Source organism: Ursus americanus, chromosome 14, assembly GCF_024610735.1.
Source record: "Ursus americanus isolate L20-20 chromosome 14, mUrsAme1.1.p, whole genome shotgun sequence".
Lineage (NCBI taxonomy): Eukaryota > Metazoa > Chordata > Mammalia > Carnivora > Ursidae > Ursus > Ursus americanus.
Genome location: NC_142140.1, coordinates 22,416,835 through 22,705,192, shown reverse-complemented (window position 1 = coordinate 22,705,192; position 288,358 = coordinate 22,416,835). Strand labels below are relative to the sequence as shown.

The 288,358-nt window shown below is 40.9% G+C and overlaps 1 protein-coding gene across 1 annotated transcript; it reads right to left on the bottom strand.

Moving 5' to 3' along the window:
- Window positions 1-103,592: 103,592 nt before the first annotated feature.
- On the bottom strand, window positions 103,593-254,672 carry TAFA4 (TAFA chemokine like family member 4). The gene is made up of 7 exons (XM_087866693.1): window positions 254,454-254,672; window positions 247,639-247,708; window positions 247,396-247,465; window positions 215,670-215,785; window positions 123,124-123,279; window positions 113,418-113,501; window positions 103,593-105,064 (listed from the first exon to the last, which is right to left on the bottom strand). Exons 1-7 carry the CDS (start codon window positions 254,670-254,672, stop codon window positions 104,862-104,864), a joined length of 918 nt encoding a protein of 305 aa, XP_087722819.1. The 3' UTR covers window positions 103,593-104,861.
- Between the last annotated feature and the right edge of the window lie 33,686 nt (window positions 254,673-288,358).

Here is a 288,358-nt window from a genome sequence, read left to right as displayed (position 1 = left end):
CCATCAGCTGATGAAAGGATAAAGAAGATGTGGTATGTATCCACAATGGGATATTATTCAGTCGTCAAAAAGAATGAAATTTTGCCATTGGCAACAAAATGGATAGAACTAGAAGGTATTATACTAAGAGAAATAAGTCAGTCAGAGAAAGACAAATGCCATATGATTTCACCGATATGTGGAATTAAAAAAACAAAACAGATGAACATATGGAAGGGGGAAGAATAACGAGAGAGGCAAACAAATCATAAGAGACTCTTAAAAATAGAGAACAAACTGAGGGATCGTGATAGAGGGAGGTGGGCAGGGAATGGGCTAGATGGGTGATAGGTATTAAGAAGGGCACTTGATATGAAGTAATGAATCACTGAATTCTACTCCTGAAACCACCATCGGACTGTATGTTAACCAACTAGAATTTAAATAAAAATCTGAAAGAAAAAAAAAAGAAATAGTGGGGTATTGCGATGAGGACTTGGGAAAAGAAACACCCAGGTTCATATCATGACTGCTGCTTCTAACTGATTTTAGACAAATCACCTAACTTTGTTACAACTGTTTCCTCTTTGGTAAAGAAGAAAGAAGAAGAAGGAAAAGAAAAGGGGGAGGGGGAGGCAGGAGAAGGAGATTATACTACTTAGTCAAGTTGTAATAACCTCCTGGTGCTTAACAAAAAATCAGAATGATATTATCAACTTAACAAGGTTATGATGAGAATTCTAGTAGAAAATGTAGCTAATATGCCTTGCCCATACATTGCCAATATTCAAGATACTCACTTACCTGGATGCCACAACAGTTCTGTCTGTGCCCTAGGATTTGATGAGATTGGACTTTTCCCTTTGCATAGCACGGCCCTATTCATTTTATACACCATCATTTGAATTATTTAAAAAGCAGGTTAGAGTGTATTTGAGTTCTCTTTAGCCTACCAATTTGTTTTACCAGATTTAAACATTCTTTAATCCCAGTATTCAAGAAAGCCTACTCAAGAGATGTGTGCATGTGTGTATAGCAGGATAAGATAAAGTTGAAATCGGTATCTCAGTTCCCTCCTCGCTTCTCCTACCCTGACTCCAAGATAGAACACGCTCAAGGTAAACAAGGTCTGGGGCTCCTTCCCCTAAGAATTGGTGTGACTTACGGAAAATGCTGTGTTAATGACATTTTCTGAACCATTGACTCAGGCCCCCATCTTTTCCACCCAGGGAGGGGCAGAGTGGTAGCATTGGTCCTTAGAGCCCCACCTTAATGGCTGGTGATAATGGCAAAGATGCAGCCACAATCTGTTCCAGAGCTCACAACGTTTAGGATGCCTCTCCTTACTTCTTTCCATCAGAAAAAGAAGACAGCTTTTCACAAGTCCCGCCCTCCCAAGGCAATTCATCATAATCAGGAGGGTTTATCTCTTGCTGGATTTCTTCCTCCTAAGGCTCAGACAGCAGACAAGGAAAATACTAATGCATCAACTATTTTAGTTTAATTAGGGAGACACATTTAATAAATGACAACACTCATCCGGCTGTTTCCTGTTGACCGGTACAAAGCTGTAGACTGATTTGTAATATTGAACTGAAGCACCCTTCCTGCCACTACATGGCACATTAGCACCAAGTTGGCTTATTATTCCAGCTGTCAAGGTTAGATAATCACAAACAAATTGAAGAATTATCTCCTACACGCCTTCTACCTATCTGAAGACTAGCATTCCTTTTGAATGAGTTCTGCAGAGACAGTTGTGGTCCTAAGCTGGGGCAACAGCATTCATTGCCAAGGTGTATTTCTTTGTTCTTGGAATCATCCACTGTGGAGCACACTCCCACTCTATCGCTCATTTAACAAATTATATTGCGTGACTACTCTGTGCCAAGCACTATTTTAGGATATAGCAATAAACAAAAATATATATATAAATCTCTTCATTTGGGAGAACTTATAGCCTAGCTAGAGAGGGAAATAAATATATCAGTATCCATTGTTATGAAAAAATTTTTTAAAAAAATTAAATGAATAAAGCAGTAAGTAGAAGCAGGAAGTGTCGAGGAGTAAGGGTGGGAGTTGCAATTATATATGTGGTGGGCATAGAAGGCCAGCTGGAGAGGGAAACATTTGAATAATGACTTCCAGGAAGTGAAGAGGTGAGCCATGCAGATATCCAGGGAAGAACAAGTTGGTAAATTCGAAGGTCCTGAAACAGGAGCATGCTTATTGAGTTCCAGAAATGGGGAGGACTGTCTTGCTGAGGAAGAATGAGAGAGTTGTAGAGAACGAGAAGGCAGATGAAGTTAAACTAGGCCTTCAGGGTCAGACCATGTAGCGCTTTGAAAGTCATCAAGGGAACTTTGAAGTTCTCTCTGGGTGAGATAGAAGCCACTGAAAGGTTTTGAGAAAGAGGAGTGACGTGAAGGGACTTATATTTCAAGTTCACTGTGGCTCCTGCATGTTCATTTAAAATACTTAGCATATACTTAGTATCAGGCTTGAGGCCAGGTACTGGGGACACAAAACTGAGCAAAATTTCATCCCTTCTTTCAATACACAGACTCTGCAGCAGCTATTTATAGAGGTTGTTATGAAAATGAGTAAATGTCTTATTTAATTCAGTCCATGGGTAAGGACCATGGGTTGTAAGTGAGGCTGTAATTTTATTCCACTGCTGAGTGCCTCCACCATTCCTATATATTGCCTTGTGTTTGCTGGGTGGCAAACACATTTTTCACAGCCTCATCCATTACTTTCTCTAATCTGACTAATAACTCCTTTCTTAAAGCTGAACAAGGACTGGTATATATTCAGCTAAAAGTGTGCTATAGCAAGATACATTTAATCAGATTTCAAAAAGCTAGTTTCCCTCCGTAAGAAAAAATGCAAATTACCCAAAGGAGCCTTATCACTATTTGCAACTGTGGGTTGCATTACTGAGAAGTAAGCAAGTAAGAAGTGCTAAAATAATTTCCTCTCCCCACCCACCATATTGGCATATTGTATGCGAGTTCCAAGGCAGAATGAATATTTCCAGTCCAACATGGGGGTAAATCATCTGGTACAAGATCCCTATACCAGCTTCTCTAATAACTTGTCTCAAAGTCACTCCTCAATGTTGCTTACTATTGCTGTGTCTCTGACATAGTTTACAAATTCTCGTTCACCAGGAGAGTAATAAATGTGTATGTTCTTCACTCCCCCGTATTAGTCAGCTTTTGCTGCGTAACAAGCTACCACAATGTCTCAGTGGCACACTGTAATCAGTGATTATCTCTCGTTCAAATTTTGGCAGATCAACTGGTGTGCTCTGCTTCAAGCCGTGGGTTGGGTTTAATTCTGTCAAGGCCCAGACTGAAGAACTAAGGCATGTTCTCACTCTAAAAGTCAGAAGTTCCCAGAGTGTATTCAGTTGAATGGTGGCCTCCAAAATGACACGTCCATGTCCTAACCCCATGAACATATGAATGTGACCTTACTTGAAAAAGGGGTCTTTGCTGATATAATTAAGGTACTCAAGATAAGATCATGATTCATAATCCTGATGGGCCCTAAATCTAAAGACCAAATACCTTATAAGAGACAGAAGAGGAGAAGACACAGACACAGAAGGGATAGCCATGTAAAGATAAGAGAGAGTGGAGTTTATTTTTGTGTATGGTATAAGGAAGTGGTCCAGTTTCATTCTTCCTATACCATACACACACCAAAAAAACCCTCAAAATGGATGAAAGACCTAAATGCGAGACAGGAATCCATCAAAATCCTAGAGAAGAACACAGGCAGAAACCTCTTTGACCTCGGCCACAGCAACTTCTTGCTAGATGCGTCTCCAGAGGCAAAAGAAACAAAAGGAAAAATGGACTATTGGGACCTCATCAAAATAAAAAGCTTTTGCACAGCAAAGGAAACAGTCAACAAAACTAAAAGGCAACCTAAGGAATGGGAGGAGATATTTGCAAATGTCTTATTAGGTAAAGGGCTAGTATCCAAAAATTATAAAGATCTTATCAAACTCAACACCCAAAGAACAAATAATCCAGTCAAGATTTGGGCAGAAGACATGAACAGACAGTTCTCCAAAAAAGACATGCAAATGGCCAACAGACACATGAGAAAGTGCTCCACATCACTCAGCATCAGAGAAATACAAATCAAAACCACAGTAAGATACCACCTCAGATGGTCAGAATGGCCAAAATTAACAACTCAGGAAACAACAGATGTTGGAGAGGATGCAGAGAAAGGGGAGCCCTCTTACACTGCTGGTGGGAATGCAAACTGGTGCAGCCACTCTGGACAGTATGGAGGATCCTCAAAAAGTTAAAAACAGAGCTACCTTATGACCCAGCAATTGCACTATTATGTATTTACCACAAAGATACAAATGTAGTGATCCAAAGGGGTACCTGCACCCCAATGTTTATAGCAACAATGTCCACAATAGCCAAACCATGGAAAGAGCCCGACGTCCGTTGACCAATGAATGGATAAAGAAGATGTGGTATATATACACAATGGAATATTACTCAGCCATCAAAAGGAATGAAACCTTGCTATTTACAATCATGTGGATGGAACTAGAGGGTATTATGCTAAGTGAAATAAGTCAGTCCGTGAAAGACAAATACCATATGATTTTACTCATACATGGGATTTAAGAAACAAAACAGATGGACATAGGGGAAGGAAAGGAAAAACAAAATAAGATGAAAATTGAGAGGGAGGCAAACTGTAAAAGACTGTTAACTATAGGAAACAAACTGAGGGTTGCTGGAGGGGAGGTGGGCGGGGGGATGGGGGTAACAGGGTGATGGGCATTAAGGAGGGCACTTGATGTAATGAGCACTGGGTGTTATATGCAACTGATGAATCACTAAATCTTACCCCAGAAACTAATAATACATTATATGTTAACTAAATTGAATTTAAATTAAAATTTTTTAAAGAGAGTGGAGTGATACGGGCACAAGTTAAGCAGTGCCTGGGGCCACAAGGAGCTGGAAGAGGCAAGGAAGGATTTTCCCTTGGCATCTTGAGAGGGACTGTGGCCCCACTGACAGCTTGACTGCAGACTTCTTTTTTTTTTTTTTATTAATAATGATTTTTTATTATATTATGTTAGTCACCATACAGTACATCCCCGGTTTTCGATGTAAGGCTCGATGATTCATTAGTTTGACTGCAGACTTCTGGCCTCCAGAGCAGTGAAAGAAAAAAATTATTGTAAGCCACTCAGTTTGTGTTAATTTGTTACAGCAACCCCAGAAAATGAATACACAGAGCAATAAGTAGAAACATACAGAATCTTACATGATGGGCTTGGAATTCACACACCATCACAGCTCCTCACTTTCCATTAGCCAAAGCAAGTTACCATACCAAACCCAAAATTAATGGGACAAGGAAGTATACTGCTCCCATGGAGTTCAGGGAGGAGTGAAAGCAAGTGATTTTTTTTTTTTTTTGGCTAAATAATAACTTAATTTACCATACCTTGTCTTGTTTCTTTGGTAGTATTTGCATGAACTAGATCTTCCTTCTAAATCCAGGATTCTGGGAGACAACTGATAACTTACCTTTGGACTCCTAGACAGATGAAAAGGTGTTCCAGGTAGGAAGATTGGTAGGAGAAGAAAGGGATAAGGAAAGGGGGGGTAAACAGAAGGGAGAATGAAACATGAGAGACTATGGACTCCGAGAAACAAACTGAGGGCTTCAGAGGGGAGGGGGTGGGGGAAGGGGTTAGGCTGGTGATGGGTAATAAGGAGGGCACGTATTGCATGGTGCACTGGGTGTTATACGCAAGTAATGAATCATGGAACTTTACATCAAAAACTAGGGATGTACTGTATGGTGACTAACATAATATAATAAAAAAATATTAGAAAGAAAAGAAAAGAAAAGAAAAGAAAAGAAAAGAAAGAAAGAAAGAAAGAAAGAAAGAAAGAAAGAAGAGAGAGAAGAAGGAAGGAAGGAAGGAAGGAAGGAAGGAAGGAAGGAAGGAAGGAAGGAGGGAGGGAGGGAGGAAGGAAGGAAGGAAGGAAGGAAGGAAGGAAGGAAGAAAAAGAAAGAAAGAAAGAAAGAAAGAAAGAAAGAAAGAAAGAAAGAAAGAAAGAAAGAGAGAAAGAAGGAAGGAAGGAAGGAAGGAAGGAAGGAAGGAAGGAAGGAAGGAAGGAAGGAAGGAAGGAGGGAGGGAGGAAGGAAGGAAGGAAGGAAGGAAGGAAGGAAGAAAAAGAAAGAAAGAAAGAAAGAAAGAAAGAAAGAAAGAAAGAAAGAAAGAAAGAAAGAAAGAAAGAAAGAAAGGAGTGTTCCAGGATAAAGAGAACTATGAATGAATCATAGGAAATGTAGTGGATATGAGCTAGGTCCCCAAGGAGGAGCTGGCTAAGATCTCTCAGCCTCCACTAGCCCCCTATCATTGCACAGATTTCCAGCACTATAGATACAAAAGACCCTCTATGCAAATGCATTCTTTCATTGTTACCTATAGAGTTTGCCCTAAACCATTATGCTCTCTGATTCGGAGCTGGAATATGTTGAAAGCCCTTCTTGTTAACTTCTTTCATTTCAACACATCTTGTTTTAGAGTCGGCCTTGGACCACATGTATCAAAATTCCTTGGTGTGCTTATTACAAATGCACATCCTTGGGTCTCATGGCTTAGCCAGTGAATCAGAATCTAGGGCATTTTAATGCATGTTGCAGAGAATTTTAATTCACGATAAAATGTAAGCACCACTGCCTCTACCTTGGGGGAAATTGGGGCAACGTCCTAGTCTCTACGGTAGGAAATGTCTTCAAACTATAGTATTTTCTCTCTAAAGTTCATGAACATTTCATCTTCTGTACTGCAATATATTTGACCCAATGAACACAACTATTTTCTTCTAGTCTTTTAAATAAACTGACAGTCACATGGTATGAAGAGCAGGCAGCTTGGAGCATCCCTTACCATGCCGTCCCGTACAGTCCCTCTATGGCTTCGCCTTGATGCTGAACCCCTCTGATGGCGTGAGGGGAAGGGTGGTGAAATGGGTTCATCATGCTCTATTTTCTAGAGAAATCTAGGTGTGTGCATGTCAAATTGTTTGGTATTTACAACCGCCGTGAAGACATTTTTAGGCTCCCAGGTGAAGAAGACTTGATCTGAATCCTAAGCAGAGTAGATAGATGACTCATTTCTATACAGTAACAGTGGCAACAACTAACCTTTCTCTGAATATTGGCCTCAACTGGCTAGGCACTGGGCTACTTACCTGCCTTATTTCATCTCACTCTTGAACTTCCCTGAGGATTAAGGAGTGTTATTATCCCTCTTTAAAAGCTGAGAAAAGTGGGGGCGCCTGGGTGGCTCAGTCGTTGGGCATCTGCCTTCTGCTCAGGGCATGATCCCAGAGTTCTGGGATCGAGCCCCACATCAGGCTCTTCCGCTGGGAGCCTGCTTCTTCCTCTCCCACTCCCCCTTCTTGTGTTCCCTCTCTTGCTGGCTGTCTCTCTGTCAGATGAATAAATAAAATCTTAAAAAAAAAAAACTGAGAAAAGTAGATTTTGGAGAGGTTTTGTAGCTTCCCCCAGTTAAGAATTTTAGGCCTCGTTCTCCCAGGCTGCATGCTTATTTTGCTTGGACTTCCCAGAATTCCCTTTGCTGAGGACCAAGGTAAAATTACCTGGCCTTTTGTCAAACCATGAAGACCACCTGATTTATCCCCCCGACAGAAGGAGACTTTGGAGAAATAGGGATACTCTTTGGCTTGGCCCTTGGGCATCCCATTGCTTTGTCTCACCAGCACATTACTTACCTCTTCATTTTCTTTTTTTTTTTTTTAAGATTTTATTTATTTATTTGAAAAAGAGAGATAAAGCACGAGATGGGTGAGGGGGAGAGGGAGAGGGAGAGGGAGAAGCAGTCTCCCCATTGAGCAGGGAGCCCAGTGTGGGGCTTGATCCCAGTACCCTGCAATCATGACCTGAACTAAAGGCAGACACTTAACCAACTGAGCCACCAGGTGCCCCGACCTGTTCATTTTCCTTACATTATTTACTTGTTTGTTGTTTTGACACAAACTTGAGCATCCAGTGGGGGAGAAACCAGTATGTAATATGTTGGTGGTGATAAAACAATGAGGAAAATTAGGCAGAATGAGGAAAAAGAGTGGTGGGGTTGGGGTGCTTTAAATAAAGTTGTTAGGGAAGGTTTTTTCGGTAAAGAGATAGACTTGAACACAAACCTGAAGAAGTAAGGAGGGAGCCATGAGGATAAGAACAAGATTTCCAGCCAGAGGAATGGAAAGAGGAAAGTCAGGGTGGAGATCTCAAGTGGAGTGTTTCAAGAGGGCAAGAGAGAGCAGATGGGATCTGAGAAGATGGGGAAGGTGGTGGGTAGGTCACATAGGGTTCTATATAGACCATGGCAGGGATTCTAGATTTCATCCTATATTGGGAAGCCATTGGAGGGTAGAAGAAGGTCAGAGACACAGTAGTGCTAACCTTTGACAAGAATCGCTGAGACTGCAGCATTGAGAATCAACTACAAGTGAAAACAAGGAAACCAGTAAGAAGGAGGGTTTAAAGTTTTTGTGGGCCTTCAGCATCTCACCCCTTCCCAGAAAAATGTTTTCAAATGTTTGTAAAATACATAGGATTACAAAAGAAATCGTTCTGCAAAATAAAGTTAGCAAAACATTAAAGGAAAACTGTGATTGAGGAATATGTATGTCTCTTTATGAAGACATTAAATAACTGAATCTCGTGGTGAATCTACCATTATTTCAAAGATATGATAACACAAAGCTTATTTCAAGATATTTTCAACATCTGTAACATGAAAATTCCTATGATTTTTATTCGTGACAAGTCACAGATTCTACTGGTAGCATAGTAGATTTTCTACATATAGACATAATTGAAGGAAATGCTCGATTTCGCTTAGAGGTTACTGAAAAGGATGTATTTTTTTTCCCATCGTAGTTCAAGGACACCCCCCCCCACACACGCTCTGTGCATGGACCCAAGTTAAGATTACAGTGCTATTCATTATCCCAGATAGGAGATGATGATGGCTTAGATTATAGTACGCTTGATGCGATTAGGGGGAGGGAGGGAGGGTGGGAACACTGAGGGGAAACCCAATTCATTCGAATGTATAGTGACTACTTTTTTTAACCAAAAAACCAGGCCATGGCCTTTCTTGCAAATCCTTTTCATTCCTGTTATTCATTGAGCACCTGCAGCTTTAAGGTCATGAACTGGGCATTTTACTCTAATGGGATAGGAAAGTTTTTACACACACACATATACACACAGGGTGGTCTAGTGAGCTAATCTGTGCGCTGGAGTAACGTCTGATTCTTCTCCCATCATCTCCACAGTGCCTACGACACTTGTGAAACTGATTTGAAATAAGACTTAGATCTTTTAAAAATGTGTTTGCTCTTCCTATAGAGTAGGAGTAGTGGAGTGCACTCTCAGGGGATACCAGTGCCTAGACAACTAGCAAAGGTTAAACACGTTTCGGCAAAGCCAGGTTCAGCAGCAAAGAGGGCTGTGTTGATTGGCCGTGTCTGTTATGCCCATATCACGCCCATGAGCGCCATGTTTCCCCCATCCTAATGACGGGCAGTTCAAGATGTTAGGAAATGCTGCCTTGTGAGACTTTAGCAGGTAGTTCGAATTGTGACAGGGGACAGTGATCCCCATCAATGTGGAAAGGTTAGTGTGAGTTTGCCCAGGATTTTATTTGTATTTTCAACCTACCTTAAATCTTATATAAAAGCATATTGTATCGTTCCCCTTGATAATAAACCATCTTGGTTTTATTTTGAGAAAAGTGTGTGCTTACCCCAATTCCCTTACCTCAAAACTTGGTGTGCCTGGGGATTTAAATATGACTGAGGAGAAGGCAATTTTCTTTGCTATCTGCTGAACCAATGGTGATTTTTGTTCTAAAGTATCATTCTCTCCACCAAGTTTCCACTTTCGACGATTTAAAATGGGCAAGTGATCCACAGTCAGGGAGAAAAAAAGACCAAGATCTATTGGAAAGTCTGGCCGAGCCCTAACAATAGCACTGCTACCAGACGTCAGTACTGTAGTTTATAAATAATTCATCAATCAAATGGCTTTGAATAGTTCTATCAAACTCCAGTAGAAGAGGTGGCAAATTATTCTTCAACACAATCATTTGTTTTCATCCATGAAAAATAGCATGCATTACTACCATGGAAAACACGAATTGAAACTCTAGCCAGGAAATCTGTTAGAAGAGTTTTGAAGATCAAAATCTGTGCCATCCTTTATGAAGTTACTACCCCTGCATGGAGTCACTGTCCTTGTTAATTGGATTAATTTGTAGGTTTGGCAGCTAGCTCAGAAGTGGTTCTGAAATTCTTCATCAGGCTCAAAGAAATATTTTCGCAAAAGCCTAGCAAAAACATAGTTGAATCAGAGTGCATAGAAAGTCAACTATTAACTCTATGAGCAGTTCTATTGTCACAGTTGGTTTCGTGTGTGAATCTGTTTTCTCATCTGGCCGCTAAAGTAATAAAAATATAATTATAGATAGATAGGTAGATAGATACTGGACAGAGAAGTAATAAAACTTAGGGGGAGAAAATGTTCTATATATCCTTTAAAAACTATCCTAAGATGCAGCTTGCAAAATATCGCAAAAATTCATTTTAGTGAATCTATTGGTCTCAATTTCTTTTTTTTTTAAAGATTTTATTTATTTATTTGACAGAGAGAGAGACAGCCAGCGAGAGAGGGAACACAAGCAGGGGGAGTGGGAGAGGAAGAAGCAGGCTCCCAGCAGAGGAGCCTGATGTGGGGCTCGATCCCAGACCCTGGGATCACTCCAGGAGCCGAAGGCAGACGCTTAACATCTGAGCCAACCAGGCGCCCCTGGTCTCAATTTCTAAACAAGCATGTTAAGTGCAGTTAGAACAAAGTCCTAGAAAGTCAGATGAGCAGAACTGGTTTCCTCCCAGCCATACCCAAAACTCCACACAGGCACCCCATCAGTGAGAGCACTTTATATTGGCAGCACTGAAGGGTCCCAATTTAGCATGATGGGCGTGAATTAAAAAGAAGCCAAAAAGTAACTGGAACTAAAGAGTCAGTACTTTCTCTCCTAGGTGCTTGCCCTTACATACCTCTATTACAATTTCAAGTCAGTTTTCTTTGAGCCAAAACCAGTGTGAGCAATGAGTCCCCTATTTCCTAGAATCGTAATCATGTTGGAGGCAGCACCATATTGCACCTGGACCATAGGATTTGAATGAAAGAGATCCAAGCTGTAATCTGGGTTAGCTGTTGTGTCATTTCAAATGAGTCACTCCACCATCCTGAAAATGAGGTGACTGGAATAGAGCGTTTCCTGGATGCATTGGGCTCCAAGCACAGGGAGCTAGGCAGAGGTTAAGAGCCTAAGTTCTGGCAGTTAGGCCAAATCTCCCTCCCACTTAAATACCTTTGTCTATGATGTTTCTTAACTTCTCTAAGTCTCACTTTTCTTATTTGGAGAATGGGCTTAATAATGTTCACTTCCAAAGGAGATAGTTGAGATGAAGCACCCTGAAACCAACATTCAATAAATAAGAGCTGGTTTCTTTCGGTTGTTTTGTAACAATGACTGGGGTTTAAATTTTTTTATGCCAACCGATGTTGTGGGAGAGAAATAAAGTAGGAGGCGGTGCAGGGGTGACCCCCCAGTTATGCCATGTGGTGGCCCATGGGGTGCTCCGCACGACCTCAGGCCGTCTAGGGAGATCGCACGATACAATTAAACCATATTCCCAAGCCCTATTCGTGATGTTACTCTTCAGGTTTTCACTAATAGCAGGCAGAGTGCGGTTGGGGAAAGAGCAGGAATGAAACATAGCTAACAACAGTATCTCTTTTGATAACGAGCGTTAAAAAGCAGAGACTAGAGTAAAAGGTTTTTTATTTGTTGAAGTTTTTAAAAATAAAACTTATTAACGGGGAACATGTCTACTCTCCATGTCATTTCTTAATTCTATATTCATCTGTGACTGAGGTGTTGGCAAATCGTGAGGCGGCAGAATGAGGGGGCAGAAATAGCCATAAATTCCTTTGGAAAACACATGTGTTATGCGTGGGCTTCGGGGACCTGTCCCCACAGGCACTCTCATTATTATCTCTTGACTTTAGAAGACAACCAGAATGTCCAGGATGAGGAAACCAACCCCAGAAGAGAAGGGGACAGGCCACGTTTGCTAAAATCAGATTATAAAATATGAAATTGGTTTCTTGGGCCTATGTGTTGTGGAATTCTGAAGTCTGTGCCTTGAATTAAGGGCCTGTCACTTACTCCATGAGGTACCTGGGTTTTCAAGAGAAGCTCTATGTAGAAAATTAAATAGAGGTGAAACAGGATTGCAGGATTTTTTTCAAGATGTGTTGCTTTGAAGAAAAGTGGTTTTGTTGTTTGGGCCTGTGAGGAATTTACTTCAGTATATAGATTAAGGTTTACTTCAACCGCTGTGACAGATCTGTCTGGTTTTTATGTAATCTTAAATAACATATGTGCCTGAATATAAGGCAAGGTCTTTTCCTCAAAATTCATTGTACAGAAAATAGGGAATCACCTTACACACAAGTCTTTACAAAGTTTCTCAATTATTTTCTACAACCAACTAGAATTTAGAAAAAGCCTCGCCTTAAAGTCCTTCAGTCCAATCTAGTTTAAGATACTTACAGAGACTCCTGTATTGAATTAATTTCTTACGTTTAGCTTCGGCTTGTCTTTATACACAGATTGAGTATTTCTGGAAGTATGACCCTCACAATTGCAAAGCTTCATTGTCATACATGTGCCTTTTAAAAATCTCTTTAAAATGAAATAGAGTAGGAACGCCTGGGTGGCTCAGTCAGTTAAGCATCTGCTTTTGGCTCAAGTCATGATCCTGGAGTCCTGGGATCCAGCCCTGAGCCCTGCTTCTCCTGGCTCTCCCTCTGCCCTTTCCCACCCTCTCGTGCTCACGCTCTCTCACACGCTGTCTTCCTCTCTCAAATAAATAACTAAAATCTTTTAAAAATAAATAAAATAAAATAGGTAGTGGTATTGGGGAGATCACCATCGTAATCATTGTAGAATGAGTAGGGAAAACAGTGTCCTGAAGTTATGCAAAGAATACTTGTAGCTTGGGACAAAATCTCAACAATTAGCAAAATGCCTGCATTCACAATGGGCTGCTTGTTTAAAACTCAGAGATGATCTGCTCCAGAAGATGGTTAGGTAACCCACTGCAGTCCTAGTGATGAAGACTCCCAGTCAGAGAGATACGCACGTCCAACGGTGAGAGCTTTCATGCTCTGCTGAGCTCCACGGAGCTGCCCCATCCCTGAGACCACCCTTCTGATGGCAGCCCACACTCAGTGATTGGTGAACTGGGAGTATAAAGGCCTGGCCCAAGCAGGAACAACCCTAAAGGGTCATATGTATTCCAGAACTCTCCATGGGGTAAGCCAAGTCTTTGCTGGGTCTGCCTCACAACAAAACTTTTTTCTTTTCTCAATCTTGCTTCTCACCCCCTTTCCACCTTCCCAGCCACAGAGATTGATCCCAACTGAATACCTGCTCACCAAACTTCATCTCAACATTTCCTTCCAGAGATCCCAACCTGTACATTGGAGGGCAAAAAGGGATGAAAATTAAGAGTTCTGTTTTAAACAGGGTGTGTGCAATTTATCTACTAGACAGCTAAAGGGAGATGTCAAGGAAGCCATGCTATATATAAGCCTAGAGCTCAGGGGAAATGTCAGGGATGGAGAAGCCACTTGGGAGGCAACCACTCAGGGATGGTATTTAAAGCCATGGGACAAAATGAGAACTCTTGCTGAGTGGGTATAGATGGAGAGGAGATCCAAGGACTGAGTCTGAACATTTAGAGGTCAGAAAGAAGAGAATCCAACAAAGAAGATTGAAAAGAAGCAGGCAGTGAAACAGAAGAAACCCCAAGTGAGTTGGGTACTCTGGAAACCCAACAAAGAAAGAGTAAAGAAGAGGTGATTAGCCATGTCAATTGTGCTGAGAGGTTGAGTAAGATGAGGACAGAGAGGTAATTGTTTGATTTGGCAACACAGAGTCATTGCCAATTTAACAAGAATGATTCAGTGGAGTGGTCCAGATAAAAAGCCTGAGTGGAATGTTTCCAAGACATACTGGGCATAAAGAGGGGGACAAGAGGAGTACGAAGAATTTTTTAATTTTGCTATGAAGGGGAGGGCAAGAAATGGGGTTTATCTGAAGGGAGAAATAGGGCTTTGGGAAAGCACTTTAAGGAGGGAAATAACTTTGGTATGACTGTAAACTGATTTGCTCCTAGAGAGAGTGAAAAAATAATGACACAAGAGAGAAAGAGGAAGATTACAGGAGAAAGTCCCAGAGTGGGGGAGAAGGAATGGCATCCAGCGAATGTAGGCAGGACCTGCAGGGACAGAGGATGCTATGTATCAGGAGCAAAAGAAAAGAAATGGGGACACACGCAGGTGGGTAGTAGATTTGGTGACGGAAACATGAGAAAATGATTTTCTGGTTGCTCTTGTATTCCCAGCGAAATAAGAAGGAAGATTGTTACTGAGAGTGGGGAAAACATACCTTGATGCCAGTAGCGTGATCTACACCTTTGTAGTCATCCCCCTACTTCACTCCTCGCTCAGTGTGTGCACTTTGAAATGCTTGCGGTTGACCACTTCTTACTTTCCTTCTGTTTTCCAATAGCCACATCCCCCCGGTTCTGTGTCAGGGTCTGCCTGATTCCTTTTTTGTTGCTCATTTTTTTAAATGAGCTCACCCTCTTGGCAACGTGGCATGACCCACAACCGTGCCATTTTTTCACACCTGAGTCAGTTTCCCTTCGGCTGATGGCCAATTCATTGATTTGGCCCCTTCTTCCATTGGCTGGTGTGGGTTTTTTCTTTTGCTTTTGTCAGTCGGTATTTGTCACTAACCAAGATGTGCCTCCCTGTCCAAATCCCAAATACTGTGGAAGAATAAAAAGAAGTTGATTCTAAATGGAAATATTTAGATATAAAAATAATTTGTGCAGCTCTTGGAAAACATCTGCACCACTGGAGGCCATGGATATTCACTTCAGTTAGCTTCTCAGAGATTCTAAAGTGCCTGAATCCTGAGATCACCTCACCACTAGAACAGGACCGCCATCATTGCACATTGAGTATTCATCCTGAGAATCCTCTGCACCAAAAAAGGAACATGCTGTCATCGTGGGAGACCTTAGAGTCTTGAAGTCCCACTCCCACTTAGAGACCCAGTGCTCCTTGCATGCCAGGAAGAGCCCAGGCTCGAGATTCAGACCGCCAGGCTTTGAATCCTGGCTCCACCCCTCCTCATCAGTTACGTAGGTCATCCTAGCATTCTGCGCCTCTGTTCCATCAACTCTAAAATGGGGAGAGCCACAGTTCCCAACTTCACAGAGTTGTTGTGTCAATCAAATATATGAATATGCCTATCATTTTTGATACCTCTTCCGGGCAATGTTTAGTCAATAGGCATTGCTGATTTTATGGCAAAGACCTGAGAAATGTTCTAGAGTAAATCTTTTGCTTTGTTTAACTTTCTTCTTGTTAAACTTATTTGGCCATAAAAAGCATTTTTCAACCTAATGAACATATTAAAATGTTTTCCCACCACATTCACCGCTGGCATCTATACTCGTTTGCAAAAGTTATGCTAAAAAGTAGCACAAACTGGGTATCAAAAAACTCCGAAACATATGCTCCTAAAGTTCTGGAAGCTAGAAGTCCAAAATCTAGGTGTCAGCAGGGCTAGCTCTCTCTGAGGGCACTGAAGAAAGAGAGTTCCCCTTGCCTCTTCCGATCCTCTGGTACTTGCCAGCGATCCTTCATGTCCTTTGACCTATGGACACAGAATTCGTCTCTGCCTCATTCTTCACGTAGCCTTCTTCCCTGTGGCTCATCTGGTCTTTAGCTCACTCTCTTTTTATAAGGACATCAAGTCCTTGGATTTCGAGCTCACCCTCATCCAGTATGACCTCATCTTAGCTTGGCTATATCTGCTGCAAAGACTATTTCCAAATAAGGTCCTATTCACAGGCACCTGGTATTAGGACTCGAACATATCTTTCCAAGAAACACAATTCAACCCACCACAGTGTATACAAGACAGACATGTCCAACCATATTTTACTGGCCCAAATCACCTTGTACCCACAAACAGTGATGTAGCTCAGTATTGTTTAATGTCTGCTCAGTGATTGACCCCTTTCGTGAACTATCTGACTAGGTCCGGGATGCAATAAATATAGAAAGAGAGAGTAAGCGTTCGATACTTCCAGAGCAATTTTACCATGCCGTGACAGTCAAGCACGTACTCACTAAACTTAGCTTGTTTGAAAGGAAACAGGCCATGTGAACGCTAACTCATGTGGTGAGTCACACGTGGCATGGGCTGAATACGGGTCATACCATGGACGGGAAGGTTTGCTCTCTACAAATCCTTTGAGATTCACTGATGTGGCTCACAGGCCGTGAATGATCACAAATGGAAAAAAAGTTTTCCACTTTTTCATAGTTATATATGTAGACCCCATTCACCATTCCAATCCTTGGGTCCTAAACAAAAGATTGTTATTATTTCTGCCGACTTACTGTTCTAGTTAATTCAAAAATCTCCCTTTTCCTTTCGAAGAACACAATCTAAAATGAACGTTCTGTAAAACCTTCCAGGGGACAGAGTTTGGTCATTGTTTGCAGATAACTGCAATTCTATTGACATGGGCTGCTTTGTTTCAAGACATAAACCGTATCAATTAGGCGCATTTTAAATGCGTTTGGTGACATAAAAGAAGTTGTTCTTCCAAAAGTGAAATATGGAGTTCATTATGTTTCTTTGTTATTTCTGCCTACTGAACACATTTGCTAGTGATGATACTTAGTGTTTCCAAGCACTTCCAACTTCACCTTCCAAATATTTGAGCATTACAGCAAAGATAATAACTCTGCACACACACACAAAAAAATCACTTTGGAAAACTGCTTTTAACATAGCAAAAAACTTACTGTTTAAGTAATATTGAGTTATTAATCTGAAGGAAAAAAAGAGTAACATCAAATTCTAACACTAGCTTGCTTTTTTAGGGATGGTTGTATATTGGACTCAAGTTTGAATTACAATTTTTGTTTGCTTTGTTTTCTTTTTTTTCCAGCTTTTTAATGAGAAAGTGTTTTCACTTAACATTGGCTACAAATAAATATATAGACCCAACTGTACAAAAACTCATAAAAGATATTACCACGCTGCTCCACACCGCTTGTCCCCTAACTCTCACTCCAGAGGCCATCTCTCTTAGGAGTTTGTTAGGTTTCCTCTCAAAGAGTCCCTGGACACCTATGTGTATGTGAGTACAGATACTATGTATACCCATAAAATCAAAACAATGGCAGTGTACTGTGCGTACCTTTCATTCTCTACCAGCCAAGAGTTTATCTTGGATATAGTTTCATACCATACAGTGGCACTCTTCTACGATGACCCCAGTGATCCCCTCCTACGGTATAATCCCCTCCCATGTTAAATAGGGCTGACGTGTGCAAATAGGATACTGCAGAAAGAATGAAGTATGATTTCCAAAACTAGGTCATGAAAAGCATTGTGGTTTCCTCCTTGTTCTTTCTTGGATCACCCACACGAGAGGAAGCCTACCGCCATATTGGGAGGGCACTCAAGTAGCCCTATAGAAAGGCAAAGAACTGAGGTAACTTTCCAAAACAATGTGAGTGAGTCATTTTGGAAGTGGATCTTCCCATCCAAGCAAGGCTTTCGTTCAACATCTTATCTACAACCTCATGAGAGACTGAGTCAGAACCATCCAGCTAACCTGCTCCAAAATTCCTGACCAATAGATACGGTGAGATAATAAACACTTGTTTCTTTACGCCACTCAGTTTGGGGGTCATTTTAGATAATATATACTGTCAGACGTCATTTTTGTTAGTTATTGAGAAAGCTAATAAAGAGACAACAATCCTAAAGTACAATGACCTAAATAAGCATAAGACTCTTTTCTTCCCATAAAAGAGTTTGGCGATGTGAGGCCCAGGCTGGTAGAGAAATTCTGCTCCTCGTAGTCTTTCAGGGACCCAGGTTCCTCCTATCTCATTGTTCTGTTATCCCCTTGGGTACTGTCCTCGTCTATAAGATCAAAGCCATGTTGCTCTCCTATCTATATTCCAGCTTGCAGAACAGAGAATTCAAACAAAAGCAATTTCCCATAAAGAAACAAAATGAGAGCTCTATCTATCTCATCTGGGGACCACTTAATCCCATGGCCGCCCCTAACTGCAAGGCAATCTGGGAAATTATTGCTCTACCGGACCAGCCCTAGAGCCAGTAAAAAGCACAAAACAGATGTTAGGAGGACCATCATTCTTCTCCAGCTTTGCAGTATTCCTTTGTTCAGATGTATTTACTTGTATTTAGTTAATCACTAGATGATGGCCACCAGACGTAGGGCCACTCAGCTGGCGCAGCAGGTTACCTTGGGAATGAACAATCAGTGGAAGGGTAGTCGACCTCACGCTCCAGCTGTGGGAACTCTACACAGAGGTCTCAGGTAGTGCACAGCGTGAGCGCTTGTGGTCCTGGGTGTGACAGAAGCATGACTTCTACTTGGGCATAAAAATGAGATTCTAAACCAGGAATGTGGAGTGAAAAAGTCCAAGCAACAAGTGCTACAGTTTCTTTAATGAATGTCCTTTTCACCCCAAATTTGTGAAGTATGTAAACTCCAGAATCTATCTACGATCATGGTTTTCAAAGTGTGACCTTTGGAAAACACCATCAGCACCACCTGTGAACATTCTCAGCCTGTGGTCTAGCCACCTGTGTTTTAACAAATGCCCCAGGGGGCTTTGTTGCTTACTAATCTTTGAGAATCACCCATCTAAGACTGAAAGCAGCATAGGCCACTTACTAGCCATGTGACTTTAGGCAAGTAACCTAACCTCTTTGCCGTAATTTCTCCATCTGGCAAATGGTGATGGTAATAGTATTTACATTGTTATGATGAGCACTGAAAGAGCTAAAACATATAAAGTGCTTTTTAAAAATGTCTCGCATCTAGTGAGCACTCAGAAATATACTAAATATTATTGTTGTTATTGTTACTTTTCCTTTACTGACTTGTAATTTTACCAGTTTGTGGTCCAAAATGACGTCTTGACTTTTAATATCTGAATGAAATGACTCAGTCCTAAGACTTCCTATTGAGAGAATATTGTTGTTGTTTTATTTTTTCCCCTCCCTGGGCTGCTCCCTTCTACAATCATTCCGAGATCCCAAGAATATTTTCGAAGATCTGGTGGTCGTTAACCCCGACAGCAGCCAAAGAGATGGACTGAACACTTTATGTACAGAAATGGATGAAAAATAAGCTTTTAAGTCCGGCCAAAATGGCCAAATATTTTGAGCCCTCATTTTTATCAAGCAATATGTAGGGTGCTGCGGGATCAGGGACGATGTCAAGAATTCCCAGTACTGGTCTAGGTCAGCCCTTCAGATACATAGAGACTGGGTGAAGTAAAGGACAGGAGACTGACCCTCTGTAAGAAGCCATTTGTATAAGGCTTTCCTTACCTAAGCTCTCTCTACCCGGACTCCCTCCCAAGGAGCTGACCTCAGGCATAATGAACAAAGACACACTACAATCCTTTCCTTTACCAAAACATTGTTGAAAGTGGAGCATTTTTCCTCATCGTTTAGATGGTGGATTAGAGGTCTGTGAACACTCCCGAGCTACATGATAGGGTTGCTTTTGCCTATGTAATGGCCTAGGATGGAGAAATGGGTTCTCTTGAGACCCCAGTCATCATCAGAGCCAATGGTTACAACTTAAAGACTTGGAGATTTTTCTACAGGCTTAAAAATTGGTCACACTGCCAGTTTTCAGGGTCTCTCTCTTTTTTTATTGCAATATAATATTGTGTTAGTTTTAGGTGTACAACAGAATGAGTTGATACATTCTGATATATTGATATATATGAATATATATGATATGTATATATATGAAATGATCACCACAAGTAAGTGTAATTAACATCCACCACCACACAGTTTTATTTTATTTTTTTTTATTTCTTGGGATAAAAACTTTCAAGATCTACTCTCTCAGTAACTTTCAAATGTACAATACAGTATTATTAACTAGAGTCACCATGTTGTGCATTACAATCCCCAGACTTATTTATCTTATAACTAGAAGTTGGTATCTTTTGAACATAAGATCTCTTTCTTTCTTAGTGCTACGAAGCCATCTGAGCAGGAAGAGATAACATTTATCTTGAACTCGTGGTACCTACTTAATAAGAGAAAATGGAGCAGAACCCCACACGAGTGCAGCTAAGGATTCCGAGAGGAGTCGGGCTGTCTCCTGAAGGAATTCGTATTCTGAAATAACCTGTATGGCAAGGGCTCCCTCTGATCTCAGCACCGGCTTCATCAAAGGATCTCCTCCTATTATAAAATTGTGGAGATATGTTGCTTATCTCTCCACTATCTATCCCCACTCCACCCCACAAAAATCCAGGTCCCTGATTTTTCTTTGGGGGATCATCCCTCAGCCCTTTTCAGCCATGTGTTTCAGTTGAGGTCTACCTCCCACTTTTATTCCAGAGTGTCTGCTTGGCCTAAGTCAACCCCCATCCTCAAGGGATTGGCTCAAGGATGAACACCTGAACAGATCAGAGTCAATAAGATTCATGGAACATTTGGGAGAAAGAGATGGTGTTTCCAGGAATGAGGCACTCTTGCCTTCTCACCCCTATAAAGTGAGGTATGGGGAAATAGTCTTGCACTCTTGTAGAAATACTGCCGCCTTTACAGTGAAGAATTGCTAAAGGCAAATGCAGAGTCTAAGATGAAGGGAATTCTGCGGGTGGCAGAAGAGAGGAGAGCCAGCTGTTTGGGTGTTAGTAATATTATATGTGCCTGTGAATGAAGCTTCCCAAATGAAATATACTACAGTTTCAAGATCAGTGGTTTTTTCCAGCGTGTGGTCCCTAGACCAGCAGAGCCAGGATTAGCTTGAAACTTAGAAATACAAACTGCTGGGCCGCCCGGCTCAGTCGTTTGAGTGTCCTACTCTTGATTTCTGCTCAGGTCATGATCTCACGGTCATGGGGCCCTGGGAAAGGCTCCCCCGGGCTCAGCGGGGAGTCTGTTTGAGTTTCTCTCCCTCTCCCTCTGCCTCTCTTTCATGCACTCTCTCTCTCTCAAATAAATAAATCTTTAGGGAAAAAAAGAAAAAGGAAGGAAGGAAGGAAGGAAGGAAGGAAGGAAGGAAGGAAGGAAGGAAGGAATCCAAATTGCTGTGTCCCCAGTGCAAACTTCCTGAATCAGAACTCTGTGCATGGAACCCGACAATCTACTTTTTCGTAAGTTCTCTGGGTGGTTCCATGCACAGTAAAGTTTGAGAAGCAAACTCTCCATTAGCAGAAAGCTGATGGAAAATCATCCAGTTTACCTCAAGTACAATTATGCTAGAGTTTTCAGTACCACAAATGAATCTATACCCTTCTTAGGAAAGCCTCTATAGATCTGGCTTTTACATTCCTTACCCCAACTTTAATCTGTTTGTTCTAATAGTGGAAAATCAGATGAGCTGCCTTAATTAGAATCCTTCCTTACTTTTTTGAAACATATTGAAGTTATATGGTATTTGTCCTCTAGGTTATCTTTACGAAGGACAAAGTGACTCACCAAGGATGTTTTATATACAAACTCCTCATCGTAAGGATGAGAAAACAATGTGCTGTCCCTTATACGTCCCAGCTAACTACAATTCTTCTGATCTGGTTCTTTCCACCCTCTTTAGTACCTGTGTGGCTGAGTAACTAGACCAGTAGGTGATGGAGTTGGCCCAACCTGAGTTTGAATTCTGACTCTGCCACATGGGAGCATTCAAGCTTTTGTGTCTCAGTTTCCCCATCTGTGAAATGGTAAAAAGAGTTCTACTTTTTTTAGATGGCTGATATGAGGATACAATGAGAATTAGAAGGGGAAGGGCCAAAGGCTTGGTAAATGTTCAATAAATGGTGTCCACTAAGAATAATGTCATCAAATCCATCATTGCCATGGCTCTGTAAAATGCCGTGTCTACACACCCCGCAGATTGCCCTCAGCCAAGGAGTGTTCTCTCCGAGAAGCAGCATCTCTCTTGTGCACTGAATAACCCAACCCACTGATTTCCCAGAACCCTCTGAGTTCTCTCGGCCAATCACCCTAACTAACCCGGCTTCAGTTGGCATTATAATGTAGTCTCCCCCTTCAGCTTCATATCAGAAGCAGTGTTCCTAAACCACGTCCCCTTGAAGACCTTCTTCCTTCTTAAGGAAGTAAGGCAGCTGCTGATTAGAAGTTGTTTCAACTGCCATCAAAACAATGAAAAGGTTTAGTCATTCTTACTGAAGAACTAGTTGGCTTGAATTAGCACGTCTCACTTATTGTCACGGATGCCAAATTCATGGCCGTTCCACACTGAGGGAGCCAGCTTATTAATGATGTTGACTTCCTACCTTCTCTGGGCCAGCCGGATGGTGTCCTGCCCTGGAAAGGGAGGGACCACGCCAAGCCCAGTAATTTTTTTATAATCTCATTTATCTTGCCTAGCTCTAGATAATTTAACTGGCCTTTCAGGATGGCCATGACTTTAATGACCTACGAGGGGCATTTTGGTGACAGATTTTAGAGGGAGTAGAATCTTACAACCAAACAAATAAAATGGAGCTCTGTTTAATAATTGTCTGGGTTCAAATCCCAGCTTTACCACTTAATGACTATGTGACTTTCAGCAAGATTTTTAACCATTTGGTACCTCAATTTATCTGTCTTTGAAATGGGCATAATGGAAATTGCACATAGGATAATGATTAAGTAACTTATGGTTTAGAAAATCCTTCCATGAATAAAAATAAATATAATAAATAATATTTGCCTTTTACTAAGAACTTACTATGTGCCAGACTTTATGCTAAGTACTTTACATTTAACATCTAAATTTATCCCAACCATAAATCAATGAAGTATAGTAGTGTGATGGTAATAATAAATCATAAATAATAATAATAGTAATGGCAGCAATAATAATAATAATGTATGCATTAGGCACTATATTACCATGTCTAAAAAGGTTTGGTGAGGTTCTATCATAGTCTCTATTCTATAGATGGGTAAACTGAGACACAAAAAGTTAAGTATCTTACCCAAAGCCATACAATTAGTAAGTAGCAGAGTTGGAATTGAAATTACATCTTCCCTGACTCCAGATCCCAAGCTCCCAACTGCTCACCAATTCAAAACCACAAAAATATTGCATCATAAAATGAAGATGTCAATGTTCAAATTTTCTAGAAGCATGGGATGGATGGATCAAAAATGTCAATACCACTTTTTTCTTCAGGCAGAATTATACCAAATGGGAGATGGATGAATGGAATGGAGAGTTGTAAAAGCTCCCAGTTGGCTGTGTGGCCAGCCCTGTGTGCTCCATGAAAATGAAGGATTGTTTCCAAAGTGACTAATGACTCTGTTAGCAACTGGTTTTAAAAAGCGTAAAGTCAGCACCTTCTAGAAGATAGTTGTGTAATAAAAAAAAAATGTGCAGACTTTTATAGCATCCAATTATGCAACAAGTGAGTTACATTTAAAGATATTGAAAAAATGTGAACCGAGGAGTGGGAGCAATTGTAACTGGTCTGCATATTAAGCTCTTTCCAAGCCCTTGGGGGAAGTTAAGGAGCCATAAAGGATGAGTGTGCAACCTGACTTAAACATGGTAAGGCTGTACGTAAGCATGGGGTCCAGGGACCAAAGGCAGAAAGGGAAAGTGAGAATGGTAGCCATCGCTCTTCCACCACCCACTATGCTCCTGTGTAAAGTCCTTTCACCATTTTTTGTGGTCCTTCCTATAGTGTTTTAGTTGGAACACTTATTAGCCCCATTTTGAAAAAGGAAGAAACCGAAACCGAGACATAGTAAGTGACTTGTCCAAGGTCCTACTGCCTGGTAAGGGACCAAACTGGGGTTCATACTGACGTCTGTGTACCTGACAGCTGCTGTGCTTTCTACCATGTCATGCTGCCTTTCTAGAAAGAGACCCCAAGAGAAACTCTAGGATTTGAAAGCTTAGTTATGGGAGGAAATGACTTGATTTTCTTTGCACAGTGTCACATTTATTTAGAGATTTTTTTTTTTAGAGGTGGGGACAGATTGAAGCCTTGCCAATATAAAAATACCTTTGATACCCCAGCCTAATGACAAAGACTAAGGTAAATTCCTTGTAGGTCCTAAGTTCAAGAGCAACGTTTGTGTAGTTATCTTTATATCTTAGCATTCTATGCCAAGCCAGTGTAGAGTGCATGTTGCATAAATGTTTACTCAGTTGGCTTGAATTTTGTTCTTCTAGTTCCCAAACCCTTCAAGTGGAGCCAAAAACGTTTTAAGTTCCTTGGACCCTGGGAGGATATCGCATTTCTCCAGTCTCATTTTTGTCCTCTGAAGCACAACGGTAAGCACGTAGGTACTCAAATTGATGCAGTTAATACAAACCCCCCAGGGAATTCTGTTATGGTGAGTTTTGAGTTCAGAATCGGCATTTTGGGAGGCCCGGAAGGACTGAGTTGAACATTGACACCCACCAGGATCAAAATAGTAGTTGTGTTCTTGGAAATTTTGATTAAGCAAGACTGAGAGAATAAAGACTACTAGGGATTCAAAGTTTAAAAAGAAGACTATTTACTGCAAATCTCTATACAGAGAAGAAGAAATGATGGAAGACCAAAAGAGTCGTTCAACTCTCCCATCTTCTTGAAATTATAATCATTGTTGTATTCAACCTGACATGGAATTAGCTTCATAGCTTGAACAAGTGGCCAGAAACTTCTTTAAAAGAATTGTTTTTTGGGGGGTACCTGGTTAAGCGACTCTTGATCTCAGCTCAGGTCTTGATCTCAGGGTCATGAGTTCAAGCCTCACATTGTCTTCCATAAAAGAAGAGGAGAAGAAGAAGAAGAATTGTCTTTTTGTGTGTGTAGTTAGGGATGTTGTTGTTTTGATTTGTCTAGAACTGCTTTTTATTTTTTCTGTAGTCTCAGGATTCTGGTAATGTATGGGAGTTTGGGGCAGAGATGTCTCAGAAAGCAGGGGTAGTCTACAGATTCTTATAACAGAGGAAGGAGGCCATGATAGGCAAAATAATGGTTTCCCCAAAGATATCCATGTCTTAATCCCCAAAACCTGTGAATATGCTACCTTTATATAGCAAAGGGGACTTTGCAGATGTGGTTAAGTGAAGGGTCTTGAGATGGGAACATTTTCTGGATTAGCTGCTGAGCTCAATGTGATTACAAGGATCCTTCCAAGATGGAGGCAGGGTGTTATATGGAGTCAGAGAAGGAGATGTGGTGATGGAGCAGAGGTCAGAGGGATGAGATGGATCACCCTGAAGATTGAAGAGAGCCACAAACCAAAGAATGAGGGCATCCTCTAGAAGATGAGACAGGCAAGGAATTAATTCTCCCCTAGAGCCTCCAGAAGGGACTTAGTGAGACTGCTGGCCTCCCAAAGTGTAACATAATATATTTGTATTGCTCAAGCCATCTCGCTTGTGGTCATTTGTTACATTAGCCATTGGACACTAATACGAGGACTAAGTTCCTTATCAGCAGCATCTGCTAAAAAGAAAGTTGTTTCCTCTTTGAGATTAAGAAAATATTCTATCCAACGAGAAATCCGAGTATCATCTTTGGCTACGTATGATTTACCTTGATGTTTCTCAGCCTTCAACACTATTAACGTTTTGGCTGGAGAGTTCCTTGTTGTGGGGGATGTCCTGAGTATTGTAGGGTGCCTAGCAGCATTCCTGCCTATGAGCTGCCAGTAGTACCTCTCCTCCTCAATTGTGACAATCAAAAATATCTCCATACATTACGGAATGTCTGCTGGGGGGCGGGGGGGTGGCAAAATGGCCCCCAGGCTGAGAACCACTGTTGTAGGTTAATCGTATGCTCTTTGACTATAAAATTTCTGATGACAGTGAGCAAACCATCTTTCTCCCATGATCCTAGCTCATAAATTAGCCAAACCCTGAGACACACAAAACATGCTTTAGTCAGAGTCCTTTTGCTGCTCAATTACAAGGCAAAAAATCCTTGCCTCTGGACTAGATGGAATAATCTCATGGCTTGTACCAAGAGATCAGACAGGATTTATTTGTGGATAAAATTCAGCTGATAACCCAAGGCAAGTTATTAATCTACTCAGCCCAGCCAGCTAACACCTTAAGGCTGTTACTCTCAGTAGATGCCAAACACAGTGTTTTATCAAAATGAGCGGGGTGGCACTGTGCCCCTCCTTTTGATTTGGGGAAGTTAATTGGGAATCCAACTCATAACTATTACGGGTTCAAAAATCCCAAGATGTATTGGGATGAAATATGGCAAAGCCTGAGTGAAAGAGTAAAAGTGATTCCTCTGGCTCTAAGATATGGGCATTATTGAACACAGAAGCAAAAGTGACCTCTACAAAGCCAGTTCTCCCGTCTCTGAGTTCACATACCTGCCAAAGGATGTCTGCTATCAGACGAGTGAGAGAGAGAGAGAAAGAGACTCCAGCTCATTTTCCGAAAGAAATACCTGTTGTGGCATAGATAGGTTTAGGAGAGAGATACAGCAGGCAGGCAGAACTGGGGAAAGGATTAACAGAATAAATGACTATGAGTTAAGTTCAGCTAGGATGGAAGTTAGGACGATGTTATAGACTGAATATTTGTGTCCCAAAATTCCTATGTTGAAGCCCTGACCCCCAGTGTGATGGTTTTTAGAGATGAGGCCTTTGGGAGATAATTAAGTACAGATGGGGTCATGAGAGCAAGGCCCCATGATGGGATTAATGTCCTTATAAGAACAGAGCAGAGGGCTCTCTCTCTCTCTCTCTCTCTTTCTCTATCTCCAAATGCAAGAACACAGCAATGAGGTGACTGTCTGCAAGCCAAGAAGAAAGCCCTCACCAAGAACCCAGTCACACTGATCTTGAACGTCCTAGACTCCAGAACTATGAGCAGTAAATGTCTATTGTGTTAGCCACCCAGTCTATGGTATTTAATCACAGTAGTGTGAGCACTAAGATAGACAAGCAACCCAACCGGAGAAATTTTATCAAGAGCTACAAAAAACAACACATTTGAGGCTCTGGGAGCGACCCCCTTCATCACCACCAAACATGAGAACTCTGGCTTATCAATTAATTTTTTGAATTATGTAAACATAAAAAGAATGTGCTCGATTGAAGACAGGAGCTAGATTCTCACTAGCTGTATGGTTGTGGACAGGCTTCTTTGTTCCTTTATTTTCTTGGTTTCCATACTAAAGCGGGGCTCTACCCGCCTTGAAAGAGCATCCTAGGAAGAGAATGAAATCCCATATGTGAAAGTGCTCGGTATGTGACAGGTACCCAGTAAAGGTAAGTGGGCTCCCCTCCCATCTAGGCTCATCCTGGTCAATTTAAAACAGCTCAAACCTAACTCAGCCAAGTTTAGGTAGCTCGTGAAAGTGAATGAAGGTACGTGAACATTCATGTCGGGTCTGGATAATTACCAATCTCTGTATATTCAGGGGTGAAGGGCAGTCCTTGTAGGGCTTCCCTTACGGTAGATATCTGCAATCGCTGGTTTTGTAAACCTGTCTTCCATCCCCCATTCTTCTGGTAATTGTACCTTGGTTCTCTTTGGGAAGTCCCTTTTTCTCACTCTTTATCTATGGGTTTTAGTGGGAGCTGATAACACCCTGTACTGTACACACACACACACACACACACACCCTGACTCCAGAAAAGAACACTTCCTTGGTCTGGTCAGGGAGTTTCATTACCTACACAAGACCAGAGTGAATCAATCTCCGGATATTGTTAGAACAATGAGAGGGGGAGGGGGAACTATTAAGGGGGAAGATCTCTTTCTGCCTGAATTTTTGGGTTTCTCCTGGCTTTAAGTGTAGTATAAGCATGGAGCTGTCAGGGGCCACCATGCTGAGAAGGCCTGTATGAAACTAAAAAGCTAATACAGAAGAAAGCAGAACTGAAAGATGGAGAGAGACGGACCACAATAGGTGCCCTGGATACAGCTGTTCCTGAAGCTCTTGGTTCTCTTGACTTCCCAGGGATTTGGACCAATTAATGTTTATGCCAGAACAAATTCAGTGTCCCTACAGTGAAACTCCTGATGAATGTGCTTTCCCACAAGTATTTCAGGATTTCACCTTGGGGCAAAATTACCCCTGTTCATGAGTCAGCTTTCTCAGCCAAATAGAGAGTCTAGCTGCAGTTGGGATGTTGTTGGAACCAGCCCAGGACTGATTGGTTGGGAATGCATAGTGATAGCCAACCTGCCAGCACCACTTCCATATGCTTAGCAGGCTGACCCCAGCCACAGTCGGAACATTTGTTGCTGGTTGTAAGGATGTTTCACTGGCTGTCTACACAGACCCAGACCTCCAAAGACTATGAAAGCTAAGCCATTCCTCTCTAACAGACAAGGTGAATTCTCCTTGTGATGCTCACTGAGTAAGGGATGCAGGGCTAAAGTAATTTGGTCCAGCAACAGATGTTCCAACTGTTACTTGTTACCCGAAGTCCCCCAAACATGAACCATTAGCAGCTACTTTTCTCGCTTCTACCCCAACCGTGTTCTCGTCCAGAAAGCCCAACTGGCACTTCTCCTAAAATAGCATCTAAGAGGTTTTTCTGATCAGGGAAGTGAAAGAGACAGATAACAATAGGTAAGTAAAGAAAGCAAGGAGACCTGAAACACACAAACTGTAAGGTTCGAGGATGTGCTGTCATGATGTGGGATAAATATGGCAACACAGTATCTCGAAAGGAGACTCATTAATGAGAGGTTTCATTTCATTTGCAAATTTTTCCTGATGTGAAATATATAACTTTTTCTTGCTATTGAACTGCCAAATAAACTTTGAAAAACATATCCAAAGGAATAACGAATCACTTGGATACTGACTGACCCACCCGTGACATTAAGAAGAGGGTGGGTATTTTGGAGCTGCAAGATTTGGAACTGCAAGATTTGGGTACATGAGTGACATACCCAGCCAGCCTTTTTGAATCTGCAATCCATGTCCACCTTTTCGTGAGCAGATATCCTTCTCCGAAAATCTTCCTGTGCTGTTTTGGCAATGTTCCTTTTTCTTCAGTACAACTTTTGTTAATGTCTGTACATTTCAAGTCAAAAATGTGTACGGAGCTGGTGACTATCATTTGAAAAGGTGAAGACTGCAAGAAGGAAAGAATTTAAAGCTGGATAAGACTAAGATACCTCAGTAATTCTCTGCTTCCATAACTCCAGAAACATTATGACTCTGTCACTTTTATACCAGCAGAAATGCAAAGAGTTTGAAATGCTACTTTTGAAATGAAATTGTATTGTGGTTTTGATAATTAAATACACTCTTTTCTCTTAACACTTGTCTTGAAATCAATAACCTGATGGAATCGCCCTGGGTCTGGAAACCAGATGGCAGGTTCTAAGGGCATTGGATCTCTTTCTAGATCTTTCTGCTTTATCTAGGGCTTCCTCCAAAGGCTTCAAAGCTAACTCTGTGCCTTCCTCCAAGCTAAATGGAAATTGAGGCCTCCATCAGCCCATGCCTCTTGAAATGTACATGTTCCAAGTTCAAGAAAAAAAGACCTGCACAGACAGATGAGATTACTTCTGTGTCTCATTTCCAAATCCCAAGAGGCTATGAAGGCCACAACTGGGCCAGGTGTCCACCTCTGGTCCAGTGACCTCATCCAGAGAGGCGACACCGTGAAATGCAAACATTGTCATGAATAACCACAGGGTTATTTTGGAAGTAAGTGAGAATCACAGATGGTAGCTTTTAAAAAACTGTGTCTGTCATTCCAAATTCAAACCCAAGCCCCACCCCTCCACCCCTCTTCCTTGCTCTGCTAGGCTTCCTTGCCATCGTTAGCTAATTACAGCTATGGAGCCTGCCTTCCAAATCCTAGCCTGGAGAAAGCTTCTTTCCCTTTAAGAGGAGCTCAGCCAACAGTTGCTTTCTCCAGTGCAAATTTCCTACAATCAGGCCCTGCAACTTAAAAGGAATCTTTAAACCCCATTAAATAACACAGTTCCGTAGCAGGAATGTCTCCTGGGAAGGGATGTCTTCTATTCAAATGCCATGTTATGACAAGCATGACAGACTTGATGGGGATCTATTCTGACTCATGACATTGCTTAAATTAGGTTAGGTAGACTATGTGTAGGCATTCTAAGAAAAGCTCCTCAGGGCCCCAGCCCTATTATTTTTGTTAATAGCTCTGAATTATGACTGTCTTTTCCTAGGGACGATAAACCCTGTTTCCACACTAGGTACGTCGTGGGATGTGTGTAATACATGAAGACTTAGCAGCAAAGCCACTTGGCCTGCACACATTAAATACTAATTTATTGTTGTATTTCTTCTCCTCTCTCTCCTCTTCCACGAGACCAGAGTTGGCTTACCTTTCCACTTGAACTTGAATTCCTCACAAATGCTACAAACCCTTCTCCAGTTTCTCATTTAAACTTCATCCCACAGAAGAGTCCCATGATGCCTTCTAATCCCTACTGTATCCCTCAAACTTGATTCACAGTCCACATTTGGGGGGCCGGGGAGTCGTGGCAGAGGCTCACCTTGCATATGATTATTATTGATAATTATCAAAGATGTGCAAAATTGGCTCTTCGATCTGATTTATGGCAGCTTATCATTTTTTAAGCTGTAAAGTTAATCTACCTTTTTATTTTATATTCGAGGAAATTTGAGGCAGGACTGAACTGGTTGCAAGTCGTTAGAACTTGCTTTCTCTCTGTTTCTTGGTTCTGCTTTCCTCTCAGGCAGCCTTGCAAGGACACCTGGCAGCTAGCTGCAGTATCCCAGGCTCCCAGCTTCAAGCAGCAGAAGGCAAGATCTAATTTTCCTAGGAATCCAACAAAAATCCTAGACTCTGTATTGGCTGATCAAGAGAACAAATGCTCTGATTAGCTAAGCCTAGTTCATGGGTCGGCCCTGGGAACGAGAGGGTGAGATTATCGCTACTTGAACTACAGAGAGTGATGTAACAGTTGAGATGGCTCTCCCAAGGAAAATCAAGATGCTGCCATAAGAAGAAAGGGGAGCGTACGCTAGGCCGCATAAACACAGTTTTTTTGCAATGTATGTTTGTCATCTCGGGCTGCCATACAGAATACCACCGACTGGGTGGCTTAAACAACAGACACTTATTTTTATTGTCTCCCAGTTCTGCAGGCTGGAAGTCCGAGATCAAAGTGCAGGTATGGTTGGTTTCTGATGAGGCCTCTCCTCCTGGTTTGCAGAGGGCCACTTTCTCCCTACGTCTTCATGTGGCCTTTCGTCTGGGCTCACCCTTTTGGTGTCTCCTCCTCTTCTTATAAAGGCACCGGTCCTACAGGGTTAGAACGCCACCCTTACAACCTCATTTAACCTGAATTACCTCCTTACAGTCCTATCTGCAGATATCACCACATTAAGGGTTAGGGCATTCACATATGATATTTGAGGGGAACACAATTCCGTCCATAACGTGATCCGAATAGAATGAATAGGTGAGATCATCAAGATCATACAATTAAAAGCAGGGCTGAGACTGGAAGGCATACATTACTCCTAAAGCAATGTTCCCTTTGCCTGTTTGCCTTTTGGTCTCTCTCTGTAAATCTCTGCCGGGCTTCTGATTTGGAGCCAGGGATCGGAAATTGTGCAAGCGAACGGACCAGGGTATAAAACTAGCTTAGTCCAAGATTAACCTCACCACCATTATCTTTTTGGCTCGGATAATTATTGATTGTTGGGGAGCCTTCCTGTACATTGCAGGCTGTCTAGCAGAATCCCTAGCCTCTACTCACTAGATGCAAGTAGTACTCCTTACCCCCGCCTCCCCCGTCCCAGGATGGACACAGAAAAATGTCTCTAGACCTTGTCCAATGGGGAGCACAGTCATCCCTGGCTCAGAATCAATGGCCTAGTCAAATCATTGAGTGAACCCTCCCCAAAGAGCCATGCAGAATTCTGTAGCTCTAGCTCCTGAACCTTCTTTGACTCATCACTATCAGAAATCATTGTGTATAAGAATCAGTTCCATTCTTGGGACCTGCCCCCAGAGACTATAATTAAGTACTCATGTATGGAGCCAAAAACCTTGCATTTTTTTTAAAGATTTTATTTATTTATTTAAAGACAGAGAGAGAGAGACAGCCAGCGAGAGAGGGAACACAAGCAGGGGAGTGGGAGAGGAAGAAGCAGGCTCCCAGCGGAGCAGGGAGCCCGATGTGGGGCTCGATATAAGGACTCTGGGATCACGCCCTGAGCCGAAGGCAGATGCTTAATGACTGAGCCACCCAGGTGCCCCCCAAAACTTGCATTTTTTTATAAGTACTTTGATACCAGTTCCTTGGAGGACTAGTGGTCATCTTGGACTAGATGACCACTAGTCCCTTCATTTGAGGTCTATTTACTGAGCCTGTGCTGTACCAAGAATGGTTCTAAAAGGTGGAATACAGATACCACTTCCCTCAAGGAGCTTTCATTTCAGGGAGGGGACAGGCAACAAATGCAAAGCGTAAGTAAATGATAGTATCATAAAATGTGGTAAGTGATGTGGGGAAAATCCAACCTAATTGTAGGGTTAGCAGAGGGAAAGTCTCAGGAGTGGAGATAAAATGTATATTAGTAAACAGAGTAGACAGGGTGACCTAAACGAGAAAGTAATATTTGAGCAGGCGCCTGGAGAATTTAAGGAAGTATGCCAGCATGCAACTGAGAGAAGAGCATATCAGCGGGAGAACAGCCAGCACAAAGGCCCTGAGGTGGGTATGTGCCTGACTTATTCAGGTAGTACTCAGGAGATGACATGGCTGAGGCAGAGTGGAAGGGATGAGGGTTGAGAGTAAATGGAGAGAGAGAGGGATATCACAATAGGACCTTGCATAAAATTATAAGGACTTCATATAATGGGAAGCCATGAACATGTTTTGAGAAGTGTGATATGATTTGACTTTCATTGATTTTTTTTAAAGGTTTTATTTATTTATTTGACACAGAGAGGGGTGGGGGAGAGCAAGCACAAGCAAGGGGAGGGGCAGGGCGGAGAGAGAGAAGCAGGCTCCCCGCTGAGCAAGGAGCCTGATGTGGAGCTCCATCCCAGGACCCCAGGATCACAACCCGAGCTGAAGGCAGCTGTTTAACTGACTGAGCCACACAGGTGCCCCCATTGATGGGTTTAAGGTACTGCAGGGGAGGCAAAGATTGGTAAAAGGAGGCTAGTTAGGAGGTTCTTAGAAGCAGTTGCAAGGAATTCATTGGTGACATTAGAAAGTGGCTTCAGCGCAGTGGTCCGGATACAAGCCTGGGGAAAAAAATGGTTAAATACGTTCAGGGTCAAAGTGAAGACCATGCGCCTCAGCAATTCCCAGAGGAGGTTCCCTAAAGGGAAAATGAGGCTCCGGTAGGAAGAAGGAGTGGAGACTGTTGTAAGGTTGGAGAGGCGTGAGTCGTTTCACGCAGCTGGAAACAATCTAGCAGAGAGAAGAATTGATGACGTGGGAGGGTGAGGGGCGGGTTGCGGGAGTGGGGTTTTTGAGCAGGAGCGAGAAGGGAGGTGAGCAGAAGGGAGGTACCGCCTTTGGAGAGGAGCACGGGGAGTTTACCCGCAGGAACAAGAAGGGAGACAGAGCATGTGGAAAGGTGAGTTGATGTGGGCGTGGGAGTTTGTGGAAGCTCTCTTGTTATTGCTTTCATGTTCTCAGAGAAGGAAACAGCAAGGTGGTCAGCTAAGAACGTTGAGCAGAAGGAGCTAGCATTTTGAGAAGGGACTTGCTGGGAGGTAACTGGGGGAGGGAACCGATGTACTAGCCAGGAAGCATGGCAAGCCGCGAGATGGTGGGTCAGCGTGTAAGAAGATAATCAAGTCACTCTCTTCGGCGTTGTGTTGAGGGCGGAGGAGATAGGACAACATCTCCAGCCCCGGGTGTTGTTTTGAGGAATGTGTTCAGGATAAACCAAGGAATTCATTGCGTCTTGGCAGCCTAAGAAAATGCTGGCGTGGCAAAGCCCGGCGGGCAGCCGGAATGGGAGGTGGGAGACACCTGAGAATTATGTCTCGCTGAGCTTTTTGGTGTAAATTTGATACCGTCCTTGGGCTAGTTCTTACTCCTCTGGTAAATCTGGTTTCCTTCTCGCCTTCACAGTACCAAGTTTTTTTGGGGGGGAGTGAAGGGGGTAAGGGGTGGTGGAAACTGTGAGAAGGTGTTTAAAAGCCCCTGAACCTTTTTGGAGAACAGCTGCTGTGAATCACCCAGTGGCGTTCCAGCGTAATTCCAGCAGGGTTGGAGAAAGGTGTCTTTTAAAGTGAGGGTGCTTGTAATCGAGTGGTCAATACACGCTGAATAATAGATAGGGGACTATCCTTTCAGCAAGTAAAATTAGATAGAAATGCATTTTTCCCAAGTTAAAATTTTCAGAAGAGAACTGAGCCAGCGCTCCTAACCGGCCTTGCGTAAACAAAGGCCCAACAGGATCAATTAAGCTCATTTGTTGACTCATCCTATTAAAATGCCTCCCGGCCTCGAGGAAAAAATGAGCCCAAAATGCATTGTACTCACAGAGAAAATTGACGGATGAAAATAGATCAGCAAACCAAATTGGGTCTGGAAGGCAAGACTAGAGATTGGAAGGCTTAATTTGAAAATCATATAAAACTTAGGCTAAAGGGAGCTGACTGTATCTTTCTATGTGTTCCCCTACGTGCTTCTAAAAAGAAAAAAAAAGGTGCTTTTCATACCTCACACCTTATAATGTCTGTGTTCAAATAAGCATTGTTTCCTTCCTTGTAGTTGTCTTTGAAGCTTCATATTTATTCTAATGATGTTCACATGAGCTGCTGTTATAACCTATGGGCACCCTTTAGCTCCTCCCATATTAGTACATCTCCTTCTGGGGGGATTTGCCTTTCGTGAGAAGCTACCAATTGTTCAGAATCAAAGCTAATAAATAACGTGGCTGATCAGATGGGAGATTGGGATTTTTAGAGAGAAGAGGTCTGATTTCCTAATATTAAATTAAATTTACAGACAATTTGCATGCAAAGTTGAGGTGAGACAGAAGATTGTCACTAGAATATAATTGTAGCCTCCTACATCTAGATTTCCCCTCATTAGAAGCAGTTTTATATCTTTTTTCTGCCTATTATTTAAAATTTATACAAAGATCCAGTTTAATCTGCCAAGAGGTACCACTGATTTATATTTTTGTGTATATATATTTTAATTTTCCTTGTTCATACAGAGTTTGAAATGAGGAATTGTCTTTTGCAAATGGGATTATGATAATTTATCTTGTGACTTACATAAAATGTGTATCATTCTGTGTCATATGTAGAATTAGGTGTCATTTTTAATGGCTTTGCAGCATTGTACTATAGGAAGATCTCATCATTTATGTAGCCAGCCCCCTCCTGGTGGGTGTGTAAGTGGTATCCAATTTTTTTATATTATAAACAACACTACTAGGAACATTGTGGCCATTGACGATTCCGTTAGTTACGAACAGGCCTGAACGGGGTCTTCCTACTCTCAAATCCTCAGGCTTTCTTTTTGAAGGAATGTGTTTTTAAAGGATGTCTAAGTTAGGGGGTTTCCATAGTCCTCATTTTTTGGACCTCAAAGTTCAAATAAAAATGGTTATTTTATGGCCAGCCTTGGTGTGGACATGGGCAAAGCGGGGGCGGGAGGAGGGGATGGCTCTGATCTCAACATTGTCCTATTGGCCAGGAGAGGACAAATTTACTTAACACCTGTTGGCTTGAGTCACAGTTCTAGCCATCTGTCCCTCATGGGGGGGACACATCTGAACATTCAGTTCCATGCGTGGTACCATGCTGCTCTGAGTTTAGGTAATACAGTGATGGAATTGGTCTGAGAAGAACTAGAGGAGACTGCTTATCCAGACCTAATGCATTCTCGGCAGCATTCAGTAAGCAAAATGGCCCCGTTCCAGGAAAGCGGAGCCATCTGGCCACGCTGTGTAGCCGCACGTCATTGAATTGGAGGCAAGGACTCCTAGCTTGACTGGTCTCCCTGGAACCCTTATTTACTGCCTTGAGTGAGCACATTAGATCAACTCTAAGCCTCAATTTGGGAACATGGAGTTAAAGACCTACATCGTAGGATGGTTTGCGGTTTATGGCGTACAGGAAGTTGTCCGCACAGTTGCTCTCCAGCAGTGGTGGGGGCGTGGTGGAGACACGAGTAGTTACGGTTGCTGTCCTAGCTATTCCGAGCGCAGACCTCCAGTGGGAATCGTGCCGGCCGTGATCGTGTGGTTGCAGATCTTCGTAGTGCTGCTGGTGGCTCTTGCATTAGAGAGACGTGTTGTCTTGTGGTCTGTTTGTTGTCACTGTTGTCGTTACAGCAGTAGCTGCTGTCGTGGTGACATCAGAGCAGAATTCAGGCTGAATTTTTCTATTTCTTCCATTTTGTCTCACTAATGCTCCCAATTCATGATTTTGAACCCCAAGTGAAACGCAGAATTCTGTCTGAGATCCGTACCCACGTGTGCCTCTATAAGGCTGTTAATCCTCACTTCTTCCTTTGATGGAAGAGAGCACCAAGTCTCACCTACTTGTACTTCAAATTGTAATTGTCAGGTGCCCGAGGGAAACTAAAAGTTTGGTTAAAGCTATGCAAGTGGCCATATGTGAAAAGAACCAAGTGAAAATGATGTTTAGGATGCTAATCTTTTATATTTCATTTGTCTACTTGCTTTCTTGACAAAGCGAGTTCCTTTTACAAAGTGTGTGTGGCTTTAAATTGTTAAAGGGCAGGGGGAATAGAAAAAAATGTGTCCATATATAGGCCATCAATTATAATTCTCATGAATATAACAAGTGGATCACACCCAAGGTTACATCTTCAAGTCTTGTATATGGATTTATTCATTGACTCCCCACTGACTTAATAGGAACCACACTGATAAATTACAACACATAACATTTTTTTTTAAATTAAGGGCCAGACATCTGCTAGGGATGCTCAAAATCAAATTATTTTTTCTTTCTTATGACCATACTCAGATAACCATTCTGAAGGAGAAAGTAATGATCTCATCTTATAAGAAGGCTCGCAGAACTATCGTACAACCCTTTCATTTGCCACTTCTCCAACTCATCTACAGTGACTCAACATTCCAAACGGTTTTAAGCAATAGCACCAACGTTCAACCCTTATTGTGTTTAATGCTTCTACTGTTACCTTAGTCTAGGACCATAGTTTTAAGCTGGGCATGGTTTGGTCCTCATGAGATCAATGGCTGGCGACATTTGGGGCTGTCACAACTAGATGGAGTGCTACTGGCATCTAGTGGGGAAGGGTCACGGATGTTCCTAAGAGACACTGTGCTCAGGACAGCGCCCACAACAAAGAATTATTTGGCCCCAAATGTCAACACTGAGGTTGAGAAACCCAGGATTAGTATTCCGTACCATCTAACAGTTCACTCCTTTCATCATTCGTCAGGTGTTTATTGAGTAGTTCCTATGTGTCATGCTCTGTTAACTAGCTGCTGAAGAGATCCAAAAAAAGTGACCTACTGTCTTCCCAACGAGACATTCGGAGTTTATACGCTGTTTTTCAAAAGGTAGCTTGGGTGTTGTCTGTGTTACCAATACCTGGACTTACTTCCAAAATGCAGGGTTCTGGGGACGACTCTATAGGTTCTGATCTCTTAGAATGAGATACAAGAAATTGCACTCATTTCTCTTCCCATCTTAAAATTTAAAAACTTTAGCTATTAAGAATGTAACACATGTATTACGTGCCATACATTTTTATACTGATACAATGACATGTAAACGATATGGCATATTTGAAAATTCAAAAATAAACTAAATACACAAGATAAATCTAATTCACTTTCATTCCACCGAGCTTCCTGGGTGTTAAATTATTTAACACCCACAATAACCCTTTTGAGTAAATCTTGCTCGTATTAATACCAATTTCAGATAAGCAGCACTGAGATCCCTTATCTAAGGAACTGACATCCAGAAAAGCTGAGAAATTTGAGCCTAGTCACACGGCTGAGATGAGGCAGAGCCAGGACTCAAACCCCACTGGGACTATAACAGTGACCCTTTGCAGCATTAATCTGTCCCACCAAAGTCCCCTGATTCCTCCCCTTCTCTCCTTAATCCACCTGTCCAGCCGCGTCCCATCCACAGACCCCTCCCCAGCCCTGTGCCTGCTACCCAAGATGAACCACGCTGAGTCAGGATCTTTATCTGAATAACAGATTTCTAATCCATTTGTTGTAAGTGGAGACAAAATAATACTTCTAAATGTTTGTAAGAGGAAAAATTGTACTTAGTATAATTCTTGACTATCTTCTTAAGAGGGTGTAACCCAAGGAGAGGTTCAGAGGCACTTCTGAATGTGAGAAGACACAGATCTAGCTGAGAAAGTGCCCAGAACCGTATAGGATTCTCATACGCACGAAGTTGGAAACTCACTTTTCCTGGACAAGAGAGGAACGTGCAGCCAAGTAAATTGTGGTATAACCAACGAAATGTTAAAATAGGTAGATAAATAAAATGTCTATATATTCTATTTAGCTTTCAAAGCTCAATTCCTTACACTCTATGAAACATTTTTGGCTGCCCCAGAATGTAATGATCTTCTAAAATATTCATAAAATATCACTGTTCTCTAATTATTTCTAAGTATAAGGTGTTCCCTTTGGCTTCAGATAAAATCCTTCTGAGGATCATGGTTTTCTATATCCTAGACTGGCTACATTAGTCTACACTACTCTACTGACTACACTAGTCAACCAGTAATTGTGGCCAGTTGACTATCGAATGGAGTAAGTTTTCTGCCTTTGTCAAGGTAGAGGGTGGAAGAAATGAAGATAAAATTTAAAAATTTATTTTCTAAACACCAAAATAAATGATAGGTTGGAGTCTGTCTCAAACCTGACCCAATCCCCTCAAGGCAATGAGCCCAATTCTAGTATTTAAGAAGTCCTTTTTTAAGATTTTATTTTTAAGTCATCTCTACACCCAAGTGGGGCTTGAACTCACCACCCTGAGATCAAGAGTCACACGCTCCACCGACTGAGCCGGCCAGGCGCCCAAGAAGTCCTTTTATTAGGGTGGATTTTTCTTCTTTTGAGGGTTTGCCAACACAAAAATAGCAGAACCAATCACCAGTTTCTTCAGTGGAAGATTTATTACCATCTGTCAGTCTTGTCTTCACCTGTCATAGTGAAGATCCCAGCTGCACAGAGCTCTTTCTCTGTTACTGTCCTCTGCGATTCAAGAGTGAAGCTTCTTGAGCTGCCCCTGAGAAGCAGGGGACAGGTGCCTCCTAGGGGACACATTCCTGCCCGTGCCTGCCCCAGTAACTCCAGTCTGTTTCAGAGCATAAGTCAAATTTGGAGAATAAGCTTTGGTGTTCAAAATGGCTCCTGAGCCCGCAGAGCTACCTTCCCCCAACCTGCTCCAACGGGTTGGTCTGGGAACTGGCAACACACCCTCTTCATCTCTCCCCTTTATGTGACCTTAACTGCAAGGAGAGCGTTGGAGATTGGCAGCAGCTGAGACTGACTGCAGCCCTTGCAAGCTTTGTCCACATGATAATCAATAAAGATACTAAGGAGGTGCCCTGAGTTTGAAGTCGGGGAACAGAAATCATGGGAAACACATCCGTGTCCTGAAACCCCATTCTGTAATCACTTGGGCTTTATCACATATCGTACTGGTTACACAGGCACTTATTAGATACAAGTCAGGGTGAACACTCACTCCATCCTGGGCCTTCAGGACGGCAGTGCCAAAGCTCATGTTTGGATATGTGTGTGTGTGTGTGTGTTGTTTGAGCAGTCTGCAAAGCCTGTGGCACATAGGGGACAGTGTGGACATCGAAATGATCTTCTGCCATCCTACAGAAAAATATTTGCCAAGAAAATACCTTGTGTTAAGTGAGACTCACGCAGGTCCTCGTGGCCCCTACCTGTCTGGTTAGAGCTTTGACACAGGAGAAAAAGAAAATAAAAAAAAAAAACACATTGAGTTGTTGGGAGTTGCCACGGTGATCTGCACAGATCAATTTCACCTTAATCAATTTCGTTTCTCACACAAACACTTCAAAAGACAGGCAGTGATTCTGTTATCTGATCCATACAGGGGCATAATTCACTCAATGCCGCCCTAGAATGAATTTTGGAAGCTAGAATATAAATACCAGTGATACCAGAAGAGGACATGTACATTGTAAAAAAAAAAAAAAAAAAAAAAAAAATGTGACTAGGTCTGATGACATGTTAACTCGGCTTACCGTGGTGATCATTCAGAATGTATCCAAATATCAAATCACTTTATTGTACACCTGAAATTAATATAATGCTATATGTCAATTATGCCTCAATTTTAAAAAAGAGGTATTATTTCAGAATAATAGAACATCTTACAATGTTTTAGTTTCTTACCTACTGCACAAGCAACCCCAAACTGACTCTCAAACTGTATTAGAACAACTTCTTCCACCACCATCAGCCAACCCCCCACTCCCAGCACAGTACACGTGTATAAGATTTGAGCCCAAAGTATACACATTCATCGCAAATTAAACAATTGTGGGTGTGGTACACATGCAAATAAGAATCCAACCTGTTACCCATTTCCATTTTATGAACTGGCTACAGCTGTAGTTCTCAGAACTGTTGAGATGTTTAGTCACTAATATACTTTTTCTCATCGTAATGAGGTAAACAATGGGAAGTGATACAAAAGGCAAGCTTTTATTACAAATTTATTTCCAACGGTTTGGTCAGGTTTTAGAATATTTTATTAAAAGATTGGCAGAGTCTGGGATTTTGAAAAGGGCAGATAGTTTTCCAAAATACATATTTCTCTTCCTTGGCTATCGTAGCACCCAAATACCAACACTTCCGTCGGGATGTGCCTGGCGAATCCAACAGGCATGACAAACAGAAATTACTCCGTTCGTGTGTTGTTATTGATAGTGACCCATAGAATCAGATACGTGAGTGGTGTTGAGTAATTGTTCAGAAGGCTAACATAAACGTTAACTCCTGGTAAACAGGTTAGGAGAGGGCATGATGCATGACCCATCAGGCAGAGCCACAGAGAGAAATCAAGGTGGACTTTGTCTAGGGTCCCCTAGACATGGTCCCAAAATAGAGGTTTTGCTAGAAATGAGACAATACTTAAAAAAAAAAAAAAAAGTCCTTTAAGACGAATTTGGGGCTCTGTTGACAAATGCTTACTTCAATTTTCCAAGCACTGCCCAGATGTCCCTGTTGCTATATTGGGTAAAACCTTGCTTGAAACTGTCAGACAGACATAAATATCTTGAGGTTCCTTCTAGGCTGGAGAGCGCTCAACCTGACCTAATCCAGCCACAGGAGAAGGGCTTAGGAGTAGCTCCTGGTCTTCCAAAGCAGCGAGGAGAATTGAACTCTTTCTCTCAAGCTTACGAAGTACAATTCCCTCACTTCATCTTTAGCTTCCTGATGTTTCTCACTTTTACCACATTTTCTTATTTGCTGTTTATACTCAGGAGGTCCCAAGCAATCACTGAATAACTGTCACACGAGAGGAGATGAAGCCGTGCAAATTACCATCCAGGGGCTAAAGTATAAAAATGGTACTTCTGAGCAAAATGTGCAAGACTTTTGTACAGACGGAATATTACTTTTTATGCATCGAGATGTCAAGCAAATCAGGATCGAGTGAAAGGAAATGTCTTTGGAATAACAGTATTTGTGATTTATTCTCTCCTGTATCTCAAGCTAATTATCTTTGAGGTAAAAACCTAAAAAGACTTAATCTGTTTTTGAAGTTCAGCCCCATCAAATGAGTCAGAATATATCTGTAGCTCCTTGATGATGGAAGTAGAGTCCAGCAATTATTTAAAAATTAATAGCAACTGCCTTTGTGATATTTTACTTTTTGACAAACTATACCATTTACTGATTCCTGAGGGACTTATAATTGTTCTAAGTCTCTAAGGAAGCAGCTTGTACGCCACCAAACTAGTCACCCCAATTTGAGATCAGGAGAAGAAAAATGGATACTCTGTCTTAACGGAGTCATTTTCAGGTAAAATGTGAAACGTATGCAAAATGTCTTCAATACGTAGATAATTGTTCAGGCATTCAATGGTGGTGGCTAAGAGTTGAGCTCTGGAATAAGTTAGACTTGAAATACAGGAGAAGCTCTATGCTTCTGTTTCTTATTTGAGCAAGTTTCTTATCCCTGTTAGCCTGTCCCCTGATCAGTAAAATGGGAATAAGAAAACCTTTCTCACGGAATCGTTGTAGGTAACAATTAAGTGCCTGGCACAGAAGCAGCCAGCTTTTATTATTATCATTCTCTTACTGCAAGAATAGATGCGTTCTGATAAAGGAATTACTGAACACTTTCAAACTCTCTAAGGCATCATATCTGTTTAGTCCGTATGTGCCTATAAGATGAGGGGTTGTGGCCTTCTTTGCAGGGGAGAACAATTAAAAGCAAGACTGCCCATGGTCTCAACACAATTCTGGAGTCAGATCAGGATTTGACCTACCATTGCCGGACCTTGCACCGCTGGGCTCTGATCCAGTATCACGCTCTGACGTGTGCTCAGTGGCTTGGAGGGCTTGGAAATCAGGCAGGGACACGGATTGGGAAAACCAGGGCCCCAGGAGGCTCCTTACCTCTCACAAGACCTCCCAGTGACCACACGGAAACTGAGGCCAGCCTTCCTATCCCTGCCTGTGGGGCTCCCCGGCTTCCTCAGCCAGGTCTTAAGAACTTGCAATGCCCATAGTGCAGGACTGTTCAAATGCCCCTTCTCATTTATATAAGCCTACTAAAGCATTTAATTGTCCTCCCCATAATTAGGAATACTTTTTACTCGTTAAAGTAGAAGCCACACTTTTCTAAGTGATGCTCTTATGTGAACTCAACATAATGGCTCTCTGTATTTTTTAAAAATACTTGTCAGAAGTTTGCATCTATGGAAACTGAAATTGCTTCCCTCCAAGAGCTGTCTCCTTGAAAAGCACTAGAATTTGAGAGGGATTGTCTCAAAAGCCATTCCTGGATCTTCTACCTAGCCATTTCAGAAACACCTGCTCTTTGGTCTCAAGAGTCTAAGAAAGCAAGCCCCATCCAGACATCCTCTTCATTTATTGCTGTTTTGAATGTATATTTCTCTGGGTCAGTGTACGACACAGGCATACACGAGGCACACTTTTTATGTGGGCTGACCTCGGAAGAAAAGACTTGTCAGCTAACCAGATCTCCCCATCCTGTCTTCTACTTCTTTTCCCCCCCGGACCCTTTCACTGATAATGAACCATGATTGAATGTTTAAGATCATTTCCATCATCCATGATCAGTAAAAATCCCTGCATTCTCAATGCACTTAATCTGCTGGAAAAACAATACTCCACAGTACATAGTCTATTTTAATTACCCGTGGGAGGAGAAACATAAATATCTATCTGGCTAGATTAAATCTGTTGTGTAGTCACAGGTGTTTAGAAAACTTCTAGAAAGTGACATTTTCTTAAGGCAAAAGGTGAACTCTTTATTCCACCCACCTCCTGACTAATGATTACCTTTAACATAAAAAATTAACTTGTCATGAATTTTTCAGTATTGAAAATAAAAAAATATCTGGTCTACAGTAGATCAATACTTAAGCTTCCTATTGTATCTTCTCTGTACCCACTGCTCAGTTTTAATGCCGTATCTTAAACCTTAGGCTGGATTGATTTTTAAAATACTATAAATCTTTCAAGATTTATTTTTAATTTTCCATTGTTTTGTGACCCCATTCACAACTGTCATGTAGAAATCCCATTTTATTTCAGGGCTAATTGCTCTTACACCATAATTAATTCATTTCAAAGCATTATATCTATATGTAAATTTTACATATATATCTAAAGCTAAATATATATATACATATATAAAATTCATGTGCATATACATGTAATTGTTTTAAGGAAGGATATATGTGTAAGATAATTTCTGAGCCATTAAATGCTTAAGAACATATTATTGCTGTCTTCAGAGATGAGAAATTAGCCAGAAGTAGATTTCTTGAATTAAATGTATTTCTCAAATGTTGTGATTTATTTATTTTCTTGGTTTAGTTTCACAGTCTCCACATACCGTTGAAATTTTGTTCCTTTTTAAGTGACATTTTTCCTGGTGACTTGTAAGATGCTTTTTAATTTCATAAAATTCAGAATATGTCACCAGATAAGCCTAGGCATTCTCATCCATTTTTCTTCAGGCCTTTCTTAAGGACAGAAGAATTGACCATTCTGTACTTTTCTTTGCTACTCACTCTGTTCCAACACTTCTGTTGTCTTTAAAGGGTTCCCTGTAGGTATTTCTTCATTTTCTACCCTTTACTCCCTGTACTTTTACCTGGTTATTTTGCCTGAATTCTGGATGTATTTAACAAGGCTGTTGTATACTGCCATAATTGATTTCCTAGATCCTTTATCATCTATTCACTGTCTTCCTTACTGTTCGACACATTTTTATATAAAATAATTGTTATAAATGCTACATATTTCATTAAGGAATAATCCAAAAATACAAGAAAATACTCAATAGAGTGCACATAGAGATAATTGTTATTATTGGTATTTATTTTTCCCAACTCCCAAGTATTTCCCAGCTCCAAATATTTGAGGAATGTTCCTTTTCAGGCTTTGTCTACACATATAATCTTATGTGTGACATTCGCCTTGTTTCCTAAGTGTGCCCATACTGCTTGTTACCTGCTTTTTTAGCTTAACATGGGAAAACTTTCCCTGATAATGCATATAGAATTAACTCATCATGGTTAATAGCTTCATATTAAGCTAAGTATATGAATGTTCCATAATTTGGTTATCCATTATGAACTGATATTTACCAGTTTGACAGGTTTTTACTATTATTCAGTGTTATGGTATATGTAATTTTACGTATCTTTACAGAGTTACATACTTGATCCTTAAGATAAACTTACAGAGATGAAATTTCTAAATGAACTCCACATTTAGGTTCATGCTATCCTTCTCATCGTGATCTCAAAGGGTGTAACAAGTTAAATGCCCACCAGCCTACCAGTGTGTGCGAGATCCCACCTCTTCCTTCTCCATTCCCCAGCATGACTGCCAGCCCAAATCCTTTTCCATCTGATAGGAAAAGCGCTTAATTTGCATTTCTTTCATTATTGGTAAACTTGAATATATTTCTGTAATTGTTTGTATTTCTTTTTTATAACCTTTGGTCTCCTGCCTTGGTCCCTCTTGTTATTAGGAGGTTGTTCCTTATCTTGATGATTTACTGGTTTTGATGTTGAAAAATATTAATACATTATGATAATATACTGCCAAAATTTCTCTAGGTTCTCGTTTCTCTTTTCATTTTATGTTTATTATACCATTTGTGATGTTAGAAATTTTTAATTAACATACACTACCACTAAAAAACCCTTTCCTTAAAATTTCTGGGTTTATTTCTATTCCAGGAAAGGTCTTCCATGGCCAACACTATGGACATATCTTCGTGTATTTTCTCCTAGAGGTTATTTAATCTTTAATCTTTTAACTCAGATGGAATTAATGTTTTTCTTTTCTTTTTGACTTAACACAGACTTCTTAATCATACAGTTCTATGGGTGAAAAATTGACAAGAGACTAAACACAAGACTTCAAGCTAAACTCAAGTTGTTGGCAAGGCTCTATAGGATGATCAATTTCCTTGCTCATTGGGGTTGATGGCAGAGTTCACTTCCTTCTCGTTTTAAGATTAAAGTCCCAGTTTCTTTGCTCAGGATCATTCTTCACCTGTAGAGTCTGACCACATGCCTTGGCTAGGACCTGCTTCTTCTGTCTTCAAAGCCAGCAATGGGAGGTCACTTCTCTCTTACCCTTCAATCTCCTCCCTATTCTTCCATGGTAAAGTTAACTTAGTTTTTTTTTTTCCCCAAATAGACAGCTCTTCTAAATTTGAAACACCACATCTGTCATGTACTGAATTATCAAATATATGTGGCTCTCCTAAATTATTTCTTCTGTTTTATTAAGGCTCTTTTATTTACTTGTTACATAACAGGTTCATTTATGATGTTTTAATAAATTATTTCCAGCAATAGGAATATTGTGCTATTTAAAGTTTAGCATTTTATTTAGTTTCACAGAATGACGTAAGATCATATGATCACGTCCTGCTGCCTCACAGGCATCATGTCTTACTTTTCCTCCCCTTCTGGGCTCATTCCACTCCAGTCAGGCTGCCCCCTGCTCTCTCCGGTGTTCCTTAGTCACATTCATGCCTTAAAGCCTTGGCACTAAGTGTACCATCCCCATCCCCCACTCCCGGGATGTTCCTTCCGTCAGATATCACCATAGCTCTCTTCCTGACCTGATCCAGAGTTTTGCTTAAATGTGCTTCTTCAAAAAGGTCACACCCAACCCCCTATTTCAAATTGCAACCCATCACTCCCCTGCCTGCTCCTAAATTGTTGATCTCTCTTCCTTTGCTATATTCATTGCCTTCTAAAACATCGCTTAGTAGCTTCTTTGTTTGAGGCTGATCTTGCCTGACTAGAGGGTAATCTCCACAAAGGCAGGAACTTTTGCCTGTTTTATTCCTTAATAAGTCCAAGCACTTAGCAGAAGGACTGGAGTCATCATTTGATGAATGAGCAAATGCATGAAAAAAATGATTTTTTTTTCCTAGTTTAAAACATGTTTTTGTGATTTGATTAGAGACAGTATTCTTATAATGGTCAATGTTTCATCCAGGGAAACTAGATATATTTCCCTTGATGACCGGCTTCTTGACATTCTTCAGTGATTCTCAGGAGTTGCTTCTTTATTTAGGCCACCAGAAAGATACAGCCAATTTTTGTTTCAAAGAGTGATTCACAGTTATCTGTGTTTCCCTTCAGGGGGGCCTATCATAATTCGGCAGGGAGAACCATTTGTTTAGAAGAATGGTGCTGTTGGGGAGTCTTACGTCAATTTTTGTAAAGAAGAAGAACATTTGATTTTTTGGTATATTTATCTTGTATCCAACCACACCATTCAAATCTGTCTGTTCCAATAATTTTTCAGTTGCTTGTCTTGTATTTTAGAATGGAAAGCATTGCACAGAAATCATCTTCTCTATTAGAATATTTATCTTTTTTGCCTTGTGTATTTGCCTTATGCATTATCTTTTTTTTTTTTTTTTTTTTTGCCTTATGCCAATATAACTGAATAATAGCAGTAATACCAGGCATCAGTAGCACTTTTCCTGACTTGAATGACGGCTCCTGTGTTCCCTATAAAAGATGACTGCTTTCTGATATGCATGTTGGTGCAAGTCATTTTATTCATTGTACTAAGACTTCTGTTTGCAAAGTTGTATGTTGAATTTCATCAAATATCTTTTTAGCATCTAGATTTGTTAAATATCATTTTTCTCCTTTGGCCCAAATGTCAGCAAAATCCGCTTGTTTTTATAAATAGTTTTATTGGAACACAGCCATACCCATTCATTTACATACTATCTGTGGCTGCTTTTGTGCCACATCGGCAGAGTACTTGTAACAGAAACCAACTTTCCCACAAAACCTAGATTTGCTGGCCTTACATAGAAAACATTTTCTGTCTCCTATTTTAGCCTACTCATACATATATTAAAATAATAAAATTACCGGTGTATAACCGTTCTTACATTACTTAAATAAAAACACAACAATGTAATAATTTTAATTCTGACTTCACTCTTTATCCCATCATTGAATATGTGTGGTACTTCTCTTGGCATTATCTCCCTATTTTCTCTCCTTCCCCATGACCTCTCATCTTTTGGGAATTTGTCATTAATTTCAAATGAAGCTTTTAATTTGGAAATAATTATAGATTCACATGCAGTTATAAGAAATCATACAGAGTCTCTGTGTACACTTTACCCGGTCTCCCTCAGTGGTAACATCTTGCCAATTCATTGTTTTCTACTAAAATTGGCCTTCTCCCAAAAGGACAAAAAATTTATGCTTTTGATCAACATTTCACACATATACTCTTCATCTTCTGTACATTTCTCAAATTTTACATCTTTTTCCAAAAGTCAGTCTATTTTTACATCATTAGCTATTTGTCTCTCAAAACTAATAAACACAAAATTTTAATTAAAATTTTCATTGAGATAATTATAGATTCACATGTAGATATAAGGATTAATACAGAGATCTCATGTACCCTTTAGCCAGTTTCTCCCAATGGTAACATTTGGCAAAACGATTGTATAATTTCATAACCAGAATATTGACACCGATACAATCTACTACATTTATTCAGATTTTCTTACTTTTACATGTATGTGTGTGTGTGTATGTGTGTGTGTGTGTAGTCCTATAGAATTTTATCAAATGTGTAGGTTGGTGTGTCCACCACCACGGTCAAAATAATGAACAGTTGGAACATTAGGAGGCTCACCCAGGTTGCCCTTTTATTGACAACAACCATCTCCCTCCCACCCCCGATACCCCTAACAATAGGAAACCTTGATTCTGGTCTCCAGTTCTAAAGTTGTGACATTAAAGTATATTACATTAATAGAATCATAAAGCATTTGACATTTTGGAATTGGCTTTCTTTCTGAGCATAAGTCATCCATTTATTGTGGGTATCGGTAATTTGTCCCTTTCGTTGTTGAGTAGTATTCTACGGTGTTTCTGTAGCACAGTTTGTTTAACCGTTCTCTTGTTGAAGGTCATCTGAACTATTTCTAGTTGGGGCTATTGTAAAAAAAAAAAAAAAAAGGCTATGAACGCTCATGTACAGGTTTTTGTATGAACCTACATTTAAGAGAAATCTGGGATAAATTTTCAAGAGTGTAGTGCTGAGTCATATGGGGATTGCATGTTGGGTTTGATAAAAAACTACATAAATGTTTCCTAAGGTGTCTGTACCACTTTACATTCCCCCCAGCATGCATGAGTGATCCCTTTTCTCTCCATCCTCACTGACTTTTAATATAATCCTTATTTGTTATTTCATCCATCCTGATAGGCTGATAGTAATAGCTCATTGTGGTTTTAATTTACATGTCCCTGGTGGTCAATGATGTTGAACATCTTCTCATGTGCTTATTTGCTATCTGTAGATCTTCTTTAGTGAAAAGTCCCTTTATGTTTTTTGCCGATTTTCTAATTAATGGGTTCGTTTTTCATTGTTGAGTTTTGAAAAAAAAAATTAATATATTCTAAAGTCTAGGTCTTTGTTATATTTATGGTTTGCAAATATTTTCTCCCAGGGTGTAGGTTGTCTTTTTATCCTTTTCACATGGGCTTTATGACTTTTGATGAAGTAGGTTCATTTCTCCTCTTATAAATTGTTTTTGATCTCCAGTCAAAGAGTTCTTTGCCTAGATCTACATTGCAAAGATTTTACTCCTATGTCTTTTTTTTTTTTTTTTTAAGATTTTATTTAACAGAGATAGAGACAGCCAGTGAGAGAGGGAACACAAGCAGGGGGAGTGGGAGAGGAAGAAGCAGGCTCATAGCAGAGGAGCCTGATGTGGGGCTCGATCCCATAACGCCGGGATCACGCCCTGAGCTGAAGGCAGACGCTTAACGACTGAGCCACCCAGGCGCCCCTACTCCTATGTCTTTTTTTTAGTTTTGTAGTTTTACATTTTACATTTAAGTCTGTGATCCACCTTAAGTTAATTTTTGTATAAAAAATGAGGTTTAAACTGAGGTTCACTTTTTTGTTAATGGATGCCCAGTTGCTCTAACACTATTTGTTGAAAGGCTAACATTCCTCCACTGAATCACTTTTATTTATTTATTTTTTAAAACATTATTTATGTTAAGTATAGAGATTAATGCAGACAGGAATTCAATTGCCTCAACAATATCCATTTTTCCCTTATTCCTTCTTTTTTTTATTTTAATGTTTTTTTTATTATATTATGTTAGTCACCGTACAGTACATCCCTGGTTTCCGATGTACAGCTCGATGCTTCATTAGTTGTGTAAAACACCCAGTTCACCATGCAACACGTGCCATCCTCACTACCCAAATGGGATGGACTGGTGATGGGTACTGAATCACTTTTAAACCTGTGTTGTAAACCAGTTGTCTATACTTGTATGGGGCTATTTGAAGGTTCTTTTTTATTATTCCATTGATCTATGTGTCTAACCCTCTGTGAAACCATATAATTTTTATTTCTGTCACCATATAGTGGGCTTTAATATCAAAGTGATTCCTCTTACTTTATCTCCTTTTTAAATGTTTTAAAATTCTTTATCTGTACAAATTTCAGAATGGTATTGTCTGTATCTACAAAAAACCTTTCTGGGATTTTGACTGAAATTACACTAAATGTATAGATCAATTGAGGATAGATGATATTGTTACTATGTTGAGACTCCCTGTCCATTAACATGGTATTTCTCTGCATTCATTTAGATCTTCTTTATTTTATCAATATTTTGTTATTTTCAACATACAAATCCTGTACATGTTTGGTTAGATTTATACCTAGGTATATCTTTTTTCTTACTTTTAATTCTTTGTTTCTTTATTTTGCAGTTGTTAATGGTATTGTATTTTTAATTCCATTTTCTGCATATTTATTTTTAGAATTGAAAAATGCAACTGATTTGTGTATGTTGATCTTCTACACCTTAGCCGTGCTGAACCTACGGCTATTAGTTATAGCACTGATTTTTTATTGTTGTACATTACTTGGTTTTCTATGTAGACAATCATGTCATCAGCAGCAAGGATAATTTTGTATGTCTCTTTCCCATATGTATGTCTTTTATTTCTTTTTCTTGCCTATTGCAATGGCTACACTTTCCAATACTCTTTTGAATGAGTGGGGATAGCAAAAAACCTTGCTTATTTCCTGATATTAGGAAAAAATGTGGATAGAATTAAGCATAATACTAGTTGTAAATTTTTTATGGATGTGCTTTATCAGTTAAAACAATTCCTTTCTATGCTTAACTTGCTGGGAGTTATTAACACAATGGCTTTTGGATTTTGTCAAATGTTGCTTCTGTACCAATTGATATGATTATATGAATTTTCTTCTTTAGCATATTGATATGATAGATTATATTGATTTTTTCCCCAAATCTTAAACAATCTTTGCATACCTGAAGTAATTCTAATTTACTCCAGGCGTATAAATTTTTTAAAGATGTTTGGACCAGTTTGTTAATATTAGTGATTTTTCCATCTAAGTTCTTGAGAGACACTGCTCTGCATTTCTCTGTATTTGTACTGTTTTGGTCTGGCTTTGGTATCAAGATAATACTGGCCTCATAAAATGAGTTGGGGTGTGTTCCCTTCTCTTGTATTTTCTGAAGATAATGTGTAAAATTTTTAATTTTTTAAATCTCTGGATGAATTCTCTAGGGAAACAATGTAGGTCCAGAAATTTCATTTTGGGGAGTTTTTAAATTACAAATTCAAGTTGTTTAAGGATTATAGAACTCCTCAGTATTTCTCTTCCCTCTAGATTAAGTTTGTGTCATTTGTGGTTTCGGAGAAATTGAGCCATTTAAGTTGTCAAATTTATGAGAATAAAACTTTATAATATCCTTTTGTTACACTTTTAATGGCTGCAGGATCTGCACTAAAATCACCTATTTCATTTCTGATATTCTTCTTGTGTCTTCTTCCTTTTTATTTTTGTCAGTCTTAGTAGAGGCTTATCAATTATAGTGATTTTTTTCAAAGAACCAGCTTGATTGATTCAGATTGATTTATATTATTTTTCTATTCTCACTTCCACTTCTATACTCACTATTTCCCTCCTGCTTGCTTTGAGTTTATTTGGTTCTTCTTCTAGTTTCTGAAGTATGTAATTAGATTATTGATTTGAAACCTTTCTTCATTTCTTGTGTACACACGTGGTGCTATAAATTTCCCTCTCAGCACTGCTTTAGCTGCATCCCACATATTTTGATGTTATATTTTTATTTTAATTCAAGTCTATGTAATTTTTAATTTCCTTTGAGACTTCCTCTTTGATCCACAGATTATTTAGAAGTGTGTTGATTGACTGCCACATATTTGGAGGTCTCACTGTTGTCTTTCGGCTAATGATTTTCTGGTGTGATCCCATAATGGGCAGAGAGCACACTCTCTATGATTTCAACTTTTTCAAAATTGTAGAGGTTTGTTTATGGGTCAGGACATAGTGTATCTTGGTGAATGCTCCATGGCCTTTGAAAAAATATGTGTTCTGCTGTTGTTGGGTGTTCTATGTCATTAGATCACGTTGGTTGATTACGTTGTACAAATCTTTTATATTCTTGCTGAGAGGGGAGTGTGGAAGTGTTCAACTATAATATGAATTTGTCTTTTTCCCCTTCAGCCCTATCAGTTTTTGTTACAGGTATTTTGAGGCACTGTTGTCTGGTGCATAAACACTTCTATCATCCTAATGGATCAATCGTTTTATCATTTCACAGTATCCCTCTTTGTCTCTAGTAATTTTCTTTGCTCTAAAGTCTACAACTATCAGACATTAATATAACCACAGGTATTTTTGTAAAAGCTTGCATGTTGTATCTTTATCCCTTTACTTTCAAGCTACCCATGTCATTTAATTTGAAGTGAGTTTCTTATTAATAACATATAGATGAACCATGTAATTTTAAAATGTACTCTGCCCTTCTCTGCCTTTTCGTTGTTCTACTTGGACCATTTACATTTTGGGCAATAATTGATATGCTAGCCCTTAAGTCTGCCATTCTATTATTTGTTTCATATTTGTCTCCTCCGACTTTCATTCCTGTTTGTCTTTTCTTGCCTTCCTCTGGGTTTTATGAACAGTTTAAAATAATTTCATCTTGATTCATTTATAGTATTTTTGAGTATATCTCTTTTTTTTTTTTTAAAGATTTTATTTATTTATTCATTCGACAGAGATAGAGACAGCCAGCGAGAGAGGGAACACAAGCAGGGGGAGTGGGAGAGGAAGAAGCAGGCTCATAGCAGAGGAGCCTGATGTGGGGCTCGATCCCATAACCCCGGGATCATGCCCTGAGCCGAAGGCAGACGCTTAACCGCCGTGCCACCCAGGCGCCCCTTGAGTATATCTCTTGATGTATTTTTTGTAGTGGTTGAGTATTACAATTTCATTTATGAGTTATCACAGTCTACTCGTATGAACATTTTACCACTTCAAGTGAATTGTGGAAAACTCACTTCCATTTAGGTCCCTTTACCATCCCATTTTTAATCATCATTGTTGTATCAGATGGCATTATAATTTTTGTTTCAATCTTCAAACGTGATTTATACAACTGATTAGAAAAAGAGCATGTATTTTATATACCTTTATTTCTGCTTTGCCCATTGTTACTATTCCTTCCTCATTTTGTAAGATACCTTATTTTTAAATGTTATGTTTAAAGAACTTCCTTTAGCCAATCTTTAAAGATACGTATTATAATGGACTCTTCTTGGGGGGGGGGGGAGATAGTGCTTCCCAAACTGAATGCTTGTGGTGGCTGAATTCCTCTTCTCAGCCTGCCTGCATCTCTTGGCAGAGAAAGGGAATCTCCAGCTCATTGGGAAAGAAAAGCAATCCCCCTGGCCACTTGTTGATGGGATCCCAATTGTTCTACCTTACCAATGGTGCTGGAATCTCCTGATGTTGTCAGAGAGTTTTCCATTAGATCCAGGAGACAGTGAGCCCACCTGGCTACCTTCTGTTTCTAGGCTGGTTGTCACACAAAGATTCTAGTGCTTCCGATGCCAGGCACAGACACCACAATTCACACCAGTCACTGAATTAGTGCCAGACACTGAGAGCCACTGGTCTATAGCTCTTGCTGCCACCACCTCTCATGTAAGGATTTCTGCACTGTTTTGACTTCATATATGACTAATTTCTAATTCCAAGTTGGAAGAATGTGGTTAGAGGATTTAAATACTAGGCTAATCCTTGCATATATGCCCAATCCCTGGCTTCAAGTGAGAATCTTTTATAGTAGGAAAGAAGCTGTTTTACCAGAGGAGGAATTTCCCAAACTTAGGAAAAGGAAACTTTCTTTCATGGCCAAATTACTCACAAATATCTATTATAATAATACCTTACTCTGAAATACTTGGGTTAAAAAACATTCTGAGTTGGTTTTAAACAACTGTTGTTGAAGTAAATTTACATACAATACAATGCACCCATTTAACATGGACACTCTGAGATTTGAAAACTGCGTAACCCATGTAACCATCAAGACAAGATAAAAGCTATTTCCTTTACCTCAAAATGTTTGTGTCCCTTTGCAGTCAACCCCCACCACCTCAAGCAAACATTTGTGTTTTCTGCCACCACCAAAACTACCTTCCCAAAATTTCCATACAAAAAATTTTTGCATAAATCCAGTGATGGGTATTAAGGAGGGCATGTATTGCATGGCGCACTGGGTGTTATATGCAAGTAATGAATCATGGAACTTTACATCAAAAACTAGGGCTGTACTATATGGTGACTAACATAACATAATAAAAAAATTATTATAAAAAATAAAAATAAAACTCTGTGCCAGGATTAAATAAATAAATAAATAAAGTGTTGGCAAAAATACAGAACAAATAAAATTGTGAAATATTTCTGATGGAAAGGCAAAATGGTAAAATAACTTTGGAAAACAGTAGCAGTATCTTACGAAGATAAATATATGCACACTATATGAGGCAGCAATTCCATTCCTACTATTTTACCCAAGATGAATAAAAGCATATAGTCACACGAACGTTTATTCATATACATAGCAACTTTATTCACTATTCTCTTCAAACTTTGAAATAACCCCATGTCTAACAGCAGAAAAATGGATCAAAGACTGAGGGATGGATGAATAGATAGAAAACAGACACGTAATGGAATATTGCTCAGCAAAAAAAAAAAAATGTACAAAATATCAATGCGTGGCTACCACATGGAGAAATCCTACAGCTATTGCCCTGAGTAAGATAATCTAACTCAAAGGCATGCATTAGATTGAGGTTGACTAGATTTATTGACCTGTTTGATGAGAATTGATATTTTAAAGTTTTAAGTCTGATAACTCAGGAACATGCTATGTCTTTCTGATTATCTAAGTCTTCGATAATATCTCCCAAGAAAGTTTTGTTGTTTTCAGTGTACAGATCTCCTGCAAATTTTAATAAATATATTTGCACGTATTTCATGACTTTTCAGTACATGCTTTACTACAGTAAATGGTATTTTTTTCAATTTTATGTTTAATTATTTCTAGCTACTAAGTTAAAATACATTGACTTTGGATCTGGATCTTGTGAACTTGTTAAATTTACCTACTAGTTTTAGTAGCTTTTATTTAGATTCCGTAGAATTTTCTACGTACTCAATCATGCAATCTGCCAATAGACATTTTAACTTTTTTTTTTTAAAGATTTATTTATTTTAGAGAGAGAGAGAGCATGCACATGAGTGGTGGGGAGGGGAATAAAGGGAGAGAGAGAAATCCTTGAGCAGACTCCCCACTGAGCACAGAGCCGAAAGCAGGGCTGGATCCCAGGACCCCGAGATCATGACCTGATCCAAAATCAAGAGTCCAACGCTTAACTGACTGAGTCACCCAAGTGCTCATTAACTTGTTCTTTTTTGTTATCTACAGCCTTTATCCTATTTTCTAGCTTTATTGCCCTGGCTAGGATTTCCACCACAATATTTAATACAATGTTTAGAGGAGATGTCTTTTTCATCTTTTTTGCAAATTTAGAAGATGACTGAGTCTTTCACCTTTAGATAAGATGATTTGCTTTGTTTTTTTTAATTTACATTTTTATTTTTGGGTAAAATATAATATAAAATTTATCATTTTAACCATTTATGTGTATAGCTCAGTGACATGAAAGATATTTATAATGTTGAGTAATCATCACTGCTATCTATATTCAGAACTTTTTCACCATCTCAAGCCCTGTACCTGTCAAACAATAATTCCCCATTCTCCTCTCCCCCAAGGCCCTGATAACCTCTTTTCAACTTTTTGTTACTTTGAACGTGCTTATCCTAGGTATCTCACATAAGTAGAAACATATGATATGTGTCCATTTATGTCTAGCTAATTTCACTTAGTATAATACTTTTAAGGGTCATCTGCATTGTAGTATATATCAGAATTTCATTCCCTTTTTTTTTTAGCTGAAATATTCCCTTATATGGATATTCCACATTTAGTTTGTCCATTCTTCCATTGATAGACAATTGGGTGGTTCCACCTTTGGCTATTGCCAAAAACTAACAAACAAAACAAAAACAAAAAATCTGCTGTAGGGGCGCCTGGGTGGCACAGCGGTTAAGCGTCTGCCTTCGGCTCAGGACGTGATCCCGGCGTTATGGGATCGAGCCCCACATCAGGCTCCTCTGCTATGAGCCTGCTTCTTCCTCTCCCACTCCCCCTGCTTGTGTTCCCTCTCTCGCTGGCTGTTTCTATCTCTGTCGAATAAATAAATAAAATCTTTAAAAAAAAAAATCTGCTGTAATCATGGATTTACAAATAATTGTTCAAGTCCCAGCTTTCAGTTGTTTTGGGTATATAGGAGTGGAATTGCCAGATCATACCATGGTCCTGTAATAATAGAATAGAACGTTTAACTTTTCTCAGAACTTACAAACTTTTCTACAGCAACTGCACAATTTTACATTCCTACCAGCAGTGCACAAGGATTTCAATTTCTCTACATCCTCACTGACACTTGTTTTCCAATTTTTAAATAATAGCCTTCCTAATGGGTATGAAGCAGTGTCTCATTGAGGTTTTGATTTACAGTTCTTTAATAAGTAATGATTAATGTTGAGCATATTATCATTTGCATATTGGTCATTTACATATTTTCTTTGGAGATAGACCCACTGAAGTCCTTTGTCCAGATTAGAATTAGGTTGTTTGGTTTTTTGTTGAATTGTAGGAGTTCTTTATGTATTCTGAATATTAACCCTTTACCAAATAGGAACTGCAGTTTCTTCTATTCTTTGAGTTACCTCTTCATTCCCTGAGAGTGAACTTTGATGCACAGAAATGTTTAACTTTGATGAAGTCCGATTTATCTATTCTTTGGTTGATATGTATTTTATCTGTTTGTTCTTTTGGTGTCATATCCAAAAAATCAGTGCAAATCCAATATCATAAAGACTTATCACTGCATATTCTTCTAAGAGTTTCATAGCTTTAGTTATTATCTCTGTTTAGGTCTTTGATCCATTTTTACTTAACTTTTGTAGATGGTATAAAGGTCCAACTTAACTCTTTTGTATGTGGAAATCTAGCTTTCTAGCACAACATTTGTTGAAAAGACTGTCCTTTTCCATTGAATGGTGTTGGCATCCTTGTCAAAAATTGACTATATATATATGACGGTTTATTTATGGGTTCCCTACTCTTTTCCATTTGTCCCAGTCTGTCCTCATGCCAGTACCACACTATTTTGATGACTGTAATGTTGTAGTAAGTTTTGAAATCATAAAATGAAAGGCCTCAAACTGTTCCTTTTCAAGATCATTTTATCTGTTTGGTATCTCTTGAGATTCCATAGGAATTTCAGGATGGGTTTGTCTTTTCTTGCAAAAACTAGAAAACAAAAAATACTCCATTGTGATTTTAACAAGGATTACATTGCATTGGTAGATTGCTTTGGGTAAAATCTTAGCAATATTAAGTCTTCAAGGCTATGAACGTGAGATGTCTTTCTTTTTTTTGAAGATTTTATTTATTATTTATTTATTTATTGGAGGAGGAGGTGCAGAGGGAGAGTGAGAGAGAGAATCTCAAGTAGACCTGGTGCCGAGTGCAGAGCCTGATGTAGGGCTCAATCCCACAACCCTGAGATCATGATCTGAGCCAAAATCAAGAGTCAGACACTTAACTGACTGAACCACCCAGGTGCCCCCACGATGTCTTTTCATTTATTGATATCTTCTGTAATTTTTTCAGTAATGTTTTATACTTGTCAGAGTACATGCTTTTTGTCCTCTTGGTTAAATATATTCCTAAGTATGTGATTTTTTTGTTGTTGATATTGTAAAGGAATTCTTAATATCTTATTTGGACTATTTTTGCTAGTGTTTAGAAATACAGATTTTGTGTGTTGACTATATCTTACAAATGTGCTGGATTTATTTATTAGCTCTAACAGGGTTCATTGTGGATTCTTTAAAGTTTTCCCTTTTTAAAATCATGTCATCTGAAAGCAGAGGTTATTTTTTTCCTTTCTAATTTGGATGACTTTTCTTTTCATGCTTAATTATTCTGGCTAGGACTTCATGCACTATGCTAAATAGAAATGGCAAAATCCAGCATCCTTGTCTTGTTTTTAAACTTGGAGACAAAGCCATGATGTTTTATATTAACAGAAATTCGAGTCCCAAGTAGTTTCTCTCCTTTTTTCAGTTTCTCTCCTACCCAATCCCCTGTGGTAACCATCAGTTTGTTCTCTATAGTTAAGTGTTTATTTTATTTAAATTCCAGTTAGTTGGGGCACCTGGGTGGCTCAGTCCGTTAAGCATCTGCCTTCAATTCAGGTCATGATCCCAGGGTCCCACGGTCCTGGGATCAAGCCCCACGGCAGCCTGCTCCTCCCTGTCCCTCTGTCTGCTTCTTCCCTTGCTTGTGGTCTCTCTGTCAAATAAATAAATAAAATCTTTAAAAAATAATAAAAATAAATAAATTCCAGTTAGTGGACATGCAGTGTGATATTAGTTTCAGGCATACAATAAAGTGATTCAGCACTTCCATACCTCACCCAGTGCTGATCACAGCAAGTGCACACCTTCATCCCCATCACCTATTTTACCCATCCCCCACCCACCCAATCCCCTCTGGTAACCATCAGTTTGTTCTCTATAGTTAAGTGTTTGTTTTTTGGTTTGCCCCTCTCTCTCTCTCTCTCTCTCTCCCTTTGCTAATTTTTTTCTTAAATTTCACATATGAGTGAAATCATATGGTATTTGTCTTTCTCTGACTTATTTCACTGACCATTTTAGTCTCCAGCTCCATTCATGCTCTTGCAAATGGCAAGATTTGATTCTGTTTTATGGCTGAGTAATATTCCATTGTATATAGATACCACATCTTCTTTATCCATCCATCAGTTGATGGACACTTGGGCAGTTTCTACAATTTGGCTATTGTACATAATGCTGCTATAAACATCAGGGTACATGTATCCCTTTGAATTAGTACCTTGGTAGTCTTCAGATTAATACCTAGTAGTTCAATTGCTGGATTGTAGGGTAGTTCTATTTTTAACTTTTTGAGGCACCTCCTTACTGTTTTCCAGAGTGACTACGCCAGCTGGATTCCCACCAACAGTGCAAGAGGGTTCCCCTTTCTCCACATCCTCACCAACATCTGTTGTTTCTTGTGTGAGGTGATATCTCATTGTAGTTTTGATTTGTCTTTCCCTCATGATCAGTGATGTTGAACATCTTTTCATGTGTCTGTTAGCCATTGTATGTCTTCTTTGGAAAAATGTCTATTCATGTCTTCTGCCCAGTTGTAATTGGATTTTCATTTTTGGGGTGTTGAGTTTCATAAGTTCTTGATGTATTTTGGATACTAACCCTTTATCAGATCTGTCATTTGCAAATACCTTCTCCCATTCTCTAGGCTGCCTTTCCGTTTTGTCGATTGTTTGTTTTACTGTACAGAAGTTTTAATTTTGGTGAAGTCCCAATAGTTGAGTTTTTATTTCCCTTGCCTCTGGAGACATATCTGGAAAGAAGTTACTAAGGTCAGTGTCAAAGAAGTTATTGTCTGTGTTCTCCTCTAGGATTTTTATGGTTTCATGTCTCACATTAAGATCTTTCATCCATATTGAATTTTTTTGTGTGTATGGGGTAAGATAGTGGTCCAGTTTCATTCTTTTGCATGTTGCTGTTCAGTTTTCTCAACACCATTTGTTGAAGAGACTGTCTTTTTTCCACTGGATATTCTTTCCTGTTTTGTCAAAGATTAACTGACCATTTAGCTGTGGGTTCATTTGAGTTTTTTGTTCTATTGATCTGTGTGTCTATTCTTGTGCCGGTACCATACTGTTTTGATCACTATAGCTTTGTAATAAAACTTGAATTCCAGATGAGGTCTCCAGCTTTGCTTTTCTTTTTCAAGGTTGCTCTGTCTATTCAGGGTCTTTTTTGGTCCCATACAAATTTGGGGATTGTTTGCTCTAGCTCTGTGAAAAATGCTGTTGGTATTTTAATAGGGATTGCTTTAAATGTGCAGCTTGCTTTGGGTGATATTGTTCTTGTTCTTCCAATTCTTGTTCTTGTTCTTCCAATTCTTGAGGGTGTCTTTCCATTTTTTGTGTCATCTTCAATTTCTTTTGTCAGTGTTTTATAGTCTTCAAAATACAGACCTTTTTTTCCCCCTTCCTATTCTCTTTTTGTTTAATTCAAGTTACTGAACATATAGTGTAGTATTGGTTTCAGGAGTAGAATATAGTGAATCATCACTTACACATAACACCAGTGCTCATCCCAACAAGTGCCCTCCTTATGCCCATCACGCACTTAGCCCATCCTCCCACCCACCTCCCCTGCAGTGAAATAAGTCAGTCAGAGAAAGACAAGTACCATATGATATCACTCATATGTGGAATTTAAGAAATAAAACAGATGAACATAGTGGAGGGGAAGGGAAAATAAGATAAAACCAGAGAGGGAGGCAAACCAGGAAACCCTTAAATATAGAAAACAGAATACAGGTCTTTTACCTCTTTGGTTAGATTTATTCCTAGGTATCTTAATTGTTTTTGATGCAATTGTAAATGGGATTGATTCCTTAATTCCTCTTTCTGCTGCTTCATTATTGGTGTACAGAAATGCAACAGATTTCTTTATGTTCATTTTGTATCATGCAGCTTTACTGAATTGGGATCTAGCTTCTAGAAGTATTTTGGTGTCTTTTGGGTTTTCTATACATAGTATTGTGTCACCTGCAAATAGTGAAAGTTTTACTTCTTCTTGACCAATTTGGATGTCTTTTATTTCTTTTTGTTGTCTAACTGCTATGGCTAGAACTTCTGGTACTATGTTAAATAACAGTGGTTAGAGTGGACATCCCTGTCCTGTTCCTGGCCATAGAAGAAAAGCTTTCAGTTTTTCCCCACTGAGGATGATATTAGATGTGGGTTTTTCATATGTGGCTTTTATTATGTTAAAATATGTCACTGTGGAGGGTGATAGTCTCAAAGGCATCTGGGGCTCTGTCCTTCCTTCTCTTCATATTCCGTCAGAATCTTGATTATTGTTTTATTTTCTGGACACTTGAATTTACTCTTCTGCATGTCATATGCTCATTTTACTCCTTTTTATAACATTTGCATTTCCTGAGAGAATGTAAGTAAATGCTATGTTTCCTTGGTTCTCAACATAGCAAATCTTTTCTTTTCGTGTTGTATTTTTAATTGTACTTGACATTCATTAGCTTAAGGTGTAGAGCACAGTTATTGGGCAACTGCATATGTTACGAAATGCTCACCATGGTAAGTGTAGTTCCTGTCACCATACAAAGTTATTAAAGTCTTAATAACTTTATTCTCTGTGCTGTACTTTTCATCTCCAGGACTTAATTATTTTATAACTGGAAGCGTGTACCTCTTAATCCCCTTCACCTATTTCACCAATGGCTGCCACCCCCACCCCACAACTACCACTTTGTTCTTTGTTTTTATGAGTTTGTTTCTGGATTTTGTTATGAATTGCTTTGGTTCTTAGGTCTACGTATAAATAAAATCATATGTTACTCATCTTTCTCTGTCAGCCTTATCTCACTTAGCATAATACCCTCTAGGTCCATTCATGTTGTCACAAATAGCAAGATTTCATTCCTTTGTATGGCTGAGCGGTATTCCATTGCATATAAATACCACATCTTCTTTATCATTCCTCCATCAATAAACATTTTGATTGTTTCCCTATCTTGGCTGTTGTGAATAATGCTGCAGAAAATAATGCTGCAGTAAACGTAAGAGCGCATACATCTGTGCTTTTGTTTTCCTCAGGTAAATATCCAGAAGTGGAATTGCTGGGTTGTCTGGTATTTCTGGTTCAATTTTTGGAGCAACCTCCAAACTGTTTGCCATAGTGGCTGCACCATTTTACATCCCCACCAACTAACAATGCAAGAGGGTTTCTCTTCTTTGCTCTGCATCTTCACTGACACTTGTTAGTTCTTGTCGTTTTGATACTAGCCATTCTTACTGGTGTGGGGTGATTTCTCATTGTGGTTTTCATCTGCATTTCCCTGCTGATGAGTGATGTTGAGCTTCTTTTCATGTGCCTGTTGGCCATCTGTATGTCTTCTTTGGAAAAATGTCTATTTAGGTCCTCTGCCCATTTTTAATGGGATTATTTGTGGGGATTTTTGATATTGTTATACCACTTTTTTATATATTTTGGATATTAACCCCTTATCAGAGCATTTGCAAATATCTTCTCCAATTCAGAAGGTTGCCTTTTTGTGCTCGATGGTTTCCTTCACTGTGCAAAAGCTTTTTAGTTTGATGTAGTCACACGTGTTTCATTTTGGTTTTGTTTCCCTGATCTAGGAAAACATAATTACAAAAACATTGCTAAGGCTGATGTCTAAGACATTACTGCCTATGTATTCTTATAGAAGGTAAACGGTTTCAGGTATTACATGTAGGTCTTGAATCCAGTTTGAGTTTATTTGTGTGTATGGTATAAGAAAGTGGTCCAGTTTCCTTCCTTTACATGTAGCTGCCCAGTTTTCCCAGCACCATCTGTTGAAGAGACTGTCTTTTGCCCATTCTGTATTCTTGCCTTCTTTGTCATAGGTCCCTTGATCCATATACCCATGGATCTGCTTCTGGCCTCTTTATTTTGTTCCTTGACTTCTGTGCCTGTTTTTGTACCAGTATCCTACTGTTTTGATTACTGTAGCTTTCTAGTATGGTTTAAAGCTGGGGTTGTGATACTACCTCCAGCGTCACTCTTCTTTCTCCAGAATGTTTTGGTTATCTGGGGTCTTGTGAAATTCCATACAAATTTTAGGATTATTTGTTGTAGTTCTGTGCGAAATACTATTGGTGTTTTGATGGGGATTGCATTGAATATGTAGATTGCTGGGGCGCCTGAGTGGTTCAGTTGGTTAAGCATCCAACTTTTGATTTCAGCTCAGGTCATGATCTCAGCGTTGTGGAATCAAGCCCCATGTTGACTACTGTGCTCAGCACGGAGTCTGCTGGAGTTTCCCTCTGTCCTTCTCCCCATTCATGTTCATTCTCTCTCTCTGTCTGTCTCAAATCAATCTTTAAAAAAAAAAAAAAAGAATAGATTGCTTTGGGTAGTACAAATATTTTAACAATATTAACTCTTTTGATCAATGAGCATGGTGTATCTTTCCATTTATTTGTGTCATCTTCAATTTCTTTCAACAGTATTTCATAGTTTTCAGAGTACAGATCTTTTACCTTCTAGTTTAAATTTATTCCTAGGTATTTTATTTGTTTTGATTTAGTTGTAAATGGAATTGTTCTGTTAATGTCTTTCTTTTTTTTTTTTTTCTCTTTTGAAGTTTGCTACTTCATTATTAGTGTATAGAAACACAACAGATTTCTGTATATTGAATTGGTATCCTGCTGTATATTTCTGTATATTGAATTGGTATCCTGCAACTTTACTTAATTTTTAGTTCTAATAGTTTTTTGGTGGAGTATTTAGTGTTTTCTATATATGTAGCATCATGTCATCTGCAAATAGTGACAGTTTTATTTATTCCTTACCATTTGGGATGCCTTTTATTTCTTTTTCTTTTTCTTTTTCTGATTGCGAGGCTAGAACTTCCAGTACTATGTTGAATAATAGAAGTGAGAGTGGACATCTTTGTTTTGTTCCTGATCCTAGGGGAGAAGCTAAAAGCTTTTGAGTATAATGTTAGTTGAAGTTTGTCACACATGGCCTTTATTATGTTGAGGTATGTTCTCTCTATACCTACTTGTTCAGAGTTTTCTTCATAAATGGATGTTGAATTTATCAATGCTTTCTATGAATCTTTTGAGACGATATATGATTTTTTTTTTTTTAAGAGAGCACATATGAGCCCCAAGGGATGGGGAGTAACGGGAGAAGAAGAGAGAGAATCTTAAGCAGGCTGCACACCTAGCAAAGAGCCCCACATGGGGCTCTATCTCACAATCTCAGATCATGACCTAAGTTGAAATCCAAAGTCAGACACTTAACCTACTGAGCCACCCAGGTGCCCCAAGATGATCATTTGATTTTTGTCCTTCATTTTGTTAATGTGTTGTATCTTGTTTATTGATGTGCATATATTGAACCAACCTTGTATCCCTGGAATAAATGTCACTTACTGTGATGAATGATACTTCTAATGTGTTTTTGAATTCAGTTCACTGATACTTTGTTGAGAAATTTTGCCTTTGTTCATCAAGGATATTGGTCTGTAATTTTCTTTTTTTATAGTATCTGTCTGATTTTGATGTCAGGGTGATGCTGGCCTCATAGAGTGAATTGGGAAACATCCCTTTCTTTTCTATTTTTTGTAGTTTGAAAAAGCTAAGTATTAACTCTTCTTTAAATGTTTGGTAGACTTCACCTGTGAAACCATCTGGTCGTGGATTTTGTTCGTTGGGTGCTTTGATTACAGTTCAATTTTGTTATTAGTAATCAATCTGTTTAGATTTTCTGTTCCTGCTTGATGCAGCCCTGGAGGATGGTATGTTTCTAGGAATGTATCCATTTCTTTACAGTTTTCCTTTTTGTTGGCATGTAATTTTTCATAGCAGTCTCTGATAATCCAATGCAATGAACATACTAGTACATTTCCTGCCAACAGTTTCTTCTTACATGTAGATGAGCTGACCAATTATGTTTAATAGGAATGATATTATTAAGCCTGTGTGGTCCAGTATGGTAGCCACTAGCCACATGTGGTTACTGAGAATTTGAAATATGGATAGTCTTTTTTGAGATGGGCTCTCACTGGAATATACATTCCAGATTTAGAAGATTTATTATGAAAAAAAGTAAAATACCTCATTTATAATTTTTATTTTAATTACCTGTTTGAAATGATAATATTTGTCTCTATTGGGTTTAAAAGTTAAAATTTAGGGGCGCCTGGGTGGCTCAGTCATTAAGCGTCTGCCTTCGGCTCAGGGCGTGATCCTGGCGTTCTGGGATTGAGCCCCACATCAGGCTTTTCCGCTGGGAGCCTGCTTCTTCCTCTCCCACTCCCCCTGCTTGTGTTCCCTCTCTCACTGGCTGTCTCTCTCTCTCTCTCTCTCTCTCTCTCTCTATTGAATGAATAAATTTTAAAAAATCTTTTTAAAAAAAGTTAAAATATACTTCACCTACTTTTTAAGAATTGTTTACTAAATATGGCTTCCAGCAAAATCACTCGAGTGATTCATATTTCGGTCTCATATTTCCTTTGGACAGAGCTGATATAGATTGACTCCTGTTATTTTTTCACTTAACATTATAGCACAGGTGCTTTCACATGCTATAAAGAATTCATCAAGATTATCATCCTTAATAACAATTCAATATTTTGTCATTTGAATATTCTACTTTATACTAAAAAAAACTTTTTTTTCCTTCTTGTGATACTCAGTTTTCTTGCTGTGGCATTTAGATTCTGCTCTTCTGTTACTTAGCAAACATTTAATGACTATCAGCTCCTTGTTCATTTGCCCTTTGCTTCATTTATTCAGTCTTTTTCTTCCTTTTTCCTTCTTGTATGGATTTACCAAATATTGTTTGGGTCCCTAATCGGCAGCATAAGGGAATTAAGAGTCATTGCCTCTGGGCCAGACTGCATGGGTTCAAATTCTAGCCCTGTCACTTAGTAGCTGATTACTTTAGGCAAATGACTTCTCTGACATGAGGTTTCTCAATTATAACATGAAGTTTATAGCTGTATTGACCTCATATATTGTTTGGGGGATGAAATAGGATGTAACTAATACTATAAACCATTCTGAACAATGCCTCACACATCTAAAATATCATGTAAGTATAAGTTACCATCAGCAATGTCTGCCACCTAGTAACAGTCCAGCAGAGAAGACGGGACCAGACAAGTTCACGTAATCATGCTACGTATTAGGAAAGGACAATCTCTGAGAGATGAACCAAGAAGTAAGATGTGTTCATTGCCCTCAAGTAGTTCACAGTCTGTTAGAGGAGAAAGACTTTCAAATAAATATCCTGATATCATTAGCTAAATGCTAATAGGAGTTATGTTCAAAATGCTTCAGCACAGAGTAAGAATGGACAGATCCTGGTGGTTTAGATTTTATTTATCTGAGAAAGAGTGATCATGAGCAGTGGGGAGGGGCAGAGAGAGAAGGAGAGGTGGACTGTTGGCTGAGCAGGAAGCCCAAGGCAGGGCTCAATCCCAGGACCTGGGGATCTTGACCTGAGCCTCAGGCTGGCTCTTCACTGACTGAGCCACCCAGGCAACCCAATCCTGGGGGTTTATAAAGGCAGTATTCTCTGAGCTGAGTCTGGAGAGGTGACTTCTTGTTTTTAACTCCCATCATTTGATCACATGGCTAAATTCACAGGAAACATTACTTCAGTTGGTAACATAAAACACCTTACATTTTCACAAGCAGTTGATTTGGACTCCCTGGTTGCAATCTGGAAAGAAAGCAAGCTCCGAGAGTATTTTCAGCTACTCACCGTTGGAATGGAGGCATGGGGGAAATACTTCAGCAAGCAAGGGATTATCTTTCACAATAGAAGTGTAAACGGAGTGCCAGTTTAGTGCAGGAATTAATTTCTCCTATTGCAGATACATAATTATCAAGAGAAATACCAAATACAGTAAGAATGAAACAGTCCACAATATCATCAAGTGAAATAGAAAGCTTTCTCCTCATGATGAAAAAGACATAGCGACTTTACCTGTGGGCACAAGCCAGCTGTTGACAGAGAATAAATTTAACTTGGATAGAAAACGTCCTCGCTGTCAGGATGGGAAGAAATAGTGTGATGAGTCAATTTGATAGAATTACTACTTGGTTAAATTATCCAGTGTAAACATAATGTTGAGGTGACGGTGTGTTTCTGATTCTTTTTTTTTTTTTTCTAGTGATAAGAATGACACTTAAAACAACCTTATTCAAGCCCTGAATTTGCTAAATTAACAGCTAAGTTTTATTAAGTGAGAGCAATTTGACTAAATGCTTGTCTTTGTCCTGGAGAATATATATCCGTGAACTGGAAAGCTTCCTTAAAGTCATTTGTCCATCTTTGTCCTCTTTCCACACCATGACTGTTCAATAAGTTAATGAGTGGTGGCTGACTCTACAGGTAGAAGGACTAGAACAAATAGAAGGAATGCCTAGTAATCAAAGTCATAAAGATTTGATTGAAAGCTTGTGATAGAGTGTACCTTGAACATTGTTTTGTCATTCAATTAATGCTGATAAGGATTTCACTTACTTTTCTCCACCTTGTCATTGGAAACTCAAGATGTTTGTAAATCCAAATTAATGACCACAGCCTTCAGATACACCTGTTCAGAAATCTATTTGCGTTAGTGTATTTTGACAGGTGGAATGTATTGTGTTTAGCTCCCACTGTACATGTTTCTCTTTTCTTTTCAATTTATAACAATCCCAAAAAGGATGCAGTGAGGGACATGTTTATTATGTTTTGTGTTTTCATTTATATCGTAGACTTATTTCCAATTTAGTTATACTGCCTGCTTTGTCATGATTTGTAGTTATAACTTCTTGGTATTTGAATATATATTTCTATCTGCATGGAAATGCTCTGATTAATGTGGGCTGATATGTTTCAAAATTAAAATTCTATGTTCTTTGCAAGTATTTAATACACTAAAGACATTTTTATCATCATTGCTGCTTGGGACAGATACAACTTTCCTTCAAGGCAATGCTGAGTGATAAAATACAAGGTACACGTATATAATTTGTCAAACTGCATTAGCAGTGAATCCTGTGTGTATTTGATGTCTCTCTCAGCCTCAGGAAACTGAAAGAGAAAGGTCTTTTCTGGTGGTTCTCAACAGTGGGTGATTCTTCCCCAGGGGACATTTGGCAATATCTGGAGACACTTGTATCCCAACTAAGGAGTGGGCACTGCTGGTATCCAGTGGGTAGAGAGGCCAGGAATGCCACTCGGCATTCTACAAGGCACAAGACCGTCCTGCTCTAACAAAGAATTATTTGGCCCAAACTGATAAAGCCAAGGATGAGAAATCGTTCTGGGCTAGTCTGAAGAATGTAAATCCCTTTGGTATCCTTTAAGTGTGGACATTCATATTCCGCTAGCTGATAGCCCTTTTGGCCACTACCCAAATGATATCTCACTTGCTTATTTGGTGAGCACAAAGCTCTCTGGCTTGCTCTGGCAAGAGTCCGGAGAAATGGAGGTGGCTCAGTTGATCCCATGTGCAGCTTCACTGGTACATGTACAGATATGTGTGCATGTGTACACACAGCCACGCACACGCACACTCGCTTTGTGAACCCCAATATAAAGCCTGTCTCTTTCACCTACGTCTCGGCAGCCTGAAAGTTGCCATAATTATTCTGACTTGCTGACTGCCTGCCCCTGCCATGGTTGGTTCATTGTGGTTTCTTAATGAACCCATGGAGAGGAGCAATGGGGAATAGGAAAAGTTAAATGGCACCACTGTGAGTAGGCACTTGCTTTCCAACCTAGCTGTGATTCTTGCCAAGCTTAAGCTCTGTGTGCCCTGGCTTTGAACACCCTTTTCAATGTGGTTCCCATGGAGATGAGTGGATGTGCATTCCCTTTCAAGAGATGCTTTTTCTGGCCTGCCATTCCCAATGGCTTGCAGGACAGAGAAAATAATACTTGGCTTTACAGATTCAGTAATTGGAGAGTTGCAGAGACTAATCCTGCAGACTGTGGCAGACACTTCTTCCTTTCCATGTACGGCATATGTATATTTTCCTTTGAAAAGCACCTAGGGAGCTGGTGAGGTGTTACCGTCTGGGTGTTTAGGGGAAAAAAATGGCAGTAGAAAGGAAGAGCTGTCATGTGGTTGTCTGTATTCACTCAAACACCTTAATTTCTGCTCCCAGGTGTCAATCAGTCAACATGTAATTACCAAGTATTTACAGCATGCAAAGCATTCATGTGCAACTGTCAATAGAAGAGAGAGGGAAAAAAACCTGAGTTATCTGAATTCCCTTAAAAAAGAAATTGGGGGTTAGGTGAAATGATAACCGACAAGAGTGAACTCAAGGAAGGACTGGATTCTTAACCAATTAAGGTAATGACACAGATGCTCAAAGTCACAAGAGGGGTAGTAATACAGGAGAATCTTCCCTCCATTCCCATACTTGAGGCAGACATAATATGAGTCCTGCCACTCTTTGTTACCGTAGCCAGACATGGACTCAGAAATCTTTTCAACATGGCAGTACAAGTGCCCATAACCACTCAACGGGAAATGGTACCCGAGTTGAGCTCTCTTTGCCATCCTGGGACTGTGGATTCAAAGAAGTCACAGTGGTTTGGATAGAATAGACTTTGCCATCCTGGGACTGTGGATTCAAAGAAGTCACAGTGGTTTGGATAGAATAGACTAATGGGGAGATGTGATTTTGAGAGCAAGGAGGATATTTCTGGTCCAGCCCTGACACCATTCAAATCATAATGACAGGAAAGTATTTGAAGAAGATTTCCAAAACATGTGAGCAGAAATCTGGGGTCTCATTAAAATAAGTGGAGCAGTCAGAGAAGCTGCTGGTTTGGGAAAAATAGAGAAGAATGTCGTCTTAGAATTATGTGTCTCTACATCTTTCTTATCCTCCACCTTCTGGAAGTTTCCTCTGCTCCAGCTTCTCATTTCTTCCACCTTTCCTTTCCTTGCATTTTTCTTACCCTCTCCTTCTGACATGGCCCATCCCAAACACTGAGAATAATGAAAATAGGAGTATATGAGTAAAGGCAGAGGACTTTCCTTGTCTTCCTGAAATAGTTTTGTAATTTATTACCAGTTTCAGCTTCTGCAAATGTAATTTTTTATGAGCTTGAGTGATTTCAGGTCTCAGTTCATTGATAATAATTACAATGATGGTAAATATTCATAGCTAACATTTAGTGGGTGCATCCCGTGTGCTGGATATACATGCATAATTTCATTTCTTCTTCAGAACAACTCTTGGAGGATAGAGAGTATTAACATCCACCTTTTACAAAAGAGATTTAGTTATGTAACTTGCCTAAGACAGCCCAGCTCGGAGAAACCTTGGAACTGCTTGGCTCTGAAGTCCAAGCTATTAATAATAATGCTATTCACGCTAGTAAAGAAAAATTATTAAAATAAGTGATTTATTGGGATGAGAAATACAGATGTATTTAAGAAACAATGAGAAATTGAAGTCTTTTATGTATGTGCATGGAAATGTATGGAAATGTGTGTGTGTGTGTGTGTGTGTGTGTGTGTGTGTGTGTGTTAGTATTCACGTCCTCCTCAGAGTTCTAAAGGGAAAAAAAAAAAAGCTATAAATCCACTGGATGGAGGAGACACTCAAATGTCTCTGTCTGGATCAGTGTGGGAAACGCATAACTGACAATTAGGAGAAGAACAAACAACCAGGGAGAAGGAAGGGACTTGTTTAGCTTCACAGCCCATTATTTGTTCGGGTACATCATGGTTTCTGAAAAACTCTCTTCCAGACATGATCCTGGCTACCTGTCTTTTCTCTTTCAAAGGCTTTGAAAGACCCAGTATTCATCTGTTCTCATATCACAGTTGTGGCTCCCTAAATACCTCCTGCAGGAGACATACACATACCTCCGTTTCCCTCTGTGCAAGAATCACATGCAGATGAGGCAAAGTCATTCGACTCCTTCCCCAGCAATTGTGGAGTTGTTAGTAGACACTGCTTGTCAGGCTTTGCTCAGTCACTGCTCGCACACACTCCGTCACAGTTTGAATGACTCTATGAGCCCTTCTGATGTCCGGAAGTAGAACACTCGTACTATCAGGAGGGTTTACTCTGTCAACAGGACAGCTACATTACCAAGTCTAATTACACACATTTTTTTTAAAAAAGGAAGATGTCCACATAACATGTTGGAAATAGAAGTCAAAGTATAACAGAAAAGAGAGGCTTTTAATTAAATAATGTCAGTTACCTTTTACCATCAGCTCATAGTTTAATTCAAGCATTCTTGTTGTGAGAACAGTGGGTCAAGAATCCTTCTTCTGGCGTCCTGGGGAATACAATCATTCTCGTCCAGCTCCAGCCAGATTCTGTTTGGGGGCCATTCCCATTGCTTTAATTAGGGGAAAAGTTTGATGTTGTAAATTCATAGCGTGTCACTCTTAATTTCTGTACAATCCATCACACTCTGTGCCTGTGTGTGGCAGCCCTTTTTAATAAAGGATTTTGCAGAGCACCTGCTGCAGCAAAAACATTTTATCATCTTTGCTAGCTCCAGGAGTTCTAGCATTATGTCATGTCTGACTCCAAAAAAAAAATATTATTATAAACCCTGGAATTAGAAACCCAACAATGGAACTAGCTGATTGCAATTGCCCGTGAAGCTATCACATTTTGAAGAATAAAACTTGGGAAGTTTTCATTTTAATCAAAAACTATAACAGGACCAGGGGTGCTTGTCAGAAACGAATAATTTCCACATTTCTGGATGCTATCGGATAATGGCTCTCTCATCCATGAATTAATTATAAAACTAGCAATACTCTAAGAATATCAGATTGTATCCCCACACTTTCTTTTAATGATAACTTTGTTTCATCAACTCAGAGCTTAAGGGATGGAAGTGAAGAGCATTCAAGAGCCAATTTTTAAAACATCTCTCCAGCTGTAGCACCTGGGAAGATCATCGAGGGCTTGCTATGTCCCCAGCATCATCCTAGTGTAATTGGCTCATTGAAGAGTCTCAAATTATTAGGATAACTTTTAGGGGAAAACTTTTTCCTAATAATAGCCTTCAAGAAGCATATGTAAAATCACCCCCGCTCTTTCCCAGCTAAGTAACACCGTCCCTAGCATTTCAGCCCGGTTCCACAATTTTTAGGTTGTTTTTTGTTTTTGTTTTCGTTTTTTTACTTGCTCCAATGGTCTCTTTAGGATTTGTACTGAGATTCAGTCCTGGTAGTTTCTAAATGTTATTCTAATCTGTTTTCCCTTTTGTCCCATTGTGTCCAGTCCTGAATCTCCCCAACATTAAGAAAGAATCTCCTGTCTCCATCCTCTCCCCAGCCCGTCAGGGGAGCAGTTCAGTCACTCACAAGCTTTAGAAGTGACTTTCTTGGAGGACTGTTGACTCCAAGAAGAGGAAGTACCTCTCCTCACTGACCCACTGGGAGAAGCAGAGGCAGCAGCTCTTCCTACCGTCCTTCTCTTGCTAATGCGGTGGCAAGGCTGAGCGGGGGAGGAGGGACTAGTTATTCTACAATGGTGCCCTTAAGCAAGAGCTACGGGGAGGTAGCTGCCCTCTTCGTTCCGACTTTAGAACATAGTATATTACCAGACTCTTCTTCAGCGGTGGGCCATAGTCACAATTCTGTACTCCTCGGTGCCAATCGTCATCCAAGTTCTTTACACATGCTCTCCTCAGCAAACAAATAATACTGGTCTCAAGTAGATTTGTCCTCTCCATTCGAAGGATGTGGTGGTTTGCAAAGGTAGCATACAAGAGTGTCTGTACTATAGCGGTTAAATGGGCAATGCGGGATCAGTCATGGGTTCGAATTATAGGTGCTGTAAATTCAAACTCTTCAGTAGATCCAGAAATCAGATGCAAGTTTGGGATCTACCGTTGAGCTCCTCATCTCCTGTGCACCGATTCTTAGTCTTCACTATTACTCTCCAGGTCTCTCCCTTATCTGAAGCTTCATCACATAAACCATACTACTCCCAAAGATCTTGTTACCTCAAGCTTTGCTTAGGTCATTCCCTGCCCTTAAAAGCTCTTCCTTCCCCCTTCTTCACCCAATTTCCTCAGATGAATTCAGTCATTAATTATTTAACAAAGACTTACTTAATGATGACTATTATCAGTTAGGATAGGCTGGGTTTTGCTGCAGAAACAAACTTGAAATATAAGTTGCTGATAACACAGGTTATTTCATGCTCACGTAATATGTGTATTATAGGTGACTGAAGGCTGGGCTCCATAGTTTCTTCACTTAGAAGCACAGAGTCTCCAGCGCCTACAGCAGCTCTGTCCAGTAGATCTTTATGTTAAAAGAAATGGTCAGTATCTGCACTGCCAAAAATGGTACCCACTAGCCACAGGTTGCAATGGAATATTTGAAATGTGGTTAATGTGACCAAGAAACTAAATTTTTGCTTTTATTTAATTTTAATTAATTTAAATTTCACTAGTCACATTGGGCCACTGGCTACTGTACCGAACATCATGTACTGCTAGGGGAGAGAGAAACATGGATAATTACACACTGGTCCTTCAAATCTACTACCCAGAAGTAATGCTTATCATGCCTTCTTGCATTGAATCAGGCAAAGTAAGTCCCATGGTCACTTCTAGCCTCCCGGGGCTGCATAGAGCTATTCTACCTCGTCCTTGCTGGAAGACAGAAAAAATTATTACTGAGTAGCACTAATGAATTGCATACCACTGCTGTTTAACATTCTGGATTTTCAGTGCAAAATGAAATATGTGCCTTGCCCTCATAGAGCTTAGAATCTAATGGGGGGGATGGAGATGACCATTAAAAATATGCAAATATCCAGTTACATATCCTTGGGACAGAATAACTTGTTGTAAATAAAGACTTGTAATTTATAGAGGGAAGAAGGAAGGTCGTCTGTGAAAAAGTGACCTGAATGAGGCGTATGAAGTGGTTCACAGCACGGTACGGAGTATTTCAGACAAAGAGCATGGGTGAAGGCTCTGGATTTGGAAAGTGCTTGGTGGTATCTTCTAAGAAGGTTTGTGAGGTTGGAGTGTAGGCCCAGAGAGGAAAATGGCACCATGAATGTGGACAGAGCAAGGGCCATGTCATACATAGTGTTATTCAGAGTGGACTCTGGTCAGGGGGAAAGATAGAATTTTCTGCAAGGAGAGACATGATCTGCTATATAGTTTTAAAAGGTCGCTTGAGCTGCCCTTTGGACAGTGGCTTTAGAGAGGGACAAAGGAAAAGAAGTGGGAAAACCCCCCTGTGTTGGTTAATTTTATGTGTCAGTCTGACTGGACTAAAAGATGTCCACAGAGCAGGAAAAACATTATTTCTGGGTGTGTCTGTGAGGGTGTTTCCAGGACAGATTAGTACTTGAATTGGTAGAATAAAGAAAGATTGTCCTCACTAGTGTGGGTGGGTGTCATCCAATCTGTTAAGGACCTGAATAGAACAAAAAAGTGGAGGGAGGGCAGATCTCCTGCCTTGGGACATCAGCACATGTGGCTCTTGGACCTTCAGGCACAGACTAAATAACACCGCTGCATTTCTGGTTCTCCAGCTTGCAGACAACAGATCATGGGACTTTCTCTAGAGAACCCTGAGTAATACATCCCTCCTTGAGAAAGGATTCTGTATTAGTTATCTGTCCCTATGCAGCAAAAAGATGCAAACATAGGGCTTTAAACAACATTCATTTATGAGCTCATTTTCAGTGAGTCAGAAGTCCCTGCATGGCTTAACTGAGTCCTCAGGATCTAAACAGACTGCAATCCAGGCGCTGGTCAAACTGTATTTTCTAGAACTCAGAGTCCTCTACCAACCTAATGTGGATGTTTAAAGAATTCAGTTCTTTCTAATTGTAGGACTGAGGTCCCTATTTTCTTAATAAATGCCAGCTGGGGGTCATTTTGATGCCTGCAGTCCTTGTTATGTGGCTATCCCACAAAGTGCCAGCTTATTCCTTCAAGGTGGGCGTGAGAATGAATCTCTTCAAAACAATCCACTGTTTTACCTAATTAAGTGAGGCCCACGCAGTATAATCTCCCTTTTGATTCGCTCAAAACCTATAGAATTGGAGTCTTAATTACATCTGCAAAATCCCTTTACCTTTGACATACAATCTGGTTTTTTTCATAATAATATTTTTATTATGTTAGTCACCATACAGTACATCCGTGGTTTTTGATGTAAAGTTCGGTGATTCATTAGTTGCATATAACACCCAGTGCACCATGCAACACTTACTACCCATCACCGGTCTATCCCATTCCTCCACCCCCCTCCCCTCTGAAGCCCTCAGTTTGTTTTTCAGAGTCCATAGTCTCTCATGCTTCGTTCCCCCTTCTGATTACCCCCCCTTCTTTATCCCTTTCTTCCCCTACTGATCATTCTAGTTCTTATGTTCCATAGATGAGAGAAACCATATGATAATTGTCTTTCTCTGCTTGACTTTTTTCACTTAGCATTATCTCCTCCAGTGCCATCCATGTTGCAGCAAATGTTGAGAAATCGTTCTTTCTGATAGCTGAGTAATATTCCATTGTATATATGGACCACAACTTCTTAATCCAGTCATCTGTTGAAGGGCATCTCGGCTCCTTCCACGATTTAGCTATGGTGGACAATGCTGCTATGAACATTGGGGTGCATATGGCCCTTCTCTTCACTACATCTGTATCTTTGGGGTAGATACCCAGTAGTGCAATGGCTGGATCATAGGGTAGCTCAATTTTTAACTTTTTAAGGGACCTCCACACTGTTTTCCAGAGTGGCTGTACCAACTTGCATTCCCACCAACAATGTAGGAGGGATCCCCTTTCTCCACATCCTCTCCAACATTTGTTGTTTCTTGCCTTGTCAGTTTTTGCCATTCTAACTGGCGTAAGGTGGTATCTTAGTGTGGTTTTGATTTGAATTTCCCTGATGGCTAATGATTTTGAACATTTTTTCATGTGTCTGTTAGCCATTTGCATGTCTTCATTGGAAAAGTGTCTGTTCATATCTTCGGCCCATTTTATGATTTATTTGTTTCTCGTGTATTGAGTTTGAGAAGTTCTTTGTAGATCTTGGATACCAGTCTTTCATCTGTAGTGTCATTTGCAAATATCTTCTCCCATTCCGTGGGCTGCCTCTTAGTTTTTGTGACTGTTTCCTTGGCTGTGCAGAAGCTTTTTATCTTGATGAAGTCCCATAAGTTCATTTTATCTTTTGTTTCTCTTGCCTTTAGAGATGTGTCATGAAAAAGGTTGCTGTGGCTGATATCGTAGAGGTTGCTGCCTATGCTCTCCTCTAGGATTTGATGGATTCCTGTCTCACATCAGAGGTCTTTCATCCATTTAGAGTTTATCTTTGTGCATGGTGTGAGAGAGTTGTCAAGTTTCATTCTTTTGTATGTAGTTGACCTTTGACAGACAATCTAATCATAGGAGGGATATCCTATCATATGCAAAGGTCCTGTTCATACACAAGGGGTGAGGATTACACAGGGTGTGTACAGTAGGGGGCAGAAATCTCTGGATGGTGGGGGGTGCCATCTTAGAATTCTGCCTACCACAACTTTTGTGGTTGTCCAAACTCAAATAGCATTTAACCCTCCAGAACCTCCCACAAAAATTGTCTGTACTTAAGGGGAAAATGGGCAAGAAGTAGGCAGCTATTGCCCCCCAAAGAACCAGTTCATTCAGGTAGGTCATAAGAACCCATTGTCTGTAATTTGGGGGCAACTTAATTTGATCACCAGTTCAGCTCTGACAGCCTAACTTAGCCTGCCCGGATTCACAAGTGACTAGTCAGTAAACCAGAATGATAGCACTGTCATTTAGCACACAGTGTAGCTACGAAGCAAAGCAGAACAGTTGTGTTGTCTGAAGAAAGTGAAGAAAGTATTTAAAGAGAGTTCTGGAATCAGAGAGAGAAGATTCAATATGGTCATGTTGTTCAACTGCTCTTAGACTTAGTTTCTTCATCTTTAAAATGGAGATCATTTTAATCGCTATATAAGGCATCATTTGCGAGGAATGAATGAGACAACATGTGTCAAACCCTTAACACTGGACCTGGCACCAGAGAAGCTTGCAACCACCAGTGGCTGCTATTATCCTCTTATCCTCCCCACCAGACACAGCCAAAGCTAGATACGTACTTGTTGCTGTAATACAGTTGAAGGCTGGCAGCTTGGGAAGCTGTCCAGGTTTCATCCCAGGAGGGGTTCCAGAGCGAAAGCGAACAAGCTCACTGATATGTCACTAAGCCACTGTGGGCCGTCATTTCCAAGTCTGTTAAACCAAGATAACTTCCCCTTCTGTCTCCTCTCACTGATGAAGTTTGTGGCAGCATTTCAAGGCTCTTGGGGAAAAAAATGCAGTATGGGATAATCATATAGTGATAAATACCTTGCATCATGTCTGTTGTTCCCTCCCAGAGCATAAAGGTATTCTTGCAGCTCTAACATGTCTTGGTAACAGAACCTTCCCGAGCAGTCTATCATTCCATTACTTTATAACTGGGATTTGATTATTTATTCATTTGGACTCTGCTACAGCCTGCTTCATGCCGCTGAGCAGCAAGTAATCAATTAGCACTCAATTTTCCTGTTGTCACACCTGTATGTTGGAATGGGCACGATTTCCCTGCCCTGCACCTCTGAAACCTCAGGAGTATTCTCGGAATCTTGAAGTCCCGGTACTTGCCAAATACTTTCTGACTTAGAGTTTCATACATTCTCAGATAAATATGATACATCTTGGTTTGCTCTTTTGTAATTGACTTGCAGGGATTTACTCTAAACACAGATGCGACTCATTCAAATCCATGCATAAGGATGTTCTGGTTTAGGATGAGAATATTATGTTGTCTCAGATTGATATTATGTCAAATGTCAATATTCAAGTTTCCACTGATGTAGATGTGGCTGGTCAAAACAAAACACAGGAATGTGTTTTCATATCCATGTTTCAGAACTGAAGACGTTAAAGAAAGAATTTTTTCTTGCAAATAAACTCATTCCAAGTCGATCGATTAGAATCTCTATGATAAAAGTGCATAAAATCAAATTATTGGCTGGAATTATGCAGGGGAAATAGCCCAAAAGAGCACAGAGAAGAATATTGATAAAAGTACTCAGTTAATACATCACACTGCCAAAAAACGATAATTTAGGCCAGGGGTTGGTAAACATGGTCCAGCCCACTGACTGTTTCTGTAAATAAAGTTTCACTGGAACATAGTCACATTCATTTGCTTTCATGTTTTCTTTGGCTGTTTTCTCACCTCAAATGCAGAATGGAATAGTTGTGACTGAGACTGTATGTCCTGTAGAAACCTAAAACAGTATTTGGCCCTTTACTGAAAACATATTCTGGCCCCTGACCTAGAATGTTAGTTATTCAGTTACCTTTTTAAAGACAATTGCGTACAAAACACTTGGAGAATGTTGTTTTACATTTAAGTCACAAGAGTCAATTAAGATAGAAAGTGGGTCAACAGGAGACAGGTGCACCTAACATGATTGTCCCAAACTATGTGAAGCAAAAATTGGCAAAATTGAAGGAATAAATAGATCATTCAACAATAATAGTTGTAGACACATGTCCTACTTTCACGAATGGATAAAACAGTAGAAGATGAACAAGGAAATAGAAGACTGGAGCAATACTACAAACCAACTAAACTGTAGACATCTATAGAACATTCTACTCAGCAACAACAGAATACACTGGAAGTGGAAAGTGTACATGAAAACTTCTCCAATATAAATTGTTAGACAATAAAACAAATCTTGAAAATGTTAAAAGAATTGAAATCATATAAACCACAATGGAAAGAAATTATAAGTCACTAGCAGAGGAAATTTGGGGAATAAATGTGTGGATATTAGACGACATATTTCTAAATTACCAAGTGGTCAAAGATGAAATCACAAGGGAAATTAGAAAGTAGTTTGAGATGAATGAAAATGAAAACACAACATACCAAATCTTATGGGGACAACTAACACAGTGCCTAGAAGAAAATTTATGGCTATAAACACCTATATTTAAAAAAGATCTCAAATTAGTAAGCTAACCTTACACCTTAAATGGAAAAAAAGAACTAATTCCAATACAACCAGAGGGAAGGAAATAATAAAGATGAGCCAAATAAATGAAATAGAGAGTAGGAAAAAGACATAGAGGAAATCAAAACTAAAAGTTGATTCTTTACTTTTCCAAAGACATCCAGATGGCTAACAGACACGTGAAAAGATGCTCAGCATCTCATCATCAGGGAAACACAAATCAAAACCACAATGAGATACTACCTCACACCTGTCAGGATGGCTAAAAAGAACATCTCAAGAAACAACAAGTGTTGGCAAGGATGCAGAGAAAGGGAAACCCTCTTGAACTGTTGGTGGGAATGCAAACTGGTGTAGCCGTTCTGGAGAACAGTATGGAGGTCCCTCAAAAAGTGAAAAAAAGAAGTATCCTATGATCCAGCAATTGCACTATTAGATATTTAACCAAAGGATATAAAAATACAGATTTGAAGGGATATATGCACCCTGATATTTATAGCAACATTGTCAACAATAGCCAAATCAGGGAAAGAGCCCAAATGCTCAGTGATGAATGGATAAAGAAGATATGGTGTATATACATATGCAACGGCCTATTACTCAGCCATCAGAAAAAAATATTGCCATTTGCAATGACATGGATGGAGTTAGAGCATGTTATGCTAACTGAAATAAGTCAGAGAAAGACAAATACCAAATGATCTCACTCATATGTGGAACTTAAGAAAGAAAGCAAATGAACATATGGGAAGGGAGGAAAGAAAAAAGGAGAGAAGGAAACAAGCCCTAAGAAACCCTTAATGACAGAGAACAAACTGAGGGTTGATGGAGGGGTGTGGGTGGGGGATGGGCTAGATAGGTAATGGGTGTTAAGGAGGGCACTTGTTATGATGAGCACTGGGTCTTGTATGTAAGTGATGAATCACTGAATTCTACTTGAGAAACCAATATTGCACTGTATGTTAACTACCTAAAATTTAAATTGATTCTTTAGAAAGTCAACAAAATTGACAAGACTTTAAACTGACCAAGAACCAAAAACACTAAAATTATTAAAATCATGAATAAAAGAAGGAACATTACTATGAACTTTACAGAAATAAAAAGAATTTTAACAGAATGCTATGAACATTTATATGACAACATATTAGATAACCTACATTAAATAGAAAAATTCCCGGATAGAAACATACTAGTGGAACTCACTCAAGAAGAAATAGAATATAGAGTTGATTAGGCCTATAATAAGAAAAGTGATTTAATTAGTGTTCAGAAAATCTTTCCACAATAAAAAGCCAAGGTGCAAATGGCTTCACTAGTGAATACTATGAAATTATTAAAGAATAATTAACACTAAAACTTCTCAAATTCTTCCTGGAAATAGGAAAGGAGGGAATACTTCCCAACTCATTCTATCAGATCAGAATTATCCTGATACCAAAATTAAACAAAAATATCACAGGAAATTGGAACTATAGATCAAAATCTCTTAAGAATATTGATGGAAAAATACTTTACAAAACTTTAGCTAACCAAATCCAGCAATATGTAAAAACAGTTCCATACCATGACCTAGAAAGATTCATTCCAGGAAGGCAAGGTTGGTTTAGCATACGAGAATCAATGTAATTCACCACATTATAAAATGAAGGATAAAAACACATGATCATCTAACTCTAAATGGAGAAAGCACTCGATAAAGCCCAACATCAATTCAAGATTTAAAAAAAAAAAAGAAAACTCAACACAGTAGAAATAGAAGGAAACTTCCTTAACCTGTTTAAGAGTACACATGAAAAATCCACAGCTAGCATCATACTCAACGTTGAAACTATGTAAGATTTTCCCCTGAGATCAGGAATAAGGTATACATGGCCACTCTCGCCACTTCTATTCAACAATGTCCTGGAAGTTTTAGCCAGAGTAATTAATTAGGCAGGAAAATAAAATAAATACGGTCCAGGTTAAAAAGAAGTAAGTAAAATTATCTCTATTGGGAGGTAGCATGATATTGTATAATGAAAATTCTAAGATAGAGATGCCTGGGTGGCTCAGTTGGTTAAGCTTCAGCCTTCAGCTCAAGTCATGACCCCAGGCTCCCAACATGGAGTCCCGCATTGGGCTCCCTGCTCAGCAGGGAGTCTACTTCTCCCTCTGCCTCCTGTTCCCTGTGCTTGTGTTGTTTCTCTGACAAATAAATAAATAAAATCTTTAAAAAATAAATTCTAAGATATACACAAAAAAGTATCACAGCTAATAAACAAGTTAATAAAGGTTGTAGGATAGAAGATCATTATTAAAAAATCAATTGTATTTCTATACTTCAGTCATGAGAAATAAAAAATTAAAACAATTCCATTTACAATGATACCGAAATGAATAAATACTTAGGAATAAATGTAGCGAAAAAGTATAAGATTTGTACACTGAAGACTATACAAAATTGTTGAAAAAAATTAAGAAAGTCCTAAGTGAAAAGTTCTCCTATGATCATGTATTAGAAGACTTACTATTGTTAACACATATCAGTGCCCTCCAAAGGATATACTGATCCTGCGCATTCTCTATCAAAATCCCAGATTTCTGTTTTACGGAAATCTACAGGCTGACCCTAAAACTCAAAAGGAAATACAAAAGATCTACAATAATCAAAACATCTTGAAAAAGAACAAAATTGAAGAACTCACATTTGCAGATTTCAAAACTTAGTACACAGCAACAGTACTCAAGACACAGTGGTGCTTGGAGGAGATAATGCTAAGTGAAATAAGTCAAGCAGAGAAAGACAACTATCATATGATTTCTCTCATCTATGGAACATAAGAACTAGGATGATCGGTAGGGGAAGAAAGGGATAAAGAAAGGGGGGGTAATCAGAAGGGGGAATGAAACATGAGAGACTATGGACTATGAGAAACAAACTGAGGACTTCAGAGGGGAGGAGGGTGGGGGAATGGGATAGACCGGTGATGGGTAGTAAGGAGGGCACGTATTGCATGGTGCACTGGGTGTTATACACAACTAATGAATCATCGAGCCTTACATCGGAAACCGGGGATGTACTGTATGGTGACTAACATAATATAATAAAAAATCATTAAAAAAAAAAAAAAGACACAGTGGTGCTGCCATAAGGAGAGACATATAGACAAATGAAATCGAATTGAGAAACCAGGACAGAACCCATATATTGATGGTCAACTAGTGTTCAACAAGTGTGACAGGCCACCAACTTTGTGATAAATTGTCACAAAACCCATATGAAATTAATATGCCTACTTCGTATCATATATACAAATTAGCTCAGAATGGATCACAGATTAAGATGCAAGAGACCAAATTAAAATGCAAGAGACCAACTCTTAAAATACAGGTGTAACTTTGGTGACCTTTGATTAGATAGTGGTTTCTTAGGATATCTAAAGCACAAGGAACAAAAGAAAAAATACACTTGATCAAAATTTAAAATTTTGGGCATCAAAGGTTACTGTCAGAGTACGTAAAGGCAGCCTACACAGTGGGGGAAATATACTTGCAAATCATTTATCCGATTAGGATCCAATATCCAGAATCATAAAGATTCTTACGTTTCAAACTGAGGGCTACAGAGGGGAGGGGGGTGGGGGAATGGGATAGACCGGTGATGGGTAGTAAGGAGGGCACGTATTGCATGGTGCACTGGGTGTTATACGCAACTAATGAATCATCGAGCCTTACATCGGAAACCAGGGATGTACTGTATGGTGACTAACATAATATAATAAAAAATCATTATTAATAAAAAAAATAATAATAAAAAAATAAAAAATTAAAAATTAAAAAAAAAAAAGATTCTTACGTTTCAACAATAAAAAACAATCAAATTTTAAAATGGGCCAAGAATTCGGAGAGGTGCATCTGCAAGGAAAATATACAAAAGGCCAATAAGTGCATGAAAAGGTAATCACATCATTAGTCAAAAAGGAAATGAAAATAAAACCAGCAGGTGATAACACTCCACACTCATTAGGATGACTGTAATTTTTTTTTTTAAATGGAAGAAATGAGAATGTAGAGAAATTGGAACCCTCATAGATCACCAATGGAAACGTAAAATGATGCAGCCACTTTGGAAAACACCTGGGAAATCTCTCAAAAGGTTAAAAATAGAGTTACTATATGACCCAGCATTTATACTAGTAGATCTGTACCCAAGAGAATTGTAAACCCATTTCCACACAAAAACTCGTAAACAATTATTTACCACAGCATTATTCCCAATGGTTAAAAAGCAGGAACAATCCAAATACCCAGCAACTACTGACTGAATACACAAAATTTGGTGTATTCATTCAATAGAGTATCAATCAGCCGTAAAAAGAAGGAAGTGTTGATATATGTTACAACACGGATGAACCTAAAAATTATTGCTAAGTTAGCGAACCCAGACACAAAGGAACACATATTGTATGATTCCATATGTATGTGTATATATGTATATATACACATATATATTTTTATATATATTCCATATATACACATATATATTTATATATATATTCCATATATACACACATATATATACATATATATATATATGATATTCAAAAAGGCAAATATATAGAGACAGTAGATCAGTGAGGGGCTTTGGGCAAGGAAGAAAGGAATGTGGAGTGACTATTAATGGGTATGGGATTTTACTCTGGGATGACCAAACTGTTTTGAAATGACATAGTGGTGACTACAAAATTTTTGAAGATACTAAAAACCCACCGAATGATACACTTGAAAAGGGTGCATTTTCTGGGTGTTATATGTAACGAATATGTCCAATATGTAATGAACCATTGAGCACTACAGCAAAACTAATGATGTACTATATAGTGACTAACCAAGCATAGTAAAAAAATAAAAAAGAGAGTGCATTTTATGGTATGCCAATTATATCCCTATAGAAAGGAAAACAAAACAAAGAGGTGCAATACTTTATCACTGAACCCAGTGTGTCACTATTCATTTATGCCCAAGACACAACAGTTCACGAAGATTTGCCTTCTTTTCCCCTTTCTCCTAAGTATTTTTCTTCTTGGCTAACCACCAGGTTAAAATCCTTTGGGAAACTTCCACCTCTGAGAAGATGCAATGTATGCACCTTCCTTGTTGATCCCACTAAGTATAAGTAAAAACTCTGGACAGATATAACAGAAGTCTGTAAGGTAGAAACAAGGCAGACTAGCTAGGAAGCCTGGGACCCAGGGACCAATGTGAGAGTGAATTCCCTGGGTTTTCTTTCTGTCTTTGTCTGGGTGCTGGAGAAACCAGTAACTTGGAAACATCAGTGTGCATAGACAAGAAATTCTCAAAGCCCACATTGTTTTACTAAAGAAGTCTACTAAGTCTGAGGCAGAATTAGCACCGACTCTCCACAATGTGTCCCAGAGAAGAGAAGGGAGCATTTCCCAGTTCATTCTATAAAGCTACTATTATTCTAATACCAGATGAGAAAAAGGCAGTACAAAAAAGGAAAACTAAGCACCAACATCCCTCATGAATATATATATATATATACAGAAATCACTAACAATATATATATAACATATATATAACAAATATATATATATACAGAAATCACTAACAATATATATATAACATATATATAACAAATATATATATATACAGAAATCACTAACAATATATATATAACATATATATAACAAATATATATATATACAGAAATCACTAACAATATATATATAACATATATATAACAAATATATATATATACAGAAATCACTAACAATATATATATAACATATATATAACAAATATATATATATACAGAAATCACTAACAATATATATATAACATATATATAACAAATATATATATATACAGAAATCACTAACAATATATATATAACATATATATAACAAATATATATATATACAGAAATCACTAACAATATATATATAACATATATATAACAAATATATATATATACAGAAATCACTAACAATATATATATAACATATATATAACAAATATATATATATACAGAAATCACTAACAATATATATATAACATATATATAACAAATATATATATATACAGAAATCACTAACAATATATATATAACATATATATAACAAATATATATATATACAGAAATCACTAACAATATATATATAACATATATATAACAAATATATATATATACAGAAATCACTAACAATATATATATAACATATATATAACAAATATATATATATACAGAAATCACTAACAATATATATATAACATATATATAACAAATATATATATATACAGAAATCACTAACAATATATATATAACATATATATAACAAATATATATATATACAGAAATCACTAACAATATATATATAACATATATATAACAAATATATATATATACAGAAATCACTAACAATATATATATATAACATATATATAACAAATATATATATATACAGAAATCACTAACAATATATATATAACATATATATAACAAATATATATATACAGAAATCACTAACAATATATATATATATAACATATATATATAACAAATATATATATATATGTATATATATATATATATATACAGAAATCACTAACAAAATACTTACAGATAGAACTGAGTAATAAATGAAAAGGAGTATACACCATGACCAAGAGAGGTTTATTCCAGGGATACAAGGTTGTTATATTCAGATATCAATCGATACAGCTCACTGTATTACAGGTTAAAGACAAGATCATGTCATCTGATGCATGAAAAAGTATTTGACAACGTTCAACACCTATTTGTGATAAAAATTCTCAGAAAAAAAAGAAATAGAGGTGAGCTTCAAATTGATAAAGGGCACCTACAAAAACCCTGCAGCTCACATTTTACTTTATGGCAAAAGACTAAATGCTTGTCCCCTAAGATTAAGTACAAAGCAAGGATGACCGCTCTCACCACTCTTATTCAACATGGTCCTAGAAGTTTTAGCCAGTACTATAAGGTAAGAAAAGACACATGTGTCCGAAAGGAGGAAATAAAACTGACTCTTTTTGTGAATAGTGTGAGGTCCTATACCAAAAATCCCAAAGAATATATAAAAAGAAAATAAAACCTCCTAGAACTTTGAACTTCTAAGTGAATTCAATAAGATCTCATGATACATGATCAACATTCAAAAATCAATTGTATTTCTATGTGGTAGCAATGAATACGCGGAAAATGAAATTTAAAAATAAAATATTAACAATTACTCCAAAAATATGAAATACTTAGTTGCAAATCTGTCAAAACCTGTATAGGACTTGCATGCTAAAAGTTACATAGTACCAACTGGGGGGGGGGGGGGAGATCTAAAAAAGTGAAGAGATATTCCCTGCTCATGGACTGGAAATCTACAATTAGTAAAGACCAATTCTCCTAAAATTAATAAGTTTAATGCAATCTTATTTTTGTACATAGGCAAGACTACTCTAAAACTGATATGGAAAAACAGTGTAACTAGAATACCTAAAAGTAATACTGAAAAATAAGAGTAAAGTCAAAGGAATCATTCTATCAATTTTCAGATTTATTATACACTAGTATATTTGGTGGAGAGATAGATACATAGATAAATGGAAAAAGAGAATCCAGAAATAGACTCCTATAAGTGCAGCCAACTGATTTTTGACAATGGGACAAAAGCAATTCAATGGAGGAAGGGTAGTCTTTTCAACAAATAGTGTTAGAGCCATGGGACATCCAAAGTGGGGAATGAACCCCGACCTAAACCTTGCTCATTGTAGAAAAAAATAACTCAAAATGGATCATAGATTTAAGTGTAAAATGTAAAACTATAAAACTTATAGAAGACAACATCAGAGTAAATCCTTAGGACCAATCCCTTAATGAAAAGTTGTTAGGACACAAACAGGATCATCAAAGAAAAAACTGATAAATTGGACTTCATGAAAATTGAAAACATTTACTCTTTTAAATAACCATTTAAGAGAAGAGTAGCTACAGTCTGGGAGAAAATATTAACAAACCACATATCTGACAAAGGGCTCCCATCCAGAATATATAAGAAATTCTGAAAAACTCATGATTAAAAACACACACTGGTAAAGTACTGGTGAGGATGTGGAAAGACTAGTCCACACATACATTTCTAGTGGAAAGTAAAATAGTACAGCCAGTCCTGGAAAATAATTTGGCATCTTCTAATAAAAACCCAAAAAACAAAAAAACATTTATCATAAGCCCCAGCAGTTGCATTCCTGGGCATTTGTCACAGAGAAATGAAAACCTAATGTTCACATCAAAAACTCGTATGTAATTGTTCATAACAACTTTATTACAGCCAAAAGCTGGAAACAGTCAAAGTATGCCTTAGTAGGTAAATGGCTAAACAAATTGTGGTCCATTCATACCCCAGAATATTACTCAGCCATAAAAAAGAACAAGCTATTGACACATACCAACCTGGATGGATTTCAAGGGCATTGAGCTGCCTTTTTATAGAGATGGAAAACAGATTAGTGGTTGTCAAAGGTTGGGAATGGAGGGTGGAGGAGGTGATGGTGTGATTAGAAGGGTAATATGAGGGAGATCGTTGTGTAATGAAATAATTTTATATCTAAAATTACACACGCGCGCGCACACACACACACACACTTGTACCAGTGTCAAATTCCTGGTTTTGCTCCTAGGCTGCAATTATGTCAGATGGAACCAGCGGGTGATCTGGGTGAAAAAGACAAGAGACCCATCTCTCTGTATTATCCCTGCAAGTCCTGTAATTATTTCTAAATAAAAACTTAAAAAAGCAGATCCGAAGGGAACCATTCACCCTGGTGGGCCTAGATTTTCAACATGCCATTTTGCTAACAACTCTGTTATTTAAAGAGTCAAGTTTCCTGAGAATGATCTGCCTACCTTTCAAAGCATCTTAGATTCTAATGGACAAATTAACTACACGTCTCCGTCAGTATCTTGGGACTGTCTGGACAACTAAATTTCAGATACAGTTGGAGGATGAAATCTTCAGGAAAATTGAAGCTGATGTGCTTTAGTATCTTAACCTCCCATTAGATGAGCTCTGATTTATTCTGAGCGACTGAATCAATGTATCTCTTGAATACATCTGATGTATAAAGGCACCCTTAGCATTTGATTTGTACCACACCACAGCTATTCCAATGATCAGGAAAAAAAACTTTTTTTTTTTGTTTTGTTTCTTGATTCTTCCTCTTTTTTAACTGTGAACCAAAGAGTTACTATTGCTTTCACATGTGTAGCAAAAAACTAAAGCAGAGCTCAAACATTGCACATGATCAAAGGTTTAATTATGTCATTAGGCACTTTTACCAACAAAGGCTTTACTTTGATTCAATAAATCAACATCCACTATGGTCCCTCCATGGGGATGCTATAAAACAGAGCTTGGTTTCATAGTTCGTCTTTTTGCTATCTACACTTTATTCCAAACACAGTCATTAGCAGTGATTTGATATTGCATATGACAACACAATACTTACTATGTTTCTGACAAGGAGAGCTTTTTAAACAGAAACTTAAGATAAAGGGCATTTTCCTTTGTTAGAGAAAGATTGTGACGAAGTAGGAGGAGGATACTTATTGAAAAATATATGTGGCTTCAAGTCTCCGTTGAAGAACAAATGAAGATAAGCATTTTTTCTCTCAGGCCTTAATTTTGTCATTGTTTTTCTGTCCGAAGCAGTGGCCCAGGTTTAAGAGATACCTTTCTCTACCCTGAAGAAATCTTGGACTGGCCAAGGAGATCTTGTGTTTTTTACAGTTAAATCAGAAGGCAATTGGTATCACATGTAAAGCTGCAGAATCAAGGGAGATTGCCCCCCCAGCCCTGCCCACTCCTCCTCTTAGCCATGGAAACAACCTCTTCCTACCTAATAGCATCCTGTGGGCTGTGTTTTCTGCTGAGACAGCGTCTTGGCCATTGGGATGATGGTCCATTAAACCCCAAGACAGGTACTTCTTATTTTACCAGTCTTGCTGACTCTACCTCACGTAATGTCTTTTTACGAAAATCAATTAGTGTCTTATCAAATTTTTAGTTAAGTAATTCTCATTTAAATTTATATACTTTCTAAGAACTCAAATTCCCAGTTCTGGACAGTCTGATGTAATTACAAAATTAATTATAGCATTAGGCTCCAAATCTCTTTCCTTTTGATTTGTAATACCACCACCCTGATACAGCTTTATTTTTACACTGCCTTCTCTGGACGGGTTTTGAAGTCTTTGAAGCCATGAGAATGACTTGGGGTTCCTGACATTACTATTGCCTAACATTTACTCTCGAATTATAGTCCTCTGAAAAAGGCCAGGTAGGAACACGACAAACTCTGGTAACATCTATGAGTATTCAGGATGGATTTCGTTTTTTTCTAAGACTCACTCTGTTCCTCTGGAAGGTACTGGGACCATGTTGTGCCTTACTCATAGTCAGTGCTCATTAACATCAGTCCCTTTTCTTTTTCTGGCAATTTCTGTACATGGGAGCCAAAGATTTCTAAACTTGCATCAAAACCTAGGATGTGGGGGATCAGACAGAAAGGCAATAGATGAATTCTGATGGCTTCACAACATTCTTTCCAAATATTCTGACACGTGGTAACTCTGAATTGGTGGGACTGACATGAGAGAGCAAGTTGAAAGAGTGGTCATCTCAGACAGTTTTAACACTTAAACAGAATGTCATATCTCGATATATGAATTGCCTTCCCTGCCCTGGAATAATAATTCAATTTAAGTTAGAATGACCAGGTAAGCCAAGGGAATATCTGAAGGGAACCCAGTTGGAGATTAAACATGTTAGTGAACCTGTCTCAAAAAAGGACATTGTGAAGGAGGAAGTTAAAGCCACACATTGTCTTCCCCCTTAGCATTTCATAATTGAGATATATGTGTATATTTTAATTGAATGGGATTATACTAGAAATAAGTCAACACTCTTTTAATGGTTCTATAATAATTCATTGCTTGCAGATATGATAATATATTTAATCACCCCTCCTTATAATAATGTTTTATTTTGAAGTATTTTAAGACTCACAAGAAGTTAAAAAATTAGTAGAGTTTATGTGTACCTTTTACATAATGTCGAAACCATAAAATTGATGGTGGTATAATTGGTCCTCATTATTCATGGGCTCTGTATTTGTTAATTTGTCTACTTGCTAAAATTTACTTGTATTCCCAAAATCAATATTCACAGAGCATTCATAGTCATTTGGGCATGTGCCTACACACAGCAGTAAAAAATCTGGGTTGCCCAATGTAAATGTTCCCAACTGAGGTTGAATACAGGGATTCTTTGCCTTCTTGTTTCAGGTCCTATAGAGGGAATAAGAGTCCTTTCTGCAGTCTGTTTAGCACCACATTTTCTGGTGTTTTTGAGCTTTTTGTTGGTGATTGCTCTATTTGAGTTGGACTCCAAGCACAGTGCTGAAGTGCAGGCCAGTGCTTCTAAGCACAAGAAGGCTGTGATTTACCCAGGAGAAAATACAGGTGTTAAATAAGCTTTGTTCCAGCATGAGCTATAGGGCTTTTGGCCAGGAGTTCAATGGTAATCAACATTACTGTATTAAATAAGGTGTCTTTATTTGTAAAGATTTTATTTATTTATTTATTTTTAATTTAGGGAGAGCATACGTGGGGGGCGGGGCAGAGGGAGAGAGAGAATCCCAAGCAGACTCCAGCACTGAGCAGAGAGTCCGACTTGGGGTTCAGTCTCACAACCCTGAGATCATGACCTGAGTCAAAATCAAGAGTCAGATGCTTAACTGAGATACCCAGGCATCCCGAAATAAGGTGTCTTTAAACAGAAACAAAATAAGGTACTGTATTGATGGTTAATGAACATGTGACCAGAGGTCCACAGAAACATAGCCCTATATACTCATAGGAACAATGATTTAGTACTTACTAATGTAGTGTTCACGGTGACTTTATAGGTAATAACTATCCTGAATAACAATAATCATCTGTACAATCCATCTCCGATGGAGAGTAACTGGATTTCTCACACATTAGCTGGTTTGAAAAAGTTTAGCGACCTTTCTTACAAAGTTAAACATACACTTAATATAGAACCCAATAACTGGGTATTTATCACAGAGAAATGAAAAATTTGTACATGCACCTTTGAATTTGTAGGTTTATGTCTTTTGCCAGATTTGGGAGGTTTTCAGCCATTTTCCTGAGCACCATATTCTTTTTCCTCTCATTATGGGACTCTTAGGGGATGAATATTAGATCTCTTTTTCTTTTATCACAGGCCCCTGAGGCTCAGTTTATTTAATTTCAAGCTGCTCCTTCTCTGTGGCTCATATTGGATAATTTCTATTGATCTATCTTCAAGTTAACTGATTTTTTTCCTATCTCATTTCCTTTTTGCTATGAAACCCATCCATTGAAACTCTTTTTAAAATTTCACTTTCTATACTTTTCAGTTCTAAAATTTCAATTTAGTTCTTCTTTATATCTTCTACTTCGTTGTTGAGATAGTCTATTTTATAATTTGTTTCAAGAGTGTCGTAATTGCCTGTTGGGCCATTTTTATGGCAGCTGCTTGAAAATCCTTGTCTGAAAATGGCAGCATCTGTGTCATCTCAGTGTTGACCTCTGCTAATGATATTTTCTTATTTGAGTTGAGATTTTCCTGTTCTTCATATGATGAGTAATTTTGGACTGTATCCTGGACATTTTGAATATTATATTATTAAACTCTGGGTCCCATTTAAATCTTCTATTCTGACAGCTAGTCAACCTATTAGGTTCAAAATTTATGTCCTGGCTCACTCCTGTAGGTTGTGGTTGAAATGTCACTTCAGCTTACAAAGCCTCTGCAGTGCTATTTTCTTCCACCTTACTCGCGTGTTGGTGACAGGATTCAGCACTGTAGTATTCTCAGTTTGGGTTGGGGAGTGGGAGATATGCCTCATTACCTCAGAGTGAGGACAAAAGACAGGGTTTTATGCCCTGACACACCTGAAGAGGAAGGGGGGGTCACCTCGTCCTTGCAGAAGGGATGGAATTAAAATTCTGCCACAGGCTACACAGGACAGGGATGCCTGTTCATTACTATTGTAGTGAGCTGTGGCGGTTGAAGTCAGAGTTCTGCCCACGGGGGAAGAGCATTGTCTCATTACATTGTATGGGAGACATGGGATTCAGAGTTCTGCCCACATCCTCTTGAGAAGGGGTGTTGCCTCATTATTGTAGGGGAGGTGAAAGACAGGCCTCTGCCCATAGGCTCCACAGGAGAGGGACACACCTGCTTGTTCCTGCAAAAGGGTAGTAGAAGTCCAAGTTCATCCACAGGCCCTGCAGGGAAAGGACAGAGTCAACTATGAACGAGAGGGATAAAGGACAGGGTTCTATCTGCAGACTGCACTACTACAGTACCTACAGGGCTAGAGGACGGCTGCAGGTGGTTTCCATAGTGTTCATTCAAGACAGGCAGATGTGATTAAAGATTTCTGCATGGTGCAATTGCTCTCTTCCCAGTTGTTCGCACAAAATAAGGTAGGTTTTTAGGGGGGCTATTTTTGTCTGCACTCTGGCATTTCTCAGTTGTGGCCTTCTCCACTGCCTCACCCAGGATATACAGGAAGGGAGGAAAGGAGGAAGGGAGGAAGGGAGGAAAGGAGGCAAGGAGGGAGAGAGGAGGAAAAGGAAGGAAGAAAAGAGGGAAAGGAAGAAAAGAAAACCAGGACCTTACTGCTAGGTTGTTCTTTGAGTCCCAAGGTCCCTAGCAAGTCTGCCTCTCCTCCATCTTTGAGTCCTCTGCTAAGTGATTTATGTGTTTGGTAATTAGCACAAGAAGGAAAATGGAATGCATCTTGCCCAGAACCAAAAGTATAGCCCCTTCTGATGGTTATTTAGGGTTTCTGATTTTTGCCGTCACGAACAATTCTGTGATTCGTATTCTTGCTCATGCCACTTGGCCTTTTAATTCCTTAAATTCCCATAAGTAGAAATCTTGAGTCAGCAAGTATTACATTGCTAAGGCTCTTGAGATGTGGTTTGTACAGTGTATCACCGCACCCCTTTAACTCTTGTTAAATGTTCTCTTTCTTTTTAATATTGGCCAAACTGATAGGTGAAAGACTGTTTAGTCTTACGATTCATCAAAAACTACAAACCATTATCATTTTTCTATTTCTTCTTTTGTGAATTATATCGTTTATTAACTTTACTCTTGAAATATTCGTATTTTACTTACTGATTTGTAAAAGCTTTGTATATATGGCTACTCATATTTTTTCGGCCCTTTAAGCTGTAAATATGATTCCCAGTCTGACTTTTAGTTTGGTTTATGTGGTTTTGCCATATGCAAGGTTTTGCTTTTTATGTAGTCAAATCTATTCATTTTTACAAATATTTTCCTACTGAGTAGACATGCCTTCCGGGCCCTACCTTGAGCCTAAACAAACTTCTTCCCCACTTCTCTCCCATTTTTGCATTTGAGATGTCAGGAGGGAATAGAGAAATGAATATGGCTCTCTTTAAGCTACCAGAGAAGAATGGAGTAACAAATGAGGAAGACTTTCGACACTTTTTTGTCTAATCAGAGGTGAAATAAGAGCCTTTCACCGACACACTCAAATGTCTTTCTACTTTACTCTCACTGACCGCAGCCCAAGTGCCTAGATCACCAAGTCAGAGCCATCTGTGCTGATTTTCCCACAGGCAGAGCCCCTTTCCCTTGAGAATGTCAGACACAGCATCTTATAGAGATCCCCTTCCCTGTTCCCACTCTTTGTACTCTACTAGTGAATCAGGAAAGACAGTGATTGAATAGCATATGGCAGCATCAAATACCAATTGTTCTGATTTTGACAGTTTCAAGAGTTGTCACTAACTTTTTCTCAAGCTGAGACTTAGTGGTTTTACTCCAGTTTTTTTCCTGTGGCATTAAGAATCCGTTTCAGTCCTCTGTGAGATATATAGCACTCATAAATATTTAAATATTCCAGAGTATTGTCCTGATTCCTATTTCAACCCATGCCCCCACTGAGCTGACCTAAGCATTCTGCTCTATTGATTTGTGTGTGAGAGAAAAATGATGGATTATTTTTTATGTTTTCTTCTCAGTTATTGCAATGCAAAAATTGCAAGGACATGATTTTATTTTCTATGATGTCTGTGAATGGTCTATAAAACACTGAATGTTGAACTTAATATATGTAACAAAGCAAGGGTGAAGATGCGATTCAAAAAGAGGGCAGGAAGTTCAGAGACCCAAGCTGAACTACCCAGAGTAGGATTTCGAATTTGGAAGTAGAGGACCAAAGTTCATTTGCTGGCTTCCATTCCTTGATGGTTAATTACAGTTATTCAATTAATAATTCAGTGTCCTGAACTATTTTGATAACTCCTCATTAAGAGGATCAAAGCTGATAATTAAAGGATGGGTCAGAGACCCTATCCACGGAGAGCAAAGAAAGGCCCAAATGAGCAACATGAAAGAAGTATCATTTCACATTCCTAACATGTGAGCAGGCTATGAATATTGATGGCACCAAATAGGAGAGAGAGGGACTACCGTATGGGCTTGCAGAGCTCTGCTTTGTTCACAGTCCAAAATCAATACTACAAAGACTGCCCAACATGCTTCAGTAACTGTTCATCAATTATTTACCGGCCTCTTTTGTTCAAAGTTTCTGTTTACAAGATTACTTGCAGATGAACTTGAAAGAACAGTGTTTGTGTGTATGGGTGGCGTTGGTCATCTTAGGCTGCAGACTCAGATCAAGGTATTTGTGTGCTGCGTCCTTCCGTCTGGTGCTGCTTCAACTTCTATGAGATTGGCATCACAGGTCCAAGACATTCACCTGTCCATGAAGAATGCGCAAGCATTTTCAATATCCTACCCAATTGACAGCCAAGGTCAAGCGAAAGCAATGCTCCTTGAGTTGTTTTCCACATGTGTCCTTGTTCTGCTTTCTCCAAGTTCCCACTGACTGGGAAACAAGGAGAAAACACTTTAAGATCTCTTCTTAACTGATCCTAATTCACTGTCAGTTGTGTCTGCTTAAACTTTATGCCCAGTTTTGGGGGGCGGGTCTGCCGTTTGATCGTTTTTGTACGTGGTCACTACTTGGACTACAAATGACTCATAAAAGAGGAACAACTTCATCAAGAGATTGTAATATTTGCTAATCAACATGCTGAGCCTTTTTTTGAGATGAACTTCTTTTTAAAATCTCCCATGAGAGGTCGTTCTTATTATAACCATTTTATAGGTAAAGAAACTGAAACTTACAGAGTAGAAAGCTGTGACAGTAAGTAGCAGAGTCCATCATCCAACTTGGCTGTGTTTGCCTCCAGCACCTGAACTCTTGGCCACTATCTTACACTGTTGTGATGACTTCCTAAAAAAAGGTCTCGTTCTTCCTTTGTGTAGAACAAGAATTAACAAACTTTTCTGTAAAGGTCCAAAGAGCAAATATTTTAGGCTTTGTGGACCCCGTGGGCTTTGTCACAACCCATCGACTATGCTTTTCTAGTGCAAATGCAGCCAGACACAATAGATACACAGATGCCCAGGCTGTGCTCCAGTAAGTCTTTATTTACAAAAACATCCACGCTGGTTTTGACCTACAGGCTGCAGTCTGCCAACCCCTAGAGTAGGAGAATCCACGTGCTTTGGGTACAGATTTTTTTTTTTTTTATTTGACAGAGATAGAGACAGCCAGCGAGAGAGGGAACACAAGCAGGGGGAGTGGGAGAGGAAGAAGCAGGCTCCTAGTGGAGGAGCCTGATGTGGGGCTCGATCCCATAACGTGGGGATCACGCCCTGAGCCGAAGGCAGACGCTTAACCGCTGTGCCACCCAGGTGCCCCTGGGTACAGATTTTAATAACGCTTTGCCTATTTCAGAGACAACCTAGATGGTAAAGTTCGTTAGCATCGGATTCGTCGTTGGTCAGTAATTCCTTAATAGCCCATGACAAGGAATTCCGTGCAGAAATTTCTTCTAGCCCTGGAAGATTTATCTGTGAAATTGGCACTTCAGTGCAGTTCTTTCCATTGACACTTTGAGGAGCCAGTACCCAACCTGTGCACCAACAAATTTTCTCCAGAAATTCCAAAGCATGGGCACAAATTCAAGTGAGGGAAGCAGGCCAAGTAGTCACAGGGTTGGAGTAGGTAGGGAGTACACATCCATCGAAGGGGCCACTGTCTCCTTTCCATCCAACAGTCTTGATATGGAGGCATAGGGTCTCCACATTACTGCAACATTTGCAGAAAAATCCTTGGGAAGCCGCGTAACATGCTGGGGCTGCATCTGCCTGCAGGCAGCCTCTGACTCGGGATTACATGGGAGAGGCTGGTGTTCTGCCCGTGTACACAGTGGTATATGGGAACTCAGAGTTGCCTATGGTCTAAGTTCAACTACGGAGTAGTAGTTGGAGGTTTTCAGTTTTTGTCCTGTATTACCTCAGTCCCATAGTCTCCCTTAAATAAATAAAAGAGATTACAGTTCTCTTTTTTTTAATATTTATTTGAGAGAGAAAAAGTAGAGCACGAGCAGGGGGAGCAGCAGGCAGAGGGAGAAGCAGACTCCCTGCTGAGCAGGGAGCCTGATGTGGGGCTCGATCCCAGGACCCTGGGAACATGACCTGAGCCCAAGGCAGATGCTTAACCGACTGAGCCATGCAGGTGCCCCTAGAATTACTCTTTTAAACTCAAGTAGAAATTCAGTCGTGAACATTTTACTTTATTTTAATCTTTTTAGTTGAAGTATAATTGACATACAATATCCTATTTGTTTCAGGTGGGTACCACAGTAATTCAATATTTTTAGATATTACAAAATGATCCTTAAAATAAGTGTAGTTATCTTTTCTCACCATACAATTTATGACCATCTTACTGACTTTATTGCCCGTGCCATATACCACTTCCCTATAACTTACTTCATAACCGGAAGCTTGTGCTGCTTAATCCCCTTCACCTGTTTTGCCAAACTCTCAATCCCTACACCCCTCTGGTAACCAACACTTTCTTTCCTGTAGCTATGACTCTGTTTCTGTTTGTTCATTTGTTTTGTTTTTTAGACTCCACATTTAAATGAAATCCTATGATATTTATCTTCCTCTGTCTCACTTGGGCTAATACCTCCTAGGTTAATCCATGTTGTCACAAATAGGAAGATTTCATTTTTTTAATGGCTGAGTAATGTTGCATTGTACGTACCACATCTTCTTTGTCCATTCATCTATCAGTGGACAGTTAAGTTGCTTCCATAACTTGGCTATTGTCAATAATGCTTCAATGGGCAGTGAGGTGCATATATCTCTTCAGACTCTTCTCATTTTCTTTGAATACTCAGAATTGTTGGATTATATGGTAGTTCTATTTTTAATATTTTGAGAAACCACCATACTGTTTTCCATGGCGGCTGCACCAGTTTACATTCGCACCAACAGTGCACAAGTGTTCCCTTTTCTCCACATCTTCACCAACACTTGTTACTTCTCGTCTTTTTGATAATAGCCATTCCAACAGGTATGAGGTGACAGCTCCTTGTGGCTTTCATTTGCATTCCCCTGATGATTATTCATGTTGAGCTTCTCTTGTGTCTGCTGGCCCTGCACATGTCATCTTTGGAAAAATATCTATTCAGGCCCTCTGCTTATTCTTTAATTGGATTATTTGCATTTCTGCTCTTCTAGGTTTTCCCCTTTATTGACAATTAAATGTAGTAATCTCTTAAGATTCTTTGCATCTGTGGTGTTTGTTATAACTTCTCTTTCATTTCTGATTTATTTTGGCCCTCAATTTTTTTTTTTTTTTTTTTGTGATTAGTCTGGCTAAAGTTTTGATTTCTATGTATCTTTTCAAAGAACCTGTTTGGCCTGGTGATCTTTTCTATTTTTTTGCCTCTATTGCACTTACTTTCATTTTGATCATTATTATTTCCTTTCTTGTACTAACATAAGCCTTCATTTATTTTTCTTTTCTTTTTTTTTTTAGGTATAAAGTTAGATTACTTGGGATTTTCTTGTTTCTTGAGGTACTCTCATAACATTATGAATTCCCCTTTTAGAGTTCCTTTCGCTGTATCCCAGATTTAGGAAAGCTGTGTTTCTGTTTTCATTTGTATCAGGGTGTTTTTTAATTTCCTCTTTGATTTCTTCATTAACCCATTGGTTGTTTAGTAACATGTTTGTTTAGTGTCCATGTGTTTGTGGGGTTTTTTCCCCATTTTTCTTCTTGTGATTTGATTTCTAATTTTATATTATGGTGATTAGAAAATATTATTTTAATCTTAAATTCATTAAGACTTGTTTTGTGGTGTAACATGTGATCTGTCCTGGAGAATGTCCCATGTACACTTGAGTAAAATGTGTCTTCTGCTGTCTGGGGATAGAATGTTCTGTATATATCTATTTAGTCCATCTGACCTAATACATCATTTAAGGCCAATATTTTCTTCTTGATTCTGTCTAGATCATCTATCCATTGATGCAAGTGGGGTGTTAAAGTCCCCTACTATTATGGTATTACTGTAAATTTCTCCCTTTATGTCTGTTAACATTTGCTTTTATATTTTAGGTGTTCCTGTGTTGGGTGCATAAGCATATAAAAATGTTATATGTTCTTCTTGGATTGACCCCTTTATCATTATGTAATGCCCTTCATTGTCTTTTGTTACTGTTTTTGTTTTACAGTCTGTTTTCTCGGATAAAAATATTGCTACACTAGCTTTCTTTCCGGTTCCCTTTGCATGGAATGCTTTTTCATCTCTTCACTTTAAGTCTGTTTGTGTCTTTAGATCTGAAGTGAGTAGGCAGCACATATATGAAAAATGTTTTTTATACATTTTGCCACTTCATACCTTTTGATTGGAGCATTTAGTCTATATATTTAAAGTAGTTATTAAAAGGTATATTCTTATCGCCATTTTGTTGTTTTCTGGTTGTTTTTGTAGTTCTTTCTTCTTTCATTCTATTTCCTTGGGATTTGATGGTATTCTTTAGTGTTATGTTTGAGTTCCTTTCTCTTTTTTTTTTTTTTTAAGATTTTATTTATTTATTTGACAGAGATAGAGACAGCCAGCGAGAGAGGGAACACAAGCAGGGGGAGTGGGAGAGGAAGAAGCAGGCTCCCAGCGGAAGAGCCTGATGTGGGGCTCGATCCAAGAACTCTGGGATCATGCCCTGAGCCGAAGGCAGATGCCCAACGACTGAGCCACCCAGGCGCCCCCCTTTCTCTTTACTGTTTGTGTATATATTGTAGGTTTTTGGCTTGTGGTTGCACGAAGATCATATACCGTGGCTTACATATGTAGCGGTCTATTTTAAGCTGATGGTTGCTTAAGTTCAAATGCACTTTAGTGCCCCACATTTTTACTCCCCACCCTGTGCTTTGTTTTTGATGTCTTCTTCTACTTCATTCTATTTATCCCTTAACTACTTAATGTAGTGAGAGTTGGTTTTACTTTTTGTCTTATAACCTTTATAGTAACTTTTCAAGTGGCCGATTTACTGCTTTTACTATATATTTGGTTTTATCATTGAGATTTTTTTCTTTCATATATTTTCTAATTTCTAGTTATAGCCTTTTTTTTTTTTTTTTGATTTTATTTATTTATTCGACAGAGAGAGACAGCCAGCGAGAGAGGGAACACAAGCAGGGGGAGTGGGAGAGGAAGAAGCAGGCTCATAGCGGAAGAGCCTGATGTGGGACTCGATCCCGTAACGCCGGGATCACACCCTGAGCCGAAGGCAGACGATTAACCGCTGTGCCACCCAGGCGCCCCTAGGTATAGCCTTTTCTATTTAAAAGAAACACTTTAACATTTCTTGTAAGGCCAGTTTAGTAATGATGAACTATTTTAGCTTTTGTTTTTCCAGGAAACTCTTTACCTCACCTTAAATTCTGAAATGATAACCTTGCCAGCCTCAGCAGACTAATACAGTTAGTGTGGAATTTTTTAAATTTATCCTGTTTGGGACTCACTTAGGTTCTTGAGTCTGTAGGTTTATGTCTTTTGCCAAATCAGGAAGATTTCAGCCATTATTTTCTCAAATATTTTTTTAGTCCTGCATCCTTTTCCTATCCTTCTGGGACTCCAGTGACATGATCCTTGCCATGGTAGAGTATTCTTAGTTTTTCCCTTTCAGCACTTTGAATGTAGTATGTCACTCCTTCGGGCCTGCAAATTGCGTTTTTTTTTTTTTTTTTAAAGATTTTATTTATTTATTTGACAGAGATAGAGACAGCCAGCGAGAGAGGGACTCCAGTGACATGATCCTTGCCATGGTAGAGTATTCTTAGTTTTTCCCTTTCTGGGACTCCAGTGCCATGATACCTTGCCAGGTAGAGTATTCTTAGTTTTCCCCTTTCAGCACTTTGAATGTAGTATGTCACTCCTTCGGGCCTGCAAATTGCATTTTTTTTTTAATTTTATTTATTTATTTGACAGAGATAGAGACAGCCAGCGAGAGAGGGAACACAAGCAGGGGGAGTGGGAGAGGAAGAAGCAGGCTCATAGCGGAGGAGCCTGATGTGGGGCTCGATCCCAGAACGCCGGGATCACGCCCTGAGCCGAAGGCAGACGCTTTAACCGCTGTGCCACCCAGGCGCCCCAAGGCCCAAATTGCGTTTTTGCTGAAAAATCAACGGGTAGTCTTATGAGGTTTCCCTTGTATGCAACTATTTGTTTTTCTCTTTCTGTGTTAAGGTTTTAAACTTTGCCATTTTCTTATAATATGTCTTGGTTTGGATCTCTTTGGATTCCTCGTTTGGGATTGTGCTTTCTCAGCCCAGATGTCTGTTTCTTTCCCCAGGTTAGCAAGTTTTTCACCCATTATTTCTTCAAAAAAGGTTTTAACCCCTTTATCTCTTTAGTCTTCTGCTGGGCTCAATATAATGCAAATGTTAATACGCAAGACGTTGAGTCCCAGAGGTCTCAAACTCTGCTCATTTTTTAATTCTTTTTTTTCTTTTGATCTTCTGACTGGGTAATTTCCATTATTCTCTCTTCCAGATCACTGACCTGTGTCATCTCATCTGTAGTTGATTCCCTCTGGTGTATTTTTCATTTCAATTATTATATTCTCCAACTTTGTGACTTCTCTTTGGTATTTTCTTATATTTCCTAACTCTCTGTTGTTTTCACTCTATTCTTCCATTCTTCTCTGGAGTTGTATGTTGTATGAGCTTCTTTATGACCATTGCTTTGAACTCTTTACCAGGTAAATTACTTATCTCTGTTTCATTAAGGGTTTCTTTTTTTCATAACATATTCCTCGGTCTCTTTTTTTTTTTTTTTTTTTAACTCCCTGTGTTTGTATCTGTGAATTATGGAGGACACCCACCTCTCCCAATCGTGAATCACCTTGCATTGGAGCAACCCCTTAGTAGACTGCATGTTCCTGGTGGCTTTGGCTGACCAGCTGGACCTGAATCAGGTGCAGCCTGGAGGGTTCTGAGATGTGCTGCACCAGGGTCACCTTGGCAGGACAGCTGGAGCTGGAATGGAAATGGATCAGAAGGTCAAAGGATGCTGTGAACCAGATCTGCCTTTGGCAGGACAGTTGGAATGGAGCATTCATGGGCTGGGATTCTCAGAGCATCTCCCCTACAAGGCTGCCCTGGAGGGATAGCTGGAACTGAAGTGGAAATGTGCACTCCTCTCTGGCCACCCTGGAAGGATGGCTGGAATGGTGCAGGCCTGATGAGATCCTGAGGTGCTGTGTGCTAGAGCTGTCCTGGCAGGATGGTTGGGTTGGGCACAGACCAGAGGCGACCTGGAGCACACACTGAGACCACCTTTGTAGAATGGCTGGAGCTGATGTAGGTTTACAGCCTGGGGCTTGCTGAGGTTGCCCTAGCAGACTGGCTAGAGTGCTCGGACCCTGCTCCCATCTACATTATCAAGGTCGGGGGTTATATAAACACTGGTGCCTGGCACCTCAGACCCCAGAGAGAGTTCAAAGAGTTCCCACACTCTTTGGTGGATGCTCTAGAGTTAGTAAATGGCTTTCCTTCACTTATAGTATGGTTACTCTTTAAATGGCTGTTTTGTTGCTGTATCCTAGGGTAGGTGAGTCTGTATACAGGCCCCTCAGTGATAGCCCTCCCTAGTACAGATCATCACATCAGGGGTGGGGTTCCCATGTCTCCTTCTCTATGTGGTCCCTCTATCATTGGTTGTGCCAAAGTCATCCGATCAGCACTTAGTTCTTCTTCAGGAGGAATTGCTCTATATTGAGTTGTAGAGTCTGTGTGTCCATGGGAGGAGATGAGTTCTGGGACTTCTTAAGCTGAAAGGACCATCTCCCTTTGCCAATTTAAAAATGTTAGCAGTGAGATTTATCAGTGTATTGGTACATTGTAAGACTGTGGCAAAGAGAGCAAGTGCTGGACCCTGATAAAGTAGGTCAGATGCTAGCCAGAATCTAAGGCTAGCCAATTTCCCTAAGATACAGGATTAATATATATTATCCAAAAAGCTCTCAAGGAAAAGTAAATCTACAGTTTCTGATCTTCTTTTTATGGTTCCTCATTATATAATTTCTACTAGTAACTGTGAGTTTGGACAAGTCTAACTTTATTGGTTCTAAATTCTATAAAATGGGAATATTCATAAAGACCTAACAGGTGGAGAAGAAAATTTGTGTACATAAGGGTAGATCATTTGGGGGTCTTCATTAAGTGTTTGTTGAATTTAGCATATGAGTAGAGTTCCACGTGTATATAGTTGAGGTCCCTACAGTTTAGAGCAACAGATCTGGATCTGAGGGAATACTATAAAATCTAGGAGGTCGCTGGTTCCTTTGGAGAGGCCAGGCTAAGAAGTCCACAGCCCCCCCCCCCCCCCCCCCGGGCAGCGTCATGTTTTAATGTAAAAGAATTGAGTCTTCAGGTGTTAAGATCATAAGTGCCACAATTAGATGGCTTAATGCTGGCATGACTAATGTCCTCACAACTCCCTTGGTATCTTTGCTTTAAATTCTGGAATACATAGAAAACTGTCTTATCTACGTCCCTCCAGGAAAGGTATAGGAATGATAACCCTAAAGTGCTTCTGCAGGCAAGCTCCATTTTAGGACTAACTTTTGAACTTGATAAAAAGTATACTTTGACGCTATAATGGATGAAATGGCAGTTGTGATACCCGCTATTTTCCCTAATGGGCCATGTACTCCCCCAAAGTAGTTTACACCCTAGAAATGTACCTCCAGGTGAAGCAGTGTCATTTTTAACTTGATCTTATTTGCTATACTTGATCAGATGTATGGGCAAAAGACTGAGACATTCTTTCATGTACCATAAAATTGACTTTTTTTTTAACCCTCTGTTTATGGTAAAGGCAGCAGAGTATATAAAGCACCATGCATGGCCCTAAACTTAAAGCTCCCTAGATTTTAAATTAATGCTACATGTTTAGGTCTTAAGATTGCCATAGAGTTCACATGCCCAAAATTAGATGTAATTTTTAAGTTATTTTTTATGTTTGCATTTAAAATTTGCAGGCCTGGGGTATTAACATGAAGTCTTAAGGCACTAAAATAATCACAAAAACTTATGTGCCGTCAGCAGAATGGATTTTTTACTTACTAATTCTGGTAAGCATCCCATCAAATTCAAACGAAGTTAGCCAACAAATGGAGGTTCCCCACTCTTTTTGCAAGACTAAAATCAAGTAGATATAATTGTTACTGCTATAAATGTTACAGTAATATTTTCCCCCACAGTTGTCAAAGGACAGGGCTAATTAACAGTGCAGAAAGGATGTTTTTGGCATTTCTTGATATATAAAACCCATATTACAGTAGTATGTGTTTTAATGACATTATGCATTTAAAATCTGGGTTGGTCACTTTTCATCTGTAATATATTTCTTCACGACAGCATCTGAGAATACGTGGACACACGTCTGCACAATCATTAAACCTGGACAAAAAATGACTCAGATTTTACTTACATTTAAAGAATAAAACGACTAACAAATGAGAGAAGAGCTAAGAATAAATCGTTTACAGCCTAAACATTCAACACTTCAAACAGTTAACAAAATATTTTAATACGATTGACACAAACTGGATCTCAGAAATTACCCTAAACAGAGACTGTTTTATATTTTAAATGATTTACCTTTATGACTACACCTAACCCATAAAAATCCCAACAGGTTTTCTTTCTTTTGTGAGTATGTCATGCTCGAGCTTTGGTTACAAAATATCGGAGTTGAGATACACTTCCTGAGCACTCAGTAAAGTGGTGCACGGACGATAAAATGTTATTTTATTTCTGCTAACCTGACAAGAGAACTTAAAATGCAAACATTTAAATCCTCTAAAGCAAAAATACAAACACACACACAATAACCCCAATAAGTCTATTCGTCAAGATTTATAAAATGAATTTTCTTCACCAGTTAATCAGAGTTCATTAATCTGCATCTGCAAATATGTTTTGCCAAAAACGTTTTGGTACTAGATCCCTTTCAAACCACTTTAATGCAAGGGCTAAAGGAAAAGTTCAAAAGAGGAACAGAATAAGGACCCTGTGAAGCTGGCCACGCTCCTTCGTGAAGGCAGAAAGACCTGGAAGGCCAAGTGGAGATCCGTTTTGAAGTCTCTGCTTTGTTCCTCCAGGGTTTCTCGGAGGTATGTTATGTTCCTTGGGATCCAGATAGGATGTGAATCGTGTGGCAGCCCATGGTTATAATTAATTCAATGTAATAAAACCATGAAGCGGAGAGGGCTGGGGCAGTTAAGTAAATGACACTCCTTGTAGCACACATATGCAAACGTGATGTTGCTGAAATCCGAGACGATTTCCCCCCAAACCAGCCAGGACAGTAATCCAAGTAAGAGACCTCTGCATCCTGGCGCTCCTCCAGGATTAAGCACGCCTCTCTTCGCTACCGTGTTACCTAAAACAAATTAAATAAGTGAGCATTCAGCATCTTGTCCCCACCAAAGGCAGTCCTTCCCGCTACCAGACCCAGAAGTCCCTGTCTGTGTCATTTGGGCTGTGTTTTGCAGTTTGTTCCTTTATCTGTGATCAACCTCACCTAATCAACTGTTCAAATCAAATTTGCAAAGAAAACATGCACAAAGGCTTCCACAACATGGTGAGTCATAAAAAACCCATCAGATTAGGTACAATTCATTGCCGGGGAGTTAACGCACACCTGCTGAGCATGCTTTCCTCAAGACACTGAATTTTTTTTTCAAATGAATGCCAATTAAGATCAATGTATGTCAATACGAAAATGTTACCTTTGTTACTTTTTAATGTAGTTAACTTTTTTAAGATTTTATTTACTTAGAACACGAGCAGGGAGCCCGACATGGGACCCTGGGATATGAGCTGAGCCAAAGGTAGCCACTTAACCAACTGAGACATCTAGGCAAACCGCCCCCCCCCCCGTTTTTTTTTTTTTTTTTTCTTTTTAAATGTAGTTAACTTCTTTTATTTTTAAAAATGTTATTTTGGGGCACCTGGGTGGCTTAGTCAGTCGAGCATCTGACTCTTGAGTTCAGCTCTGGTTGTAGGGAGACTGAGCCCCATGTCAGGCTGTGCACTTAGTGGGGAATCTGCTTGAGATTCTCTCTCCCCTCCCATGCCTCTCTTTCTCTCATGCACGCTCTCTCAAATCTTTAATTAAAAGGTTCTTTTAGAAAACTGCCATAATTACTAGAAACAGACGTTCATTAAGTGTACTACTGTTTTCTCTATTTGTGAATACTTCTAAGAGAATAGATTAGCAGTTTCTTTCGTTTTATTTGGTCAGGTAAGGTGTAAGGTATTTTACAGTTTAGATAATCCATACACAAGCTAGAGGGGGAAAAACCCTAAAACTTAAGACTTATTACTTGATGACACAGTCATCACTCTTGGCCTTAACACCCAATCAAGTATTTATTCAAACCTCAGATTTGCTATTAGTTGACATACAGCCTTTATTTTATACATTCTACAATACGGTTGCTCTTTTGTGAGAAGAACACTACAAAAACCCTGTCCTCGTGCAGTTTATAGAACAAGGATGCTAGCTCTTTTCTAGGTAAAGGACCAGATAGAAATGTGTTCAGCTTTGCAGACCATAAGTTAGTGCCACTACTATTTAACTCAGCCTTTATAGCACAAAGGGAGCACAGACAATTCAGCACGTAAACTAATGGGCATTGTTTTGTTCCAATAAAACTCTAGACACTGAAATTGGGATTTCATGTAATTTTCATGTTATGAAACATTTTTTTCCTTTTGATTGCTTCCAACCCTTTAAAACCATAAAGCCCATTATTAGCTCACAGACCACAAAATATAGGCCAAGGGCTGGGTGTGGCTTGCAAGCCACAGCTTGGTGACTCCTACTGTAGGGGAAAGACTTGGACCAACAGGCAAAGAAATGACATGTCAGCAAGTGATGCGTGCTGTGGACAAAAAGATACTAGGGCCAGGAGGGTGGGACTCTGTGGATATCTAGAGGAGTGTCTCATGAGGAGATGCTTGAGGGAGGGAGCCCTGAGTACCTGGGAGAAGAACTTTGGCCTTTTTCCACCTGAGGCACAAAGAGGAGACCAGGGATGCATGGCCAGACTGTCTGTCAACTTAGAGGGATTGTTTTAGTAGAAGTGATGAAAGGTGAGGCCAACAGGACTTGTGAAAAAGAGGACAAAGGATGTGAGAGAATGAGGGTTCAAGCACAGTCTTGATCTCAAATACCCAGATAATGGAGATGGTAATTTTCTGAGATGGGGAGGATTATCACTGCTTTAGCTGCTTCTGCTCCCTTCAGTTGTAATGGAGAGTGAGTGGCCCAGGCCTTGGCATGTGGTTAACACTCAGGAAAGCGTGGCTCTTATCCCCTTAGCTCTTCCTGGATCTCTCATGCATCTACATATATAAGTTAACAGTGTTCACATCAACCCGTATCTAGCATGTAATTCTCACAAGCATCTTATTTAAGCTTACTTTGCATGTCCAGCTCATTTGGGAGTTGATCTATAATGAATGATAAGACTTTTCCGGGTTTATTTTCCTGTCATATTTTCATTTTGCTAACTGTATATGGAAGGTTCGTTGTCGCTTTGAAATTTGGTGGACATTGCGTTGCTAACTGGCCCATACAGCTCCACTCTCAGGGGACAGGGCATTCTGAGTATTTCAAGCTCTGATCAGGAAAGACAAGACTTCTGAGTAAAGGATCCATCTCAGCTGGACCTTAAAAGACGAGCAGAATTTTAGAAAAGGGAACATATAAAGAAGGCAGCAGTGGGATATGGAAATACGTGGTCTACTGGGTAAGTCACATTGACGGCTCATCTCAAGGTGCTTATACTCCATTTTCTGTTACTTATGGGAATCCATTGGTGGTCCCTCACCAAGGAGAAGCCTGGGCAGGGAATTACCCTGGAAACACAGAAAACAGTACAGAGACAAGAACAGAGCAGGCGCAGAGCCTGGTTAAATGAGAATCGACATAAGAACCACTTTTGGGGAATAGCTTGCTAAGCCCCATCACATACTTACTATACCAGACTATCCTAGAGATGGAGCCCAAAACAGTGGGTACAAGTTTCCTGCAGCCACTGTTACCATTAAATAATTATACTATTGGGTCAAAAGAGAATGAGGATGATCCACGGTGGTAGCCTAAGGAACAGAGAGAAAGTTACCATTTAGAAGGCCTTCTAAAGGACTGGGTCATCCTAGATCTTGAGGGTGAGAAGTGTTACAAAGAAAACCTATTGTTTACATTAACTCCTATCTCTAGTTTTCTAATATGAAAGAGTGAAAACATGTAGATACTAAGTGGAAACTTTGAAGAGCTCCATGAAGCAAGAGAATCAAATAAGATGCTTATAAAGAGCTACCAAAAGAAAATTCTCTAAAATAATTTATATTTGGGGCCAGATAATTCTTTGCTATGGGGGGCCCTTCTTGCATTATAAGATGTTTAGCAGCCTGTCTGGCCTCTACCCCCAAGATGCCCATATAACCCCCACTCCCCAATGTGTGGCAACTAAAAATACCCCCTTGATGGAAAAATTACCCCTGGTTGATGGCTTTTGCTCGTAAGACATAGCTCTTCAGCCTTCGATGTTGGAAAAATAAAAACATGACAAATCTAAAATTTCTTGAAATTCACTACTCTCATTTTCAAACCAAAAACAGCCCTGGCCAGGGGTTCGCTTTGGTGCTAGAACAACGTGGCGCAGTTGTTAAGCGCTTTAACATGAACAACACAACTCTAAGGGAACACTGAGGCAGGATCACAAAGTTGTAGTTCTCCATGAGAACCAGCAGCTGAATTCTCTTGGGGGACACTGAAAACTTGGAGGCAGAATAAACTCACAGCCACCCTTTTCCATCTGGAAAAGACAGCATGACTGGCTCGGAAACGGCCCCCCTCGTTGTCGTATCTTCATCTAAGTCTGTCAATATCTCAACTTGACTGCTCACTCTTTTCATATTTGCATTTAAATGGAAAATAAAATTCTGACATAGGTGGCTTACTGCAGGATTATCCTCTTTTTCAGTGTTTCCATGTTTTGATGTCGCTGTGCAGGAACTGTTTAAGGAAAATGAAAACTATTTTGTTATACGGTTAATATCCCCTCTAGGGCTGCAATGGTTTTACCGCTGTAGGACCTCTGTCGCACTTGTGGTGTAAGGCTGGTGTCTATTTTAAGAAAAAGACACAGCTTCTGAGGGTACTAAGCTCTTCCCAGAAGCCAGTCACACCTCCACAAATGAATTTACTCTATGTTCATAAGATCCATAAAAGACATAAAATGTTTTATGCAGTTCAAGTCACAATGACTTGGATTAATAAAGGAAACAAAGTTTTACTACTTCGAGATGATTCTCAAATGGCATATCACTAAAAAAAAAAAAAAGAAAAAAAGCAGCTAAGTATCATTATGGCTTAGGGAACTGTACTGCGTTTCTACAGCTCCTAGAAGTGCCAAATGAAATGTCACTACCGTTGAGGATTTAGCTAGAGCAAACTTATATTCCCAGCACACGCAGCCAAAATGCCCCTAAAGGTTTGCTTCCTGCAAATGCTTTATCTGCACAGAGAGAGAGAGGGAGCCGCTCCAGCAGGAGACTACTTAGACACATTCTTTTCCGGAAACTGTTGGCTTGTGCTCGTGGTCCTGTTTTATATTTATACATACGAATCAATGCAAGTATAATCTTCCGAATGTTATGTCTTAGTCTACAAGCGATAGGATAAAAGGAGATTTTTATCATTGATGGATGTAAGACCCCAGCTCATTGGCAGCTCCAAGAGTTGTATTCAGGAAGGGGATAGGGGAAAAGGGCGGAAAGGGGCCAGTGGGGCAAGAAGAGTGGAATTACTTTAAGGCAGGGTGTGCTTAGCAAGCACCCTTGGGTCCGCACAGATGGGAAGTTAATTTGGAGTAGCGGAGAAGCGGGGGTGATAGAAAACGATGGGAGTGTTAACCGCCTTCCTCCACCAACAAAGGGCTCCACAAAGTCCCACTGCTCTGGGTGTAAAAGCGTTCACAGGCACACCTCAGAGATACTGCAGGTTTGGCTCCAGACCACCCCAGGAAAGCGAGGATTGCTATAAAGCAAGTATCCCAAGAAAATGAGTATCACGGTAAAGCCCGCTAAATTTTTTGGTTTCCCAGTGCCTATAATAGTTATGTTGATGCCGTGCTGTACTCTGTTAAGTGTGCGATAACATTCTGTGTGGGGGAAAAAAAGTATGAGTCTTAATTTAAAAGTACTGTTAAAAAAACGCTAACCCTCATCTGAGCTACCGTCCAGTCATAATCTTGTTCCTGGTAGGGGGTCTGACCTCGATGACGACGGCTGCTGATGAACCAGGGCGGTGGTGGCTGAAGGCTGGGGCGGCTGTGGCCATCTCTTTTAACAAGACCATCAGGCCGGCCACACCGCCGGACCCCTCCTTTCCTGAACGACTTCTCTGTAGCATGCCATGCTGTTGATAGCATTTTCCTCACAGAACTTCTGTCAAAATGGGAGGCAATCCTCTCAAGCCCTGCGGCTGCTTATCAGCCACGTGGATGGAATGTTCTCAATCCTTGGTTGTCATGGCAACCATCTTCACCAGGAGTAGATGCCATCGCAGGAAACCACTTTCTTTGCTTGTCCAATGGAAGCAACTTCTCATCTAGTATGTTTCTCAGGAAGAGTACCTCACTTCGGTCCCATGTTCAGGCTGCACTTCTAGTGCTAGTCCTCTTGTGACCACATCCCCAGTGACTTCCTCCACTGAAGTCCTGAACCCCTCCGAGTGGTCCATGCGTGTTAAAATCAACCTCTTCCAAACTCCTGTTACTTTTGACCTGTTCCCATAAATCAGCAATGCCGTAATGGCATCGGGCATGCCCACATCCATCTGTGGCAGTGGTAGCCTTATAAAATGCACTTTTTACATAAGAAAATCGAAACGACATCCATTCTGCAGCCCTTAGATTAAGGAGTCATGTGAGCAGCCACGAAAACCTGAATCCACATTCCTCTCATCAGAGCTCCTGGGTGACCAGGTCCAGTGTGACTGAGTGGTAATATTTTGAAAGGAATCTTTTTATAAGCAATAAGTCTCGATAGTGGGTTTTGAATATTCAGTAAACCAAGTTGTAAACAGATGTATTGTCATCTAGACTTTGTTGCATTTCTACAGCACTGAGAGAATAGAGTGGGTCTAATTCTTAAGGACTCTAGGACTTCTGAAATGGTAAATGAGCACTGTCTGCAGCCTGAGGTCACCAGGAGCATTAGCCCCTCACAAGAGTCAGCCTGTCCTTCGAAGCTTTGATGCCAGGCATTGACTTCTCCTCTCTAGCTATGAAAGTCATGGATGGCGTCTTCTTCCCATAGGGGACTGTTTTGTCTACAATGAAAATCTATTGTTTGGAGGGGCCACCTCCTTTATCCTAGCCAGGACTTCTGGGTCACTTGGTGCTTCCCCTTGCACTTGTACGTTATGGACACAGCTTCTTTGTTAAAATTCATGCACCAACTTCTGCTAGCTTCACACTGTTCTTCTGTACCTTCCTAGAACTGAAGAGACAGACCGAGGGCCGTGCTCTGGCTCAGGCTTTGGTTTAAGGGACAGTTGTGGCTGGATTGATCTTTTATCCAGACTGCTCAAACTTTCTCCATATGAGCAATAAGGCTGTTTCCCTTTCTTAGCCTTTGTGTGTTCACTGGAGTACTTTTTAAAATTTCCTTCCCGGGTTTTGCCTTTGCGTTCACAGCTTGGCTAATCGTTCGGTGCAAGGGTCCTAGGTTTGGGTCTATCTCGACTTCTGACAAGGCTCTGTGACTAAGCTTAAACAATCCTAGCTTTTGACTCCAAGTGAGACACATGGGATTCTTCCCTTCACTGGAACGCTTAGAGGCCCTTAATTGGCCTAATTTCAATATTGCTGTGTTTCAGGGAATAAGGAAACCCAAGCAGAGGAAGAGAGGCAGGGGAACAGAACACATACATTCGCAGATTAAAGTTACAATAGGACCAGCAAAGATCACTGATAACCGTAACAAGTAATGAAAAGGCTGGAAATATTACAAGAATTACCAAAAGGCGACACAGAGACACTGGCTGAGCCAATGCAAATGATGCCAATAGACTTGCTTGACTGACATAGGGCTGCCACAAACCTTCAAGTTGTAAAACAAAACCCAAAACAAAACAACAGTCTGTGCAAAGCACAATAAAATGAGATATGCCTGTCTCGGGTCATTTATCCTAATCATCTTGATATTATTTACAAAAAGTTTACAATGAATGTTAGTTTTGAGCTTGAAATTATGATTTTAACTAGATAAGGAACTAATCATCTGACTTATTGATAATTTTGTATTTGATGTCAGCTAAAATTTATGTTTACAGTTTTCTATTAAATGTTATCTGTTCCAAATGCAATTTTTTATTATATTAGAATGACCTAGTTTATTACTTTCTATTCAAAACATAGTTATTGGTGGGGCGCCTGGGTGGCACAGTGGTTAAGCGTCTGCCTTCGGCTCAGGGCGTGATCCCGGCGTTATGGGATCGAGCCCCACATCAGGCTCCTCCGCTATGAGCCTGCTTCTTCCTCTCCCACTCCCCCTGCTTGTGTTCCCTCTCTCGCTGGCTGTCTCTATCTCTGTCAAATAAATAAGAAAAAAAAAAAACAAAACATAGTTATTGGGACTTGCAAGGTCCTTGCAACCACGGGCCTGACTTCAGAGGTCTCTTCTAGAGAGAAAGTTCTAGGTGCTAAGCACCTCAGGACACCCTGCCATGGAAAGTCGAACCATAGTAAATGCTCAGAGATAACGAGACATGAATCCAATCAGTGATGGACTCTGACAAATAATGGCGAAGTAGAAAGGAAAGCAGGGAAGCACATTCCATGAAGAACACCTTCCTCTGCGACCGCAAAGGCACCATGGTAAGAGGTACCAACAGAAGGCTGAAACGGGGGGAACAGAAGAATAAATAACCCAGCAAGCCACTTCCTTTCATTAAGCCCCAGACAAGGCTAGTGGAGCAAGATAGACCAGCTTAGAAGATCTCTGTTTCAAAAAAGTGATGGGAGTCATCGTGTGGAAAAGGAGGCAGCAACCAGTCCTCCAGATAAGACACGGTAGGGACAGGACCCCTGTTGTAAGGATGGTGACACTCACTCGAGGAGGGAGTTGGGAGGAACAATCCCAAGGACCAGTAACAGACTGGACATGGGGACGTAAGGAAGAGAGATTGCTGGCTCAAGAACTGGGTGGACAGCGGTACCCTTCTGAGGCCTGGACAGAGGATCACTCGGGGGGAGGCCGAGTGACTTGTGACCCCCTGAATTCGAGTCTTCAACTATTAAAACTCCTCCCGGGAAGTATCCCTTACCTCCGCAAGCACCTGTGGGGAACCGCGCCGTGCTGTTTCGATACGCTGGCCTGTCAGCTCTGATCCCTTTATTTTAAAATCGGGCTTTTGAAGGAGCTGCAGTGAATTTCGTGGCCCTGCCTAAAATAACAAGTTCATCCCCCAAATCACTGTTCTGTAAAGTCTGACATAAAGGGCAATCCTCGGAAATGGGCTTTTCAAAAGGCCGGAGTAATAGGGTGGCACCCGCCCCAGCAGGTTTATCGACATAAAATAAGGTCGCGGTGCCAGGATACAGCGAAGGGGGAAACCGCGTAGTTAATAATCTGCGGACGTTGTAAAGGAGAATCGCGTGTGTCTATACTTGCCTTTGTAGTTTTGACTTTATTGCCACTGCTACAGGACCAACCTGAGTAATCTGGCAGCACTTTGCAATCCTCTCCTTCCAAGCAAGGATTCATGTGACACCACCATTTCTGAATCACGATGGATGCTGTAAGACAAAGGCCACATAAAGCTCATGGGCATCGATACACTGACTTCAAAGATTGCTATTAAGAACTATTGCACCGAAAGGACATTTAAAGAATGCCTTCAGCCATACGCTCTAGAAAAGAGTAAGATGCCAAGCTTTGCAGCACGCCTGGATTTGACCTTGGCGGTGCTACTTTTTTTTTCCCCCCCAATGACCTTCGACTAGTTACTTAACTCCTCTTGGCCTCAGTTTCTTCATCTGGAAATTGGGGATAAAAGTAGACCCTGACCACAGATGTGAAGAGGATAAAGCGAATCCATATCAAAGTCTCGGCTAACCAGGGGCCAGACACGAGGTCGTCAGAAAATGTTAGCTACGGCCGGGGTCATCATTTTGTAGGCTCCAATGGTGGACGCCAACCTGGCCCAGTTGTTACATCTGATGCTCTTGGTTGCCAGGGGCACAGACTAAAAGCAGTCACATTTCCATCACAGAGGCGTTCGGCTCTCCATGCCGTTGCAGCAAGTGGTGAGTAACCCCTTGAACTCAACAACCAGAAGCCACGTGAGGGTGGAAGAGCGTGGCTCTCCCTCACTTGCCCACAATCTAGGCTCGAGATCTCACCTGTGAATTCCCTTTCCTCCCTTACCCTATCATCTCTGCTGCCATCTATCAATAAGATGAGGGAGCGGAAAATTCTCTGGGTTTGGAGGCAGAGGAAGACACCTGCTTGGGTATTCCCAGAGTAAAAGGACAAAAGGGCTTGCGATTCATTTTGTATGGTGAGCCCAGCCCGTGGGCTGCTATAGGTCAGAGACCTGGGACTGCAGGTAGGGTCTGTGGTTAAGGGGGAGGGGCCATTGAGTCCTGTTTTTCTGTTGAAATAGCAGCACTTTGGTTTAAAAAAAAACCCAAAAAACAAAGGATGTGACTCCAACTACCATTGCCTGGGAAGTCTGAAACTCAATTTCAAGCGAGTCTTGAGAATTCCTAATAGCTATTTTTTCTTGAGGGTCAGGCACCCTGCTGAATGCATTTCCTGCCTTTTATAGAGGAGAGAAAACTGAGGCCCTTTGACAGATGCATTCTAACGCTGGAGCCCCTTCAAGTCACACCCCTCCCTCACACCAGAGATCTGTAGTACAAACAACTAGAGGGTTAGAGGCAGTGACAGAAGCAGGGAAGAGAGCAAGCTCATGCATTAACGACGCTGCTCCTGTCAGGCCAATGCAATGTGGCATGGTTAGGGCACTGGCCCATTTCGTTACCAGCCGAAGTGGCGAGACATTGTGTCTGTCTGTTCCACCACCGGTCCTGATTCTGGCCAACTACTGTGCTACTACCTGATATAATCTCATCAAAACCAGTAATACCTCAGTGAGGCGGACTTGTGATCTAGAATAACCACAAGCTACTGAAGTCAGGTGTCAGCACTGAGAAAGCAATCTAGCTAAATGGGTTATTTTGTCAGAGTGCCACCGAACTTGAGTGCATGGATGGAGACAGTGGCGTAAAGTCTGAGAAAGCCATATTCTTTTCAGTCACAGATATTACAACACTCCCACCTCAACACTGCATGGAGCTTTGTTATGTTCAAGGCCCTTTTACATACTGTTCCTCTTTCGATTATCTCAGCAACCTCCAGAAGCAGGAAGAGGAGGCAGATGGCCAGAAATAAAAAGGAGAGCTTTCCACAGAGTGAGTAAACCGAGGGAGGACGTACTAGAATCTAGGCTTCTTCCTCTGCCTCTACAAGTCTTGCTGCTGTCCCACAACTCATCATAGTTTAGATTAACGTATGCTACGTAGAGTCTGACCAGTCCTTCGTCTTCTTCTGAATAGCTTAGGCCAAGTAGATATAAATAATAAGACACAGTTCTCAACCCTCAATTTAAAATTCCATCTGCAGGACTGCGAAAGTTATATAAATGTTGACAGAGCTTAGTTATATTTACACAGTTACAGCTGAATTTAAAATACTTTTTTTTTTAATCTTTAAAACCGTTCTCTGAGGCGATTCTCTGCCCCTCCCCAGTGAGCACCTATGAACTCCTGACGGGGCCAGGGCGACATGGAGGAGTCCACAGAAGCCCAGACAGCTGACGAGCCATCTGCCCCAGCGAAGGCACACAGTGAGCTGGGACAGGGAGTGGGCTACCTGGAAGCCAGGAGACCCAGCTGAGCAAGGTGGTCTCAGAAGCAACCTTCAACAGCTCTCAATACCAATTCCAGATTAGACTGGATTCCCCAAGCAGGAGGGAGGCAGGGAAAACTATGTGCCTGGGAAAGCTAGCCTAGCAGGGGATAGTCTGAAAGAGACCACTTGAGGTGTAAGGTGAGAAATTGGGAATAAATTCCCTACAGAGGAAATCATCTGATTCATTCTATGCCAATTTCATAGCAAAGAAATGCTAGTACTTCCTTACTGGCCTCAAGGGGTCCCAAGATCATTCTGTTGCAAAAGCTAGGAGAGGAGCTGGAGGGGAAAAAAAGATAGGTTCAGGCATTCATCCCTAAAAGCTATGCCAATTCTTAGCTAAAGTATTTAAACAAAAGAAGAAAGCACATATGACCAAGCTCTTGTGAAATTATTTATCAGTTCTCTTTCTTTAACTGGAAAATATGGAGCGATTTTTCTGAAGACAGATTCACAATAGGTTCCTTAAAAGAGCAACCTGTTTTGAAATTTAAAATATTTGTTTGCCAAAAAAAAAAAAAAATCAGTCATATTTGAGTGAAGAGTACATTGAAAGAGGGGCCCTCTGAGTATTAGAGACTTTCTTTCCTGAAAGAGCATTTGCTGTTAAGTCAGTCTTAATGAGCGCCACCCTACTACCCATAATAAAAGTTTCAAATTCCTTTATGTGTTAAAGGAACTCCCAGCAAAGGTGAGAACCAACCAAGGTTTCACCCACCAGTGAAGAAGGTGATTAAAAAACCCAGAAGTTCAAGCGTTTGAGTGCCTACTGACCCGGGCTTTGAGCTGAGACAAAGGACCCAGAAGTAGGATTTTATGAAAATAACTCTTGAGAACATCTGCCCACTTAACTGAGCCTTGTCTCCATAGGAAAATAAGTTTGTAGGAGGTATCTATTTTATCCTGTTACAAAATACCGTAATACACTCGAGATGAGAAAGTGTCTTGTCACTTCTATTTTTAAAATAAAATTCTTTAGAAAGCCCCATGCCTTCCTGACTTATGAAAATACAAAACAGCCCTATCTTCAAGCTGCCAACCTGTAATGAATTTCTAGTTTTATGCAGAAAGGAAGGGGGAAAAAAAACCCACAAAAAAACAGTGAAGCTCTGGTTTTATGGGAGTGACTAGTGTTTTCTGTAATGTTGTTTTCTAGGTGAAAATGTAATGGCATCAATTAGCTATCTTGCTCCTGGTGCATTTTCTGTAATCTCTGTTTTATAAAATAGATGGAGATTTTTTTCTTTCTATCCTTTTTCTAAACGAATTAAATACTGCTCCATGAAATAAAACACAGGATGTATTCATATAGCTATTTCTATAAACCCACCTTCGCGTAAGACTAACACCAAACAGGCTCACGTCTCAGGAGCTGTTTTTTTTTTTTTTTTTTTTGGCCTCGTTTGGTTGCATTTACAGCGTTAAGGCTTTTCTAAAGAAAAGCGTATTTTTACACTGAAACTACAGACCGAAAGATGAACACATCTTCCTAGAATATATACTGTCTTAAAAATGGAAACAATCATAAAAATATGCTCTGAGAATTTCAGATACTTGAGCTGTTTTGCTCTTAACGTTGTTCTTTCAAGATGCTTTTTGCACATTAACATTACAGAAAGGTTTATGAACTTTAAGCCATTTGTTAACTTCAAAGATGGGGGGGGGGGACCTGTTAATGTTTGTTATTTCAAGAAAAGAAGCCATTCCACCCTGACTCAGGAAACATGCCGAAAAGCAGTTCTGAGAACACGATTTTTTGTTAAAGGAAACTTTTACTTGTTCACACACTTCACACGTAACAAGGTACTGTTATTTCCACAGAGTACTGAGGCTGTGGATAAACAGGTACAGAATGATCTTTTGTGATCTAAGTTTGTCTTCACAAGTGTGAGCTCACACAGGTACAACCCTGCCCAGCCACGACCTACCCGTAAGGCAGTGTTTCTTGACATTAGCACTTTGGAGGCTGGATAGGTCTTGATTGTAGGGGTACATACCGCACCGTGTACCAGAGTGACCAACAACCCAGGCCTCTACCATGCCCAATTTAACAACCCGAAGTGGCTCTAGACATTGTCAAATATCCCCAGGGTGGCCCAAAATCACCCCTGGTTAAGCAACACTGATCTATGGTCGTGTACACTGGGAGATGTACTCAGCCCCAAACGAAAGGCTGGCCTAGTTCAGCAGACCTCATAATCCTTAATACGTGCCACTCGTTCCTTCTCTTCCCTCCCGCGGCCTCCGCCGTGGGCAATCCTGCAAGGCGAGCATGTGCCTGTTCTCTGACTCTCGCGTTCTCTGGCTGTCTCGCTGCTCTCTCTCCCACACACAGATCCTGGCTACTCCAGGGCTCACCCTGAATCCTATGCTGACAACCAACGTGGCCTGGCAAATTCAGAGATCCCATTTTTCCCTTTCAAGAATCTTCAAGGGGTTGGATGTGAACTTTGCTGATAGCACTTCATGCCCTTTCTTACTGGCATACTCTCCTTGAATACGAATTCCCAGAACGCAGGAATTAACATCCCACACTCCGAGTGGCTGGAAAGTCTCTAAGAGCAAAGGCTCTGTTAACATCTCCAGCCTTGTCTTCGACCACTTCAGAGCCTGACGGAGACACTTTCCATTCCCATGGTTGCCCCTGCTGTACCACTTAGTCCCCTCCGGCCTGGTAAAGTCAGACCCAGTGCTTCTCATGGGACACCATCCCTGACCGCTTCTCTGCTCTCTCTCCAAGTACCTTCATTTCCTCGAGTTTGTTGCGGAAAGCAAGACCTGAGCCTGATGAGCATCCTATCCCCCCAGCATCTAGGCCAGGCCAGGCACAAAGTGCTACGTTAAAACTCAGGGAACCAATGCACGCCAGGTGCATGTCCTTCCACCTCCCCCAGTGCACCTGTCATTCACCTGACCACCACTGGGAAAACCTGAGAACACACCCAGTTACACAACTTTGTGAAATCCCATCGTGAAGACCTACTCCACACCTCATCGCACAGTCCATAAAACCACGTGACTTGTCTGCAGTAGGAACCGGAAGGCTCGGCTTTTCCTAAGTGATTTCTGACATCTCAGAAGACAAACTCAGCCATCATCCAAAGAAAACAAACAGCTTTAAAAAGCAGCTACCTCCCATTCCTCGGCTTTTATCGGTCTTTCTTAAACCCAATGTTTAGAAAGCATTCACTCTAACAAAATAAATTAAGCTTCATCGTACTACACATTTCTCTGGTTTTATCATACCACTCAGCATTATCTCTGTAAAGTGGTATTTTGATAAATGTGGAGAATACAGTTCCTGTCACTAAACAGCCTTGTGTATCTATACCAGTCGGAGATTCAAAAGGGAACGTGCTTACCAGCGACACGGTTGTCTGTTGTAGGACCCAAGTAACCATAGCTTTAATCGAGTACTTCCCACACCTCCTCCCTAATCCCAAATGTGGAGGACAGACACATTTCCATAATACGGGAGGATTTTATAAGTTAATTATAACCCAAAAAACGTGGAGGAAAAAAAACAGCTCATTTTTCTCCTTTTTTAACTAATAAAAGCTATGATTTTATGGAAAAGCAATGAAAACACTAGATAAGTATCTCTGCCGTGGATTAGCAGAAATGCGTAAGGATATTGCACTTTCTATGCCAACATTAATTAGTGCCCCGCTCCAATGTCTTCTCGCCTTTGTTTTAATTTAAATGTAAATTCAAGTGAATGTTATATTTTAGATCCTCTCCACATTCTTATTGACAAATAAGATAAGAGGAACACATCGGCAGAGACTAGGTCTTTCCACAAGCCAACTAGCAGCATGATACTGCATAATTATCATGGGATAAAGATTATTACAGGATAAAGCTAAAAAGCCCTAATGGAAACATTCGGATAAGGAATAGAAGATCAAAGGGGATATGAAAACAGGCATACATCCTAACTAGAGTCTAAACGACAACTTCCTGCACCTCCTCTCTGCCTTTGATCCAATAAACGTTTATTGAACACCGACTGCTTGCCAGGCTATGCTCGGTGCAGGAGACACAAATACTAAGATAGAATCCCAATCCTATCCTTCAGAGTTTGGGTAGTCTCTGGCTACGAGTGTAATACTCCTACGTTACAGAGGTACATAAGGCTGCTCCTGCGTCATCCAACAGAGAAGATTTGAGTCTTAAGTTCCCATTTAAATTCATACCAGGCACATCTCGATTGCTCACTAGCCACATGTGGTTAGTGGTTACCGATCGTACTGGACCCGTGTGCATCAACACACATAGCTAAGAGATATAGTGAAAGAATATGTACATCATCACAGAACCTTCCACTGCACAGACTCGGCGCAGACACCAAACCATTGATCTCTATCACTTACTGATCCTATAACACTAAGGAAATCCTCAGGTAGCCTATGAGTCTGTCTTGACACAGACGCGACTGAAATGTTCTTCAGTGAAGGAATGGCTAAACAAATTATAACCTAGCCATACAATGGAATGCTATGTAGCAATTAAAAAAAACACAATAGGTCGGTAGGTACTAGCACACAAAGATCTCTGCAACTGCATGTTGATAGCAGGTTGATTAAGAAATATACAGTGTAGGGGCGCCTGGGTGGCTCAGTCGTTAAGTGTCTGCCTTCGGCTCAGGGCGTGATCCCGGCGTTCTGGGATCGAGCCCCACATCAGGCTCCTCCGCTATGAGCCTGCTTCTTCCTCTCCCACTCCCCCTGCTTGTGTTCCCTCTCTCGCTGGTTGTCTCTCTCTGTCAAATAAATAAAATCTTTAAAAAATATATATATATATATACAGTGTGATACCATTTGGGTAAAACTCACACATACTGAAATGTACCCCATTTTCCAGAGACCTATCTTAAATACACAAATATACAAAAACAAATGTATTGACCAGATACATAGTTATTCTTACAGTGGTGTCCAAAGGGACTTTGGACCGTATCATAAATGTATATAAAAATTAAAACAAGCTACTGGAGGATAAGGTATTCATATTTTCTTTACTAAGACAGAGTAAATTTAATTGCCACACCTTCTATACTTTCCAGGTGCCAATAAAAGTGCTCTGAGATAAATACGTAAGACTTTTTATATCTAAAGATTCTATGCTGGATAGAGTCTGGAGTTTATAATTCATATGTTCTTGAAGTTTAAAATCCACAGAGCATACGCAGTTGTTACCATGAATTTGAAAATAATCTGGGATTACTGAAAATGCAACAGTTCTCCCCTGTGCTCAAAGTCATTCATGCACCAGACAATTGTGGTGGGCGGGGGGAGTGGGGAGAAATAAGAGACCCAGTTTCCATCTTTAAGCACCCTGCAGACTAATGGGAAGGCCCACACTCGGAAAGATCTTAGAATGGCATACAGGTCATGAACGAGAAGGACAGGGAGATACAAGAGCATACGGCAGATATGGAAGGAGAGCAGGAATCCAGTAGACAAAATGTGTGCTGTAGGGAAGACGACAATGATTCAGGCAAAGGATGTAAGTAGGAGTGTGGAGATCAAAAGGATCATAAATGCCTCCGCTTGGACGTGGGTAGTATAGGTGAAAGAGAGGAGGCAGACAAGAGTCAGGACTATGCAAGGCTTCATAAGTCATGGTAAAGAACTGGGATTTTATTTTAAAGATAGTGGGAAGTCACTGAAGAGTGGTTTTAAATACAGCAGTGGTATGATGAGTTCTGTTTCTGTAGAAGGCTGCAGGGTAGAAAATGGGAGACAGGACTGGTGAGCTGGGCAAAATGTAATGTGAGCCCCTAGAATGCAGGTGATGGCAGCACAGAGAATCAGAGACAGACCAAGGCGATGAAATAGACCAAGGTGGTTTGGATTCAATTGATGGAGAAAATCAATATGCTCAACTGTCCCAGCTGGAGAGACAGGAACTTGTCAAATGTCTTTGAAATGTCTTTTTTTGTGATGCCTGGGTGGCTCAGTTGGTTAAGAGTCTGGCTTCAGCTCAGGTCATGATCCCCAGGGTCCTCGGATCAAGCCCCGCAATGGGACTCCCTGCTCAGGAGGAAGCCTGCTTCTCCCTCTGCCCCTCCCCCTGCTTGTGTGTGGGCACTCTCTCTCTCTCTTTCTCTCTCTCTGACAAATAAATAAAAGCTTTAAAAATTTAAATCTTTTTTTTTAATGTTAAAAATCTTCATCTTCTTTTATAGATCCACAATCCTTTATCTGTGATCCCCAAATCCAAAAAGCTCTGAAAATGGACAGGACTTCTGTACCATGGCGGCAAAACCCGATCTGAATTAACATCGGCTTCTAATTTTTGCCTTATCCCATTCTACAAGAATACTCTACATATTTCATTGTCAAAATACTAGCATCTGTGACTATGGGGTACAACCGGAAAAGACATTAGGTTCGTGAGAGAACAGTTGCTGTATGTACTATGCTGCCTTTAAAAAAATCTGAATTCAGCAACACATTCGGCCCCCAGGGTTTCTGTGAGGAATTGTAGATGCTAAGTTGGCCATATTCACTTTCCAGCTTTCACGGTGACACACACCACTAGTGACCATACAGGCCATAAATCTGTGCCTGTGTTTGGTCAGGGAGGTGGGATATGGGTCGGTCAGTTATTGTTCTTGATTGTGTGATTCTGGAGTTAAGAATGCATATGCGTATTCTAATGGCTGACCTTTAGACATGCACCAAATAAATCGGGAAGCGGCCATGTTTATGGAGTTTTCATGCCATTATGGCGAAAGTGGTACAAGGCGTAACTTCATGGATCTCCTCCCCTGGGGACTGATGCTTGTTTCTAACAAGGAGTGTGCTGCAAGCAGCCAGGGGCAGCAAAAGGAATCAATCCCAGGCCTCTACCTACAACCCATCAACATTCATTCTTTTTTTTTTTTAAACCCTTTGGCACAGTACTCTGCTAGGGGATTTAGAGACAACAAATAAATGACATGTGACCCCAAACTGTTCTCAGGGAAGTTGCTCCAAAGAAGATGTTTCAGAAATGTTTGTTAAAATAGTAAACTAGAAATAAAGAGAATATCAGTCTGTACCATTAACAATGAGGTGAGAAAAATAAGCTGCTAATCGCTTTTGCGTTGAGAGAGCCTGAAATCAGGGAGAAAAGTGTATCTAGAGAAGCAAGGGCTTTGATGGATAAGATTTGGAGAGACAGCGGGGGAAGGAAATTAAAAAAAAAAAATCAAAGCATATCTTCCTGATTGTCTAGTAATGGAACTCCCCCATTGGGACCCCTTGAGAAATATCGTTAATAACGTACCCTGTTCACCAAGCAATGCGTGGAGTTACAATGAGGTTCACTTTTGGAGCAACGCTCACCTGGAAGCAGCCGAGTTTTCTTTGAGTTGCGAAGACAGTAAAGCAAGGAGGTGGTTGGTGATTTTACATCCTTTTGCAAGAGTAGAGAAACGGACCAGAAAGGTCTTACCTTCAACGCAAGACGGCTGAGCCCGCGTTGTGCCAGCCACCTGCCCTGGGAAGCAGGAGCACTTGACTGTTTGTGACCGCTCTTCTATGCGGTTCTTGTTACAGCACCTGTGCACAGCGACCACCTCACAGGTCCCTTGCTTGATTTGGTGGTGACCTGATGGATTAAAGGGGAGAAAAACAGACCCAGTGCTGTCAGGAAAAAATGAAGCTACGAAGTACGTGAACGATACCATGACCACATTTTCCAGCTTCCTGCACCATGCTTAAGAATCTTTGTAACTTTCTGTTTTGATGTCATTTCAAATATATATAAAGGTGTTAAGAATAGTGCAAAAAATTCCTGTAAACCTGTGGTAGACAGAAATTCAGCCCCCAGGACCTTCAGCCCCCAGGACCTTCAATCCCTGGTATCACACCCATTATGTTACTTACATGGCGAGAGAGATTTTGTGAATTTAAACCACTAACTGGGGGACACCTGGATGGCTCTGTCGGGTTAAGTGTCTGCCTTCAGCTCAGGTCATGATCCCTGGGGCCTGGGATGGAGCCCGGCATCAGGCTCCCTGCTCAGCAGAGAGTCTGCTTCTCCCTTTCTCTCCTTGCTCGGGCTTGCGCTCTCTCTCTCTCCCTCAAATAAATAAGTAACATCTTTTTAAAAAATAAATAAAAATAATTAAATCACTAACTGGTTGATCGTAAGAGAAGGAATTTGCCCTAGACTGTCCAGATTGAGCTAACGGGCTCACATGAGCTCTTAAAAGCAGAGAGATGGAGCAGAAGGGAAGTCAGACTGAAAACATGAGGAGGACTAAGGCACTACTGCTGGCTTAAAGACCTAGCGGTCAAAAGGCAAAAAAGGCAAGGAAATGATGACTTCAGTCCCACACCCACGAGGAACTGATTCAGCCAACAAACGGAATACATGCGGAAGCAGATTCTTCCCCAGAGCTTCCAGAAAGGAATACACGCCTGCAGATAACCTAGATTTTTACCCAGAGATCAGACTCTAAGCAGAGAATCCAGCTACACTGTGCCAGACTTCGGACCTGCAGAAACAAGCCCCTAAATTTGTGGCGTTTTGTCATAGCAGCAATAACGAAGACCTTTTATCCGGATTCACTGTTGTTTACATGTGACCCTCTTTGTCTTGTCATTCGCTCTCTTTCACATATCTTTCTGAGCCATTTTAGAGTAACCTGCAGACATGATACCCTTTGACCCTTTAGTAACACTTCAGTGGGTATTTCCTAAAAACAAAACCATTCTCTTACATCATTATCAAAATCAGGACAGTTGACACTGATCCAGTGCTATTTACACAATGCTATTACACAAGCTTCAGTTTTGCCAGTTGTCCTAATAATGTCTTTTCTAGCCATTATTCCCCTTCTTTCAGGATCCAACTCAGGGACCTGCATTGTACTTAGTTGTCACATTTCTTTAGCCTTCTTTAATCAGAAAGTATTTTTCAGCCTTGATCTTTCTTAACCTTGACATTTGTCAAGAATACATGCCAGTTATTTTGTAGAATGTCCCTCAGTGGGTCCAATGGCCCTGGTCAAGTCTTCAAAGACTCCAATTCCAGTCAACAGCTTAAATGCCATCTGAGAACCCTAAAGGAGGACCACCTAGCTAAGACACTCCCAGATTTCTGATGCTGACAGACTGTGTGAAGTAATAGATGTTGACTGTTTCAAGCTTCTAAGGATTGGGCTACTTTGTTACACAGCGATAGGTAACCAATACACCAACTCTGGCTACATCAGGATGGGAGAGACTTACCTTTGCTCTGACAAAAATTATGTAAACAAGGTTGTGGAGGTAATGTTGAGGAAAATATTAATAAGAGACAATCGTTTCAAGCACCCTCAATTTTCACACACACTTTTTACATGTAAGTTGCTCTGTAAATTACAAGCAATCTCATCTACTTATTAAAACAGGCTTCCCCAGAGATGCCCGGAGGCTAATGCTTTGGTTTCTGCTGTTGGGTGCATGTACTTCAGATCACAAAACTAGTTTACAAATCTGAATTATGGAATATTTTTAATTGATGAAACTAGCCCTTCCACAAAACAACTTCTGTGTTATCCTGAAAAATTTCTAGCCCTTTCTTCTGTGTTACCCGTGGGTGGAAGCAAAATTCAATCATTGGCAAGAACAACTACTCAAAGTTTCATTTGTAAAACACACAGAAGCAGAACCAGCACCTAGAGACTCAAACCACCATCCTGAGAGGAAGTTTTCGATCTACTACAGAAGAAAGCATAAAGTGGTTAAAACTATAGACCCAATTAAGCATACACAAGAATGTTGATTCCCCATCGGTAGTTGCATACAACTGTAACAAGTAAATACAAACAAATTGTCATTACGAGGTCGGGAATGTAGGGTGGGCATTTAGTGCTGAGCAGGCAGGGCAGCAAGGACTGCGAAGAGTTCAAGAGGGGACCCTGTCTCTGGTTTCCAATTGCAAGTAAGCTCCTTCAGGTCGCACGTTCCCTGAATGACTAGCCATGTGGTGGGGGCCAGGGTGAATTCATCCTCTGTCCTCCAACAGGGCCTTCCCTTCCCTGTGGGCCACTGTCACGGCTCACCCAGCTGCCACAACAAAGGACCACAGGCTGGGTGGGTTAAACAACAGATCAAGGTCCTGGCCAATTCAGTTCCTGGGGAGGGCGTTCTTCGCAGCATGCCACAACCAGCGGCCTTGTAGGTCCTCCCGTGGCAGGGACGGAGTGCTCTGCTGTCTCCTTTTTTTTTTTCCCACAAAAACACTGGCTCTCCCAGATTAGGGCCCCACCTATATGACCTCATTTAACCTTCATTTCCTCCTCACAGACTCTGTCTCCAAATACAGATATATTTGGGGGTTAGTACGTGAACAAATGAATTAGGGGAGCCCACAAATATTCAGTCCCTATACCAGCCATCCTGCATTAATTAGATTTTAAATGATCCTAGAGAGTCAAGAAGGAAGCACTAAACCTCATTAAGAAAATAAAATAAATGCATTTTAGTAACAGAATAGTTGAGAAGTGATTGGGACATTCATTAATATTAGAGTTGGCTTAGAACTCTGCTATATATAGATAACCATCCACAAATGCAAACAGATTTTTTTTTCCTGCTCAAATTTGTCTCTGAATAATCAGCTCGTGTGGTCTAGGATTTTAGTCACTTATATAACGGACTATGGTACCTTATTGATTTTTAAGATACAATGTTTTTCTCATCTTTAAACATTTCAGGTCTCACAACAGATAGCATCTTATCATTGTAACTGGCAATGCTTTTGTTCCTTAGAAATACACAAAATAGCAGTGCATCTCACAAGTGATGGCATCTTAGATTTGATAAAATAGGGTAGGTTGCAAAGCACTGTTTTAAATCCTTTACAAATATTATCCTGTGTGATCTTATAAAAATGCTATGATGTGGGGCGCCTGGGTGGCACAGCGGTTAAGCGTCTGCCTTGGGCTCAGGGTGTGATCCCGGCATTATGGGATCGAGTCCCACATCAGGCTCCTCCGCTATGAGCCTGCTTCTTCCTCTCCCACTCCCCCTGCTTGTGTTCCCTCTCTCGCTGGCTGTCTCTATCCTGTCGAATAAATAAATAAAATCTTTAAAAAAAAATGCTATGATGTAGGTCCTGTTTTTATTCCTTTTGTACATTTAACAAAATGCACATTACTTTGCCCAAGGTCACACAACTAGAAGCTGAAGAGGACAGATGCACACCCCGGCAGTGTCTATACAGTCGTAGAATGCGGGGGAAAGCCAGTATTTCACTAAGTGGAACCTAAATGGCGTAACCACCTCAGCAAACCACAAGATATGGCTCAGTTTCCCAGTGAAAACAACTTTCCTACACAATGACAGTGTTTGTGGGACTCCCCTAGCCACGATTTCTAGTCATTTATACCCTGTTGACAATGGACTGTGGGCTTTGAATAAGAATGTACCTCATTTCCTTATCATCTATAGTTCCTGACAACGGAGGCTCGGTATTCAGAAATAAGAACTTAAAATTGCTCAAGGAGTGATGCTGGCAGACAGGGATCCATTGTGGGCTACTATGCACAGAAATCACAGATTCCATGCTTGGCATGAGCAACTCATCTTGTATTAGGGTTCTCCAAAGGGAACCAACGTGAAGCAGGTATACACACATAAGGAGATTATAAGAAAGTGGCTCACGTGATTATGGAAGCTGAAAACTCCCAAGATCTGCAAGGAGAGTCAGCAAGACCGAGACTCCAGGGAGCCAAAAGTTCCGTTGCAGTCTAAGTCCAAAAGCTTGAGACCCAGGAGAGCCAACGCTGTCCTTCCAGTTGAAAGACTGGCAGGCTCAAGACTCATCAAGAGCTGATGTTTCAGTTTGCAAAGGCAGGAAAAGACTGATGTCCCAATAAAAAATCAGGAAGAATTCTCTCTCGCTCAGGGCAAGGTCACTCTTTTTGTTCTACTGTGGCCTTTAGCTGATTGGATGAGGCCCACCCACATTAAGGAGGCCAATCTTCTTTACTCAATCTATCAATTCACATGCTAATCTCATCTAAAACACCCTCAAAGAAACATGCAAACTAATGTCCAATCAAATATCTGGGCACCCCATGGCCCAGTCAAGTTGTCATATAAAATTAACCACCATAAACATCATAGAACTATGAAGTGTAGACTTGCTGGTTGGGGGGGGGGGGGATGAAAGCTTTTAAAAGAGACAAGAAATTAATGGCTAATCATGGTAAACTTAGTTCTCGGGAAAGGTACAGGAGGGATGCCTTATTCAGTAAAATTACTACCAAAGAGTGGCCACTGCAAGTAAATTCACTTAAAACAAAGATACATCTCTCTTTTCAGCAGCAGGAAACATTTTGGTTGGGGATCACCTTGAAAGCTAAAGCTAACAACATGTAAGTATTGAGAGTGAGAGATTGTAGCTCAAACTTCCCATATGGGATTTACCTTACAGGCGTGAACTGAAATAGATAAGACTAAGTTGTTCAAAAGTAGAGCTGCTATCAGAAGCAAAACTGGCCCAAAAGAAAACAAAACACTATCCTCTTTGTGCTATCTCTTCATCCGCTGGGCCATTTCAGTTTTGTCTGGGTAGGGAGAAGGGAGGATATTTATTTCTATCTATTTAACCAATATTTCGATACAGTGTACTTTGTACAAGACACTGTTCTCAGTGCTTCTGGAGACATGTGAGTGGGGAAACTTTAAAATTGGTCCTTAACCCCTTTCCACACTTTTGATCATGTAATCGGGTTGCATATTTTCTTTTCGGAAAAGGTGACTCCAAAAATGTCAAGACTATAAAATGTAAGATGCCTAGTTCCCTCACTCACTTGAAGTTAATGTGGACAGCATTAAAACCATTATGATAATTCTTAAAACAATAATTTATTACTTGGGATTGCTACCGAAGATGGAGTAACTTTATGGGAAGAGGAAATTGCTTATCTTTTTTTTTTTTTTTTTTTTTTCTTATTAACCAAGCTTTTAAGAAAAGTTGCCAACCACAAAGGAAATGCCCATTTGCAGTCAGGGCTGTTGCACTGTTAAAGAGAGAAAATACGAAACCTCATTTGCAATAGAAGTTCTTCCACTGAAACTACTTGAAAGCTGATAGAGAGTCAGGAGACATCAGATTAGGGTGACTTACTTCATGCTTTTATTTCCCTTGGACCCTTTTCCTTTTGTTCAAATCCCATTTCCCCTTCCTCGTCCTGCCCAGCTCAAGAATATACACCCTTGAAAGGAAGCCTCACACTCCAGTGATCTTCGAAGGCATTTATTTCACCTGCGTGTGGGTTTTTTCTCTATGGCATTCTCAGCCTTTCTCTCCACGAAAGCACAACAGAGGAAAGAGAAAGCTGAAAAGAAGAATTCATGAAATGAAAGCAGACAATGAGGTAGTGGCTAGCCACTGCCTTTGGAAAACATGCCTAGTATTCCTCGTTGTGGTTCTCTTATAATTCTCAATGTTCTCCCCCTATACCTGTCCCAACTTGGCTTTCAGTCAAAAAAGGGGTATGTCACAGTATAGATGTAAAACTATGGTAGCCATGGAACCACCAGCTGGACAAGCTTGGTAACTTACTTGTGGAGACAAATACCTTCTGAGCCCGTGGAGTGTGCCAGGCCATCTGCTGGGTTTGCGGATAGAGTAGTAAATAGGAGAGATGGCCTTCAGTCTCAGCAAGTACAGACACCAAACAAAATACCTCGCAAAACTCCCAAGGAGGGAACAGTCTTCTCCTTACCTTCTGGTAACAACAACAGAGGGAGCAATGGCCTTGGAGTCAAAATTGCTGAGCTAGCATGCCAGCTTGCAGACTTGGGTAATTCCACGGAGCTTCTCACTCTCATTTTCTCATATCTAAGTACTTTATTATCTACCTCACATGATGGTTATGAATTTTAAAGTGATTAATGAACACAGTGAGCTATTTGAAGAACCACAGATGTTGAATAAATGACTTTGTTTTTCGTTGACACATTTATTCAGTAAATATCTGTTGAGTATTTACTCTATGCTGGCACATGGTAACAATGCTGAATAAGAGTCCCCCAAAAATCCTCTTCCTTAAGGACTTTTCATATTTTAGTGATGAAAGAAACACAAAGCAGGAAAGATACAATTTAAAATAGGGAGGGCCAGAAACTAACATTTGAGTGAGAAATTAAAGCAGTAAGAAAATAAATCCTGCAGATATCAGAGAGAAAGAGGCCCTTAAAGCTGGAGCTATGTGAGAGAAGGAGAAATTAACAGATGATGCCGGAAAGATAATGGAGTGTAAATGGGCAGAATACAGGGGGCCTCATGGGTCACTGTCGGGGCTTGGGCTTTTACTCACAATGGGATGGGAAGCCCCCGGAAATGATGAACTTAGAATGACCTGATCTGACCTACATTTCTAAAAGATCTATTATGATCAGAACAGACTGAAGAAGAGCAAGGATGAAAGCAGGGACATAGCACCTGCCACAAAAATCTAAGGAGAGGTGATGATAGCTTGAACCAAGGTCACAGCAATGGAAATGGTAAGAAAATGTTGGGTTCTGGATTTATTTAGAAGGTAGAAGGGACAGGATTTGCTGATGGGCTGAATTTAAAATGTGAGATAAAGAGAGGAGTCAATGCTGACCCCAAAGTCGACCTGAACAATGAGAAATGTAGGGTTGTCCCTTAAATAAATAAAGAGAAAACTAGGAGCTTGGTTGTTACATTTTAGATGCCAATTAGATTTTAACTGAGGAAGGTCAAATAGGCAGTTAGACATTTGAGTCGAGTTCAAGAGAGAAATGCGGCTTTAAGGTGGGCAGTTACTCACCCCTGCAATATGGGATAGTATTTCAAGTCATGACACTAGATAAAATCCCCAAAAGAACAATAGTAGCCAGACAATTAAAAAAATAATAATCACTTACATGTTGAGTTTGGGAGAAGAGAAAAAGTAGCCAGTGGCCTAAATAGAACCAAAAATAAATGTGTGGGGGACAAACAGTTGGGTTCAAGATGGAGGCAAAGCAAGATCCGGAACTCACTTCCTCTCACAGACACAACAAATCTACAACTACATATGGACTAATTCCCTCTAAAAGGCACCTGAAATTTAATGAAGAGAGCCTCCATAACAAAGGAATAAAGGAGAGCAATGAGACAGGAAGAAGCAGAGACATGGACTCACCAGGAAAAAAACATCCCAGCCTTAGTGAGTCAGGACTGGGAAGGATTACAAAGGTACGGAACTTTTTCCTGAGAAGCGAGGTATTCAAGCTCAGCATCAGGCATCCCAACCCTTAGATCCCACACAGGATGGACAAGCCCGCAAAACACCAGGCTTTGAAAATGGATGATTATGTTCAGAAGAGCTATAAAACTGTAGTGACTGAGAAAACCGTGTAAAGGGGCTCATGTGCAGAATCACTTGACCTAGAAACCATCTCAAAAACACCAATTTGAAAAGCCCTAAGTAAAAGAGTCCACATTTACTACTCTTAGAGAGTCTGCTGGAGAGGCAGGAGACAGCAAGGACTCTCCACAGAAACTGAGACGCTAGTGGGAGCCATTTTTGGGATCTCAGGCTATCTTCCTAATACCGGCGCTGAATGGTGTCATTTTGGAATTCTCCCTCTAACTTGCTAGCACCGGTGGGTGTGCCCACTGAAAGCCCCACCCACAAATGCAAAGAAGCAGTTGCTTCTTTGTACCCCAGCAATGGGCCAGGGGACAGACCCACCCACCCAACATAAGAGCACCAAAGTATTTACTGCAAATACTAACAGACGTAAGGGGAAAAGCTGACAGTAATACAATAATAGTAGGGAACTTGAACACTCCACTTACAACATTGCATAGATTATCCAGACCAAAAAAACCAGTAAGGAACCATTAGTCTTAAATGACACATTAGACCAGATGGGGTTAGTAGATATATATACATTCCATCCAAAAGCAGCAGAATACACACTCTACTCAAGTGCAAATGGAACATTCTCCAGGATATATCATGTTAGGCCACAAAACAGATCTCAATAAATTCAAGAACACTGCAATAACATCAAGCGTCTTATTTGACCACAATGGTATGAAAGTTGAAATTATAAAAAGATAACTGAACAACCAGTAGACCTTTGAGCAAAAAAGAAATAAAAAAGACCTAGAGATAAATGAAAACAGAAATATGACATACCAAAATCTATGGGAGGCAGCAAAAGTGGTTTCTAAGAGGGAAGTTCATAGCAATGCAGGCCTATCTCAAGAAACAAGAAAAATCTCAAATAATAAATCTAACTTTACACCTAAAGGACCTAGACAAAAACAAACAACAAAAAACAAGCAAAACCCAAAACTGGTAGAAGGATGGAAATACTAAAAATCAAAGTTAAAATAAATGAACTCTAGACTAAAAATACAATTTAAAAGATCAGTGAAATTAAGCTGATTCATTGACAAGATAAAATTGACAAACATGTAGCCAAACTAACCCCCCGCCAAAAAAAGGACTCTAATAAAATCAGAAATGAAAGAGGCAAAGTTATAACTGATACCACAGAAATGAAAAGTATCAAGAGACTACTATGAACAATTGCCTTCAATCTGGACAACCAGAAGAACTGGATGAGTTCCAAGAAACACAATCTTCCAAGATTGATTTGGGAAGAAATAGAAAATCTGAATAACCAATTACTAATAAGGATATTGAAACACTACTCAAACACCTCCCAATAAACAAAAGACCAGGACCAGATGTCTTCACTGGTAAATTCTACCAAACACTCAAAGAAAAAGTAATACCTATCCTTCTCAAACCCTTCCAAAAACTGAAAAGTGGGTAAAGCTTCTAAAAACATTCTATGAGGCCAACACTACCTTGATACCAAAACCAAACAAGGACACCACACACACACACACAAAAATTATAGGCCAACATTCTTGATGAGTATAGATGCAAGAGACCTCAACAAAGTACTAGCATACCTAATTCAACAATATGGGATTTATTCCAGGGATGCAAGGATGGTGCAACATCTACAAATCAATCTACATATCACATTAATAAAATGAAAGATAAAAATTATATGATCATCTCAAAAGATACAGAAAAGCCCTTGACAAAATTCAACATCCATTTATGATAAAAAGTCTCAATGAAGTGGATATAGAGGGGACATATATCAACATAATAAAGGTCATATATAACGGTCTTACGGTTAATATCATATTCAGTGATGAAAAGATGAAAGCCTTTCCTCTAAAATCTAGAAGACAAGGATGCCCACATTTTCCACTTCTATTCAACACAGTATTTTAAGTCTTAGCCAAAGTGATTATGCAATAAAAAGAAATTAAAGGCATCCAAATCAGAAAGGAAAAAAGAAAACTCGCCATTTGCAAATGACACACTATATTTAGAAAACACCAAAAAACTACTGGAACTAATAAATGAATTCACTGAATTTGCAGGATACAAAATCAATTTACAGAAATTTGGGCACTCCTATACGCTAAAAACAAACAAGCAGAAAGAAAAACTAAGAAAATAGTACCATTTACACTTGTATCAAAAAGAATGTAATACCTAGGAATAAATTTAATCAAGGAGCTGAAAAACCTGTACACTGAAAACTATAAGACGGTGATGAAAGTAATTGAAAATAACACAAATAAATAGGAAAATACACTTTGCTCACGGATTGGGAGAATATTGTTAAAATGTCTGTACTACCCTAAGAAATCTACAGATTAAATGCAATACTTAACCAAAACACCAACGGCATTTCCCAGAAGCAGAACAATTAATCTAAAATTTGTATGAAACCACAAAAGATCCCAAATAGCCAAAGCAATGTGGAGAAAGAACAAAACTGGAGGTATCAGGCTCCCTGATTTTAAACTACGCCACAAAACTGTACTAACCAAACACTATGGTACTGGCAATAGAAACAAATTGCTCAAAAGAAAAGAATTGAGAGCCTATAAATATACAAACATGTATAGGGACAAGCTACAAGAAGGAGCCAAGAAGAACAGTGTGTTCAATAAACGGTGTTGGGAAAACTGGCACAAATGAAAGAACGAAATTAGACCATTATTTACACCATACACAAAATTAATTTAAAATCGATTACACTTGAATGGAAAACCTGAAACAATAAAATTCCTAGAAGAAAAAATGGGCAGTAAGTTCCTTAACATCAGTCTCAGCAACATCTTTGTGACTCCAAGGGAAAGACAAACACATGAGACTACATCAAATAAACAGCTACCGCATAGCAAAGGAAACCATCCTGAAATGATAAGGCAATCTGATGGAATGGGAAAAGATATTTGCAAACTATAAATCTGATCAGGTGCAAATATGCGAAATATATAAAGAACTACAGCTCAACAATAAAAAGAAAACACTGTTAAAAAATGGGCAGAGGATCTGAGTATGCATTTCTTCTAAAAGGACATGCAGGGGCGCCTGGGTGGCATAGCGGTTAAGCGTCTGCCTTCGGCTCAGGGCGTGATCCCGGCGATCTGGGATCGAGCCCCACATCAGGCTCTTCCACTATGAGCCTGCTTCTTCCTCTCCCACTCCCCCTGCTTGTGTTCCCTCTCTCTCTGGCTGTCTCTCTCTCTGTCGAATAAATAAATAAAATCTTAAAAAAAATAAATAAATAAAAGGACATGCAGATGGCAAAGAGACACATGAAAAGATGCTCAATATCACCAGGTAAATGCAAAACGAAACCAGAATGAGATAACACCTCATACCTGTCAGAGTAGCTCTTATCAAAAAGACAAGGAACAACAAAGATTGGCGAGGATGTGGAAAAAAGACAATCTTCATACGCTGTTGGTGGGATTATAAACTGGCACTATCACTATGGAAAACACTATGCAAATTCCTCAAAAAATTAAGAATACAACTAACACATGATCCAGCTATTCCACTTCTGGATATTTATCCAAATAATACAAAAACACTAGTTCGAAAGATATAGGCACCCTCATGTTCACTGCAGCATTATTTCTAATAGCCAAGATATGAAAACAAACTAAGTGTCCATCAATAAATGAATAAAGATGTATAAACACAGACACACCAACATGTCTGGAATACTACTCAACCATTAAAAAAAAATGAAATCTTGCTATCTGGACAACATAGATGGGCTTTTGAGGGAATTATGTTAAGTCAAGTAAGTCAGGGGGCACCTGGCTGGTTCAGTCGGTTGAGCGTCCGACTCTTAGTTTCAGTTGAGGTCGTGATCTCCTGGGTTGTGGGACTGAGCCCCAACTCGGGCTCCTTGCTCAGTGGAGCATCTGCTTGAAAGATTCTCTCCCTCTGCCCCTCCCTAGACACATGTGTGTGCTCGCTCTAAAAATAAATAAATAAATCTTTAAAAAAAGACAGAGAAAGGGGCGCCTGGGTAGCGCAGTCGTTAAAGCGTCTGCCTTCGGCTCAGGGCGTGATCCCGGCGTACCGGGATCGAGTCCCACATCGGGCTCCTCCGCTATGAGCCTGCTTCTTCCTCTCCCACTCCCCCTGCTGTGTTCCCTCTCTCACTGGCTGTCTCTCTGTCACATAAATAAAAAAAAAAAAAAAAAAAAAAGACAGAGAAAGACAAATACCATATGATTCCACTTACATGTGCAACCTGAAAAACAAAACAAATGAACAAACAAAACCTTTCTTTAGATTTTAGCAGTTTCCAAATAAGAAGTTGGCGGGGCAGAGGCGGAGGTAAACTAACGTTACAAGAAATAACTAGAAAGCATTATAGAGGGCTAGACCCCAGGAGCCTCTGTTTAAGTAGCTACTCTGCCATCTCTCTCTTTCTGTGAAGCTTTTAACAAGTGGCTTCACTTCTCTTTGCCTTGCTGTCTATATCTGCAAAATAACACACTTTCAGGGTTTTGATGTGAACATAAAGGTAATACAGAGAGTGCTGCCTTGCTATTATTATTACTGCTATTCTTATGAACTATTAAACTGGGAGGATATAGAAAGAAATATAAAAATCTGGATGAAATTCAATTTTTTTTAAATTATACTTCTCAGAATAAGGAAAAAGTAAGTTGCCTTCTAGAAGCAGAAAGTCAGCACTGCAAAGGCCCCTTAATTCACTGAATTTGAGATCTGAGATAGTCAACAATCCTTGTTTTAATTTTTTCCATCCTGGCACATGAACCCCTTTATTTCCCCACAAGTATTCATCCAGTACCACCTCAAACCCTGAGTTCTCCCATCAGAAACCGCTGATGTCAATTTCAGGCATTTCCAATGATGCGAGTCCTGACTCCCATCCTTACTGCATAGGATTATACTGGCCACTTTGGTTCCTATTTCTCTGGCTTCTGGCTTTACTACGGCCTAGTACTTTTAAAGGTTTCAGACTCAGCAGGACCACTAGGGGACAGGAAATCAAATCAAGTGCCTCCCCACACTCAGTGGATCAGACCAGGCACCTTTCTTCTGAAAGGGTAACATAATTGCAGAGACAGAGAAGAGACTGCAAAAAGCCTCTCCATTTAGAGGTCACTGATGAAGCAGAGAGCCCACATTATATTTCACTTGCGTCTCCCCTCTGAGCCCCGGTCGGCTTCCCCCTCTTTCCTAGCACCAAAAAGAAAAAAAGGGGGGGGGGGAAGGGGGAAAAAAAAAGCAGGGAGAAAGCTAAGTATAGGTTTAACCAAAAAAAAAAAAAAAGAAAGAAAAAGAAAAGAAAGAACAAGTGAAATGGCTGTGTTCAAAGAAAATGTTTAAAAAGCTATACATATAAAATAGAGTAAAAGCAAATGAGAATTAAAGATAAAAATAAAAGTACTTGTTTAGTCCCTGCAAGTCTCTTTCAATATCTGCATTTATGATTTCCATAACATTTTGTAGACTGGTGGATAGATTTTTTATTTGTTCTACTAAATTTGTGTGCAGAACCACCTCAGTAGACTAAAATAAATTTATGCACGTATAATGTAGAAATTGGTGGTAAGATTCTATTTGTATGTTTAAAATATAAAAAGTAGGGGCGCCTGGGTGGCGCAGTCGTTAAGCGTCTGCCTTCGGCTCAGGGCGTGATCCCGGCGTTCTGGGATCGAGCCCCACATCAGGATCCTCTGCTGGGAGCCTGCTTCTTCCTCTCCCACTCCCCCTGCTGTGTTCCCTCTCTCGCTGGCTGTCTCTCTCTCTGTCAAATAAATAAATAAAATCTTTAAAATATATATATATAAAAAGTATATGTATATTCTTAACTTTTTCCCTTAGGAAATTTTGTTCTATTTTACTTCTAACTAAAATAGACTCCAGCAAGAAAGTGCATCATGTTTTTCATCATACTCTAAACAATATTTTAGGTGTTAAACTCTTATAAACATTTTTTGTTGACATATTATACATGTCATTAAATACCTAAGCCCAAATTAAAATAGAAAATTGCCCTAACATAGCGTTATCGACCTGTCCTTAATAGCACTTAGCAGAACCAATTTCCAACAGACATTGTAATTTTGTAATTCCAGTTAAAGATGGTAGAACACCTTTGTTGATCTCTCTTTCCTAAGACCCCACTAAGACTATAGTAAAGAAAGACATCAGATCCAAACTCAACAAAAGCAAAGAAAGAAAAACAAAGGTACCAGCAGCTGAGAGACATTTAATAGTCTTTTGGGAGACGGAAGGCAGGTCAATTAGCAGTGAGTGACGGGCAGAAGTGGATACTGAGGCAATGAGACTGATTCATTTCTAAGGGCCTCAATAGGTCCTGCAAGGCATGGGGTTGAAAGCATCAGTATACTCAAAATTAAAGTCCACTAGTCACTAAATCCTATCCATACTCAGAAATTCCACCATTCCCTAAGGAGGCACAATTGACCTTTGAACAATGGGTTTGAACAGCACAGGTCCCCTCATAGCCAGATTTTTAAAAATATAAATACAGTACAGTACTGTGAATGTATTTTCTCTTATGATTTTAAGATCTTCTTTTCTCTTACTTTATTGTAAGGATATGCCATATAATACATGTAACATACAAAATATGTGTTAATTAGACTGTTGATGTTATCAATAAGGGTTCCAGTCAACGGTAGGCTCTTAGTAGTCAAGGTTTTGTGGGAGTCAAAAGTTACATTCTGCACAGGGGTTGGTGCCCCTAACTCTTGCACTGTTCAAGAGTAAGTGCATAACATTTGGAGAAATTTTCTAATATCAAGAAGACTAAAATAAACAAAGCGAAAAAATAAAATGAGAGGGCAGAGAATTAATGCAAGGAACAGACAAGAACCTAGGAGTACTAACAATAATTGTAGGACTCAAAAAAAAAAAAAAAAAAAAAAGGAGATGATTAACTTTTACTGTGTGTCATGATGTGTGTGTGTGTGTGTGTGTGTATACACACACACGACACACAGTAAAATTCATCATATATATATACACATATATATGCCTATATACATGTCATTATACATATCCCCTTATTAGTTCTATATCTAATTATAATATATATGAAATCCCATAGTTAAATGGAGTATACATATGTACACACATACCCTTACTCATTAAATCTTTGACAATAAGTAAAGTAAGGGAGTAAGACAGTTGCAAATTCATCCATCAAATATTTACAAAAAAAACAAAACAAAACAAAACAAAACTAGATCTCAAATCCAGGTAATAGGATACTGAAAATCATATGATGAAAACATCAACAATAAGAAAACACTCTTAAGAATTTTTTAATAGCAAAATTAATCATTTTGCCAAAGAAAATCTCTCATGAAATTCAGAAAAGAAGAAGAGATGGAAAGAATGAAACCAAACAGGGAACAGTTAGAAAAACAATCCAGATGGCCCCAAATCCTATTCTAGAGATAGGGAACAAGAGCAAAAAGCACAGTGGAAATGTCACCAGGAAAAACAAAACAAAACATCTCCAAGATCAGAAGAATGAATAACTTGAATCCAGTTAGAGCAGACCAACACCGTAACAAACACTATCGTGAAATGTTAACTTTTAAGGATAACAACAAAAACATAGCAAAAAGGAAAAAAAAGTTAAGAAGTTTGAGAAGCCAGGATAGGAAATATTAACATGCAGAAAAGGAAATGAAATGATTCTATTAGACTTCTCAAAACCAATACGCAAATGCTAAAAACCAATGGAGCCATGCTTTCTAAATTCTAAAGGAAAATTTCTATATCCAACAAAACTGTCAATAGTGTGAAACAAAACATATTTCAGACATTGCTTCAAAACTTTTCTTTTCATGAATCCAATTATTTAAGAATTTACTAGAGGGTATGCTGCAGCAAAATAAAGGAATAAAGTTAAGAAAGAGAGAGACATGGGAAAACAAGAAATGCAATCCAAAAGATTAGTGAAACAAAGCCACGGGGTCAGTTTTTCAGCTAGTCAGAATGGAGATCTCTGGAGCAGAAGAAAATCTGATACGATGTATAAGCTAAAAACATTTACACATGTCAATCAACAAAACAGCTAGAAACAGTAAAACTGTCCAAGCAAAGCAGTATAATCTTTGCCTATCATAACAAGGGTTAATAATAAGACCTAAAATTGATGAATCAATAAATCAGAGTATATGCATATTGTTTAGAAATACGGTGTTATTAGAAAGTCTAAGATATAAAAAAGTAGTTGCAGCTGCAGGGGATACAGAGAGGGGAGACAGTTGATATTCAATAATATACCAATATTAATTTGGTAAATTTAATCATATATTTTGAAGTCTAATCAGCCAGATGATTTCCAAAGCCATCATATGTTATATTCCTAGTTGATTCCTTACATGCATACACACACACACACACACACACACACACACTCATACACACACATATGCATATACACACACACAGATGTACGCACACAGAAGAAGTGATTCCTTGCAGTTGATAACTATGTCTAAATATCTGTAAGTCTGCTATTTTAAGTAAGTCTTTTTTCTATGACAAAGGTTATTTTCAGGTAAAAAAAATATCTTTATGTACTGCACTTTTCAAATATATTTAAGTCATCACACCCTATATACAGTAATTCCTTACAAGAATATTGGCTAAAAACTCTTCTTAAAACCTCCAAGACAGGGGCGCCGTGGTGGCTCAGTCAGTTAAGCATCTGCCTTGGGTTCAGGTCATGATCTCGGGGTCCTGGGATGGAGCCCTGAGGTGGGGTCCCTGCTCAGTGGGCATTCTCCTTCTCCTTCTTCCTCTGCCTCTGTCCTTCCCCCTGCTTGTGCGCTCTCTCTCCCCCCCCCAAATAAATACATAAATAAAATATTTTTTTAGAAAACCTCCAAGACAGAAGTGAAAATCTCACTGAGTGTCGGGTTTATGATACTTCTTTTTCATGAGCACCTTCTCTTAAGACTAGAAGCTTCATGAAGACAGAGACCACAACTCATTCGTGATTGGATCTCCACAGTAAGCAGTCAATAAATGCTTCTTGAACTAAGGAGTTAATTCTTTCAGGCTTCTTTTTCATATATAGCCCACACTAATGCTAGAAAACACTCACTACCTTAAAGCTGCATCAATGGCCTATGAACTTGAGCCAGTAGAACCTTAATATCATGGAAAAGCCAAGGAAGATTTCCCTGTGTGAGACTGTATGTCCGTCCTCTAGGCTAGTCAGGGACTCAGACTCATTTAAAAAAAAGAAATTCAAATATAATCCTATTCAAATGCCAAACCTTTTATATCCTGTATTTTCATCTTTCTATTTTTGCTTTTTGTTTGCTTTTAATAAAACTTGAGAAAAACACTATCAAAAATGCCTCCCTCCTAAAAACATGATGGCTTTAAGAATGATGCCCAAAGAGGGGTAAAAATAGGGTTACTTGTGTGAGTTATGCAATTTGAATGCTATAAGGGTAGTAAAGTTTGCGGCCACCCAGGACAAGTTGGTGATAACATGTTTTAAAATGCCAGGAAAAAATCTAGTACAATATACCACTGCTGATAACAGTGATCATCTCTGAGAAATGACACTGAGGAAGACAATTTTTGGAATAAACAAGAATTGATTTTATAATTAAAGAAAATAAGAGCACCATAAAAATGGGTGTAAATAAAGCAGAAGCTCTCTTACCCATGTTCTGCAACAGCAGTTTTCAAACTAGGGTACGCAAACTTCTAGAAATACAGAAAGACTTTTGCAAAGGTACGCTCACAATTAAGGTAATCAATCCAGATTATCTCCTTGTCAAGTTCCAGTCCTAGGACAGGTAGCAATCCTTGGAAAGTGATGACGGAGCAGAAAGCAAGCTGAGGACAGAGCATAAGCTGACACCCCACAACACCCCCCTAACTTCCAAGTGCAACATAGGTGACATTCCTCAGCCACTCCTGGCTGCCCTAAAGCTAAGGGAAGGAAAAACAAACCGTTAACTTACAGACATCACAGTCCTGCAAGATAGGAGTCTCCCTCAGTTTACAAAATGTCTTAGTGATTTACCAGGAAAAAAAAAAAAAAAAGCATTCTTATCAATAACCTAACTTCCAGAAAGAAACTCCCAACTATCTTACTGTTAATGCTTTGCTAGAGGGAAAAAGCAACTTTAACCTGACAATGGCAAGGCCTCCAATATCTTACAGGCCCTCTTTAGCATACAGACATTCTTTTGAAAACCTCCCTTTTTCCTTACCTCCAACTCCCAAGTATATAATCAGTCACCCATCGCAACTGCGGGGCAGCAGCTCTTTCTGCCCATGGGTCCTGTCCCTGTGCTTTAATAAAACCACCATTTTGCACCAAAGATGTCTCAAGAATTCTTTCTTGGCCATCGGCTCTGGACCTCACTCCACCAAACCTCACCTATATTCCAAAACTCTATCTATAGAAAGCCCCTGAAAGGAGGAGTTTACTCCTAGAAATAGCTACTAAGCTCAGTCAGTAACACAACACTGGAACTGACATACTATGCCAAAAATTTATGGTATATTGTTAGTTCTACAGAATTCTTTCGTTCTGTCACAAGGATCAGGTAGATTGTAATTAACACATCCTTCTAAGAACAACGAATTTATTACTTACTGTACATTATCTCATTTGAAATGTTTCTTGAACTGGAGGGGAAGGAAGATAAGACCATGAACACAGGGGCATTCCTTGTGGAGAGGACAACTGTCTCCATGTTCCGCACTCTCAAGCACCAACATCAGAAACTAAACCAAGACAATGTGATTAAACGCTCTACAAGGGAAGCTAAGCATGCAGCCTGAGTCCTGCCTAGTGCCCATTAATAGTACATAGCTGAGAAGCAGCAGGGCAGAGATCAATTAATCAGCAAATGGTATTTGGTCAACTCAATAACTACTTGGCAAGAAATAAATATGAATTAATGTATAACGCTAAAAACCAATATATACTCAAGTATATTTAAATATAAATACAAAAATTAAACACCGAGTGACATGTAAATGCACTAACAGAAAACATTTTTTTTCATTTTGTAGTAAGAAGTCCTTTCTGATCAAAACATAAAACTCAGAGGCATAAGGGAGAAAAATTATATATTTGTGTGAGAAGAAAATTATGTGGCAAAAGCATATAAAAATAGTTAAATAAAAGAGGCTCCACTTGTGTGTAGGAAACTGCAAAAGAAAATCATTTCCACAGTAACAAACTAACAAAAAGCCACATAATTAGAGAATCAAAACTTTTTTGAACCCATCAGAGTTTCAAAGAATTTGGGTGAACTGAATTCCAAAAGATAGCAAGTCTTTCGAAAATGTGAACTGTTTGACTTTTGTCAGAAAAGAGGGATAAAAAGGTGGCCTGTTTTCAGAAAACCATGGAAATTTTAACCATTTCTTAAAGGACAAATGTGAGCTGGGAGCACCAAGCCCAGAGAGAAGTTGCTCTCAATCTTGTCCAGGTCTTCCACTGGGTGGTCAAGAGCCATACTGGAAAGAAGAAAGAAAGAGAGAGGCTCTAGGCAGTGCAGGTGTGAGACTGGTGACCAGCTGTCACAGGAGAAAAACATAGGACTCACCGTCCTAGAAACTTCTCCATACTATATAAAAGTTACATGCAGCCCCAGACAAAGGATGGTGTTACAGTCAAAGAGTTAGGAAACCTGAGTGACCTTGCCAATACTGTCACAGGACAAAAGCCATTGGCCACTAGAGAAAAAACAGGAAACCACACTCAATCCTGGGATCTTAGAGAAAGGACCCAAATTAATAAAATTATGAATGAAAGGGGAGAGATCACGACCAATACCGATGAAATAGGAAGGATCATTAGAAACTTTTATCCACAGTTTTATGCCAATAAGTTAAACAACCTGGAAGAAATGGATGCCTTCCTGGAAACCTATAAAGTACCAAGACTGAAACAGAAAGGAATTGATTATTTAAACAGACCAATTAATTATGAAGAGATTGAAGCAGTGATCAAAAACCTGCCCAAAAACCAGAGTCCAGGGCCTGACGGATTCTCTGGGGAATTCTACCAAACATTCAAAGAAGAAATAATACCTATGCTCCTGAAGCTGTTTCAAAAAATAGAAACAGAAGGAAAACTACCAAACTCATTCTATGAGGCCAGTATTACCTTGATTCCCAAACCAGGCAAAGGCCCCACCGAAAAGGAGAATTACAGACCGATATCCCTGATGAATGTGGACACCAAAATTCTCAACAAGATCATGGCTAATAGGATCCAACAATACATTAAAAAGATTATCCACCAAGACCAAGTGGGATTCATCCCTGGGATGCAAGGGTGGTTCAACATTCACAAATCAATCAGTGTGATAGATGATATCAACAAGAAAAGAGTCAAGAACCATATGATCCTCTTAATTGATGCAGAAAAAGCATTTGACAAAATACAGAATCCTTTCCTGATTAAAACCCTTCAGAGTGTAGGGATAGAGGGTACATTCCTCAATTTCATAAAAAACCATCTATGAAAAGCCTACAGTGAATATCATTCTCAATGGGGAAAAGCTGGAAGCCTTTCCCTTAAGATCAGGAACACGACAAGGATGCCCACTCTCGCCATTATTATTCAACATAGTACTAGAAGTCCTTGCAACAGCAATCAGACAACAAAAAGGGATAAAAGGTATCCAAATTAGCAAAGAAGAAGTCAAACTGTCTCTCTTCGCAGATGACATGATACTCTATATGGAAAACCCAAAAGACTCCGCCCCCAAATTACTAGAACTTATAGAGCAATTCAGTAATATGACGGGATACAAAATCAATGCTCAGAAATCAGTTGCATTTCTATACACGAGCAATGAGACTGAAGAAAGAGAAATTAGGGAACCCATTCCATTTACAATGGCACCAAAAATCATACGTTATCTCAGAATTAACTTAACCAGAGACATAAAGGATCTATAATCCTGGGATCTTAGAATGACAAAAACCAGAGGTCTGCTGCCACTGTGGGTGGGGAGAGAGGAGATAGGTAGGAAACTTGCTCCCTCCCAAACTACCTTCCCTCTGAAGATACAAGGATAAGTTCAGCCACTGTGGAGGGAGGAGCACAAGAAAGAACCTAGAAAAAGCCCTGCCCTTGAAGCTCAGGCATACAGGGCCTGCCTAAGACTGATGCTGGAGAGGAGCCATCAACATCCTTGCTCCCATCACAAGACTGGCACTGAGTAAAGCGCACTATCAGTCTACCACTGGGGAGAAGACAAAAGCAGGGAAGAAGATTACCTACACACAGGTTCAACACTAAGCACAAGGTAGCACAAATCCTCTGTTGAAGGGATGGGAAAGCAGGGGGCCACTGAGGGTAATGACAGCAAGAACAACATCAAAACAAACCCAGCCTAACTACACACTAGATTGACTCAATTCATGGCCGCATGGAACAAGAAATGGGTCTATTTCTAATCATAAATAATACTGATCTCAAGTTTCCTGCTCTATATACACCGTCCTGCATTAAATAACAAATTATGAGACACACACACTAAATGAAGAAAAAAAATGACCTAGAAAATAATGAAGCAACATTTTTAAAGTATTAAAAGGAAGAGAAACTGCCAACCCAGAAATTTATGTTCAAAAATGAAGGCAAAATACAACAGGAAAATTAAAATAAAATTACAAAAATTATTCAGAATGGGAGGATGAAAGGAAAAAGAGAAGCAGCAAATAAAATTAATTAATTAATTAATAAGTAAATGAACAAACCAGTAGCCTCAAATCCAAGCACACAAATAATTATAGTAAACAGTAATGGACTATAGAATTCAGTCAAAAGGCAGAGATTGTCAGAATGGACAGAATAAAAACTTCACCCAAATATATGCTAGCTACAGGCTATATACTTTTTGAAACAGAAAAGTGGAAAGTAAATGAATGGAAGAAAGATACACTATGCAAAAGTAAGCACGAAGACTGGACGCTGTATCAGGAGTACACAGAATATATTTCAAAACAAATGCATTACCACAGATAAAGATGAACATTTCATTAGAATAAAAATGTCAGTTTAACAGATATAGAAATCATTACACTAAACACAATAGAGCTTAAAAATACATAAAGCAAAATGATGGACTTAAAAGGAAAAATAAAAGGAGGGCCCAAGGTGTTGGCTAGGAAGACCCTGAATTCACCTCCTGTCATGGACACAACATATTCACAGCTTATTTACATCAGGCACCTACGGGCCAGCTCCAGAAAGATAAGCCCCCTTATCTTTGGCTTTGAAAATCAATGGGCAATAGGACCAGGAGGATCACAGAACTACAGGTAATGGAGAGTTCACTCTTAAAGGGCTCATGCACAAACCCACTCTCCCTGGGATCCAAGACAAAAGTAACGGACTGAAAGTACCTAGATCATAGGCAATGGAGAGCAACATACTAATTTTATTTTTGTTCAGATGCATGTTATATTTAGGAAGAAAATAAATACACATTGAGCTTCTCGTGATGAATATGAACAAGTGTGAACTGAGAGTAAAACTAAAACAATACATTGTTAACACTTTGTATATTACACGGAATTCACACTTATTTGGACATATGAGTATAATATCTTCTGTAACATGCACACACAATATGTGTGTATCAAGAGTCCATCTGATCTGATACATCACTGAGATCAACATACTAATTTTAAAGCAGTAATTAGGCAAGAACCTACAGAGACTTCATCTAGGAGGGAAGTGTGGGTAGACACCGTTTTTGCAAAATGACCCTAACTTGCTGGTGACAGAGCTGATGGGTGCCATTTCTAGTGCCCTCCCTCTAAACTGCTAGTACCATAGGGCATCCTCTCCTGACCCACACCCTGCCCACCACGTGCAGCATCTGATCTGCAACCACCCCACGACTGCCCTACCCTTGCAAATACTGAGCCACAGTGTGTCAGGCAAACTCCCTGACCCTGCCTACCTAGTACAGAACTGGGAAGGGCAAGCACCTGGAGCCCCACCCCACCCCACTCAGCAGCAAGCAAGCCAAACCAGGCCAGGCAAGTAAGTGCCCGCAGTCCCACCGTCACCAAGCACTGAATGGGGACACAAGTACACCAGGGAGTGCCCTGAGTCCCACGCATCCAGCTCTGAGACTGAGCCACAAGAGGGCCCTGAGCCCTGCCATCCCAGCATGGCAGCTAACCAACAACTGGGCCCAGCAAGTGCCCTGAGCGTAGCCCATCCCACAGAGAGATCAACTCCAAACCAGGAATGCTGAGTACCTTGAACCCCATCCTCCGTGTGCAGCAGCCAATCCTCAACAGGGCCAGCCAAGTGCCTGGAGCCCCACCAACCCCACCAGAAAACAAGCAGCAACCAGCAGGGCAAGTGCCCCAAGTAATGACCTCCCCACGCAGCAGAGGAGCCATAACCAGGCTACAGAAGTGCCCCAGTACTGCCCACACCCCGCAGAGATTGAGCCACAACCAGGATGGGCAAGCCACTCCAACCCAGCTACCCCCACTCAGTGGCCAAGCAACAATCTGTCTGCAACCTAGTACTCAGCGTCCTGCCCTCCCCTCACAGAAGACAAGGCCCAATCACAACACAGTTCATATGAAAATGCCATGGAGTGCCTGGCTGTGATGGAGATGGGAGATTGCACTTTTGGGCCATAAGGAACAGCTCCTACAGAAGTTGACTTATGCAAGGCTGAGGGAGATACCTGTTTAGCTTAATATATATAGATGAACATAGAGAGACAGGCAAAATGAGGAGACAGAGGACTGTACTACAAACCAAAGAACAAGGCATATCCCCAGAAAAAAAGTAGTAAAATTCATTTAAAATAACTAATTAGTAGAGAATACATAAAAAGTAGCAAAATATATCATCAAAAATATAAAAATATAAAACTATGGACTGTGTTCAAATTTAAGTTATTATCAACTTAAAAGAGACTGTTATATACATAAAATGTTTTATGTAAGCTTAAGAGTAACCACAAAGAAAAAAACTTACAGTAATTACAGGCACAAAAGAAAAGGAGCACAGAATCTAAACAAAACACTAAAGAAAATATTCAAAACACGAGGAAAGAAATGAATTAATTAACAAAATGGCAGTAAGTACATACCTATCAATTATTAACTTTAAATATAAATGGACTAAATGCTTCAATCAAAAGACACAGGGTGGTTGAATGGATTAAGGGAGAAAAAAGTTTCATCCATATGCTGTTTACAAGAGACTCACTTCAAACCTAAGATACTCACAGAATGAAATTGAAGGGATGGAAAAAGATGTATCATGCAAATAAAAATGAAAAGAAAGCTGGGGAAAAATACTTGTATCAGACAAAACAGACTGTAACAAAAGACAAAGAAGGGTATTATAGGGGCTCAATTTAGTAAGAGGATATAACACTTGCCACCCAATATAGGAGCGCCTAAATATATAAAACATATTTTAACAAAAATAAAGGGAGAAACAGACAATAATACAATAATAGTATGAGACTTTAAAAAACCATTTACATCAATGAATAGATCATTCAGACAGAAAATCAGTATGGAAACACTGGCCTTCAACAACACATCAGACCAGCTGAACTTAATAAATACATACAGAATATTCCATCCCAAAAGGGCAGAATACACATTATTTTTAAGTGCACATGGATCATTCTCCAGGATAGATCACATGTTCAGCCATAAAACAAGTCTCAATAAATTCAAGAAGACTGAAACTTTTCAAAGCATTTCTCTGCCTATAAGGGGATTAAATGAGAAATCAACCACAGGAAGAAAAGTGGAAAAAAACACAAAAACATGGAGACTGGACAACATGCTATTAAGCAGCCAGTGAGTCAATGAAGACTTCAAAGAGGAAATCAAAAAACATCTTGAGACAAGTAAGAATTGAAACACAAAGTTCCAAAATCTTTGAGAAAGAGCAAAAGAAGTTCTAAGAGAAAAGTTCATAGCAATACAGGTCTACCTCAAGAAACAAAAACCTCAGATAAACAATTTAACTTTACATTTAAAGAAAAGAGAAAAAGAAAGGCAAAAATGTCCTAAGTCAGGAAAAAAAAAAAAGATATAAAAAGATCAGAGCAGAAATAAATGAAATGGAGACTAAAAAAGACAAGAAAGGGTCAATAACACTAAGAGTTGGTACTGTGAAAAAGTAAACAAAATTGACAAACCTATAGCCCAGCTCATCAAGAAAAAGAGAAAGGGAACCCAAATAAAACCAGAAATGAAAAAGGAGACATTATAATCATTAATATAATATAATATAATATAATATAATATATATAATATAATAATATAATGCAACAGCATTACAAAGGGTCGTAAGAGATTATTCTGAATAATTAGTGTATACAGGAACAATTACTATGCAACAAATTAGCCTAGAAGAAATGGATTCCTTGAAACACACAACCTTGCAAGACTGAATCAGAAAGAAATAGAAAACCTTAACAGACTTATTACTAGTAATGAAATTAAATCAGTAATAATAATAATAATAACAACCCCAACAAAGGAAAGTCCAGAGTCAGATGACTTCATAGGCAGTCTACAAAATATTTAAAGAAGACTTAATACCTATCCTTCTCAAGTTGTTCCCAAAAATTGAAGAGGAAGGAATAATCCCAAGCTCATTTTATGAGGCCAACATTATCCAGGTAACAAAATCAAAGTTGGTTTACAGGGAACATACCTCAACATACTAAAGGACATGTATGACAAAGCCATAGCCAACATCACACTCAAGGTTGAAGAGCTGAAAGCTTTTCCTCTAAGATCGGAACAAAACCAGGTTGCCCGCTGTAACCACTTACAGTCAACAGAGCATTGGAAGTGCTAGTGCTTAAATAAGGAGGGGAAAGGCATCCGAATTGGTAAGGAGGAAGTAAAATGGTCCCTATTTGCAGATGGCATGATACTACACGTAGAAAACCATAAGGACTCCACCAAAAGAACAAAAAAACAAAAAAACAACCACTATTAAACTAGTAAATGAATTCAGCCAAGTTGTAGGATACAAATTCACATATGTAAATCTGTGATGTCTCCATATACTAATAATGAAGTAACAGACAGACATATTAAAACAATCCCATTTACAATTGCAACAAAAACAATAAAATACCTGGAAAGATATGTAACTGAGGAGGTGAAAGACCTCTACTCTAAAAGCTATTTCACCTTGATGAAAGAAATTGAAAGTAATACAAATAAAATGAAAAATATACTGTATTCATGGATTGGAAAAATTATTATTGTTAAATGTCCATATTACTCAAAGCAATTTACAGATTCAAAGCAATCTCTATGAAAATACCAAAAACATTTTTACAGAACTGGAACAAATAATCCTAAAATTTGTATGGAACCTCAAAAGACCCTAAATAGCCAGGGCAGTCTTGAGAAACAAAGCTGTAGGTATTGTGCTCCCTGATTTCAAACTATACTACAGTAATCAAGACAGTATGTATGGTACTGGCACAAAAACAGACACAAAAATCTATGGAACAGAATAGAGCACCCAGGGAAAAAAAAAACATATTTATGTGGTCAATTAATCTATGACAAAGGTGGCAAGAGGAATCAATGGAGAAAAGATGATTTCTGCAACAAATGGTGTTGGGAAAACTGGACAGCCAGATGCAGAAGAATGAAACTGGACTACTTTCTTACACCATACACAAAAATAAACTCAAAATGGATAAAGGACTTAAATGTAAAACCTAAAACCATAAAACTCCTAGAAGAATACATAGGCAGTAAGCTCTAAGTGGTATTTTTTGGAGTATTTCTCCTCTGGCAAAGGCACAAGCAAGAAGAAATAGGACTGCATCAAGCTAGGAAGTTTCTGTACAGTGAAGAAAACCATCAACGAAATGGAAAGGCATTCTGGAAAAGTGGGAGAAGATAGTTGCAAACAATATACCCAGTAACAGGTTGATATCTAAAATATATCAAGAACACACACAGCTCACTAACAAAAAACAACCCAATAAAAAACAGGCAGAGGGGGGCACCTGGGTAGCTCAGTTGGTTAAGCGTCTGCCTTTGGCTCAGGTCATGATTGGTCCTGGGATCAAGCCCTGTGTCGGGCTCCCTGCTCAGTGGAGAATCTGCTTTTGCCTCTCCTACTGCCCCTTCCCCTGCATGTGCTCTGTCTCTGTCTCTCCAATAAATAAAATCTTAAAAAAATAGAAACAAACAAAAAAACAGGCAGAAGATCTAAATAGACATTTTTCCAAAGAAGACATACAGCTGGTCAACAGGCATATGAAAAGACATCAACATCATTAATCATCAGGGAAATGCAAATTCAAACCATAATGAGGTATCACCTTATACCTCTTGGAATGGCTCTTTTCAAGAAGACAAGAAGTAACAAGTGCTGGCAAAAATGTGAAGGTAAGGGAACCCCTGTGCACTGCTGTTGGGAATGCAAACTGGTACAGTCATTATGCAAAACAGTATGGAGTTTCCTCAAAAATTTAAAAACAGAACTGTCATATGATTAGCAATTCCACTATTGAGTATTTATCCAAAGAAATCAAAAATGCCTCTTTGAACAGATATATGCACCTACGTTCACTGCAGCATTATTTACAATAGCCAAGATAAGGAAGCAACCTAAATGTCCATCCAAAGATGAATGAATAAATGAATAAAGAAACTGCAGTATTTATATACAATAGATTATTACTCAGCCAGAAAAAAGAACAAAACCTTGCTATTTGTAACAACACAGATGGACTTTTAAGGGTATTATGATTAGTGAAATAAGTCAGACAGAAAAAGACAAATACCACATGATTTCATTTATATGCGTAATCTAAAAAGCAAAACAAAGAAACAAAACTCATGGATGATGGATGCAGAGAAGAGAGTGATGGTTGGCCAGAGAGGAAGGGGGTTGGTGAAGGATAAAAAGGGAGGAGGGGAGTCGAGAGGTACTAACTCCCAGTCATAAAATGAATGGGTCATCAGGATGTAATGTACGGCATGGTGACTACGATCAGCAATGTTGTTTTGCACATTATGCGGCTTCACGTGTTGTTGGGGAAAACTTATCATGGTGATCACTGCAGTATATACAAATACTGAATCATTCTGCTCTACACCTGAAACTGATATCATATTATATGACAATTATATCTCAAATATATATATATGTCATCCATACACAGATGAATCTTGACCCTTGGAGTTAGCAATGGATACACAGATAATGTATAGGACACTAAAAGTGCAAACAAGAAAACAAAATTAGATAAACTGGTCTTCATCAGAATTAGAAATTTCTGCTCAAAAGACACTGTTTAAAAAAAGAAATCTTAAGACACAGTCTGGGAAAAATAATTTGTAAGACTTACCTGATAAGGGACTTATACCCAGAATATAAAGAACTCCTACAACTCAATAACAAATTAATGGATATGTAGTTCTGTCTCCAAAAACATTCAACAACATCAACACGTACTAGAGGAAGGCAACTTAAAACTTAAATAAGATGCCACTAGGTACCTATTAAAATAATTACAATCATATAAGTGACAAAACCAAATGCTGATGAGAATGTAGACAAACTGGAATTCTCATACATGGGAATGCAAAATGGTATGCCCACTTAGGAAAGCAAATTTGCAGTTTATTACAAAATTAACCATGCAACTACCATACAACCCAGTAATCCAATTCCCAAGGGAAATGAACTTATTTCCCCGTAAAGACTTGTACGTGAATGGCTATAGCAGCTTTTTTCTTAATGGTCAAAAACTGGAAACATCCCAGTGTCTTTCACTTGGTGAAGAGATAAGCAAATTGTGGTATACCTATACAACTGAATACTATTTACTCCACAGCAAAAATTCACAAATTATCGACACACAAAGCAATATGGAAGATTCTCAAATGCATTATGCAAACTGAAAGAAGCCAAGAGAGTCAATCATTGCGTTTATATGTCAATCCAGAAAACAGAGAAATTATAAGGAAAGAAATCAGATGAGTAGAAACTGTGTCCAGAGGGAGAGGTGGAATGCAAACATACATAAAAGGCAACTTTTAGGAGTGATGGAAATTTTCTTTATCTTGATTGTGATCATTACACTTACTGTATATATTTATCAAAACTAATCAAACATATACTTAAAAGTCGTCATTGTTCTTATTGAAATATAGTTGACATAAAATATTATATTAGTTTCAGGAGTACAACATAGTGATTTGACAATTATATATGTTACAAAATGATCACCATAGTAACTATAGTTACAATCGCCACCAGAGTTAATCACAGTATTATTGACTATATTCCTTATGCTGTACATTTCATCCCCATGAGTTTTTATTTTACAACTGGAAATTCTAACCTCTTAATTCCCTACATCTATTTCACCATCCCCACCCCCCTCTCCCCTCTGGCAGTCACCAGTTTCTTCTCTGTATTTATGAGTCTGTTTCTGGTTTTTTGTTTGTATATTTAGTTTCTTAGATTCCACATACAAGTGAAATCATATGGCATTTGTCTTTATCTGTGGGACTTATTTCACTTAGTGTCATACCCTTAGGTCCGTCCCTGTTGTCATTAATGACAAGATTTCATTTCTTTATGGCTGAGTAGTATTCCATTGTGTATATATACCACATCTTCTTTATCCATTTATCTGTCAATGGACACTTAGGTTGCGTCCATATCTTGGCTATTATTAACAATGCTGCAATAGAGATAGAAGTAGATATATCCTTTTGTATTAGTATTCTGGTTTTCTTTGAGTTAATACCTGAAAGTAGAATTACAGGGTTGTATAGTATTTCTGTTTTTAATTTTGGAAGAATCACCTGCCTCCATAATGGCAGCGCCAACATGACTTCTCACCAACAGAGCATGAAGATTCCAAAAGGGGTCATGTTGTAAATGTAAATTATGTCTTTAAAAAAACTTGATTTTTTTTTTAAATGCAGGCTAAGTAACACAGTAATTGGTCCTAAAACCCAGTAATTACATCCCTAATAACAAACCAAAACAGAGGCAGACAATGACAGAATCAGACAAGCATGAACAAAAAAGTTCTGTCCAGGTTAGGAACTTCAGGGTTGTGCCCAAAGTCCAAACAGGAGAGGACCATCTACCACCTCCCAAAAGTGATCTTAGATAAACAACAACAAAAGGATCCTTGCAAGCACTGAGGATTTCCCTTCTAAAAGAAATTGGAAAGGAGCTGGTGAAACAAAAAGTGGATGGATCTGTTTCAGAGCTCCCCACCTAGTTTTCTGGTACCCCAGGCAGCTCCAGAATTTGCAAGATAAAATAAACTTTCAAAAACAATATTCTCTCTCCCTCTTTTTCCCTCATTCACATGCAGAAAAAAAGATAGAAAGAACATATACCAAAGATAACAAAAGTGGTTGTCACTAAATAACAAGATTATGGAGACGTTCTTTTTCTTTGTTTTGCTTCTCAGTTTTTCCCACATTCATTCTTACAATCCTGTTTGCTCTTGCAATAAAAATGGGATTTTTTTTTTAATGATAAAAGGGTCAAAACACAAAGGATGAATTGGAAAAATTTTTGCAACAAGACAGATGGAGCTATGTTCTTCAATATGTAAAAGGTGCTTACAATCAGTAAGAGAAGATTATTGAGTATCCAAGAAAAATCACAAATAGACAAGAACTGGAAATACAAACTGCTTATAATCACATGAAAAGATGTTCAACCTCACTAATAACTAAGGAAGTGCAAATTAAACCCACTTAGGTAATTTTAAAAGTTTTTTTAATTTAAGATATTAGAGCAGCTGTGAGGTATGGCACAATCTTTCGTGTAAATTGTTATGCTGTGTAAATATTGTACTGATGTATCAGGGCACTTTTCGAAATACACATCAAAATTTTAAATGCACACACCCAATAACTTAGCAATTCTAATTGTAGGAGTTTGTGTATTTGTCTAGGTACAGAAACATTTGTAATCTATACAAAGAATCATGCATCAGGCTCTTCATTACCAAAAAAGTATAAACAAACTAAATGTCCATCAGTAGGGGACTGGTTCAACAAACTATGCTAATTAGGTCCACACGATGTAGGAGGCAGATCTGCAGGGACTGCTACCATACATGTTCAGTTTCCACAATGAAATAAATAAATCAAGTTTCAGACAGTATGGAGAGCATCTCCTCCTGTGTTTAATTAAAAAAAAAAAAAGGGAACACAAGTTTGAACATGCTGGAAGAAACCCAAGAAAATGGTTACCTCTGGTTACCTCTAAGTAGAGAAACTTTTGTATATCCTTTGTAGTGTTTCAAATTTTACCATGTGCATGCATTAGCTTTTATAACCATTTAACCTTGACTAATATTGTCTGTACCTTGGTTTTCTACTTTGTAAAATGGTAATACGTGTCCAGCTCATCTCAGAAGGTAATTGCGAATACTAAAAGAGAAAATGCAGATGCATGAAAGTGATTTGTAACCTTTATAGAATATTGTATAAACTACATAAAAGTTATATATTATTGCTACTAGCGATTTTTTTTTTTTTTAGCTATAGGTAATCATTTTATGACCCAGGATTTACATTAGATAGGTCTCAAGAAAATTTAAGGTGAAAAGATAAATGAGAAATAAATGTTAAGAACATAGCTGTAAAATGTATTACTGGAAGAAGGATTTTGTATTGTTTTGCTTTTAAGGTCAGAGTAGAAAAATTAAAAGGGTCAAGGAAAACATACAAATACTTATGCAAAAGGCTTTTTAAAGAAATTTCCCTGCTAGATAAAAATGTAATCTCTAACATTTTTGAGGTCCTTAAAAATGAAGACAAAAACATCACATGAAGTTCCACAGGAGCCTCATAATTAAAGGAGAGTCAGTTGAGGCCAAGGTGATCCAAAGAGAAATATGTTCCCTCCATGCTGAGTGAATTTTAAACAGGTGTTTGCAGGTATCAATAAAGCTAATGTTAAGAGGAAATAGAAAAACAACGAGACCTCAGAGTATTCAGCAGAGACTGAAATTGCAACAAACTAACCCCCTACACTCACTATTAAAAGCTCATTAACTCCCAGCTGTTCATCCATTAGGCTGAGAAGAAGAAAAAGCACATGCCCTCGCTGTCACATATTTATACCCGAGGTTTTCATCTCATAAAAAGGAGAGAGAGGGAAGATAAGGAGAAGATAACAATCATAATTATCTCACCAGGCTGTGGAGAAAGCTGTGGTAAGTACAATAAACCTCTCAGGCAATAAAGTCAGATGAATGTCCAAAGTCTGCCACGTAAAGAAGAGAGAAGGGGGGAAGGTAGATGCCCGGCGGCATCATGGTACTCGTCCTTGAGCTACTTACAAACCAGAACCCCATGATTCACCCCAACAGGTCACATCTAATCTACACTACGAGCAGAAACACCTGCAAATAAGATATTTTTCACCAAGCTGTTCACTATGGTACACAATCCTTGACTACAACATTAAATTAAACGAAAGAGGGCAGAGGAGTACAAATCAGATTTAAAGCAATCTGTGCACAAACTACTGTTTTCCTTAAAGAGGGATGGAATGGAGCTGTTTGTTGTTGATAAAGCTTCTAGGCATGTGCTCAAAATCTGGCAACTTGTAAAATTATTCCAGCCACAGGTGTTGTGTTTGGCTCAGGGATCCTTGGAGATTTTAATTTCTCAGTTGTCAATATTTTAAAGTCAAGATATTTAACTCAATGGTCTATCTCCAGCTTGCCTGACAAAATTGGAAGACTCCAATGCTAGGCTTACATTCGCATATTTCCATTAGAGACAAGTCTTAAGTATTTGAGGGGTTTTTTCCCCCTTGTTAGAACCCCAGAAGCATAAAAATGGAAAAATACAATTTTTCCATATAAAATTCATGCTATGTATAACAGATGGCTCTCCTTTCCTGCTCTTTTTCACTATAGCCTCTCTGTGATCCCAGCCTCACCTACATGGCTGACTTCCCACACCCCTTACCACCCTTCTACCTTGCCACCTGGCCACATTGGCCTCCTTGCTCCTCCTCAAACATGCCAGTCATCTTCTGACTCAGGACATCTGCACTTGCTGTTCTCTCACCTGGAATATTCTTCCTCCAGAATTCATCAGGGCTGGCTCCTTCACCTGATTCAAGTCTTTACTCCCACATTCCCTTCTCGGAGAAGTCATCCTTGACCACCCAATTTAAAAGTCCACCTATGATCTCAGCTTTAATTCTCCCAGTAGAACTCATGACATCTGCCATACTCTGCTTTATTGTTTATTCATTGTCTATTTCCCCTCCACGTATGATGTTAGCCTCAAGAGGGCAAATATTTTTTTTCTTTTGTCTACTGCTCAATCATCAATTGTCTGATGAAAAACAGTGCCTGGAACATAATAGGTACTGGGGGGAAAAAAAACATAGCCATCAAAAGAAGTAACTGTGTTTCTCATCAGAAAACAAAAGAGAAGCACACACTCAACATATACCCATACACGATACTGAAACCTTGATGACTTCACACCTCTAAAATGAAAGTACAATTTATTGTAGGCCTAAAAGAAGTGCTAAGGGATATTCTTCACACTGAAGGGAAATTCTATCAGAGAGAAATCTGGAATGTAATCAGTAAAGGAAAAGCAACATAAGCGGCGAATAACTAGATACATATAATCTATTTTTCTCCTCTTTCATTTGAAAAAAAAATTGTATATGACTGTTGAAAGCAAAAATTATCACATTATCCGGTGGGGTTTTTAATGTATATGTATGTAATATATTTGACAACTATAATATAAAGGAAGGAGAATAAAGAGATTTATATGCTTGTAAGGCTTCTATATTTTGCTTGGTGGGTCCAAATATTAACTTTAAAGTAGACTGTGAGAGATATGTATATTTTAAACCCTAGAGCAACCACTAAAAAATAATACAAAGAGATATAACCAAAAAGCCAATAGATAACAAAAAGTATTAGAATTTAGGCAAAAGAAGCCAAGAAATGGGGAACAAAGGAGCAAAAAGCAGTGGTGATATACCAAAAATGCAAACAAACAAAAAGATCCAAATAATTAAATGATAGAATCAAGTCCAAATATATCACTACATTAAATGTAAGTGACCTAACCACACTAATTCAAAGACAGAGATTATCAGACTGAATAAAATGAGAATACTCATAATTTAACAAAATAAGAATCCTTCATGTGTTGAGGGAAAAGACCATGCTAAGTATAGTCCGGTGACTTGCATTATACATTCAGTTCTCAGGTAGAAGTTCAGTTCATTCATATGGAGATGGGAATCCCCTGAATTAATGGTGCAAATGACCTTTAATTAGACATGAGTCCAGAAGTATTACAACCAGGGAACAAACTTACAATGCCATAGTAATAAAGTAAAATGGCTACAACCATTGGATCTCCAAAATTGGGGCAAAGAGGGGGAAGAGTATAAACCAGAAGCAGCGAAAAATTTAAAGGATCTCTCCCACCTTTTGTACCAACTTAGCATTAAGAAAGGAAGAAAGCAAGACTCAGAAATCCTACTTTGGCAAATTTTGGCTCTGGCATCCATGCCCACTTCTAATAAGCACACTGATTTACTTTTCAAGTATTTCTGGGTACCCCCAATGTGTGTAGTTGCTTAGTAGAAGGACAAGGCAGGTACGTAACAGATGGTGACTCTTAACAGAGACATGTTACTCCAAGAGAAAGGAACATGGCAAAACAAGGTCACTGTGGCTAGAAGCATCTTGCGCCACCCTAAGGACCTGACTACACACAGCCCAAGGCCATTGGTCATACCGGTCTTGCTCTCTCCTCAATGCAAGTGTTGTAGGTTGAATCATATCCCCCCCAAAAGATACACTGGAGTCAGTACCTATGAATGTGACCTTGTTTAGAGACAAGATCTTCACAAATGTAATCAGGTAAAGATGAAGTTTAATCTAAATGACCTGTGTCCTTGCAAGAAAAGGAAATGACCGAGTGAAGACAGACACCCAGAGAGTGACAGTGGAGGAAGAGACTGCCGGCCATGCTGCAGCAGCAAGCCAAGGAACACGTGGCGCGATCAGAAGCTGGAAGAGGCAAGGGAAGATCCTCCCCTAGAGCCTTCAGAGGGAGTATGGCCCCATCAATACCCTGATTTTGGACTTCTAGCCTCCACAACTGAGAGAGAGAATTTCTGTTGTGGGAAGCCATCCAGTTCATGGTACTTTGATAGGGCAGTGCTAGGAAACTAACACAACAAAGGACGGTATTTCTCCTTGGAGCCTAAGATCATTTGAAGAAGGAATAGAAGAAAAGATAAGGCTTTGTTTCCATTAGAGGAAACTAACACCCAAAAAATAAACCATTCCCTGCCTCAGGCCCTTGTCTAATGCAGGGGACCTCAAGCTTACAGGACTACAGAGTAAATAAGAGCAGCCATATAAGCTAAATAGGCACAGGAACAAATGAAAGCCCGGTCTCTGGGATTATAGCAGCAGATTCTCAGTTCCGGATACACTAAACGTTTATTGCAAACAAGAAATTAAGATTTTGCTGTGTATACTGACAGATAACGAAACACTATGCAGGCTGAACACAGCACCTATTTGGGCCAAACAAAGCCCACAAGCTATTGGCGTACAATCCCTCCTGTCAATCACACCCTGTACCCCAAGGCCCAGATTGAGATCTAACAAAACTCTGGAACCGGTTAAAAAAAAAAAAAAAAGTTCATAGTACTTTCAATACTTAACAGCCTACCAGTGGATTTCACCAGTTGTCTGGATTTCTGAAGTTATTAAACAAACTTAATTCTTCTTAGAAACATGCCATCAATATCCATCCTTGCAAGCTCATTTCACTCATAAAAGGAAATGCTGGACTGATACCACATTATTAAATAGTACTTATCAAGGTTAAGAGGTTAATGGACAAAAAACCCTTCACTCATCATCATTAGTGGAGGGAAATTATCAATTATTAATCTTATTTTTATTTTTTGGTTGAGAACATGGACTCAGAATATGGACTCAGCCATTGACAATCATTTTTTCCATCAATGAGTCAAAGGAATTTTTTTGTAAGAGAAAGAACTGAAATTTCAAAGATGATGGCACGTATCCCAATTTCATGATCTGGGAGGTGGCCTGGGCATCAGCATTTTTAAAAAACTCCCCTGGCGATCCTACTATGCAGCAGAGTTTGCAAACCTGTACCACAGACAATAGAATGGAGGACTTTTTCTAACATTTGGATCGTTGTTTTTTTTTATTTCAAACTCAAAATATAATGTACTTGTACCCCAAAGATAATCCCCTCAAAGCTTTCAAATTTTCAGAAAAACAATCAGATTGATTCCTGCTATCTCTTGTCCTGTTTTAGTTGATGAAAATCTTCTAGGTCACTAAATTGATCTAAAGTTGCCCATGTCATTTTGTAATTATTCTTCTTCACAAGGGCAGTAATTTTCGTCTTTGGTGTTTTCAAATTAACTAGATTAAAAGAATGCCATTTAACTATGCACAAAACGTGTTCTGAGGATAGATACAACGTTGCTTCTATTCCTAATGAATCTCAGACCTTTCATCTTAAATTCAAGCAGAATCTCAAACACTAAAATGAAATGAGTTTGATATTTTCCTGTCTCTGTGAAATTGATGGCCATCTACACACAGGTAAAAAGCCTCGTCATTCTCTTCATTATCCCTATACAGCTGCACTACTGCTTCTGTGAGATCAATGGGTTATATTGTCTCTTAATAGTGGGATTACATTTTTCCTATATTTCTGCTGTTATTATTCTTGACTTCGCAAAGCATCTCAACTTTGGCAGGCAAATACAGGCAGTTAATCGCTCTCTGATTTCAGGCAAGTAGAAACCGACTTATCCAAATCCTACACCGGGAGACAGATCTTCAAAGGAGATTGTCTGGTTCAATTCAGAAAAAGAAGCTGGTCCACTGGCCTGATCCCGACATTTACCAAATAAAAGAAGAATGGACTACTGTTTTCAAATTCCACTAACCAAATAAAAGAAGAATGGACTACTGTTTTCAAATTCCACTAAACAGATTGCATAATTAAGGGAATAGAGAGCAAATAAGCGCACTTAGATTATCATTGGTCTACTGAAAAACGCCCTCTGTTTTAATTGCTTGCTTGTAATTCGTTTCAGGGTTTAGTTTTGCAGCAAACTGTCTCTGATAAGCAATCCTATTTGGTGGTTCACAGCTAGGCAGCCCAATTCGGAAATCCAGCTGCCACTTAGGCAATGATTAGTCATAAAGCTAAATGGCAAAAATGGTATTTTAATTTTGAGCTTATATTTGAGCAAGAGCACGGTAAAAACATTTAGCGTAAACCAACGCGCTCTCCTGTAACAGTTAGCTGAACTTCATGGAGAGGAACAATTACTATCTTTTGCACAAGGAATGAGACTTTGAGCCAGTTCTCTAAAAAAGGGAGCTGCCATTTTTATTGCTGTGCTTGAGTTATGGATTCTAAAAACTGCATCACGCATGCAAGTTTAATTCACTCGGTAACGATGAATCAAATGCAGGCACATAAAGAGGGATTCCAAATCAGATAAAGTGAAATTCAGAAAACGCCACCTCTTTACCTGCCGATCTATAAAATAACTCAAGATGTAGCCTTACTGTGTTTAATGGCGTAATCAAAAAATGTGTCAAGACACTGGAATGGCGAAGCTGCTTCACTTTACACCCTGTCCCCGATGACTCATTTAAAAGTGGGCAGGTTGTCAGAATCGATGGGACATAAACACCTTTCATTCCCTGCGGAGCTGCTAGGATCCTGACCTGTGCAACCCCCTATTTTTTCAAACTCCTCTCTTTGGAATACAAGGTTTTCTTAAAAATTCCAGTATCTTTTACCAAGCTTCGGTAGGCATAGGATGATTTATTCTGCCATTGATGAGAATACGGAACTCCTGTTATAAGGAGTCGCTGTCCATGAATACAAGCTAAGGAAAGATGACACCAATTCATTTGCATCATTTTCCCCCCTACTTATCCCTTCCTGGAAAACCGATCATTAACAGGAGCTGTTTGCTTTCTACCCTGGCTGTCTGCATTTCTTCCCTTAAAATTTTAAAAAGCCATAGGTATATAAGATGACTCTATTTTCTCACGTTAAATATATGTTCATTATGACAAAGCAACCAAAAAGGACTTTAAAGACTTGCATTCTCAATTAATTGAAAGTCACACGGGCAGCTCTGGTCTTGAGATGATCTTCTCTTCTTCCCTCCACCCCGCAGTTGACCACAGGTCTGCTCTCCCACTTCGTTAACCCTTCCAAATCACTTTTTTTTTTCCCACTTTCCATGGCTCCCTTCTTTCCTCACACTTCTTTCAAAATTCCACACTATGTTTTGATCTCAACAGGGAATAGTTTAGGACTACCTGCAGATATCCGGGCCGGCAACTGAAAGCCAGAAGTATCTTTGTCAATCATGTCAGGCAGAAGGCGTGGGGTAGATAGATACACTCCACACTCCAGAAAGCACGATGTAACCCCATTAATGAATGTGACCCAGCAATTCTGATTCTCTTCATTATTAATAATCATCTACTTAGCACCACTAAGGCAAAGAGTAGTAGAAAGTGGCTCCATCCAAAAACAAAGAGGAAAAACAATACAGTTATTGCAGAACCAAGTGCAGATACAGTTGAAAAAAGAGACTCTACCAAGAGTTATGAAACCTAAACTAAGCCTTCGCTTTTGAATCAAGTCTATGATTCACCAGCAAAATCACCATTAATTTTGGAAACCTTACATTTCTAGTGCTGTAATTGCTTTACTAGCATTTAAAACCATGCTTGGGTTTTTATAGCAATTTGGACAAGAGCAACAGGTAGCAGTGTAAGCATAAACACACTTTGCTGGCACAAGTGTTTCTTTGGATGTAGAGGTTACTGAGGAATTACAGCAAGGAGCTGAAGGAAGTGAACTCGGAGTGGAGGCTGGTTTTCTGATGTGTTTTACATCTCTTGTTTAGAGAATAAAGACGGGTATGTCAGTCCATGAACTACAAAATAAATTCCAAAGGCTCCCTTTTTCAACAAATAGGTATTTGAAGCCTACTGTGCATCAGATGCTGTTCCAGCACCAGGGACAGAGCCGTGAGCAACAAAGACATGGTCCCCATTCCCCGGAGCATACACTCTTCCCTAGTCCATTCACTTGAAGAATCTCGGAGCAACAAGGGACATCAAAGCATCAGTAGAATTACAAACCATTTTTACCTATATGTGTATACACTTCAAGGACTGAGCCCGAACACGGAGGTCTCAACATACAAGATTATCAAATGCATCATGGCAGAAAGAACTGGGGTGTGCAACTTTTATTTCTCAGGTGGGACTTTGTGAAACAAGGAAGTTTGGGGCAAGTTTATTTGGAAGGAAACGAAGAACAAGGAATACAATTCCATGTGTGGCACACTGGTGCTGTGACTTAGTCCAACTCAGTTCCGTGGCAAAATTGACAAGAGAATAATTTTACTTCACTGGACAACAAAGTCATCCAAGGTGTTAGGCAATAGTTTCTTGTACTTCACTGCCTGCAGTTATATGCAGGTAGGGAGATCACATGCACGAACAAGTTAACTAATCATGCCTCACTCTTCTTCCTCACCTTCCACAGTCAATCAGTCACCAGCAGTCCTGATAATACAATTTCCTAGCTACCTCCTAAATCCATCACGATGGACTGCACAACTGGCCACAGATTTCTCCCCTCCTTTTATCAATCCCTTGCAATGTGACTTTGTAGCTTCTCCCAGCAAGAGGGTCTGTTTGTTCTACCCTTGAATCAAGGATGGTCATCTATGACTTACTTTGACTAGTGGGATGTGAGCAAACATTTGAGAGGCACTTGACATTGGGACTTGCTTCTTGCTGTTGTTTTGACAGTAAGTGTGTGAACAAGGCCGGCCACTCTATCACTCAGCCAAAGCCAGCCAACCTCAGACGTCTAAATGGAACGATCCTGATCATTCAGCCCCTAGATGACCTGCTAAATGGCCACAGACACATAAGCAAGCAACACACAAGCAGGCCCAATCAAACTCTGTCGAGCCTCACACAAACCAAGAGAACGGCCAGGAATGTCAAGCTAAACAAATGGCTGCTGTTGTAAACCATTTGTTTGAGGCAAAAGCTTCTACGTTAACTCACTCATCTCCTTCCTCTGCCATCATAATTTCTCACCTGCACTATTACAACATCTTCCATTTTGCCCTGTCCAGTCCACTCTCCACAGTGCAGCCAGAAAAATCTCTCAAATTATATATATGAAAGTGTATTATATAAAATATATGTATAGGGCCACCTGTCGCGCTAGTCGGTGGAGCGTGTGACTCTCGAGCTCAGGGTTGTGAGTTCAAGCCCCATGTTGGGTATAGAGATTGCTTAAAAATAAAATCTTAAGGGGCACCTAGGTGGTGAAGTCAGTCAAGTGCCCAACTCTTGTTTTCAGCTGAGGTTGTGTGCTCAGGGTCGTGAGATCGAGCCCCACATCAGACTCTATGCTCAGCGCAGACCCTGCTTGAGATTCTCTCTCCTTCTCCTTCCGCCCCCTCCTGCTTGTGCTCTCTCTCTCTCAAATAAATAAATCTTTAAAAATGTAAAGATAAAAAAAATCTTAAAAATATATATGCATATAAATATGTATCATTTATATATATACATATATGTGTGTATATATATACATATGTGTGTGTGTGTATATATATATATATATATAAAATATGTATGTATTTGATGAAGAGACTCAGAGGTGTGTTGCAAATGTTTAACAACCATCCCAGAGGCAAGAAGAGTGATTTGTGGTATTTGCCAATTTCCATGGTGTAAACAGTTCTCCATGGTGGATTTCAAGCTACCAACGGTTTAACAACTTGCTTGCCAAAGTCCTACAAAGTGAACCATCAGCTTTCATAAGCCAGTATACACCACATCTAGCACAACACTCACTCTTCCTTTCTTAAAACACTTAATGGATATAATCCGAAAGCCACAGATTACAATTCTTAGCTCCTGAACAGATTCATGTGTACCGGAAGTCACAAAATAGGCACAGAAACACTTCAGCCAAAATTTTATTTTGCCCACACAATTAAATTTTCATCAAGTGCCAAAATTTTTTTTTTTTTTACTTTTCCAAGGATGAAATGAGAAACTCTTGAAAAATCAGACAATCTAACATGCTGGGTTGGAGCTCAGAGGACAAAGCCACTTGAAATGGGCTTGAGTGCTCTGATCCACAATCCCTGCCGCACGTTTTGTACCAATCCTGGCTCATTTCTTTTGATTAGCCATCCTTCTAGACACACAAGTTTGAGACTCTGGTGTGTAAAACTCTCTGAGCCTTAGGGCGCCTGGGTGGCTCAGTCAGTTAAGCCTCCAACTCTTGATTTCAGCTCAGGTCATGATCTCACGGTTGTGAGATCGAGCCCTGCCTCACACCCTGCACTGAGCACGGAGCCTGCTTAAGATTCTCTCCCTCCCTCTCCTCCTCCCCTCCCACACTTCCCCCACCCCACTTATGCACCCACACTCTAAAGAAAAAAAAAAGTTTCTGGGCCTTTCTGCTTCCTTCAATCTGCAGTATTCCATTCAGCTTATTCTAAACTCTCCTCACTTGTGTCAAGGTTATTCCACAATTCGTATTAAATAAACCACCTGTGCGTGGAAGACCTCTCAGAACCCCCTGACTGAATGTCCCTGTTCAACTCTCCCATCACCTCTTTAGTGGTAACATTCATCATGCCTACAATTACCTGTGAAATGCCAGTCTCCCCCTCTACACTGCAAGTCCCTCAGAGCAAACGATCCACATTTCTGTAGTCAGCATACAGGGTCTGAGAGGTGAATGTACTTTATATGTTTGTTAAATGAAAGAATAGATTCTACAGATAATTAGATAAATTAAAGATGATTCTGTACAAAGACTCCTGCAGAAAGGACTCAGAGAAGAGGTTAAAAATAAATTGTTTAACCAGGGGTGCCTGGTGGCTCAGTCGGTTAAGAGCCTGCCTTTGGCTCAGGTCATGATCCCAGAGTCCTGGGATCTAGCCCCGCATCAGGTTCCCTGCTCAGCAGGGAGTCTGCTTCTCCCTCTCCTCCTCACTCATGATCTCTCTCATTACCTCTGCCTCTTTCTCTCAAATAAATAAAATCTTTAAAAAAAATAACTAGAATTTAAAGAATAGTTGCAGATACAAATAACAGAGGATAGAAACATCATAGATGGGGGGGGCACCTCAGTGGCTCAGTCGTTAAGCGTCTGCCTTTGGCTCAGGGCCTGATCCCAGGGTCCTGGGATTGAGCCCCGCATCAGGCTCTCTGCTCGGCAGGAAGCCTGCTTCTTCCTCTCCCTCTCCCCCTGCTTGTGTTCCCTCTCTCGCTGGCTGTCTCTCTCTGTCAACTGAATAAATAAAATCTTTTAAAAAAAAAAATCTTTAAAAAAATAAAAAGGGAGAATAAAGTAAGAAAGAAACATCATAGATGGGAACAGCGTCTATAGTCATGAGCTTTGGACCATCCAGCATCTGTTAGCTCAATGCTAGTAACAGCCTGATTTTCCTTTAGCATAAGACCTTTCCTTCCCCTTACCCTGTAGCTCAGGTAGGGTCCTACCTTCCAACTCCATGTACAAATCCTGTGACCCAGACCTAAGATGTCAATGCCTTGTGTTTGCCTGTGATCACAATAATTGGTGTGATGATGAGGAGTTCATGACTCTGTCTTACCCACGCAGACCCAGTTAGACCTAACCAGGTCTTACACCCAACTGATGAGTTCACTGCTCTATCCCAGAACACTGAAACTCACAAGGGTAGAAGGCTTGAGCTACTGCTGTCATCTTGCCAACATGGGACCAAAAAATAAAAATAAAATCCAGAAGAAAGCAGAGGCAAAAGATAGACAAAAACTGAATCCTAGAGCTCTTGTTTGAAGGTCCATCAGGCTATAAGGAGAGCAAGCTCTGTCTTCATTAAGAGTCATCATATTCTTTGGCTTGAGACACATGGGATAAGTTACTGCCACTTGGAAAGAAACCTAAGTAAAATAAGGACCTATATGACCAATATCATAAAAGCTGCAGACCCGAAATAAACTACATGCTCATTGTGGGGCAGTTTATAGCCATTGATTAGGGGATGAAGCTGAACATGTTAAAAAAAAAAAAAAAAAGGCCAAACTGTAGAAAAACAAAGACCTGATTTTAGGGCTCAGATACCTTAATACTTCCAAAAGGAAAGTGCTACACAATTTTTTTTTTTTTAAAGATTTTATTTATTTATGCGACAGAGAGACAGCCAGTGAGAGAGGGAACACAAGCAGGGGGAGTGGGAGAGGAAGAAGCAGGCTCACAGCGGAGGAGCCTGATGTGGGACTCGATCCTGGCACGCCGGGATCACGCCCTGAGCCGAAGGCAGACGCTTTAACGACTGCGCTACCCAGGCGCCCCGTGCTACACAATTTTTAAAATACAAACACACACACACACACACACACACACACACACACACACAGAGAGAGAATAAAATCATATACTGCCTTTTTCAGAAAAGTAAAACAAGTAAAATTAACTCATACAAAATAAAATAGGACCAAGGAACATAATAAAATATGTAAATATCAGCAAAGTTACTGTAATTAAGCTTAGACAGGAGCTGAGCTTCCTTGTCATCAGGGTAAAAAGGAAATTGCAATCTGGTTTATTGCAGTCCTTATTTGTTTTATTTTAAAAGAAAGATGCATCTTCAATATACTTTATGTTCTGGGCAACAGGGAACCACTGAAGGGTTTTGAAGAGACACGTTAGGAATACTTGGTAGACAAAATAAAACCAGCTCCTCCCGTTGCCCCACCCATCCGTCCACCAACAAATGTCCAAACCCTAATTGTCACAACCTGTGAATATCTTACCTTACCCAGCAAAAGGACTTTACAGGTGTGAATAAGTATCTTGCAATGGGAAGAACAGTCTGGATTATTCTGGTGGGCTCGACAGAGTCACAGGGTCATTCTAAGACGGAGGCAGGAGGCTCAGAGTTGGAGAGAAGGCAATGTGACAAGGGAAGAAGAGGGGGAAGAGGCAAAGTAATCAGAGGCCATAGCCAAGGACGGAGGATAGTCCTTGCAAGCTGAGAAAGACAACGATATGGATTTACCCCCAGAGCCTCCAGAAAGAACCAGCCCTTCCAACACCTTGATTTTAGGACTTCTTACCTTCGGAACCATTAAAATGATGATAAAGTTGTATTGTTTCGAGCAATTAAGTTTGTGGTGGAAAGCCAGTTTTCTTCTCATCACAGAATCAAACTTTTCAAAACAGGAGGAACCATGGAGTGAATCTCTCACGGCCCCGCAGTTCTGCTTATATGAAAAATGGAGCCACACAGTGGCTAGGCAACCTGCCCAACCTCAGAAAGAGTAACTCTCCTGCCTCACTGTTCACACCCACCTCCAACAGGTTTGCCCTACACTTGCTTCACAGCTCTCCAGGGCCTGGCACCATAATGGAGAGGCTGCTTTTGAAGAATTTCATTAAGGTGCGTTTGAAAGCTTGTCAAAACTTAAAGAGCAGAAGAAAAGCAAGTTCTTCTGCCAGGTACATATTCCACAAATTTAATGAGAACCAGAGCACATGAAATATGTGTTGAAATCATCATTAATGAGACGTGGAATTGAAAATAGGCTAAGGAGAGGGGGCAAAGTTATAAGATCAAAAACATGGGACATCAGCTTTGTCACCAAAGCCATAGGTATGTGGCAAGCATCCGAAGGAAAGGGCACAGATGCCTACCTTTCCACAGTTGCAAAGCTAATTGGGCTTTCAAGTGCTGAATGGTCACAGCTGCTTGGTACAAAAGAGATCACAATTGATTTCTATGGCCACTCCCTTACAGCTCTAGAGTTTCACCACCAGACCTGTTCTGCATTTAAGTTCCAGAGAAAGTCACCCATCATGCCAGGGCCATTAATTTTATTTTTATGCATATAATACATGAAAATGATATTTATAAATCTCCTATCATTGACATGTAGATTTCTAACTGAAACTGACACCCATGTCCCAAGAATTACTGTTTTGCTGATGCATCCTTGTTTTATTGTCTTGATCTAACTGACCATCACCTTGTAGCTATGAATGAGCTCTGGAATCCCTATGAATGTCGCTGCAGCCTTTTGAGGATTCTGGGTTGGAAGTTAATCTCATCTCTTTTCCACTGATGGCTGTTCAGTGGCTTACACGAAAAATGTATTAAGAAATGGGATATTACTCAGCCATCAAAAAATGAAATCTTCCCATTTGCAACAATGTGGATGGAACTAGAAGGTATAATGCTAAGCAAAATAAGTCAGAGAAAGACAACTATCATATGATTTCATGCATATGTGGAATTTAAGAAGCAAAACAGAGGAGCACAGGGGAAGGGAGGGAAAAATAAAACAAGATGAAAATAGAGAGGGAGGCAAACCATAAGAGACTCTTAATCATAGGAAACCAACTGAGGGTTGCTGGAGGGGAGAGTAGTGGGGGATGGGATAACTGGGTGATGGGCATTAAGGAGGGCACATGATGTAAGGAGCACTGGGTGTTACATGCAACTGATGAATCACTAAACTCTACCTCTGAAACTAATAATACAATGTTAATTAATTGAATTTAAATAGGAAGGAAGGAAGGAAGGAAAGAGAAAGAAAGAAAGAAAGAAAGAAAGAAAGAAAGAAAGAAAGAGAAAGAAAGAAAAAAGAAAGAAAGAAAGAAAGAAAGAAAGAAAGAAAGAAAGAAAGAAAGAAAGAAAGAAAAAGAATTAGAAAGAAGCTTCTTAGATTCTTATATTAAAAAGTTTCTTGGTTTTAAAGCTTCTCCATTCACAGCACAAGCTGTGGTGGCATTTTGCTTACGTCGAGTATCTATGGACGACGTGAATGTCATCCCCTAAAGACATTTTTTTACCTACCACAGATCTATCACAGCCGTTCAATTAAGCAAAATCTTATTACCATAATCCAGATCAGAAGTTGGCAAACTTTTTCTCAAAAGACTAAACAGTAAATATTTAGGCTTTGAGGGCCAAGCAACAGAATAAACACTGTGCCTAAATAATCATTTAAAGTGACCATTTAAGAATTTAAAGAATATTCTTAGCTCATGGGCCCTACAAAAGGACACAGTGGTCCAGATTTGGCCCAAAGGCCACACATTGCCAACCTCTGATCCAGATAATTAAGAAAGCCTATTTATAGGGAGCATGAAACCCCATAATATGAATTTTGACCTGTTCCTCTAATCATTGAAATTATTTATACAAAATTCCACGCAGTTCTCCACCCCAGAGTCCAGAAATCTATGGTGTTTACGGGTACAAGATTCAAAACAACCACTGGGATCTTCAGGGGTTTTCTGCAGGTAAATGCAATTAAGGAATATTGATAGACACATTTGTTCAAGAGGTTTTTCAAAATAACAGGAGGGAGAATACACTGTGTTCTTACCCGGTTGCAAAATGCTAACAGTGTTATTAAGCAACAGAGAAAACCATTCTAATTGATATCACCAGTTAGCTAACTTCTATATGCAGTTTTTCCTTCTCTAATTGACATTTTATAAATGGTATCTGCTTTGTAAGTGTTCCATTTTGATTTATGCCAATCTGTTGGCATTACACATGAACTAGAAGAAAATATGGAGCCTTCTGCTTCAAGTATCCTAATTTACATGCTAAATCAGAAGGTCAAAATGAATCTTTGTCATGTTGAGAGCCCTGCACCTTGGCCCAGAAATAAAAGGCAGCCTGGTGAATTTTTTTTTTTTCCTGGCAGGAAGGATAGTTCTTTACCTTAAAAAGCTGCATGTAATAACAATGTAAGGTTAGAACAGCAAAATCTAGTACATTAGAAAATAAATACTATGGAAAGCGCTTTGGTGCAATAAGTATGACTGTGTTTAAGTTGACAATTGTGCCTCGTTCTGATAGGAGCCGAGCAGCAGATGGCCTCAAGTTATCATAAATATGTAAGCTCTAGAAGTGCTCTGCACTGAAGAGCAGCCAAAAACACAACCGTGTTGAGCAACACAGAGCACAGAGAGAACGGTCTGACACATCCCGAAGAATGAGAATCCTTTCCCCGTCGTCCGACTTCAAAGCACAGCAGAACATCCGAGACATCAGCCAGCTTTTCCATGTGGCAGTGACCACGTGGCAAGCTCACTGCTAAAGGTTACATGACAAGGAAGTTAGCCTATTTCTTCCGATTAAATTACCACTTTTTCACAATACAGAACTTGAGCTAGAACTTCAAGTGCTCTCTTTGGCAACTTGCTGTCAAAATCCCAGCTTCCCCTTAAGATGAAGAGCTGAACAATGCAAAGGACAACTCTAATGGGATGGTCTGCTTTAGCTTAAGTCTAACTTTCCCCCTTCTCTAGGGACGGTGGCTTTTTTCCTTGCTCCTGTCTACCTCACTGGATACCTGAAATGCTATCCAAAAAGATGTTCATTGAAAATTCTCTTCATTGCGGAATGACAAAGGTAGCCCATTTACTAACTACTGTAGCTACAGTCATAATATTCTCTACAGGCTTCAATAAATAAATACACGTGAGATCCATCCATCTCCTTGTTAATGCCTACTATGTACTGTACTAGAGAACCACAGGTACAGGGATGAATGACTTAGAAAATACTCCTTGCCCTGTGTTTCTACAGAACTGGCTTCAAATTGCTGTGCTCTCTCCCTCCTCCAAATGGGAGAAGGAGAAATTCATTTGATAGGTGAAATGATGGGAGTCCAACATCTCTGATCCCTAATTCTGTCCTAGGCAAGGTTGATTTGTTCATAACTGCTGTGTTGATGTGGCCTTCCTGCGTTCAAGGGGTTCGAGAAAGGCCAGGATCTGCCATGTTGGGTTATGTGGATAACAAGGGAACTGTTTGGCCAGGGGTGAGTCCCAAGGAGGAGACTCAGGGTGCGGAGAGAAGTATCAACTCGTCTACCTGGGCTGGAGGTCTAAGCCTTCTTCTCTAATCCCATTTTACCAGAGGTATAGCTGATGTTTTGACGTTTTTCTGCCTCATCTGTTTATTTTTCCTTAGAATCAGTAAGTGGGGGGAGGAGGGGAGGGATAGGACTCAAAAAAAAAAAAAAAAAGGGGGGCTAGGACTCGTCGTACCAACAGATAAGATCCCTGCCCTCAAGAAACTCAGAGCCTTCAGGGGTCTTTACTTTTTTGGGTTTTTTCAAACATTATTTATATAATTAAACCATGAGTGGAAAACAACATCTAGCCCACCTCTTCAAGAAACATGAATTCAATGCAATGCTTTAAAGAAACTACTGATTCATATTTCAAAGGCCCCTAAGAACGTGGTCTCTGGTAAGTCAATATATAAAGGGCATTAGTTACATATAAAATACATAATTACTAGAAAATAACTCAAAAACGGTCAATTGGGTACACAGGATCTTAAATGTGGGTGACCGTAAGCACATGATAATATTTTGAACACTGCAGAAAAGCCGCGTGCTGGGGACCTGGGCAGCATTTCATTTCATAATTTATGCCCTGGCGATCAGGGGGCAGAGAAAAACACTGTCAGGGAAGTCTGGGGCATGGTATTTTCTTTCCACGTAAAGAGAAAAATGGTTCTCCTCAAATTCACTATGGGTAGAAGACACTCTTCTGCTTCCCACACATTATACTCGTCTGCTTTAAAAACTGTCAAAGGCATCAAACAAGAATAATATTTTACTTTAAGTGACATCTCTAAGGAAGAACAAATAAGCCCCGGCTATTTAGTTGGTTGTTGTGTCTTGTATACCTAAGCCACGTATTATATACTCTGTGGTTAAGCTTTTATTATAAAAAGCTTACCATCCAGGACTTGGCCAAGAGGATATAAGCCGTACATGCAGGATTTGACCAAGAACGCACAAGACTGATGACACACAAATGTCATCAAGAGTCATTCGATCATTGTTTAAGGAATGCTAACAAGTACCAAACTCTTCTAGGAGCTGAGAATAGGAAAGTGAATAAAATCAAGTCCCCGCACCCACTGTGTTTCTACCTTAGTGATGGGCAGCAAGAGCTGAGCACATCAGACATGTCAATCACAACACCTGTTTACTCGCTCTCCCGGCTCACATTCAATTCTCCATGATCTTGCGCCTCATTTCCTACAACTGAGGGGTCTAGACGAGCGAATCTGTAGGCTGGCTAGTGACTAAGAACTTTGGTCTGGCATTAAAAAAACACCACGTTGAGTGGATCTTCTTCCACTCCTTGAACGTGAACTAAAGAGGAGCAGGAGATAAGGCAGTTAGCAATGCAGCTGAAGCTGAGAGTTTATGATGGCTGTCTTTCTGTAAGGAGGACAAGGAGGTGTTGTTAGAGGCAAATGCTAGCTGATGTTACACGATGGCAGGAACAGAGAGTGAGCCGAAGCAACGAGGAAGAACAGCAATAATTGCCAACTCAGAGCCAGACTGCCCAGAGGTAGTCACTTTGGAAATAGATGGGGCATTTCAGGTTGTCTCAGGAATTGGTGGACAATGACACTTGGTATCTTGCAAGACTCTTGAAATCCTGCACGGAGAAGAATTCCCCTGCAATTTACATGAGTTTTAATACCTGCAGGACATTCATGTAGGTGAAAATCTGTTTGTAACTATCAGGACTTAAGGGCTGACTCTACTTTGCATATAAAGGTGGATGGAGTGCACGAACATGGCAATCTAGGAAGGACTGGTTTGTCTTATTCAGAGCTTTACCAAGAGATGGTAGACCTACCACCTACACAGGACTGCTTTGTGTTAAGGTCTCCGGCCTAACACACCTCTGCTGATTTGCATCTGAACCTGCTATATTCAGAGATTCTACCTAACGTATCTGATAACATCATGTCCTCTGGTGTTGTCATGCCTGAGAATTTACATATTGAACTATAGATCATTCTATTCCTTTTTGTTTCTCTTTTATAACAGAGGAAGACATTGTACTGGAGGGTTTTTCTTTAATTATGTGCATACATAGATAGTATCACTTGTGAATTTTGGCTTAACACAGTAAAGGAGGTGCTGAAAAATATTTGTTAGAAAAAAAGAGAATTGGATCTGATGGGGTTGAAAGTAACCAGAATGGAGAAGGAGGCACATACCTGAGAAGGAGCGTATTCCAACACAGAACCGTTCACATCCATGAGCAAGCCTCTAAAAATGGCCCTTTCATCAAAAACTAGGGATGTACTGTATGATGACTAACATAATAAAAAAAATTATTAAAAAAATAAAATAAAATGAATAACCTTATATAACTATAAAAAAATAAACAATATAAAATAGTTGTTTCAGAAAAAGTATAATATATAGAAATGTTCATTTTAAAAAGAAAGAGGTTGAATGATCTGAAACACATTTAGCTATTTGAGGTTTAAAGTTAGACACACATCCATTTCTACTGCTTGCTTGTTGAAGCTATCCCTCTATATCTAATATATGAATGTATATTATTGTAGTAGATCAAGAGTCAACAAACTATGGCCTTTGGGCAAAATCTAGCTCCTTCCTTATTTTGTAAATAAAGTTTTATTGGAACACACACACACAAAAAAATAAAAAAATAAAAAAAATGGCCCTTTCAATGATAGCTTCCAGCTGGTCCTGGGCATTCAACCCTCCCACCTCGGGAGGTCAGACCACCACAAACACCTCTTGTTCCCTGTTCCATGACCGGTAGGTCTATCCAGCTACCATGATAATCATCCTAAAACGATCTTTCCTATTGTCTTTGTCTGACTCAAAAGCTTTCCAAAGTTTCGAGTCACCTTAAAGTATTCACAATCTAGACCCAACCTATTTTCCTAAAATAAATTTTCTGCCTACCTAAGCGCTCTGAATGAGCCACCCTAATCTTTACTTTTCCCTAAATAGGTCACAAGCCATCCCAAATCTCATCTTCATACCTTTGACTTCTGGTTTCCCCATGGCAAAGCCTGTTCTCACCTCTAATTCTAAGCCCTTTTTTTTTCCCTTATGATTCAACACAAATTCCTTATATAGGAATCCTAAGTGAGCATTTCTTCCTCTAAAAACCTAGAGGGACAAACTGAGGGCTTCAGAGGGGAGGAGGGTGGGGGAATGGGAGAGGCTGGTGATGGGTATTGCATGGTGCACTGGGTGTTATACGCAAGTAATGAATCATGGAACTTTACATCAAAAACTAGGGATGTACTGTATTGTGACTAACAATAAAAAATATTTTAAAAAATACATCTTTCCTAAAAACAAAAAAACCAAAAAACAAACAAACAAACAAAAAAACCCTAGAAGGAGCCATTAAGTATGATGCAGTAGTCCAAATAGGGTCTATTACACTATAATAACAAGAGCCCCAAAATCTCAGGGGCCTACAACAAGGGTTTGCTTCTCACTTATGTCAAATGGCCAATAAAATCAACACTGCTTCTGGCTCCATGTCATCTTCATTCTAGGACACAAATCAAGGGAGTGCCTTCCTCCTGAACACTGCTGCTCTTCATGACAGAAAGAAAAGAGAACGTGGGGATTCCTGATTCAAGGAAGCTTTTGCTCAGAAGGTCCATGCGTCACTTCCATTCAGATTTCGTTGGCTAAAGCAAACCCTATGACCAAACGTGCTGTCGATGAGGCAGGGAGAGAAGAGACAACAAATATTTTCAAATAATATTAAAATCTTTAATAAATGAATCCACTTGCCTAGTGACCACTTCCCAGCAATACTGTCCCGCCTCTAGAGCGCACGTTTCACAGGCGGCAACAAGCCATTTACTGGTATTCTAGTCTAACATGACGCTGGCAATGCATTGGAACATTTTCAACTCTAAGTCGAAACCCTGAAAGAACGGTTGACCACTATACAGAACCAGTAATGTCTTTTGGATTGCCAGTTTGTGACTTTAGTTTACCAATGCAATGAAATCCTAACACAGCAAAATAAGTTGGACATGGATTGAAAGTGCACTCCGACAGTATGAGGATTATAGTTATGGGTCTAGAAATGTGTTTTGTTACTAATATAATTTGGCTGGGTTTGTTTTGCAGTTTTGAGAGCCACAAATTTAAAATCGTGAGATATGAAATCTTAACATCTACACAGAGAAAATCAGGAGCAGCATAAACCCTCTGCAATTAAGCAAAATGTGAAGAACTTCATTTCAAAGTTAGCGAGCCGTGGAAAAGTACAAACTGCTCACGCTGCACCCCGGAAGGTGCCAGGTTAGCGCGTCTGCGGACACCCACTGACTCTGAAAGTACTGTGGAAACCGAGTCCACAAACGATGTGACTCACTAGTGTGCTGCTTTCACGGTCAATACTTACGAACTAAAATTATTTTTAATTCCATAATAATGTCATCCTTACATTCAGTGATGCTGAAAAACATGGCCAAAAATCAATAACTCTTGAACGACTGCCAAAATATATACCATGCTGTTCACTTAGGTACAAACTCAGAGCTATTCGAGATAATACGGAGGAAATAAACACAGCATCAAAGCAACCGTAAGCCAGGATGGCTGTAGATTTACGAGCCGTGAAGTCAACCTTGTTTGATTTTTTTTCCTGGAGAAAACAAGTCTTGGAAGATGCATGTTATGAATTAACGTGAGTTCTCCGTGTATCGCCCCAACGATATACCCCACTGCCACCCTACATGTTAAATCTTTCCACAAAGAGGAAGGCCATGAGGGCACATTGCCCATAACTACATTTTATTCAGGTGTTTCGCCCGTATACCACTTTTTATCCAAAAGAAAAATGAGAAAATATTGACATGTTTAAACCATGATAAGTACCTAACAGCGCTCTGTCTTCTATTTAAAGACACAGCTGTCAAATCCATCACTTACAGAGATATTTGAGAGTGTTCCTCCAGTAAATCTGCGATGAAAGCCGCCTGTGGAAAACCGCTACTGGTATTAATTTTTGCAATCCTATTGAGCCTCGTGTTAACAAAATAAAAATGTATTATGCTCGCTCTATTTATATGGCAGGTGTGGAAAGCTCTGAAAACCTGCTTGCTTACTTGTGGCTGCCGTAGCTGTCTTTCGAAATTTTCCAGTGAAAACAAATACTGACTTCTGAAAAAAAGAAAAAAAAAAAAAAAAAACGTAATCCGAAGAGTAAAGCAGGACGTAAAATATGAAGTCAAGCCAACATCTGCATGCCTACTATGTGCACAGCAATGCGCCAGATTTAAGCCTAAAATCCTTCCTCAATGCGATATCTGATATGCTATCAAATAAGCAACTGTCTTAGGAACGCCGACTGAGGCTCATTTGCATATACCGCCCAGTGACAATGGTCAGCACGATTTACTGGACCTTCTGACTCTTTCTCACAGTCAACAAAATGTTGCTAGCTGCTGCTATTTACCCGAAATTACCTCTAAGAGGCAACTTTCCTGAGATCCTTGTAACACTTTTCATTCCTGTTGTTGTGTTAGAATGCTTTGCTAATATGGAATTAATTTCACACTCACCTCCTTAACCCTACTGTGAAATTGTTTACTTGCCAGCTCTTCTCTCCTGCTAAGGTTGTTTTACAAATAATGTTTCAAACCACGAAGCCCACGTCAGCTCAGCTGGGTTTACGAGACTGGCTTTGGCCTTTTGCAAATGAAGCAGAGGAGTCGCTGCCCTGTCCTCACAGACCTGTCACCCCTGCAACCCCGAAGAATTTGCAGAAGCTATTCGTGGACTCTGAAGCGTTAAGGTCTTGGGGGCTCACCACCACACTTCCTGTTGTCTTTTCATAATGTCTCTGTCAGGGATTCACACCTGAATTCCCACGGAGGGGCCCGCAGTCAGAACCGGTGGGGGGGTGGGGGGTGGGGAGCAGGGTAAGTGAACTGGAAGTGCCGACAGCAAGTTACATCTTTAGTCCACTAATCTCACACTGAGTCTAGCAGCAACTTCAACGATGAATACGGTCACCGGAAGGCAATACTATCAACTGTGCCTATGATTTTTGTCACCGACAGAAATCATGGATATTTTCATCTCACATTTCAATGTGCCAGATGTGCAGAATATCGTTTACGTGTATTTCTACTTCAAAGTTATAGTGGTTATTAGGCCTGTCACGAGATCTTTTTAAATGTGTTACTGAAATTCAAATATCACCTTAACTCACATTTTTAAAAAATATTGGATAACTGTATTTCAGTATAATGGGTTTTCTTTGTTGTAGTACTGATTTTATTTTATGAATTAAAAACATAATGGGTTTCCTGGGGGCACCTGGCTGCCTCAGGCAGGAGGATATGCAACTCTTGATCTTAGGGTCATGAGTTCAAGCCCCACACTGGGCCGAGAGCTTATTTTTAAAATAATAGTAAAATCAGAATGGAAAAAAAAAGTGGTTAAGATGGTCCATGTTACATGTTTAAAAAATATATAATGGATTTCCTTTGTTGTAGTGATTTTATTTTGTGAATCAAAAACATAATCCATATGCAATATCCTGCCAAAGGAGTCCATGGCTCAGAGAAACAACGCCAGTGGTGTGGGACAGGGACAGTGCCCAGGACGAGGGAAGAAACTGAAGCCGGGAGAGGCTCAGTGGCTGCTCTAAGTTACTCAAAAAAATAGTAACAATAGCGACAACACAGATCACTTTTTAATACCTACTGTATTTGTTTCCTATTACTGCCGTAACAAACTACTTCAAATTTGGTGGCTTAAAATCATGCAAACATTACTTTATTATTCTGCATGTCAGAAGTCCAAAATGGGTCTGATTGGGTTACACTCAGCGTTGACAGGACCACAATCCTTCCAGAGGCTCCAGAGAGAAGCTATTTCCTTGCCTTTTCCAGCTTCTACGAGATGCCCGCGTTGCTCGGTTCATGGCCCATCCAGGTCCACATCACTCTATTTCCAAGGTCATATCTCCTTCCCCCTCTGACACTCCCGCATCCCCCACTTTCACTCATAAAAACCCTTGTGATGACAAGGGGCCCACCGACTCAGCCAGGGCAATCTCCCCACCTCAAAATCCTTAATTTAACCACACCTGCCCTGTCCCTTTTTGCCACGTAAAGTAACACAGCTTCCAGGGATTCCGATGTGGATCTCTTTGGGTAAACCTTATTCTACCTACCATACTAACCCTATTTCCGACTATGCCTTACATGGCAAAACAATCCAATGAGTTTGAAAATATCTTCAGCATATAAAAACAGAGAGGCAAACCATGAGAGACTCTGGAACAAACGGAGGGTTGCTGGAAGGGAGGTGGGTGGGGGATGGGCTAAATGCCTGATGGGCATTAAGGAAGACACGCTGGGATGACCACTGGGTGTTTTATGCAAGTGATGAATCACTAAATTCTACTCCTGAAACCAATACTATATTATGTTAACTAACTTGAATTTGAATAAAAACTTGGAAGGAAAGAAAAAGAAAATACCTTCAGAATTGCGAATTTTGAGGTTTTAAGTTCAGAGTTCAAGGTCACAGAGCCAGCAAGGGACAGAAACAGGATTCGGTCCTCTTAGGCACCAGCCTCTAACAAGAGCTCCTCTGGGATGCCTACCATGTGTGAGCTGCTTTACACGTTCAGTATTCCCCTATCCTTCGTCCTCCAGACTTTCTGTCCTACGTTCTCTAGACCTGCCGTCACTTAGCCTTGAATGAAGAGTTTAATGCTTTCTTCTGAGGCTTCTGGGAGCCTGGTGCCTTCACTGCCATACCCCAGTCAGTCTGGAATTTTATTTTTATTTATCCCGTATTAACCTTACCTTAGTGGACAGACTTCAGAGTAGGGGGAAGCAAAAAGGAAAGCCTCACATAGCAACTTCTTTATCCCACCCCGTAACTCCTAAGAACGAAAACCCAACCTTGAAAGGAATGCCTTTCACTATCTGTGAGACCTTCTCCAGGATTTCTCAGGTGCATTCAATGACCAGTTCTGCCCTTCTGTGCAAGGTTTTCTTTTGGATTCTACCGGGAACATGGTGAAGGGCCCATCCCTGCTCTCAAACAGTTTACGACCTAAAGGATGCAAACAGGAGTAAGCAGAAGTCGATCAGTGTAAACCTGACCAATTAGACAGGGAGAGACACGACCAGGGACCCAGGCTAGTGGTCAACACTATGTCAGAGGCTCTTAATAAGAAATCAAACTAGAAAGACCTTCAGAACAGGCAGGAACTCTACAGAATGAAGAGGGTTTTGAAGGGTGAGAGAGCACTACTGGGCAGGAACAGAACACAGGCTAGAAATCATGGCACAGTTCAGAGAAGCGTTTTATTTGGGCTACAGAGTAGAGGGGAGATAAGAACAGAGCACCAGACCTGGAATCAGAAAGCCTACTTTTGAGGAGCCAGCTCTGCCACTATCTATGTAACCAGAGAGACTTCATTATGCCAAGCTTTCTTGTCCATAAAAAATGGATAATAGGAAGGTTAGTTCAGAGTTCAAATAAATAACATGATGTAAATGCGTCTGCAAAAGTGTTCATCTGCATTTGACGATACTACCAGAGTAGAGATGCGTTACCTGGAAAGGAAGGGGAAGGGGAGGCATAGTCCCGATGGGCCCCCACTCACAACGGTTCTATTTACAATTTGGTGACTTGGAGATGGTGCAACAGCAGTACGCATTCAGGAGAAACCATATTGAATTTGAATCTGGATCTTTTCCCAGGCTAGCAATATATGGTAGGACGCTCTCTCATGATGGTGGGAAGTGGCAGCCCCAGCTCCCAGTCAGCCACACATTCACGAGGGTCAACAACCAATACACTTTCAACCATTCTGTACCCATAGCCATTCTGTGTTTCACTTTCAGGAGAGTACTCAATAAATTACACGAGATATTTGACACTTTATTATAAAATAGGCTTGGTGTTACATGATTTGGCTCAACTCTAGGCTCACGTAAGTGTTCTGAGCACGTTTAAGGTAGGTAAGGCTAAGCTAGGATATTCAGAAGGTTAGGTGTATTAAGTACGTTTTTGGCTTATAATATTTTCAATTTATTATGAGTTTATCAGGACATACCCCATTGTAAGTCAAGGAAGATCTGCACAGTATTATCAATAGTCTGAGGAGGCTCAAGAATAATGAAAATACACCTTCCTTCTGAAGATTCAATCCTTTTCTACTCGAACCTTTTTTACCCAGTAATGTTATGAGAACAACTAGAGGTAAGATAAAATAACAGGCCGTGTATTATTTCAGAATATTTCCATTTAAAGGAAGTTACCTAGTGCTCCAAAGACTTGAGAATAATAGCAAATTCAGCACTTGTACCAGAAACAGAGTCTAGAATTTTCCATGACTGAAATCTAACTCTGTATGAAATACACCACTCGAGGTTATACTAGCATGTCTGTCTAAGGAGCCTCAGTAAAAAACATCAATGTAAAGATTATTTTGAGTAACTAAAGCATTCAGTTACTTGGAAATAGAAGTGAATATAAGAAGTTTGCCTAAAATATGTCTGTTAAGAATGAACAGTCCACACACTTTTTGTTTATTCAAATAATGTCTAAATATTTAATTTGGTTGGAAGAACTGTTTTTCTTAATTCCTTTGTCAACTTTGAATAAAAGTTTCCCTTAACTGAGATCTACTCTTAAAACATCATCAACAACTACAAAAATCACTTTCTTGTCTACAATCTAAAAAAAAGAAACAAAATGATAACTGCTTTCACCTCTTTACGAAACATAGCAGAGGAATATAAGACTAGTGTCAAATGCACACCAAGGTATTCCTATTCTGAGCCGCAAGATCTCAGGTAGCGAGGCATCCTCAAGTCCAAGGTGCCTCATCTATAAAACAACGATAAAAATATGAAGATTACATGAAACAATTATTGTAAAGCTTCTAACACTCAGAGGGGTGGGAGAGACATGTGTTCCCCACTCCTTACACTTCATTAGAGCTAATGCTCACCCGGCTTCTCCCCCCAGACTTCAAGAACCCCTCTCTGGAAGGGGAAGGCAGACTTACATAATGGCAAGTTTAGGGAGAAGGCAAGCCCATCTGTGGTAGGATCCCTTTGAGAATCTGCTTACCTGAACGTACACTAACATTCTGATCTGCTTGGGTCTGTGCAGTAAGGAACCCACCCCAACCATGCCTGGTAAATAAGCCCATCCGATTTAAGAGTAGAGTATGCGCAAGTCCACTTTGCCATCAACCCAAGGCCACATTCTCTACTTCTGCCATTATCAGGAATAACATTGAAATTTTAATTCTCTACCTGTATAACTTTTGTTTTAATTTGTCACTTGGTCCTGAATTCAGACACATGGTAAAGAATGTTCTTTACTGTGATCATACAGCCCAAATGATAGGCACGTAATACTAACTGCTAGTACTACCGTCATCACCTAAATCCTTCCACCTGAGCTTCACCACTTTATATCCAGGGACCCTCTTGACATCTCCATGTGAGGAGCTAATAAGCATTTCAACTCAACATATCCCAAACCCGACTCCTGATATCCACTTCCACTCCACACACACCTGTTCTTCCCAAATCCTTCCCTCATCTCAGAAACAGCAACTCCTTCCTTCTGGCCGATCAAGCCAAAAAATATTTGCATCACCCTTGACCCCTCTCTTTCTCTTTCAATCCATATTCCATCTGTCAGCCAAGCTGCGTTGGCTCCATTTCACAACACTTTCAGCGTCTATTCAATTCTTGCTACATCTCCCGGTACCTCCCCCATCCACGGCAACCCTCTTTCTTGCCAGGAATTATTTCAACAGCCTCCTTAGCGGCCTCCATGCTTCTGCTCTTGAACTCCCACATATTAACACACCACCAGAGTGATTCTTTTAAAGCGTAAGTCAGAAAATGTCTCCCCCTGCTCAATACCCACCAAGATCATACATATCACTCAGGGTCGAAGCCAATGTCTTCACAATGGCCTACGGGGCCTGATAAGGCCCACATCTCCCACTGCCTGCCGTATTCACTCCATTTAACTCTCTGACCTTACCACCTATGCCTTCCCCTCCTCCTTCACAGCCTTTGCATTTGCTGTGCCCCTCCCCCCAGAACAGTTGCTCCCAGTTATCCTCAGGTCTTTGCCTAAATGGCACCTCCCAGTAAATCCTTTCCTGATGACCCTATTTGAAACAGCTCCCTCACCCACACTCACCTGCTCCCCCAATCCCTCAACTCTGTTATTCTTCCCCTTAGAATTCATCACCATATTTACTTTTTCTGTTGGTTCATTGTCTATCTCCACTCGCTAGCATTAAAAGGTCCTGGAGGACAAAGACTTTGTTTCCCCAGAATGAGAACACTGTCTGATACACAGCCAATAACACCCAAATACCGGTTAAACAAACAAATGAATGAGATGGAGGCACATGATACAACGTCTTTCTTCCTTGCCTGTGACTTCTAGAAGGCTTGATAATAAATATCTTGAATAAACAAATCCCGATATTGCAAAATTGCAAATTTCTCCGTCTAAGGTAAACTCGTGAAGTTAGCCGCTCAGGTACACCACAGAGAGAACATTTTTGTGGAAAGTTTCACTACAAAGCCCCGATGTCGTACGGCAGTCTTGTGTAGGTACCAAGTTGGCTTGCAGGTGACATAATTAGGTCACTGGGGGCAGGAATGCTTGGAAACGATAAAGAAATCTATATGTCTCCTCAAGTCAGTCTTCCCATCGCTTCCACAGCTGCACCTTCCCTCCTCCTTCCTCAGGATCAAAAGTCAGACTCTCAGCCATTCAACACCATCTTTACTTCAGTAATTTCCTGAAATGCCCTGTAATGGGCAGTCATTTTGTCTTCTTCATGTACCCCTCTTTAAAATTTGTGATTCTTGGGACGCCTGGGTGGCTCAGTCGGTTAAGCATCTGCCTTCGGCTCAGGCCATGATCCCAGGGTCCTGGGATCGAGTCCTGCACCATGGTTCCTTGCTTAGCATGAAGCCTGCTTCTCCCACTGCCTGCCGCCCCTGTTTGTGCTTGCTCACGCGCGCTCTCTGTCAAATAAATAAAATCTTTTTTAAAAAATTTAAAAAATAAAATTTGTGGTCCTTCAAACACACCTACAAAATTGCCCTTCACTCTGTGTCAGAAGAACCCCATGCAAATTATAGTGTGTTTTCTAATAATATGCAATATTGTTGCCCAAAAAAAACAAACAAAAAAACCCAAAAACCCATTCCCGCAATGTCTGCAAATTTCATTTTTAAAATCTTCCAGAGTGTTCTGAAATGAGCAACTACAGAGAAAAAAAGTGTGTATTACCCCCTGTCAGGCCCCTTGTCTCTTCTGATTGTGGCCATAAGAACGCACTGTTGACGGTGTTTTGTAAGAACTCCCCATCACAAGAAGATGGGACTTTTGTCTCAAATCTCTTGCCCCAGAAATAATCCTGATTCCTCCATCTACCAAGGTGGTTTGTCAAAACAGAACACTGAGAAGGCACTGAAGGCTCACAATTCATAGGGGGTCTTATCTATTTAAGCCACAGGAAGCAATGTGGGTCCCTGTAAAGGGTACCTATCAGATGTAAATGAACTGCTACATACGAAGCAGCCTGAGTACCAGAACCCTGAGTACCAAGGAGCCAAATGTACCAACATCTGGCTTCAAGGACTTGCACTGTATCATGGGCTGAATTACTTTACCTTTAAAATCACCCTCTATAAAAACACTAACATTAGAAGTGGCAAATTATAAACTAAGCATTCATTCAACACATGTTTACTGAGCACCTGCTATGTTCCAGGCACTCTTCTAGGTAGTGAGGATAGAGAACAGAACAAAAGAATTCCTGTGCTCACGGAGTTTACATTCTAGTTGTTCTTCAAAAAGAAAAGGGAGATTCATTGCTGGTGTGGAACCCACTTTGTATAGTAGAAAAAACACTGAGTTTGGAATCCAGAGGACAGGGTTCAAGTCTGGATTATGCCAACTGGTTACCTTGTATCTTTGAGAAAGTCCCTTCGTTAACTTGCCAGATCTATAGTTTTGTGTATTTATACCAGGATGCAAAGGATGGAGGAAAGCACCAAGCAAATTACCTGTCATATGGAAGGTGCTGAATATTTCTAAAGAAGAGTGATAATAATTGGTAGGACTCTCTAACCCGGGACTGGAAAATCATGGCCCTCAGGCTAAATCCAACTGGACATCTGTGTTTGTAAACAAAGTTGTATTAGGACACAGACATTTATGTATAATCTATGGCTGCTTTCGTGCTCCTACAGCAGATTTGAGCAGTTGTAACAGAGGCTGTTTGACCTGCAAAGCCTCATACTTTCACTCTCTGACCTTTTAGAGAAAAAACTTGCCAACTCCTGCTGTAATCCTGGTGTTACGCCAAATGATCCAAGAACATGTACCAATGGCATCGCCCAGCAGTAGGTTTGAAAAGCAGAATGTCAGGCCCCACACCAGACTTGAGTCAACCCACATTTTAGCAAGATCCCCAAGTATGACTCATTTGACATGGAAGGCTGGGAAACAGGGCCACGGAGTGTGCCCATGACAGAAGCATTCTTGCTCTAAAATGACTGGGTAAATATCAACCTTCCCCTTCCTACCATTCCAGCCAGTAGCTGGATTCAGAAGAAAGATTTTATACCTTAGTGAACATCAGAATCCCACACATAGCTTGTTAGAAATAGAAACTCCTTTGGCTTCCCTCTAATGATTCTGATTTAATGAGCCTGAGGTGAGGTCAAACAATCCAGCTTTTTTAAACTAATACCTCCGGAAGATATTCAGACTCAAGTGATCCTGGAACATCCCTTGGGAAACACTGAAGAGTGTGCTTTCATATCCTGTAGAGATGAGGCAAAAATCGAAAGCATCACTTGTGCCCATTGCTACTAACATTTTTCTTTTATTTTTTTTTAAGATTTTATTTATTTGACAGAGAGAGAGAGAGAGAGAGTGCACAAGCAGGGGAAGCAGCAAGCAGAGGGAGAAGCAAGCTTCCCGCTGAGCAGGGAGCCTGACTCAGGATTCGATTCCAGAACCCTGAGATCATGACCTGAGCCGAAGGCAGACGCTTAACCGACTGAGCCACCCAGGCGCCCCATCATATTTCTTTTAAATACTGAAAATATCATCAGAACATTGGTCAGCAGTAGGTTATTGCAAAGTAATGACTCCATGGCTGCCCAGGGCTTAAATGCTATACCCCTGAGCTACAGAAACTACTTCACCACCATTATTGTTCTCGGGGACAAGAATCCATTTTCATATCTGCATGACCTTATTCAAGGAACTTTCCTGAACATCAGAGGTTTGTAAGGCATCATTCTAGGTAGACTGGGAGTCCAATCCTGAGGCACCCACAAAACATTCACTCCTAGCACAAATATCCACCAAGGCCCTGCTCCAAGTCAGAGGTTGCCAGAGGTTTTTTCTAAAGAGCAGATAGGAAATATTTGAGGCTTTGTGGACCACGTATTATTACTTCAGGGTGGTTTTGTTTTGTTTTTAACCCTTTAAAATGTAAAAATCATTCTTGGTTCTCATGCAATACAAAAACTAGCTATGGGACAGATGTGGCCTGCGGGTTATAGTTTGCAGATCCCTGCTCTAGGGGACGGAGCTACGGTAATGAATATAAACAGGAGCGGCTGCCCTCTCAGAGATGATACTCTAGCAAAAGGCCACATATAATCAACAAAGAAACGGATTAAAACGTAGCTAGCAAGTGGGTGCTATGCAGAAAAACAATAAGGGGATAAAAAGTGAGAGCAGAAGACGACTCTCAACAGAGGATGGCCAAGGAAGGTGATATTTAAGCAGAAATCCGAATGAAACAGAGAAATTTTTTTTTTAAGATTTTATTTATTTATTTGACAGAGAGAGAGAGAGACAGCCAGCGAGAGAGGGAACACAAGCAGGGGGAGTGGGAGAGGAAGAAGCAGGCTCCCAGCAGAGGAGCCTGATGTGGGGCTCGATCCCAGAACGCCGGGAAGGCAGATGCTTAACAACTGAGCCACCCAGGCGCCCCTGAAATAGGGAAATTGAACACTCCCCTCACAGATACAGCAAGGCCTGTTCAAGTTAATTATCATCATGAGTCCATCCATGTTGTTGCAAATGGAAAGATCTCATTCTTTTTTATGGCTGAGTAATATTCCATTGTATATATAATATTCCATTGTATATATACAATATTCCAATGTGTGTATATATGTACACACATTACATATATATACACACACACAATATATATATACACTATATATATATATACACACACCATTGTATATTATAGTAACATTCCAATGTAGATATGTTAGTTTAATATAGTATATATATAAAATATTCCTGTGTGTGTGTATGTGTGTGTGTGTGTGTATATATATATTCCATTGTACATATACAATATTCCATTGTATACATACATCTTCCTTATCCATTCATCTATCAGCGGGCACCTGGGTTGCTTCCATATCTTGGCTATTGTATATAATGCTGCAAGAAACAGGGGTACACAGAGGGTATAATGCTAATTGAAATAAGTCAGAGAAAGACAAATACCATATGGTTTCACTCATGTTGAATTTCAGAAACAAAACAAACGAATAAAGAAAGAAGAGGCAAAACACCAAGCTCTTAGCTACAGAGAACACACTGGTGGTTGCCACAAAGGAGGCTGGGCAGGGGATGGGGAAATAGGTAAAGGGGATCAAGAATTTACTTCTCGGGGCACCTGGGTGGCACAGCGGTTAAGCGTCTGCCTTCGGCTCAGGGCGTGATCCCGGTGTTATGGGATCGAGCCCCGCATCAGGCTCCTCCGCTATGAGCCTGCTTCTTCCTCTCCCACTCCCCCTGCTTGTGTTCCCTCTCTCGCTGGCTGTCTCTATCTCTGTTGAATAAATAAAAATAAAATCTTTAAAGAATTTACTTCTCTTGCTGAGCACTGAAAAATGTATAGAATTGTTGAAACACTATATTGCACACCTGACACTAACATATAACACTGTGTGTTAATTTTACTGGAATTTTAAAAATAAAAATAAATAGAACTTCAAGAGAGAAATAGGCTTTGAGAAAGAAAAAAACATCATCATGGGGAATCATGTGAACACCACATGAGAACATAGGAAAACAACGTCCAAAACCAACATTAGTAATTCATAATAAAAACGGCTTCAGGCCACAAATATTAATAGTCAAGACAGAAGTGAAAGTTTTACTACATGATGTACATGCAAATATTTCACACAGGTCCCGGAAAAGTCAGCACCAACTCAAGCTTCATTAACACTCAGATGCAATTCACAACCTTTTCATACTGAGAAATGTTCCCCTGCCTCTTAAAAAATCATTTTAATTCCTTCTTTCCCTGACATATGGCCTGCCGCTCTGCTTTCCAACCTCACGTTAATCCATTAGAAGCATTAACTTTGAGATCAGCTGATCCTCACTCCAGAAGTTTGTTACAAAGGAGTGCCTGGTCTTTGGAGTTACAGTTAAGGGGGAAAAAAATCTAAGGACACCAACTCTGTCAACTGGCTAGAAGTTGCAGAGGTCAGAGAGGCGAAGAGCTCCGGTCACAGAGGCACTGGGCTGAGGTGAAATGGGAGCAACCCCTGATGGGTCCACCATGAAAAAAGCCATGGCCACAGATTGAATATACTACACAGGCAGAAAGCTTGAGGGAGAAACAGCTTTGTTAGACTCTCCGGTTCACCTCCTTTGGTTTCCAGGGAGAAGCTGTGATAGGACACTGTCTTTTCTCCAGAGATGCTTTGTTCCCTCAGGTTAGTCTCAAGAAAAGATAGAGATTGCGAGACAGAAGGACCCCGTGGCAAACATGGGCTGCATCAGGAAACTCCTAGCCAGAAATCATTCTCACCACTTACCGGTTTGAGAAAGACCATTCCGAAGCCTAGATAAGTAGCCTTTCCAAGAAATGCTCAACAGATATAACACACTTGGCTTTTCAAAATAAAACTGTTACGTTCTGTTTCCTTCAACATCCAAAGACAGGAGCTAAGAAGCTGGCTGAGGACAATGACACATAACCCATATGGTGATGAAGAAGGGGGAAGAAAGAGCCCTAGCCCTTCCCCACGTGGAAAAACTAGAGTTCCATGGTTTAGTAGGAAACACTCTTCCTGCATGAGAAGCCTTTTGTGGTTTGCCTCTGGGAGCCACCACGCCTGCCAAAGCCCTCCCTGGGCTTACTGCCAGAGCCATGGCTAGACTGACCAACCAACTATCGGCCACTCTTGCTTTAGGTACTATTATTTCCTAAAATACTGAACTAAGTGAAGTTGCTTTCTAATCCTGGACTTGCCTGGTCCCCCATGCCCCATCTCTGCTCTCAAGACAATAACACTGTATTCAAGTGCAAAATGCTGACACTAAAGGCTTCCTTTACAAGCCCAAATAGAAGGTGATGTTAAAAAATCACACACACACACACACACACACACACACACACACACACACGCACACACGCACCTTTTAATTTGCATTAAGTCTCTGCAATCCCACAATTGCCTGGCATTGTTCTTGTCTTTCTTCCCTGACAGCACAAGGCCACCAGCCCCTGAGCTAAATCACAAGGCGTGACAATCACTCTACACAATTCATGCACTGTCACCTCCAATTGATCTACTGGAGGGGTGTGAGAGGAACCGAGCTGCTCAAAAGGCCACCAGTTCCCCATTAGGAGATTTGAGCACAATAAGGTATGAAATCACTGGGTCATAAAATCCACATTAATTTTCCAGATACGTAACTTTTTTTTTTTTTTTAAGATTGTATTTATTTGACAGAGAGAGAGACAGCCAGTGAGAGAGGGAACACAAGCAGGGGCAGTGGGAGAGGAAGAGGCAGATTCCCAGCGGAGCAGGGAGCCCAATGCGGGGCTCGATCCCAGGACCTTGGGATCATGACCTGAGCTGAAGGCAGACACTTAATGACTGAGCCACCCAGGTGCCCCCCAGATACGTAACAAGTTTTAGAAACATTTAGCACCACTATACACAGTCCCTGCTTTGAACCTGTCCTCCAGAGCTTAAGGGAAACACAGAATTCACTCACCAAATATTTCCAAGTCCCTACTTTGTGTCCAGAACTACTGCTAGGGACTTCCCTAGAAAAGTTAACTACTACTGCTGCTAACAGTGATCCATTTTTTATAGCACTGTGTCCGCTTTCTATGTGATGATATATTTCATCTCCACTCCTACACTAAAAGGCGGACGTTATTCTTGTCCCCATTTGATAGTTCAGGAAACTGAGACGCACAAGATTAAGTAAGAAATCTGAGTTTCCACTGCTCTTCAGCGGCAGAATCAAAATTTGAACAAAGTCTAGCTCCAGTGCCTGTGCCATTAACTGCCACACGACACCCAGGGATATCTACTGTCTCCATATGTAAGTGTAATATGCACAGAATTAACCTGCCCAGAATTTTCTGAGGCCCCAGCCTACATAGGACTCCAAAGCCAGATGTGACTTGAGAGAAAATGAATCACACAGTATCCTCTCTCTGCTCTTGGTCATCTATCAGCAAATAAAATTTATGGTCTCCACTCGTACATTTTAGTCCTTCAGGCATGAAATATAACTGTAGTTTCCTGTGACCTATGTGCTTCTTCCCCAGGAAACAGGTATCTCCAATCAAGAAGGTAGAAAACATCTTGGTCTTTTCTCCCTGCTATTTGGCCTTTCCATGGACCGTGGTTGGTCAACTCACGTTGGTGGCAATGGTTCCATGAACCCAGATTAAAGGTAAAAATGAGGAGGCCTGGGGCACCTGGGTGGCCCAGTAGATTGAGTGTCCAGCTCTTGTTTCAGGTTGAGTCATTATCCCATGGGTCATGAGCCCCAGCTCAGCAGGGAGTCTGCCTGAAGATTCCCCCTGCCCCACCCCCTGCTTGCATTCTTGCGTGCTATCTCTAAAATAAATAAATAAATCTTTAAAAACAAAACAAAACAAAAAAATGGGTGGGGGGGTCTAGATGGCTCAGTTGGTTGATTGAGCCTCTGACTCTTTAAAAAAAGAAAAAAAGCAGATTTTATTTATTTATTTGTCAGGGAGCGAGCACAAGCAGGGGGAGCGGCAGGCAGAGGGAGAAGCAGGCTCCCTGCTGAGCAAGGAGCCTGATGCAGGACTCGATCCCAGGACCCTGGGATCATGACCTGAGCTTAACCGACTGGGCCACCCAGGCGTCCCAAGCCTCTGACTCTTGATTTCAGCTCAGGTCACGGTCTCAGGGTCTGAGATTGAGCCCCGTGTCACGCCCCACATGAGGCTCTACACTCAGCACTGGGTCTGCTTGTCCCTCTCTCTCAGCTCCTCCACCGGCCCCCCCACCACTGGTGCTCTTTCTCTCTCAAATAAATAAAATCTTTAAAAAAGATTTTAGGCCTATTTAACTGTATTACTTCCTCATCCCCTAATGGTCCCTATGCCCTTTACCATTTCCCCCATCGAGTGCCAGCGGCTCGGGCAAGAATTTCTATTGCCACCTCCAGAGGCAGTGAAGTCTGTACTATACCACTCCCTACCCCAACACAGAGGTCCTTGCTCCTGTATCACTTCCTCGGGCAGGACTACCTTAGGGTGAAGACGTGCGCAGTTCATAGTGCATGGAGTGTGGCAGACGGTCTCCTTTCTCTTTCATTAGCTCACCTAACAAAAACCAACTCGGTTCACTGGAACAGTTTGTCAAGGGGATTGCCAACTTGAGAAAAAAATACCTAGGGAAGAAAAGTAAGAACACACCTCCAGAAGTTGTCCCTGAAATAGATTTCTTACCTCTAGCGCAAGCGATCATTTCAGGGAAAAGGAGCAATAAAAACTGCTGATGAATATAATGCAATATAGGTTTTCCATTATTTATCTTTATTTAGCCATTCTGGTAGGAGTTTCACTTAATAATCCATATTTCCTTCCTCTCAGATTTTTTTTTTAAAGATTTTATTTATTTATTTGACAGAGAGAGAGACAGCCAGCGAGAGAGGGAACACAAGCGGGGAAGTGGGAGAGGAAGAAGCAGGCTCCCAGCAGAGCAGGGAGCCCAATGTGGGGCTCGATCCCAGGACCCTGGGATCACTCCCTGAGCCAAAGGCAGATGCTTAACGAATGAGCTACCCAGGCGCCCCTCCTCTCAGATTTCTTAAATCTTTTTGGTCAATTGATTGATCTAAAATGTGATGGGAACTCATTGTGACATATTACAGATAGCCACAAACGCTTTGATGCTCCTCTGTGGTGTAATCTGTGTCCCCTCCCTTGGAAAATGAATGTGCTCTGTGACCAACAATAGAATATTCAGAAATTACACTGTGCCAATTTCTGGGCCCAGGCCTCAAGAGACTGACAACGTCTACTCCTTGGTTTTTGGGAAGCTTGTTCTTGAGCCCTGAGCCAGTATTAAGAAGTACATGGAGAGACCCTGAAAATATATGCAAAGAGACACAGCTGAGTTCAGGCTCCTAACTGCCCACCCAAGTGGCAGAAATGTGAGTGAAGCTACCTTAATTCCTTTGCACTAGCCCAGATGTCATCTGAATACCACCAAGCAACCCAATCCATGTGGAGAACCACGCCCTAACCAAGTGTACCTGATTCCTGATCTGCAATCATGACATGTGTTAAGTCATTAAGTCTTAGAGTCATCTCTTAGAAGTATCAACTCATCACCAGTCCTTTCTCAAAACCCCAACTTTCATTCACATCGTCTCACTCAACATTTTCTCTCCCAAAGGATCCACTATTGACCAGCTTCTTGGCCGTCCCTCAACAGGTTCCTCTACTGCATGTACTCCCCACTCATCAGTCTTTCTAGAGGGTGTCTGGCTTGCTGGTTGCCATTTCCCATGGTGCTGAAAAATTGCCTCTTTCACTGTAAAACCACCAGGATCTACATCCTCCTCTTCAGATCCCATCTGATCACTAAAGGCTCTCATACCTTCAAATAAGTGCAGTGCACTTACACTGAACACTTAGGGGTAGGCAAGAAATTGGGTTATCTAATTTTAAAACTTACTGACATGGTCTAGTAAATACGGCAGATCGAAGGTAGGCAAGACTAGAGGGGAAAGCAATCTGAGGGAGAGATAAATGGGACCGGACCCTGGGATGGTGGCAGCAGAAATAGAGATAGTTTCAAGAGTAAGATTAAGGTCAAAGTTATAGGACTGGGGTGAGCAAATTTCAGCACACCTCAGAATGACCTTAAAAATTCAGATTCCTAGGGTCAGACCAATAGACTCTATCTCAGTACCTCTGAATGGGAGCCCAGGAATGTGTGTTCTAATAGCTTCCCAGTGACTCTGACGCAGGCAGCCACGGACCACTCTTTGAGAATCCCTACTTGAGGTCTTAGCACACAATGAGTGAGAAACAAGAAATGATGAATCAACGCTGCTCTTAAGTCTCAAGGCTGATAAGGCGAAGACAGAAATAGGGAGATCAGGAAGGGCTCCTTTACAGGGAGGTGACTGTTTCAAGCCAGGTAAAATTAGGAAGAACCAGGCATCTCACTAGCTGCACTTGTGAGTTTGGTTGCAGACCCAAAAGCACATTCTCCAGCCAGCTTTTCCAGTGCCCAAGGCAATGTGCTCCTCGCCACTGGCCTGACTCGGCAGCTCTCTCTCAAGCAGGTCAGACCTGAATAGGGGATCTCCCAAAACTCAATCACAAGGTTTGAACTGAATTGGCTAAGCTTCAGCTCAGCCTGAAAGTCAATACGTACCCATGATCAATGTCTTTTCAGATTCACTAAGCCTGAATCCTTAGTCATTGAAATTCACTAACCAAGTTTCCAAACATTATCACACCATCCTCAATGTAGCATCATCTACCAAGAAGAAAGCGAACTAGCAAGACTGAGCCCTCAGTTCATGTGAGCTCTGGGTGGGGGGAAAAACCTCCCTCATCTCATCTTCATGATCAGACTAGATAATCCTTTTGGATCTAAAAACCCTATGTGTTTCCCCTACAGTGTTCTGAAATAATTCCTTCTTAATAAACTCTTCTCCCTTCAAAGGAAAACTGAGGGTTCTTAAACCAGAAATGTGAAAGTTCAGCTGTGATTCACTTGACTCTTTTGCAAGAACATGGTAATAATGTACAAAGCAATGTGATTTCTAAGTAAATTATACATTAATTTATAATGTCAAATAGATATAAAGTTGGAGTGTCATAATGTTTACATATCTATTAGCCTTAATTATTCTTATTACCTACTGCAGAACTAAGGGGAAAAAAACATTTTTCCCCTGCTAGTGTTCTAAGAATAAATCTTCAAGCGTTAATAGATATGAGTCAGTTGTGTGGTTTTTTGTTTTTTGTTTTAAAGATTTATCTACTTATGGGGCGCCTGGGTGGCTCTGTCGGGTAAGCATCTGCCTTCAGCTCAGGTCATGATTCCAGAGTCCTGGGATCCAGGTATGCCCTCCCCCGCCTCCCCGAGTCAGGCTCCCTGCTCAGCCAGGGGTCTGCTTCTCCCTCTCCCTCCACCCCTCTCCCGTTGTGTGTGCTCTCACTCTAACCCTCTCTCTCTCAAGTAAATAAAATCGATTTTATTTATTTATTTGAGAGAGAAAGGGAGAGAGTGCAAGAGAGCACATGCACATGGAGGAGGGCAGAGGGAGAGAATCCTCAAATCCGACTCCCCATTGAGCATGGAGCCCGATGCGGGAACTTGATCCCAGGACCCTGGGACCACGACGCGACCTGAAGGCAGACGCTTAACCGACTGAGCCATGCAGGCGACCCCAACTGTGCTTTTAATACAAGAAAGTGTGACTCTGTCACATTCACCCTCCTTCTATTAAGTTCAAGTTTATTTTAAGTAATATTTTAAATGTATCATTTATCATTTATTATTAATTTTCCCTGAAATGCCCACCTTTCCTCCTCTCTGCCTACAAGAAGAAATTTGTTCTTAAAATCTGGGTAAGTCCCATCTCTCCTGTGAGGTGAGGTTGGGCCATGACCTCTACCTTTCCTGGGTCACTCCCTTTGCTAATTCCCATCCTACTTCTAATTTATACAACGGAATTAGCGCTCCTCTATATTTTCCTCTAGTCTCTTACCATCTGTTTTCCATGATATGGCCCTTTATTAATTATTCATGTCAATGCAATAAATATTTATTGAATGCCTATTGTTGGCAAAGACAGTACAGCAAGGAGGTTAAAGGATGGAAAAATGCCCAAGTCTGACGCATCCTGGATCTTCTACTTACTACCTGCTTGACTTTGGGCGAGATGCTCAACCCGTTCCTCAGTTTCCCTGGCTGTACAACGGATTTAGTAGTGTGACATGCAACAGTACCTGGAGTGTAGCAAGCCTCAATAAATGTTAGCTGTAACTTCTACTACTATTGCTAAGCATACTTCTGGGCTCAGGGGTATGGAAATAAATAGGGTACAGTGACAGTTTCACATTTTAGAACTCATGCACTGATTTAACAACTACTTACTGAGCACCTACTATGTACTCGGTGCTATTCAGGGGACATAATTGTAAACACTCCTTCATTGAGAGAAAAAAAAACAACAAAAATAAATGAAAATATACTAGGATGTCAGATAATTATGAGTTCCATAAAGAATTATAAATTAGGGTAAAGGATAACAGAATAATATGGCGGGACAGTGGGTACCTGAAGAGATAGCATTTCAGCCAAGTCCTCAATGAAACTGGAGGGTGAACACGAAAGAGGATTCAAGGCAGAGGGAACACAAGCCTGAGATGAGAGCCTTGAGGAACAGGAAGGAGGCCAGCGTGGCTGGAACAAAGGGAATAAGGAAGACAATAGCAAGAGATGATGTGAGGGATATAATCAGGGCCCGGGTCAGACAGGACCTTGGTGGTCAGAGGAAGGACTCCGGGTTTTATTCTAAGGTCATGGGAAGCCATTAGAGGGTTACAAGTAGGGAAGTAACATGACGTGCTATGTGGAGAATATACTAGAATCACACATTTCCACCAATTGTCAAAATGCTACGCATTCACCAGTTGCTCCTGTGAGTTCTCTGAGCTCCTTGTGGGTAGGCACCAAGTCCTGCAATTCTTGGAATCACACCCAGCTCACTTGGAGCAAGGAAAAGACACACGGTTAAAGCCTTAGTGACTGAATGATCTTTGCTTCTCGTTTGACAGAGTCAAAAAAAAAAAAAACCACCAATTACTTTCTTTCTTTCTTTCTTTCCTTCTTTCTTTCTTTTTTTTTTTGAGAGAGAGAGAGAGAAAGAAAGCACAAGTGCACATGCAAGCAATTGGTGGGGGTGGAGGTGCGATGTGCGGGAGGGGCACAGGGAGAGCGAGAATCTCCAGCAGACTCCGCACTGAGCATGGGGCCCGACGCAGGGCTCAATCTCACTTCCCTGAGATCAGGACCTGAGCCGAAATCAAGAGTCCGATACTCAACCAAGTGAGCCACCCAGGCGCCCCACCAAGTATCTTCTAATATGTTCTCTCTGGTTTTGTTTTTTTGTGGGGTTTCGGTTTGTCTGTTTCCTTTCCTGACCGTCTTTCAAAGAAAAGTGAACAACAATTTTATACCCATAGAAGTTCACTTTCCAACAACCTCAAACATCTGGAACACAGCCTTGAAAGACAGAACACAAGACGTCCTACAGAGCTCTGTAAGAATCAGTCATAACTTGGCAACACGAAATCTCTAAACGTGACTTCTGACTATCGGAATACGCACCACATCACTCTTCATTAGCCTACAGTCCTTACCCTTGGTCCCAAAACCACAGCAGAATAAAAATTGCAATAGGGATCGTGGAATTCTTAGGAGCCGTAATTCAAGGAGCTTTGTCTCTGTGGACAAAATTGAATAGGGGCACATGGGCAAAGAGGACTGGAAGGTCTAAGGCAACTATATATTTCTGAAGGTCTCCAAATAACATTCCTATATTATTTGAATCCTATTTCGTCAAAAAATAGAATAGGGGCACCTGGGTGGCACAGCGGTTAAGCATCTGCCTTTGGCTCAGGGCGTGATCCTGGCGTTATGGGATCGAGCCCCACATTACGCTTCTCCGCGATGAGCCTGCTTCTTCCTCTCCCACTCCCCCTGCTTGTGTTCCCTCTCTCACTGGCTGTCTCTCTCTCTGTCAAATAAATAAATAAAATTTAAAAAAAAATAGAATAGAGGATCATTCTGAGAGTCCGTGGGTAATAGTGTACAAAGGAATTTGCCACTATGGTTGCCTTACACAACGTCCCTGTCGAAGAGCAGTATGCTCCCAAACACACCTAACTTGTCTGACTATTCCCACTTAGAACATTCTTCCCGAGTCGTATGGAAACTTCTCTCAATCTAGATTTTCAACCTGCTACGCAGCCTCTTGGGTTAACAGACTTCCTAGGCTCCATATGTAGCAGTAACCATCACATGATTTTTAAATTAACTCCTATCAGTAGTACTCAGGCAGGAATCCTGAGCTGGAAAACAGGCATTACGGGGCCACTTTTACTTCTAGGACTCATCGTTCTAGAAAAGGCGCTCAACCCAAGGTACGGTTTTCAGCATTCATACGGATGAATAAGTAACAATTACACCGCAGGTCACTGAATGGGGCTGAGCCTCAGCGCAAATGCGAGCGGATAACACAGACCTCCGGCATCAGGGAGGAAGTCAAACGGGGCATAAGGTAGATGATGTGGCCCAGTGCCTGTTACCAATATCAGAATAGTCATTCCTATCAACTATATTCATCATCATGTAAATAGGATTCTTCTTAAATTCCCAGAGCATTCTTATTATCTTCTGTGCACGTGTTCCATGTTCAAAGTGTGGCAGTCAGCGTCCCTGTCACAGGGCCAGTCAGTGATTTCTTCCCCAATTCATGCAAACTGTCAAAATGTTGCCACACAGCCACTTCTGAAAACTCAAAGATACGCTGGTGGCACAACGGCTGAATAATACAGTACTTTTGTCTAAAAGACAAAGTCCCCCTTAATAAAGGAACATCACGGCCTGTCAGTTTGCTCAGCACATCAAGCATCCATGGGGCGCTGGAAGGATGGAAGAACAATGCCTGTACCCTAAGGTATGGAACGGATTTGAAACAAGGTTAAACAGGAAATAATGTTAGATGTTAGCTAATTAGAACCCATGGACGCCAACCTTTCACCACCCCAATAATGCTCTTAATTGCCACCAAAATGATTTCAAATCGTTGAAATTAAGAATGGGTTTTACATACTCTGATCGCTCTACTAATTTATCGTTACCTAAAAATAAGTTCTGTAGAAGTACGCTGTGAAATACAAATGCATCTAGACTTATTGACACATACGCACACTCAATATAGTAAAATGTTCTTCATTTTCTTTGAGGGCTACAGCTCCAGAGACAAAAACTACTCAGAAATAGCACTTAGTTTTAGGGCCAAACTGCTCTGGAAGCCAACATCATTGTTTTTAAAGGGGGACGGGGGTAGGAAAAATGCCATATTATCCAAAGAAATACAATATATCAAGCTCTGACTCCAATCAAGAGAGGATGTGAGGACTGGGGCCGACCACTTTATCTCCCTCTCACTCCATCACCCAGTAATTTAAATCGGAGTCCTGATTCTCCATCCGCTTATCAAACACTACATACCCTCACAAGACGCTGTCTCCAGCAAGAGTCATCCTGCTTTCTCTCCCCTCTGAGGACTGTCGGGTCCCGCTCACTCTATCCATCAGTGTGGCATTATCTCTAACTTCTCTTGTGGAGAAAGGACGCCATCACATACAGCCATCGGATTCCCGTGTGAGGAACAAGGCTCGCTCATTTGAGATAATGCTTCATGGAAATGATCGTCATCCTTCACACGTGTACTGTCCCCTCAAGTCTCGGTGCTGAGAAGGGTATCAAGAATAGGATCGTGTCCATCAGCTTTCACAATATCCTTTTTGTAGTTATGTTATAGTGAAGTTAATAATACTATCAACCTAGGGTACCCACCATTTTAAGGAACACCTGTGTGAAGCAAAAATATTACTTCGTGCCTTTCTCAGTTGATGGAAAAATGAGAAATTACGCTTTTATTTATCAATTACATTTTCTTTTTCAACCAAATTGCAGAAAAAAAATATTTAATGGGTTAGCATGAAGGAGGCACTGTTCTAAGTGGTATGGTTGTGTTTGTCTGAGTGTGTCCGTGTTTAATGGACACACATCTACACAGATGCAAATGGAATCCTCACAACTACTTTACAAGGTACACACAATTACTTTTCCAACTGAGGAAGCTAAGTGTTCAGAGAGGTTAAGTAGTCTGTTTAAGGTCACACGGCTCATCTGGAAGAAACCAGCATTCATTTCCAGGTCATTTTGATCCTGGAGCCCAGACTCAACCAATGTGCTATAAATGACAACAATGCTTGAAACTTGAAAGAAAATCTTCTAGTTATTTTTATCTTTTTCTCGAACGTGTGAGTCAAGGCTCTCAAACTCAGTTGCTTACACTGCAGGGTCAAGGGAGTCAACATCAATGAGGGAAGCGGGTGGCACAGGAATGAAAACTCCGCAGAGGCTGGGGGCAGCTAGCAGTCAGCTGCAGCAAACTGCTACAAAGCAGAAATAAAAACTCAATGTTGCCCCCAATCTGAATTTTTATGTCCAATCCTGTGATTTTCCAATACGCAACCAATTTAAAAATACTTTAAAACATAATCTGGCCGAACAAAACACATCCGTAGGCCTATATTACCTGTGGGCCACCACTTGGAGACCTTGGCTTCAAACCATGTTTTAAATCAAATTTTTGGTGGGATACAATATCTCAAATCATTGGCAATAAATAATTGGTGATATTCACATGTCATTGCCAATATCTGTTTGATATTTGTGTGATTCGGAAAAACTTGATTCCCTCCCTCCTCCTGAGACACTTAACCAACCCCGTTCCTTAATTCATGTCTTCTTGCTGCAAAGTTTTCCTTTGGGCAGGTAGAAAATGACCTTGCTCTGGGAAACAAACTGAAGGCTTCAGAGGGGAGAGGGGTGGGGGAAATGGGATAGACTGGTGATGGGTAGTAAGGAGGGCACGTATTGCATGGTGCACTGGGTGTTATACGCAACTAATGAATCATCGAACTTTACATCAGAAACCAGGGATGTACTGTATGGTGACTAACATAATATAATAAAAAAGCATTAAAAAAAAAAAAAAAAGAAAGAAAATGACCTTGCTGGTTCTATTTATTATTTAACAGAACTCCGTCTCAAAATCCCTGTCATAATCCATAATAAAATAGAGCGAAACTTAATCGGCTGTAAATGTACAGTAGTTAGCATTCACCGCAAAATGCTAATATTTCGAGAATGCCATTTCTCTTCCTGGCCTTTGGACCAAATTGGTTAATGGGCTGAGACTCGGGAAATAATGGAAATAATTTAGGCAGAGAACTTCCCAACCATGCACCAACCTTGAACTGCATTGCATCCAAGCACGGAAAGCAGCCCGGAAACGGTACCCTACCACACAGGGCCAACGATGGGAGCTCGCCAATCAGGGTGGACACTTGTAACTCTGACAAAAGGACAATCTAATATTTCAGTCCCAAGTGGCAAATGCCCACTTTTCAGACCTTCCTGGCGTCAGATTTTTCCTAGATTAATACATAATTAAAATTGAATGTCTAATATGCATGCAGGAGTTTTCTAAAAGACAGTTCTAGTCCTGGAAGTGCTTAACCCAATATGCTAATCACATATGCTAATCACTGGGCTGGGACCCTGAACCTGATCAAGGGAAGCCCCAAAATTATTTTTCCAAAAATCTTTGCCTTCAAATTCCTCCCTTTCAAAGAAGACATCTCATCCACAGCTTCTGGGACTATAAAGTCACATCTGTTAGTATGTTGTCATGTATGTCAACGTATGCACACCCTCCCCCGCAACCCAGCAAATCCACCCACCATCACAGATCCCAGGGAAATTCCTCAACAGGTCCACACAGGGACACTTACATGGCTCGCCAATGCATCTGCTGTCATTTGTTTCGTTTTTGTTTTGGGAGAGTAGAGGGCTGGAGCAACTAGAGCGTCCACTGCTAAGAGAACGAAGTCAGGTGTTCACTACAGAACATTCGGCAGCGATTCCAATTTTGGTCTGTTCATTATTCACTCTCGGGAACTAACTTGGGAAAATCTTTCCCACTTATAGCTTGAAGAGCTGAGATGACAAGCCCCGGGAAATTTCATTTTCCATGAGAAAATAGCCTATTTAATATTTAATAGCCTATTTAATATTCATTTAGTTTTAAAAAAACAAACCATATTGTACCAGGTACCTGGTAACACAAAAATAAAACACCTGTGCTTATCCTTTCGGGACTCTTCGCCTTGGAAGGGAGACAAACACAAACCCTTTTCATCCCCAACGGTAAAGGCTGCCCACGACGTGCACAGCGATGCCATGAAGTCGCTGAAGGTGCCGGCCCTCCAGGGACGCCAGGAGGGAGACGACGCGCGGCTCCAGCTGGCCATGAGCTGCATGAGCCGACCTCCCCTCGGCCCAGCTCTACACCCTCCGCCAGTTCTCAAGCATTCCCGGGTTTCTGTCTCCACACATGGGCAGAAAGGGACATGAAGATTCATCGGAACACCAAGCCCTCTGTGACCTGTCCCGCTCCACTCGACTTACTGGACACCTGAGAGGGGCAACGAAAACTCCACCGATGTCACCCACATCGGTCACACGCCAGCTCCATGGGCCCAGAGTGCAACAGGATGCAGAAGCTTCCACGTCGGCCCGCTGCTGACCGGCTTATCCTCTGTGGCCTTTCCCAGCCGGCCCGAAGGGCAGATCGCCTCTGTGGACCCCTGAGGTCATGGCAGGCCAGCTTTCCACTCAACCCTCGACTCACTTCCCCGGAGGGAAACGGTTCTCTGATGATGCCATTAGATGCCTGTGTTTGCGGCACCCCTCACCAAGACCGCAGACTTGTCACCTCGGGCAGGGAGGCGAAGATGTGGCTGTAGACACGGCGACTCTTCATCTTTTTTATGCCGTGGTGAACCCTACAAACTTGCTCTCAAATCAAATACCCGTAAATGCGTAGGATAAAATTCATAGGATTGCAAAGGAAAATAGGTATATTGAAATGCGCTAAGTTCCAGTCGGTTAAGCATCTATCTTTGGCTCAGGTCGTGATCCCGGGGTCCTGAGATCGAGTGTCCTGCATCAGGCTCCTTGCTCAGCGGGGAGTCTGCTTCTCCCTCTGCTGCTCCCCCTGTGTGCTCTCTTGCTCGCGCGCTCTCTCTCCCTCAAATAAATACAATCTTTTTAAAAACAAATAAATAAAAATAAAATAAAATGTGCTCAGTTCAGAACCCGAGCAATTTTTAAGTATTATTTATGATACGCGTGTGAACACACATGTAGTTGTTAGTGGAAAGAGGCACAGAGGGCACATGAACCACCTGCCAGTCCTTACAGGATGTTTATTGTAATTACCCTAATTAACCTGTTGATTAACATGTTTCTGAGGGTTCCCAAACCAGTACATCTTACAGAATATTCAGACGGAGATTCTAACTCTATCCTTCAGGAAAGCCCGAGCTACAAATATATTCTAATTGTGACATGACACTCTATCTACCACCCATGTCACCTTCTGATCCATCAGCAACATGGGTCAAGCAGGATAAGGAACACCGTCAGGGGTCGGGCAGCAGAATCCAGGCATTCCGTCACCTCAGCCCACAGCCATGTGAACTGGCATCTCAGCGACCCTGAAACCCACTAACCACAACTGCTGACCAATCTGTGACATCCTGCCCTCCTTATACCTCAAAGCCTGAAAGAACCTTAGCAGAAGATCCTTTAGCTGGGAGTTTCAAGTTACCATGACTAAGAATACATTTTACTTGTAAGAATAAAATTCACAGTCTTCCAAGCAGATAGCGCCTAATTTTTTTTTTTATGCACAAAAATGCACACATGAAGGGCACTTGGGTGGCTCAGTCAGTTGAGAGTCTGACTTCGGCTCAGGTCATGACCTCAGGGTCCTGGACTTGAGCCCCATATCAGGCGCCAAACTCAGTGGGAAGTCTGCTTCTCCCTCCGCCCCTCCCGTCCCTGCTCATGCTGTCTCTCTCTCTCAAATAAATAAAATCTTAAAAAAGAAAAAATGCATACATGACACAGCATTACTAGGAAATCACAGCCCTTTTAATTCCTTAAGCCCTTTCTCCATCAAAATGTCATCAACACATGCTTGAAAAATGAGATATATACAGATGAGGGACATCTATCCAATTAGTCCATTATTGCTACCAAGATGGATATGAGGACCCTTAACAACCTGCCCCTCTCCTAGTCAGCAGATCGACGCGCTGTCAATTCAAAAATTCATCTAACTTCTGTGTTGTACAGCTGTAGAAACGGAGGCCAAGAGATTCGACAATTTGTCATAATAATTTTTCATGGTCTACACAACTAGTTAATCATCTAAACCTGGAAGAAAGGCCGGTCACCTGGCTTCCAAGGTGGCATTCTCAGTGTTCAGAACTGCACAGATATGATCTATTTAAAATATTCTGAAAAGCTGTATTGTTTAAAGTATTACACACCGTTATTTTAACTTACTAATTCAGACTAATTAGTGTGGTAATATCGGTCTGGCTTATTAACATGCCTAAGTCATTTAAAAATAAATCTATGATTTTATTATTTTCAAGCACTCTCAGCAGCTTCACCTAGGTAACAAGAGGAGAATTTATAATTAGCAATATTTTTATTTTATCTACTAAAAATGCATTAAGCACATCATATACAAAAATTAACTCAAAATGAATCACAGGCCTAAATGTAAAGCCTACCGCTAAAACATTTTCTAGAAAACCACCCCTATGACCTTAGGTTAGAGGCAAATATTTCTAAGACATCAAAAGGACAATACATAAAAGAACACATTGGGAAACTGGGCTTTATCAAAACAGAAAACTTCTGCTCTTCCAAAGATACCATGAAGAGAATGAACAGACGGGGAGAAAATATCTGCAATTCATTTATTTGGTGAAGGAACTGTATCACGAATATATAAAGAACTCTCAAAATTCAATATTAAAAAAAAAAACCCACTTGAGAAAAATGGGCAATTATTTGAACGCACGCTTCACCACAGATACACAGAAAATTATGGGCAACGTCATTAGGGAAAGGCGAATTAAAACCACCATATGGTATCACTACACATTTACTGATCCTACTGAGTGCTGACAAGAATGTGAGGAAACCGGGGCTCTCCTTCACTGCTGGTCGGAGTGGTGGTCGGTACAACCACTGTGGAAAACAGCTTGACAATTTCTTAAAACATCAAACATATGTCTACCACATAAACCAGCCATTCTGCTCCCTATTTCCTTAAAAGAAATGAAAGCATATGCCCATTTTGTCCATTTGTATAAAATGTTCGTAACACCTCTACTTGAAACAGTCCCAACTGCAAACACCCGGTGTGTCTATCAACAGGTGAATGGACAAACGGTGTGGGACGAACAATTGAATTACTCAGCAATTTTTTAAAGTAAGCTACTGGGGCACCCGGGTGGCTCAGTTGGTTAAGTATCCAGCATTTGGTTGTGGCTCAGGTCATAATCTCAGGGTCCTGGGATCAAGCCCCACACAGGGTTCCACGTCAGCAGGGAGTCAGCAGGGAGTCTGCTTGAGGATTCTTCCTCACCCTCTCCCTCTGCCCCTCCCCTCACTCATGCTCTCTCTCTCTCAAATAAAGAAAAATAGAGATATTAAAAAATATAATTAACAATGAGCTATTGATGCACATGGCACCATGGATGAACCATTAAAAAAATTATGCACAAAGAAATCAAACAAAAAAGCATACATACTGTAGGATTCCACTTAAACACAATTGTAGGAAAAGCAAACTCATCTATAATGACAAAAGGATCGGTGGTTACCTGGGGACGGCGGGGGTAGGGGCAAGAAGTACTGGTTACTAAGAGGCATAAGCAAACTTTCAGGGGGGACGGATATATTCATTGTTTTGATCATGGAGACGATTTCATGGTGTCCATATATATGTTAAAACCTATCAAATTGCACTCTTTTTAAATAAGTTCCAATCACTGCATGTCAGGTACACCTCAATAAAGCCATTAAAAATAAGTAAAATAAAACGAAATGCCTTACGTTCTAAACATAATACCAAAACTCTTTACGTGAACTATTCCATTTAAACCTCACAACAACACTTTGAAATATGAGATGCTGTTACACCCATTTCCAGGAGAAAGAAACTGAGGCTCACAGAGAGTGAATAACTTTGTTATTCAGTAACTCCCATAGCTAGAACTTTACAGAGCAAAGGCACAAGCATTTTGATTTCGTATTAAATAAATGCTTTCAAAGCACTTGACAAGTTTTTAAGGTAACTTAAACAGCTCCCAGACAAAGATAGATAGATACAGATATACATCTATCTTTATCCCAGGCAAATATATTTACACTATATATTTGCTTAGCAAAGCTCTTTTCATAGACAGCACATGGGTAAATGTCAGCCCTATCATCTCAGAATCATCACAAATTCTAAAATTAATAGGGCTCAAATTAAGGTTTCAGCAACTTAAGAGAAATAATCCAGGTTCAGATGTGTCACACGCCCAAGAGTTGCAAGTGAGGCTCACTGGAAACCAATTCAACATCGGCACAGCACAGGGTAGAAAAGTCAGGTTAATAACCTTCTTGTTCCCACCTGGAGAGATCAAACACCTGAGTTTTTCTTCAGAAGCAGATAGGCGCACGTACATATGTGTGTACACACACACACACACGCACACACACTGGGCAACTAAATTGCTAATCTAGCCATTCTGTGGAAGTTTCAAATTTCTAGGCTGTGCCCTAGAAGTACGCTAACCAGAAAAGTCATAAATTTTGATTGCTGCTCTCTCTCTTTACATATGGGCATTATTTCCCATAGGACAGAATTGGCCAGCAACAGCTCAAGCAGGTGTAATATCGTCAGGTGGAATTCACTAACCTCGGCTGGTTCACGCTCACTTGCAAGTCTCTAGGATGAGACCACAGCACGTTTGATGAAGGGGCACTGAAAACAGAACCACGTTCATTTCCCTGGCTCAAATCCACCCAGGCTTTCAAAGCTCCTCTTGAAAGAAGAGCCTTCCCCCATCCCTTGCAAATGCTTTCCAAAAAACCAAGGCAGTGACTGTTCGATTTGGAGGGAGAAGACACACACCTTGACTTTGTTCTCCTTCACTCGCCGCCAATTCAGGTTGTTCAAGGCTCCCACCCCCACGCTTCAGGTGCGTCTAGTCCTTCAGCAGGGACCTACGCAAAATCAGTGATGAACCACAGAAAATCTACCTGCTTCTAGCAACACTGTGGATGTTCTCCCCCCCCCCCCAATTTCATGCTCATAGTAATCTTTTTCCTGAAACAAAGTTCTCTATTATTTTCCCTTCTGACTTTGGGACCCCATAACTCACACCAAACTGGGAAGAAACAGGACCACACAACCCAGGTGGAGAAGCCACGGCCTTCAGGCTCTCCTCGCCCTATTTAAATTGATGACAGTTCTCAGGACACCTGGGTGCCTCAGCTCAGGTCATGATCCCAAGGTCCCGGGATCAAGTCCCACATTGGGCTCCTTGCTCAGGGGGGAGCCTGCGTCTCCCTCTGCCTGCTGCTTCCCCTGCATGTGCTCTCTGACAAATAAATAAAATCTTTAAAACAAATAAATAAATTGGTTACAGTTCTCATCTGCTTTCAAACATTCCCCAAAACATAAGCACTGATGACACATGGCATTAGGAGTGAAATTATTTTTTTAACTCTATAGACACAGTCTTCTTGTGATCAATTAATCCTTTCTCGTGGCTTATGAACATCTCCTCAACAACATTATCTCCAGTGTGCTATTCGGAGGCCACCATAGGGGCCACAATAATTCAAGCATCCAAGCCACACCTAGAAAAACACAAAACCTCCTTTTCCTTCCTGCCGCATCGCCACCCCTCCTGATTCTTTTTACCGATGATTTCGTTTTCTTTATCTGGGACAAAAGATTCTGATTTCCTTAGATACCACTGGCACCCAGAAGAGTTACTGACCCCTAGCTTTTTAAACCCCAACTTGTAGGCTTTGTTTAGAGGAGTTTAAGTGCGGGGCTTGAAAGAACAAAGAGGAACTTTCTTCTCAAGGGTAAGGAGAATCTTTTCCTAACTACCCAGAGAACTCTTCAAAGATGGATCTTTACCTTCCCTGCCTCACAGACTCAGAAAGGGGCAGCAGGAAAAGTCTGCTCTGCCGAGTGGGACGGCTCACGAGCTCATTTAAGGAACAGAAATTCTTTACTCTCCGGTCAGTGAAACAACCCTTCCTTCCCCCGAAAAAGGATGTGAAGCCGGCTCATTTGTCAGATATTTTGCAAAGCTGACCTTGCCAATGGCACTGGGACTTGAACTTAGAGCCAAAGAGATAAGAAGCCGAATATTAACACCTCGTGTAATCTGTTCCTTTCCCTTCCTATTAAAGGCCAAGATTATGAAAAGCCCATGAAGATGGCACTGGAGAAAAATAATGTGGGTGCAAGGGAGGTCAATGGAATTTCTTGTGCTAGAGGCTTTTAGCATCCAGGAATGGCCATGCTAGTGCAAACTGAATATTTTCAGTCCTTCCGAAACGTGGAGAAGGAGGGCACCTTTATAGGGGAAAAACAGACCTCTCTCAGCCGAGCTGTGGCCCACTACCACTAAAAGAGAGACTCAACAGCCCTGGATCAAACTATAGTATGATAAGAGCTAGAGTCAAATTTCTCTCTTTTTTTTTTTTCTTCTGAATCAGTGGTTCTCATCTTTGGCTGCAGGCAGCTATTAAATAATACAGTTTCCTGGGCTCCACCTTGCAAGATTTATACGTGACATAGCTGTGACGACGGCTCTGTGTTTCATCGTGTAAAAGCTCCCCAGAGAGAGAATTAAGTAGGCATCATCACATAGATGCCCTTTTCAATCATCGCCAAAACAGAGACTTTTTGACCATTCTACAATCCTTTTTCTTATGTATAAGAGAGAGGGGGAACCTCGGTGGCTCAGTCAGTTACGTGTCTGCCTTCGGCTCTGATCATGATCCCAGGGTCCTGGGATCGAGCCACATGTTGGGCTCCCTGCTCAGCGGGAACTCTGCTTCTCCCTCTCCCTCTGCCTGCTGCTCCCCCACTGCTTGTGCTTGTGATCTCCCCCCCATTCAAATAAATAAATAAAATCTTTTTAAAAATAAAAATAAAATAGAGGCTATTCCTATGGAGTTGCCGACACAGAGATATATCCATACAGTATACAAACTAACCATTCACTGGGGGTGGAGCAGGAGGAAGACAGGGACAGTTATGGAGGGAACCGTATTAAACCTGTATCACCGGATTGCACGCAGGTGGGTAAATGCCCATTATTGGTTAAAATAAGCTGTCCAGGGAGTAACTTAAAGACTTACTGGCTGGAGCCAACACACACACACACACACACACACACACACACACACACTCTCTCTCTCTCTCTCTCTCTTTCTCTATTTCAAATTATTTTGATACTGTTCTCTTCCTAGCAGTACACTCTTAGAAAGAACGATTACACAGGCAGTGATCAGGAAACGGAATGATATTCCCCAGTCTTTATGACTTGAGGTTACAAACCCCACTTACCTGGCATTTTCCATAAATCTAGAATGAGTCATTCGGGGGGGAAAAAAAGAACTAAATAAAACATAAAAATAAATTAACCGAAATAAAAGGAGATGAAACAGTGTGCCCTATGATTGACCCATGAAAACACAAATAACTTCTAGTTCTCATCTTTCAGAAAGTACTCTGCAGACCCAATTTGTGAGCATGCGCTGTTTATTACAAGAGCCACCAGCCATGTGTGGCCCTTGAGCACTTGAAATGTGGTAGGGTCATAGGTAGAAATAATATTTTGGATACAGTAGGTTACACAAAATGTATTAATACAAAATTAATTTCGCCTATTTTTTTTTTTTTAACTTTTTTTAGGTGGTTATAGAACACTGAAAATTACCTATGTGGCTCTCCTTTCTCTACTGGACCCCGCTGCATTAGACCAGGCTTGCTTTTTCGGTATTGAGCTCTTCTAAGCCTTGCCTGCCCCCTAGTGTCAGAACTAAGGCCATACAGGCAAATCATTTTTCAAAAGCATCTGTTTTAAGTACAGTTCATTTCAGCCTGCAAAGTAAGAAATAGTAGCTTACATGAGCAGCTTTTGTTATTTGCAGTTTTCACCAATAATAAATTGCACTTGAGTCTCACCAAAAAACTCCTGGAATAGAAATTACATTCCACACTCAACTGTTACCTCAGAAAGAGGTTTCTTACGGAAAATTAGGGCTAAAATAGTCAATCCAATCCAAAGAATCTGCAGGGTTTCTATAAAATTTCAGCCATTATAGGGGCCAGAAACATGAGCCCAAACTTGGATGCAACAACTACTCTTCAATTTATCCTAAGTTAAAAATTACACAAGGTACCTGTAGGGGCCAAGACCTGGCAACCCCAAGACCTCCCCTGACAACTGTCTGAAAAGAATTTTGATAGAAGACCTGCTCCAGGAAGAGAGCTATCATCAGAGGTAACTACATTATGATATGAACTAGGTATGGTAGACAGGGAGAAGAGCAAAGCCTGTTCCATGAAAGTCCTCTATGACCCACTGTTCCTGAGGGACCCAGAAAACACCTGTTTGCTGAACATTCACTGTTTTGTTCTTCCTGACAATTGCATTCCTCTTCTTTGAAGACCCAGACCCCTACCTCCTTTCTCCTTAGTTCACAATGACATATACACCTCATTTTGCCTGACTGTCTTTGGAATTTCCATATCTGTATGGCTTCCCCATACACAGCCTATTCAATTTGATTTTTCTCCTGTTTACTGGTCTCATGTCAGTTTAATTTTTAGTCCAGCCAGAAGGACTTTGAAGGGACAGGATATTCTTGTGCCCTGACAGACCAAAGAACACAATCACAACATTCAAGTGTTCATCATCGTTTATAATACAGAAAACAGGAAACCTAGGTAACCATCAATTTCAACAGTACAGAGATCTATAAAATAGAATACATTCCAAAGGAGAAGGCAAGTTTCAATAATGACAACTAACACGTTTCGAGCCCTAACTCTGCCGGCACAATTCTTTTTATTATTTTTTATTTTTTTATTTATTCAACAGAGATAGAGACAGCCAGCGAGAGAGGGAACACAAGCAGGGGGAGTGGAAGAGGAAGAAGCAGGCTCACAATGGAGGAGCCTGATGTGGGGCTCGATCCCAGAACACCGGGATCACGCCCTGAGCTGAAGGCAGATGCTTAACCGCTGCGCCACCCAGGTGCTCCTGCCAGCACAATTGTTAGCACCTTCCAGATATGAATACGGACGCAGCTCAGAGATACTGCAGGTGCGTGCGGTTCCAGAGCACGGCCACGAAGTCAATATCACAATCAAGACAAGTGGATTTTGTTTTTCGGTGCATGTAAAAATCATGTGTACAATAGACTGTTGTCTATAAAGTGTGGACTATCGTTCTGTTGAAAAAACAATGTACATACTTTAATTTAAAAATACTGTATTACCAAAAATGTTAACCGTCATCCGAGCTTTCAGTGAGTCCTCATCACTGATCCATCGCAGATCCCATAACCAACACAGCAAGGAGAGAGTCTGAACTATTGCCGAGAATTACCAAAATGTGACACAGGGACACGAGGTGAGCCAATGCTATCGCAAAAATGGTGCCGGTACACTTGCTTGACGTGAGGTTGCCACAAGCCTTCCATTTAAGAAAACAAAACAAACAAACAAAAGTAAAAAAACCCTCAATCCCATGAGGCACAATAAAACGAGTACAATCCAACAGGGTATGCCTGTGATGGACGCCTAATTACAAACCTAACAGGACTCTTTTATCTTTTATTGTCCCCACTTTACAGAACAAGAGACTGAGTCCCAAACGGATTACCAGCCCAAGAGCAAAAGGAGAACCAAGCACACGTGAAGCTCCTACAGCTCGTTGTGCCATCAACAACAAAATCGCCTGTACCTGACCCGGGCACGTCAAGCCTTCCACCAGCACCCCGCAAACCGTGACGGGCTAACTCAGTAGCCAGCACGTAGGGGGAAATCTCAGACCTGTCACAATTCTTGTGACATCATCTTGTCACCCGCCCAGCTTCCGGCACCTCCAGGTCACTCTGTCCCCAGCTTGCGGAAGCCTTATTCATTAGAAATTCCTTTTCTCCTTCTTTCTTAGGGTTGAGCTGAGACATCAGTCTTCATAAAGCAACGCTCTTCATTACAGTCCGCCTTTTAGAACAATGAAAAACAAGCCTTTTTCTCTTGTACACGATAAAGCTTTGACCTCTCCAGGCATTGATCTATCTCCCTGCCTTTACCCATAGCCCTCAACTAGTCTCAAAGATGAACGTTTCCAGACTCCCTCTCATTCTGGATGCCTGTAAACATATAAATAGCTGCTATTTATGCAGTGTTTACTATGCTAATCCATCTGCCTACTTTGTCTTTTTCAGTCATCCCAATAACCTCATAAGGAGAACAAGTAGATCATTCCATGTTCACAGATGATGATGCAGGTTCAGAGAGGTTAAGTGGTCTTGACAACGTCACACAGCCAGAGGAGCAGAATCAGGATTATATTGGACTCCAGAGTCGAAACACTTGGTTCCCTTTACTGCTTCATTCCCAGGTCTGCTCCAATTTTTCAGGTCCTACATACACCTGGACAGAGTGTACGACATAGGAGGGTTTATACTGAAACAGATTAATTTTTTGAAGGGTCCAGTTATTCCTAGGACTAAATCTCAAGGACACAAAGTGCTTACTGTCCCAAACTCATCATGTCTACATCAGATGAAACTTTTGCAAAGATCCCTCCAGGATTAATTCCACAGGATTCTCAAGTTTCTCAAACTGCCAGCATCTTTCCACCACATTACGTTTGCTGCCCTCTTGTGGGGAAATGGCAGCTTACAGCAAAAAAGAACAAAAGGACAAATCGCTCGCTAAAGAAAGAAAAAGTGAACTCTGGCTTCCTTTTAAAAGAAAGTGACTTATCAACTGGCCCCTTCACCTTTCCTAGAGCTTGAGACTTCAAAAGTCCACGTGGTCTCAACTCAATCATTACCTCAAGTAGAGTTTTTAAAAACAACACAAGTGGTCTTCTGTGTTTTCTAATTCCTTAAAAATACCACTTCTGGACTCTCATGGAAGTTTATGAAGGCCATTGCCTTAAAGAAAGACTCCCACCACCTATCCTATGAAAATTAGGTGGGGTTTTATTAGGTTTGGTTTTTCAGTGCTTGAACTAAAATGAAAACTTCAAACCACACCTAGTACCTCATCTTTCAAAATTGGGGGTGAGTCCCACCTTCTTCCCCTTTATCTTCAACAGTCCTTGTGAAAGCTCTCCTTGTTGATACACAACCATCAACAAGCCACTCTCCTAATCTGAGCCATTAAAAGCATCCAATAAACGTCTAACTAGGGTTTCCTGGGGCCACAGTTCCGTTAATTGGCCAGCACGAACCACAAAGCCCTTGGGACGGTGACAGGAGCCCTTCCGGACACTGACGCTCAGGTGTCTGCTGTTAACCCTCAGCAGCCTGCCCCTGCTCTGGAACTGCCTTGGGTACCTCCGCAGGGGCGTAAAACCTGACCAGGTTCTCAGCATCTCCGTACAGATAGCCTCCCCCAACCCCCATTGATTTTGACCTTGAGTTTTCCATCAGCTGAGCTCTATACTAGGAAGAAAACCACACGGCCGCTGCAAAGATCACAGACTTTCTTTCCCTGAAGGTCATTAGTGAACATTTATAGCAGTGCTCAACTCCCTCCCCATCACACACACACACACACACACACACACACACACACACACACACACACACCCTAATGGAATATAGAGCCTCACTAGAATGGGAGGGAGGCAGGAGGGAAGGAACGAGGAAAGGGATAGTCAAAATCCTCCAACGGCCTCAATCTACGAAAAGCTTCTGCCCATCTTCGAGTAAACCATCAACAGAGCCAAAGGAAAAGTGGATAACGAATACAATAGCTCAAATACAAAGAGTCCACCAGCACATTAAGAGAGTCGTCAGTCGAAAACAGATGCAAGCCCAGACAACGGACACGTTTTCATTACTGGATTGGCAAAAAATTAAAACTGGATAGCACCGCGGGAGGAGAAGGGTATAGGGAAAGGGGCGTTTTCACACTATTACTGTGGGTGGAAGTCTAAATTAAGTCCAAAAGTTTTGAAGGGCACTTCGGACCGATTCAAACGTGAATGCGCTCGCTCAGAAGGGCAGGGTACTCACCAAAATCCGGCTTCTCCCCTTCGGCCTGCGCCCGCGGCTACAGTGTCCTCATTGCGGCGCAGAAAGCCGCACTTATGCGCCGAGGCTCCAGCCAATGGCGGGACCGCGCACGAGCCGCTGCCCACGCGTCGGCGGCTCAACACCCCGCAGCTGAACGCTCCACGCCCGCTCGTTTCCCCTCGCAGCTGCCTGGAAGGGCGGCCCCTCTAGGACAGCCTTGGAAGCCACGGGTTGAAAATGATAGTACTTCCCTCCACCTCGGCTTCCAAAAACACTGCGGTACAAGAGCATCGTCCGGCGGATATATTTACCCCCTACCTCGAGGTCACGTGAACAAGAAACAGCCTTCCCTTGGTTGAGCCAGGATGTGTGTTTGGTCTATTGGTTACAGCAATTAGGCTACTCTAATACGTGGACATGCACTTTAACTCAAGATCGATCTCGCTACTAGGAATTCACCTGAAGTTGGAACATGCATATTTGTATAAATATGGTAACAAGTCAAAGGTCCACAAAAATTAGGAGTGATCAAATCATTTATGGCGCCTCCATACCACAGATGACCACGCAGTGTTACAGGGAGTGACAGATCGGTAAGCCCTCAAATGAAAAAAATTTATCAACTCTATTGCTAAGCGGGAAAAAATCAAAACAGGGGGCATAGTGATACATAAGTGCATACACACATACTCGTATATGCCTTCTTTTTTTCTGGAAGGATAGCCGTGATGATTAATTTTATGTGTCAGCTTGACTGGGCCCTGGGATGCCCAGATATTTATTTGATGAAACATTATTTCTAGGTGTGTCTGTAAAGGTGTTTCTGGAAGCGATTAGCATTTGAATTGGTGGACTGAGTGAAGTAGATGGCCCTCCCAATGTGGCTGAGCCTCATCCAATCCCTTGAGTACTTGAACTGCACGAAAAGGTGGGAGAAAGCTGACTTTGTTCTTTGCCTGACTTTGAGCTGGGACGTCAGTCTTCTCGTGCCCTCACTGTTCCTGGTGCTCAGCCCTTCAGACCTGGACTAGGGCGCACATGGGCTCTCTGGCTCTCAGACCTTCAAACCACTCCACTGACTTTTCCCAGGTCTCCCTCACAGACCGCAGATCAGGAGACTTCTCAGCCTGCACAGCTGTGTGAGCCAATACTTCATAATAAAGCTTTTTATATCACACATATCACGCACACGTGCGCGCGCACACACACGCAATAGAAAATGAGAGAACAGAGCCCCCTGCAGGGAGGAACTAGTCCTGACTCCTTTGATGGTTGTTCAGACAAGGGGTGAGAAGGATGTAAATCCCAAAGATGAAAGCAGGAGGAATCCCCTTAAACCCTAGGACATGTGCTGAGAATAAATAAATAAAATCAGCTAGGAATTCTAGGGCTGCGAATTTCATTCCTTTAGCAGGATTTGCCAAGGCTTTGCTCTGACTTCTTGCTGTCCCGATTGCTCTTGAGTCTTGGCTTATACAGAAGATAATGTGTATATTTCTTGTATGTATCATTCTACTCTTAATTTAGATTTATCCCTATGCTTGTGCCTTTTCTAAATGCAAAGAAATGAGGATTGCCACATGGATAAAAATTGAAGGTTGAGGGGCGCCTGGGTGGCACAGCGGTTAGGCGTCTGCCTTCGGCTCAAGGCGTGATCCCGGCCTTATGGGATCGAGCCCCACATCAGGCTCCTCTGCTATGAGCCTGCTTCTTCCTCTCCCACTCCCCCTGCTTGTGTTTCCTCTCTCGCTGGCTGTCTCTCTCTCTGTCAAATAAATAAATAAAATCTTAAAAAAAAATTTTTTTTGAAGGTTCAGTCATGTCCTCTGTTTCCTTCAACTTTTAATCACTTTTCAACACAATCTCTCAAGCAGAGTTCCTGGAAGTCTGGAAATCTGCTCTTGATAACCTGCCCCACTGAAATGCTCTGCCTGATTGCTACCCTGCCTCTCCACCTCCACCCAAGAAAAGAGGTATGAATGAAATAGATAAGACTAATAACTTCAAACACTCCATCCTTGAGAACAAGCTCATCAAAAGATACACAGTGCAAGGACCAGCTAGCTGTAGGCACTTCACGGCAGCCAAATGGTATTGATTTTATGCCGATTCATTAAAATTTCAATTATTTTTCTCGTCTTCTCTGAACTCTCACTTGAGGCGGGAAAAAGGAGTCGTGAGAGATTTTTAAAATCATTGTAAGCCTAATATTATGTCTTAGCCCTAAAATCAGAATAACTGAGTGAAAAGCACAGCCTGCTATATGTCTGAAGGTAAGGATATCTGCTAAACTCCATACATTAGACCTGTGGGAGACAGAATTTATGATTCTGACGTATACCCGGTTGACGGTTCAAGATTCATTTTTTCACTAAACAGTCAAAGCAAGCAAGCCTGTCATTGCCACACTTCAAATTACTGAAGCAATGACAGTAAATTAATTACAAACGAATATGAATTGCGCAGGAAAACATTTCACTGGGGAGTTTCCAAATCTGTATCACTTTAAATGTAGATGTAATAAGGAAAGGGGGTGGCGGGGAGGGCAGAAACACACATACACATGCACGCACAGATAAACTTAAGTGATTATTTTCATCTATTTTTTTTTTAGAAATAAGCAAAATATAGACAAGGGTCTTATGAGAAATTAGGAGAATGATTCTCTAAAACTTTAGACACATTTTATTTTAGGTCCCATGCAAAAGCTACCACTGCTTTTTTTCCCTTTCTTTCTTCTTTATTTTTTTAAATCATTCACCATCTTTTCTCCACATATGTTGAAATGGTCTTAGATTATCTGCGGTTTCACTCTAGCCCTGGAAATGTTTAAGTTTACCCCTGAAGGTGTCCTGCCTTCAAAGGAAGCTACAGGAGTAATACATACGCAAAGAAAGTGCTCCTGGTTTTCCAGGATTCTGTGAGAAAAATCACTCTAAGAATGGAAATGTACTCAGGAAAGGAAAAGGAGAAAAAAAAAACAAAAAACCTGGAAAACATCTTTTAAAAATGTCTAGAACAACACTCTTTTAGCACCAAACCATTGAACTGCTTTGCTCCGATGTATCTCATGCTTCCTCTGATTATTTACACACCATCAAAAGCTCTTGTCAATTACCTGTGTTTAAAATGTGGACTCTGACGTTTGAAAGGGTTTTATTAATTGATCTCAGCGGTGCATAATGAGCTTAAAGGGCTTACCTGCGTGTCCCCGGAGGTGCTGGCTCGAGGCGGACATCAGCTTACAGCACACCATTAACACATAGGCCAGAAAGAGCCAGTGTGACAGCAACACTGACTTAGCATAGACTCTCATCCTGGAGAGAAAGCAGGACACAAGTCAGTGAGGGCTCAGTGAGGTGAGGCTCTGGGGCAAACATGTAAGCACGATCTGGGGGAAACTGGCAGAAAACAGCAAGCAAGAGATGCTCAGCGCTGGATTTCTTTTCCCCCAAGGAAACTGAAGGCAAATCGAACCTGACTCCCTCTGTGCATTAACTCAATTTTCAATGAACGCTTTTTATAATTACAAGTTTTCCAAGTTAGCAACATGCTTCAATGAGAAGTCTGTTTAGGAAGCCCCACTGTGTAGCATGACTTATCCTCATAGAACATGGACGTAACACACTATTTTATATCATGAAATTAGAAAGCTACACGCTTAGAGCTGGATTCAAATAAAATATTCAAATAAAATTAAAAAATTCTGTGCATTGCAGAGAAACCACAGAAATTGTCACACTCAGCCTGAGAGTTTTCTCCTGGTTTCTCTGGCTGTATATTAATAAATGATTATTAGTCTCAAAGTTTGGTGGGAATATGGGTAAGTATAGGTGAATATAAAATAAACTTTACATGGATGTCAGCAGATGAATATACGTAAAGAAGATGTGATATGTATATACAATGGCATTATTCAGCCATGAGAACAAAGGAAATCCTGTCGTTTGCAACAATTCGGATGGACTTTGAGGGTATTATGCTAAGGGAAATAAGAGGGAGAAAGACAAATACTGTTTGATCCCCCTTACATGTGGAATCAGAAAAAGACAAACTCAGAGAAACAGAGTAGAGTGGAAATTAGCAAAGGTTGGGAGATGAGAAAAATGGCGAGATATTGATCAAAAGTGACAAGATTAACAAGTTTGGGAATCTAATGTACAGCATGGTGATTATAGCTAGTAACACTTTATCATATACGTGAATGTTGCTAAGAGATCTTAAATGTTCTCACCAGAAAAAAGAAATGGTAATTATGTGACAGGATGGAGGTGGTAGGTAGTACTATGGTAGTCATTATTTTGCAATTTATGTATGTATCAAATGAGCACATTGTATACCTGAAACATACACAATGTTATATGTCAATTATATCTCAATACAGATAAGATAAATAAATAAACGTAACTTCATATAGATGGACAATATCAAAACAGTTGCTCAAAGACAATTCAGTTCACAAATGTGCATGTGTAGTCTATTCTTCTCAAACAAACCCAAAAGAAATTAAATAAAAAGAAAATATCAAGAAAAGATTTTCGGGGTGCCTGGGTGGCTCAGTCAGTTAAGCATCCAACTCTTGATTTCAGCTCAGGTCATGAACTCAGGGTCGTGAGATTGAGCCCTGAATCAGGGTCCATGCTCAGTGAAGAGTCTGTTTGAGATACTCTCTTCTGCCTCTCTTTCTCTCTCTCAAATAAATAAATAAAATCTTTTTTAAAAATGCATTCTCCCCTCAATTTTCTTTTTATTTTAATTGAAGGATAGTTGACATTTCCACTAATTTCCTGCTCTTTTTGACAGTACAGGGAAATTAGATAGAACTAGATTAACTTTTGTTTGCTTTTTTTTTTAATTAACTTTTTCAAGCAAAGTGGGACAGAGCTTGGCATTTGAAACTCCAATGATACTAGGTTCTGCCTGGCACATGTATCGTGGTGTCTAGAATATAATTCACCACACTGGATCAAAGGAAACCCCCCCGCATACACACACACACACACACACACACACACACACACACACACACGTCATGTATAAACACTCATGATTGGATTCCTGTTTGCCTCACTAGAAGCAAAGCTTCTGAAGTTCTGGAAGGAAGGGTATAGAAGCCTGTGGCTGCCAGCAGCATCTCAACCAGAACCCCAAGTCTGTGCTTGAGGGAAAGCACAGCCTTGGGGATGAGGCACCCAAATCATACTCCAGAGAACAGGCTCTACTCCTACCCTTCTCTTTTGGGCTCTCACAATTTGGTCAAATAGATCTTGTTGAAAGGTATCATACAGCTCATTGATGTGAGACTCAGTCTGCCTTTGAAGCAGCCAGGACCAAGACAAGTTTCCAAGATCATCTTTGAACAACTCCGCATTACAGGAGACACCAAGTGTTGGCTTCTTTTGCCCTTGGCCTTGGAAATCCTGAGCATTCCAAACTGAAATGGGAACACAAGGTCTCTTACTTTAAAGGCCTTGCACGTGCTTTAATTTCTCAAAGCACCATCTTCCACCTCCCCCACTTCATCTTGCACACATGGGAGACAGACACCCTAGGAGCAGTTCAAAAAGTGGCAAAGAAACTATGTGGGTCTACGGGAGCGTTGGTACGAGTTCAGCTGCCCCTTGAACAACACATGTTTGAACCGTGCAGGCCCATTTACACATGGAGTTTCTACAATACATTGTGGTATTATAAATGTTTTTTCTCCTTCTTACGGTATTTTTTTTTTAAGATTTATTTATTGGAGGGTGAGGGAGGGCAGAGGGAGAGAGAGTCCCAAGCAGACCCTGGGCTGAGCACAGAGCCGGACTCGGGGCTCAAGCCCACAACCCTGAGATCATGACCTGAGCCGAAACCAAGAGTCGGACACTTAACCGACTATACCACCCAAGCGTCCATCTTATGATTTTTTTAAATAGCATTTTCTTTTCTCTAGCTTACTCTACTGTAAGAATACAGCAGGTGATACGTATAATATAGAAAATAATTCACTGTTTATGTTATTGGTAAGAGTTCCAGTCAACAGCAGGTTCTGAGTGGTCAACTTTTAGGGGAGTGAAGTGCCCAACCCTCGTGTTGTTCAAGGATCAACTGTCATTAATTATATTGTCATTTCAGGGAACTGATTATTAATTTATTACTAATTAGGGAAAGCATGTAGTTTCAAAATTCTATTTTCGCTGAATTTGTGCCTGAAGTGCTCTGTCCCACCCATCATGTTTTAAAATTCCAGTTGTTAACTCCAATATTAGTTATTGATCTAATTGTTATAAAGGTTCTTACCCAAAGGTCAAAAATTCAAATGCCTGCACGTGAATGAGTAGGCTGGCGGGGCCTAAGGCACTGGTGAATGACAGGGACTGTGAAGGCCTGCCCTGGAGACCTACCTGGGGGCAGCTGCTACCACCCCAGACTATTACTATTGTGTGGAAATGTGAGCCCAGGAATGCCAGGATTAACTTTTCAAGAGAAATTGGACTCTGGTATACGATCTGCACATTTTATATGTTGGCACCTAATTCAGTTTGTTTTATTTTAAAAGCAGAGTGCAAAACAGACCAAGTAAAACACATTTGCAGGCTGGATAAGACACCTTGGCTTCAAGTTTGCAACAAACTTAGTGGCTCCAAAAGGGAGAATTTTAAGGAATCAGATAAATGGGGTATAAATTTCTATTTTGACCTAACAAACAAACTGCCAAACTCAGCAGTTAAAACAATATGGACATGGCTTCCATAGTTTCTCATGGTATCCTTAAGTCAGAAGTCTGGCACATTCCAGCCAGGTCCTTTGCTCGGGGACTCACAGGACTGAAACCAAAATGTCATCTGGGTGTGACCTCATCTGGAGACTCAACTGGGGAAAGAATGGCTTCTAACCACCTGCATGCTGTTGGCAAAATCCATTTCCATAGGCCCATATAATCGAGGTCCCTGTGTTCTTGCTATCAGCCAGGACCTGCTCTCAGCTCTGAGAGGTGGCATCCTGAACTTGGCCACTTATGTGGACCCTACTCAGGCTGCTTCAGTCTGAATCTCCTCTTCCAGGAGAAGTGTAGTCCTTTGCTAGGACTCACCTAGTAGGTCAGTCTTATCCAGGATAATCTCCCTTTTGATTAATTCCATGTCAATTTATTTGAGACCTTAATTACATTGACAAAATCCCTTCATCTATGTCATATAACCATAACATAACCACAGGAGTGAACCCCATCATATTCATAAACCTGCCCACATTCAAGAGGAGGAAATAACCCAGGTCATATACACAAAAAGGTACAAATCTTAGGAGCCATCTAAGAACTCTGTCTACCAAAAATGGGCAACCAATCCAATCACAAAAATTTATCCATATTTGTGGTTTACAAAGGTCCAACTAGGTATTCAATCCAATTGGTTTCAGTGATTAATCACACAGGTTAATCTCAAGATTTATATCACTGAAAATGGACTCAGAGGAAAACATTACCCAAAGGGAATGTGCTCTCGCTCACTGTCCTTTCCTTCAGCTGTCACTCCCCAGTGCTGCCAGACTGACCTGCAGACCAGCAAACTCCCAAACCAGTCCGTGTATCCACCAACCATTCTCTGAGATGAGAGCACCGTTGCTGAGAACCGTGAGTACACATTGCTCTCTCTCCTTGTTAATAAACCCATCAGACTCAACCTGGTTCTAAAACGCACCTTCTTGCTCTTAATCCAATTTCCAGATGCCCAGATCCCTATTGGCTTCTTGATTCTTTACCCTCCACTGAGTCTCATTAAATACTTTTCTTCTGCTTCATTGGTTGGCTCCCCTGCCTCTAACCATAAAGTCCCACCCAATTTAGTCTCCAAAATCAGACTAGGTCTTTCAGGTGATCTATAACCTCTCTTACCTAACATACCAGTGAAAGCCGGTTTCCATCTGTTTATCAGTCCCTATATCACCTAAACTTGTTTTGGAAGTTTGGAAGTTTGGAAGTAAAACTTGGAAGGGTTTCACCAAATTGGAGAGTATATTTGAGATGATCTGAGTCCCAAGGTTGGGAATCGGCAAGCAGAGGTTTATCGAGAGGTAATCCAGGGATACTACCTATGGAAGGGGAAGGCCGTGGAGGGAAGAAGGCAGGGCAGAAGGAGGAAAAGACCTCAGATAACCCAGTGGAGGGTTCCAAAGCTGAAATGCCCCTTCTCAGTGGTTCCAAGCTAGGATGAGGGGCAAGCCTTTATACTTTCATGTTGACCCATCATTGGATATGAGTTGCTCCTAAAAAGATGGGTAATTTTAGGCAAGGGGGCTCTTTGAATTGAGAATAATTCAAAGCTGTAGGTCATCTTCTGCAGTCGGGTGTGTCCTCATTCCGAAAGGGCGGAATAATCCTTCATTCCAAAAGGGGGCTCCAGGCAGTGAGGGAATAAATCCTCCGCATCATGGCGTCCACTACCATCCATCTTCAAATAGAAGATAGCATGTGCAATGTGCATAATTTATTTTGTGAGGCTGTGGAGTCATCCTCAAAAGAAGACCCATCCTCTGGGGTATAAAAGACCATGCCATGCCCATTAAAATGCCACAGGAAGAGGTTTCATATAGGAAGCCCATCCCCTCCTGGGCCTGTTTTGCCCTCAGATCCATTCTTTTCCTTTCTGCTACGTCACTGCCATTGGCTGCATTCTCCAGGCCCCTGAATCAGCTGGATTTAACCAATAGAAGATGGTGGCTAGAGCCTGCAGGGTGGAAGAAAAAGGATAGGAGTGTTTCTCCCCACCTTCTCCATCTTAAGCAGGATCTATGGAGTGGCCATCTCTCCTCCACAGTGCCAGTTCTTGCCAAAAGACCCACTCTGGTTCTAGCTCTCACTGAGGGTCCCTTCCCCTAGGCACTGGCAAACTCTACTCCTTCCTTTGTGCTACCAGCCCCAGGGGTGGTGGTAGCTTCCTATTGTTCCTTATCTCTGGGCTGCCTCCATGTCTTCTGCTTGACTTCTCTGACTCTCCCTTTACATATGTTCCCTGAATTCAATTCCCTCTGTCCCACATTGTCATGGTCTGTTTTCCTGGCTGGATCCCAACCACAAACCCCAAACCCGGAGTCTCACGGGCAGTCATTTCAATCTGAGGGGATGATCCCTGCTCCATCTTCGTACATGGACAATTCTATGTACCGGATTCCTGGGTGACGCTCCCAGGGCCTAGGGCAGGTATTTACGTCATAATAGCTATCACCGCCAGGAGAAATGCCAGGGGACGAGTGACAGTTATTCAGCCATCATTCTTTACTGTAGTCAGTAATCCTGACCCCCCCAAAGGACTTCTGACCTACTACATCTACCATAATACTTCAACTTCGATTTCTTCCCCCTTGAACATTTTGTTCAAACATAAAACAAAATCGGAGTATCTTTAAATTTTACCTTTCACCCTACTGAATAGTCAGAACACTGCTTTGCAAGTGGAAATGATTTCCAACATGAGAACTAAAATTTGAAATACTAAGATTCCCAAAACGCTCAAAAATTCAATGTAAAAAGACACCTTTTTTTTTTTTAATGATTTTTTATTGTATTATGTTAGTCACCATACAGTACATCCCCGGTTTCCGATGTAAGGCTCGATGATTCATTAGTTGCGTATAACACCCAGTGCACCATGCAATACGTGCCCTCCTTACTACCCATCACCGGTCTATCCCATTCCCCCATCCCCCTCCCCTCTGAAGCCCTCAGTTTGTTTCTCATAGTCCATAGTCTCTCATGTTTCATTCCCCCTTCTGATTACCCCCCCTTTCTTTATCCCTTTCTTCCCCTACTGATCATCCTAGTTCTTATGTTCCATAGATGAGAGAAATCATATGATAGTTGTCTTTCTCTGCTTGACTTATTTCACTTAGCATTATCTCCTCCAGTGCTGTCCATGTTGCAGCAAATGTTGAGAACTCGTTCTTTCTGATAGCTGAGTAATATTCCATTGTATATATGGACCACAACTTCTTAATCCAGTCATCTGTAGAAGGGCATCTCGGCTCCTTCCACGATTTAGCTATTGTGGACATTGCTGCTATGAACATTGGGGTGCATATGGCCCTTCTCTTCACTACGTCTGTATCTTTGGGGTAAATACCCAGTAGTGCAATGGCTGGATCATAGGGTAGCTCAATTTTTAACTTTTTAAGGGACCTCCACACTGTTTTCCAGAGTGGCTGTACCAACTTGCATTCCCACCAACAATGTAGGAGGGATCCCCTTTCTCCACATCCTCTCCAACAATTGTTGTTTCTTGCCTTGTCTATTTTTGCCATTCTAACTGGCGTAAGGTGGTATCTCAGTGTGGTTTTGATTTGAATTTCCTTGATGGCTAATGATTTTGAACATTTTTTTCATGTGTGTGTTAGCCATTTGTATGTCTTCATTGGAAAAGTGTCTGTTCATATCTTCTGCCCATTTTTTGATTTGTTTATTTGTTTCTCGTGTATTGAGTTTGAGAAGTTCTTTGTAGATCTTGGATACCAGTCCTTTATCTGTAGTGTCATTTGCAAATATATTCTCCCATTCCGTGGGCTGCCTCTTAGTTTTTCTGACTGTTTCCTTGGCTGTGCAGAAACTTTTAATCTTGATGAAGTCCCATAAATTCATTTTATCTTTTGTTTCTCTTGCCTTTGGGGATGTGTCATGAAAAAGGTTGCTTTGGCCGATGTCGTAGAGGTTGTTGCCTATGTTCTCCTCTAGAATTTTGATAGATTCCTGTCTCACATTGAGGTCTTTCATCCATTTGGAGTTTATTTTTGTGTATGGTGTGAGATAGTGGTCAAGTTTCATTCTTTTGCATGTAGCTGTCCAATTTTCCCAGCACCATTTATTGAAGAGACTGTCTTTTTCCCACCGGATGTTTTTTCCTGCTTTATCAAATATTAGTTGCCCAAAGAGCCGAGGGTCCATTTCTGGGCTCTCTATTCTGTTCCATTGGTCTATGTGTCTGTTTTTGTGCCAGTACCATGCTGTCTTTGTGATCACAGCTTTGTAGTACAGCTCGAAATCCGGCATTGTGATGCCCCCAGCTTTGTTTTTCCTTTTCAACAGTTCCTTTGAGATTCGGGGCCTTTTCTGTTTCCATACAAATTTAAGGACTGTTTGTTCCAGTTCTTTGAAAAATGTCCTTGGTATTTTGATCGGGATAGCATTGAAAGTGTAGATTGCTCTGGGTAGCATGGACATTTTAACTATGTTAATTCTTCCGATCCATGAGCATGGAATATCTTTCCATCTTTTTATGTCTTCCTCAATGTCTTTCAAGAGTGATTTATAGTTTCTATAATATAGGTCCTTTACGTCTCTGGTTAAGTTAATTCCAAGGTAACGTATGGTTTTTGGTGCTATTGTAAATGGGATGGATTCCCTAATTTCTCTTTCTTCGGTCTCGTTATTCGTGTATAGAAATGCAACTGATTTCTGAGCATTTATTTTGTATCCTGCCACGTTACTGAATTGCTCTATAACTTCTAATAATTTGGGAGTGGCTTCTTTTGGGTTTTCCATATACAGTATCATGTCATCTGCAAAGAGAGACATTTTGACTTCTTCTTTGCCAATTTGAATACCTTTGATCCTTTTTGTCGTCTGATTGCTGTTGCAAGGATTTCTAGTACTATGTTGAATAATAGTGGCGAGAGTGGGCATCCTTGTCGAGTTCCTGATCTTAAGGGAAAGGCTTCCAGCTTTTCTCCATTGAGAATAATATTTGCAGTAGGCTTTTCATAGATGGCTTTTATGAGATTGAGAAATGTACCTTCTATTCCTACACTCTGAAGGGTTTTAATCAGGAAAGGATGCTGTATTTTGTCAAATGCTTTTTCGGCATCGATTGAGAGGATCATATGGTTCCTGAGTCTTTTCTTGTTGATATGATGTATCACGCTGATTGATTTGCGAATATTGAACCACGCTTGCATCCCAGGTATGAATCCCACTTGATCGTGATGGATAATCCTTTTAACGTACTGTTGGATTCTATTAGCAAGTATGTTGTTGAGGATTTTGGCGTCCATATTCATTAGGGAAATCGGTCTGTAATTCTCCTTTTTGAGGGGGTCTTTGCCTGGTTTGGGGATCAAGGTAATATTGGCCTCATAGAATGAGTTTGGTAGCTTTCCTTCTGTTTCTATTTTTTGAAATAGCTTTAGGAGAATAGGTATTATTTCTTCTTTGAATGTTTGGTAGAATTCCCCAGGAAAACCGTCCGGGCCTGGAGTTTTGTTATTTGGAAGGTTGTTTATCACTGACTCAATTTCTTCATAATTAATTGGCCTGTTTAAGGAATCAATTTCTTCCGGTTTCAATCTTGGTAGTTTATAGGTTTCCAGGAAGGATTCCATCTCTTCCAGATTGCTTAGTTTATTGGCATATAGCTGTTGATAAAAATTTCTAATAATCCTTCCAATTTCAATGGTGCTCGTCGTGACCTCTCCTTTTTCATTCATAATTTTAATAATCTGGGTCCTTTCTCTTTTCTTTTGGATAAGTCTTGCCAGTGGTCTGTCAATTTTATTGATTCTCTCAAAGAACCAGCTTCTAGTCCTGTTGATCTGCTCTACTGTACTTCTGGTTTCTGCTTGATTGATTTCAGCTCTAATTTTGGTCAACTGCTTCCTCGTGCGTGGATTAGGCCTGTCCCTCTGTTGCTGTTCCAGCTTCTTGAGGTGAGAATATAAAAACTGCATTTTAGATTTTTCTATTCTTTTGAGTGAGGCTTGGATGGCTATGTATTTCCCCCTTAGGACTGCCTTTGCAGTATCCCATAGGTTTTGGACTGTTGTATTTTCATTCTCATTGGTCTCCATAAATTGTTTAATTTGATTTTTGATTTCCTGGTTTATCGAGTCATTCCTGAGCAGGATGGTTCCTAGTCTCCAAGTGTTTGAGTTTCTTCCAAATTTTTCCTTGTGGTTGAGTTCCAATTTCAGAGCATTGTGGTCTAAGAATATGCAGGGGATAATTTCAGTCTTTTGGTATCGGTTGAGACCTGTTTTGTGTCCCAGAACATGGTCTATTCTTGAGAATGTTCCATGGGCATTAGAATAGAATGAGTATTCTTTGGTTCTGGGGTGTAGTGTTCTATATATATCTATGAGGTCCAACTCGTCGAGTATGGCATTCAAAGCCTTTGATTCTTTGCTTAGTTTTTGCCAGGGTGTTCTGTCTATTTCTGATAGTGGAGTGTTGAGGTCCCCTACTATTAATGTATTTTCATTTATATGTCTCTTTATTCTGGATAAGAGTTGGCTTGTGTATCTTGCTGCTCCCCTGTTGGGGGCATATATATTTATAATTGTCATATCCACTTGTTGAATACTTCCCGTAAGAATAACATAGTGCCCTTCTGCGTCTCTAACTATAGTCTGTAGTTTAAAATCCAATTTATCTGATATGAGAATTGCTACCCCAGCTTTCTTTTGAGGACCATTTGCGTGAAAGATGGTACTCCATCCCCTTACTCTCAGTCTGAATGCATCTTTGGGTTCGAAATGAGTCTCTTGTAGACAGCAAATGGATGGGTCATTTCTTTTTATCCAATCTGCAACCCTGTGGCGTTTTATGGGATGGTTCAAACCATTTACATTAAGACTGATTACTGATAGATATGATTTTAATGTTGCCATGTTGCCAGTAAAGTCTTTTTTTGTATTGGCTGTGACTTTCTGTTCTGTATCACTCTTGGGGCCTTTTTACTTTTATAGAACCCCCCGTAATATCTCCTGTAGGGCTGGTTTCGTAGTTACAAAATTGGTTAGTGACTGGCGATTCTGAAATGTCTTTATTTCTCCATCAATTCTGAATGACAGTCTTGCTGGATAAAGGATCCTTGGCTGCATGTTTTTCTCTGAAAGAGCTTTAAATATGCTCCCCCAACCCTTTCTCTCATTCCAGGTCTGTGTAGACAGGTCTGACGTAATTCTGATGCTTTTGCCTTGGTACGTGAGAAATTTCTTTGCCCTGGCCGCTTTCAATACTGTATCCTTGCATCTAATATTTGTGAAATGCACTATGACGTGACGTGGCGTAGGTTTGTCGGGGTTGAGCTTGGGAGGGGTCCTCTCTGCCTCTTGGACACGAATGTTTGTTTCCCTTGCTAGATTAGGGAAGTTTTCAGCTACAATTTGTTCAAATATCTCTTCTAGACCTCTGTTTTTCTCCACCCCCTCGGGGATGCCGATGATTCTAACATTGGATCGTTTCATTGAGTCAGTAATCTCCCGTAACCTACATTCGTGGGCGTGGATTTTTTTAAGACCATCTTCTATTTTCATTTTTTCCTCTATTAACCCATCCTCCAATTCACTAACCCGTTCCTCTGCTTCTGCGACCCTGGCCGTCAGAGCCTCTAGTTTTGCCTGCATTTGGCTCATAGAATTTTTAATTTCTGTCAGATTCGCTCTCATTTCTGTCCTTAGGGATTCTATATTCTCAGTAACCTTTTCGTTTATACTTTTTTCAATTCTACTCATCATTTTGACCATCGTTACTCTGAATTCCATTTCTGATAATTTGGTTACATCCATATCCATTATTTCTGTGGCAGAGGCCACAGTCTCACTGTCTTTTCTTTGCTGGGGGGGGCTTCTCCTTCTTGTCATTCTGATGAAGAGAGGTTGCGGGGTTTCCAGAGCCCAAATTATTGACTGGGTCCCAGGCCGTGCCCCTTGTTTTATAGGGATCTTAGGGATGTGGGCTTCTTCTTTAAAGATTTTATTTATTTATTTATGTGGCAGCCAACCAGCGAGAGAGGGAACAGAAGCAGGGGAGTGGGAGAGGAAGAAGCAGGCTCCCAGCGGAGGATCCCGATGAGGGACTCCTTTCCGGAACGCCGGGATCACGCCCTAAGCCGAAGGCAGGCGCTCAATGACTGCGCCACCCAGGCGCCTCGGGCTGCCGGCTTCTTGATTTTTCAGCCTGCCTTCTGGGGGAGGAGCCTGCCGCGCCGATACTCAGGCAACCCTGTTTGGGTAGAGTCTCCGTGTCCCCTGCGAGGGGGGATGGGGATGGGCACTCCCTGAGCCGGTATTTCCAGGCTTTTGTTCTCTGGCGGCTTTCCCTGGCGGTTTGCTGTGCCTCTTCTGAGAGTCAGAGCAGCAGCAGCCAAATTTCAGCCTCTGTCACGGAACAGAAGGATTGCGGCCCGTTCTCTACTAATGTTCTGGCCACTTTAACTCTGTTTCTGTTGGTGCTGCTCAACCCTGCAGCGTCCCGGGATGTGCGCCCCACACCCAGCGTCCCAGCCCTCACTTCCAGGGCCGGCGCGCCTCTGTCCTTTGTGTTTCTAACGCCGCCAGCCGCCAGCCGCCCCGCGCGCGCTCCCGGATCTCCCGGTCTCAGTCTGGATCCAGTGAGCGCACCGGGATTCCGGGGTTCCCCGAGATGCCCGGTGGCGCGCGCACCCAGCTCACGGTCTCAGTCTGCTGTTTTGCGGGTGCCGACCTCGAGCCCGCCCGCTCTCCCGTGCAAGTGGCTACCATTTCCCGGCGCCCGAACGCGGCGGCTCCCTCCCCCTTCCGTTTATCTTCCGATATCTGTGCACAGTTTCATGGCTCCCCGCTTCGTACCTCAATACTCAGCGCTGGAGATGTTCATTTGTAGAGATCCAGATGCGTCTTCCTGCGTCTCAGGCTGGTTCCGTGGTTGTTTAGGCTGGTCTGGTACCTATCCAGCTCGACTCGGGGGACCAGCTGAAAAAGGTGTCTCCTACTCCTCCGCCATCTTAACTCCTCCCTCCAAAAGACACCTTTTATAAAGGCTCATCAACTCCAGGATTCTCCATTTTGCTAAATTCTCGATGCTTCATAAAGAAACCACCTCTAGGTGTCTGTTAAAATCACTTTACCTTGGTGACTTCATAAGATTTGGTTCCAGTCAAGCACAATTATTTCAGGATGGATTTCAGACCAACTCCAAATTCCCATTTGTAACGAGGGCCAACAATTTCTGCAGTTCCAAAAAATTATCTTAGTTTGGAAAGACCTATTTAAGAAACAACAAGGACGGGATGTCATTGGCATGTTAATGTTGAAATGATACAGATTTCCAGTAGCAAAATAATATTTTTACACCATGAAACCTGCAGTTTCGGGACAGGGGTAGGCAACCAGAGGCATCCACATTTGTAAAGGATCCTAATACATGAGGAGGAAAAGACACAGAATCCAGTACTCATTAACTCATCACAGATTTGTTAACAGAACACAATTTTAAAGTAGAAGCTATCTCAGCAGCAAAGGCATTCCAAACTTGATAGAGGATCCCCAACCTTCATGATGCAAAATTTCATTCTCCCCACGTCATTAGAATGGGATGAAAAGGAAAATGGAGATGATCCATTCCCAAGAGTTCTGCAACTTGCGCAAACTCACACAGGGTGGAAAAGCCAGCAGGAAGATCTGAATTCCTAGATTTGTGAGACATAAACCTGCAGACGTTGCTAAACAGTCTGTGAGGCTCTTTTGTGAAAAACGTCAATGGGAGGAAGAGAGAAAACGTCTTTCCAATGGAAAACATCACACCAACATACAAAGAACGTTTGTTTTTACCATAACTGACATTCAACACACTCCTTCAATGCAGAGACCAAAAAGGACTTCTCTACTCAGCGAAAACATTTTTGCAAGAAGGATTCAGATGTTTCCAAACCAAAGACATCTCAAGAAGAAGATAAAAAAAAATGGACCATGAAACGACACTGTTTTTAACAATGCTAAGTTAAAAACATCCCTCCCAGGCGTAGAGATTGGAAAAAAATAATATTGCACATCAGTAAATATTAAAGTTGCAAATATGAGATAAAAAAGATCCTTGAGACACAGTCTAGTTCCTTTAGAATCCCATTGAACCCATTACAAATCTGCCCCAAAGCACAACCGAGATTTTTCTCTTCTTTAGATATCCTCCCCTGAAGATAACTACACAAGTTTGCCCAGAGAATACTGTAGGTGCAGACCCACCCATTTGGGGCCAAAGGAGAAAGAGTAAGCCTTGAGTGAGTACCTCAAGAGAGGAGTGGCTTTGAATAACTGTACAAATATAAGGTATTCAAGGAAAAAAATAGAACCCTGGAAAAAGTTCATCTCCCACGTCCTCCAACTTTATTAAGTATGTTTGTCCTGATGTCCACCCAAGGGCACAGTGTGACCTTCTGTTATCGGAAAGAAATACACAGTATAATTTATCAAAATCCATCATAATGAACTTCCCACATATTGGAAACCAAAATGACCTTTCCTAGCTAATATTTATCTTGTTTTCTTCATACAAAAGGAACCACTGGGGATTCTTTTTTCAATTCATTAAAAAATGGATCCATCAGCGAAAAGAAATGTGATCTAATAGGTCGTACGCCACACAAGGAGCCAGGAGTTTAATTTTAGGCTGAGCAGTAACTCATTCAGTCAGATTTTCCCAGGGTATACCCTAGGCACTGGCTTAAAAGGATTAACTCTTTCTTGTCACTTCTGAACTTCAGTGCATTCAAGGCCATCAGTAATTCTGTGCGTAGCACCAAAAACATTTGCTTCCGGTCATTTCACTTCTCTTTTGTTTCCCAGCCATAGCACAGTGATTTCTATCCACGTGCTTCCACACTCCTTTGTTTTTAAAGAGTCTCAGTGTTTTTCATGCTGAAAGACACCACCCATATCTAGACTTAAGAAAAAAATGTTTTCTGGGGCACCTGGGTGGCTCAGTCAGTTAAGCATCCACTCTTGATTTTGGCTCAGGTCATGATCTCAGGGTTGTGAGATCAAGCCCCACACGGGGCTCCATGCTGGGCATGGAGCCTGCTTAAGATTCTCTCTCTCCCTCTCCTTCTGCTCCTCCCACCACCACCCCCAATTCATGCTCTGTCTCTCAAAAAAGATACAAATGTTTTCATGTGTCCAGTCATTCTCAGCATGAACTTCAAAGACAGCATTTAGAGGCTGGGCTACATTTTTCATCTTTTCCCCTGATGTGTTGGCACTATATAGAGAGAGTCACTCTTTTCCAACAAAGGTGCAGAATGCCTGGTTGGCTGTGTTTCCTGGTACCAAGAACCTTTGAGGTTCCCAGCCAGAGGAGACCATTCTTGTGATGTGTAATTTATGGCCATTGTACAGGAAAGAATTCTGCTTACACTTGATTTTTTTATCAAGGAAATAGTGAGGTTCTACCTCTCCTTTCTCTTGATCCGTTTGCCCCCACCATTAGTAGGCTGAATTCCCTAAGGAGATTTTTCTTTTGGAATGCAGTCATTTACTTGTTGCAGAGAAGCACCCTGGGAATATCTTTGTTGGTTTTGCTACACCCCCCTCACTGCACACGTCAATCAGCATCGCATCAAGCTGCTCCTCGTCTTTTCAGTCGAACAATTTACAGTGACGAAATCTCACAGTTCCTTTTAGAATTGGAAGCCACAACGACCTTAAAGCTAGATCTAATCAGGATGGAAAATCAGACTAACTCAAATTTGAGGGACATTCTAAAACGTAATTGCTTTTGCAAGTGTCAAGGTCATGAAAGACCAAAAAAAAAAAAAAAAAAATCTAAGGAATGGTTTCAAATAAAGGAGAGACACATGGCAACGAAACGCAATTAGGATCATACGCTAGATCTTGGGACCAGAAAAAATACAACACACGTAGTTTTCCTCAGAATAAACTGCACACACACACATATACATTCACACGAACATACACACACACAGATACACCCACAGCTCTGAAGGACATTAACGGGACAATTAATAATTTCTAAATATAGTCTGTAGATTAAATTACTGTGTTGTATCCACATTAAGTTTCCTGACTTTGGTCATACTCTACATAAGAAAGAGAATATCCTTATTACCAAAAAATACACCCTAAAATATTTAAGAAATAAGAATCAAATGCCTCCACCTTACTTTAAAATGATTCTGAGAAAAAAAAATAGAAAGGAGGGAAGGGGAAAGGAAGGGAGGCAGAGAAGAGTGAATGACTGAATTCAAAAACAAACGAGCATATGAGTAACTAGTGTGTCTGGGTAAAGGGCTATGGGAGTTCTTCGTGCTATTCTTTCAACTTTTCATGAAGTCAGAGGTTATCAAAATAAAACATTAAATAACTAGTTAACAGCCTTCAATTAATAAGATAGACAAAAATGATTTAGAATGTATTACCAGTCCCAAACAACAAGGAGAGTTGATAGTTGGAATGTTCTGGTTAATTCAACTCCATGAGCATTCACCCAAGCTTATTTGTTCTTTTGTTAGCTTGTTTTTCAGAGCGGTTTTTGTTTTTTTGTCTTTTTAAGGTTTTATTTGTTTATTTGAGAGAGAAAGAGTGAGAGAGAGAGAGATTACGAGCAGGGGGAGGGACAGAGGGAGAAGCAGACTCCCCTCTGCGTAGGGAGCCCAATGCGGGACTCGATCCCAGGACCCTGGGATCACGACCTGAGCTGAAGGCAGATGCTTAACCGACTGAGCCACCCAGGTGCCCCCCAAGCTTATATGTATTTATTTAAAAAGCACTCACATAGTGCCAGGTCCTGTGTTAAGCACTTTAAAATATTAGTTCATTGAACAGTAGGATTTACTTATATCCTGATATACAGATGAGGAGAGCAGGGCATAGAGAGAATGAGTGACTTGCCCGCAGTCACGCAGCTAGCGAGCAGCTACACCAGGATTCAAATTCAAGCCATCTGACACCAAAGCACCTATCGTTCCAGTTCCTGTAAAATTATTTCGAAAAAGTATTAGTCCCTCTTCATGCTTTAGTAAATAGACTGAAAATAAATCTATCTTTCTTTGGGAATTGAAGACATTGATCAGCATCCTAGAGATGAGAATTCTGTTTGTGGAAAACTGCGTACAGGCAATTGGACTGAATTTGCAAGCAGATTGGGGCTTGGAGCCGAGGAAGTTTTATATTAACCCCTAAATAAGTTTTGCTTCATCTCTGAAAAGCTGATAAACAACAGTGATTCAGACTTGCTGCAGGGTTCTGATTTACTGCAGATTTATTAAAGGCTTATGTCATTTTCCAAATTAAGACCAAACATGCAAGAATTCTAAAGTCCTTGAGGGCTTAAGCTGCCATTTTTCAAGCAGATGGGAAACAACCACACTTCAGATCAGAACTCCTCTAAAGCATTATTTCAGAGGAAATCCACCAGAGCCAGAACATAACACTTGAAGGCTAAATTACTTTTGTTGATTTCAATGAAAGAATTCAGCATCGAAACAAAACAAAACCAAAAAAAGAGTAGATCTTTGTCCGCGCATCCGCTCAGACTCATTTCCTGACAAACTCCAATACGAAAGCATTTCTGCAAAAACACAACATGGCAGATTCTCCTTTAATCACAAAGCAGAGGGTCCTCATGCTACGGAACAGCACTGCCCTTTCCTGCTTGCCCACTAGCAGGGGAAGCTTCCGGGTTCTACCTGGCATCACCTCCAGAGTGGGCACATTTGAATAATTAGCTATTTCCAGACTCACCATCAGTCCAACTGACCTCAAAGGGTGGAATCTACTGGCGTGGCCTGGTGACTCCAGTTCTCAGCCCCCCAGGTACCAAGGTGCAAGTTGGAATAATTCTTCCTGCTAGTGAAAGTTTGGACATTGTGGTAAATCATTTTACTGCACAAATTTCTACTCAATCGAGACAGAAGATGCCATAAGTGAGAAATGTATCCTGAATTAGCAACCTAGGTTCAGGGAGTTAAAAAAAAAAAAAAAAAAAGGTGGGGGGGGTATGAGTGGAAACCAGGTGAAAAGATGATTCCCCCTCAGTGATGTCTTGTCTGATAAAAAATGGAAATGTGGAAATAGAAGTTGCCTACGTAAAATAATTCATCATTTCTTCAGGCAGAAATGAGAAAAGATGTTTCCATTTCCAGGTACTTAAATAACAAAACCACATTGAATTGTCTTCTGGAAATTTTCAAATAGCTTTTCCACGAAAATATGTAAAACCATGTGTAATCTCTCTCTTGACAAATGTATTCTGAAACCAGTATTAATGAGCTGCTTCCATTTAAGAGCGGGCTGATGAAGGTAAATGTATTTAACAGGTTATCGACGCTTATGTGAATATATTTCAAACACTGATGCATGGCTGATGGCTCCGCTGGGTTATCATTTATAATTTTCACATGATGCATGGAATTACTCTGTAATTTAGAGTATGTTCACCATCATATGTTAAAGTGGGCACGTTTTTCTGCCAAAACGTGGGATATGCATGTCATAAATTGCTTTTTTATTGCTTGCTTAAAAACATCTATGAAGAATTTTACTACTGAGCCATTTTACAACATATTAAAGCATGTTGTAAATGAGCCATTAAAGACAATAACTGTGTCTATTAAATATTAAAGAATTTTATAAATGGCATTTTAATTTCAAGTATTACCAGTACCATCTCCTCTACATTAGGTGGTAGGGAGTTCTTTGAAAAGGCTCTTCCAGTTGGAGATGATTTAAATAAATTAAATAGACATGCCGTGTTTTTACAAGGTTCGCACACTGTCATTTTAAGAACTGAGGAATTCCTTAAAACCACACACCATCTTTATTTAAGTGCTGTGACACAATCCTTTCTAGTGGAATTATGGGCAAACTGTGCATTTTGTTAATAAAGAAAAACCCCAGCCTTCCAGTGACCATGAAAAGTACAAAAGCAATCACTGCTAAGTGATAATGGTTCATTGACAGCCTGTATACATAAAACAGAGAAAACAAACTGGCAAGTTACATGAAATAAGATGCACTTACCCAATTCAGGGACACCCAGCATGACTCCACAGCTTACTGTCCAAGTGAAATCACCTTGTCTGGGGCTGAACAAATGTGCACGGTAATGGCAATTTAGCCATAAATCTCTCAAGGCCCAATTATCCTTACTGCAGAGAGGGTTTATTTCTTTTAATTAGCCCAGTTTTTTAATTGGAAATTTTCCTCTCATTTCTCATTTTTCAAATAATCAAAACAGAGCGTCCAAGGATTTTAACATAATAACCAACATAAGAATATTTTGAAGGCTACCCACAAGTTGCCACACACTTAAATTTTTACCTAAAAAGTTTTTATGTGATGTGATCAAACTTCTACATAAAGAAGATTCATAAAATAAATTGTACATAAATATCAGTAACAGTACTTCTACTATTTTAAATCATTACGATCTCAGCTGGGGCATGGGGGGGGGCAGAGGGGGGTGGAGGGTCGGTGTCTGTTCACTTACATCCAGAATCTAAACCACTTGATGGGAGGGATGATATCTTATTTCTCCTCTACCCTAATCTCTAATATAATGCCCAGCATATCATGGGTATCAAATATGCTTGGTTAAATAAAAGAATGAATGTAAGTCTTTTGTTTCACTCCCAAATGAATGGTCACTTCATTTCTATGGCCCTAAATTCCTCACCTGTAAACTAATACAGCTCGACCAGAAGACCGCCAAGGTGCCTTCCGGCTGTAATAATGACTCACAGAGCAGTTCAGGAAAAACACAGTTTGATTCAGCTATCGATAACATACAACTCAGGCACATATATACACAGCAAATTCAGCTGTGACAGGATTACACGGCAACACACACTGCAGACAATATTGGCCATTTTAATCTATTAGTGGGATAAATGCTTCTTAAGAGCTTAATCTAAACCTTTATTAAATTTCAGCCTGAAAATCATCTTTTGTTTGGCAACAGTGCCCTCCTGTGGCCAAAAAAGGAAGTCTTTTGATGGTGCTAACATCGATCACTGTTTTTGTTAGATAAGTACGTTTTAATTTTTTAATAAAGCCATATTTATAAACAGAATATAAGCTATCCTTAAATAAACATAAGATATCAAATAATTTAGAGAACCATATCACACTAAATGACATCACAAAAACAGTTCATATACCAACAGCTTCTAAATGAAATGGTAATTGTTTTTATGGAATACTACATAGTGTAAACACAAGACCATACTGACATTTAGTATTCGTTGCTTCTCCCTGTTACTTCCACAACACAAGTCAATGTTACAATCTATCAAAGGTCCCCAGGCTATTTAAAGATGCTCAATATACCCAGCCCGTATATACTAAAAGCCTACTAGGTACTGGCTTTATACCAGGACGTGCTGGAGGGAAATAAAGAATAAGACTAATTCCTGTCCATCCAAAAGTGACCACCTAATCGGAAAAGACAAACATAACATAGGGCAACCAAGAGAGTATGTCATTGGTATTTGGTATTGTCTTTCAATTAAATTAAAACCAACAATGTCAAGAAAAGTAAGATCAGGGAGGACTTCTGCAATCCAGGAAAACTTTCTGGAAGAGGCAACAATACAGACAACAGAAGGAATAAAGGAATATTTGGAAAAAGGAGTAAAGAGGTGTTTGGAGATTTTTTAATTTGGGGTTTTGTTTTGGTTGCTGACAGGGGAAGGTCTGTATGCACGTGTGGGTTTGTTTGCTTTGCTCTGATTTGAGATGGTGGAGGAGGGGGAAGGGCCACGAAAGGAAACCACAGAACTCAGGGAAAGGGGGAAAGGAGAGGAGGCAGGTAATGGGGACTGACCATATGTGGCAGTCCTACAGAAGAGCTGGACACCATCTTCTCTGTTGTCTCCATGTTCATGGGTCACCTCTGCAGAGTTCCTTCGGCAAGTATTTTTTTGATCAACTCTCCTGCCCTAGAATCTGTGTTGGGTGCTGTGAGCTGATGATGGATAAGGCCCTGCATGTCCTGGAGCTTGTGTTCCAGCAGGGGAGACGGACAGACAGATAAATGAGCGTGAATAAGAGAACTGTGGATTGAGATAAGTGTAAGCAAGAAAACGAAAATGAAGAGTGTAACAGAGACTGGCTGGTCTTGGAGGACGAGCTATCTCGACTGGGTGCTCAGGGAGGGCCTGTCTGAGAAGGTGACTCGGACACAAGGGTGAATGACAAAATGTGGACTTCCGGGGCAAGTGGATCCCAGGGAGAGAAACAGCACGGGCCTGCAGGAACCACGAGCTAAACTAAGCCTGGTATAGTCAGGAGCAGAGAGGCAGTCAGAGTGATGCGGGCTGGGAGCTAGGGGAGTGAGGGATACGAGATGATGCCACAGAGGTCCCAGGGGCAGAGGACGAGGGAGTTTGCAAATCATAGGGGGGAGTTGGGACTTGATTCCACATGTGCTGTGAGAGTTTTAAATAAGACAGAAACTGAAGATGGGTTAGGTTTTCAAAAGTGCCCTCCAGGGTGCCTGCATGGCTCAGTTGGTTAAGCATCTGCCTTCGGCTCAGGTCATGATCTCAAGGTCCTGGGATCAAGCCCTGCATCAGGCTCCTTGTTCAGTGGGAAGCCTGCTTCTCCTTCTCCCTCTGCTGCTTGTGCTCTCTTTCTCTCTCTGTCCAATAAATAAATAACATCTTTTTTTAAAAAAAAGTGCCCTCCAGCTGCTGGGTGAGGAATGCACTCTGAGGAGCAGATGCTGAGAGCCTACTGCAGCAGTCCAAGCAAGACATGGTGATGGCTTGAAGCAGAATGGTGACAAAAGAGCCAAAGAAAAACTTAGGTTCCAAAGTCTAAAACAATGATTGCATACAATAGTTTCCTAATAAATGTTGATGAATGAATGAGTGAGTGCCTAATCGAGTGAGTAGGTGACACTCCCCTTTTCCCTTCATTAATCCTCTCTAGGGCTGGCATCTATCTTACCACTGAGTACAACAAAATTACTAACTGCCCTATCTATGTCTTCAAGAGAAGAAGAACTAGCAAAACATTTATCACTTGCTTGTTTGGTGCACACTAAAGTCTCAACCTAGAAGTACATGAGAATGAATTTGAACTTGAAACTAATGTAACATTTTGTGGTAAGTACACTGCAATTAAAAAAAGAGAGAGAGACAAAATGAATTTGGCTAGCTATCTGGAGAATAGAGCACCGGTGAGGTCAGACTGCTTTAAGATCTCCTCTTACATACATCACTGGGTTATCTCCAACACTCAGTGTGGAGGCAAACTAATGAACCAATGTGCAAGGTCCAAGCCTCAGGTCTTGGCACCAAGAACACTAATGTTCATGTTACGTACATTGCACGTCCTAGAGTCAATTACATTTCACTCTTCACTTTAGCTACTAGGAAGCTCAGAGCCAAATTTATCATCTACCTTCAGTAAGTGGATAGAACTTTTCACCATGTGTTTTAGATACTAAATTTATACTTAGTTTGTTCTATGTTCCCTCTATCTTTCATTTCACTAAATACTTTTAAAGGCTTTCTCAAGTCCGTTTTGATGGGGACAGATACAAATATGTGAATGTATAAACAAGACAACCTTATCTAATATCCTTTAACAGATTCAAAGTTCAATTTGTCCTATCTCGTCCTCCACTCCCCTCTTGTCTATCCATTCTACTTGTCCTATCAAAAGTCAAAATTCCCACCTCAACACAGCCACCTAAGGGTAAAAAAAAGCATTATCTCCAAATAATAAAATGGAAAGTGTCACCTAGACCATACAACACAGGAATTAACAGGCAACGAATCACGTTGGGATTCACGGATGGGTTTGCTGGTAGGTAACAGGGTGGGAGGGAATGGGTCAAAGAACCGGGGTGCGGGTGGAGGGTTGGTTTCTGTGAAGAACAAAGTCTGTTGCATACAACATAGGGAAGTAAGCGGTGAGGGGAAAGAAGACAAGGGCCAAAGGGATAGGATTGGAAGGGGCTCCAAGCACCGATGTTTTTGCAGCTTTAACAGAACTCAGTGCTGGCTCACGGTGATTCAAGCCAGTCATGTCATCTGAAATTAAGATCCTGATACGTGTGATCTGAGAATCCAGAAAAATGTTCATGGGCCCTAGAAAACAGTAGAAAGCCACACCTGATTGTTTTAGATCTTAAGTCCAGAGAAGAGAATCAAAGAGAATCAACGAATCTGATAGCGTGGTAATACTTTAACGGATGGCTGACTCAGGGCCCAACACTGGACCCGTCCGTTCCCTTCTCATCTCATTTAATCCTCGAAATAATCTGATAAGGCAATCCTGTTTTATTTTGTTTTCTATCTTTATTTAACAGGAGAGAAAATAAGTCACTTCACTTACCTACCCAATAGAACGAAGTACGTTAAGTGCTGGACTCAGGATTCTCAACTGGCCTCACCCTCTGGGAGGAAAGGGGAGTTTAAAATAGAAAAAAAAGCCTGGAAAAGCCAGAGAGGGGGCTAGAGATTTTACGTGCTCAGCCAAGACTGAAGACTGGGGTTTGCACAACACAGAATATCCCACTCACAACATCTCACAGTCCGAGAAGGGAGTGGTTGAGAAGGATAGAGTCTTGCTCGCAACTGGCCATAGTTGAAGAAGGACGACAGTGCATAAATTGCAGCCACATATCTACTTTTACATGTGTAAGTGTTATGAAATACCTATCAAATATTTCCAGCGAAAACTTGCCATGTGAGTTGAGATGGCTCTGAGTGTAAAAACCCCCTCGGATCTGAAAGACTAAAAGAAAGAACTACCTCCTTAGTCATTGTAAATATTAATTACACTTTGAAATGACGGAAGTTTAGATAGGGGGTTAAATAAAATTTTGAAAGTGAAAAACAAAATCCAGGCTTATGGGTGTAACCACGAGTGTTACCCATAGACAACAGTATGCTCCAGACTGGTTTTTTTCTCCATTTGGAAAGAGCTTTTGGCCTTCACAGCAATTGTCCTAAAGTCCTCCCATGATTTGATATCATTGACTCAGATAAAGGCCTATGAGGCCATTCCTCTTATTCAAGACTGAAAAACACAAAACAGGACAAAAAACCCAGCTTACATGTATAATGCATTACAACCGGCAACTGAGTTTAAAGAAATTTCTAGGCCCAGTCCACATTTTCACACAAGAATTCACTAATCATGCTTCATTTGGGCATCAGGGAAACATCCCGACAGCAAGTATGCCCATCTAAGGAAACAGAAGAGAATCATGGGGTCACGATCCTGTAATTCCAACACACAAGAGAGGCACCCCACACTGAAGGAGACAAAAGCAGAGAGACACAGGAAGCAAGGAAGAAGAACCTTTCTTCCTCGTCATGAATTTACGCCCTCAAGGTAATAAATGCCCTATTCATCCCCAGAAGGAAGAAATGCATGTAAAAACTAAGATTATCATAATCTGCTGCAGAACATAAAAATACACAACATGTAGATTTATCTTTGCAACCAACAGGACATTTAACCTTTAATTAAAAAAACCGATCACCTGAAAACCCGTCAATTGTAATCAATTCCAAAGCACCTTTGTTAACAGAGGGGCTGGAGGGAGCAGAAACAATGAAATTCCAATTTGATCCAGTCCTTCACAGACTTCCTGCCTCAGGGCCTTTGCACATGTCATTCCTTTGGTTCGGAGCCAAACACATTGTTCTGTCCTTCTCCACCTGGTTAATTCCTGCTCAATATTATTTCTCAGGACAGCCCTCACCTCCTCAGGGAGGCACTTTCGTAAGTACTAAATAAGATCTCTAAACTTTAGCCTTTTCTTCTTATTACTCAGAATTGCTTTGCTATACTCATGTGGGTCTCCCCCAAAAGACCCGAAGCTCCATGAAGGCAAGGATAGGTGTCTTCTCTCAGCTTTGCATCTCATCTCCAGCCCTGGACCTGACATGTGCCAAGCATTTAATAAATATTCGTTGAATCAATAAATGAATCTGAAAACCCAACCTGAAGAAGGATGCCCAATCTCCTCTCCCTAACAAATTCGGGTTTTCAATCACCATATTCACCTCGTGGCAAAATGTTTAACTGTAGACACTTTCTTAGGTGTGGGCTCAACTCAGAACTCTGGCTTTTCCTGAGAACTTTCCAGCCTCCAACCAAACCTCTTAAGAGACGTAGGGCAGTATGATTTGTTATGTGGTTCCAGTCACCCATGGCTAAAATTCAAGCCATGCCAAGTGAAGTTTCTTCTTCCTGGAACTGAGAATTGAGACTAAGAGACAGCTAGTCTCTTAGTCATTTAGGAATAAGCTCTTGAAGGAGAGATCCACAAATCTGGGAGTTGTGGGGTTCCCATCTCTCACTCAGTACACATAGGGGCACCAAAAAAAGCCAGTCTGCACAGAGACAAGACTGACACAGATGTTCAAAGAGCAGAAATGAGACAGAAGAACATGACCGAGGTCCCAGAAGGTTGTTCTATTTTTAACCTGTCCTTGGCCTGCCTTCAACCCTTCCCTTGTATTCCATGAAAACTCCTAAAAGTTTTTTTAAAGTAATCCTTTTCCTCTTTGACCCAGCTAGGGTGAGTTTTTCACTGAATCCAAATAGAATTACCCCCATTTCATAGATGGGTAAACTGAGACCCCAGAAATTATGTTCCCAAGGTTACAAAGTTAATTGGTGCTACCACTGGGGTTCATACCCAAGCTTCCCCACACAAGAACAACTCTGTCTGCCCTGCACAACTGGGCGCTCCTTGCCATGTGGGCCATTAAATGTGAATTAACTTCTATGAAATAAAACTTAAATTGAGTTCATCAGTGGTACTAGGTACATATCCAATCTCAACAGCTCCACATGGTGAATGGTATATTCAAGAGCACAGCTACAGAAATCTCCAACCCTGCAGAAAGTTCTATTGGACAGCACTGGATCCATGAAGGGTCCCCTTCATTTGAAAACTCTAGAATAAACTGCAAAAAACAGGAAATGGCAACTCAGAAGAAATAACACACACAGGAAGAAAAAAAAACTGGCACTATCAATAATATCCAGGGGAGCGCCTGGGGGGGGGCGCACTCAGTGGGGTGTCAGGCTCTTGGTTTCGGCTCAGGTCGTGATCTCAGATTCCTGAGATCTGGCTCTGCACTTGATGTGGAGTCTGCCTGGGATACTCTCTCCCTCTCCCTCTACCCCTCCTGCTCACACTCTCTCTCTTGCGCTCTCAAATAAATAAAGCTTTTAAAAAATAAAATAAAATAAAATAATACCCTAAGAGAGATAAGATGGTCTGTAAGCAAGAAACAAATTCAGAGTGTTATTTAAAGAAGAAAAGAGGGGGCGCCTGGCTGGCTCAGTTGGAAGAGCACACGACTCTTGATCTCAGGGTTGTGAGTTTGAGCCCCATGGTGGGTGTAGAGATTACTTAAATAAATAAATATCTTTTAAACAGAGAGAGAGAGAGAGAGAAAATATACATGAGACAAACAAGAAAATCAGGAGGAGGAAGATGAGGAAATTTGCCACAATGAAAGCAAAAAGACAACTGGATGGGAGCTAGGAGAGAAACACTGAGTGTTAGGCAAGGAATTCCAGGACCCATATATTAAGAGTTCTGCTAGGAAGAGAGAGAAAATGCAAGGGAGAGAATCATCAAAGAAAAAATTTTTATTCCCAGAAATGAAGGACATAAGTTTCCAGATTGAAAGGGTTGAGTCCCCGGTACAATGGTTGAAAACACACTGGAGACAAAAGAACACTGGAGACAAACAGAAGATCCTTAAAGGTTCCAGAAAGACAAACACAGGCCAAACGCAAAGGAATTCGGCTCCCAAGATATTTACTGCTCAAGCATACCTTCTAAGAAAGCAAATGGAGGGGGTGCTCGACCCAAATCAAGAAAGCTAAGAAAGTCTTCCTACGTGGGATGCAGGAAACATGATATCCAACACAGGTGTTCAGGAGAATGCAAGCTGTTTTAACAAAAAGACCCAACAATTCATGGCTCAAAAAAAGCTCATTTCTCACTAAAAACAAAAAAGAAAAACAACCGCAGAAGCTCACTTCAGTTGCTACACTAAATACAATGGAAGACACTAGAACCCGGGCAGGTCTTGCCAACTCAAAACGTGGGTTCTTGTTCCTACTGTGTCACATCCGTTCAACAGGCAAATCACCGGACCTCTCTGAGCCTCAAGTTCTTCATCTTGACAATGGATTTTAAAATAGCTACCTGGGCTACGGCAGAGTTAAATGAGGCATGGTATGGAGAAAGGCTGTGTCAATGGCACCCATTCTAATATGAGTTGTTGTAATGACTTCTAGAACCCCTATAAATGCTCTGCTCTGCCCTGAGGGTTTTCTTTGCATGAACTCAATTAATCCTCCCCAGATGCTTTGAGGCAGGTGCTGTCATTATCCCCCTTACGGTGGAGGAATTTGGATGCAGGGAAGTAATGCGACCTGCCCAAGATCAGCTACCAAGTGGCAGAGCTGGGATAGGGACCCAGGCTCCAGAGTGTGCCCTCCTTACCACTGGGCAACACTGTCTTTCCAGTATCTAGAAATGAGCGTTCACCCCTCTCTTTTCTCCACCCCATCACCACTTTTTTCAGCCAATACCTGTAATCGTTCACTTTGTGGATACACACTCTAGTTATAATCTTGTCCTCGGGCTTTCTCTTCTAATATTTTCACCCCGTGTACATACATATGTTTGTCTATGGGCCTGAAATCTTCCTGGACCTGAAAACACTTGATGTCAAAACAAAACTCAGCCTTACTCACACCACGGCGTTATGCAAAGCAGTAATCAGCAAACGGATCCCGCCTGAGAAAACCTGACAAACCAAGTTAGTAAAATCACTTTCGAAAGTATTTTCAATCTAATAAGTAATTTCAGACATCATTGGTTCTCCCAATCAATGGCCATTTCTATAACGGTTGAAAAGAACCCCCCCACCAAAAAAAATAAAAAAATAAAAAGGCAGACACAGGAATCCTGAGAGGTAACATCCCATCCCAGGGTCCTCACTCTCATCATTAACATGGGTCTGACCCAGAATAACAGCAGGTAGCTTGCTGGCAAAGCTTTCCTTCAACCAACGTCTGCCAAGCATCTCCTGGGAGGCAGACACTGGAGCAAAGGGCCACCCCCAGCAAATAGGAGCGTTAGCTCAGGACTTCAAGCAACCACCGATCCTGAGAATATGGCTTCTGAATCTGGGGTCCTTGGGTAGAATTCAGGGGTCCATGAATGGGGATGGAGAAAAAAAAAATGACATCTTTCTTTTCACTAACCCCTATTTGAAACCCATCATGTCCCTCCATAATAAAAGTCAGCAACAAATGACGGGAGTTACGTAGCAGTTCCTAGGACGTGGTCACACAAAGAAACCACAAGGTATTCTCAAGTCACATTACAGTTTGTGGTGTATACCGCAAAATCTGTATCCATGGCCGCTCCGTAACTACATAGCTCGTGGATGTGCTTGCAGAGCATGCTGTTAGACGCATTAACCCCAGAGTGCTCTATACTACCAACCGGCCTCATGTTGTGGTCACATGCCAGGGGAGCTGGCCTCCTTTGTAATCCTATGGAGTTTGTTTTCTGGGCTTTAAAACATATTCTGAGACAGGATCCTCCGGCCTCACCAACCTCCAAGAGGACCTAAGGTACAGACGAGGTTAAAGGATCTAGATCCCAGGAATTGGCAAAACCAATCGCAATATCACAGCAACCTTCTCCCTCTTTCTCCCTCCCACCCTCCATAAGCCGAACCTTGCACCCATCAATTCCGCCAGTACTGACACGGAAAGTTGGAAAGAAAACTCACAGATGATGCACTGACATCTGTGTAAGGCATAAACCAGTCACAAAAGCACCAGGAAAGAGTTGCAGAATGATTTTTGCAAGGTTAAAAAAAAAAAAAAAAAAAAAAACAATTTGCCCTGTATAGAAAGCACCATCGTTTCAAGTACTTCTTGCAACCACTATTTGTAATGTATTCCAACTTGCAAGTGTAGAAATGGCCTCATTATCCCCACAGAGGTCCTTCAGAAAGTCTATTTCAAAGCAAGCACATTTGAAAGTTAGCCCGCAATCTAAAAGCCAGAGCTATAAATACGCATGGCCTGGGAAAGCAAGAGCGGGCTGGATTCCATGATTGCATCTTCAAGGAAGAAACTGGCAGGGCTGGAGGCCAGCAGATCACTCAGTGAACAGCTGTAAGAAAAAGGGAGATGAAGTGTCAAAGATCTTTAGGGTAACAGGTGTCAGAAGTCCAAGGGCAAAGAGACCCCCATCATCCTGAAAGAGATAAAACACACATGCAGGCAAGCATTAACAAAGAGGTTCATAAAAGCTTTTCCGGTGTATATTGCAAGTGTCTGTTCAGGCTCTGACAAAGCGTGGGCAACAATGAAGTGAAGGAATCAATATGAATGGGGTCTCAGGATGGGTTCACCACCAAGCAGAGCCTGAGACAAGGACATACAGGTGCATAAATGAGGTCGCTGCCACAGACGGTGGCAGCCAGATTCCTTAGCGTGTCCCAAGAAGCGCAGAGAACGGCTCCCAGAATCATCCACCAAAGGACAGCGGGTAGAAGCATTTATCCACTAGATTTCCATCAGGGACATGACCTCCCAGGTTTGCCTGGGCCGCCTTTGCTGCGCCAGAGAAGACCCTGTGAAGAAGACGGAAAGATACTAGGCAGATGCTCGGGACAGAACAGGAGCAGCTCGAGTCGCTCATCTGCATTGGTACCTTGTGCGATAGTTCTCAGCTCCCCAGAGATTCAGCTCCGAACTCGCAAGGAATGGTCCTTCGCAGCTGCCACGGGCTGAGGGGTATGTCATGAGACAGCAGAGGTGCCTGCTACCCAGCGCAAAGGAGGAACGCAGCCTTTTCTCCTCTAGGGCAGCTTTCCTGCACTGAATTTTAAAACTTGTTCACTCACCAAATAGATCTGAGCCCCAACTACGCGGCAGGCACTGCCTCCAGGTATGGGGACAAGCAATAAGGGGGACAGGCGAGGTCTCTCCCTTGCATTCTGGTTTCAGCCATCTGAAAAATGAGTGTTCAACCTTGATAAAGAGAGATGACAATGGACAATAGAAAGTGACAAGGAAGGGGGAGAAGGCAGAGAGAACTCAGCAAGGGCAGGAGGAAATTGTTGTTTTGAGTTGGAGCCTAGACGATGAGAAGGAACCATCCTTCGTGTGGGACACGTGGAGGAAGTGCTTTCAAGCAGAGACAATAGCATATCCAAAGGCCATGCAAAGAAGCCCACCAGTGCGCTAGTGAGAGCAGTCTCCCATAGGGTGGGTAGAAGGGGGCATCTATTATAAGCAGGAGTTTTCACTGGTCAGAGAGTGAGCGCACTGTGGAAATTCGTTTTCAGATGGTGATGAGTTCTGTACAGCAGACAGAGTCCTCTCTGCAAGCCAGATTCCAACCGAACCAAAGGATTGCTTTTCCTTTCCCTTTTTTTTTTCTCTCCACATTTTCATCCACAGATCCCCGAACTTGAAGGTTCACAGTGTTAACCAGGCTTGAACCCAAAGTAAAAATCCCCAACTGCCTTTAGTCCAAGGCATTTTGGAAAGGAGACAACAAAAGCAAACCATCAAGTCATTCCCCATCTGAGGAAGAGAAGATAAGGAGCAGGTGAGAGTGGGTCCGGGTGGATAAGGTTCTGTGTATATAAGCGGGCCAGATAAGGCAGCAGAATGCAGACTGAGGACTCGTCAAATGGTGAAGCGTCCTTCCTCAAAACGGCAAAGCCAGCTCTGCATCCCCACCCCTTTCTCGTGCCTTGGGTGATGATACATTGATTGGCACAACAGAAAATCAGGTATCGATTTCATATATCCCTCCCCAGACATTAGAATCGAAAATCTTGCCAGCTGACTGCCCTCTAATTTCAATTATTTGGGGCCTCTTAGCCTTGAAAGTCTCAGTACGCAAATCATAATCACTGCTATCAGAAAGCTTTCAGCACTAACTAGTGGCCAAATATGATGCTAGAAACTTGTTACATACATTAACTCGTCCGAGTCTGGCAACAGCCTTCTGAGACACGGACCTTCTTAGAGGAAATGCAAACACAGCAAGGTTCATAATTTGGCCAGGATCATAGAGCTGACAAGTAGGGAAGCCGGGACTTGAACCAGCAAGGGTCTGACCCCAGAGCCCTTCTCGTCACACAAGCTCTAAGCGCTTTGTTAAATCCGTGTTAATTGCGCAGCTGACTTTCGTAGTGAAAGCATTGTGAAGGCTGGAAGTCTTCCTGAAGAGAAGGACCTGTGTCTCGCACAGAACTCACTGCCATCTGAAAACCACAGTATGTCACATCCATCATGAAAGGGTCTCAGTAAAATGGTTTTGGCCAAGGGAGGGTGGGAAAAGGCAAGGTTTGGAAAAATTGATCCTCAAGTAATACCCAAAGTAGTCAAAGAAATTAATGCTCATTGTCCAAACAGAAGGTGGAGGCAAAGAGATGCAGCAACTGTCATTCTCAAGATGCTAGCTTTCTATCCAGCTGGCTTCTGTAAACTCAGGTGTTTTGGAGAATGCCTCGATCTTCAAATGAAAAATCTTCCAGCTTCTGATGCGAGTGTCAACAAGGCAAAAGGCCAGAATGAGCTGAGCCCAGCAGAAAACACACAGAACTACAAAAGGGCTATTTCTGTTATGCTCAGAGCAAGGAGAACAACAAGACATAGGTCTCCTGCTTGGTAAGGGTGGTGTGATGCTAAGGGGTGACAGCAGGTGGAATTACTCAACCTCCAGTCTGTGTCTGTGTTCTGTCAAGAAAGATGAGATGCTTTCCATAAAGGGTAGAGAGGACACGGGTTAGAGGGAATTGAGGTCCACAATAGGTGCTGCGATTGTCAGAGTGTCTGCCGTCTCTAAATGAGCCCAAGGCTCCTGGCCCTGATGAATGAAACCCCATACTACCAATGGCATAAGGTGTAAGGTGGCAAAAACACCACTGGCAAACTCTGAAAATCTGGGAGAACAGAAGATGTCCCAGCAAGTGGAAAAGAATGAAAATAGAGGTTCTGTCAATCACAGATCAGTAGGCATGTGCCAACCTCACAACAAATACTTAGAATGCCATTATTAACGTGAATGGCAAGGAGCCCCAAAGATTCCTCGGAATCCGTGTGGCTTCACTAAGAATAATCCATACCAGGTAATGCTCATTCCCTGTTTTCATACTCAACGAAGTTGACGATCAAGGGACTGTTGTCATAAAATCCAGAGTTCACCAAGATATTCGGAGCTTTTCCTGAAACTCCAACACAAAAATATAAAGAAATAGAGGCCAGAGATCATGAAGATAAGTGGGCTGGTATAACCCATCAAAAGCGCTCCTCTCTGCTGATTAATTACATCTATGTCAATTTAGAGTATATTCGCTAGTGGTCAGACACTGGGCGCTATCCAGAGTCCCCGTGTTACTCATCTTCCTATCAATAATCTGGATGCCAATATTGCCAGCATTCCACTCAAATTCGGGGATGATCTGAACCTAGGAAGAAAAACAACAATTTTGATACGTCAAAAGCAAAATTGAAAAAATTCCAGTTAAGGGGACCGATCCATTGAAAGTTAACTCAATTAAATTCTCTGGAGGTAACTGCAAATGATGAAGCGTGGGTCTAAGAACATAAGTAGACAATGGAGAATGGAAGAAACACTACTCTCACATAGCACATGGAGAAAACTTGCTCATAAATGTCTCGAAGGACTTTGAATTTTAAATGAGGAATACAATATGGCTGCTAAAAATGTTACTTTGATCTTAGGTTTCATTAGTAAGAGTTTATTACTTTAAACTAGAGAAGGGATACGTTGGTTATACTGTGAGTTAGACCAGAATGGAAGATTCTGGATTATTCGGTTCAGTTTCAGAGTCAGCCCAGTCCCGTGGCACTTCCACCATGATGAAATGTTCTGTCTCCAATGCAGTCGTCACCCCCACATATGGCTACTGAGCTCTTGAGATGTGGCTAGTATGACTGGGGAGCGGAATTTTTAGTTTTATTTAATTCTAATCAATTTAAATTTATGTAACCGCTTATGGCTCATGGCTACCGTATTGGGCTGCGCGACTCCAGGCTAAGCTACACGCCAAATGGTGGAAAAAGCTGGGAGGATAGCAAGCCTGAAAAGAAGACTCACGGGGACAAAATGACAACCGTATTTAATATCTGAAGTGCTGTCTTGTGGAAAAGGGTTTCGAAATACTCTTCGGAGCCCACTGAGCTAGGACTTAGAGAAATGATAGTAAAATTTTTAAAAATCATGGCTGTGTAGAAAGAAGGGTTTAATAATTATGACAATGCCAGTTCTTTTTTTTCTAAGATTTTATTTATTTATTTGAGAGAGAGAGAGCACGAGCAGGTCAGAGGGCTCCAAGGTGAGCAGGGAGCCCAACACAGGGCTCCATCCCAGGACCCCGGGATCAGGACCTGAGCTGAAGGCAGATGCTTAACCAACTGAGCCACCCAGGCATCTGGACCATGTCGTTTCTATAAAGCGAGGCCATAGCCCCTCACCTAGCACAGGGCCAGGCACTGAGGAGATCCTCAGGAAATAGTTCTATTTAATAAGTAAGTGGCCCAGTCAATGAATGAAATAGGAAGCTGTCCACATGGAATGCAAATGCCTCAAAAGACAATGAACACCCCCAGTCCATTGGGAGTCCCGAAGGAGCTGGCCGACCACTTGCCAGAGAGACTGTGGAAGCTCCAGGCATCCACCAAAAGGCTGCTGGACTAGATGGCCTTCAAGGTCCTTCCAGATCAGCTCAGATCCTCACGTCTGCCATCAGATGGGACCAGGTTCAAATCCTGACACTCACCATTTGTGTGACTATGTATCTATTGCTAACTGCATACTTGATGACTTCACAAGCACACGTGTGAGACTTCACAGTTTCTGCAGACCAGAGAACTGGGCACGGCTCCACTGTGTGCTATGCCTACAGTCTCATGAAGTGGCAGTCGAGGTGTCACAGCCAGGGCCGGGGTCTCACTTGGAGGCTCGACTGAAGAAGACCCCAATTCCCCGCTTGAATGGTGGGTGGCAACATTCAGTCCTTCAACCTTGCATTTGCAGGCCTGAAAGCTTCAAGGCTTTTTGCCGGCGCTCAGCTCCTAGAGGTCACTAGCATTTCCTTGCCATGTGGGTTTTCCCAACATGCCCGCTTACAAGCAGAGTTTACATAATGCAAAAATCACAGCTCTGACATCCCCTCACCTTTGCTGTATTCCACTGGTTAGAAGCAAGTCAGGTCCTATCCACAAAGGTGTGAGCACTGGGAGGCGGGGATCACGCAGGGCCACCCCAGTGTCTGACAGTGACCTTGGCAAGTCAGCACACGCCAGGTTCTCCTCCATAGAAATGAGGCACTAATTGCACAACGGAGTCATTATAGGTGCATTTAACGTACAAACTCACGTTAGCATGTAACAAGGGTCAGGTGAGTCTCCACAGCAGTGTTGAAACGTCACAACAACAAATCTTGTAGGGTAGATTTAGGTTAAAGATGCTTTAAGATTAAAAGAGAAGCAAGCCGACCCTTTAAACCAAGGAAATACTTAAGAATTCTCAACCCATCACCCATCTATAGAAGTTTGGTGGGTATAAGCAGAATTCATTCAACATTCATTTATTCAACACATTTGAACGCTCAGACGTTCCCTTTGTTCCTTCCTATGGACTAGCTCAGCAAGTCTCAAAGTTGAGGGCTAAGAACTCTTCAATAGGGTTGTACCCCAAAATATTATATGGGATTTTTCAGGGAAGAATTCTGACTGTATATGATTTTTCTTTTACACGCTTAATTCAGCACCAAATACCATGTGCAGCCAGATTCCATTGTCCCAACCTGATAGGCTTGTCATAACAAAACATCATTAAAAGGGTGACACAATGCTTGGTACTTAATTAAGTGTTTGATGAATATCAGCTCCTATCTCCTATTAAATTACTAAGCATGTAAAAAAGATCTGATGATAGATTTTGCCTGGAATATTTGCTCATTTTAATGTCACTTTCCCCAAAAAAGGGTTCTTTCCCTTCTGTGGAATTTACATTTCAATAACTGTAGCCCCAAACATGTTAAGGCCCAGTCACATTCTGAGCAGCTTGCTGCTGAAAGCAAAGACACTGCTGACGTTCGAGAGGAGAGCAATTATGCCAAGCCAATCGATAAAATGAACTGTAAAGATTAATCCTCCGTAATCCATTTTTTTCCTCTAGAAGACTGCACTTGGAGATTTCTTACTTCTCTCCCCCACGTCTCTATCATCTCAGAAGACAAGGACAAAACATCAACAATTAAAAGGTGCTTTCCAATGAGGTCCAAACGTTCTTTTCTAAAAGATTTACACTCCCTGTGGATGAGAATTGAGAGAGTAAAGAGAAAGGGGACACCAACAGAGACATTATGTGTTGGGCACTGTCCCCATGCTTGCTCACTTGTTTCATAGTTCCTCCTAGCCAGTGGGTATGATCGACTTTGTGTTACACATAGAGAAACAGAAGCTGTGAGAGAGGTTAAATTGTTTGCCCCAAGCCACACACACACACATACACCAAATGGAACTGGAAGCTAGACTCTCAGAAGAGGATATCCTAATAGAGAGCATCTCTCCAGCATAAGAGAAGCCCCAAAGCTAATCAACAAATATTTTGAAAGTATATGTGCTGAACACCACCGGCCACTGTGTGGCTTATAAAATAAGCCAGAGAACCAATAAACAGGGAAGACACAAAAATACAAGTTCACTCGTAATCTTGGGGTAGCAGAGAAGGGACAGGGAGGGGAGATTGGTTAATTTACATCAGCATGTCAGAAAAGGTTAAACAGAAAAATAAAATGCTACAAAGCCTCCTGGAAAGGGTATGTGTACGTGGTGATGTATGTGTCAGCAGGCGGGGCTGTCTTGGCTTGAAACCCTTATTAGTAGTAATACATTTCTTACCCTCGCAGAGGGCTCTAGTGCCCAGATTATCAGCCCAAGTGGTGTGAAATCATTTCAATTCTCCGCACCTCACCTCCGAGGCACCACCCCTCCCCTAAGCCCCCTTGGATCAATGTTTCATCCGCTACATGCGAGCGAATCACTGATCCTTCTCCTTCATTCTTTAAGTCTAGGCTCACAGAATATTTCCCGCACCTTTATTCCATTATTTCCATTCTATTATTTTCCCCTTGTCTGTTTCCCACTTCCCAAGACATTAAAGGGAAGCCCACCCCTAAAGAGTATATAAGCAATTTCCTTTCCTGCACCTGCCAGCGCCCCTTTAATCATGAAACATCAGGAAAGACCTGCAAACCCAAATCTCCCTTCCACTCTTACCAGTCCCATCGAAGCTGGGTCTTTTTATTTGCCTGCAGATAGTACATCAAAAGGAGGGGGGCGGGGGACTGCTTGATTAAAAGGCGACCGTAGCTCAAGGACACAACCAAAATGTTAGATGCCCCAAGTCAGGCATCTAACTACTGGCCACTAATTAAATGCAAAACAGTAGCATTAATGCAAAATGGGATGAGCAACACTATATTGGGCTTTTATTTTTTTCTATACAGTGAACACCCCTGGTTTCCCCCACCCCCATCCCGCTGCATTTTCCAAGCGTCGGGGACCAGATAAGCAAGCGAGCAGCAGGCAGTTAATCACTCTTAGTCATCTGCGTGTGCCTCTGCATTCAGAAAGAATTAATAGTGAGTGTAGCCGGGGGCGCCTGGGTGGCTCAGTCAGTTAAGCGTCCGGCTCATGATCTCAGCTCGGGTCTTGATCTCAGGGTCATGAGTTCAATCCCCACATTGAAATAATAATAATGGGTGTATCTGAAAATCAGGAGGACCAAGGTGCCATTGGCTCCCGCTCAAGTGCTCCCGGATTCGTGGCTGTTCTCTTAAACCCCAAAAGGACAAACTCGGTTTTTCTTTTGCTATAGCTGGGAAATTGGAAAGCCCTAAGAACGCTCTCCCTGGGCTTCAGAAAAACACTAGAAATTAACAAAATGGAAAGAAAAGATGCTGGGTTCTCTGATATTTTCCTCTGAGTGCATGTTAAACCACTTGTGGATCTCACCTTGGGGGTTCAAGGCATTTACCCAGGTTCCTAATGCAGGTGGCTACTGGGAAAGGTGTGATTGAAGGCACTGGGGGAAGGAATCCTGACCCCAAATATTTCCCCAGCCACGTTATCTTACTAGAGATCAATGCTCGGGGTTACTAAGGAACTGTCTGTCCTAGAGGAATTAACCTGGCAAGATTTTGAGCTGCTCAGTCTTTCACTGATATGGTCCTAATGACACTCCTTTTGAAAAACATCAGCCAAAATAAATAATAATACAGTGGCTGCTTATACCTCGTGAAAACTTCCTGCGTGTCCAACACTGTGCTATAGGCTGTGTGTGCCTTTCCCATCCAATTCACACCTGAATTATATAGATGAGGACACCTGAAAGGGTTAACATTATTTGCTCAGGGTTGCACAGTCAGGAGTGCAGCCAAGATTGAAATCCAGGTGAGTGACTCCAGAGCCCCCATTTTTTGAAGGCCACCCAGTTCTGCCCCATTCACACCTAGTGGCCAGGTGGGCGGGGTGGCAAAATAAGGCTAGCCATGGGGGGGGGGGGGCAGAACAGAGGGCACAGGGGAGGGAGCAGGGCCAGCTGGAACAGCACAGAGCCCAGAAAGAGGGGGAAAGATGTGCCACCGCTGGAAGGGACAGGGAAAGGCTGCGGAAGACGATGCTTGTTTTATTTAGCAGAATGGTTATGAGCAGAGCCTTTGAAGCCAGACCACCTGGGTTCAAATTCCAGCTCATATCATCAGCTGCTCGTGTTCAATTTATAGTGCTGTTCCTTGCTGCCTCTCCCTTGGGCATGAGGTCCTGCAGAAGGGTAACCATTTGGAGAAATCAATGTTACTAATCTGATCAAGGTTGGAAAGACATTCTCAGAGACAGAGAAAGGCGGAAAGACAGAGAGAGACGAAGAGAAATTCAAGCTTTAAGTTACCAGTTGTGTTACCCTAGCAAGGGACTTCATCAGTGTCTTTTCCAGTTTCCCTGTCTGTGGAATGAAGACGATAGTCCTACTCACCCCAATTAAATGGGTTAATCTATTCAAAGGATTTGGAATCGTGCTTGGCACATGACAAGTGCAATTTAAGTGTTAATTATGTGTTATTTTAATTATTTAACAATTCTGGCAAGAAACAGCCCTGGCTCAAATACTCAGTCTGAAAAAGACAAAGGCACGCAACAGAAAGGAGCGTGTATGTCCACCAAAACCGTGTATGAGAATGTTCATAGCGGGCAAAACCTAGACAAAACCCCAACTGTTTAACCCCTGAATGGGGAAGCAGAGTGGCCTATCTGTACGATGAATGCCTCCACAGCAATGAAGAAGAGTTACATGCAAAGCAGACATCATATTGCTTAAAAAACTCAGGAAAGAGAACACACTGTTTGCTTCTACTTATATGAAGCCACAGAAGAGGGAAACCGGAAGCTCTACTCGCAGAGGGACCGTTGTGATCACCTGGGGGGGGGGGGCCGGTGCGTATGACAAGAAGCAGGCATACAGGACCCATCAGGTACTGGAAATTCTGCATTCCGAGTAGTGGTTTCGCGGGTGAGCTGCACGTGTGTGCATAGTCACAAGGCTCTCGTGGTGAGGACCCGGGTATTTCCTTGTAAGTTACACCTCCATATTTAAAAATTAACGGAAGCCACTGAGTTAGTATGGGAGGTAGGACTGCATGTACACGGTTAAAATTTTTCTGGTTTAGTAATTAATAGTTTCAAAGCTTAGTTTAAGAAGTGATGCATTTAGCCTGTCTTTCATTAATCAGAACATCAAACTCATTATTTCACAGATAGTGCTGTTGAAGATGAGACTGGATATAAGTCTCTTTCAATAAATATATGGAAAAATTGGGGGAAGAAAACGTGAAGGCAATGTGTGAATGACGGAAATTTAGACATCACTAGGCTCTAGGGCAGGTGCGGAGGGGAGTCACATGGGCCTTTATTCTAGTCCAAGGGTGGACAAACTCCACCCGAGGACTGAATCAGACTGCTTCTATTCAACCTGTAACCTAAGCACGGTTTTTACATTTTTAAATAGTGGGAGGAGGGGCGATTAAAAGGACATTGCTTGACATATGAAAATGATCTAAAATTCAGATTTCCAAGCCCATAAATGGAATGCTATCAGATCACAGCCATCCTCATTCGTTTACATACCGTTTCTGGCCCTTTTCCCACCCCTACAGCAGAGTTGAGTAGTTGTAACAAAGACCATGTGACCGCAAAGCCTAAAATATTTACTACGTGGCCATTTGCAAAAAGGTTTGCTGATCTCAGCTCCAACGGATAACTTCCACCTTCGCCCCTGATGCTGCCCTGCGAAGTCACATACTCTTCGAATCCTTTCTCACTGAGTCGTTCTCCAATAACCACCATGATTAGCTCCTTGGCTCCAAATTCTGACTTTATAAAAAGCCCACAGGACCGGGGCACCTGGGTGGCTCAGTCAATAAACCGTCTGACTCTTGATTTTGACCCAGTTCATGATCTCGGGGTCCTGGGATGGAGCCCCGTGTGTCAGGCTCCGAGTTGCAGTGGGGCGTCTGCCCAAGGAGTCTCTCTCCTTCTCCCTCAGCCCCTCTCCCTGCTCGCTCTCTCTCTCTCTAAAATAAATAAATAAATCTTTAAAAAGACAAAGCCCAGCATGTGCGCAAGCCCTGAGATCTGACCCAACAGCAACCAAAGCACCAGCAGAAGATGCTTCCACATGCAAGTTGGTACGGCCACTCTGGAAAACAGTGTGGAGGTCCCTTAAAAAGTTAAAAATTGAGCTACCCTATGACCCAGCCATTGCGCTACTGGGTATTTACCCCAAAGATACAGACGTAGTGAAGAGAAGGGCCATATGCACCCCAATGTTCATAGCAGCATTGTCCACAATAGCTAAATCATGGAAGGAGCCGAGATGCCCTTCAACAGATGACTGGATTAAGAAGTTGTGGTCCATATATACAATGGAACATTACTCAGCTATCAGAAAGAACGAATTCTCAACATTTGCTGCAACATGGACGGCACTGGAGGAGATAATGCTAATTGAAATAAGTCAAGCAGAGAAAGACAATTATCATATGATTTCTCTCATCTATGGAACATAAGAACTAGGAAGATCAGTAGGGGAAGAAAGGGATAAAGGGGGGTAATCAGAAGGGGGAATAAAGCATGAGACACTATGGACTATGAGAAACAAACTGAGGGCTTCAGAGGGGACGGGGGTGGGGGAATGGGATAGACCGGTGATGGGTAGTAAGGAGGGCACGTATTGCATGGTGCACTGGGTGTTATACGCAACTGATGAATCATCGAACTTTACATTGGAAACCGGGGATGTACTGTATGGTGACTAACATAATATAATAAAAAAACATTAAAAAAAAAAGAAGATGCTTCCACAAAACACAATGCAGTCACAAACCATCACGAGGGAACAGGACGGGTTTCTCTGAACACGCTGTAAAATTGTCCGTTCTTCTCCTGGAATGTTTACTGTGCCCTCAGGTTAGTTCTTGCTTAAAAACCAACCAACTTGAGAGTCCTCTTCTGTTTTCAAGGCACTAGAGTATTTTTTAAGTTTCAACATTTAAGGCTGTTGTTGGAAATGTATCAACAGAAAATAATTAGGGTGCTAATGAGCTGATAAGAAAGTTTAACTGTCAAACGTGATGGAAGATGAATTTTCCTACCTCTGAACTTTCAGTAGGCTATCTCCTCCAGATAGAATATCTTTCCTCCTATCTTCTTTGTAGCTACCTCTCCTTACCAGACTGAAAGCTCCCTGAATATGAAAACCATATTAGAATCAAGAATTGCACCATGCCGACCATCTTACCCAAAATGGGCATTTGAGAAATACATGGAAGAAGAAAGAAATCGAGAGGGCTTTCTAATACCCAGTCAATAAGTATGGTATTGATCAAGATACACTGACTTTATCTGCTCATTGCCTTAGATTTTAAGTGACTATTTCTCTGTCTGCAAAAGCAGTAACTATTTTTGACAGACAAGTTCAAAACCCACCAGTATGAATGTGTACTTTTAGAAATAGGGTGAATACCTTATAGTTGTGAGAAATTGTTTCTTATAGAATGCTGTTCAAGAAAAGGTGTGAGGTTCCTTCTGGGTCTGTCGAATGTTAATCGTTTATGATACACTGTGGTTCAGAGCTCCGCAATAGGAGTCACTTCAGGCAGTAAATATACATTTCCTGTCAAAACATATCAAATGGGTAAGACTTCAATTTATTGGAGAATGCGTTGTAACTAACTTCAATATTGGCAATTTGGAGAACTCTCTGATGGCTTTTAACAGCCTTGGCAGTTTTCTCTTCACGTCTTGCTCCCAAACCGCAGAGTATCTCTGTTTGGACCCTCCCCAGAAATGGCCGTCAGTATCTCTCCATGTCACATGAGTCCCTACGGTTCCAAATATATAGCGTCACATCCCTTTTCCCATCACTCAGGTTCTCCAGAACTAAAGCTATGTCTACACATAACTTGAAAGAGCATTCTGGATTTACAAACTATAAATCTTTCTACCATGTGGTGAACGCATTAAGAGTTGGGGGCTAACCTTCTGCTTGTATCATTTCAGTTCACTGCCTATAACAATGATGTACAAATCTAAGGCTTCAACACAAAGCGATTTGCTCTTTTACAAAAATTAAGTCCAGTGGTACACAGGCCAAGGCGGGTACTTGAGCGCTACACAATCATCAAGGCCTCCCACTGCTTCCTTCCGTTCTGCCTTCTTCCCACCGGCCTATCATCCTCAAGGTAACCTCACAGATCAAGATGGCTGCTGGAGAACCAACTATCACATCACATTCCAGGACTTTAGAGATCCACAAAGGGCTCCACTATCGATATTAGGAAGACTCCACAGAAATACCATCTGACATTTCTACATGTATCTCACGCGGCCAGCCTAGTGCCAGAGAGGCTGTGAAAGAGTCAGGATTCTGTATAGCACATGCCTCACTAGAAATCAGAGTGTTAGGAAAGAAAGGGGAAAATGGATATTATGTAGGCAACTAGCATCTCTTCCACAACCCTGTATTGTATGTATACACTCTGTAAAGGTGAACGATCAATGATTAAGTCAATGAAAGAAAGGTTAGATTATCCAATATGGTGCCTTTCATCACCTCAGGGAACATTTCGGAAGACTCGGATTGGTCAGTGTTGCATAATTCCTCATCATGTTAACATAATAACAGATTTCAGATGTAAACAGTATCTCCACTGCCCTTACTATGAGACTAAGGTGTTGCATGGTTTGAATTTTCAGGTTTTGTCTTCTATGAAATTTAATTATAAAACCGTGTATGTTTCTAGCTCACCCAAACCCAAGAGCAAGATCACAGCCTTCCGCCCCTGTGTGTCAGTGTGGAAAGATGGGAAGCTCAGGGAAGCAATGGCATTCACCGAGGATCAGAAGGAAAAGTAGAAGCCCAGACTTGGAATTCAACACCTCTGCGTTTTCACACCAATGCCCAGCCTTACGGAAGATCACTACGGCTTGGCAGAGGCAATGTGGCTTTTGGCAGAACTTCAGGAATAATGACAGGGTGCATTTATACACTAACCTGCAGTTTTCAAAGCATTTCCACCTAGTCAGCAATTGGAAACACCCACCGATGCTTTATAGGAGGCCAGACTGCTGTTGCTCTGAGTAGGTAAGAGATTTATGTACTTGAGGTAACGTTCGAGATTTAAGGACTGAGAAGGAGCCAGCCAACAAAGAAAAGGAAACAAACAGGATGCACATTCGAAGGAAAGGAACATCAAGTATGGGGTCGTGGAAGAAGGAGCAAGTTTAGGCATTCTAGGAAATGAGAGATGCCCAAGGTGGTTATAGGGAGAATAAGCAAGGGGAAGAGGTGTCAGATGACATCAGAAAATCAAGACTACAGGGGCATCTGCGTGGCTCAGTCGTTAAGCATCTGCCTTCGGCCCAGGGCGTGATCCCAGGGTCCTGGGATCGAGCCCCACATCGGGCTTCCCGCTCTGCTGGGAGCCTGCTTCTTCCTCTCCCGCTCCCCCTGCTTGTGTTCCCTCTCGCGCTGGCTGTCTCTCTCTCTGTCAAATAAATAAATTAAAATCTTTAAAAAAAAAAAAAAAAAGGAAAAAAGAAAGAAAAGAAAATCAAGCCCCCAGCAACTGTCACCCTTTGGCCCTACCTCTATACAACTGCTACTTTTCCTACAACCAAATGCATTTTCTTTCTTTCTTTTTTTTTAAGGAGGCTCCACGCCCAACGTGGGGCTTGAACTCAGAACTCTGAGATCAGGAGTTGCACGTCCTACTGACTGAGCCAGCCAGGCTCCCCAGCCAAATGCATTTTCAACGTGAGAATCTTATCTATCTTCTGTCTGTCTCCACCCCCATTCCATCTCCTACAATTATCTTCCAAGAAAAGAAAGGGAAGGTATTTTTAATAGCAAGACATGCTATTAATTTTAAAATATATATGAAATTTCAGAATTATAAAACTCCATTTGCTTTCAGAGCAAATTTTCCACAGACTTCCTTTGACCAGCGCTTTCAAATTATATCTCAGTGTGTATATTTTTTCAAAGAAGATGCACCCACAAATACACAGGGCCCTATTTCTTATCTATCTAGAATAAACCTATATAATATCCCTCTGCAATAACAGAATTCCAAACCCCTGCCACAGTATTTACACCTAGTAGGCCCTCAATTTCACAGGCTCCTTTGGCCTATAGCTTAAAAGGTCTAGTGTTTCTAACAGTTAGAGAGAGAAAATTTTTTTTTAATATCTTGGCATCCATCAACCAGCCTTTTCAAGGGCAAGAGAACTACAGCGCCCAAGGAGCTGTCTGAGGTGCTTGAGGTTAATGGCTGTATTTACATAGCCATCAATTCACTTTACAAAGAACTGCCCCAGTAGAATGACGGGGCTCCCATCACACAGCCCAGCCAGGGCAGAGCAGACAGGAGTCTGAACCAGGGAAGGAAAACACCTGCTAAATCTTAACAACTCCGTCCTGTTTTCAGTAGATTATTCATCTCTCTATTTTCACTGAAAGAGTCTTGGGCGTCTTTCTGAACATAACAGACTACATTTCCATCTCCTGATGAGTCACTTACTAAAACATTTCGGGAGTAAAGTAAAATAGTAGACTGGACCTCCTCTGACAGACTTTACCGTCCCCCTGCACTGTCCAAAGTGGCAGCCACTACACACAAGGGGCTATTTAAATCTAGAGCTTAATTAATTTAAAATAAATAAAATTTAAAATTCAGTTCCTTGGTCATAACGGCCACATTTCAAGTGTTCGACAGTCCCATGTGGCCCAGCGGCTTCTGATAATGGATGACACAGGCTTTAGAATTTTCTCCCCCATGGCAGAAAGTTCTATTGGAACTCGTAAGATTTTTTACCTATTATGTCCAAAGCCTGATGAGTTCTGGAGTTACATATCTTAATTCTGAGAGAACATAATAATGAAAGAGACTTTCTGCCATCCTGCATTTTCCAGATGCATTCTGAAGCAACCTAACACTATAAAACACATCCTCTAGGGACACCTGGGTGGCTCAGTCAGTTAAGTGTCTGCCTTCAGCTCAGGTCATGATCCCAGGGTCTTGGGATCAAGTCCTGCATCGGGGTCCCGGCTCAGTGGGGAGCCTGCTTCTCCCTCTCTCTCTGCTCCCCCCCTGCTTGTGCTCTGTGTCAAATAAATAAATAAAATCTTAAAAAATAATTTAAAAATAAAAATAAAACACATCATCTAATGAGGCTCTTCTGGGTAGACTTCAAAAAAAAACACTAGTAAATGGCTACAAAACTACATGTAATTATGAGAGGGCTTTAAACAGTAAACACTGCACCTCAGTGTAAGGTATAAATTTGTTTAAAAATGTTCTCATAGGAAAGGGAACCCTCGGGGCCCCTGGGTGGCTCAGTCAGGCATCGGACTCTTGATTTCAGGTCAGGTCATGACCTCAAGGCCCCGAGATCAAGCTGAGTTGTGTTCAACACCCAGCACGAAGTCTGCTTCTCCCTCTCCTTCCTCTTTCCCCTGATCTTATACACATGCTCCCCCCTCCTTTCTCTCTAAAATAAATAATTAAATAAAATCCTTAAAAGAGATGTGGGGAACCCCTCGTGGACTGTTGGCGGGAATGTAAATTGGTGCAGCTACTATGGAAAAGAGTAGGAGCACAATAGGTGAAGGAGATTAAGAGGTACAAACTTCCAATTACAAAATAAATAAGTCCCAGGGATGAAAAGTTCAGTTCGGGGAGTACAGCCAATAACATTGTAATAACTTTGTATTGACAGATGTTAACTACACTTAACCATGGTGAGCATTTTGTAATGTGTATAACTGTTGAATCACTACGGTGTACACCTGAAACTAATATAACATTGTATGTCAACTATACCTACAAAAAAAAAGAATGTTCTCATACTCCTCTCTGTAACAGAGAAAAAAGGAAAAATCTGAGTATCCACCTGTAGGGAACAACTTAATAAAACGTAGTACATTCCTAACAAGAGTTAGGCAATTACAGAAATGGACAAGAGCTGTGTATGGTCAACATGATACGACTCCAGGTTAAAGGTAAGCAAACAGGGCAAATTATTGAACCTGATGTATCGTAAATTGTGTGAGAAAATTCACACAACACTGCATATTTAGTAAACATACATAATTTAAATAACACAAATAGAAGTTTAATATGTTTTGATGTTTCCACATTATACTTTGAAACAAACGTAAAATGACAGAGCTGCTTCTGACTTCTGTTGATCAGTGAGCACTGACAAATGAACTTCAAATGGTTAAAGAAAGTCTACCAGCACATCATCAGTCCATTCTCCCTCCTCATGTCGGGGTTTCTTTGAGACATAATGTATTTCCAATATGTGCAGAATCATATTAGCCCAACTCTTAATAGTATCTGGGGAGAGGTTTAGAGATGGGTTGGAGGGGTCGTTAAAGGGGATCTTTACTGTTAATCATACTGCAGTTTTACCTTTATTTTTTTACCACTTGCATGTTACCAGTGGGGCCTCCACAAGGTCGCTGGATGCTGTGATCCCATATTATCACTGGGGGCGTCACTGTCCAGAGAATACAATAGCCGCTGTAATAGCACTGACCCGCCATTCCCAGCCAGCAGAGCATCCTATCCACACGTTCTAGGCTTGACAGTAAATAAAATGCCATGCTTTTTTTTTTTTAAGTGGATATTTGTTCTTAAAAAAAAAATTAGATTAGGGCAAGTTGGTTGTTTGGACGCTTCTGCTGTTTTGTCTTCCATGTCAACTAGCTTCTGTCGTGCCCCAGTCTGCCGCTCAACCTGGAAGCCTCATCTTCTACATGTCTGGAGTTGAGAACTCAGGGGGACAAAGGGCATGTGGCAGGCAGCCAGGGAGGAGAGCTGTAGGATTTTGACAGTTGGGCAAAGATAACCAAAGTGAAACCTGCCAAAGGGACAACAGTGACGGATGAGTCCCAAGGAAATGTTAGTACAAACCTAGTCATACGCAACAGCCACGGCCTTCGAGAGAGCACCATGGTTCTGCAAACCAGCCATGTAATTAAAACACAGCTCTGGAGACAGAGGAGGTTAAGTGACTCTGACCCAGCCCAGCCACTCTTCTTGGTGGCTGCCAAGGCTACCTTTCCTGCCCACACCCACACATTTCTATAAGTCAGACTATCTCAAAAAATTCTCACAAAACCACCATTTAAAAAAAATGAATAAAGATTTTAAAAATCAAGTTCTTCAAAATTTGTTTTTCATTCAGAAGAGACTCTGGGTTGCAAACTTCAAGTTCTTGCTAATAGTGCAAGACAAAGTAAAATCCACTGAAAGTTTTTCATTTTAGCAAACACAGATGATCATTTATTCCTCTAAGTGGTAAGAGAGCACACCAAGCCAGGCATCTGTGCAAAAACTTTCCGTACCCCCTCAAGCCCTATAACTCTGTCTGCAACTCCATCTCCCGGTCCTAACTAAATCTTCAATTATTCCCAGGACGGATGAAATCTTAAATCCACATCAGCTTTTAACATCTGCTGAGTCTTAACTATACAGGAACCAAAACGAAATTCCTGCGTGTCACCTGCCCAGAGGATTACAATTTAAATCAGACCCTAAGTATATGAAAATAGAAGTCACATTTTTTTCCTGATCATTACAGACATCAGCCAGATGACAGAAGTAGGTGATATGCTGGTTACGCGCTATGTACAGCCAAACCGCCTCAACATCCATTTAAACAACTATAGGATTCTTATTCTAAAAGTTCTCAACTGCAGAAAAGACACCTTACACTCTGAAAGAAACTTGCGGGCATTATCAAAATCGGTTTCTCATATAGACCACTGATTCAAACAACATCTCAGTGTTTGGACTCCGTGATTTATTTTTGTTTTTGGACTTTGTATTTTGTATTTGTATTTTGGACTCAGTGATTTAAATTGATCTTCAGAATTATACTGTTCAGACAAACGTAACCAGCGTATTACAAAACAAGAAACTCACAACCTCATCAAAACAACCTTGTTGTATGAAAATGTCCCTCCTAGAATTTTTTAACTCTGAAAGATGAACTGTAAAAAGAAGTGTGACGCATAGGCTTGACCCCATCAGTGCTCTGGAGGAGCTCGTCAAAAATGCAACTTCTCAGGCTCTATCCTAGACTTACTGAACCAGTAGCTCTGAGAGTGAGCCCTGGGAATCTGTGCTTTAACAATACCCTCCAGATGGTTCTTATGCTCCAGTCTAAGTGAAAATAGGAAGAACTGTAGGAGAAAAAAAGGAACCCCTGCACAATGTTGGTGGTAATGCAAACTGGTACAGCTACTATGGAAAACAGTATTGAGGTTCCTCAAAAAATTAAAAATACAAATATCATTCAGTCCAGTAATTCTACAACAGAGTATTTACCCAAAGAAAACAAAAACACTAATTCAAAAATAATATGCACCCCTATGTTTCATGTTTATTGCAGCATTACTTACAATAGCCAAGATATGAAGCAACCCAAGGGTCCATCAATAGGTGAATAAAGATCTGTGTGTGTATATAAAATGGAATATTACTCAGCCATAAAAAAGAATGAGCTCTTGTCATTTGTGACAACATGGATGGACCTAGAGGGTATTATGCTAAGTGAAGTAAGTTAGACAAAGACAAATACCATATAATTTCTCTTATATGTGGAATCAGAAAAACAAAACAGAAACAAAGTAACATAAAACAGAAACAATACAGAGAACAAACTGATGGTTGCCAGAGGGGAGAGGGCTTGGGGGGATGGGCAAAATGGGTGAAGGGGAGCGGGAGATACAGGCTTCCAGTTATGTAATGAGTAAGTCAGGGGCATAAAAGATACAGCGTAGGGAATACGTCAATGCTATTGTAATGGTGTTGTAGGGTGACAGAGGGCAGCTACACTTGGGGTGAGTACAGCATAATGTATAGACTTGTCCAATCACCAACTACATTTCAATAAAAAGCATTGTAATAAAACTGGAATTGGGACACCAGCATACCAACCAAGACTGATAACATGAAATAGATTTTTTAAATCCAGAACATTCAGAGGACAAAACAAATTTGCAATCGTCAGAAACCCTATATTCATCTCTCCTCATTACTGACTTCTGAGTAAATGAGGACTTGGCAACTTGTATAAGGATATAGTCAACTGCTTGTAAGTTCGGCTCTATTTATGCTGTGGTTCAGAAGTATTTGCACATCAAACCAGAAACTGAGTTTACACTTGGGATCATGAGTCTTTTGTAAATGTGAAGAGAGTAAATTTGGAATCAAATGTCTTGAAGAAACAGAGTTTTCTAGGAATTCTGCCAGTCTTTTTTCTCAGGGTGACCTTAACTTTCAGACTTGAGGAGTATTTTCCTTCTCTGATTAATACTTGCATAGGATGATTAGTGCACTTTGTTCGAGTGTATATCAGGACAGGCTGCTGTTTCCCCTGCTATCGGGAACACTGGAGCCGGCTGCTCTGTCCTAAAGGGTAACCCAATATGCTAGGCCAGTATCAACAGCCAAGCTTACTGGTACTCCCCTCCCCCTACTCACCCACGAAGGACGTGGGGCTGATGTGTTCCAAACATCTCCATTTTCCTTTTAAATAACACAGAAACCTTGCAAATGAGCTACACACATCTGACTTAGGATTCCCAGGAGGACCCCCTTAGCTACAGACTTATTTCTAGGCTTTAGAATCAAATTAGAATACCCTATCAGACACCTATTTGTGCAAACGTTAATTTCAAGTGTATTTAAATGCCTTAGCGTCTTGCTTTTGCTCATCACATCAAGCAGAGCCGCTTCCACTGTGTAATCACAATAATGAATAAACATGGGGTGCTTATAAAGGACTCGGCAACCACAAAACTGATCAATTGTTAATTCTATAAAGTGACTCAACGTGCCTTCTTTTGCAATAAGTCCATTAAGCTGTGTTTTTGGTGGGAAAGATGCCCATGTCCTCTGCCTACTGTCTCTGTAAAATAAAAAGGCAATCATCACTCAGATCCTACCTGAGGCTTATTTTGATCTCGATTATTTCTTTGTACTGTCTACACCCACCGCTACCCCCCACCTCCAATGAGAAGCAAACATGGGCATGGCATTCTAAAAACCATGAGCTGCACGGTTCTTAATCGCCAGAGGATCTGAGGCAGCACTAATATTAACAGCCAAAATAACCACGTGTCTATTTACCGGCCTCTTATTATTTTGACCAAATACCAATGTCACAATGAGTGTGGCCCACGGGAGCTCCATGTCTTAATCAAATTCCTTAGGATGGCAGGATGAGGACTTCCAGAGCTTCTCCTCACAATAACACATTTGTTATTTATCTCTTATTCCCCCACCACACGTGCGCCGTGCACATGAGGCACTCGGTGGCTCTTTCTTGAACTAGAAGAATGAATGATCAAGTAAGAGCTTTGGCTCTGGGTTCAAACTGCCTGGGTTCAAACTGTGGTTCCTGCCACAGCCACCAGTGTGGCTCCGTCCAACGTCCTTCACTTTCCTGGTGTACAGAAAGGGGACAATGGCTCTGCCTTATAAGGCTTGGGGGAGGACTAAATGAGATAGTGCATAAAAATGTTTAGGGCAGTAAAATGATACAGCCTCTATGGAAAACTGTACGATGGGTCCTCAAAAAATTAAGAATGGAATTACCATATGATCCAGCAATTGCATTTCTGAGCACACACCCAAAAGAATTGAAAGCAGAGACGCAAGAAGATATCTGTACACCCACGTGCCTGGGAGCATTATTCGCAGTAGCCAAAAGGTAGCAGCAGCCCACCTCCATCGGTGAATGGATGAACAAAATGGGATTTACACATGCAAAGGAATGTTTCCCGGCTTTAAAAGGGAATGAAATTCCGATACACATTGCAACATGGATGAACCTTGAAGACACTATGTGAAGTGAAATAAGCCAGTCTCAAAAGGACAAATATTGTATGATTCTCCTTCAGTGAGGTACCTGAAACAGTTAAATTCTTAGAGATAGAAAAAGAATTAACTGCTAGGAGCTGAGAGGAGGGGGGATAGGGAAGCTGCTGTTTAATGGGCACAGAGTTTCAGTTTTACAGGACGAACAGAGTTCTGGGGATGGATGGTGGCGACGGCTACACAACAGTGTGAACACTTAATGCCACCGGACTACGCACTTAAAAAGGGTTAAATAGCAGGGTGCCCAGCTGGCTCAGTCGATAGAGCATATGACCCTTGATCTTGAGGTTGTGAGTTCAAGCCCCATGCTGGGCGTAAAGATGACTTAAAAATAAAATCTTCATAAAAATTTTTTAAAAATGGTTAAGAGGTGCCTGGATGGCTCAGATGGTTAAGTGTCTGCCTTCGGCTCAGGTCATGATCCTGGGGTCCTGGGGATGGAGCCCCACATCAGGCTCCCAGCTCATCGGGGAGTCAGCTTCTCCCTCTCCCTCTGCCTCCCCCCTGCTCATGCTATCTGTCTCAAATGAAGAAATAAAATCCTTTTTTTTAAAAAAAAAAAGGGTTAAGTAGATAAATGTATGTTGTCTGTATTCTAGTGCAATTTTTTAGAACACTTAGCATAGGGATGTCTGGGTGGCACGGCCGGTTGAACAACTGACTCTTGGTTTTGGCTCAGGTCATGATCTCAGGGTCAGGAGACTGGGCCCCAGGTCAGGCTCACTGCTCAGCAGGGAGTCTGCTTGAGGATTCCCTCTCCCGCTCCCTCTTCCCCTCCCCCCACATGCTCTTCCTCTCTCAGTTAAATAAATAAATCTTTAAAAAATAAAAAGCAAATAAAACAGCACAGTACCCAGCAACATCCTTATTCAGCAAATGATAGCTATTGTAGCTACTATGATTTTTTGAAAGGCTAACAAAGCAAATATTTAACCAGCATTCCCTAATGTGAAAATGGTAAATACCTGCAGAAAACTTTAATGAAAGAGACATTTGCTATCTAACGTCCAATTCCATTTAAATGCTGCCTTGCCTACTCCCACCTACCGCTATGCCCACTGGTACTACATGGCCTTATTGGGGATGTTTAAATGTTAACCAGCTCATTCCCCAAATCTGCCCAGCTGAGGCGAGTGGAAATTCAGCACACAAGCATACCAGGGGACAGACTCCCAGCCATCCCCCAGCTTGCTGAATGGAGCTCCGTGCTCCTGAGCAGATCCAGTGGTCTGCAAAGAGCAGGACAGCGTGCGGAGAACATTCGAGTTTTATCCTGGGAGGACTGGACCCATGGTAACCAATTTTACGGCTCTTTTGATTTGTGTCCGTGGATGTGTGCATGCATGTGCGTGCGTACATGTGTGTGTGCGTGTGTTGAGAACAAATTAATCCAAAAATATAGATGAAGAAAGCTGTGTCTCGGATGTGAAGCCGGGTTGCATAATCAGTTCTGAAAGCAGAGAAAAGGTAACAGATGTTTACATTACAATCTGGATGCTTCTGGAAGAGCTGCCAAATGATTTAAATAGTAACGGAAATTGCAGGCCCCCGTGAATTGTTGCCCCACTGATATATGCAGAGAATTTACCCCAATAATGTAGTTTGGGATGGCCTTAATTAAACGCCCCCACTGTATAAAATATTTCTGGCTTTCAAACTACTTAAAATCTTAAACTGGACACCAATAATAAAAAATCGAACTGAAGGATGTATTCTGGCACTGACATTATGAAACTCGCTGTCTTTGGCAAAGAGGAATGCATTATAAAGAAACTCAAAATTGCTTTTTAACTTCGGGTGTTTTTATGACCAGTAGGAAGATGCATTTTTAAATAGAAAAACATACAGCCATGAAAAAGAAGGACCTAGAGCTCTCTTCACCGAATTGTCATCCTTCCCAGAACGGCTCCAGAGTGCCTCTGAGTCTCATATGAACTCAGGTAAAGGGCCACCACCCCATAGGAAGTCTTCATAATCGAGGGGATTTCACCTGACCACATGGATGTCGTCCGGATGACGCCAGACTCCTTTCCCAGCCATGGGTGCACCAAAGGCCTCCCCGTGGCCCTTTGCCCAGTAAACAAAGCAGTCCAGATTTTACGATATATGACCCCATTTATCTAAAATGATTTGGTCTCAACGTCTCTCTGTGGACAAAGGCAGAAGGGGGGAATTGGAAATATATGTATTGAAATATGAAAAGGTATTATTAGCTCGAAGGCAGAACTGGGTTCTTCACTTTCCTTTTTATACTCTTTACAGTGTTTGAATTTTCTACCCCACACATGTATTATCTTTATAAATTAAAGAAATGAAAAAGAAAAGACATCTTCAAAACAGAAGCTTAGAGTTATGAAAAGAATCCTAGTGTATGCATTAGAGACCTCAGTTCCTTGCCAAAAATAGGGAGCTGGGGACACTGGATAAGCCATTTCACGGGTCTGGGCCCCAAAAGTCACCCTAGATCAGTGTTTCTTCCCCTGCCTTATGCCTTATCGGAAGTTTAACAGCACCCCTGGCCTCTACACACTACAATCTAATTCCCACGCTGTAACAACCAAAAATGTCTCCAGATGTTGGCAAAGGTCCCCTACAGAGCAGAACTGCCCCCAGTTGAGAATCACTGCCCTAGATGGTCTGTAAGTTTCTTCCTTGCTGGAAACCTTCTTTGATTATTAGAAGCCCTGTGTCTAGAGTCTGAGTTTTCGGCCCAGTGATGCAGAGGGAAGTACCGATGGCAGACCAAAGTCTCATCAGTATTCTCATGATTCATTAGGCAAAAGATGAAATAAAATTGAATAAAATAAAGAACTAAAACTGAGAATTTTCAGAGAAAACTCTGGGACATGTGGCATAGATATGAAACAGAGAATTCAAGCAGATGCAATCCTCCTTTAAAAACTAATAATAACTCCGGCTGTGGACAGTTCCACCTTTAGTAAAAACAAGTGAAATGCTGCAGAAATGTTCAATTGCTTTCTAGTTTGAAATCAACTTACAGCAAAAAACAAACAAGCAAACAATCAAAAAAACCCACATAGGTTATTTTTTCTGCAATGCCATATTTTTCTTTAAAAAAAAAAAAAGCCTAGTGTTTTCTCTTTATAAGAAATACAAGGGCATTTTTCTAAAAGAGTTGTTTTATTCTTCTCCCTAATAGTACTACAAACAGTCTTATGAACGGAGACAAATTAGTAACATCTTTATTATCTATCTTTCTAAATATAGGAAGCATCTTATTTTTATTTGCTATTTTTTAACATTTTCTTAACAAGAACTCCCTAATATCTGACACCACCATACTTTTGAATTAAAATTATCTACGCTCATGCTAATGACTTGCTGCTATAAGATCTTGACATCTTTTGAACTGAAAAGAGTGACCAAAAAAGATTCAACATGGTTTTAGGTTCATGACTCCTTGGACATCGGTAGTTCATTCATAGAGAGAAAGCCCATTTATTAACCATGTTAATGTTTCATTAACATCAACATTCTACACCTGACACACACTAGCTGTTCAACAAAGGCAGGGCACCGTTATCATTACTCTCAACCATGCCAGAAAATAGAGTTTTATTCCAAATTACCAGTTTGGTTTTACAGCAACTGAAAAGCACAAAGTATGAAAGAGGAGACGATCACACAATAAATTAATATTCTGAGCTCTCAAACCTTACATCACGCCTTATCTTCATTTTAACATTTGTGTCTTTCCATGTGCTCAAATAGGGCCAAATTAAGTCACTGGATCCCATCCTTTTCCACTGCCACCACCCCTTTAAGTGTCTCTTCTGTGATTGCAGAGACTAGGACAGCTACTAGCAAGCGGCCCAAGCTAGCTGGTGCATACAGTTGTCAAATCCCTGAGCTGGGTTCAACCAGCCTAATATTCTAACACACTGATCCCTGATAGTGAGAGAGGTCCTACTCTGCAGAGACAGCTGAAATGAGGCGTCCTTCCACCATCCCAACACCACCCTGCAGGCCTTTATCAGAAAAGCCAGGAAAGGGCACTGGGCTAGAAGTTAGGATCCCAGTTCTTTTTACACCGTAGTGCATTTAAGTCCTAACACCTTCTACCCTTAGTCTTTTAGAATACTGAACTCCTGATGTACTCTCCAGATTTAAAATTCTGTGAGCCTTTGAGTCTTTCTTTAAACCAGATTATGTAATTAAACTTGTTTTAAAAAAAAAACACAAACACAAGAGCCCTGTTCACTGACTTTATGGAAGAAAATGAATTTAGCTGGGTTAGTAGCTACAAAACACAGAGAGTTCTCTTTTGTTTTTCCAACAGATATCAAATAGATGGGGAGCCAAAGTTAATTTTATCTTGTTGTGGGGGGGAGGATGCCAGAGATCATGAACTGAGTGGGCTATGATTACAAAGTGTAACTCAAGCCTATGTCTGTAAGTAAGGACTGCTAGGAAGGAGCTTTTTCTAATAATGTTTTCAAAACAAATAGCTATGAAGTGATTAAGGGGGTCAAGATCCCTCCGCCACTCCCTTTGTGGACGTCTTTTTCCTCCTGCCTGTCCCTCACCCTCAATCCTATATATCTCTAACAAATTAGGAGAAAGTCCACTGTGTGACCTCCCGGTCCTCTGTGATTGGCTCTAGGACTTGAAGTCGTTCCGCTAATCTTAGCAGATTTACTTATTCAACACCTGATGAAATGCTCACGTGTATACAAATGAATCCATCATCTCGATGTTCCGTCTATCTTGAGGAAAAAAAAAAACCCAATAGTCCATTTACTATGATGTCTCTCCATATTTGTAAAGAAATAGAGCCAAAATGTAGTGCAAAAAACTCCCAAAGAAGAAGGCATAAGGGGGGGAAACATACTTCTGCAAATTCTAAAGAGATCTATAAACTGCAATCTGAGAATTTTATTAAGCTAAGCTTCTTAGCATAGAAATCCCCAAAACTCTCCAACTGGGCAGCTAAGTGAGAGTTGGAAAGAGCCAAAATGACTCCCCTCTTTCTCTTATTCATCACAGGCAATATAGAAACCCTTGCTCAATATGATAATGTGACTCTTGTCAATGCATGTTCAAATCAGATAGAGGATTGGCTGGTGATGATGTCATCCCCATGCGTTAATCCCCAGTGAATGCAGTTTTAATATCATATGCATCAACACGTCATTTACATAACAAAGTATATTAAGTGTAACAATAAATAAGCTGTGCAGATGAAAGCAGCTATTAGAGAAAGGCTATGTGCCACTGAAAAGGAGTTAGGGGGACAAAGACTTTTTTTTTAGACTAAATGGAACTAGGTCATCAAACAATACACATCTCTAAAAAAAGCAAAAAATGAATATTGAAATTCGAGTGACCTAGAACATTCTAGTACTAGAAATATGGAAATGTTGCCTCCAACGAAAAATATTCAGTAATTAAGTAGAGATAGTTGTAAGGTTTTTGTGTGTGTGTTTGGGAGACAAGTTAAAAAAATTAAAGTCATTGAAAAAATAAGTGAACTAAAAAAAAAGCAGCTATTGCTTTTCTGGGAATAGCAACTTTCTTGTCTTCAACAAGGAAAATTGGCCAAGTCAAATCGTGACTTAAAACATTGTAATAAATTTTAAGGTGTCAAAGGTAGTTAAAATGGCACAGGGGGAAGACAGAAAAGTCACACAACGCAGAACAATGAGCAGAACTGAGAAAGGAAACCTTGCAATACAGCTTTATGAGATTATTGATCAAGAAATGTCCACACATATGAAGAAAGCTGTTTGCACAAATGAGCAATGCCATCTCACGCGGTCAGTTTGGGAGGACATAAGTCATCATTAGTCATGATTCTGAAAACTGTTCTCCTGCTGCCTTATTAAGATCTGTATTTCCAATCCAAAGGAAGCGTTAGGCTTGTGCACTGATGTATGACCACAAATTTAGCAGGAATGCTTGTCACTGTAAACCCACAGCGAGCTGCTGAAGAATTTTTTAAGTCATGCATCTGTTCAAGAATGACCAGGTGGAAAACACTGATTATATTGTGATTGGGCAGGTGTGGGTGTCTGGGTGTGCACGTGGAATTTTCGGGTTGGTGTGGATAATCCCTATAGCGAGGATATTAGAGAAAGAAGCCGACCAAGGCTTTGAACACGCCCATCCCCACACACCGGGATCGCCTGTCACATCATATCAACCTTGCTAGTCTTGGAGGGACGGCCATAGAAAAGTTAAAAGCGGAAAGAGTACAGGGATGCAGACGCTTAGCCAACGGGGGTCCTTAAATCCTGGATGGGGTGGAGGGATGTGGGCACATGGGTGGTTCTCAGCGAGTCCACGAAGCTGTGCGTGTACATCTTTCTGGGAGTTGAATCATAGCTAGGCTAAGGCTCTCGGTGGCGTCCGTGGAACCCCCAGACGTTAAATGATACTGATTCAGGAGAAAAACGCACTCGTGGCACCGCGCTGGCTTCGGCTGCCTCCCTAGGTGCGGGATACCAGGCTTTCCACCTCCCTTCCTTCGCAAGCCCCGAGTTTAGGGTTAAAGATGCCCTTCCTTCCAGGAGCGGATTGACAAGGCAAACGAGGCAAGAGAAGGTCTGAAAAAGAAGGGAAGCAACGTAGACACTCCGGCCTGTGGACAAATCCGAGGTGCCTAAAGGGGGAAGAGACGGAACTTCCAGAGCCGCTCTAGTTTTCTACTTGGGCGGGAAGTTTAGCGCTTCAGCTGGAAGATGCGCCCCGGGTGCATGCAGCGTCCTTCCAGCAAGAGCCCCCCCGCACCCAGGGCTTCAGGTGTTGGCTAAGCTGGCTCCTGTAAGGATCCGGGCTCAGACCCACGGGATGAAACCCCAAGGCCGGCTTCTCCAAAACAGTCGCTCGCCGCGAGTTCGCGCTGCCCCTCCTCATCCCGATACCGATCCAAAGTGGCCTCTCTCGACCCCACGGAGCACCCCGGGGATCTGTGAGAGGCAAACACGAACCCCGAAGTTGGCAGCGGCCGCTGCCCGGCCCCAGCCACGCACCCTCACTTAGGAGCGCCCCTTCCAACTTCGGGGCGCAAGCCAACTACCACACAGGAGGTCACCCCCGCACTCAAGAGCGTCGGGATGAGGGGGGGTGCCCCGAGCCGAGTCAAGTCGGTATCAGCCTGAGAGGCAGCTGCCGCCCACGAGACAGAGACTGAGCACTGGGTCCAGCGCCACCCCAACCCCGTCTCCCCAAACCCCTCTTTTGCCCTTCCAACCCTTCTTACTTGACTAGAGCCGCAGCCAAGTCGGGCTGGCGCGTCCAGGACGAGGCGCGGATGTCCACACTGGAGCCGGAGGATGCTCACCGAGCCACCTCCCCGCGGGCGCCCCGGGAGTGGCCCATCGCCTCCGCAGGCCCACTGGGAAAGTTCCCAGGTCTCTCCGAAGACAAGTCCGAAACTGCCGCAGAAAAGCAGCGGCTGCAGAAGCGCCGGCGCGACTCCACTCCTGGGGGCTGGCTGCGGCCTCACGCGGGGTCGGTGCGCCCCGTCCGGGCCGCGCGCAGCTAGCAGTGCGGAGCCCAGCCTGTAGGCGCGCGGGCCGGGAGAGGCCGGGCCCACCGCGGGCAGCGCTGATTGGCCGGGCCCTCGGTGGTCCACGTGGGCCGGCCCTCTTCCCTCCCCGCACCCGGGCTCTGTCGCCCTCCCCGCCTCGCCCCCGCTCGGCTCCCAGCGCCTCTCCCGAGCGCCTCACTGTGGCCACCACTCCGCAGGTGCTGGGGAAAGGTATTCTTTCCGAATACCTGAGAGCCGAGAGAGCCCTGCATAAGAGAGTGGAATTTAGGGTTCGGCTCCCCATCAAAAACGGTCCCCACGGAGGCTGTCTCCATCCAAGGACCCCAAACAGTTTTCAGACAGGCTTCCTTTGCCGCCCTGAGCATAACACAGGCGTAACTAATCCGACTTCTTATGTAACTTGCTTGCATGGGGGAGGAGGGAAATCCGCACACATGCCGATACTGGAATACTTTGTTATTTTAAAAATTATGAAAGTACAGCTAAGACTTCTTTGACTCGCACTCCATGCTAAGCCCTCTTCCCCTCTCCCTTCTCCAAGTGAAGTGACACTAATAATCCGTGACATTTAAATAGTATTTATTTTACAGAGAATACTTCATTTGATCTCCATGTTCTAGATCAGAAACTGAGGCACAGAGAGACTCATCTACTGAAGATCACAGCTTATGAGTGGTAACAGAATGTAATTTGAACCCAGCAAGTCAAGTTGCAGAATCCACTTTCTTTAATATTCAGTGTAATCTAGAAGGGGCAGCCCTGGAGCCTTTGTTAGAAATGCAGACTTCCAGACCCCACCCTGAAATCAGAAACTTCATTTTCACAAGATCCCCAGGTGGTTAGGATGTGCATAAAGTCTGAGAATCATTGCTCTATACCACTCTGCCGTTCACTGTTCAGTGAACAATCTTCTGATCCTTTAACTCTGCACTGATATGAAACAGCTCGTCACCCTGCCCCAGCTGCACTCCAGAGTATATTTGCCCTTCTCTGAGCCTACTGCTTGAGCTAATCCATGGAAGCCTTCCTGTCTCTCTTCCCCATACCTTTGTTCTATGCACACACGTACCCCCATACTGTATTATTCTGTGTATCATTTAACACTTTCAATTCTGTGCTCTTTTAGTATCAAAACTGGGGCTCTGAGCCAAAGACATCATGTTACCAAGTAGTCCCCAGTCTTGGAGGGAATTCAAGCATCAGAGACAGGGGCTTGATCTTTGAGATGTCTCTTTGTGCTGAGATTCTACAGACAATGAGGACAGATGCAAGGAAAACATGCCAGGAGAGGCCAGACCTCTCTCCTGAGACCATTCATTCATTCGCTCAGTGAAATGGAGAGCCTACTCTGTGTCAGGCTCCGTAAGCAGGTGCTGACATCTACAAAAGTAAACAAAACAAGAAAAACTCCTGCTCCTGTAGAGTTTACAGTCTAGTGAAGGAAAACAGGCAATGACTTGATAAATACGTAAAATACAGGAGAGTAGAAGGTGTATTACAGAGAGAAATGAAGTGCGGAAAGGAGGATTAGTGCCGCGTGGGGGTGATTTGAAAGGTAGTGGTCCGGCTAGTTGTCACCTGACCTTTGGAACAAAGACTGGGAAGAGCTCGGGGAGCAAGTCATTTAGAAGAGCTCCACATTCATTCTATTCACCAAATATTTATTGACTGGGGACTTTGTGTCAAGCATGGTCCTGCCACGGCTCTGAGTATTCTCTTAAACACTGCTGTTTTTCTAAGTCAAAGCTTCCCTGGACTGGAGTTTACCTGTCCTGACGGGGGAAAAAAAAATGTAGACAACTTTGTGGCTCTACCTAATACCATATTCTCCCGTCCTGGGTGTTCAATACTGTTAGGGGTTTGTGTCCTCCGAATTCACATGCTGATGTCTTGACCCCCAGTACCTTGGAATGTGACCTTATTTGGAGTGCCAAAGATTGCAGACAAACCATCAGAAGAGGAGAAAGGCGTAGAACGGACTCTGTCTCTCAGCCCTCAGAAGGAGCCAAACTTACCAACTTCTGGAGCTCAGACAACCAGCCTCCAGAGCTGACTGATGATAAATTTCTGTCGTTCAAGCCCCCTAATTTGTGATACTTTGCTAGAACGGCCCTGGCAAACTAATAAAAGTATGATTCTGAGGTAAGAGGGCAGAGTTAAGTACCATCAACGATTTTCCAGTGTCTTCTGTGCAATGGCAAGAAGCCAGAATGATCTGATGAATTGAGATTTACTAACCAAATCACCACAAGAAAAGGCAAATTAAGTTTTTTAAGAAGAAAAGCCAAACGAAGGGCGCCTGGGTGGCTCAGTCTGTTAAGCAACCAACTGTTGATTTCAGCTCAGATCACGATCTCAGGGTCATGATCTCGGGGTCATGAGATCAAGCCCCTCATCAGGTCTGAGCTCAGTGCAAGGGCTGGCTTGGGATTCTCCATCTTCCTCTCCCTCCGCCTCTCCCCCATCTCACTGGCTCTCTCTAAATAAATTAAATTAAATAAACCCAAATAAGCCCCAATTATTCAATTATTTCTTCATCACGTATTTATTGAATGCCTGCTACACACCGGGCCCTGGGATGCCATGACAAACAAGGCAGATGTGTTCCCTGCTTTCATATGAGCTGTGTGTCTTGTTACAGGAAGAGTTGGACAGTGAGCAAATCAGCAAATATAAGAACGAGGTGATTTCAGAACAGAGTAAGGACTTAAAAGAAAGAAAAGAAGGCTAGAGGATTAAAAGAATGGGGGATGGGTTTAGTTTAGATTGGCTGACCAGGGAAGGTCCCCATAAGGTAGTGACATCTGAGCCAAGACCTCAATGCCAGAGGGGTGCCTGGGTGGCTCAGTTGTGAAGCATCTGCCTTCAGCTCGAGGCCTGGTGCCGGAGTCCTGGGATCGAGCCCCACATCAGGCTCCTCTGCTATGAGCCTGCTTCTTCCTCTCCCACTCCCCCTGCTTGTGTTCCCTCTCTCGCTGGCTGTCTCTCTCTCTGTCAAATAAATAAATAAAATCTTTAAAAAAAAAAAAAAAAAAGACCTCAATGACAGAAAGCCATCCAAGCAAAGAGCTGGTAAAAAACTGTTCTAGGCAAAGATAACAATCCCTCTTGTCTAAGAAAAAAAAAAAAAAAAAATCCTGCCATTCATTCTATAGCACCCTTCCTCTCTCTCTTTATCACCCATTTTGCATCCTTTGAGGTAGTGCAAAATCAGTAAATATCTGCTTCATAAAAATGGGGTCCAATTACTTATCTTCTTACGTAAGAACCTGTGAAGGCTGAGCCGACAGGGTTTGCGTGCACACGCACACTCACAAAACACCCTTTGCCGCGCCTCTGTATTTGCAGATGGGGATACCACAGGACGTAGACGTTGCGTTTATGTTCCCTATTTGTAGCATCTGTTGGGTACGTCCTGGTGATTAATCAACCTGCTGATAACTGTGCCTGAGAAGGAACAGTCCAACTCTATACGAGGCCAGTTCATAAAATCCTCTTACTATCAAGTGAAGCTTCAGTTTTAAAATTTTGCAATGCTCGTGAGCTTTGAATGTAATTTTTACTTGGGAGACTCAGAAGAACACCAGTTACCATTAATGGGGGGATTGTGTGTGGCTCACTACGCCGAGTGCTTCACATGGATTATTATTCTCACAACCCGAGGATGTAAGTTCTCTTCTATATAAGATCCATTTCACAGATGGGAAAACTGGGCCTCAAAAAAGGTTAAGTAACACGCCCACAGCTGAAACCGCTGTTTGATGACAGACTTAGGCCTTGAGCCAGTCTCTTTAACTCGAGGCATAGGCTGGGGCGGGCAAGCAGAAAGCAGAACGCATTTGTGTATTCCTTTGCATTTGTCTTTGAAATTTTCAAAGCCGTGTTTTCTGACTTTTTTTTTATTTACCCCAGCCCTCTAGCTTTCAAGTTCACTTTTCTAGGCAGATATTTGCTTTGCTTTCCCTTACTTCAAACTGGGAACTGCGAGAACTTTGATAAAGGAAATGACTGATGTATTTTTTGTTTTCAGCCCATTTTCCAAGCATCCTCTGAGGCAATGTGAGTCAAGCTTCTTGAGCTCAGCCTGCCTTGTCAGACAACCCTATCTCAGACACTGACGCTCCCCAACACAAAGGGCGTCCCTCCCCTCACTCAAATACGCCCCCTGCCAAACCAGATGCTGGGCACAAGGTGCAAGGCCAGCTTTGGCCCTCTTTACACAGATACTAATAGGTTCTCTTCCCTGAGAGTGAACAGCTAAAAATGGCTTCAGCCGGTCTTTGTGAATCACTTTCTATTCTAGTGGCTTCCCTACAGCCTCGGTCGGGGGGAAAAAAGCCCGGGAAACTTGCAATGGTGAAAAGATGTGAGGTATCTCGCATTGCATCCCGGATTCCGCCTGCCTCACTTAGGAAGTGGGCAGCCGTTTTAGCTGTTAAATGACTTCCTGCCTGGGACGGCTTGGTCAGGCTTGCTTTAAACTTCTGGAACCCAGACAAGGTGTCTGGCCATTTGCTTTGGAAGGCTCAGGTGGGTTTCACTATCCTTCCCTTCACTGACCACAACTGCTTCAATAATTTATGCCCTGGAATAGAACAGCACTTCAGGGCAAATTAGCATAAGAAGGATTTATGAAACCACAGCGGGAGGGCACTTCTAGGGATCCCACAAGCGCTGTTGCATGGAGCTCTATGAGCTAGTTCCAAGCAGGACCAGCCTCAGAATCATCAAAGAAATAATACTTCTTCGGTACTCTCTTTTCCCCCATCCCTTCCACCCACCATCTCCCGATGTGGTCATATCGCCCCCAGCTACCCAGAAGACCACCACTGTCATTCATTCATTAATTTTTTTCATTGATTCTTTTATGAATTCGTTTAAAATTTGTGTTCGTCAAATTTGCACATCGATGTTCACTGCAGTATTATACACAAAGCCAAAAGCTAGAAGCAACTCAAGCGTCCTGGAATGGATAAACAAAATGTGGTATGCACATACAATATAGCATTGCCTAGCCTTTAAAAGGAAGGATATTCTGCTACATGCTCCTAGAAGGATGAACATGGAAGACATTATGCTAAGTGGAATAAAGCCAGTAAAAAATGACATCTACCGTAAAATTCCCCTTATATGGGCTACCTAGGGTAGTCAATTTGTCCAGACAAAGTAGAATGGTAGTTGCAGAAGATAGAGATGGGGGGGGGGCAGTTAGTGGTTAGGGTACAGAGTTTCAGCTAGACGAAAAAAGTTCTGGAGACGGATTGTGGCAATGATTGCACCACAACACGAATACACTTAACACCGCTCCACGGGACCCTTAGAAATGGCTAAGGTGCTTAATTTTATGTTCTGTGTATTTTGCCACAATCTAAAAATGGCTTAAACTACCAGAAATTCTCCTACATCCATCAAAACTGGCAACACTTTAAAGCTTAAAATGTGGGGTATAATTCAATTTGTATCAAAGCTTACCAGGCTTAGACCAAACATATGTTCGTATAAATAAAAACAAAAATGCTTTAATTTTGTTTGTGTGTGCTAGACGTGGTACTAGGCACTTGAGATTCAGGTGTAAAAGGTATTCGTAATCCTTGACCCCAAAGAGCTTAACAAAAGCATGCCACAATGACCTAGACGGAATCCCTATTCTGTCCATACTTTCTGCCTCCAACACATTTTGAGACCCCACTCTATGCCGGGCTCCCTGCTCCATACTGGGATACGCTGATGAACGAGACAGCCGCCGAGCTCCTCCTCCCAGAGCTGCCAGTCTTGCAGAGGACAAAGAAAGGAAGCAGGAAATTATTGTTTCTCTACCCACTCTGTGCCACCAAAATTTACTGGTTCTCACCCTCTAGACTCTAACATGACCTTCCGCAGTCTACGAATGATGTCCAGAAATAAAGCTGCTAACTGTGATCTCTCCCGTATGTGTAACATATATGTGCAGTAACTACAAAAAAACAGTATACTAACCTAGGGTTTCTTTTTTTTTTTTTCCCCAAAATGTGGTTTGCATCTCACAGGTTTCTTACAAAATTATTTTGGGTGATACACAGAAGAATGATTTTAATAGTTTTAATTTATTGTAATGGGTACTGGGCGGGGACAAGCTAAATGAAAACACCAAACTTGAGATTTCTTGGATATTGTTATTTAGAATGAGATTAAATTAAAAGGTGACACCAATTAAGAAAAATACGACGATAATAGTAATAATAATTCAGGCATATAGCAAAATTGAGGTGAGGCTCAACAAAATTGGGAAGGAGGCTGAAATTTTTAAACATAGAAGAGACTCTACTGGCAGAAATGCAGAAATGCTTGACCAGTGATACGCTGATGAGAATACTATTCTGAGGAAAAGCAGGGTTTGGAGTCACACTTGTATCCCATCATCGGTCCAGCCTGGCTCTATTATTAATGTTCTTTCCTTTCCTTTCTTTCTTTTTTTTTTTTTTTTTGTTTAAGATTTTTATCTATCCATTTGACAGGGAGGGAAAGAAAGAACACAAGCAGGGGGAGCAGGAGAGGGAGAGGCAGGCTTCCCGCTGAGCAGGGAGCACAACGCAGGCCGGATCCCAGGACGCTGGGATTACGACCCGAGCCAAAGGCAGATGCCCAACCAACCAAGCCACCCAGACACCCCAACATTCTTTCCTTTCTAGCTCTGCACTCTTAGGTGCAGCCACCCCGCATCACACTGAGTGACCACATGTACTGAGAATCTCTTCCTCCCCTGCTCATCAACTCAGCTTCCTCTGAAAAGACTCAGTCTGCATGAGGATGATGGCAAAGTGGGGAAGGTCATCAAGCACCTTTGGAACTTGGATTGCAAGGATGCGGAGTTTATATCATGCAAGTTGATATTATGGCAAACTTACAGTGGAGATATAACATTTCCAGTCTTTACCTGTCCTACTGACTCTCCTAGACTTCTAGGAAACGGAAAAACAAGCACTGGGTTTTATTCCAACTTTCTTTCCATCTGCTCTATTTTAATACAGGCAACAAAACTCACATGCCATTCGACTTTTATTTTTGGACTTGAATATTTTCCCTCTACCTTGAAACAATATTATTTAGTCCAAGGTCATAAAAGTTAAAGTAGGATTTAAGATGTCAGTTGGACATTTGACATTTGGAATACTCTTGGTCAGGGACTTACTCACCAGGGAAGCCAAATCTATTACTGGGCCTCAAATCTCATGGATTTCAAGCAAGTTGCAGTACTAGACATTTGCCTGCCTGCCAAACATCCCCTTCTGAGGAAGCAACCAAGCTTACATCCTTGATTGTAAGTGACAGGAACTCAACACAAACAGACATAGGCAAAAAGAGGCGACTGTTTACATAACTGAGATGCTCTGGAAATGGAGCTAGATACTGGTATTCAAGAATGAGCATAAATGTGTAAGTATTTCTTCCCCATCTCTTGACTTTGTTCTTTTGTATGGATTGGCCTCATTCTCTCTTACTAAGAGAAGATTTCTTCCAAAAGGCAAGAAAGATGTCCTTCAACAGCTCCAAGTCATATCCAGCCATATGACCCTAAATTCAACAAGAATTCTCCTCTGGCTTCAAATAAAAGAAATCCAGGCCAGCTTGTTTTACAAGCCCATCCCCATGCCCAGGCAGGGTATAAGAGGTGAATAGCAGTCCCACTATAATCACACAGCTGTAAGTTCCTCCAAAAGAAGGAGCATTAGACAATAATGTCCATTCCAGGAGTCTTCCCTATGCAATGCCGATTGACCACCCATATGACAAGAGCTAACTAGATTAGTTTGAGCTTCTAAGCCTAGAACTATCCACCCATCCAGTATTTCTGACTCATGTGGTCTGGCTAGAAAAGTGGCATGAACCAATCATATTTTTCCCCTTGGAATTTGAAAGTGGGATCACACACACACACACACACACACACACACACAAAAGGAGCCCAAGAGACTGAGCCATTTATTTGGATTAGATGAACTAAATTACATGACAGATCATTATAGGCAATATGCAACTGAAGTTATGAAGAAGCCACCTACCGAACTAGAGATCAGAGCAGAGCGAAACATTGACTCTGAGACCATATTATCTCCAAAAGAAAGGTTCAGGGAGTCCCTGACCCAGTTTACTGGGAGTTCCAGTGCCTGGAAATTTTGTGATCTCTGTGGGGCATCCAGGTAAGAAATGACTAACACATTTGGTGCTTTTACCCACATTATCTCTTTTCCTTATTGTAATAACTCCTTTAGAGAATCTTTATTCTCTCTACTTTACAGATGATAAACTGAGCTTCAGAGAACCTATCTGATTTTTCTTCATGTGATTTTCCAAGCTAGAAAGTCACTAAGTCAAAAATGTGCTTTCCCGCTACTACAAGATGCCTCAGAACCTTGAGTAGCATAGAATGATCTGGGCTGGATGCACAGATTTGGAAATCGTCTATCTACTTAGACTCCTAGAGATGGTCGCTAGAGCCATGGGAGGGAGCGGGGCTGCCAAGTGAAGGATCACAGGTAGGGAACAGCTGTGACGGTCCTCGCCTATTAGCGCTCACTCTCAGCAAGGTTCCACACGTTATGTACTCTCTCCGCAAAAGAGAGGTTGAGGTAGAATTTGTGGAGATAGCAGTGATCATGTGTCTAGGTGCCACAAGATGAAAGAAACTTCAAATAGTTTGTTTTGTAGGACTTGGTAATTTTCCTGCCACGCATATGCTGCATAGCCTCGCATTGCACCCAGCCTGAAAAAATCAAGAGAATCTCCCTTTTACACATGAATTTCTAAATAAATCTTGCAAATTGGCACAGGCATATAGGTCCAGGCTGAAGGGAATGAGACAGAGAATATCAAGGAGTGGGTGTCAGGTTGAATACGGCAATTCCCAAGGCGACACTTCCACCCAGTAGTGATAAACAAGGTTCCACACTGACTTGATTTTGCCCCCGGTGAATTCAGAACATTCTAACATTTTAATAAGATTTTTAAGAGCCACAGATAAAAAGTAAAGTATGATTCATCATGTCAGCACTTTATTTTGTAAGGTTATTAGCACACACTGACATAAATTTTAAGGAGTAAATACATGTGCTGAGATGACTTTTAAAATATTCCCTTGAACTTCTTTTTAGTCCGTGACCCTACTTTCTATTCTCGCCCGCAACAAATTCAGGCAGCTAGACAGTATGCTTACAACCCTAGGGAAAAATGTACCAAAGCAAAACTCTGAGAACAAAGACACAAAGCCATGGCTTATGAGTTTCAAAATAGGCCGCTGAAACCCATGCTGGAGATAATAGTTTTGAAAGGGTTTCTGAGACCCAGAAGCCAAGTTTTTGAATATCAAAAAGCCACAGCATATCTTGAACAATAGATTGGGAAAAAATAGCCTCCCCTCTAGCTTTCAGACAAGGCAAGATGCCATAGGCTGGACAGAAGAGAAGATCCAATGGAAAGAAGAAAGTAAGAGCAGAGTGAGCCTTACCTCCAGGGACCACCATGGACAGCTCTCCTGAGTTGCGTGAGACCAACAACAGGAGCCTGACCTAGGACGGCGGTGCACAGGGCTTCTCAACCTTGGTGCTATTGATTATCTTGGCCAGATAATTCTTTGTCATGGGGGCTGCCGTGGGCACTGCAGGCTGTTTAGCAGCAACCCTGGTCTCTACCTACCCAATGCCAGTAATACCTACAAGTTGTGACAGCCAAAAATAACTTCAGACATTGTCACATATTCACTGGAGAGGGGAGGGTGGAGAGAAAAATGCCCAAGTTGAGAATCAATAACATGGGAAGAGACAAAGAGTGAAAGAGAGAGAGATTACACACACATCTTTCCAATAAAAAAGTTGTATGTTGTTTATACAGAAACCTTTAAGAACACACAAAATCACCCCCCCCCAAAATCATCCATATTCTACCCAGTCAGAAATGATCATTGTTAATGTTTTATCTACCCACAATTTTTCCTGTATCTGTATTTTATTTCCACAAAACCAAAGAGTGGAGCTGTGTAACCATAGGTTATACTGCTTTATAACCTGCAATTTTTTTTTACTTCTCAACATGTTGTAGATTTTCAAAGAGGTATGGCACTCCTGAAATAGACATAATGTCATTTAATTAGCCAGTCCCCTATTGTTGGACATTTAGGTTACTCCCAGTATTTCATCATTATTGGTAATGCTCTGATGAACATTTTTATATATTCCTTTGACAGTTCTCTTAGCATGAATTCCTAACGAAAGTTCTTAGAGAAAACTGGTATTTGGGAGTTGTGTCTATAACATTTGCTATTTCATTGGTTTAAGTCACAGTTTGCTGATTTAAAATACAACTTCTATTACTCTAGTGTTTTTTCCTTTCCCACAGTGCTTCCCACTTTGTCAACTATGCAGGGCAGCTAGTAATTGTCTCTTTTTACTGGTCAGAAAACTGGGGTTCCCAGAAGTTAAATGACTTGCCCAGAGCAACACAATTATTTAGCAACAGAGGACTAAAACCCATCTCACCTGAGTCACCTGGGCTTTTGGCTAATAATGCTCATATTGGTACCATATATGCTGCCAAAATTGAAATAATTCAGAGAGGACAAGTACGTCTCATGCTCATGGTTGATGTGCAAATTTGTGGGTGCTTGGATGTTAGGATAATTCTTGGTTATGAGTTCTCTAAGTGCTATTTTGTGTATATTCCAGAGGTCCCAAAACATAGTCCAAGGCTATGAGACCTTGGATGAGTGAACCTACCACATCCAATGCAAAATTCCACAACCAATCTCCTCTCCAAATGCTGACTTAGAGGGATCATATTTTAAAATGTTAATTCCAACATCTGCTTCCATCTTATCCCTGAAGCCAAATTAAGTTGGTACAGTCTGTTTTTTCTTCCAGTTACACTCTAACACAGATTTATTACCAATTAATTTCTTATCGAGGAAAAACAACCCCGTCATAAGTATTTTAGATAATGACATCTAAGTATTTTATATTGCTTTAAGTCTGAAAAGTTAGAATGGAGAGTGCATCCAATGTTCATTACCTCTTAATGTTTGCATTCTTTTTCATGTTTTGATTCACCAAGAAAAAATGAAAATGCTACCCGCTGCTTAGCCATTTTTTAGGTTTAATGAGATTAAATAAATTCTGAGGGGGAAAAGAGTACAGCTTAATAATGTTTTAAGTGGTTTGTAGAAACATTCCCTCTACCATGGGCACAATTTCAAACCAAAGCCAACTTCTGCAGTGCCACTGAAAGCTAATGAATGCCTTAATAATATGCAGAGGAAAAAAGCGAAGAGTTGATTAGATACAGAAATATCCTAGACCTCTGAAATACAGTTAGGAAAACAACTCAATTGTACTCAGAGACAGAACTCATAACAAAGAATTATCCTAACATCCCAGTGATCCATTTCACGATCCATTAATAATAAGTGATCTTGGCAGCATATTGAGGTAATCGACACTCACTGATTTGAGGGCTAGACATTGAAGCTCCAGAAAAACCTTGCACCAATTTCTCTTGGTTCTAATAACACCAAAAAAATGAGCACAATTTAGAACATCATATAACTTTCCTATTTCCTAGAACCCAGTTGATGCCAATCCATCCTCCAGTTAATTAAAATTCTTCTGCCGGTTGGTACTTTTTCTTAGTAAAGTATTTGACAGATTCATCTAGAAATTTTATTTTACTTTTCCTGATTGTCTGTCTAGTCTTTGGAACTGTTCTGTACATGCATGTCTTTCTCTGTGTATGAGATTATTACCTTCAAACATACTTGCTTTCCAAGAGTTGGACATCCAATTTGGCAAATGTATGTTACATAAACCCAAAATATACAGAGTTTCTTAGAGTCTGGCAAATTCTAACATGGTTGTTACTTGATCCTTGGGGCCCCGAGTGAAGGGATATATCAGATGTAACACTGCTTGGGTAAAGGAGGCAAATATCAAATAACAGGAGCCAACTGAATAAATATGCAATTAATAGTTCTTGAAGAATGTGAAGAAGCAATAGACAGCTAAACACAGGCAGAGCAACAATAAAAAGGAATGAAGTTTGGATACTTGTTACAACATGGATGAACCTTGAGAACACCACCTTTCATTTCATTATTAAATGAAATAATCCAGGGTCAGAAGACTTCATACTGCATGATTACATTTATCTGAAATGTCCAGAATAGGCAGATCCATAGAGAGAGAAAGTAGACTAAGAGCGAGGGGCTGAGGTAGGGGAAACAGGGATTGACTGTTAAATGGGTATAGGGTTTCTTTTGGGGGGAAGAAAATGTTCTAATATAAGGTAGTGATGCTGATTGCACAACTCTGTCAATAGACTAAGACCACTGAACTGTGCATTCTAAACAGGTTAATTTTGTGGGATGTGAGTTATATGTCAAAGACGCTTAAAAAAAAAAAAAAACAGGCAGAGACAGATAGGAGTCAGAAGAAAGGAACCAAAACCTTGAGGTCCAGGAGGCTTAGTTACAAAGAGAAGCATCTTTCCTCCTTGGTCTAAGTTGACTGATGAAGTTTCTAGGCAACTTTGATATAAGTATTGAAAAAAAAGTTTTAAGCAAGAGGGAATCAACACTGGATCTGTGCTCACCTCAACCAAGTAGATTCAGCGAACATTTCCCAAAACCCCCTACATGCAAGTCACCTAAAATATAAAGAGATTGCTACCCTTTTGGCGTCATGCGCTTTTAACTAGAAAATAAAATATCTTTTAAAGTAAAGGAAGAGAGACGCCTGGCTGGCTCAGTTGGTAGAGCATGTGACTCTTGATCTCAGAGTTGTAAGTTCGAGCCCCATATAAAGATTACATACAATCTTAAAAAATTAAAATAAAATAAAATAAGAAAAAGAGTAAAAATGTTTAGAATGATTCTTTTCAGGTATGGAATTATGAGTATTTTCTTTTTTCCAGTGCCGTAGAATATAATGACTTTATATTGCAGAGAGGGAAATTAATTTTAAAAAAAAAGGAGAAGGTATTGGAGAAAAACACAGTGAGTGCTGTATACAAGCTCTGGAAGCAAGAGGAAGGAGAAAGGAGTTGTGCGCCAGGAAGGACAGAGAAAGTTTGACAATCATTTGATATTAGTCCCAAGAGATGGGAACCTTGGGCTTGGAAAGATCTAAGGATGTTCTTCTGTTCTTCATTCCTGTTTTGAAGGACACGATAAAGGCGAAGTCCTTCAGCCTGCTAGAGTGAGCTTCCAGGCTCACCAGCTCCCCACCCCTACCCCAGGCACCCTCTAGGAGTACCGAGGTAGCTCTGAGCCCAGGAAATACTCCCCAACCCTCTGCCCACCTCCACTCACCAGTAGGACTTGCCTTTGGTTGCAAGAAGGGAAGAAATATTGTTAACAGATAGGAATCATTAGGAAGGAATTCACTTCTGGGTGTGGGCCAGCAGGTGCCACTTTAGACTCTTCTGTTGTTGCCAGAGCACATAACACAATCAGATGGTTGCTCTATCCATTAGCTGCAGAAGTAAACATGGAGAGCTTTGCTATTAACGCACACACAGTTGTGGCAACAGGTAGAGGAAAGTCTCTGTCCATTCAGTTACTCTGCGGGACAGATGGTTGCCTTTTCAGAGATGATGCATAGAGCTCATTTATTATTATGAACTGTGTTCATTGCCACAATTCTGACCCCGTCATCCTTCACTTTGTTCTTGCGGTTATGCAAGCCTTCTCTGATGCAACAAAAGATGGCGAAAACCACAGCGGCTCAACTCCATGGTCCATCCATCCCTGCACTTTGAGGGCAACAGGGGAAGGAAGTGCATTACAATAAAAAGAGCGTGGGCTTTGGGTTTGAATTCTAGCTCAACAAACTCATCAGCTAAATGACTTTGGGAGCGTTATTCTAGCTTTCTGGGGCTTCATATCCTTCTCTATAAAGTGGACATCATATCAGTACCGATTACCTTCACAGGGCGGTTGTGAGGACTGCTTCAAATCAGATCTACACCATCACCTGGCACGGTAAGTACTGACCAAATTCAAGTTCATTTTCATCCGTTCTCTTAATGGAAGGCTCTCTATAGCAGCCTTCCTCAAAGTTTAGAGACATTACCTCTGCATGCTACCATCTTCCCCTTGATTTATGTAGCTAATGAAGATATATTTATGTTTATATAAACATATACAATATACACAGGTGTGTATACATATATACGTATCTATAGAATATCCACTTTATTGAAACTGTCCTGGTTGCAAGTGACAGAAACTCAATTTGACTGGCTTAGAACCCCTCCAAAAAATTAGGAAACATTTATTGATTCACATACATGAAAACTTGAGTGGCAGTTTCCTTTTGAGCACAGCTGCGTGCAGATATCCAAATAATACCATCACACGCTTGTCTCTCCTCGTGTTGTAATCTTTGCTTTTCTGTGTGTGGTAAATTAACTAATGTACATAAAACCCTAAGAATAGTGCTCGTTTCACAAAACGCACTATACACATATTTGCTACTATTATTTCATTTAATCCTCCCCCATGCTATGAAACATGTACTTTATTATCCTTTTACAGATAAAGAAACTGAGGCACAGGGAGGTTGTATAGCTATTCAATGTATATCCCAGCTGGCCAGGCAGTCTGATTCAGAAGGCTTTCCTTGACCACTTCTCTCAACTGTCCCCACATTGGGCTAGAACGGGAGGTTGAGCCCCGATCGTGAAGGGATTTAGAAAACCTAAAACTTAAAAGACAGATGTTTCCAAAATAAAGCAAAGGAGCATGAAATGTTGGGTCACTTGCCACATGATGGGGCAGTATCTTTTCGAATCTGTGTGTTTTCTTTTGAAGCAGAAAATAAGTTCCTGGGGTGCCTGGGTGACTCAGTTGGTTAAGCGTCCAACTCTTGGTTTCCACTCAGGTCATCATCTCAGGGTCTTGAGATCAAGCCCCAGCATTGGGCTCCATGCTCAGCACGGAGTCTGCTTAATTTCTCACTCCCACTGCCCCTCCTCCCCTCCACTCCCCGCTTTCACTCTCTCTCTCCCAAATAAATAAATAAATCTTTGGAAAAAAAAGA

Coding starts and splice junctions, on each gene's coding strand:
- TAFA4 (XM_087866693.1), bottom strand. CDS start 254,672: ATGGTGGTTATTGGAGAACGACTCAGTGAGAAAGGATTCGAAGAGTAT. Junction 247,466..247,638: donor GATTATTGATAGGAAGATGA/GTAACACGGGGA, acceptor TTGGAGTTTCAG/GAAAAGCTCCGAATATCTTG. Junction 123,280..215,669: donor GCACCTCCGGGGACACGCAG/GTAAGCCCTTTA, acceptor TTAATCCATCAG/GTCACCACCAAATCAAGCAA.